The sequence below is a fragment of the Cygnus atratus genome, chromosome 4, assembly GCF_013377495.2.
Source record: "Cygnus atratus isolate AKBS03 ecotype Queensland, Australia chromosome 4, CAtr_DNAZoo_HiC_assembly, whole genome shotgun sequence".
Taxonomy (NCBI): domain Eukaryota; kingdom Metazoa; phylum Chordata; class Aves; order Anseriformes; family Anatidae; genus Cygnus; species Cygnus atratus.
The window spans coordinates 47029974-47318331 of NC_066365.1; the positions used below are offsets into that span (position 1 = coordinate 47029974).

Sequence of the window (288358 nt, forward strand, 5' to 3'; positions counted from 1 at the left end):
CAAGCAATAGCAAGCTGCCTGGAAAACCGAGCATTTCGCCTTCAGTGTCAGATAAAATGCAGCACTTAAATTGCCTTTGGCCTAGCACAAGTGTATTATTTAACATACACATACCTTCAAAAGTCTGCTCCTGAATATCTACACAAGTTTTATCCTCTCTTCTTCAAAGTTTCAGCACAGGAGGTCAATATCATGCTCGGGGTCTGAATTTAGAGCAACTCCTGCTGCGTATCTGGAAAAAGTCCAGATTTTTCCCTAAGTAACTGGGAGCACAGCTTGCCCACATGGAGACAACTCTCAGCCCCAAGGTTGTCAGCAGTCACTTGGGATTTCTTAGCAATATGCAGAATTTCTGTGTTTAACCATCCTGCATTGTACCGCTGTACTTGTATTGTACTCAATCTGCTCGCTCACCCACTCCTGCTGTTGGTGTCAACTCAATTTGTCTCTCCCGCCACAATCCTCTTCTACTCTTGCAGGAGGGCGGGCTCGCTCTCCATTGTGTGATCATGCTGCATATGTTTGTAAAACACTAATGTCCCAGAGAAAGGGAGCGGGTGAAGGCCCACATGTGACATAATAGCATTGCTATGCCAGGAACAAAACATCCCCAAATGAGGGTGGTCGGCAGTACAAGTGGCTATCAGAAAGTCAGTGCAAAATTCAAGAGGCTGAGCACTTTCAATTACGATTCAAATCTGCCATTTAGTTCATCATGTTTATTTAGGCATTAAAAGCAATTTTCCAAGCACATGTCTGTCACATTTAGACACAATGGACTAGCCTGTAATTAGGAAGTATATGACCTCACTGGCTTTAATTGGGAGAAGCCTGCATCCAATCCGTTTACCAGATGATAGAAGGCAACTGGCATTAGAAGGGAAGTTGAGCGTCAGCTGGTAGAACGCACACAATACCTGCTATAATGGCTCCCAATTCATCATCACCCCCTCCACCATCAGGACTTTGTCAATGGTTTCTTCATCAATTTGCTCATGTACCACCACAAGAGAGCAGGAGACAGATACTGCATGGTGAAGAATGACGTTTATCAGGGGCCAGGAGTGGAAAAATAAATAAATAAATAAATAGCAGAAATGGCAAATTCTGCTTTGGCAAGGGAGCAGCACAGGCATGGGGCCAAAGCCAGGTCTAGTTGTAGAGGCTATAACTCTGCTAACTTTACGCCTGCTTACCCGAGGCCAGAATAGAGCCCATACTACCCACCAGGGCATGCTGTAGCTTAAGCGTACAAGAAAAAGATATATTTAGGACTGAAGCATCCCCAGCAGAAAGCTATTATAAGGAAAAGTCCATTTGTTGTAAGAAAATGCAACAACAACAACAAAATCAGCTATATATATACCCAATTGCATAGGAAGTACAATTTTGGCCTGGTTAAGAGCTGACAGAACTCTCTCTCTACCTCCATTGTATTTCCAGTTATTTCCATAATGCTGCACAGATGCTCCTGATTACTGGACAGGCCACATAACTATGCCCCCCACCCTCCCCCAGAGCTCAGAGATAAACAGCTATTGCCAGTTTCAAGAGCAAACCATCACCCTCCAAAGGGATATATGCTCAGGCTCAAGGAGTCCTGGCAACTGATATTTTTTCAAAATAGGAAGGACAGAGAGGAAGAGGTATTGTGTATAAAAACCCTTGTACCACTTGGAGAAGTTCATCAATGAAAAGCCACTGCAGAAGGGTCTGGGTCTCCAGCTTGAGCAAGTCCTAAATGAGGCACGCAGACAGTGCTGCATAAACAAGCATCCTTCTAGCAAACTCTCTTTCTCCTATTGAGGAGAGCTGACTACTTAAAAAATCGAAGAAAAACACATTCTAGAAGGAAACCCACCTCCTGAAAGCAATCCTCTCCTATCCTCTCTTGGAAGGTTGGTTTGTTTGCCTTTTTTTTAATTATCATTGTGGGTTTTTTGTTTGTTTGTTTATTGTGACAGCAATAGGACCTGCAGCTCAGCTACATTAAGATGCGGACAAGTCCAAGAGACAGAAGCAAAGAACATACAGAAGAAGCATTACAGAGAAGAGAGACTCACACACACTTCATCAGGAAGAATCTCCATTCACTAAAATCACATCCTCTGAGAGAAATGTTCTGGGGTTGACTTGTCACCTCCATTTGCTTCTACACCTCTAAGAGCAGGCACTAGGTCAGTCAATACATTTATTTCTCTTGCCTACATTGCTTCATCTAGAAGAAAAAAAAAAATCACAGTTCTACTCCCTGCTCTATAAGCAGCCCTACTTTTCAGCTAACAGTATCATATCATCAGGAAAGAAGCAGGGAAGCTGAAAATTCAGAATTTCCGTACCTCAGCATTATCCAATATTATAAATAAATAAATAAATAAAAGTAGATAAACAGATAATCAGAGAGACAGATTTTACCTCAATATACAAGAAAGGAGGGGTAAAAAAAAGCTGAAAACTCAGAACCTTTTTCAGAATGAAATTCTCATTTGATTCTTTTTTTTTTTTTTTTTTTTTTTTTTTACCAGATTGGGCAGAGTTACCACCTCATGGTCACCCTGGAGGAGGGGAACCTACATCCCATCCTTCTACAAAGAGTAAGAAAACCAAAAACCTGCAACTCCAGTAGCTGAGGGAAAAGCAAAGCTCAGGGAGAGGAACATTCTCCAAAAGAACACATCTCCGAAGCAGGAGATGGTGTCAGCTTCTTCCCACCACCGCTGCGTTGCAGGAAAGCCAAACATGCAGCTGGTTCTGGGGGACTTGGCAGCCCCACACATGGGCCATCCTTGCTGCAGATCCTGCATTTTGAGGGTGCAATCCAAAGGATATTCAAAACCAGAGTGGCTGGAAACAAGGTACATCTGTGTCCAAGCCTTTCCTTTCTCTACTTCCTTTCGTCTCAAATTCTCTGTCCTGCCCAGACCTTCTTTTTGCAGAAATTGTCGTTGTTCCACTGACCATACTTGCACAGGATTTACTTCAGACAAGAAATACTTCTTCAATGGCAGCCAGATGTTTTTAGGCCAGGTGAAATGCTACGTGCCTAATGTACTTACCCTGGCACTTCAGCCTGTTGCTTTGCACACTGGCTAACCTTTCAGCACAACAGCAAGACCCAGCATTTAACAGAGGTTTTACGAGGTATGGCAGAATATTTACAAAGATACTTTTGCTTCTGCTCAGGTGGGCATAAAAGGTGCTGACACACATGAACAACTAGCACCTCTTCTTTAAAAAAGTAAAAGATTTAAGTGCTACGTACCTGCCGCTGCACTGGAAGCTGCTTGTGGTGAACTACAGCACAATGACAGAAGAGGTTCCCAGGAATATGGGATAAACACACTTTGTCATTACTTGGAGAACAATGTGGAAATGTGTAAGCTAATAGAAGAAAATCTCTCGTTTCTATTGGAAACATTCTGTAGAGGAAACAAGGGCATTCCCAGCAGACTTCCACCTGCTTGCTTGCTGTCAGACCTTCCAACTGCTTGGTCTTTTGAGGATGACAGTTTTTAATGGGGCAAGAGAGAGAACTATTAATTGGCTCTCATGCTGAAAAACTGGCCTCCAAATAGGCGCCCAAGGCTTGCACTGGCTGCAGCAAGGCCTCTTACTTCCATTTGCAGTTCCCTCCTTCATGCCTACATTGAAATAATGCACTTCTCCACATGCTTTCTGTTTCATTTCTGTCTGCTCTTGGCCTGCTTCAGTTTTCCTCTGGCATCCCAGCTCACTGTGTTCATCCCATGCTCCTGTCCCAGTTATCCAGGGGTCGCCCTGAAAGACCAAATGACGAGGGAGAGCCAAGCTGGTTGCTGCAGCGTGCCCAATTTGTATTCAGGGCACAGCCGGGGGACAGGCCCCGGCCTGAAGCCACAGCTTTAGGTATGCAGAGTTGGGCCAGTGAGGGAGAGCGAAGCTGCCTCCTCGCCGTTTCCAGCAGACATAAAACACAATTCCCAACGTGTGCCCCTGAGAAAGAGGGGCTAGGGAGTGGAATTGATAGCCATCTAGCATATCGTGTACTAGATTGATGGGCTCAAGAAGCAACTAGAAAAAATAATACTGCATGCAAAGCAAAGGTGCAGGAAGAGGCTTATTATGTTATTTGTGTAAGAGGAAAGGAGCAGGCGATGGGCCTCGAAGGCCTGCAGAGCAATTAAGCTCCCATGCTGTTTTTGGATAGGCAGGGCTGGCCGCGGCTGTGACTTGTGTGCAAGCCCACGGACATGGCAAGCTCCTCTCCGGAAGCCGCTGCTCTGACTCGGAGGCATCGCCTGCGAAAGCTGTCAGCACCAGAGCCAGTTATTCGACAGCGGAGATGGTGGCGGAGGGGGTGGGGATGGCAGCGGGTGGGCCGTGCCGTACACAAATGCGTGCCCAGGGGCTGGGGGGCCCAGCAGCGTCGGGAGGGGGTGCCGGTTGCAGGAGACACAGTGCCTGGCATTGCACATGGTTAAAGAGTGGAAGAGTACATCATTTCTTTCAACTCATCTTGCATTCAGCCAGCTGCATATAAATTTCCCTCTATCTCATCAAGCTCTCACTGTTTGGCCTCCTCTGACTGATATTGGCTCATCATACTTAATCTAGGGTGAAATTTCCTCGTCTGAGCTAAATTACTCGCAGCCATCAAGGGAAACGATATTTATTTTTCGTGGGGCTAATGACCTGTCCCCCGGACCCACCCACTGATGGTTATTTACTAGGGCCCAGATGCTTGGGCTCAAAATGAGTGCTAATGTCAGCGGGGGCCATTTCTCATTCAGGTCTCTGATTGAATTGGAGCGATCCCATTGACATTGACTCTGTGACTTTTAAGGCCATTACCCTCAGCAAGAGATGAACCTCTCATCATTGCTCCAACACTGACAGCTGATTAGCGACAAATTACAAGCGGGAAGAACTGAAGACTTCGTTGGGTGAGGGTGGGAAGTGGGGGGAGAAGAGGAGGAGGGATTCGGAGGAGGCAGGGGAAAGCGCACGGTCGGGGAAGGTAGAATAAGTAGCAAAGGAGTAGGAAGGAGTGGGAGGAGAGAGCGCTGCTGAGACGCCGATGCAGCCTGTTGGCACTGATACTGCTCCGCAGGCTTTTGCTGAATGCAGAACAGGGCTTGGAGCCAAAAGTTGGAGCAAGCCAGTGAAGACGCACACCGATCGCAGGAGCTTTGAATGCAAGGGTCGGGAGGAAGAAACTCCACTTGGGGTCAGCGAGTGAGGAACAGACAACAGGGCCAAGCCACAGCTGGGTGCCCCAAGTGCCACCCGAGGGGACAGGCAGAGAGCTCAGGGGCTATGCTCAGACTCTCGCAGGAACCGCGGGTCCCACGAAGACAGAAAAATCTCCAGGAAGGCAAAAAGCTGGTTCTATGGACCGAGAGCTCCAAGGACCAAGTAGGGCTCTGCCACCAGCTCTCACTGCACTCCCTCTGCCAGTCCCCTCACCTTGCTGCCTCAGTTTCCCCACTAGGGAGCTGGGTGGTCACAAGTGACACTGACCCAGGCAGCATCTGCCTACAGCTATCAGCCACCAATGCTGACACACAAAACACTTCCCAAGCTGACGAAAAAGCTGCCTGACAGCCCCACTACGTGTTTCAGTCACGACCCTTGCATTTTCAGTGTTCCTAGTTAGAGGGCAATAAATAGCACAAACACAGCCATAAACAATCATAGCACACCGCCATCGTGACATATTTTGCCAAGCACAGCAAGACCCAGGTTTCTTCTTTTACTGTTATAACAGAACCTAAGGATAACGTTTTGAATAATTCTGGGCTGCACTCACAGTTTTGTTTCTAACCACAGAAATAGATCTGCTCCTGATATGAACCACAGCTGCCGGCCAGTAACACGCACCAGCTTTCTGTATCAGCTTTTGCAAGAGAAAAGAGTGGATGTTATGATAAAGCTACCAGAGAAAAAATCTATACCTTAAAAATGCTACCCACTGTGGATACAGTTCTTCTTATCTGGATGATTTGTGATGCAGACTTGGCTCCCCCGGGTAAAAGGGAATATTTTTAGTGACACAATTAATATAAATGGAGCCATCCTGAAAGGCATTACAAGGAGGCTTGTTGCTCTGCAGTCCTGCATAAGCAGGCTTGGAGATGCTTTACAGCTCACAAAACACCAGGCCCATTTACAAGAACAAGCAGCATGAAATACAAACAGAGAAAATGCTTGCGAGGCTGAACTGCTACGGTCACAAGTGCCCTCCCTGAATTAAAAACTGGCTTTGGACACTTGGGCAAACAAATGCAGTATGCCTAAGTACAGCCACAGCATGCTGTGTGAGCAGCTGAGCTGTGATTTCTGGTACTCGAGATCTGAAATGGAGTTTCAACAGCAGCCACGTATGTCTGAATCTCACCCGTCATCTGAAGACAAGTTGCTATGAGGGAACCTGAGCTTGTGGCCAAACCTCACCTTGCTGCTCCTTGACAGCTGCATCTGGCAAGTCTCTGTCAGTGTTTCTGAGCAAAAATAGCAAAAGCAGTTCCATTCCTCTCCCTTCTCCTATCCTTTCACCCTGCTCTCCACACCATTTCTTTTACTGAGCTCAGGAAAGATATCGTGTACTCAGACACCCTGAAAACCTCCTGGGGACTTGGCAATGCGCAACGTATTGGACTAGCTGTACAACTCACTGTGTTTTATGGAGTGCTTAGAACAACTGTGATCTCAATTACGCTGATGCAAGTCTAGAGCTAATCCATTCACGTACATTGAGCCAACCTGCGGCAGAGCTGAAGGCTCTGCAATCAGATTTGGCTCTTGTTGACAAATGGGTGCATGCTTTGTTACAGTGACTGACTAGCAAACCCAGACAGCGCTCTTTACATGTTACAAGCCCTCTCCCACATTCTGTCATGTGCGTTGAACACTTGGTGGCTTCCACAGAATATCCTGCAAGAGAACGCTGGTTGCCATTTTTACGTGAACATCAGCCATCACAAACATACCAGTGTGAAAGATGTACTAAGGTATGAACGTGCATCCTCTTGGCAGCCCAGGTCTGATCCTGATGGGAAGTTTCCTGGAGTATGGCCTACGTTTTAAGACATCCAAGTAGCAAAATTTCCTCCTAAGGCTGCACCTCCGTGACCTCAGTCCTCACTGAGATTCTCCTCATTGGGAACCCAAAAATCTAGGATTGTCCCTTCCTCTAATCTAATTTCAATCTATCCACAGCAGCCCATCAGTATGCAAGGAACTCATGTGCCCCTTTAGCACCTGTCAAACTTGTGTTGAGAGAAAGCATTGCCATAAACCCTTTTCCCAGCATTGCACACTTCCCCTCTCCCAAGGCAGGACGATGTGTGCCTGGAGCAATCTCCACAGAAATCAAAACTTTCTCTGAAAAACAGACTGGGTTTTATGAGGTTTTTGTTTGCTCGTTGGCTTTTTTTTTTTTTTTGCTTTCTTCTTTAAAGTGAGGACAAAACAGATTGACTAACATTCAGTAAGGTCAGAACATTCAGCTGTTCTGGTGTAGAAGAATGCTTACACCTTCCTATTTAAATCAATCTTTTCTCAAAAATAGGACAGAAACGGAGTATCATTTCCCCTGGGAATTCAATTCCTCAACACATGCAGTCCTGCGGAGCTTTTGTCCTCTTTTACAATTGAAAAGATACCTAAGTAACTGAAACAGACTTAGTTGCCACTTGACCAACAAAACTCTATCCATTCACTAACTGAAGCATCACATCACTTTGTAGTCAAACTACACCTCAGAGCATACAAATACTGCAAAAGATCTTGCATCGTACCTTAAAAGGAAAATAAATGAATAAAGAGGAAAAGAAGAGTTTTCTTGTAACACAGTCTGCAAAACCAAAATGAAGCTTGCTAGTCTTTGGTCTTTTGAGCTAAGCTGACAGGTAAAAGCAGACCTAATTTCCAGCTCCTGAGCAGCAGCAGGAAAGAAAAGCTGATGGAGTGCCTGACTGTCTGTGTGAGTCGCACAGTTGCTGGGGTGGGCCTGTACGACCACTCATCCAAACAGGCTAATGTTCCCCTTACCAGCCTGATTGGTCAATTTGGATGACATATTTTGGGCATCTCTGCTTACTCAGTGACTGCAACTTGTACACCGTCCACAAATCCCCATCTGCATCTACAGATGGTCCACTTTTTTTTTTTCTTCCTTTCTTCATTGTGTCTAACAGCTCTTCAGGGTTGCAGAAAAGAGAGACAGAGATGTGGTTTTACTGTACCCTGCTTCAGAAGCCAGGTAGACATTAAATTCAACTGACGTAAAGAAAACCGAAATTCTCAATCTGCAATACTGTTTATTCTGCGCCGAAAAAACTATTTCTCCAGTTCCAGCTCCCACACAAAGCACAACAGACCAGCAGCATCTAAACACTAACAAACATTTGCTGTGGGACAAAACAACCAAAAAAACCCCTCCGAGTTTTTAACTATGTGACATTCATTTTTACTTTAATATTGCATGTACTTTATTCCACACTTTGTAAAATGTTCTCTTTTTCTGTGCCTTATGAGGCATGACAAGATCTACTCAAATCTGGGGATACTTGACAAATGCTGAATCATCTGGTGAAGTGCTACAGGGAAACCAGGCTCCAGTTTTATCCATGCTGCAAAATATCTACTTGTTTTCACTTTTCCCCATTCTTAACTCTTTATTTTCTTCTTCACTGAGAAGAAAATACTGATACACCAAAGATTAAAAAAAAAATTTTGATTCATCATTCACTCTTTTGTTTTGCTTAAGCTGTAGTGAAATTGTATCAAAAACATGGGAAACAAATCAAATTGGGAAGACTAAAGGAACTTGTTCTCCATGGGCATATACTCACACATACGCTGCTTATTCTGAAGTCAGAAGTTGATTTACCTGTATGGCAGTACCTAATGTTGAGCAGTTAGTGCTGTCAACCAAGTTATTTTCAAGACTCGGGGCTTTTTGCCTACGAATTTAGAAAAAGCATTTACTAGGACCAACCCGTCCTGCCTTGCTACATCCTCATTCCTCTTTCACTCTGGAGAAGGCTGAATTTGCAATGATCTTTGCGTGTACATCCTCCTGCAGGATGCCGCTATCACTACTGAGGTATGTTTTTCAACTATCATACATTACATTCCTTTACACCACAAACATCTTTTCCTTCATCATTTTTCAGTATACACCCTTGGAAGAATTCTGCATGTGTAGGGGACCACCTTGAGCAGCCTCAGTGAAATTTAATTTACATTGATTCAACCCTGAAAACACACCTCGTGATATTTTGCCAGCTGGGCCCCAAACTATTATTCCATTTTTAAAATGCAGACCATTTTGGTTTTAATCACACACTTCTATTTTGAGTTGGGTGCACTGTAATCCATGGAGTTCTGTAATTTTCCACTTCATTTATTTTGGATTTAATGAGCTGGTAATAATGTATATTTCCAGCAGACTGCCTGAAATGTGGAGCAGAAAGTCACAAAAGTGAAGAACTTAGGAAGGAAAAATTTCTGCCTGAACTTCTGTGGAAATAAAATAAACGAACACTAAGACATGAAACATTGAAGAGAAGTGTGCCAGGTACCACTGCGTGAAAGCTGTGGATAAATGCTGATTTGATTTCTTTTAAGTACTAGTTAACATCAAAGAAGTCAGACTGCACCTCAATACAGCACCAATTGCAACCACAATGTTTAACAGCACAGGAGAAATGCTCTCTTCAGCAAAGCCTTTGGCCCAGCTCTCATTGCAATTGACCTGGAAGGGCTCAGAGGAGTGTCCAAAGTCAGGCTCCTATCTTTTACCTGGGCAGCTAGGCAAAGGGTTTGATTGTCTAGGGCTGAGCAAGCAGCAGCTCTCAATGGGATCTGAAAATTAGGCCATTTAATTAGATTCTAAAATATGTGGCACTACTACTTATCCTGAAGCATACCCTGAAGTACATACCTATCATTTCTTTCAGGGGTCAAAGATACCAACTGCTTTTCCTCTACTCCAGAAAAGTAACAAAGTTTGATCACAAGTACTAGAAAAAGTTTCCCATGTTAAATGCTTGTTTCTGTCATGTTTGTGCTCTTCTGCTCCCTCTGGCCATGCACAATTGATGCTATCATGTCATTAAGCCACTGAAATCTTTTTGTTTGTTTGCCAAAGATGGCAAGGATTAAATATCTACAAAGTGGTTGTGCTTCATGTGAAAATACATGGTGTACACCCTTGTTTAACTTTAGAATTCAATACGAAAATCTGCATCCTCTGGTATAGCTTTGTTTTAAATTCAGTAACAGGTTAAAAATCAGCTCTGCTCTCTATTCTTTGTCAGTCCCACCAAGAAAAAGAGGAAGTATTTACAGCAGCTATGCTAGACAACCATGCTCCCTGCGAGCACGTACAAACCAAATTGTGTGTTTCAGCATGGCTACTCCAGCAAGGATCCGGCCTGTTCAGCTATGTGTCATCTAGGTTTCAAGAGGAAACTTGGCAAGGAACCTTGCCTGTGTCTTTAACAGTGAAACTGTTTTTAAGGACGATGTGTAAAATACTAGTTTAAATGCTACATTCACAGTCCTGCTCTGCAAACTGTAAACACAAGCTGATTAGCCCAAGACATTTTCCCCAATAATTAGAGTCACTCCTTTGTGTTTAAAAAACAAAACAAAACAAAACAACAACAACAACAACAACAACCACCCAACACACACCACACACACTTAAGGCAAAAAAGTCATGTGGAATATTTTCAATGCTCTACATAGAGCTCTATGAATAATGTGGCTGTGCTAATTGGTACCCATTAGGACTGGGAATCAGAATCCCACTGCCCCTAACAGACTGACTTTTCCTGATAATTATAATGCTAGGAAGCAAACCCCCAACATTTTCAGGACTAATCACAGAGAATATTGTATATAGTGTAACGTTGTATTATTCCAAAAGGTAATGAAATTCCAGGAAACATCAGATGCAGCAGGTACATGAAGATAATTTTGTTTTTATAACCAATTTCAGGCAGATAAATACTAGAATCCTTTCCAATTTTCCCCCCATGAAACTAAAGTGTCACTGAGATTTACAGCCCCCTCAAGTTCTCTTTTCAAAGGAACATTCATTTACATAAACAGATAATCCCAGATAAAAATTTCCATTAGACAAAGGTGAAATGGATCAATTTTCTCTGCCAAGACAAATCTTAAATCTTGAACAGATAGGGTCATTATTACACCAGGCCCATTTCAGAAATAATGTATTAAAAAAAAATCATCCGATAGCAGCCATTTCCAGCTTTCCAATTATCTTTAAGAAAAGCTTATTCTGTGGACAATAAAGCACATTACTGCACAATATGATACAGTCCATAAAGATCACAATGTTTTATGAAAGGTTAAAGAAAGCTCAGCACATTTAGGGGAATGTCATAACCCACAAAGTCTTTCAAGACTTAACTGAACCCATGCGCAGGCTGTGCAAATATTGTGCTACGGTTTGCAGTGCTCCTCTCCTGGTATCAAAACAGTGCTCTAGGAAGCATATGCCACCCTGGTTCCTCCCTGGAAATCGGGTATCTGCATGCCATAAAAATAGGAGGTGCTTGCACAGCTCTTCTTCCTCTGGGGACGAAGTTAATTCATCCGTCCCTTTTTTACGTGCTGGGGAGGAAAGCACAGTCGCTTAGGAGCACTTACCAAAACGTGGGGTCCCTCTGCCCTTGTCTTCAAGACCACGTGGTTCTCCTCAAACCATAGGGATGTTTGACCGCGCAAAGGCCACCATCCGTCTCACACTGCACATTGCCCTTCCATCTCCACCTCTACCCTCAAGCCAGTTTTGGCGTTAACAAGGCAGAAGCAAAAGCACAGCCTCTCCCCAGCCTCTGACTACCCGTTGGACCCCTTGCTCCCATGCAGCCACAGCCCTCGGTGCGAAGGCAGAGCAGAGTGACCGGCGCCCCTTGCCCAACACTGTGGGGACAGAGAGAGGCAAGGCAGCGGGGCAGGAACACCCTCCTGCCACCGAGACACTGTGCTGCTCTCAAGTGCCACACAAGTTTGTCAGGCCCCCGGGAATGGGGTTTATGAGGGGTGACAGCAGCGAGTAGGAAGTGCCAGAAATCACTGCCTAATAGACACGGCCATCAAAGCAAAAACAAGCAGCAACATAGCCGACTCCTGTTTTCATCTAAGAGAAATCAGATTTATTTGCCATTTAACTATCTGCTCCTTCCAAACATCACGTGCACAACGGGGAGAGCAGTTACAGGGGACTGAATGAAAGCTGGCTAGTGACAAGAAAAGAAATCCAGGAGAGAACCTGCAGAAGGCTTTGTACCAGCAAGCACCGAATCCAACCCTACAAAGTGCCAAGTGTTCTCACAAATTAAGGTGATGAGGCTGCACAAATCTCTCCAAGAGCTTTCGAGACCACCGCGCTTTAGGTCTGTGGATGTTCTGTCACTAACTGTGGAATACAAGAAACGAGAATTACCCAAAATGAAAAGCAAACCAACTTGCATACCTGGACATGCTTTTCCAAACAGTTTTCCACTGTACCACAGTGCATGGCCAAGTTATTTTCATTTCTTCGTTAAGGGCAACTCAAGACCTTTGTGTGACCTGAATCCTTTTGTGGTCACCTTGTGTGACCTGGCTCTCTCCTGAGAGGGGTCCTCATTCAGTGACTTTGTCTCTCACGTCTTCCACCCTATCTTTCCTTTTCATGTTCTTCTTGGGGTTCTTCTTTTGAACTCAAAGCCCTGATGAACAGAGGCTGTTTGCCTTTACAGCGGCTAGCACTCAGGGTGCCCAGTTTCCTGCCTGCTCATCACCACATTAGAAAATGCCACGTTGGTGGAGTAACTGCAACCGTATTTATTTCTGAAAGGGAGTCCACCATCTCCCTCTCTAAGTTGCAATAAAGAGGTGGATCTGCACAAGGAGTTTCTTAGGAGTTTCTGTTCAAGGCTCCTCTGTTTTTGCTTCTTTTAGATTTTATTTTTTTTAAGACTTTGACCTAAAGGTCAGTTTCTTCACAGGAGCGATTGACTCAAGCAACTGCTATAATAAAGACTGGTCATGGTGCTCCCTCTGGGGCTCCATTTCCCAAAGCTGTTATACTGCGGTTGTATTTTTGAATCCCTCAGGGAGAAAGTTGCCCCATTTGCAAGAGAACAGCTGGAGCTGTAGGAGTATTCAAAGGCCTAGCTTGTTGTTCTGTAAGACAACTAAAATTCACAGAGAAAACATTTATACTTGTGGCAATAACATCTCTCTATTCAGTCTACAGTTAGCTACCAAAAACAGAGACATAGCAAATTGGAAAGGAAAACCGACCTATCTGGAGTGCCTAAAAGCTGTTAAAACAAGTCAATGTATGACCAGTAACCAAAAGTTTCTTCCTACACTGCCAGAAGTGCAAATACCTTTTATTGACACTGAAAGAAAAATTTGACATTATACAACCACGTAATTGTAGTGTTTGATATAGCTGTGTATCCACTGCATTAGCTAGTTGACAGCACTGATGCTGAATAAAACTGCACATGCTGTAAAAAATTAACACTACTCTGAAATTAAATCTGGTCAGATTTTTCAAGCAAAGTTTGTGCTTCTCTTTCTGTCCTGTATAAACAGGATAGAAAAACTGTTGCTTTCTTTTAGAAGTCAAAAGAAATTGTGAACTATTAAAAGAATCACTTTATGCAAAATATCTGAATGAGTAAAGGGATGCCATCTGTTTTAAAAAAGGTGATGTTCTGTAAACTAAATAAATGCCCCAGTGGTGAATTTAAATAACTACTTTAAAATAACCACAGAAAAGATATCTGTTCTATCCCACTATAAATAGCAAAATGCTCAGAAACATCAAAGTTCCTTTTCAACTTTCTCTCTTAGCCCATGTTGAAAGGATCATTACAGTTCAAAGAAGATGCAATGAAGTAAAAGATAAATCAGAACCTCACCTCTACCAACTCTTTTTCGGATATCAAGACTCTGTGGTTTGGGAATGTCTAAGCCTTTACAAGAGGTATGCCCTTTTTGAGAAGGACGGAATTTTTACCCTGCTAGCAGGTTTGTACAGGGGAGAACAGATCTCAAAAAGGACGTGTGATTTACGGACCATCGCACAAAAGTCACTGTAGAGGAAAGACTTGGGTTGCACAAATAGGGGTCACTGGATCATCTTTCACCTCTATATATGGTCCCAAATGCTTCTGAACAAAACAGGCAATTGCTGTTACTGAGAAATGCAAACCAAATCAAATCACAGGCTTTTCCTGTGATCCAATGCAACTATGGAAGATCAAGTTGGGGTGTACTATGCTTCACGATGCACCATTATCACCTGAATTCGGATTGGCTGAAGACGCAGGAATCACGTGGAAAGAAAAATAATTTTCATTTTTTAAATTGTCAGGCTATGTGATTAAAGCTCTCCAGCACAAAAATCAGCATGGGTTGAATAATCAGACACTTCTGGCTCTCTACAATACAGTAAATACCTGTCTTCATAATTTCACGAAGTTGATTCATTTATAAGGTGAGAAAATCTTCCAAGTAGAGCCACACTTTCTTTAACTGTTATTTGAAACTTTGTTAGTGTGCGGAAATAGTTACTATTGCAATAGCTGCAGTATCAGTCATAACATCTAATGATGTGGAGATTGTTGCCTTATAAAATTCACAGCTGGGTAGCTACATGGCTCAAGGCTAAAACCTACTTTAAAATCCAGTGTTTTAGGAGGGAGAGTGTTTATTAAAACATTTTGCCTATTAAAAATATATGACACATCATCGGTCATTCCATGTGATGCAGTGCCAGCCCTTTTTTAGGCAGTCCACTTGGGACAACTGCTGAAAACCTGGCCAGCCTGTTTGAAAAGTCCACATCCTAATCATTTACTAGTCCATCAAAAAAAACAAAAACAAACACAAAAAAGCATTCCAGCAGCCTGAAAGAAACTCACCAATGCCCCTCGCACAGCGTGCCCAGAAACTTGCACTCACATACAGCCACAGTGGGTCTCTTCCCACTGATTGACATTCAAAAAGGGAATAACACTTGATCCGCTCGTGTCAGAAGTTACACTGAAATAATGAGGCTGCAGCTCTTTCAGGGGTGGAGTGGTGAACATGATGGAGAGAGAAATGCCAAAACACATTCTCTCAGTGATTCCACGGTATTTGGCATCTGTTTCCACGAATTGATGCGTGTCTTAAAACTTGGAGAACACAAGGGCAAAAACTATGAGGCTAAACAAAGATGAAAACTGCTGTCTGTTCTACCAGGCACCCCTCTGCATTGTGTAAGGACAGCCTTTAAAACTCCACAGTAAGAATTCCAGCTTTCACGGGTGAACACCAAACAAGTAGTCCCGCACAGAGGTCAGTGGGACTACCAGAATGATGGATTCTGTGACAGAGTCCACCACCCAGTCCCACACCAGAAACAGCTACTGTGTCTGCAACCATTGTTGGAGAGAACTATCCAACTAAGAGGACTCGCTCCCTGAACTGCTGACTGAGCTTCTGGGAATGAAAGGGCAGCTGAGGAGTATGAGAGTGAATACAGATTAGCCTGAGTGAATCCAAGGAGGGCGGTGTCACCTCAGACCAGAGGAGGTGATGGTGGTCTGTTCCGTCTTCGCCATGTCACACACAGCCACATTTTTAACTGAGGTAGAGCTACCTGCTCTTCCTACCCAGTATGCAGAAGAGAGAGCCAAACCCAGAAGAGACCCAACAAACCAGATAGCTGTTAAAATGTTTTCCTGTAGGGGTTTCCTCAGGGAAGCTCAAGGGAGAGATGCACACAAATATATCCTAAGGATCCAAGAAAACAAAGCCCATCCAACAGGCCTTTGGTTTTAAAAGGCAGAAGTTAAACCTATGCTTTGGACTAACCCTTCAGCATGAAGAACACAATGTATTATACTTTAAACAAAAATGTCACCACTGCCGATATCCAGGAAAATAACCCCAACCTCATTGCACGTCCTCTTGTATGACAAAGCATGGATGCTGTTATTCATATTCATACTGTACGAGTGTTCCCAAAATGTCAGCCTTTCCTAATGATACTAAAGTAATTGGAAATTAAAGTGCAGTTCTGGGCAGGAAAGCGACTCTATTTAAAAAAGAGAGAGACAGAGAGAGACAGTGGCCATTGCCTATAGCTGTTCCTAACTGTCTTCCAAGTTCTATCTATTAACTAAGCTTATGTACAAAAGCCATATTTTTAACTACTGTCAGCACTGCAGAGCTGATACGGCAGCAATAGAGCAAGCTGTTCTGCCTCATGCCTCATCAACATTTCTCACAGTCTGTATCAAAGCACGAACATTAGCAAATTCAGCTGCCCTTCAAACTTCCAGCACCAGTCAGGAGAAAGCATCTGTGGCTGTTCAACTCCTTGCGAGGCTGACAAGGGGGTTGAAAAAGATCCTAGCTTGCCAGAAATGCCCGTAACATCCAAGCCCAGTTGTTCTCCACGACACATGGCTGTAGGACAAGCAAGAGAGCCGTTGAGCTCCGCTCGCTTTCTATCACTCCATAATATTCATGCTTCACTCCAATTACCAGTCAAAATCCCTCTCCAGCAGCACAGATCAGTGGGTTAGCTGTAAGCTTTCATAACTCACTAATATCATTCAGCATGTCTATGGGAATCAGAAGATGTTAGGGAAGTGGCACACTTGAAATGGTTGCAAGATCACTTCCTAGAGACACAGCAGAAGCTAACAAAATAGTGGCTTTAGTGATGTGTCTGTTACGGAGTAAAAAGCTTTCAATCTACCAGTCACTCAGAAAAAGGCAGGAAATACTGTCAGAAGGCATCCATCAGTTTTGCAGATTGTAGGAAAACCAGAAACAGAATAAAGATGAGCTTTGGGTGAGAGAAGCAGCATTTAAAAGTCTTATGGCTTAAACGTGTACAGTATGAACAGGGAGTTACATCTCTGCCTCATTTTACCTACGTACAGCTTCAGAAGAAGAGACTATTACCTTTAAGATACAGAAAAAGGAGCAAGAATATAACAGAATTCTAAAGGTTGGCCAAATCAAAGTGCACTGCAATCACTTTTGGGATATGCTTAATGATTCTTGTATGACAGACAAGATACAGCATGAAACATGGCTTATGAAGCAAAGGAAGGATGATGCAACTGAAGAAGAACAGAGAAAAATTCAAGCAAATCCTTACTAGACTGGAAAGATCTTGCATGGGCCTTGCTTACTGCCTGATAACTACAGGCAAAAAAAATAGCAAGTTTAAATACGTATAATTGATGAAATAAGCAAATTATTTCATGGGGAGAAAGAAAAGAAAATAACTCACCTAACCAACAGATCAAAAAAAAGATATTCAAAAATAAAACATTAATGACAATTTCAGTATTTTGCCACTTATACCGTACTTCATTCTTCATGGACCTCCCCGAGTTTCCTTAAAAAAAAGTCTCCTCCATATATATTTGCACTTAAAAGTCTTGATGACATCAATACGTGAGACAGGCAATGAGCATGAGAGGGGGATTTTTATTTGTGTATCTTCTGGAAGACACACTTTCATGGGATTCCAATTTTAGTAATCAAGCTGACCATGGAAAAACTAAAATCTCCTAAGACCAACTAAGTAGCAATGGGAAAAAGAGTCCTGGCAGATGGGCAATGATACACACAACACAGCTTGCAAAAGCAAGACAATTGTTTCCTCTCTGATTCCCAAATTATTCCATCCCAACATGTTTTTGGAGGCAGGGCAAACCTTTCTTTAACATCTCAAATTCTCAAACTATACCACTGCTACTTAGCAGTGATCTTGGCATTTAGCAACCGTCAGGAAAACATCATGATTTGCATACTCTCATCTTGGCAGATGAAGGAAAAACAAGACAGAAGTAATGCGCTAAATGATCAACTTAACTCTTACGGCTCTGAAGTGACACTTCTTTCTCTAGGCCTATCCTTCATTTGACCTTGAATTTCTGATCAAGTTGAAGCTCCACTACCCTCAATGCTATTCCATAGAACTGCTGTAAAACAAATCTCAAATTGCCAGAAAAGGCCACAAATACCAATGTCTCATTATTCACAGAGGTTCAAGAGTAAAACCTGCAACTGCATTTCCTTTGACTAATTACAGGAACTGTTTGAAGATGGCTGCCAGTTTATATGCCTAGGTAGACAGTTTGTTTCAGATTCAAAGTTTTCTCCCAGTCTGAGCTTGAGAAGTTGCATTTTGGAATTTAGGCACAGGCTATTTTATAGGAACCAGCCATAAAGTATAAATCAGAAACATCAGTGCCAACTCAGTACTCTGTGCAAAGAACAGAATGAGTGCAAAGAACAGAGTGAGTGCTCTAGAACAGGAGGATAAAAAAACAACCAAACGAAACCTTGCGGTGCTTATCTTTATTACTGATTACTACACCCCACACCTGTGTACTCCTTGGATTCATGAATCATTAAAAAACCAAACTTGAGTCATTACACAGATAGAGGAGTCATGAAGAACAAAATGGGTGTGTGCACGTGTTAATGAACTGACATGGTAAATCTAGAAAAAAAAAAAGAAAGAAAAACAATGGGAAAAAATATGTCATTGCTCTCTTTTTAGTGACTACTGCCAATTCTTCATTAGGATTTCCTAAAAGGATCACATACCAGTATACTCCATACAACAGAAATGGAACAAATTAAGAAGCCCTTGCAGACACACTAAAGCCACTTGCCTTCTAAGGCGGGAAGTAAAAAGTGCTGATTCTACAGGAAGTAGAGTGAGATGATCCCAAAGGCCAAATACCCTGGCCTTGTTTGACATTAAAGTGGCACTATACAGACCAAACTAAGAGCACAAGAAAAGTTTGGAAGGGATTTTCCTAAAGCTCAAATAGCTATAGGCACATAAATCCTCATCAGAACCAAATGAGAACGTGTGTCTCCTGTCATATATACAGCAACATTCAAATACCTCCAGAAGTCTGCAAGCAACAGTGTAGATTTACAACAAAAGTGTTGGAACAAGCACCTAATCCCCACTGACACCAAGAAAGCATTCTGACAGCCTGCACAGCTCAAAACATGCTTAAACATCATTGGAAACTAAGCCTCTCTCTTTTCCCTCATCCTCTATTGAGAGGCCACTGTAGAGAAAACAATTATATAAACCAGAGCTGCAGGACTACTGTACAAAAAGGCTATTTTGATGTGTCACAGGGTCTTAGAAACATGGTCCCCCGCTACAGCAATTTATATAAAGGCTTTGGTATAAATTCCATTGATATTAATATATTCCACTGATAATACTTATATTGATATAAATAATAAATTCCATTGAGAATGAGTATATTGATCAATATTTATATTGATATAAATTCCTCCATCTCAGGGGAGACTAAGGTTTCATGGGAATGGCCTGGCTCCTAGGAAAGTCAGAAACCTACACTGTTGCCCAAGAGTGAAATGACCGCATCGACCAAAGTCCTCTAGTCCACAAGTCCTGGAGTTTCACCCTTGCTGTAAATAACTCACCTAAATCCATGACGACTAGAGAATCAAAACCTCTGTAGTCAAAATAGTTCATCCAGAAATGCCTTCTGTCATGGCATGAATTCCAGCTGTGATAAAATTTTATAGGCAAGCTGGAGTTAGTGAGACCTTTAAACCTGAAAAAACAACATGCACCTAAAATTCAGAACTCCACACAAAGTTTGTTTTTTCGCCACCACTTTTACCAGGAGCAGGTCATTGCACTAGGAAACATCCAGCTCACACTATTAAGCAGCTTTCCAAACAGTTTCTTCCCTTCCCTAAAAGTCCCCTCATTCCTCAAAATATATATAAAAAAATCCTTTGTTGTGCTCTCACCACTCTCACCTTCAGGACCTACACACAATTAATTCCAGTCCTTCAGGCTCAGGACCCTATTATGCTGCACAACTGTTCATGTTTGTCTGCTTAACAGGGATGGAAAAGATGCTGCTAAACTGGAGAAAAAATAGCAAGCTGGGCAGAAGAGGTGCCTTCTTCCATCATGTGCACAGTGCATTTTTGCTGACTGTAAGCTCTCACATGGCAGGAAAAAGCCCAAATGCCATTCTTGCTCTTGCTATTGGCAGCTGTTCTCTTATCACCAAAGAGAATTTATCGCACCACTGACAGATGCTGAGATTCAGAAGCTGGAACTGAAAGCCAAAGGGATTGAATCAGAAAACAGAAATGACAAAAAAATAAAAAAAAAAAAAGGAAAAGGAAGAGCCCTACCAAAACAAGTCACTTCACTGCACACATTGCACATGCATCTCTCCATGGGGAGAGGAAAAGAGAGCCCGAACCCCCACGACAGATGTCAGGCGTTCTGTTTCGGGCACTTCTGGAAGCCGCTCAGGTTCTACGCTGAAGAGTGCGGTACAAGATACCACAGAGAACTTCACCACAAAAATCCTAGCAGATACAGCGCACGGAAGATGCATCTCCAGGGAAGAAGGCCTTAAAACCAAGCTTTCTTAGTATGAAGGTCACTCTAATTACTATACACAAGGTACTTGCATTCTTCATGCTCTCTTATTGAAGGGAGTGTGTGGATTAGGGGTAGTGCAGTATTTCTATTTTTCCCCACTCTCGCTTTAAACGCCTCTTTGACTTCCACAAACCTATAAACCTTATTTTCTTATTTCCAACTTCCCCACATATCAACATCAAGTACTTAATTTCACAGATGCTCTGGCTACTTCCAAGAGAGGATACATCTGTTTTAGATAACAAGGGGCTTTAAATAACTATCTCCTGATGTAGCAGTCAGTAAACATATTCTATACAAGGCCATTTGCAAGTTTTCTTTGCACAGACATACAGAACAGAAAGTGCTTTATGCACATGAATAAATATATGGTCTTTATGGTCATAAACCAGTGCCTGTATTTTATTCACAGGCTCTGCATTGAAATACACTCCTGCGCACAGTACTCTGAACTAGATCTACTTCCTTCCAGCCCCAGGGACAGAGGAATAAGAACGTGGCTATACACTGACAGAGCAACGACAAGGTCTCTCTGCTGATAGCATTATGCAAAGGAAGACATGCGATACCTTCAGCCAGTATTCCCAAATGCATTCTCTCAGCTAAGGTCAGACTAATGACAGATTTCATTTCCAGGCACTGATCTGTCTTTTCTGGAGAATGCGGAGCAAGCTGAGCACTCCCACAGCAGCAGATTCCATCAGAGGGAAAAGCAGTCCCAGGGCACCTCCTATTTCCTTGTTCCCAATGAACTAACGAAGGGCCAGGTCCCCGTGAACCAAAAATCGGGAGGTGTCTTGTTTAGGAATGAGATCAAACGACAAGTCACACATTTCATTTTATTTTATTCCATTCTAGCACTGCTCTTACACTGATACAGGTCTGCAGGAAACAGCGTGGCCAAGATGAGAACTCAAGTCACGGTTCGAACTCTTTGTTAATTACGAAGTCAATGAAGAAGCACCTAATTGAGCTGGCGAGTATAACGAGCTCCTTCCCACCAGCGCGGATGGAAGATGTTCAGGCTGATAGCACAGTGCCAGAGTGACACCCTCAGGAAGAGCCAAGAATGAGCTCACTGACAGGTTTCTAGCATGGGAGATAGGTAGCCCTGAGCGGTCTCAAGTCACCTGCACCACATAACTGTCTCAGATGCTTTTATCACTCACCTGCTTTACTGAGCCTCCTATTTTGCAGCCACCACTGTTTGGAAAGCAGTTTTCTGAAATCTTGTTCACAGGGATCTTCTTGCTAGAAACAAGCAATAAAAAAAAAAAAAAAAAAAAGATAAACCAATGCCTCAAAAACCAGCACCAAGAACATTTCAGGCTTCTTCATCCCTTTACAATCAAATTTGATTTTTTTTAATGCTCCACTTTTGTCACAAGCACTTGAAAAGATCTTTTGCTTGCATATTTTTTCTAACTCATTTGTCCCGTTTTTCCCTCAAAAAAAAAAAAAAAGTGCAAAATGGAGCAGGACATAAAAAAATGCTGTTAGTATTACAGAACTAATATTCGTTAATTAATTCATATAAACTTGCTGTTCTTTACCTATATTTTCCTTAAACTAGACGCTGAAGACAGGCTAAGGAGTTATATTTCAGGCATCTAAATACAACATTATCTGTTTATACTGACAAACACAGAAGAATCAAACTCAGCGGGGAGCTGTCTTGGTTAAGAAGAAACAGTTTAGGTCATTTGTCTTTTCCTCAGCCATCTCTTTAAAAGCCTTCTCTCTCTGACTACATAGGTCATCTGGGTTTCAACAGAACATTATGGAACCTCTCCCGCACATTTATTGTTACTCCCAATTAAGCTTATCTGCCAGTAAAATTAGGGATAGAGTATAGAAATTAGGGTAGGCTAGGTAGTTACCCAAGAAGGTCAATTTAGGTCAAAGCTATCTTGCCCAGATGGCTAATTTCAATCACTTACGCATACAACACAATTGTTCAATAAGCTCAAAATAAATAGTGTAAGTAATTAATTTAAAGCGGCCCTAATTGTTTCTCAATTTTCCCTCTTAACTTAACCTATAACACTTCTTCTATCAAAGCTTCAAAGCTTTAACTTAACAGCCAATTAAAGCTACTTAAAAAAAAAAAAAGTGCTGTCAGCTCTGATTCCTTCTGACTGAACTCTCTGAAGCGCTCCGGATTTAATTTAAATTGCACAGGGCTTAGAAACAAAGTCTTTTTTTCCAGGTACAATGTTCTCAGTGAACTAATGATTCAATGGACAATTACAACTAATTACGGTTTTAACCTGGTAGCAACTTTCTAAGCAGCATTTGGCTTGACAAAAGTGAGTGTCCACTTGAGCGAACAATGAATCTCCCCGTTTATCAGCAGGAGCTGGGGAGGATGCCGCTGCTTTCCCTGCTCGGTTTCACAGTGGCAACGAAAGACTTCCCAGGACGGTTGGGGTTCTCTCACCTGAAGTAACGTGGTGGCTCTGTTCCTATTCCTTTATGTACATATGTGTGCACAAATACTTATCTCCCTCATTCTCCAGGCGCTGCAAAGAGAAGAAGGAGGGTGATACCTGTTAGTAAAAAGATTACCACCACATAGAGATCATTCTCATTAGCAGGATCCCACTATTTTGGTTTAGAGATTTCAGCTTACAAGTGCAAAACGTTGACCCAAACAGTATGCTTTCCTATTTTTAGTGCAGCTGATTGAGGTCAACTGGAAAGTGAACTGTTCTTCCACCTCAGAACAGAAACATCTAGCACTGTAGGAACTATTTCCCTTTCAAGCAAGCTGCAACATAACTCCTTCATAGCTTCCTAAGATTTTGTTTCCTGGAAACTCTGGTATTTGAATTCTCAGCCCTCCCATGAACCCGTTACATGTGAGAGTCACCGAGCCATCTCCTGAGTATCAGCCAACTTAGCACTTCTCTCTGCCAGGTGTTTTCTTACACTGGACTTCCCTGTGTACTTAGTATGACTCTGCTGCCTACAGAAGGGATATCCTGTGCTCCATCCTAAACATAGCCACGTGAGTTTTCCCCGTCTCTCTCCTCCAGTCACAACTATGCCTAGGGATCTTTCCAAATGTGCTTTCCCTGCGCATTCTTAAAGAATTTAATATTATTAGTTTAATATCTAGCTAGGGAAAAACGTGAAGGAGAGAAGCCATATGGAAAAGAAGACAGAAACAAAGAGGAATGAGCTATTTAAAGGTGTGCTTCTGAGATGTCCCAGAAAGGTGAACACAAGAAAATTAAAGCTAAGTCTGCTGAGTTACTGATATGAACATGCTTCCTCTGGGTACCTCTGCAAAGTCCTGCAGTACATACGGGAGAAAAACGTACCCAGCATTCAGACCAGCTAAAGAGGAGGGAAAAGGCACGAGGAACTGTCAGCAGCTCTGCAGAGGTAGAAGGAACAGAATTTCAGAGCATTCATGTGCAGAAATCACATTGAATAATTATTTGAAATATTCAAGAGCTGTTGTTGACCAGAATGAACTTAACTGGTATAACCAAGTGGTGTAACATGGAAGTTTCTGGGTTATGCATCACAGTTGGTTATCAGGCTGTTTCTGGGACTCAAACACCTGGTCTTTATGGTCATTCTCAGATTTCAAATGCCACTCATCCTGTGTCTTTTACTTCACCATACAAATCTCTCTGCCATGGGAAAATGCTCTGTTCTTGTCACAGCACCTCAGTGAAATATGTCCACATTTGGTTTAAATGAGAGAAAAGACCTTTGAAAAATATAGCATGGTGCATTACCAGAGGGGAGGAACAGCTCAGCGAGCAAGGAGCAGCGTTCAGGACACTTGTTTTTAACTTCAGAGACAGATACAGGGAAAGGGGTCCAGTTAACACCTACTAATGGCATTTTTGGATAAAATAAAAAAATAAAACCACTGACTCTGTGTGCTTATTGGCATGGCGCACCGGGCATAAACCTACGGACAGCACTCTCTCTCTTACCCTCAGTAGCTGTTTTTTTAAATAAAAATTGGTAAAGCAAATCCTCTGGAAGAGTCTTCTTCAGTCCTAATATTTTATACTGAGAGTAAACAGGAGAAAAAGAAGACGTTAATGGTATATAATCGTTGTATGAAGTAACCAGAGGTTCCACTTGCAGGGGGCGAGGCTGACTCTCACCAGCCACCCCTTCTCAGTACTCCGAGCTCTACGCTGCCTGCTTTGAGCCCACATCTCCTGCTTATTCGCTAACTTTGGACCCCTCTTTAAAAAACGTTTGATTTTAAAACGTTTTTCCCTAAGCTTCTCAGCGCTAAGCACCCTTTCTTTTACGACCCCCGTCACGACAGCAGCGCCATACTGCCCCCCCAGAACCCCCCTCACGGGGCCCAACGGCCGCCCCCGGCGACCGCCCCGCGGTACGTCATCGCCTCGCGCCGCTGAGGCGGGCGGGGTACGGCTGCCGCGAGCCGGGCCCCGGCTGAGGGGAGCGGGGCTGAGGCGCCGGGCGGGCGGCGGTCGCGATCGTCGCGACAGGCCTGCGGGGCGCGGGCCGATGCGGCGGCGGCGGCGGGGCGGGCGAGATGCAGCAGAAGCTGCTGCGGAGCTCGCACTACATCGAGCTGGGCGGCTACCAGTACTGGCCCATAATGGTGCCCCGCGACATTCGCCTGTACACGTACGAGCAGATCCCCGTGTTCCTGAAGGACAACCCGTACATCACCGACGGCTACCGCGCCTACCTGCCCGCCCGCCTCTGCCTCAAGAGGTGAGCGGGGTAGGCCGTCGTGGCGGTGGGTCAGGCCCCCGGGATGCCGTCCCGGCCCAAGTCCTGTTCTTCTTCTTCCCCGCAGCCTCTTCATCCTCTCCAACGAGACCGTCAACATCTGGAGCCACCTGCTCGGCTTCCTACTATTCTTCGCTCTGGGTGTCTATGACCTGGTGGCCGTCCTGCCGGCGGCAGGTGCCTCCCGAGAGGACTTCGTCATCTGCTTCGTCTGCCTCTTCTGCTTCCAGGTAGCGCGGCCCGGGAGCCAAATTAATGGTGCCCGTGTCCACAGCGGGAGCGCTGCGGGGCCACTGATGGTGCTTCTGTGTAGGGCTGGAGCCGGCCCGGAGCAGGGCAGGCTGAGCTCAGGCCAGCCGTGCTTTAAATTCCGTTCTTTGTAAAGGTAATCAACAAGATCCGTGGTGGAGTTGATTTTGACTTCTTGAATGTAAAAATCAAGTCAGGAGGGCCAAGCATGGTCAGCCTATGACAAAATCTGCAAAGAACAGCCAAGGCTGTACTGCACAGCTTCTGTTGGGTGTGGGGTCCACGTTCACTAGCATACCCGCAGCTGGCTTCAGTTTCTGCTGAAAACAGCAGCCATATTTTGATGCCAGTCTGGAATCACAGCAGGGTTTTTATTCTAACCTTTTACCCAAGATGAGCAAGAGCTTGTGTGCTTCAGATTAAATCTATGCTCAGCACCAGTGATAGCACTTCACATCATGATTTGACTGCTGAAGCTCTATTAGAAGACACTACTCCTAAAAAAAGTGTGTACGACCCTGCTCCCGTGTGTACTGGAACCTTTTTGGCCTCGTGCTCTAGGCCACTGTACCCTTATTTTCTTTGCTGTGCAGCCCATGGTTATCAAGTCTTGCAAAGTTTTTTATTTCTTCAGGCCGCTAGAGAAGGTTGGGTTATTTTCCATTGACTACTGGCAGATATCATGATTGCCTACACGAAGTAGTACTGCAAAACACGTAACAAGTTATTTTCTGCTCTAAGCTTCAGAGTTGAAGCTTGCTGTAATCCTTGTAAGTTACCAAGAAATTAATGTGTCCCTGTTTCAACATGTGTATAGGTCTGTATGCTTTGTTCAGTGGGATATCATCTCTTCTGTTGCCATCGTTCGGAGAAGACCAGCCGGCGATGGATGGCCTTAGATTATGCGGGAATTTCCATTGCTATCCTGGGCTGCTACGTATCAGGCGTGTTTTATGCCTTTTACTGTAATAACGTAAGTCTCACTCACATTTTCATATGACATTTAGTTCCTGCGGTCTCACTGCCGTGGCCTGCATGCCTCGGGAAGGGGGTTCATTGCATCATGTCCAAGTGGCACGTTAGTCAGGAGACAGTGATGGGAACTGAAACAGGTTTTGACACAAGCAGAACTTTGTTTGCAGAAGTGACAGGTAAACGTGGATATTCCTTTCAAGCTGTCAACTGCACATGTCTCAAGACAGCAGTGAAAGTTATAGAAAGTCAGCATAAACTTGACAGTCATGCTTTTGTCAAATGCATGAGGCTGTTTATGGGATGTATCCCCATCAAAACTAATTCAAATGTTTCCAACCAAGTATCTCACATGGGGCAGAAACAAGCTCATTTTGCTTTGGAGTCTTAAACCACGTCCACCTTTGTAACTCCCAGCTCCCTGTACAAGCAGTGCACTGAAAGCACTGAGCAGGTAGTTGAACCAGCTCTCTTAGGCAGGGTTATGTTTAAAATATGTTTTAGTGAAGGCAGTGCTTGAAATCAATGTTCTACCAACTGTACCTGAGCAATAGAGTCCCCTCCCCTCCCTTCCCCTTCCCTTTACTTTATTAATAAGAATATATTCATTCAATGCTGTAATTTGTGGTCTCAGAAGTGACAGGACAATGATGAATCATTGCATTTAGTAACATGATCTTTCTACCCAGAGTTTGCCTTAACATAAGATGAGAAAATATACAAACTTGCTTTTGTTTCTTTTTTCCTCAGTACTGGCGTCAGGTATACTTAATCACTATGCTGGCAATGATCCTGGCAGTATTTTTTGCTCAGATTCATCCCAGTTACCTCACACAACAGTGTCACAGACTGCGCTCCATCATCTTTTGCTCAGTGTCTGGCTATGGAATTATTCCTACAGTCCACTGGGTTGGGCTCAACGGCGGCATTGGTGCATCTATTGTACAGGTAAAAGAAAATAATAAGGAAAGAAGCATTCCTTTTGCTTTTCACTTGCCATCTTCCCTCAGTTTCTTAGACTTTTGGAAATAAGGGGGATGTAGAGGTCGTGAAAATCTCTTAAGAGCATAGAATTCCTTTGGATGTAACAGTCCAAATGCAAATGCTCAGATTTACTGAAAGTCAGTAAACAGATTGAGTAGATTAAATTTTTACTGATTTAAAACTGCATTGTGAGAAGGCCGACTGGATACCAAGGCAACTGTGTGCTTGCCTGAGGGGCAGAGCAGTCTGTGCAGGTAGGCCAGGGCGAGGCTTGGGAGTCAGCTGGTGCGTAGGAAGTGGTTGGTCAGGCTATACAAATGCCTGGGGCTCTCTGTCCCCGCAGTTCCAGAGGAGGAAGGAGCCATAAGACCATTTTCTTCCTCTTCTGTGCCCTGGGCTTGTGGCAAAATGAGTATTTGCCTACACAGCCCTCTGTCTCATGTGCAAATCTCATTTAACATCACTGTGAAGTTATAAACTATTTTCCCATTCTTGTTTTACCACTTAAAATTATGGTTAAAGGTTGTCCAGCTCTGAAAAATAGGAAGCACAGCACTGTTAAAAGAGGTGAAGTCTGCCCCAAGGTGTAAACCCCAGGAATCATTGTGATTACCCAGCAACCTAATTGTGCTGAAGAAAACCTTTGCTTTTCATAGTAAGCACTAAGAGTGCAAGTACTTAGACTGCCACTTCAAGAAGACTGGCTTCTAGGGTGGTGGTTTAGCCTGGTCCAGAGCACCTGTTGAATCTGGAAGAGCAGCATTTACAAATAAGTGGCTTTAGAACTGGCACTGAACACTGGCCTGCTAAAAATCAGATAAGCAGTAATTGCTACCCCCACCCTCCCCATTTAGTTTTTCCGGGTGTAACAGAATGGTAGATATGGTACTCATTTTGTTTCCATAGCTGACAAAAATGCTCTGCCTCCAGTAATTAAACTGTTACAAAAACCAAGTCATATGAATGGGTTGCTTTCCAGTGGCTAGTTCTTTTTTTTCTTCACAGTCTCCTATGGAGTATTTCTGTGGCCTCCATTCAGTTTTTTTCAAGTTTTGGCATTAGCTCCTCAACTGGACTCTGTTCTATTCAATAGATAACACAGGCAGCCAAGTAAAATTGTTTGGTCTTGCCTTTTGCTTTTTTAAATATAGGTAGAGATTTTTTATTATTTTATTTCTATCTTGTAACAGAATAGAAAAGCTTCATTTTCTTTTGCAGGAGTTTGCTCCGCGTGTACTTGTCATGTACTTCATCGCTGCTGTAGCTTTTCTCTTCTATATTTCCAAAGTTCCTGAAAGATACTTCCCAGGTAGGAAATCCTGTGGTTTTTTTTTTTGTTTTGTTTTTGTTTTTTTATGCAGTTCAGCTTCCTGCGGTGTCTCAGTCTTGGCTGTGAGTCCCAAATTTATTGAGAGAGCAGGTTGACGATGTTCTACCTTGTGTTCTTACATAGAGTGAAGCTTTGTGTGTATTTGATCAAAAGAAGTGAGAAGCTTTGCGTGTGTTTGCATCAAAAGAAAGCAGACAACTTCTGATCAAGTTTGTTAAAGAACTTACACTGCCTCCCAGCCACCTGAGTGTATAGTGAGCCTCTGAGGAGACAGCTTGCATTGCACGAGTTAATGCCGAACTGAACAACTTAACAGCTTGCCCTTTTTGTTCCCCGCAGGACAGCTGAACTACCTCGGCTCCAGTCACCAAGTGTGGCATATCCTGGCAGTGGTCATGTTGTACTGGTGGCATCAATCTGTAGTGTACATCATGCAATACAGACACAGCAAGCCCTGTCCTGAGTATAGCGTGGACCTGTGAAGGTAAAGCAGTTTTTGTACGCATGGGAACATGATATTTTAACAAGCGTAGGGTTAAGTAATCTTGTTTTTAACACATCACAAGGTGCAATTAACCTCCCTAATCTAATTAGCTCCCCCAGAAAAAATGCTGAGTGGTGTAATACTTTCTTGTACATAAACAAGTAGTTATCTTGATACCTGGCACTCCACTAATCTATGCTGCTGCACTGCAGGAACCTCCAGGAGACTGCATTGCCCTCAGGCAGAGTTTTAGAGCAGGCTGGACAGATGTTTGCCCAGTCCCTTTCAGCTCTGTTTGACAATTGCAGTAGTCTCAAGCAGTTATCAATATTTGTTCCTACATAGCAAGAGATTGCACGGCCTAGCCATGGGCTAGGAAAACCTTGCGCAGCCCTACGAAAAGCCGGGTGACACACAAACCCCTGCTGAACTACCAGCCTCATCTGTGCTACTCTGTCCTCTCAGCGAGGGTTGACCCTCCATGGGCTTGAGCTTGCTCAGAGTGCTGGAGAGCCTGCCTATCAGCAAAGCGCTCCTGGAGGCTGGCAAGGTGCTGTTCAGTCCCACCAAAGCTGCCTCAAGTGGGCTTAACAAGCCCAGCTCCCTCAGCCTTCTTCCCAAGGAACGTGCCAAGGAGATGTGGCCAAGAGCAGAGCAATAGACATTTACCGTCAAGTATTTGATCACTTATCAGGTATGGAGAAGGCAGGATACTACCTTCTTTGCCAGTAGGCAGGAGAGCAGTGCTGTCACTTAAGCTCAGTGTTTCTTTATCTCTCCTCCCAACACCAGAAACCATAAATGGAAAGAACTAACTCTGCATTTAAAATTCAAATCCCAGACTTGTGAGCCTTCCCGTGTGAATATGTATTTTTGTGTGTTTTTTTTTTTAAACTTGACCATGAAGCAAGTTTAAAGTGCACTAATGACTACTACTGAAGCCTGACAAGGAACGTGCAATTATAAAAGCCTGTTTCCAGTGTCATGTGAACAATATTTGAAGAATGTGATTGTGTATTGAAAGCGTACTGATTTGATGGTTTGCTTTTTTTTTTTGTAAACTAACTACTGTAGCAGTTTTCACTGGATAAGAAAACTGATTGTGAAGTTGTACATTTTTATTACCCTGACAAAATTCCATCAAGCTGCATGATGGTCTTTTATGTAAATACTGAACCTGTAAATAAATGCTGAATCTGTAAAAATAAAATTTATGAGGAAAGGCTGAGAGACCTGACTCTGTTCAGCCTGGAGAAAAGAAGACTGAGAGGGGATCTTACCAATGTTTATAAATACCTTAAGTGTGGGAGACAGAGGGATTTGGCCAACCTCTTTTCAGTGGTTTGTGGAGACAGGACAAGGGGTAATGGCCACAAAATAGAGCACGGGAAGTTCCACACCAACATGCGAAAGAACTTCTTCACGGTGCAGGTGATGGAGCACTGGAATAGGCTGCCCAGGGAGGTTGTGGAGTCTCCTTCTCTGGAGATATTCAAGTCCCGTCTGGATGCCTACCTGGGCAGCCTGCTCTAGGGAACCTGCTTTGGCAGCGAGGTTGGACCCGATGATCTCTCGATGTCCCTTCCCCCCCCCCCCCCCAATTCTGTGATTCTGTGAAATTCTGGTTCGCTGGATGTTTGCTTGGAGTAACATTTTTGTTTTGAATACTGTACTCAAGCATCTCACAAATGACATACATGAATTGCTTCACCACACATTTGGTACCTCCCCAGGGTTTTAAATAAATGGCGAGGCTGTCTCATGACTTACCAAGGCACAGCATGGACTGGCAGGGCATGTATTCTAACTGCACTACACTAACTGGACTTAAAACTTTAAGGCACAAACTTTTAACAGCTATGCTTGTTCACTTTTGCTCAAGCTGAAGCTTCCAATTAAAACGTGGAGTTGCTTGTAACAAAATTAGACTAAAAAGGGCAATAGACAAAGGACAGAATGACCAAGACATGAGCTACAATGGAGTATGTGTCCTGCTACCACTCAGTCTTGTTACAGATTTTGTTCTTTCTTCAGCTTCCATAATAGTGAAATCAGTACAAACAAACTCCAAAAAATGCTCTGTCAAACAGTTGGCAGAATGGGTCAAATCAAGTGAAAATTATGTCTAAAAGATTAAGTGCAGAACCGAGTCTGAAGTTAAATGGAAACTATACTGAAAGTTTTGGCCACTTTGAAAAGATACAAAGCTTCAGTTAGTGCCTAGGAATCTGAATGCATCCTTTTAAAACCGTTCTGCAGGAAGGCTTTAAGAGGAAATACTGAAACTAAGAAATAAAAGCAATACATTATCAACAGGTTTTCACAAGTTGAACAAAGATGGTTGTATTACCTGCCCGACTGTCATCTTTAACATGTAAAAAAAAATACCAACAGTAATCTACAGTTACAAAAAGCAACCAGAAAAAGTAGCATTGCTTATAGTGAATAACTTAAAGCCTAAACGTGAATACTTAATCATGCCATGTTTAAGGAGATCTGCAAAGTCACTGTTACCATGTTTGTTTATTTAACAACTGCAGTATTTTATGATGTACATCAGTTTCACAAAAAAGTTAAAAGTTCTCTGTTTAGTGGTACACAAAAAAGCTTTAGAAACTTGAAGTCTAACAAGAAATGGAAGTGTAGTTCAGGAAAGTGCACTTAAAAGCTGAATGCCAGCAATTTTAAAATAGTTTTTATGCTCTTTAATAGTAGGTGATGCCTTAGTCACAGACTTAGCTATACACACAATTTCCTTGATTTTCCTTTCAAAAGAAGCAGGAAAAGTAACTCAGCAGCCACCCTTTACACTTTTTTCTTTTGCAGATTTCACTCATTCGCTCTTCCTAATTCCATCAAAATGATTGTGGCTGCACTGTTACTAAAAATATAGCATGATGTGTGTGATCACGTGTATATTTTATATATACTTTTCATATATAAAAATACACAATATAGTATAAAATACTCCAGATAAACTCTTATTCTCACAGTAGCAAATATATCAACTTATTTTCACAGTACTTAGTTTTACTAACTGGGACAACCAGAATGATTAAAAGCTATTTCCTTGCAAGTTGGTTTTTGCAGGTCCCACGTTACAAGTCAGCAAAAGCAATTACGCACATCTCAAGGCTATCTGAGAGTCTGCAGAGAAACTCAACTTCTAGTTTTTCTTTTCATGACCGTCACCATGAAGGACTCCTTAGTACCTCTGACAGAATCTCTGTCCTGAGCAGCCGATTCTGAAAGATCTATGGTTCAGTCATTCAACACACTGAAAGAACTGTAAAAATTAATTGATATTTTCTGTTGGAAGGGAAGCGTTAGTTCCTTACCTTGCCATCACTGTCTTCACAGACAGTATGGTACAAGTCTGGTCTTTCCAGTACTTCACGTAAGGTCACAAAAGACTCTATGACAAGTGCACAGATGAGCATGCACACACACTGAATACAGGCAAAAGTATACCATGTTCCCCAGCAGTACCATGTTTTGTCTCTGTTGAATCTTAGCTGAATCTTAAACCCAAGCTGCAGACCAAATACAGCATGCCAAGTCAAGCAAGGCATGCTGATCTCTTCTCAGTCAGAAGAAAAAACAATCATTTTCACTTCCAAAACATAAAAATTATGTTTATGCAAAAAGCTGTTTCATAAGTAGAGTACAAAGAGCAAGGTTTATTAAGGCCAGAAGAAAGCAAGCATCATCGACCCTAACTCATATGCAGCCATTATGCCAGTTTTAGAGTAACTTGGGTTTACGTTTTGCTTTCATCTCCTCTATCAGTTTGTGTACAACCCAACTCCAGCTTTCCTGTAATGAAACCACTTACGAGCCTTCTGTCAAAAACAAAAAAATAACAAAAAAGACACAACACCCACCACACAAGGAAAACCTGTTACACTCCTCAGCCTGCATCTCAGGGTCATCAGACAAAAAACAAACCCAACTCCCTCTTCGCTGGATTTACCTGAGGAGTTAGACCAACGCTAGGTCTGTCGGCACTCTGCCTTTCCCCTCAGTGTTCAAGGGCGAACCACTGCTGCTCTTAGGCAGTGGTGTTAAGCCCAGTCCCGGTGCACATTGCTAACCCACACCTCCAGCATCCAACGGCTGTGCAAACCCTGATGCTGCTCTTCCACCAGCAAAAGCAGCAGGTCAGTTGCTTGTTTTCTTCTTGTTTCCACCTATCTGCCCCATTTGTCATAATATTCTGTACTAACAAGTGTTTTTAGGCAGGTAAGTAACAGTTCAAAAGGAAACTGTAGGAAGGCAGCTAATAAGCATGCGCATAAAAACAAAATCACAGTTAACCTGAGTATCAGAAAATGCTACAGACTTGGCGTGCGTTTCTTACAGCCTTTGGCATAAAAAAAAACCCAACAGGTGAGAACAGTAGTAATAAAGCCTAAGAAACTCCTGTGCAAATAGAGTTGAAACATTTCTACTCACGTATTCCTAAAAGCTTAAATTCTAAGCCTGAACAGGTCATTCGTAACCAAGCAGAGCTGTAATATTTCTCTTTCACCTTGTCAGAAAAAAATTAATAAAGGAAGATAATGAAAGTGTACAGATATGCATGAGCTAGTTTCAGAATTCAGGACTAAGGGAAACAAACTCACTAGATACGTGAGGCAGCATTTTATCAAACCAGCCCACAAAAGAAAAAAGGGATTTGTTTTTAACATGCCATCTTCAAACAGATATTTAAGGGATCTACCCAGACCCTCACAGATCTCAGAGTGACTGTATAACCAGCAGTAGACTTCAGGAAAAAAAAAAATACACAACCCTAAATATTTCACTTCACCTCCTGCTAAGGGGCGGGGGGGGGAAGGGAGGGCAGGGAAAAACAACCTTAAACTTTTATGGTCACCATATGTGAACATCTACTTTACATTTACTCTTCAACATTCGGTAGAGCAGGACATAAAGCTGAGACAAGCAGAGGAACCATCTCCTGATACCTCCTCTTTTAGGATTGCCACGGAAGCAAGGCAAACTGGGCCGTTCTGATTTGTACTCGCTCTGCGGTCGGTGTAAACGGCTTGACACAGGCCGCAAGGCAGCGGGGTGCAGGCCCACCTGCACACGACGCAGGAAGGACATCTCTCCAGTGAGCCTGTTCGCGTCCCCTTCCTTCCCAGCAGCTGCCGGCACTGCAGGCTCCAAGCTCTCAGCCACGTCTCGTGCACCTTATGTCTCGGAGGTACTGTGCAGCAGGACAGGAATCCTGCCTGTAAGGCTTTGTGGTGTGAAACGCAGTTTACTGGTACAGTAGCGATCAGCATCTGCAGGCTACCTGCTGCTTACTGCTTCTGGTCTGAAACAAATCCGGTTTCAGATAAGCTTCTTCAAAGCTCAGTGCATTTAGCAAAACTTTCTTATAAAATACACTTAAGTACAATAGCAGATTCATCAGAACTTGAGAACATTAGGTTACAGTCATTTCATAAAATTATTATTGTTTTAAAAAACAACATGAGTTTTGAAAGAATACACGCTTTCTTTGCAATAAAAATCCAAGAGGAAAAGAAAAGGTGTTTTCAGACACAAACCCCACTTTGTAATCAAATAAAACTGATGGTGCATTTCACAGTCAACTGTTCAAGTCATCTGGAATACTCCATCTGTGCCAGATTCTTACTCATGTAAACCAGCCTCTCTTCCCCAGCGTACTGAGTAGTCTTCAAAGTGCTGCAAACACTGGCTGCATCCCTGCCGGTTTACTCCCTACATTCATACTTTCCATTTCACAAACCATTATATTCTCTGCATCTTTAGTTTTAACTCTAGACTTCCAGTTTGCTATTTTACATTAATGGCACTTACTGTAAAAAAATAATAATAATAAAATTGAACATTTAGGCACACAAAAAAATAATCTGCCTCTCAGCTCTGCAGCTGCATAGATGTTTATCAGGTCCCAAGCCATAGCCATGCTCTGGAATTCTGGGCCACAGCCCCTTGAAGACTTGGCTTCTTTATTTTTATAATTAATAAAGGTAGTTTTCATCTAGGAAGCAAAGACTTGACTATTTCCAGCATATCAATCTGGATATTAGTACGTTTAGGTTCTTGGGTCTACTGCAACCGAGACACAAAGAAGAACCACAGTTCCTCTAGCCTACCTGTATATATGGAAAACCTTTCTCATGTGATCTCTGCCTGTCCCCCTCCCTCCACCTCAGCACATCACCGAGGGCTGAAAAGGCAATGCGAAAGTGCAGAATGACAATATGTTCCAGGGCCAAGAGTCAGTGACAGACACTGATTCACATCTGATTCCTCTTTATGTTCTGGGAGCCATCTGTCATAAAAAAAGGATGCTCCTGTGGTGTTTTGTTTTTTTCTATTTTTCTCCAAAAAAATGATAACAATTGCTATAATTCTGAATTTCATTGTGCAAGTTGGCCATGCCTTCTTTAACTTGAATAAACTATAGCCCAGGTCCCTGTCAACCAGATAAATTACTCCACTAATTAAAACCACTACCAAGTGACCCCAAGAGGTGGAAGGAGGAACCCACTGGAAGCATTTACTGTTTGGAAGGAAACGGAGCTGCTCCAAAGGGATCCAACTCGAGCGCCTGCTGCTGCTGGCTCTGGGCACTCTGCACAACAAGTTCTGTGAAGGGTACTGCACCAAAGTCATCTGTTTTCAGCCCATCGCCACCGTGGATGGCTCCATGCAAGGAGCTCTGCCTAGGCCTACTAGCCACTACTACTGCACCGTGATCCCCGCAGTTGTCACCAAACCCTTGGTGCTGGGGATGCCGCATCAAGTCCGGTGGGTGGAAGGGTTTGGCTCCAAAAGGATCCAGCAGATTCTCATCTGTCTGCAGGGGGTTGGTTCGATCTTTGCTGTCCGTCAAGGAGACGCTTATGTTCTCTTTGGAGTCCGAGATGGTCAGGAACTCATTGCTGCTCTGGGAGTCCCTGCGGCCTGCTTTCTTGTGCCTGCGGGCTCTCTCCGGGGTGCGGTAGTTGGGCTTCAAAGGCTTCTTCGTGGTGGTCGGGGTGCCATGGTGGCGCTTGCCGTTGTTCTTCGAGACCTCCTGTTTCATGCGCCTTTGGCGGGACGAAAGTTTCTGCAGGTTTCGCTGCTGCTTCACCTTTTGCTGCTGCTGACTCCCTGTGATCTCTTCAAAAGGAATCAGCCCGAACAGGTCCTCTTTACTCCCGCTCACCCTGGGGAGAAGGGAAGGCTGAAATGGGGTGCAGCCAAAAACATCGACACCCCGTGGCGAGGTGGGCGAGAGGTGAGCCTCAGTGCCCACCAGCTGGCCATCTTGCTGTGACACCTTTTTGCTGAACGGGGCTTTTGTGAAAACATCAAAGTCATCCTGCTCTTGGTTCAGGCTGGGAAAAGCAGTCTGAGAAGAGGTATTTTTGTCACTCTTCTCTCTTGCTTGAGGCTGAAGAGAAAAAAAGGGCACTGCCCCAAACACATCAAATTCTTGGACGGGGCTCGCCTTGATTACAGTAGTTGGCACCTGAGACGTATGCATTAAACTGGGTTCTTTAACTTCACTGACTCCCACGCCACCTCTGAACCTACTGCTCGAGAGCCCTTTCACAGATTTTTGCTTGGTGCGATCAGAATCCGAGTCAGAACTTTGCTTTTCTTCCTCCTCTTCCTCTGCCTCTTCCTCAGAGTCCATGAGGAGAGGCCGGTGCCCTAAGTTCTCTGGTTCCGTATCGTTGTCATCGTTGAAGTCTCCATTCTCACCTTGTAAGACTTCCTCATCCTCCTGCTCTTCTTCTTCCTCGCTGCTCTTTGGAGAGGGAGGATCAGATTCAAAATCACTTTCTGACTCATCGCCACCTTTTGGCACTTGTCCCTCTGCTGTCTTCCTCCCTGCCCGGGGATCTCTGAAAGCATGGCTCAGTTTTCCAGCCTTGGTTGCAGTCCCGAAGTTATTTCCTTGATTGCTGGATGAGTTATCCATTTGTTTTCCAGGGGAACCTGCAGGTCCGAAGAAAAATGCAGAACAAAACTTTAAATAAGCTCCAAAAATCAACACTTATTACACATACACAGTAGCCACACATACAAGGAGTCAATGCAAATATATATTCTGTGAATACTGAGGGAAATGAGCTAAAATCATATCTAATGTTTCAAACGACACTAATGAAATGGATTAATTGTCAGACCTTATAGCTTTCCTTTTCACACTCAGGACCTTTAGAAACAATACTAACAGGTTTTAGCCAGGAACAAACCACTGGGCAAGGTGGTCTGCAGAGCCAGCTTTTCAAATACACTCGTCACCCAGCCACTCCTCTCCGGGGAAAGAGGAGTCAGTGTGCTTGAAAGAAGGTGTTTTTGTTTTTTTAACATGAACGTAAAAACATAAAGAAACAGCATCGGTGGCTCCATGCTGCTGTCCTGCTGGTGCAATTTCTGTGCCAGCAAACACACCTTGCTGGCAATCACGTCCCTTCTTAATGCTGCCTTTTGAAAAGATTCTCCAAGACCAACCCGCTGTCCTAAGGCTGGTACCACGCAGCCAGATACGTGGAAAAATACTGATGTACCCAACACAGTTTCGAACGGGAAACAAGTGCACGACACCCTGTTAGTTCTCAGCCTTTCCTCTCCCAAGCTTTCATTGCACTGGACAATCCTACCCAACATCTCCAGGATAATTAGCTTTCTATATGGCCTATGAAAATGAGCAATTGGGTGACAGAATACGCTTGTACATGTCCCAGCTGTAGGGAAGATTGCATGAGGTCACCACCTCTCTGTCCTGCCCTCATGGTACCAACACCTTACAAGAATTTAACAAGCAGGACTTGGAACCTGCCAACAGCCGCAACAAAGGCACGGGCTCTGTTCTGTTCTTTTTCTTTTCCTCAGTAGTATGTTTTGAGGCATATGAAGGGAAAACGGACAAGACATCAATATCTATGGGGAAATAGAATCATAGAATCAATTAAGTTGAAAAATACCTCTAAAATGATCTGGCCCATCCTTTAACCTAGCACTGCCAAGTCTACCATTACACCATGTCACCAAGCACCACACCTACACATTTTTTGAAGACCTCCATTCATGGTGATTCAACAGAAATAGCAAAGCAATCAACAGCATAACAATAAAGAAATAGAAATGAAGGGACAAATACATTTTCCAGCATGTCTGAACTTGAAATAATATGGAAGATGCCTCCCCCCCACACACATCCCTGAGTTATAAATGTAATTTGGACTCTTAAATCCCACTGAGAATTAAGCTAGATTGTCATGGCCATTTGTGCATTCGAAGAGGTGTCTCCAGGTGCTTACTCTCTGTGTCAGCAGACAGCCTCTCCCTATTAGGGCCTTTCCCATGATTTATGCCAACAGAATTCACATTGTGAAAGCAACATTGGAGGCTTTTACAAGTTTTTTTTTGTTTTGAAGCAATACTTGCTTGGTGTTTGAAAACTATGCTTTGAGCATATCTTTCAGTCCCTTCTAACTTCTAGGGCAGCAATTCAGGCAAAAATAAATTATCCGGTTGGCTTAAGTTTCAGAGAAATGTTTTCTTGTTTGTTTGCAACTAAGATTGATCAGCTCAGTTTCTCCCCAGCAATGAAATCTATTTATTCATTTTGTTCTGACATCTTCATCCCTGATATTTACTAAGAACTAGAGCTAAGAGGACTCTTTCATGGGGCAGTTAACTTTGAAATACTGGGAGCAGCAAAAACTTTGTCAGTACACAAAACATGGCAACAGCACACAGACTAGATAAGCTTGCATAGTGCCACTAGTATGGCACTCATCACACATGCAAAACAAGTTTCATTCTGTGATGAAGCCATGCTGCTGCACGGAGAGGTTTTCATGAGCATAAGTGACTTTCAAAAGTCTATCGGAAGAGAATGAGTAGGAGGAAAAACAAAGCAGTTTCAGCTGGGCAAAGTTTATTTGCTCTTGAGATGTCCTCTTCTCTACACCAGATCACACCACAGACATGTAGGTTTGAAAATACCTAACTGAACATGTAACACTAAGAACAGCAATGATAATTCACCTCTTTCTGCACAGAGTAACTACCTCAAATTGGAATGCAGTACTTTGAAGTGACGCTGTATTACAATCAGACCGAGTATTATGTGGGTACCAGCCTTCAGATGGGGATTAGAACAATGGCAAAACCCAGTTCCTATTCAATAGGCTACCACAGCTGTGCAGCTTTGTGTCTGCTTTTAATTAAGGAATGACAAACGCAGTGGCAATACTGCCTTAATGACAAGACATCTCTCTTCCCCAGTTCACCTACCTTCATACTTACATTGTACCTGACTTCAGGCTTTTGAATTTGTAGAGGCTTATTTGTCAGTGACCAAACCCCTCAACACCATGAGACAAAACTGTCGCGTGCTGCAGGATGTTGGTTTGGCATCCAAGAGCAAATACAGCATGTTGGAGTCTGCTTGTAAGCTTGCAGAGCAGAGAGAACGTTCCTCTCGCTCCTTCATGAGTTAATATCAGCCATCACAATCCTTCTGAGGTCCATGAAGACAGTGCAAACAATTCCTTTTCAGTAGTGGGATTGCTTTAGAGGAACATTAGGTGACACCGCTTATCAATTCCACAACAGAGCCTCTGCTCAGACCAACCTGTATACAGTCCGTGCGCTGCAACTGACGCTGGGCACACACACCCAGAGCTTCCTTTTACTTGATGCTAATGTAGGGCTACCTCTCCTGCATGTAAAGTACTCCCAGCCCTCTGAACGGAGCTGGATTCCTAACTGCTAAAGAGCAGGTATTCGGAAAGCCCTCCGATGCATCTCCCCAGCGCACTGGGAAGTTATCCCTAAACCAGGCATGGCTCAGGGGAGCACGTGATCGTATGCAGACACACAAGAAAGGTATTATACAGTCAGAACTGCCTAATGTGCATATATTATTGCTTCAAGATATTTCTGACAACTAAGTAACCACGTTGTGGAAGGGAAATACTACCCACGTTGCACTTTGTGGAACCTGAGAACTCTCCTTTTTAACATCAAGACAAGACCTTTATCCTACTCAAAGCTATTTTTGTTGCTACACTCTATTACCACATAGTGGGAAAAAAGTTGAGTTACAGACTATCGCTTTTGAGGTTTTATGACAAATCAGGCTTTCAGTATTAATGTCCTGTGAACACTCTAGCAGGACCCTCTTTAAGATTTCAGCTCGTAGTCAAGTGTAGGAAAGATGCCCATATGTTGACAGCATTTTAAACTTGGAAGCAACATGCTCAGTTCAGAGGTAGCTCTTATCAAATCAAACAATGATAAAGTATGTTACTTTTCACATTCCTGTGAAGGAATTAAACTGCTTCACGATGCAGAAGGCTGCAGAGAACTGGAAGAGAAGCCGGTGGATGCAAAGAAAAGTGGGTTTGCAGAAGCAGCAGATGAAGCAGGAAGCATCACATTCAGCTGGAACCCCCTCAGAAGGGTTATAATCTCTCCTTAGTAGAGATAATATCCATCTACTTAGGAGACCTTCTCCACCTCACCTGTCACTGTCTGCTTCCAAGACTAGCCTTAACTGCACATGCGTTTCTCCAGGACAGCCAAATCCTCTCTTAAACTTCAATTTCATAAAATCTTCAGCCTTCACGTACCACATGCAGTTGTGCTACTAGCAGCAGGTACAGCCACCCGCAGAAGAGTGCAACAATGCCTTCCTGTTCTGCATTCATCTTGCTCCCACAAGTATTTAGTATTATCATTTATTCTAAAAAATGTTTTTTAAAGAGAAAAAGCCTATATAAGATCCTGAGCTCTTATGAGAAACAGTTTTTCCCCAACTGCCAAAATGCATCCAAAACATTACTTAAGTAACTTCACTTATACATTACAGAAAACAATAGAAACGAACAAGTCCAACATGTACCTGGGACAATCTCTACTGCTTTGTGGGTAGGAAAACGTCAGATATAAATTTAATCATCTCTCATCCACCCAATTCAGTCATAATCCATTAGACCCCTGTTCCCTCAGCACTTCCAGGTTTGGTCCAACATATGACTGTATTTTATAAAGCCACATGCAATTTTGGAGGCTGTTTAACTCTTGAAGCTAAGAAAGCATTCTGCTCCATCAATTCATATATGTTTTTTTTTCCTGGTGATCCAAATAAACGTTCATATAATGCACCAAGACAAATTCAAACATCAAAGAAGGACTTCGCAGACAACCTGCTTATGCTTGCCTACAGGCCATACCAAGTTGAATTTACCTATGAAGATGCACATACCCCACTAAGCAGCCTAAACTAATAAGACACTGGGCACCATGAACATAGGACACTGTGCGTGCTTGGTACTAAGTTCTTATGTCTCTAGCATCAACCCTGGGAACAAGGGATGTTCCTCATGAAAGCTGTTATTAACAAGCTCCATTCACATTGAACTAGGTTCCTGGCCTTCTAAGCTAATGAAAAGTAACATTTTCCCATTTAGCGTTTATTTTTGTTTAAAAATTGCTGCAGTTTCATCAACTCAATATGTTCTTAGGATTGAAAAAGCTGAGGGATGGACGTATTCACCACTTTTCCTCAAAAATCAAAAATAATTCAACCAGCTTATTACCTTTTGTTCTTGTAAAACAAAAAGCGATCATATTTCAGGACATTTCTTCTTTCACAGGGAAATTAGCATACAACTTCCAGGCCAAGTAACGTTCTCTCTTCCTATGCTTAGATTTAGACTGGAACATTAAGTTTTAGAAGGTCGATTTCTTCCTTTTTTGAAAAGGAATTAATAGCCATTTTCAGCATTCAGCAGCCATTTTGCTCGTTTGCAATTGCACCCAAACTCACAATAGGAGTTTGCAGTAATCTATTTCACGTATGGATTTAAAAACAAGCTGACCAAAATGACTAAAAACATCAGGTGATTAGGGGCTGTGAGCTGTTTCTTGTTTGCTTCTGGTGTCAGATTGCTTCTTATCTACTGTAATTTTAAATGCTACATATTTGCTTTACCACTAAATTAGAATCTGGATTATTTGGCTGCTTGCTCTAGATTTCCCAAAGGTACAGCCTTCACGTTGCGCTGTAAAACCCTATATCTCCCAAATCCTGCTGTTGTCAGTATTTACTGGAACACTAATGTTAACATAAATGCAATTAGATTTAAAAGGGGAAAAAAATGAAATATTTCTAGGCTAGATAGCAGCAGCATGTACACAACAAAAAACCCTTAATGTTTGCAAATATCTATGTGAGTTTACACTCTGTGCTTAGACCTTTACAGATAATTTACATATGCTGAATACTGTTTAAAAAGTAAAGGGCTTTGGGACAAGAAGGGAACCCATAATGGATCTTGCAAAAAGGATTTAAATACTATTTGTTAATTGTTGCCACAGTTACACTCGCTGGAAGACAAACTGCAAAAGGACATCAGCAGGACAGAAGAGATGATACCAACAGCTGCTGACATGCTGCACAAATAATTTAAGTCACACAATGTCAGGCTCCCAGCACACCTCTCCGGACAAAACATCAGACAGGACTCAACAATGCACGGTCAGACATGGAAAACAGTTTCACAAATCATATTCCATGCGCTGGTACCAATATAGAAAACATTACAGCATCTGTCAGTAGGCACACTTAGAACTGTTACTCTTGCTGACAATACGCAGGTGATTTTGGGAGTCAATCTAGTCTTCAGGGAATTTATATTAGCATCCTAAATCTCCTTCTTGAATCTAACAACTACAATCCCTAGAAGTAGGATGAAGTCAGGAACAATTCATTGAGGGACTGCACTTTCTGGAAACTCGCTTGATAAGCAAATGTAAGCAAAGTTCAGTAAACATAGAGACACTGCCTGCTCACGGTGCATGAAGTCCATGTCTTGCTTGCATACTTCAAATCACTCAAGTGAAACGATGAGCACATTACTTCCAGACAGATGCAGAGACATCATGGAAGGTGTTTATAGAGCTAGCAGCAGTATTGGAGTCTCAAGTACTGATTAGTTTCAATAACTCTTGCTATCTGTCCTGGCACTAGCCAGCTTTGTGGCCTCTTGTTTTTGTAAGGGCAATAAGGCTCAGCCACCATGCACTGCCCGCAGCTTCAATGTCCTTGTTGAGCCACGTTAGGAACGGAGAAGCACAAAGGAAAAGGAAGCGCGAGCCTGCATTCATACAAATCCATCTGCCCACTTGAGAAAACTTAGAAATCCTTTCTAGCCGTACCACCATCACAGCAACAGGCAATTAATTACTTGCCTGGTGGCTCATCAGCTTCACACCCCTCATTTCTATGCCAACAACCTCTGAACAGGGTTTCTCCATTTCTAGGTCTTAAACCCTAAAGTTCCTCACATCCACCTTCTCTCTCCTCCCAGTAGGTATCAATGTTAATGCTTTATCACAGCAAGACACTTAATGCATCTTGTACAGAAACAAAATAGGCAGACAGTGACTTTTACAGGGATTAGGAACGCACATGCTACAGTCAGAGCACAACATTATTAAAGTTTCAGGATCGGCACGTATGACCCCACGTGCACAGCCTGAGCAAGAAAGCAAGTAGCTTATGTCAAGTGACACTCCTAGCTGCAGCTCCTCCCACTACAGACTTTTCAAGAAAAGCCTTATTAGTTGTGAAATATTTCAGAAGTAGTGACCTGACTGCTCCCACATTTCTGTTTTTCAAGAAACAGCCAGTATCTTGGTTTCTTCTTCATTTTCTATCAAGGTGATGTAAATAAACAGAGCCACCTGCTCCATGCAGGCTTCAGTTTAAGACACTGCTCTTACACCTTTTCTAGACTGATGCAGCCAAAATTTGAAAATGGTTCTGCGTGTGCTTTCGCATCTGCAGTGTCTGTGGCTTACTCCCAATGACAGGGAGAAAATGGCAGCAGACTGATGTCAAAACCAGACCAAAGGAACAAAAATATCTTCCATATAGCTGTCAGTTTCAAACCTAGGATGGGAATGATTTTGTTCTAGTGTTTTCAACAACATTTCAAAATCTTTCACTCCTCAGGAAATTAGTAAACTAAATAAATACTAAAAGCACTACAAGTAGAAACTTATTGTGCTAAAAGGGAAAAATTCCCCTGTTAATGACAATTTAATGCTCTGGTCAAATAGATATCAAAAATTAAGTGTTCCATCATGTTGATTTCATGCAATCTTCTCAAACTGAACTGCTGCAAAGACTGTTCAGATGAATATTTACAGAAAAAGCTGAAAAATGTGGAGTAACATCTGTTTGTAATGTACTGTTCAGATTACTACACTTCTAATCAGGTTTGCATCTTGTAGAAGACAATTGTTCTTCGCTCAAATGCAAGCCAGGTGGAACATCTTTAATCATATAAGAAGATCCCAATCTTCAAGGAAATTTTCTGTCCTGATGTTCTTTTTCTAGACATCCGATTATAAGAGGATGAATTCCCACTAACAACTGAAGTAATTACATGCCTTCTGCTGGTTCATCATTTTAGGGTATTGCGGGAGTGGCAAAAGAGTGGGGCATAAGGGCTTTAAGCTTTCTTTGAATTGGTAACATACTGCCGCCATCATTCCAGAGCAATTTGCCACATGTCAGGCCCAAGGATTACCCGCGTGCTGCAACTAAATCTGCACTATTTCTTTGACAACAGCCAGAGCAGCAGCTGCTGAATACTGTAATGGATTTGCACTGCTTACCACCTTTATTTTCAACAACAACAAAAAGAATAAAACACTTCTGCCTAGCATCTCTTGCTTAGAAATTCTTTTGAATACTTGCACAGTCTGTGTTGAAGCATGTTAAGAAAAAAGGGCGACCATGATTGTTCTAAGATTTGACTAGAAAAAAAATAAATCAGTGAAGCATTTTGGAGATGAAAAAGCACACCACTGGCACAGACTGCACATACCATTTATTCTTGCCAAGTGTTAATTATTTCAAGCTCCTTTGAAAGTCTTATCGAGAAAAGACATCTGAAGATGATCTTGATACAGGGAAACACCCTGAACGTGCACTCAGCAAATATTAACAATGTCCAAAAGCCATACCGAGGAAAGGTTATGCAATAAAAACATCAGTATTTTCAGGAAGTACAAAAAACAATATGAACCAATTTTAATTGTCAAGTCGACCAAATCTGGAGGACTGCACAAATGCCCAGGCTTGTGCATCTTTGAACATAATTCAAGAATATCAGTTGCCCAAGAAGCATTAACTGATGACATTAGCTCTTCAGTGTTGTACAAGAAGCTGATGCAAGTTACTTGTGTACTCATGGTTGGTATTCCTTGCTAAATGACAGCATGTTGTGCCTCATTTAAGCTCCAGACTGCACCGTAGTCCAATGGCTCCAACGCTATGGTATATAAATTCCTTGTGGTTTGAAACCTCGTTAGAAGCAGTATACAAAATAAGTAACCGAATGAGCAGTCTCTGGCAATTCTTCGTGCTGGAAGAATGCACTTCCCTGGTGCAAAGCAGTGCACAGTAATCATCAGCTACTGCTGTAGAGTCCATTCAGTGACACGTCCAAAACTCCAGACTGTTTCCATCATACTGCTATTAGTGTGCAGTTAGCCCATTTTCTGCCTGATCCACATAGCTGTGACTATGCGAGTTACATACCACACCACAAAATTGCTCTTATTCCAAGACATACACCATAATGACCACATTAATGAGTCTTTGAGTGCAGGAAATCTGGAAGTAAAAAGGAAGACACAGAACCATGCTTCCTTTTATTCCTGGTCTCTGCACAGTGAACACGCATGCAGCGACTGGAAAAGGATTGCCTACATATGTTTGAAGAAACAATAGTTAGTTCATCAAGAACCACCACGTCTACAGCACAAAAGATGAGCTTTACAAATATCCAGTAGGAAAATTAAACAGACCAGAACTGGAGCTTTATTCCAGTAAGAGGAGCCAGCTCACTGAGGTTCTCCACTGGAGCAAAGCACTTAGTGGACTTAGCTTCAGGTCTGCACTGGGGTGGAAATCCCAGTCAAGGTTTTCCAGCTTCTCCACTCCTTACACAGTTCACTAGCATCATTTTGAGAGTTACTTCAAATATTTTATTACTTTTGTGAATTCCAGTATTAAACTGAGGGAAGCAAGAGGCAAGGCAATTTAGCCCAGTCTAATCCCAGAAAGAATTAGCACACCAAACCGTACTGTATTCAATATATTTGCTTCTTAGAATTTGATAACTGCAGTAAAGTTACATCTGTTCTGAGTTTCAGAAATGCTCAAGATATTGATAAAAGACATGACAAGAGATGCTTAACACACGTGTGAACCAAAAGTTTCCATTCCAAAATGCTGACTACATGACCCAGTTTTTCCACTGCAACCATCCATTGATTCAGGCAGTGCATTCAGGAACTGCAATCTGTTTTCCACATGCTAGGTGTCTGTCCTAACCAACCACTCAGTGGCTATTCAACTGTGCTTCCTCCCTCTCTTTTTAGTAAAATGCTTGCAATGTTTGTTTTGTTTCTATCAGATTCAGTGGTGGAATTCCTTCTCAACATTTTCTACTCCATTCACCTCAAGTTCTAAGTAATTTCACTGAGGAATAAAATAGCGTGTACAACAAGTTTACATGTGGTACTTCCAAAAACACTTTTAATGGGACAGAAACCAAGTGCGGATAACACTAAGTGCTTCTACACCATTTTCTGATCAGCCACAACAGAAGGAACCCAGCGTGTTTTGGCTAATTTCAGTATCTGTCCTCTGCATAGCCTGCCAAGTGACGCACGTGCTGTTGCTGCCTGTCCATTCCCACCTGAGAAGAATAAGCAGAGGAGCTCTGACAGACAAGCAGCGTGAGACCGTCCACTTCCAGGTTCTCCTTCCCGGTGATCCTTGCAGCAGCAGCCGCCTTAAGTCCACTCTCAGCTCCCCAGGGAAAATCCCAGGGACTCACCACTCACAATGCTGCACAGTCTTTTCCAGGTGAGCTGATCAAAGTTTTAATATTTTAGCCTCTGTACCACCGTTAGCCTTTCATCACCTTCCCAGACACACGTAGATGATAGCACTTGGCTGGAATACCAGCACCTCATATTAAGTTGTTAAGTCAAAAGATGATACATAACTTTTGGCTTCTTTGCAGCTATCTCATAGCGAATAATAGAGATTTAGTCAAATAATTCTTTCAGAAAATCTGTAAACTTCCAAAACACAAAAAGTTGTCTGGGTCACTCTACCCAGCTACAGTCCACATACAGTAACTTATATGAACCTGAGACCCATGTCTCAACAACAACAACAAGCAGAAACAGACCACAATTCCAACCCAAAGATTAATAGAATAGAACACGCCTTCAATAGCAACTCTCGCTGCTTAATAAAGTCAAATTTTTACTTTGTTTTTAATTTTAAATAATCTGTACTGATAACATTAACATTTCATCTTATCATGGATCAAAAAGTCAAAAGTCAGTAGTCAAATCTGGGTGAATAGTGATAAAACACTCCTTATTTGCACTGTAGACACATTACAATAAATAAATGAAACTTTTTCTCTAAACAGATAAAGCCAGCTTCTTCCCCAAATGTTGGAATTGTGTTTGAGATATTAACCACGTTTCACTTCCTATTCAGTCACCTTCCCTCTGATTCCCTGAATGAGATACTCATGAAGATTCTCTCTCAGTTAAATCTCTTATAATAACACAGAACAAGACAGAAAAATAACATTTTACAGCAATGGTAAGAACAAGAGAACATACAAATAATAAGGTTGTTTGTCATTTCTTTTCTAGAAAACACCCACCTAGAAAGAAAATATACCTAAGTCAACATCATTCTTCTTTTCTTAGCTGGCTTACGATACGTGCTTTAAAGACACTTCCAAGAACAATTCTGTGTGGAATTCTACAATTTAGTTTGTAGAAGACATTTTCAGATTTAAACACCTATCAGATCACATTTGTTGGCTCAGCATAATTCACTGTTAACACTGAATTAAGAACACCTTCCTTGAAATCAAGCCCATATGTACTCCAGTTTAAATCCCAGCTCTGAGCCAGTAGAAAAAGCTATTGAAAAACAAGGATTTTTTTGTTCGCTTTTGTTTGTCCGTAACAATCATACATACTAGTTCCAAACCAACTCCAGATTTCTCAAGCAGCGTGTTTTTAGTCCATGACTGAACTTTTGTATTGTTTTGCACGTCAAGAATTAAAGCTCAGATTGAATTTAACCAAGGCAAATTCACATGACATAACATATCGACACCATTCACTGAAGTCTAAGCTGCATTATAAGTACCTTTAAAACAGTAACAATTAGATTTCAAAGGCCTAAGGTTAGAAAATAAATAAAAGTAACTCCTATACATATGGTTATCTATGTGTGGAAGAGCAAGCACTTGATAGTTGCCACTGAAAGTTAAAGGTAACTATTATTGTTTATTTGGCATGTGAATTTACGCTCACCCATAAAACAAACCAACCTCTTTCATGAAGACCGTAGGGTAAATGCTTCCAAACTGACAACTATTGGCAGAGCAAATTCTTCACTTCAGAATTGCTTTCACATTGTATTAAAATACTGCACTCTAACAACAAGATGACACAAAACAACCTTGTCCTCACTACATGAGCAGAATAAAGAGAAACTAAGAAAACAGCAATAGACTTAATAGAATTAATTGTTCCTGAATTAAGAATTAAATCTTTCTGGCAACAGGAGCAGACACCAATACAGAGACTTTGTGGTTTTTTATCCCCCCAACAAACTGCCTTCTACAATACAAAAGCATTACCCTGTTAACTCTTCACCATGTATAGTACAAGAGCATTTGTGAGCATTAAACCCTAGCAGATGACCTTTAGGAATGCAAGGTGAAAGCAAAAGTAAACATGGCTGCTAACTCAGGTTGACCCCAAAGTGATTTATTTTAAGGCACTTTACGCTTTTGAAATTAGATAAAAACAGGTAGCAACAGTTATATTAAGGCACCTTTATCCCAACACAAACAGTCTCAACAAAACATAGGGAAGTGTTTAAGTGGCTCCATAAGCAGCTGAAACTCTTCTGACCATTAATTCTCACATAGGTTTTACTTTGCCTCAGGTATCAAAATTATGATTCAAGTACTGATCAGAAAAATGTTAAAACATTAAGTTGCAGGATTATGTAGTTTTACTTTCACAGTCTATGGTCACATACAATGTTATTTTTACCTCCATCCAAGTTAAAAAAAAAAAAAAACTCAACTAAAACACAGTGAATCCCACCCCCTCCATATTTACGTATGACAAGATGGTATTTCCCTTGTTTTGACCCAACTTTCTCCAAAAACTATTCAATTCAGTGCAGCAAAAGCACACATTCTTAACTTGGCTGGAAACCTGAACTAACGAAACAGAATTATTTAGAAAAAGGCTATAGGAAAGAATCAAAATCTGGTCATAGCAAGTAATTTGCTTTCAGAAGAACTAGTGGTTCTACATGAGATTCATACTGCAGTTGTCCAATATATTTTCACTGCCAAGACTACAGTGTCTGTACATTGTTCAAGTACCAGGAATTGGATGCAGAGGTATTTTTTTACTTAGAGGTAATCAACTTAAAAAAAAAAAACTGTTGAAAACCATCTACTGTAATGAGGCAGCCAACATCTTTTATCTTTCTTTGGTCATTTAACTGGACACACATACACAACAGATACAGATATAAGTAGACATATATACATGAGGTAGTGATGTTACAGTTGTAACTTGCCTGGGTGAGAAATGAAAGGAACAGAACCAAAGGGATCTTCGGGAGGATTTTTCTGTGGAGCAGAATGTAGCTCCACATTCTTATCTGGAGATGCTCTCCTGTCCACCAGCCTGTCTGTAAAAAATAAAAATGAAACAGAACAAAAAATAAAATAAAATAAAATAAAAATGGCAGGTGTTATGCCAACATAAAGATATCTACTCTTCAGGGTGAGGGAGCTATATACTTGATTTTTACTTTTTTGTTTTGTTTTGTTATGTTTTAAAGATTTTGCACATCTTAAATTCATACTTCTTGACCATTCAGAAAAATTCACTTGCACAAACTTTTGTTTGTTTTTTGGTTTGCTTTGTTTTTTTCTTTTAATACTACCTCTGCCTAAGCAGAAGCATATATTTCCTGACCAAATGCTTAACATGAGGGTATCTTTTACACATTATATGCAGCCTATGTGCTCAGTAATATAAACAACTAGTCCTCTGTACTTTTCAGGCTTTTAAACCAGAGTCATTATCCAAATGCAGCTGAGACTGCAGATATAAGAGAGCTATGATCAGGTACCACTCGCCACTGCTGACCCTTCACAAGTTATTTATCCCATGAACAAGACATACAGCTGTTTCCATTTGAGTGACAGGCCCAAAACTGCTCATAAGTCAGCTCTCTGGGGACTGTCTCAAGTACCAGAAGCACATCTGCACAAAGAAAACCTGCTAAGTGCTACAGCTCTTCAGTTCCTTCAGACTACACATCCTGCAAAGGGCACAGGCCCAGAGCAGCATGGGCTTTGCATCCACAGGGGTCTTTGCTAAAGCACTGAGATGGTTTTGGGACTAACAACAATCTTTGTGCAGTGTGAAGTGTACTGGAGTTATCTGTTCCTGGTGAGAAAGCTGACTGCCCATAGCTCCCAGTTCCACAGAGCATTAAGTGATTACAGGATCTCCTTCAGTAACAGTCCAAAAACCAGACAGTGTACACAGAGACCACAAACTCCATCTTTTGACTACATCAAAGTGCTCCACAATAAGTACTCAGTTCAGAAATCTTCACGCAACTGCTTATTACTTCATATAGCAATGATCATTTTTTTTACTATGGAAATCTTCACCAAGTCTAAGCAAAGTATTCTGCTCTAGGAGCTAGATCCCTTTGTAAAGAGAAAGAAATGAATCACCAGAGCAATACCCATCACTAAGTACACCAAACATTAACCTATTATAAATAAAAAAAAAAAAAAAAATCAAATAGCAAAGGTAGCCTGACAAAAATAGTGACATCTTGATCCTCTGAAAAGGCTGTATATATTCCAGTATTATTGGCATGAGCAACAAATTCAAAAATATTTTAAATTCATGTATAATACATCAGCTCAACAATACAAACCAAGCTTTTGCACATGGAAATAAAGGATTATCATTCTGAATGCCATACTCAGCACTACGTAACACAACCGAAAAACAGACTTATGCAACACCGTACATGAGTTCTACAGGACAGGAATGCCAGTGGATATAGTAACAGAAAATAAAACAATTTCTTTACCAAACCCAAATCTTCAATTCTCCTTTGTCCAGATGGCAAAATGATTCATAGTAAACTCAAAAACTGAACACAATTACTTGGCAGTAAAACACCAACTTTCTCTCATAAGAGATAACCTAAATCTAAAGAGAATTGAGCATTGATCCTTAAGACACATTCAAGAAAATTCCAGAAAGTATTACACAGTTAGTTTTATAGCCACAATCTTTAATTGTACAACAAATTTCCCAATTTCTCATTACTCCAGGTAAATTTGAGCTAGTACAAGTACACAAAATTCAGCGTAAATATTTTGCAGAAGCGGTAACACTGCAAGGGAAGCTAGTAAGATCTTTGGCACAACTCCTGTAATACCAAAAAAAAAAAACGTTAAAAGTACCTTGAAATCTTTTACTTATGTATCTGTGGGCACACAAAAACACAGATTAGAACTAACAACCCCACCAGCTCCACTTAACCTCTAACTGAAATCAAGCCAGAAGCCCTAAGACAATCTCCATCCAGCTCAATCTCATTACGTATAAACAAGCCTGCCACCTAGTGTACTATTGGTCAAGTCAACGATAATGATTTTTGACATTTTCTGTATTCCAGTGACTGAAAAACCCTACTATTGGTTATTACTGAGCAGAACTATGCTGTTATGTTTACTTTCCTCGTAGAGCATTTGAAAGTATATGGTGTATTATCATATCGAGCTCTTCTGTGCATTGATCTACTGTTGCTCAGAGGTAAAGGAAGAGCCAAAAACATGCCTAAATTAGATCTATTCTTTAAAGTGTTTATAGCATTTTAGCACATAGTACAAACATTGGATAATGGAATTAAAGTAGCAGTTAACTGTCCTATCTGCTACAGATTTAATGGCAGCCATTAGCAGCATTTAGTTCCAAGTTTTTCTTTGTTCTTCTACAAATGCAGTCTAACAGTTCGTATCCAGTTCAGCATTTTGCATATGGAAAGGAGTTACAACGGGACTGCACTGTCATGCTCTCACATTGGTGAGCCAGCTGTGACTGTTAGGAGGCAAGCAGTGACAGCCGGGACCTCTGGACAGCTTTATGACTATCTTAGCCACCCTCTGCTTTGTGTTTGTATGGTTCTGTATCAAATTCTCATAACCCAACTTAAATACAACGTCAGAAGGCCTAACAATGAGGTGTACAGAATGAAATACACATAGCACAGGTGTCCAAGACTGTCATAAAGCGTCCTCATTGAACAGCCTTATAGGAAGCTTATGAGAGCCTACAAGGAAAGGTAAACATCCCATTCTTAAAGCCATGGACTTAAATAACTCTTTATTATTATAGACTTCCATTAAAATTTGTAAACAATCACACTGTGTAAAACAGAATAGTCAAATTTGGTTATTTTGCTTCATGTCATCCAACAGTTGATACTTTCCCAGCTTACTATAAGCAGCCTATTCAGCTACACCATGCAAACAATTTTTTATACAGCATCTTCCAGCTTTTCTGTAAAGCCACTTCAAATATAACCTTGGTTAATATATTCTTCTCTATTTAAATTTGTTCAAAACACATGGCTTAGCCAAACTAAATTAATAAAATTTAACTTAACTATGGTCAGTAATCCATCAGTCAGATAAAGATTCTGGCAATGGGTAACGTTATACTGACCTTTTGATTCAAGCTAACCTACTTCAGATTCAAGGGTTCATCACTTCAAAGTCTTCTAAGACTTTCTTTGGAACGAGCAAGCCTAACATATTCAATTCTACTACTTTGAAAAATAATTTCAAATTACAAGCTTAGACTTGCAAAGAACGTTTACTCTTCAGCTAGTATGTTATCCATTTCCTCAAAATGATAGCAAGAATGGTTGTTTTACTGCAGAATTTAAATAAGGCTACATCTGCATCTCAGAAATAGGAGTCTTATGAGATCAACGCAGGAAACAAGTGGAAACCATCAGCTACCCCTGGAGACTGACACAAATCATACCAATGACGCTCCTTCAGGATGAACGTGTAACATGCACATCTCATTCAGCTACATTTAAGCATTCAGAAATCCAAGAAGAAAAAGACTCAACTGAAAGCACCATTTTTTTTTCCCAATTACCTGAAATTCCACTTTACTATCTTTTTAATTGCAATAGACTTGCTGAGAGTATATATGTTTGTTTTGGTTTTTGACATTGTCGCATCTTACAAGTCTTGCAAATAAATCTGATCTTGACAAAACTAGTTTTAGGAAGAGCATCTAATGAACACGTGTTAAGTAATTAAAAAAAAAAAGGAAGTAACTTCAAGTAAAAACCATTGAGATAGCTGACTTCAAGAGAAAAAATTTTATTCAACTATTGCCATATCAGAACAATAAAGCAGCCCTTACATGTAGCCACTCATCAAAAAGGACATTACAAAACATTAACATAATGTAATAGATCATTTTTCTTTCAGGCATTTTCAAAGGACATATCAGACCCACAGAATCTTCTGCTCTCGTGTGCAAGAAAAAAAGCTGAAGAGGAATGAAGCAAGCAGCCAAACTGTTCTGACAACATACCTCTGCTGTTCAGAGCTTTTTGACAATCAAGGTGACGTAAGCAGTGCTTAAGAGCTAAAATATAGCCATTTCTGCAGTACTGCAGCCAGTAACTACCAGTTATAGACAGTGAGCTCCTACTGCACATATTTTCAAAAACAGAAAGGAAAGAAGACAGGCCCAACTCTGCCCTCAAATGCTCAGAAAGAATTTTCTGTACACAGACCACACGGCCCTTCGATAAGACAGGTGATGGCACTGCTGAGTAACTATGGAGCCCTTATTTACTCTGAAGCAAAATAAGCCTTCAAGCGTCCCTTACTTGATCTTAGCAGGTCAAATTCTCTGTCCAGCAGCTCCTCCTCTGTCAACTTGGAAAAATTGTCCTCTCCAAATGGGTTCCAGCCTGACATATCAGGTGGGTTATTGATGCTCTGCTTCGGGTAACTGGTAATTGCCTCAGCATCAGGAATACCTGACCTGTAAAGTCAGTTCATAGAAACAAAAAGTAATGTTATAGGATTGTCTATCTGGGTGAAAATGGATTATATGCTTCATTATGTCAAAATATTATATACAAATAACACATATGCATTAATGGCTTATCTGAAATATATCTGAAAGCTAATTTACGATAAAATGAATTACTTAGAACATGTGGTTTGACTGCATCATTTCTGTATGCAAACCTTGTACATTTTGCCAATTTATTAATTGTAACAAAAGCACAGAACCTTTTGTCAGAATGATCTGCAAGACTAAGAAATCTATTTCACCTTGTTAATTCCTATACTGTCATAGCAGACAGTCTTGTTCTCTTAAGAAAAAAAAAAAGAAAACAGCCTATCAGGTATATTCAAAATTTTTATCTACTCTCCTTATTTGCTAGGATACTAGAAAACCTTTGATCAGATGCATTTTCCCTTTCAAGCAAGTTTTGGCAAATTAAGTCTACCACTTCTCCAGTTGTCTGAATTGAACTAGAAAAGCAATCAAATAGCAAGTTACTGCCCCTTAAATGGTTCTCCATCTATGCCTAGACAGGCTCTGCAGGCCACACATGCAGCCAAAGCTCCACGAGCAACCATCTCTCCAAGGCAAGAGGAAGGGCAAAGGGCTCCCTCCTCTCAGTTCATGTGCTGCCTTCCTACAGGACTACTTGCTCTTTCTACTGAGAGAAGGGCAACATGTAATACATCACAATGCAATGCAATACACGTAGTACGTCAAGAGAAAATAAATCACCCCTTGCTGTAAGATAAGCAGTCATATTTTGGGTTAGAAGATCAACCTTAAGCAATGCAAATTGTTGCTCTCTAGTCACTGATTTGAAGCTTAATAGCAGCCATAAATCTTTAGCCATACACACATAAGAATACCATTTACTCTGTCCATAGGCTTGACCAAAGAACGGGTGTTAAGTGGCAGATCTGGACACAAAAGCACAGGCAAATACTCTCTGCTAGGGATTATACTACCTAATTGGTGTGATGAAGCCAAACAATATAGTGTATCAACCCAGCAGGAAAATATTTTGCCTTTTACTCTTTCAACACACAGCTAGAAGAGATTAAAAATGACAGCAGCAGGTGAAACATGCAGGTCTCAATATTAACTGAAAACCCGTATCAACAAAGACTGCATGCACTACAGACTGCAGGGTTACCATTAAGTGCAAAAGGCTTCTATTTCAAACTAACCTAACTCAGAACATCAGTGAAGCTAGGCAAGTATGTGATTTTTTTTAAGTTATGAAAAAACTTTTTGTTATTACTTTAATTCCACATATTGCTTCCAGTGAGAATTCATGTGAAAGTCATTTTTCATTATACTTTATTAAACAAGGGTAAATCCACAGGCTCCTTCAAAGGGACCTTCTCAGTGATATATTCCATCACAGAACAAAGTCAGACTACTGATCAACGGACAGAAGAGTTGGAACCTCTACCAAATCGATCTCAACTATAAAGCCTATTTTAAAGCAGTATCCTCCAAACTGGATTGAAGAACAGGAAATGGTAAAATTAGGGTTTGACTTAAGTTTCAAATACCCACTGTCTCATTAAATATATGCTATGAACACCCAAAGCAAGGTGGTCAGCAGTCAAGTTTCCTGGGAAAAGCCCATGGACAAGGAAAAACAGAAGACAAGGTCTTAAATTAAAGTTCTACCAGGCTCATCTATTGATGAATTGAGTGTCCCTGTCTCCTCCCCTACGATGCCCCAAATATCCATTACCACTAAGCAATTAGTTTTAGCAATTCTTTACTACTGAAACAAGCAATTTGTGCAGAAGGGTAGTAGTGCTCATTACAATCAGCAACATAAGAAATTAGTAATCCTCGGGTACACCTGTGTCAGAATACTTGCCTGTTCGCAGCATAGGGAGAATCTGCCACCATTCCAGCATGCACTGGAAGTGATGCAGGGTAGGAGATTAAGGCTGGTGAGAAGTCTTGTGGAGAAGTGATAAATTCAGGAGATTGCGGCTGTTGCAACCGCTGCTGCTGCTGAGCAAGCATCTGCTGCTGTATAAGAGCCTGCTGATATTGCTGCACCTAAATAAGACAATCACCGTGTTACTAAAATTCTCATAAGACAACGCAAAGCTTTTTGCTAACTAATAATACTGGCCTCACAGCCAAACACACCAACATCTGCCAAACTCCAGAAAAGGCTAGTAGCTTCACCAGAAGCAAGAAACCAGTCTGTCCACTAAGTAGGTGAAAAGGAATTGCCTTGTGATTTCTTCCTCTTCCAACATATTGCTTACCTTTTTATAATTATTGAAAACTACACACATGCACTAAATTAGTTTTCGACATACCATGTTCTTACAAATAAAGAAACAGTTTCACAACAATTTCTTTTGACTTCTGAAAACGACCTTATGCCAGTTAGCTTTCTTGCTTTATGAATACCTTTTATATGTCTAAATTTACACCATGCTGTAGCTGCATCACAAAGAGTGTGCAACATTTACATTCTCGTGAAACCACTGAGAAAGTAACTAAAAAGACTTCTCTACTTGAACCAAGAGAAGCAATAACAGCCAACATTTTTTTAAATACTTAAAAGTGTACTTGCAAACTTGTGTTGCTGGAACTTCACAACAGACTTATAAACTGAACATATATTTGAAAATTGTGCCATCTACATTCCATTCTTGACATACCATAGCAGGATATTGAGATTGGGAAGGTTGCTGCTGGTACACAGACTGCATCAACAGCTGCTGTTGGACCATCTGCTGGTGCATTGCTTGTTGATACTGTATTTGGAAAGAAGAACAAAATACAGAAGAAAAAAATCACAATCCCCTCATTCAGAATATACAGATATTTAGAAGAAGCATTGATTAAAATATCATCTCTGTGTCTCAACAGTGTTCTTCAGTTAAGACACCACATGACCAGGAATCAGCTTATAACTCTGTCAATACATTTTAATGACTCTGTGCTTGGAGGGTTTTCCTTTTTTTTTCCCCTAGCTAACACCATCCTGATTAACAAAAAATTACAATATGTATTTTGCACTGCCTTTTCTAAGGCAAGCCATTTAACACCCCAACTTCTGTAATTTTCAGGAGTACTATATCTCTTTGGAAAGCAATTCAGCTGTGCTTTTTAATAATAACATGACTCAACAAGAAAAAAAATGGAATACAAAGCAACTTGGACAGACTCTGAAACTTCTCATCTGATCTAGATGCTGTTTGGTTCTTCTTAAGAGTATTTATGCTGTGCAACTTAAACAACCGTACTTGACAGTAAGCAAGGTGGACAGCGTTAGGATATTTAGAATCCATGAAAAATATTGGTTGACATAACTACAAAAAGGAAGCTCTTCATTGACCAACAGAAAGCGAAAACAGCTACAACAGTACTTAGACGGCCTACACACCAGAAGCATACCATCTACCACAAGCGCAGCATCATCTACATCACTTCTAATATTTCTTTCAAGCATGTTCATGCATACATGAAACCTTAATTTGGGCCACACAGCGTTGATTCAAAGCAAGCACGGTTTCTGGGTGAAGCAACAAAAGTGAGACAGCACAAAGAACTCAACTTTCCAGGGTAAGCATTACAATGCCTATGCAAAAGACAAATGTGCAAAGCTAAAAAAAAACAGGGGCAGGAGCTACAGTCCCTCCCTTTAACCTAGCAGAAAGAAGCCAGGTCACAACAGCAGAGGCATTTAACTAGAGCACAATTAAAAATGCTACTAACAGACAATAACATGCTGCTCTTTTAGCAAGATTTGTAACACATTTGACTTGTACCTGCTGAATGTAAGCCTCCTGAATTGAAGGGTGCTGCTGCTGGTGATGTAAATGGTGCAACTGCTGTAGTCTCCAGTCCCCTTGCTGCAGCTGCTGGAGAACTCTGTTCTGCTGCGGATGATGCTGAGTGGTCCCTTGGGACAGCAAGATCTCTTGCCCATTTCCAGGTCTTGGGGTTCCTGTAATATTAAGACAACACTATTAACATACTGATTTCTGAAATTTAACTAGAGAGTTACCACAGCAGTTGACCTCTTCATTAACATTTTAAGGTGAAACGTAGTTCCCTTCCTAGTTTGACCAGCAGTACAGTTTGTATATTAAGCAATTTGGTTTTTATCTTCTAATAACTCAAACCACACTTCTCTCTTCTGACTCAAAACTGAGACATACCTTTACACTCTATGTTCTTAAGACAATTTGATTAATTCATTCTTGAGAGAATGCAATAAAGCCTTTTGCATTTTATACACCTAAAAGCAAACTACACAAAATACCCGAACATCAGCTTCATACGGTAGTTGTTTAAATACAGACTGGTGTCCCTTAAAACTTTTTTTTTTTTTTTTTTTTTTTTACTAGCTGTTGGGTCACATTTTGTATTACTTAAACAGATCACTGTATGAGGTTCACAATTAAATTATTTTTGCTGCCTTTTAATTAAGGCAGCTACTAACATAAATCAATTCATCTTGCATGCTTTATTTATCTTCTGACGTGCACAGTAATCATCTGATACTTGTCATATCAGGAAAAGCTTTCTAAGTTGTATGTTATTTGGATCATACCTAGTAGGAGTTGCTTACACCTGGGATGCCAACATTCCCAGTGGCCTTTTGATTGGAAGCTTTCCCAGCACCATCCCTGAAGCTACTCTTCCATCAATCCCATCTCAGCTTGATAAGGCTAAATCAACAACAGGGCAATATCTTGTCTTTGGAGGAGCAGCACTGACAAGTAGTGGACTGCCAGCAACGTATAACTCTGATTCACTTATGTCCTGGTATTCGCTGGGACAGTTAGCTTTCTTCCTGGTAGCTTGTATGGTGCTGTGTTTTGGACTTAGGATGAGAATAATGCTGACCACACACCGATGTTTTTAGCTGTTACAGAGCAGTGCTTACACTAAGCAAAGGACTTTTCAGCTTCTCATACCGCCCTGCCAATAAGGAGGCTGGGGATGCAGCAGGAGCTGTGCGGTCACAGAACCAGGACAGCTGACCCAAACTGGCCAAGGGGATATTCCATACCATATGGTATTGAGCTGAACAATAAAACTGGAGGGGCTGCTGCTTGTGGGGTGTCTGGGCACCAGTGGTGAGCAATTGCGCTGTGCATCACTTGCTTTGTATATTCTTTTATCATTATGATTACTATTATTATTTTCCTTTCCTGTCCTATTAAACTGTTTTTATCTCAACCCACGAGTTTTTAACCCTCTTCTTCCCCATCCCAGTGCAGGTGGGGGGAGCAAAAGGCCATGTGGTGGTTAGCCGCCTGCCAGGATAAACCACAACAACTTAGCAGTCAAAACGTGTACTTCAGTGCAAAAACACATAAGATCACAGAGTGCAATTAGGAAAGTACTCAAAATTAAATTAAAACTATTTCAGTGATTAGTACAGCCCTAACTCTCTTTGAATGAGGTAAAGATCCTCAGATAGGATTTATTGAAAATGCCACATGATTTTAGCTCAATTACAGCTCTGTTGCCACCCTGTTGCACCAACAGTACAATGTGAAATGCTCTGGTCAATCATTAGAAGAGTAAAGTTTTTACATGATGCCAGCCTACCAATATCAGCACCATTTTATTACTATCTCGTAACTTACTGAGGCACAGGAAATGCATTTTTCCTAAGAGAATTAAAGCTGTATCTGATTACCAAAGAGTTCACTGCTTGCACTGAACTACTTGGTAGTCAAAACTGAGCATGAACTTCTATCCCGAAGTCCGCAGCGGGAAAGTTAGTCTAAATAAAATCAGTGTTATGTACATTGGAAAAAAAATACCTTGACTTCTTAACTATTTGCATTTAGTTTTTGTGGCACCTATTCAAACTTACCACTTGCACATTTAGAGTCATCCACAAGGGATGAAGATTTGTGGTGTTTTTTTTTGACAAAAAAAAAAGGAAGTGAAATTAAGTTCCAAAGGTTATCCTTACTAGTTTAAGGAGGGAAACAAACTCAAGTCTGCATTTGTTTCAGTCAGTCCTTAAAACTTGAGTAAGATACCTTTTTGCCCACGATTACCAAATGCACCAGGAACTTGTACTTTGACTGGAGTTGCTGAGCTCTGGATCGTCAGAACACTGGAAGTGGCAGTGCTTGAATTGGCCTTTGGTCTCTGTCGTGGTGCAATTGAGGTTTCCGTTGGTCCAACAGTATCTGTTATTCTGAAACAAGATTTCCACAGAAGAAACTTCATTAAAATGATTGCTTCTTCTTCAAATTAAATACCTCTCTCTTTAGAGTTCAATTGCATCTCAATCATGTGGTACTGTACTTATGAACTGCATTTAAATAGCTTAAAATTTGTTTTTACAATTCCTCTCACCACCCACTGCAGCCATAGAAGATAGCACTGCTGCACAACACCTTAAGAAGGAGCCATGCAACAGGATTATTCCCAAGGAGACCAAAGCACTTGATTAAATTTCTCTGTGCAAGCTTTCCTTAGTTCACAGTAGTAATTAAAAATTATCTGCAAAGCTCGAGGCAGCAATCCTGTGACTAGAGATATGATTACTGTTTATATATACAGGAAATAAGATTAAGAAAAATCTTATCTGTTAAGTCAATTCATTTCTACTTTCAAAAGAGATTTAACCTCTAGTAGTTGTATCACTCAAACTTCTCTAAATATGTGTGTCTACCCTGCAGTACTTCAGACCTGTATAATATTCCCCCAGGGTAAAGAAGATGCTCAAAAAAGGACTTCGGAGTTTAATCTCACTGTCAGATTACAGTATAAGCATTTCTTAAAATTATCCAACTGCTTAAAAATACTAATTCACCAGCTGAGCTCCAGTATCTAACACCTCATATTAGTTCCTACCGTATTATATTGAGACATCTATCTGCCTTAACCTTCTGTAACTTAAGCCATCAGAAACACATGACTTAGGAAGAACTATGAGTTTCCCTACTAGCATCTAGCAGTCAGAGTTAAAAACATCATGCCATTAGTATTCTATGCTGGCCCGCCACTGCATGTTACCAACTGACAGTAGAGCCAGCAAAAGCAATCATTACCTTAAAACAACACACACATCTACACAGCTCAAAACATGGCTTAAACGAGCCCATTCGTTTGCTTCTCATTCATGATACGCTAATGAAGTTGCTGATAATTATAGCTGGACATCTACGTAATTTAGCCACACATTTGTAGGTTCAGAACTTGAAAAACTTCATTAACAAGGAATAAAAGTGTAAGGAATTCCTACAGTTTTAGTATTAAGCACACAGCATATACCACTGCAGAATTAAAAAGCATGAATAAACGCTCAATGTTTTGTTTCTGATTTTACTTAAAAGTACAAACAAGGCAATGTTTTGGTACAGAAATCTGAATTTTTGTATACAAGTCCAGTTACCTTCAAACAATGAATGAGATGATTGTACATTTAAATAACACTCCACACAACAGTTTAATTGTACCACATTATTCTCACCCCCCACTGAAATCTATTTCAAAATTCACTCATGACAGTAGAATAAAATTAAGCAAATAAGGAACAGACTGCTAGTACTTACATATACCATCACAAAATAGGATCTCAGTTTCTCTCAGCAGATTCTCAAAACCATGAAAAACAAAGGAATGGAATCCGCAAAGAGATCTGAAGCACTTATAAACACAGTTGATCTATTCTAAAGAACTACTCAGATCATTTTTATTAGGAAGCACATGAAAACAAGTTTCAGACAAATGTGCAGCTTAACAACATTAACAAATAAAGTAAACAAAGTAAAGCCACGTCATCTGCTCACCTTGCTTTTATTTGGCTTTTTCTAGCAGCTGCCTCACTAGCTGTCATGGGTTCAGGAAGAGTTGAAGGGACAGGAGAATTCTTGGGAAAAATAAATTTGAATAAATTAAAAAACCGAAATCCTGAAAGAAAAAAATCATTACAAATTGAAGAGGAATACTTGGTTTCAAGTTTTTCATGCTACAAGGTTTCATGCAGAACTCAGTCACATGGCTGTAAATTGAAAGAGATTTTGTTTAACACTATTTCTATGTCCCGTTATCTGTTACGAAAGTAAAAAATGTAGATATTACTGGTCTGACTTACTATTATATCAACTACTTCAGTTCACTTATACCTTACCAGCTACCAACAATGAGATAAAACATTTTCTCCAAATGTTTTCTTGTAACTGCACAAAATAAAGATGAATTTTATCCGTGAGTTTAAGAATTAAAGCAAAGCCTAAACACAGACTAAATCAACAGTAGGTTTTTTAGCCCATATAGCTCTTCCACTGCAATGCAAAATCCACACAGCACCTAAGTGTCTATGGTCCTTGAACTAATACCCTTTCACAAATCACAGCCTAATCACATATAAATTCATTCTGCTTTCTGATACTAGCCCACTTCTCTAGCCAGAGACAACAATACTGCAAATAATTATAAACCAGTTCACTTCTTTCATACCGTGTTTGAATCACATAGAAAAACATTCTTCCACCAATGCAATCTAGAAATGCAACCCCACCTCAGGAACAGCAGGCACACAGCAAGATACTGAGCCCAACAATAACGATAAGCTTGTCTTCAATGTCCTACCTTCCCCTACCTCTGCCAAGTGTGCAAAGCCAAGCTTGCCTTTTCCATCTATGCAAGGTCAAAATTTCCTTTTCCCTAAGTCCCAAATGCTCAATGACAATAGTGGCAGATAAAGGCACTACAAATCCACAGTCACCATCCTCCCTACTAGTTTACCACAGCACCAACAATTTGGTTGATCCTGCTGGCACTTCTGACACCACAGCTTATGGACATCAGAAAATGAAGGACCACATCCTGCAGCTTTCCACCAGCAAAGTTACAGCCAGTGTGCAACTTCAAGTCATTTCTCCTCTCTGGCCTTCAAGTATCTGTTTCAAAATCCTCATCTGACCAGAAAGGGACTAAATATACCCAGTCAGGAACCGGGATCTTCCCAACAGCTGGTCTCCACTTCACCAGTATATTTGAGCCAACTTCAACACTCCTCTTGCCCTTTGCAGAACTAACTACCTTTCTTCAGAATATCCTTTCACAGTTCTCATCTGCCACTTCAAAGCTTAAAGAACCTCTCAATTTAATTTCTGAATTAATTACTTTTCACCAAAGCTGCATTTAACCAAGGAAAACGGCTATTTTGGGGAAGGGAGACGGAAAATGTGAAATTATACAAGTGTAATCTTCACATAGAGTACAGAAAGCAAATCTAACTCTGGTCACAAACATTATAACCAAGAGTTATCAATTTTACAATACTACTTCTGAAGACTACCTCAAGTACCAGAATTAGTCAAGAGAGAAATTGGCAAAAGAGAAGCCCACCTCTGACTGCCCCCTGAAAAAACAGGCTGCTGTCACAGACAGCATAGTGGACTCACCCCACTTCTGCTCTAACCTACAATGGTGATTCTTACATTCTCATGAACTTTGACGGCTAAGATTAGGGATGTCCAGGTGCATATTTTTGTGCTTCTTCTCTTTTTGAGACAGCAGTGTGCTGTGCTCCTTCTTTCAGACAGCAGTGGGTGCCAGAGAGGCGAGCACTACCAGAGGAAATCAGGAGCAAGAGAAAACAGGGTGTAAACTACTTTTACTGCTGTCAGAGTAGAGAAGTGTCTGAGTTGGAGGGAAACACAAATCAGCTTCACTTGGTAAAAATACACCAAGCACTTTTACTTTTACATGTCTGTGACAAGGCAAAAGGCCAAGGAAGGAAGTAATTCCTTCCCAACAGGAAAAAGAATCCAAGAAACTGACATATGAATCACTTAAATAAGTTGAAACTGCTCTTACAACACGTAACATAGTAAATTCTCAAGTGTATGTTACATCAGGATAAAGCTATCCACTTGCTTTTATCTCAGTACAAAAGAGAAACTATAATTATTGCACCACCTAACTGCACTCTGCAACAACCTTATGTAAAACCATTCATAACACTTGAAATTTAGCCTTTGCCTACAAACAGCAATGACTCCAAGGTTTTCTGATTTATTTTTTTTTAATTTTAAAAAACAATCGAAAAATGCAAAGCCTATGCTAAGCTTCCGAAAAGCAACACACATTACTGAACACCTTCTTCTCCAGGACCAAGGATCAGTGGTTTTAGATTTCAAAGGCTTCTCAGTTAAATTCATTCACCTGCCTCTGAAGACAGAGTTTACTGTAATTGACATGTGCTTCAAAATTAATTTTTCCTAACATCCTAATGCCTACCTTGGGAGTCTCTTTATAACATAGAACATTATGTGTCCTCCAATTCTATGGCACAGTAGCTTAGTCCATCAATTAGATCATCTTTGAGAGAAGGTTCAGAGTTTCAAACAGAGCTTAACCGCTCATGCAAAGCAAGGCCAGGAAAGCAGGCAAACCAAGACACTATTCTATTTTACTTTCAGTTCACTGTAGCCCTTCCAATTAATATTACGGTTAAGGCTGATTAAAAAGAAAGAAGGGATTATCCAGAACCCAAATGCTCTTGACACGACAAAGATTTTCTACTGTCAATAAGTTCTACAGCGTACTTGATATTAATTGTATTAAACGTAAAACTTGTATAAGTTCAAAGCACAAGTCAGGTACTGGTGCAATATCAATGCAATTCATGGAGCTATGCCCTCAGAATTCCCAAGTATTTTGTTTAGAGATATAACATTACATGTACACAGTATCAACGGGAAACTTATTTTGCTCCATGTTTTAAATTTAGGAACAAGGTTAATAAGAAACTGAAATCTTCTTTCTCAGCTGATTTGCTAGTTTTTTCCCAATGCTACAGAAGACCTTCGAAATCCTTTAAAACCACAAAAAAATCAAAGACTACTTACATTAATATTGGACACTGGACAGTCCTTTTTGGCAAGTTTAAAGGCAAAGTAAGATACTTGAAAGATATCAGGTCTCTGTTCTTGATCTGGTTCAAGCATATATCCTGTAAAATTGGTAAGATCAAATTGTCATTGTTTGACAGCAAATAGCCTACTGAGTTAGTTTACTACCACTAAGAACAAAGTAATTCAGCTATTCTACCAACTAAGCTTTCCCCCAAAGGAATCATTATGCTCTTGTTTCAATGCTTATTGTCTGGTTAAATATAGTTTTTGGGGTCAAATATTATTGATATAGATGCATGCTGTTTGGTATTTTGACTATCAGCTGTGGAAAAGATAGCTCAGACATACTAACTTGAAACTAGCAACAGAAAAACATGAATAATACTAGAATTTTCTAGCAGTAATGCAAAACTCAGTGAAGCTTACAGAAGACTGACAGGTATGTCTCTGTCTACATCAGGCTAAGGTTCTACATCTTTTGTTTGGTAGGTTTACTAGGCTACGTACACTGAAATATTGAAAAAAATCTAGTTGCATAGACAAAAGGACTTGTTCCTCACAAGACACTGGATTTCTCATGTAACTCCCAAATATTATTTTCCCTTATAAGAACATCTGACATCTGCCAAACAAATAAAAGTTAGTTTGTTTTGTTTACAAAAGGATGCTGAGTAGGTAATCAGGAAATCTTGTCTAAATGACTGAGAAGCCTACCTAAGCAGTGAAAATTTTCTTTCTAGGCAAACAAATCCTCTAGAAGATATTCAGCTGTGAAGATAATTAAGAACCTATGAAAGTTTAAGTTACCATTTCTGATGAGGAAATAGAAGCTACATTTCCAAAACTGTTCAGTAGTATAACCAACTGTAAAAAAGGTTTTGTATAAAATGAAGTAACCACTTTCTGTAATAATATAATTGTAGGCAGATCTTATGATTTTATTCAAAGCCATTATCTCATGACCAAAATAGTTCACAGCAAATTCTATTTTTAATTGGGTTTTTATAACGTAAAGTTGATTTGAATTAACTGTGACAGCACCATTACGTGGCAACAGAGCAGTCTGTGAGGTGACTCCTGACACTTGATTCTGAAGTGCTAGGCTTATAAGGTAGACAATGTTCAGCTCGCCACTGTTGTATTTTTTTTCCACTTGTAAAAAAACTAAAATGAAGTCAGAAGTCCCTGAAATACCTTTTATGATCAGCTGCAGTTTTCTGTAGCTTCCATTCCAAAAGGACAGAAGGGAAGTTTACGTTACGAAATTCTTCCCCACCCACATATATTTCATGCCAGGAAGTAATGCTTATCTTTGCACAACAGTTAACTGAAACTCTTATAAATCACAGATCATGCTTGTAAGGAGACACACTTCGAACCTGTATTCTTCTTAAGGTAACACTGTCTAACACAGAGAAAGCTATTTAATCACTTGAAAATTAGCTCATTTTGTCAGTATTTGCAGAAGGCTTGGTACCTGCTATTTCTCACTAATGAATACAACCTCAAAAGCACATTCTGAATTTGCTGTTTCTTTTTATTTAAGAGCATAAACTGTGTGTTCTACACATTGAAGACAGATATTAAGAGCACCTATTCCAATGGCCTGAATTTTTCATATTGTACCAGACACACTCTTTCAAGTTAATCTGTTCAAAGTTGAGACACACAACTGAAAATACTCACTATTGCTGTAATTATTTGACCCAATATCCCTATATTCAGGTAATAGACAAACCACTAGAACTTGTTATTCTCCAAAATTTTCCTCCATACCTCTCCATGCTTTCAAACCTTTGCCAAAGTTCTTGTCCAACCCTCTGGGTTGCACACAAACTTGATCAGATTTGTATTCAGTTACAAACCATAAAACTACTATAAAAATCTCTCCAGTGCAATTTGTTTCTGTACATATATGTACCTACACACAGTTTGCACTACAAATTCATCTAGCTAATCCAGTTTTCTTTTTTGGATAGAAAATACTATTCATCTGACATCCCATAGATAAAATGTACAGAAGAGCAAAAAGAGACCGTGAATAAATCAAGAGCTACTCTTTTCATTACCTTTCTGTGTTTGTGGTTTAAGACCACCCTTGACAAAAAATCCATGCCTCCCGAAGAGACCAGAAAGCTTTTCTGAGTTGACATATACCATTTATTTGGCAGATCTCTGAAGTGCTTTCTTCTGTTATTTAAACTCTCAAGTAACCAACTCATCCATTCAATGCCTAAAACACAGTAGGTGATTGGAGAATCTTCTCAGGAGAAAGACTTGTTTGTGCTTGATCAACTAGGTTCTCTTTTGGTGCATTTTCTAAGAAGTTTGCTCCAGGTTTGCTAAGCTCCTTGTAGGCCAGCTTCTCAATTCTGTACCTGGTGGCACAGCCCTGTTATGTGAAGGGGTGCCTCATTTCAAGGGCAAGAGTTGCAAGACAGACGGTAGCCAAGAGCAACCCCCACAACTCACTCAAGAACCCAGCCAGTCTGCCCCATATATTCAAGTCCCTCATCTACACCAGTAGCATCTTTCATGTTTTACTTGATTTACAGGGCAAAAGAATTGTTGTGCTGCCCAGATACTTACTTATCAAACAGTGTATACTATGAGTGTATCGGGAATTGTCCGGAATGGTAAAACTTCCATCACAAATAGCAACTTGACTTTCTCCAAATGGAAGTGAAAAGAAACAAAGTTTATACAGCAAGCAGCCAAGTGCCTGTAAAAACAAATACAGGCACCAAAAAAGGATGAGAGTAAGCCATTTACACAATAAAGAAGCACCAACGAGAAACTAATTGCATCCTAGCTACAGCTGATGCTTACACAGTTATGTAGTAGCTGCATTATGAAACACTGTTGATGTGACAAGCTGATATATAAAGCTGCTCTAAAAAGGCTTTCTTTCCCACTGTCTTGTATGTTAGACAAGAAGCGACCAAAACTAGAACGTACCCCAAGAGCTACATTCACATTCCTGTATCACCCAGAGATACCACTGGTGTTTCTGCTGAATTTACTCTTTATTTACTTCACTGTAATGGCTCTTAAGCACATCACCTAATAAAGACACATTTCCTTGTCATGCTGTCAACAGGTTTCCATGTGAAATCACTGGCAACTATCAAGCAGCAAAATGAGCCAACAAAAAAAGGGCGGGTGTGTGCGTGTCTTAACCACTTCCTATATCCCCAATCTAAATGATCATCACACATTGCATTAATTTTAATTCCAGAAAACTTAAACACCAAAAGATACCACTATTCTATTCTACGTGATACAGTTGCATTATAAATTTCACTTAAAGTAATTAGTTTTTCAGCTTTTCAATGTCACTTTTAACCATTACACCCCTTAATTAGTTACATATTTCGTAATAACTGATTTTATTTTTTGCTTACCCAGATATCTGCCTTGGTAGTAATTGGTTTCCCTCCGTAAAGATTGACCATTTCAGGAGCTCTGTACGACAGTGTTGTATACCTAGCAGCACATAATTGAAAGAGTACGCAGACGAAAAGCATGCCAAACTGAAGTGCCTTTTCTAGCATCTCTTTTCTAGCATCTGCCATGCACACGACGTTCGCACACAATGTTCACACACACGTTTCCAGTACACACCCAAAATTGTCCTAAGCTATGCAAATCATTTATTTCATTTATAGCATCACAAAGATTTACAATAGCAATACAATATTTATTATTATGGATGATAATTTGAAGTCAGATGAAATTTGGTTTTCTTATTTAGCTCCCCAGTACATGTGCTATGGTAACCAACAGTCATGCTGCTGTAATACTGCAATAACCAGTCATGTGAAAGGCTGAGCCCCACAAGAGTATTCCCCATCTCCTATTGAAACATACAGTATGTACGCTTTGAACAACTACCACCTCAAAATAATTACAAAACCAGCAAAGTACTTTGCATAGATGAAAAAAGAACACATGTATCACTTAATAACTTGAGAACACGTAACCTGTGTTTATTCCTCTGCAGCAGTTAGCCTGAAGGGACAACAATGAACTAATACATGTTTTCAAGAGTACTACTGCAACAGAGTTAAAATATTTTTCTGACCAGTCTTAGGAGAAAAGCCATGGAACAGCACTGCTTAAATAAGACTGTGTAAATCCCTTCTAATGCTTATATATACTTTTTTTTCCCTCTCATGTTTTTACAGTTAGCTATATTAAAATAGCAAAAATTTAAAATATCCAACTCCTAAAATGGCCAGCAGCAACATATGTATTTTTCATTTATGTAAATTTCAAAATTACGTGCTTTTTTCAATAGTTTTATTCTACTTGAGTGTCTTGCTAAAAACAACATGTAGATAAATAGAAAAAGCAACATTAGCAAATAGTTCCACTGTTTTACTATATCCACATGAACATTTCTTCAGCTCAAACTATTCAATTAATATTGTTATTATGATATGCACACAATGCTCACAGTTCTTTTCATCTGATACACAATGATGTATCCTGTTACCTCACAGCACAATCATTGCTTATAAAGGCCACTTAAAAGTGAACTTACTTTTTAATTTCTTCTTCAACCACATTAACACCATCTTTTTGAGGATTAAGAAATTTGTTGGTGGCACTGCCAAAATCACAGAGAACATAGTTTCCACTATCATTTAACAATATATTCTCCACCTTGAAAGGAAGTTGACACAAAAACAGCAACATTAGATTAAAATAATGCCTTTAATTTCCAACTTAATTGTTACTACGCATTCTTTTCCTTGTGCATAAACAAGGAAATTATCAGCAAACCAATCCACGAACTTAGCATCAAGCAGTATGTGGCCCTATCTTTCAGTTTCTCTGGTTCCAATTTTATCAGCAGTAAATCCTTCCGTAACTAGAAGTCAGTCTTAGCGAAATACTTCCTTCGTTCTCAATCCTTTTTGAGTGTATTGCCAATTTTTACCTAGACATTCCTATTTATTAAGTCCGTACCTTTAGATCCCGGTGAACTATAGGGGTTTTGCACTGATGCAATCGAGCAACAGCTTCACAGGTATCACAAAATATTCTCATTACTTCGGATTCAGTAAAGCCTGTCTGCAGGCGCTGATTCATCTGATTCACAACCTGCCCGGCTAAAGAAGAAACAAAGAAGCTTTTATTTTAATAATTCCTATCATGTACAGAAGAAAGAATTTTTCTTACATGCAAAAAGCCAACAAATAAGACGCAACACAGTGTCCCAGTGTCACTGCTCTTTTTAAAATTGTTTCCAAACTTTCACTCTTACATGGCCCTAGACAGAAAAATCTATGTCTCAAATAAAAAAATCTGACTGAAACTCTTCTAACAAATTGTTGCAGACAGAAGGAATCATCCATCAAAGATGTTACCCCAAAAGTGTCTCTTGCATTCAGATCCACAGCCAACATGCTGTCAGCCAACTGAGTTCAAAGTAATTCATAATCTAGACAGCCTTCCTTTGTCTTACTGAGAGGCTAAGGAAAAAAAGGGACCTGAATCCACCCTTAGAGAAAGACCTTACGTAACCTCTTCAGAAGTTTCTTTTTAAGATTGGCAATCATTATTTCCCTGTTTCTTGAGGTAATTTTACCAGATCATACCAGTCTCTTCCTATCACAATGCTCACTTAACACTAACAGATGAAGATCTATGGGGCATTGGAGAGTATTCCTTCTACCCAAGGATGCTTTGAACAAGAAAAAAACTAACAGTGCCCAGTCATCTGATGGTTTACATCCACGTGGCTTCAAAACAACGCAAGCAGAATTCAAACCGAGAAGCAAAGTGTAGGAGTGAGTTTGAACAGAAACTTTCCGTGGCAATAAGCTATCCCTAACACAAAGCTCTTCTCTAATTTCTTTAACAATTCTAGGTAAGGAAAGAGTGCCACTGATGCGGAGTCTGAAGAGAGCTCCCACAAAGGGCAGAGAAATTCACCCACACAACTTCATGGCAGGTTTATTCCAACACACTTGTGAGGCTGAGAGAGGGGGGAAGTCTATAACAACCTGGTTTTACATATTGTTTCAAAGAACTACATTATGAACAAATAGGACACAGGACTATTATTTTCATGCTCTCAATCACCAATACTATGCTCATCTAAAACAAGTCACGTGTCAAGTAAAAGTAAAGAATCTTTAATATAGCGACCTGAAACAAAAAATAGGTGGGAGAACAGTTGCCCAAAGTTTTCCACTCTTTCCTATAAAACTATGTCCTAGCTACATGTTTAACCAAACAGTAGAACAGAACTATTTCAGTTTCTACTTACAGAAGTAATTTCCCTGCTTCTAATTTTACTTAACAACTAAGCTGTGCGAAACTGGCTTTTGCATTTTCTCAGTGTTCAGCAATTCAATGCCTAACTACCGACACAAACGAGCAAAAACAACTAATGGATTCCAGCTTTGAGATATGTAGACTATCCTTTTAAATTAAAGAAATGACACCACATCAAAATCCCAGGTGATCAAAAACAAACACTTCCCTTGCATTCCCTCTGAAAACCAGAAAAGCGGTCTCTTACCTCGACAGTACTCCATGAGAATGAGTACCTCCCAAACATTGTCACTTACACAGTTAACAGCGCAATCCAAATAGCTGACAATGTTCTTGTGCCCAGATAACTCTTTCTGAAAAAGAAAATGCACATTACACTTGAGCGCAGAAAAGCGTTAGCAAATAGTACAAGCTCTCATTACAACCATTTATGATTTCCAAGTGAGCTCCTGCCCCCCACGCACTACTCTTTATCAAGTAGCAGAAATAGAACAGAAGCCCACCACTGCCAGCAGTCAGTGACTGTTACGTATCAAATACAATGCAACTGTAATTCAATAAAGAGTATTTATGTGCTATTTGTTCAACACTGCCAACACAAACACCTGCACTCAGAAACAACATTATCAAGTAGTAATATCTAGTAGACAATATCAAGTACACTTGACATATAGGAGGTACAGAAGAATCAGGCTAGCCATGCCCATCCTAAGGTAAATTCCCAATCTCAATGCTCAAAACCAATCGAAGCTGTGACCAAACAAGTGAGTTCAAAGTTTTCAGCTACTGCCATATCAGTTACCTCCGCAATGGATGCCAACTGGAAGAACAACATGCATCTTGCAATAGCAAGAAGTGCTATCTTCATAGCACTACTTGTGTGAGTAACCAGCGGTATCGTTCAGGTCACATAACTGTGGCCCACAGAGGGTTTGAGAATTTAAGTTAGCACTACAGAAATGGCAGTTATTTGCATTTGTCATTAAAGACACGGTTGATGTATGTGTATTATAAATGAACACATTCTCAAGTTACAAATAATGTGTTTCTTACCATAATTGTAATTTCTCTCTTGCATATGTTGAGGTCTGGCACATTATTAACATACATTCGTTTCAGTGCACAACGTATCCCACCATGGGTGCGTACCAGAAACACAGTTGAGAAGCCACCTGGAAAAAAGAATTACAAGCCAATGAAGCCAACCGATCTTTTATTATTCTTCTAAGGGAACATTCCTACATGCTAAAAATCAATGAGGAAGTATGTCGGTCAATGAGTGAGGAGTAACAAACACTAAAACGTTAAGATTTGACAACTCCATCCATTTCACCTACATTAAGTATTCTTGACAAAAACATAAGCACCTTACAGTTCTGCTACAACATTAAGCAAAATATATTTTAAAAGCATTTTCATATTCAAATAAGTTTAAAAGCCTAGCCTAAACTCTAGGTATTCAGGTATCAAACCTGAAGTATTTTTAGTCATCCAGAAACCTGAACAAAGTGAAGATACTCTCTGCTATCTTCAGTTTCTAAATCCTCTAGTGTTTGATAAAGGTTAATATTCATTCCATAAATGTACATTTTACTCTCTATATTTTAAAATAAAAGAAGTAAAAATAAGAATAAAGTCATTACAGATGTTCACTAAGTCACGCAACTCCTCAGCATAGACTGAAGACACTAAGATCCACCCTGAAATCACCGACGGTTCAAGCAGTCAACCCAAAAGTAGTTCTTTTTATTTAAATCCATGTTAAACAAGCAGCGAAGAGCTAAGCATGTTCCCACCACCAGTCTGGTCAGGAGCCTTCTCAGTCCAACAGCAGCACGAACCACAGGGCATTTCTTTAAGCCCAGCTTCCCAGTCTTAGGTTTTTCCTTCTCTTCATCAGTAGGGAAGAATCATGTAAACAATAATTATACACAGAAGCAAAGTGAAACAGCCTACACAGAAAGTACTTCCAAACATTCATGCAAGCCAAAGGGAAAAAAAAAATGACACCACTCCGCTCTTTTATCTGTCTTCTGTTCATCTTAAGTACAGCACAAGGCCTCCAGCAAATTACATGAACATCACCTCAAGGTTTCTGCATGCGGCTTTCCCATAGATTTAAGCAATCTGCCTCACAGAAGAGCTCATGTCAATCTGTACTTTCCTTAATTGAGTGCTGTCTGATGGTAAGCCAACTATTACCATGAGAACTTTTAACTTGTGCAAAAACGAAGATATACACTCAGGACAGAAATATGCAAATTAAAGTGATTAACTACTCTGATAATCAGGTAGCCAATGGAAATGCATACGCTTCAAGTTTCCTGATAGCATCTGAAAGCAACATTTGTCAAGTATCAAGCCCATCATTTGATACAGGCTTCGTGTGCTTGAGCAAATGTGCACATTAGAAATCATGACTGAAGAAGCTAAGTTTCATCAGGATGCTTTCTTCAAGATTATTATTTTTTTTTTTAATTTAATTGCTCATTTAGCTAAGTGAGATGCTACACTGTCAAAACAGAATTGCTGCCAATTTTAATACAGCAGCCTAAATTCTCCAATTTATTATGCTTAAGCTAAAGCTAGTTTACGTAGTGCATTCCCAGAACATTAACAGGTGCCCTTAGGTTACTCAAGGTCTAAAGCTAAACTCCAGCTGGGGCTGAAGTGATCCTACAGGGTTCCCCTGCTACTAGCCTGGGGAATTGCATTAACCAACATGCACGCCATGGTTATTGGAAAATTTTTACACCGTCCTCTCTCAAAAAAGAAGACTTTAAGCACAAATACTTGAACAACAGTATAAAATGATACTCTGGTAAAGCACAAAATTCTAACCATTGGAAGACAAACATTTCTTGTCTTTTTAACCAGTTTTATAGCCTTTTCTAAACCAGTTTTGTAGGCTTAAAATTCTCTATGACTAGCAGTAAAGTAGTCATGAATAAGTAAAAAAAAAAAATTGGTATAAAGTAGCGAAAAAAACTCAGGCAACTGCTCTTCTTGCCATTAGGTGGCAATATTAACTAATACTTCAACCCTGAAAGAGCCATAAAAGCAGAACTATTCCCCATTTTGCAAAGGAGTAGATATGTGACCTTGAATGGTTTTCCATTAGTAAATACTATCTCCAGTATAAAATGCCTCTGGGCTCTCTGATAAACACATACTGGGCTCTCTGATAAATGGACCAATTCTGAACAAAACATGAATAGGTATATAAATACTTATAGGAAAATTGTCACCAATATTCTGGCAATCTTTACCACGCACTGCCCTGAACTATTACACTTTGAACTTTTTCAAGGAGTTTCTTTTGTCAAACTTCTCACTGAAATCACCAAAGCAAGCAAACATCAGTGCTGTAAACGTTCAAGAAAAAACCTCTCATTAAGCTGTTATCTGGAGGAGCCACATACACGTCCTTGTCAGAAGCTATACGGAAACACAACCAGAAGTGATGAGTAGCTGCTTTGCCCTGAGACTTGAGATTGCAGACTGAACAGAGGAGCTGGCATTTCACCAGCATTCTTAGAAAGTGGAAAGAAAAAAAAAAGTTCTATTATCTAGTATCAGTAAAGGCAGAAAACCAACTCAGTTTTCCATAACACAACATGACACATACAAAAAAAAAGAAAATACACCATGACCATTCTGGTTCCCTTTTTCTCCTTTTAGAAATTAGAAATGTTTTTTTCCCAAAAATATTAATACATGCATCCACTTTATCACGTGCTGCAGTGATTGAACCTACGTATCTCCATCTCTCTTCCCAGTTTTGAGACTTGTAGCAGCTCAATCTCTTCCTGTCTTGTATTTCCATCAAACACAACCCAAACTGAAATACACTAGTACACACTAGAGGACAATTGTATTGCACAAGTCACTTTTCATTAAAATACTTGCCTCAATGTCCTTTCTATAGTACCTACAGTTATATAAATCAGTAGAAACTTTGCACAATTAAAAACCTAGTGGTTTGAAAAATAAACTCATTACAAAACTCAGCAAGTTGAATTACATGTGTCTTTTTTTGTCTTGAACAGTCATTTCTTTGATTTTCATCACCCACTTCAGGGGATATCTTATTAAGAAGCAAACTAGCAATGTTTGAAACTACCTAAAATATTTCTAACAGCCAAATTTTCTGGTTTGGTTTTTCTTTTTGCTTCCCCCTATGCATATTTAAGGTTTCACAAGTTTCAGCTTTCCATTTATGCTTCACCACATCACATTCCTGAAACTCCAACCAGGAAGCAGCGTTGTCAGAATTCAAAGCATCTTATTTGCTTACTCTAGTAAAAAGTAAGGCTGGAGAATCTTCCACTACGTTTATCATCTTTCAGACTGCTGACAACAGTTTTATGAAGACAAGCTAAAAGAATATCGACAAAGATATTCTCAACAAAGTTATGCACGTTAGATATACAGACAACAAGACTGAAAAAGGGGTTTTGTTGCTGTTGCTGTTTTGGCTTTTTTCATATTCAGCTAAAACAAAAAAGCACCCCAAGCATTGTTCCTCCAACTGGTTAACCACCTAACTAAAAAGTCATATCTCAGACAAACAGAGCAGTCCACCACCAACAGAAGGATTGCATATGCACAGGAGCAGGCAGTAATTGCTCCCTACACTCACAAGCACTGAACCAGAAGCAGTAGTTATAGTTACTACAGCCACTCACACAAAACCAGCAAGGGATAAACATTTTCCTTACAAATGGTTTAAAATCTGGCTGCTACTGAGAGATGGCTATGAGTTTTAACATTAATTTCCACTTCAATACAAATAAATACTCAAAAACAAGTATTTATAAAGCTGATGACTATACAAAAGCTTTTTTCAGGTACAGTATTTACATACAATTATTCTGTACTTTTCACTAACCTAAAATGAATGAAGTAATGTGGGAAGTAATGGACATTTTTCTCATCCGTACCATCAGGACGATTAGGCACCTAATGTCTCTAATAACTAAATATAATATTGAGTCTATAAAAAGAGAAATTCTGAACACCTAGCCCTCAGAGCTGTGAGCCCTGTGATGGGCTGTAAGGCCAGCATCACTGCCTACATTAAGGCACAGTTCCAGAACTGACTTTTTGGTCATTATGTCAAGTTGTTCTTAATGAAGCTGAAACAGCTAAAGGACAGTTTATTTCTACTTCAAAGCAAGTTTGCAAGTTCTGCTTTCAGCTTTGCATGACCTTGCCCTGCGAGATGTGCATGTGGCCCTCTCTGCAAAGCTGGATAAACAGGTTCAAGTGCAAATTATTTTCCAGTGACCAATCTACCCACACATATGCTAACCCCTTTTTAAAAACAAAAAACAAAAAAACCTGGCAGCAAAATGGCTAACCAGCCACACGATAGCATTCTTTAAAATAACAGCTCAGGCTTTCTTGCATTTCAGATAACCTAGCAAGACAAGTAAATAATTTAGGTGCATTCGTTTATGCTGTGAATTAACTACTCATGCCTTCAGCATTACCTGAGCCATCACACTCAATCACTTGACTCCTGGACCCCTTGGTCAACATGTCTGCTCTCTAATTCTGCGGCCAGCAGTCACCTAGATATCACCAGTATCTACCAAAAGCAGGTTAACCTGACACCAGAGATGCCCTCCTTCAGAAGTTACACGCCTCCTGGAACTGCAGAGCCTTCTGAGCCCTATGAGCAAACAGGACCCATTTTAGGGGCTACCAAAATATGCAGAATATGGAGTAAGACCAGTCCCCTTCCAAGCAGGGCACAAATGCCCTGCAAGCAGGCTCCAAGCAATAAGAAATAAAACTTTCTTGCAAACCCATGCCAAAGGACAGCAGTAAGGCCTTGTTAAATGTTCCAAGCACACAATAAGTGTTAATAAAAAACAGATCTTCGCCAGGAAAAAAAAATAAAAATAAAAAAAATCACAGTCACCACCATCAACAACAACAAAAACAACCCGGAGCTTTATAACCTTCTGGAGGTGCAACAGACACCGAAGCCAGTGCCCAAAAAAACAGGACACAAAGCATGAAGAAAAATAAAAGGACTCCTTCTCCACAAAAGCAGCATGAAGTCATGAAAGGTCAGCTCTTAACATCCACATGCACATCTGCGTGGAGCAGTGGGAAGGGCCCTTTTTTGCTATGCGTGAAGGAGCACATGGACACGCTATTTTACCAGAAATTTTGAAGCAACCCTGTCCTCTCACAGAAGAACCAGGTCAAAAGCTTTTCCTCGCTGCTCAGTTTGATCCCACCCTCACCATGTTTAAAATAAACCCAGCACATTGTTGGAGTTCAGAGAAATTCTGTGACCCTGACAGGCTGCTGCTGCCCCACGCAGGCTCCTTCTCCATCCAGCTCAATTTCTGCTCTCCCCGGGTTCTGCTGCCATGCGCATTTCACTGGCATCCGATTGGGATAACCACAGGGCACTTCTTGCAAGTATCAGGAACTCCCTCCTTCCTGCAACAAAGGAAGTCCTTCCTCTGCAGGAGCACCATCTCCTGATAGCGGACACGGAGGTAGCAGGCATGCTTTTTGGAGCGGCAGACTAAAAGCAAACACAAGAAGTACTTTAGTTTATGTAGAGAACACTATTTAGTTCTTGAAGCTAACAAAATTTATGTCCGTTTCTGAAAGAGAAACCTCTAAAACAGAACAAAACTCAAACTTTGGAAATTTTTTCTATCAGACTCCAAACACTTTGTTGAGAAGCTACATGTTAACAGAACCTTGTCCTGCAGCTTTCCGGCCTTATGAGCAATTTTTGCTGAAGAACACACTTCTTTTTTCCACAGCCTCCACAGGGCAAGGTGGCCACTGAACCAAGTTCTGCACAGCCACTCCTGAAGCACTGCTGCACAAGCTGACGAAGGGACATCCCATCCCACAAGCTTTCCGTTCTCCAGCAATGCAATGAGAACTGCGGCGGCGGCTGGGATACACCTCAACATGCTCTCAGACAGTAAGCTGAACATCGTCCAGCTTTCACCAGCCCTGCCCACTGCCACCACCTTCCTGACCCCACTGCAGGCCCTGAGCCAGCAGGAAGGTGTCACACAAAGGCTGTCTCACCTCGGGGGCTGCGTGGCCACCAACTGAAGTCACCTACGCACACTCACTTGCTGAAAGCACTGTCAAGGGGCCTACCTGGTGACTACAGGCAGTAGCAAATGACACTGTTCCTATGCATATATTTGCATATATAAATATATATATATACACACACTTGTGTATGTATATGTGCATATATCCCTAGGAAAACATGTTCCACAAGTCTCAGTCAAAAGCACAAGGCTCTGAGACGCAGCTCCAGCTGGAAGAGCACTTGATAGATGTTGCCTGCAAGCTCAAGAGCTCAACATTCCCCAAATCAAGAGCTCAAATAGCTCCCTCCGCTTAAAATAATCCCTTTCCTCTACACACATTTTGGAGTTCAATACTTCTCCACTTTGCACGGACACCACATTCAAAGGGACATTCTCTTGTTCCTTTTTCCACTGCCCACACAAATTCCCTCTGTGTAATAACCTCTGAATATCACGGGTAGTTTTGACAAGAAGCGCTGCTTTCTTCAAACCACCATCTGTTCTTAGGGCAGCACTGCAAAAATAGCAGCTGTGCATTACCAAGCAAGCTGCCTGGGACAAACCCACAGGACATTCCCGTGCATCCCGCTACCAGCGGACCCACTGTGCATACCTTGTCCCTAACTGCGGTGTTAGCCCTGCCTCTGAGCCGGCACTCTCAGGTTTCATTTCTCTCACGACCAGCTACACTCCAACTTGGCAAAGAGCTTTGAGTTGAGCACCCGACAGAGTACACCTGAAGCTACTATAGTGCTCTAAGAAAGATGAAAAGAGCTCTGCTGAAGTTTTCTGCTAAAAGCTTTCTTATTCACTAATACCTCTGCACCAAATACGTCCAGGTGCTAACCCCAGAAAAATAACTTCAGGTGTTCTTACTGGAAACAGAGAAGCAGATGAAGTGACAAAGCAAAGCAAGCGTGCCAAATGTACAAAGAACTTCTACTTTTTACACCCTTTAAAAAATAAAGAGATGAACTGATATGTGCCGTCATAACCAAAACCCACAGATGCTAGTGCTTCAAACAGGTACTAGTACTTGTTTGGTTTTTTTCCTCATCACCATGCAGCAGTAAAGCCTTATGCCCAGCAAAGTTCTCATACTCACAGACTTTGACATCTCATTTATACTTTCTCTTAATGGCAAGGATCATAAAGGCTTGTTACCATGCAAAAAAATTAACCCTATGCAAATTTAAATGCTACACAACAGGCTATAGCAAAATGCCCAGAAGTCACAAAAGATCCCCTCACTGCACAACAAAGAGTAAGTAAGAAAGCAGAGAGGGTGGAATGCAGAGGAACATCAACAAGACTGGTCCCAGATAGGGATATTTTTCTTCTTTTAAATCCCAAGAAACGTTCCTATGGCACTGACCTGAGCATTTTTTTCTCGTGTTGCTGACATTACTACTCAGTTAAGCATCAAAAAGCCGTAACAGTAATTTTTAGCCACCACCATTGCCTTTCACTCCTGGCCTGTAAGGACCATGAAGGATGCTTGAATCAGTCTAAAGACAAACTACAACTGTGTGGGCAAAGTTTTCTGAAATTTGAAAATCCTACCCTTTTTAAAACCTCCACTTTCTTCCCCTTCCATTAGGCAACATCCTTCTCTCAAGAAGAAATCATTTAAGCAAAACGAGTCTAAAGCAAGTGTATGTTTGCATGAGAAAGAAACTAAGACACTATTAATTGGCCTTTTAATAAGCAAGCCTCCTCAGAGCCTAGTAGATGTCATTTTTCTCATTGCAGCTGACAGTGTGATGTCTTTGTGTGAATGTCCAGGAGAGCAACCTGGAACAAGTCCTCTCCTACACAAAGGCTTCCTCCAGACATCTACTCCACCAACCTAGTACTAACCGTATTAAAATTTGCATAGTTTGATGAGGTGACACAAACTTCAGATTATTCTTTTTCTGTTTTGAACAAACCTGCTCTAGTTAGCTCGAGTCCCACGGCTCTCTGCTGGATTGTCAACTATGCCTGCTGCAGACAACTTCCCAATTTAACCACTAACGTTCAAGTTCTAGATTTAAGCACATTTTATCTGACAGCTGGCTGACTGAGATACTCCAGCTTTGATCTAGCCTACAGCAAAGGGAACAAAGCTCAGCATTCTGCATTAAAGATGATCATGCTGCTCATCCGAAATGCTTCTCAGAGTATCCAGGTGACTTGCTATCTATCCACAGTCGACTGCTTTAATGAGGACACTGTTTCTGTGCTGTCATCTGACTGCCTCGGCTATTTTTCTAGAGGGGAGGAAAAAAAGAAAGAAACAGTTACCTAACGTAGATGATTTTGTAAATTATTTTAATTGAAGACAGCTACAAAAACAGAAGTACTCACATTTCCTATAATACTCTGTCAAGGTTAAGAAAGATGTAACCACAACAAATAACTCACTAAACTGAAGTTCAAAAAAAAAAAAAAGGCAAGCACATGATTCATCACACAAGTAACACACCACCTTGTTCACCCGAGACAAAACATATTTCTTAGGGCAAACCCCCTGCCCACTCTACTTCTTACTCTCATTACAAGAAATGCAAAAAAAAAATCTCTCTATGCTTCAACTTTAAATTAGTCTGAGAATTAGTCACAAGCACTCTGCTCCTTTCATAATACTGTTATCACCTCCTCTTCCTGTTCACTGAAGGAAAACGAATATATTTATGCCTGTATTTAACAGATTCTCGTATTTAAGACAACAAATGCTTGCTCTTCTGTTAGTAAAGAAGAGAGCATAGAACATGACAAGACCACCAACAGTGCAGTTAATTGCTTGCGAAGATCAAAACGTTAACCTCTTTTCAGCTACAGATTCTGAAATCACACTGAAATAGAAACGGCTTGACAGTGTTAAATGGCTCCATTATCTATACCAACAGAAACTGAAAGTAGGAAATAAGGGTAAGATTTGGCAACAAGTCACGATCCATTGAGTTTCATTCATTTCAAAAGTCAGCCTTTACAGCTCTCCGGCTACTTTCAATATTATTTTCTTATTAAAACCAAAAGCAAGCTAAACATAACAAAGGTAGAAGTACTGTAGAGGTGGTAGACTTGTGTTGTTTTTTTTCCCCTTCTTACAAAAGATCAGGAGCTTTCCTCTCACAGAAAGGACACAAGTTTTTATGTTTAAATAGACAAATCCAGTCTGCTGCCAACACTGGTGGGGACCAGGAAAAACTTCAGTACAACGCAGAGATATCTGAGAAGGCTCAGCTATTTTATGCAGTTTTGTATACTAAGAAAGTACAACGGTTTATTTATAGGCACGTCAGTAACAAAAACAAGCCAATTTTCATCTTGGTATCTTTTAGTTCAGTGTTCATGGAACCAGCTTCCATCCAGTGAACGAGGCTATCTTCAAATGATGCAAGGATCTTCGTGCCGTTTTTACTTATGAGGTGCAGTAAAGCAACCACTCAATTTAGTCTCCTCAAACACCTTCCTGCTTTGCAAATGCACTTTTTGCACATCCCAATATACTTATATAAGCAAATAACCCCTTTACAGAGCAGGTGAGCATTTTAAAGCAAGTTTGCACAAGCCTACAAAGTTTTGTCAAGTACTGCTGTTGAATTTCTCATCCACAGTGCACTGCATTACTCATAATTGCATCTTCTACCAGGTTTGCATTTTTAGAATCTCCCTGGCTGGTGTAAACCAGCTCTGGAATAAAAAATATAGAAGTTCAAGCAACACAATCCACGTTTCTGAAGCCAAGAAACACTTGTCACCAGTGACAGCCATTTGCAGGAGCAAGATTTTTCTTCAAGAGATAAAACTTGATGTCATCGATGCTTCCCTTTCCAAACAGTAAGCTTAAAGAACAAATATAAACCCACACAACAGAACCCTATTAAATAACCTGAACTGTGTTTTATTTCTTCAAGGTCAAGACTGTTGACTAAACATTTATATAAGGGATTATGCTAACTGTGTAATCTAGGCCATTAGAATTAATTCAATTCCCTTTCATGGTGCCAGTAAACCTCAAGTCTCTCGAACCTCAGCAGGCTAGACATATCCTGTTACTCAAGATGTAACCAAGGTGATGCCTTTAGGCAGGATGTGCTTCCTGTCCAACTACTCACAACAAGGCTTCAGAAGGTCTCCAAGACATTGATTAAATAATAATAATAATCTATAACTAGCACTATATATGCTACCACTATAAAAACGTCTTGGAACAGCACCTGTCTCCCTGTCTCCTCCACACACGGAAAGTGTTTCCCCCATTGCTCCTGACTTGGTTTGCTCACTCAATTCAGCTCCATCTCTCATTTATTCTAAACTGAAGGCTGAGGGAGTCTGAAAAGCAGGACGAAGATATCTGTAAATATAGAGTTGACAGGAAAATGAAATTACTCCTTCTGCAACACTGCGGCTATGATCAATAGAACCCATGAATTAAACTCATTTTACAGATTGATTTCAAGTGTCATTTGCTAAGCTTTTTTAATGCACAGAAGCGTTGGTTTAAATTGATTTGAATTCCAAAATAATAAACAAGCATTTGAGTAAACTACAGATACCAAATGCTTAAATTAGTGGGTACGGATACACTACTTATCTAGTGCACAACCATCCTCACTCTTTGGGAACTAAGGTCCATTTTCATACCTAATGTTTTAACACCCAATTAAAAACCCTTCTCCAACAATCTCATGTTCGGTCTGTAGCTTGTCTTTCTTTTTCCTTGAAACCACTACTTTAACTGTGATTTTAACATGCAGGTGGAGAAAAACAGGGCAGAATAAGTCAGAGAATGGATCTGTAACCACACGTGAGCAGCTCACCCCCTCAATATCACAGAGCTATTGTGCCACAGAAACGAGGCGAAGCACAAGGCGCAGGGCTCCAGCAGCATGGCTTGATCTGCGGCACGTGGACATGCGCCACCGCTGGCTGCAACAGAAACAAAGGAGTCACTAGGCCGTGCACAGATCAACTAAGCAATTCAGGATGCTACAAGCATTTCAGACTAAGGCAGATGTCATATGACGACTCCGGTTTACTGTTTTTTCCTTATGGCATCGTAAGTACACTAAACCAGCACAATGAAATTCAGACCTCCTTGCTGCTAGGAGGGGTCTATGTACAGCCTCGCACCCATTTTACATCTCAGTCTAACCACCACTGCACTCATTGACCATCCTTCATCCATAAGCACGATCAGACTAATCAGATGAAATATTAAGAACACCTGATACAAATATTTAAATCTATCAGTATTAGGATTTTTCATCATCTCTTCTGTAGTTGCCTGTCAATAGCAGCACGCGTTTCAGCTCTCAGCACGCCAGGGCAGTGGACACAGACATCTTTGGATTATGAGGACAGGGGACCAACAAAGTTCCTTGACAGCACACTGCCTGGGATTCTGGATGCTTACGCAAGGAAATGCAATTCTGAGGTACTTTAGGTAACGGTTTTCCTTGTCACCTGCACAGGGCAGGCAGTTCTTCAAGCTCTATCCGGTACGCGCTGTGTATCTTCGAACACCCCAATTTGTGTACAAAACATCTCGTTATTGAGACTGCTATCTGAAGTCTTTTACACCACTTTTATGCTTGGGGTTCCTTCTGCAACAATACTTCCAAACCCCACGCCGTGACATTTGATGACTTAGAAAGAGGCACTGAAACTCCCAGATAGTAGGAGCAGCTGCATCGTTTTAAACCGTCTATGCTACAATGACTGAGTTCTGATTACCAGAGACAAAATTATCAAAAGCTTTTAAGATCTCTCATTTACCTCCTGTGTTTCAAGGGGCAGTCAGTCAACAGCAGTAACTCTGAACAAGGCAGTTATTCGTTAAACAGCCCAGCCTGGAAGCTTGCATGCTTTGGGTTAGTTCCTAAAGATGGAAACTCTATGACCAATCCACTGTCTACACCCAAACATGTCCTTCAACATAATTTCCTCTTACAAATGCAGCTATATAATCCAGTGTCAGTTTAACAGCACAGTAAGTGAAAACGAGGGAGTAAATCAGGCTGATGTAGACAAACTGGGCACATCTGAAGAAAGCACTAAGCTTTTGGGAAGGTAATACTTCAAATTTAAACCAAGATTCATGGACCTTCACCAAATCAGATGCAACACAAGTGGTTTTGTTTTGTTGAGCTTTTGTATGGTTATTTGGGTTTTGTTTGTTGGTTTTTACAACTGCCATAATAATATAAATTTTTCTGCCTTCTGAGGTTTAAGGAACCTCTGGATGTCTCATTCAGAGAAAAATTAACGATCTCCCTGCTGTGTCATGAATTCTTATGAAGCCAAGCGACAGCTCATCTAAACTGAACTGAAGGTCTCTTCTACAGACACAGACTAAGCTACTGAGCCATATAAAGACGACAGGGCTCCAGAGGATGAAATTAGTTTTTTTTTTTTTTTTTTTTTTTTAAGAAAGCTTGATTTTCTGCGTATCACGCACAGAACAGGTCCCACGTCCAGCACAGACATGATGAACATCATTCACACTTCCTATTTTCGTCTCACGCAACACAAGTTACATTCAAGTGAGACCCTTACACATTTGTGTCACTGAGATAATTAAGTGCCTTATATTCTTTAATGATCTATTTTTACTGTGAGACACAAAGTTCAAAACCACAACACTAAGAAATGGCCTTCCCCTGTGTTTACATCACCGCAATCCAAATGAGCACTTGGCTCTGTCCAAACTCTCAAATAGCACAGGCCAACCCAGTGTGCATTCAGCAGTTACATTAAGACTAGATCCAAGTTTTGTCTGTCCATAGCTTGTCTCTTCAAAGAAACACATTTAATATAGTGTCATGCAAGTCCTTCAGTAATTATCCAAAAACTAAAGAAGTGGTTTAGCAACGGTCTTTCTAAATAATGTCACATGCAGTTTTTCAACCTAAAGGAATTGCAAAAACATAAGAACTTGCCTTATTTATCATTGACTTCTAGAACTATTCTTTCTTATATGAAATGCAGCAAAATGCTGCAAGAATGGTTCATTAGACAAGATTCACAGACAGAAATCACAGTCCAAACAACAAGTAAAAACAACAAGAAAAGGTAAAATGAGTCAGTACAAGAATCAAACCAAGAATCAGACCAACCCTGTAAGTACGCGTCTCTTCAAGACTTGCGTATTAAAGTTTCAAGGCAGCACATGAACAAATCCATCCATTAAAGAAAGTAATCTGCAAGTTTAGAAGGAAGACCAACATGTGTATCATTTGGAATAAAAGCTCCTGAAGTCCTAGAACATCACAATTGCCTTCGTCATTCTGTATACAGCACTCGAGGTGTATTAACAACGTGTTACAGAAGCAATGCGGAAGAACCCCTCACGGAGCTGGGAAGTTCCAAACTTTGCCCTCAGCTCTTGTACAGAATTGTTTTCACCCCTGGGCAAATCTCTCCATCTTCTTTTGTTTCCCCATCTGCAGGATGATGGCTTTCCCTAAGGGGATGTGATGTTCTTCAGATCAATACCAGCTTTGGCACCTCAGAAAGAGCCAGAAGATTTTGACTCTCATATGATTCTACATAATCATTTCTTCAGTATTTTCACCATTTGCATCAGGAGTAGCAGTGCAGACAGAACAAGAATCAAGGCTAAAACAGCTAGTTTTCCAGCCATATCTAGGAGTAAAAAATAACCAACCTAGAGAACTGTGAGCAAGGAAAGCATCAGAGAAGAGGAAGGGAAAGGTTCCCACCTTCATAACCAGCAGACAAACACTTGGGAGACTGAAATCCATTCATAAGACAATCAGGAAAGCAGGAGATGAGGAATTCATCCTCCTTCCTTGTCAGCAGCTAGACAATGATGATGAGAAAAAACAGAACCTAGACCTTCAAGAGAACAGGGGTCTCACATTCACTGCATGACTTCTTAGGCCGGAGAGGAAAATCCAGGACAAATACACATCTACTGCAGCAGAAAAGCAGGCTAGAGAGGACCCGAACTGTTGTTTAGTATCACTGGGATATGGAAACCAGCCTCAGACTTCCAGCTTATGGTACTGGAAAAGGGCAAGTATTCCAAATATTTCAGGAAGCAGCTGTTCTTCTACTACATCAACAGCTTCTAAGCTAAACCTATAAAAACACCTGAGAAGAAACCTCCATTCCAAAACAGATGTCAGCATTTTCTGAGGAAAAAAACAGCATCCTAAGCAAACCAGTTAAGATGAGGTGACTGACCCGGCCTACCACCCTGGTGAGTCCCCATTGCAAAATCAATTTTGTTTCCTAGAACCACCTGCAATCTGACACACTTGCACTTGGTATTTTGGCAGGCGCAACGCATTCATAGTGTCAGTTAGCACTGCTTACAAACTGCAGCTCTTTCCGCTATGGTAGCCTACTTACCTAGAGTATTATGGAGGCAGAATAGAGCTACAAGAAAATAAATATAGCCTAAGGTTAAGAAATTAAACAGTTTCAAGAACAAGGACTTAAAAACAATGCTTGTAGAACAAGAGACAAGAAATACTACCTAAATGATTTTATCAAGCCTTGTTCCTGTCAGCCCAAAGTGTAATTAATTTAGCAGAAAACGAGACATTCACCTGACATCATGTTTGCACATATTCACAGCTAAAACAAATAAACATCTACAGCTAGAAAGATATCAGAGTCCACACCATTAACATCTGTATATATTAAAGCATGTTCACGTTCTTCATGCTAAAGGAAAGGGAGACCCACTGAGCTGCTAGGCAGAGACCAAGTCCCATCTCTGGCATTTACTTCTGTTCTCCACACACAGGAAAACAGTACAAATACCTCCCTATGGGTAACATACTAGCTAATGACTGACTGTTCTGATATTACAGCGACAAAAACCCGTGACAGAAATAAACATACCCTTCCCAGAATCACTAGTTTGGGGTTAACACCCATCTGAAAACTAATTCTACTTTTATTAGCTAGCAAAGTTTTCATTTTCGATGTTGACATACAAAATACTGACATCTAAAACAAACAAAAAAAACCTTCAGGTGAATCAACATAAAATGCACACCCAAAATAAGACCATGCTCAGATTCTTTTAAAGCCAGGCCAAGTCTTTAATGGATAAAGCTAATATATCCTCTATTACTGCATGCTGCTTTACCCTTTAAGGGTGTGCAGGAGTTTAGTAGCAAAAATCAAAACCTGCACATTATGACTACTGCAACATTAACATGTTTTATCAAAACGCACACACCGGGTAAGAAGCAATTAGAAGGCACACGCGTTTGATCTCTCTTGTCAAAGTCTGGCAAAGGAAAGACAGCTTGAGACTGTGCATCGTATTAACACGATGCTGCTCCAAACCAAGTTGCTCTTCCTGTACAACAATCTGACTCTTGGCCGCTCTCCCAACAACTGAGCTCAGAACTACCAGATTCCAAAGGACTTGCTCAGTATTTAACTGCTTCTGGGCCCCCAGAAGTTAAACTGATAACGTCCTTCAAAAAGAAAAGGGAAGAATTATTTGCCGTCAATACAGGCATAACACTGCATGTCTATATACAGCGCAATGCTTGAATGAGTATCGTTAAGGGATTCAAAGACCAGTAACTTGACAACGAGAAGAGTGTTAGACCACGTGTTGGTGAATGCTGAACTGGCTCTGGGCTGCACAACGGATCCCTTTGTCAGGCTACACATGTTTCTTAACCTGTTGTGCAAATTTCTGCATCTCTGTACAAGAGGCACGTGACAGCTCTGGGGGGCAGACAAGCCACAGCAGGGTCCGAACGCTGCGAATGCACGGCTCTTCTCCTGCAGTACCAAACAAGTTCAGTCAGTACACTAGCTACCTGACAATGCGACCAAAGCTCAAGTTAAAGCATTACTTTGTGCACTATGTTACATGAAACAGTATTTTTACCTGCACGTCGATGCAAGACAAGGATCGCAACCAACATCCAAACTAATTCCTGGTTTGGCCTCTCTTACTACAGAGAACACAGCTACAAACTGTAAAAGGCAAAACAATGCTCTTGTTTCAGATTATCTGCCTGCAGTAGGCTTGAAAAGACTAAAGAGAAATCCCAAGCACTAAAGCACAGCTTCCCAATCTTTCATTAGAGATCAAAACCTCACTCAGCATCTCACCACCTGCTACACTTGAAATACGGCAGCCATGCTTGTTATTGGGACTGTGTCAGAGCTCTGTACATGTTTTTTTCTATGCTCTCAGCAAAAATTCATCGGAACCTTTCAAGTCTTCATACTGCTTTTTCCCCCTTTATACCTTCTGAACTTAAACAAACCATTTCTGCTACTCAAATATTAGCAAAGCATAACTGTGTTTGAGACAGAATGAGTAACAGGTATGACCTTTAAGATGATGTGTGAACATAGATTCAGTGATATTATACTCTGAAAAGTCGACGTGACCGATCCCAACTCCAACTCCACAAGTTAGATTATGAGCTGGAAGGCTGTCTGGAAATATATCTGAACAACTGAACTGGATTCCTACGGAAAATAAAATAGTAGTTACTGCAAGGAGTGGCAATTCACAAGCTACACAAACACTGAGCAAATGAAGAAAACCAGTAATTACAGTTTCAGCTTGCAGCACATGAGATTGCCATGTCACATAGTCATGAGAGAAGTGACACTGCCCCAGCTGCCTTCACAACACCTGCCACACAAATCATCTTCCACGCTGCAGAATCTGGATCTCAGAGTCAAGAATCTGGTCCACACTGCCTTTAATCACTTTCAAGCACTCCAGTTAACAGATTCAGTGCAAGGGCACTTCTCCTGTTTGCCTCTTCAGAAGAAACAACAACAAACAAGCCAAATCTTCCCAAGAGTGAAGGCAGTGCTTGCTGTACATCAGGACACTTAAGAATTTACAGCGACTTCCTGAATTGCACATGCCCAACATCTTACTATAAAAACCTAAAAAATCAGAGTAAGTGAAATAGGGCTTGACAAAACAGGAGGGCGAGAGAAACTATGCACATCAGAAAGTTTGTCTATTCAGACTGCCAATTGAAGTGCTATTGCTAATACACGTAAGACAGATAAACTTTAAAGACGTTCCTAATTTGGGAAACAATTTTGAAGAACTTTGAAGGCCTCCTCTCTGGACATTCAGCAATTCAAACTTCACCACCATTGCGATGCCAGTCAAGTCTTAAGATTCCCCCATCTTCCTTAGACAACTATTTGGGGAAAAAAAAATAAAAAACACTCCAATAAAAGATATTTGCAGTAAAAAAAAAAAAAGAACAGCTTGACAACCTACAGCTACATAGCCCATGACCTCACAGAGCAGGACATGGACTCCCCAGCCAAGCTGCTAGTTTTCTTAGGACTCGACCTGGAAAATATAAAAATAAAAGACCAACTAAATAACCTATGCCATCAAGTACTTGCAAGAACCACATGTTCAGTTTAAGCAGGACGGTTCAGCTTGCATGGTCATTCCTTCAGGAGTTTATCAGTAATGACTCCAAGAGATTGCAGCATGAGAAGGATTATATAAGAAAGGAGAATGAGTTTCCAGTATTATGGAGGGATACTTGAGCTTTTCACTTGTCCTCTCTATTTAGAGATGCCTCTTCAGAGAAATCAATGCTTTAACCATCATATTAAATAACTGAAGCAAACGCTCTGTGTAATACAAACACTTACTCATTTGAGATGCTTTTTCCCCAGCCTCTCTGGTCCCAGATATAAAGTCACTCAGAAAAACAAAAGCTCCCTATGAGATAGCACTCACAGGCACTCCGAAAGCACAAAAATACAGCTCCACACTCACCGTTTTACCACCCAGAAAAACAAAAAACAGAGTAACTGCTTCTCCTCTTCTTCCCACATATCGTAAGGAAAAGGAAATACAGAAAGTTACAGCAGAAGAGCGGCGATACAGCACGTTCAACTTCTCCTGCCCAAAGGATCAAGGCATATAAAAGCTGAAGGGCAGCCTACCGCTCTTCCCAAACACCACAATGATGCCCACCACTTCCCCACCAGCCTGGGTACCTCTGGAACCAGCTGCACGTGCCATTGCCTACTTTCTTCTACCTCAGTCACTAATTTTTCTGCTTCTAGCATGGCTTCTAGCTTAACGAACAAGGAGAGGCCGTTCCTGCTGCTTTGGTGGAATACTTCCAAACGGACAAATGCTTCATGCCTAAAGGAAAAACGGGCTACTGCCTGACATTAAGTTACCCCATTTCTCTGTTGGGCTAAATATAGCTTAATTAAGAAATCGGAAAGAGTCCACATATGCTATTAATTGTCCTGGACAGTAGGAGAACCACCAGCCTGAAAAAGACATTGAAACTGTGGTGCTTGAAATACCAGTTCAAGACACATGAGACACTAAATGACAGTTTATTAGCTACACTACAGAAAGAGGAAAAAAAAAAAAGCTAAACAAGTTTTTTTGTTGTTGTTGTTGTTGTTTTTTTTAAAGAAAAATTGCACATCTCATGATTGCACTAATCAATTCTAGATAAGAAATACAATGGAAGCAGGATGGCGAGCATCTTTCTATGCCAATAAAAGAGCTTTCAAACTATGCCAGCCAGCACTGTTCAGGACTACAGGTTGGGACTCTACTGCACATCACAGGTACAGCCTTGGGCACCTCATTACCCCATGGACCCCCTCTCCCCCCTCCCTTTTTTTTTAATTTTTATTTTTTAACACCCAAAAGTAACTTTGCTTGCTTTATCTGCACTCAGTAAAAACACACCAACATATTGAATTTCCACACACTTACCATGCCTACCTTCGCCTGCTAACTCTAATGGAACAAAGACAAGCTCAAACCTGGAATAGGCTTTATTTACTCAGTGTAAACACCTCTAACACCTACCAAGAAATCGAGACAATACCAGAACTGAACTGTAGTTTAAAAATACCTTCCAGTGCCAACACTTACAGTCTCCAGGAAAATTAGTTTCACGCAGTTCAATAATAAATTTCTGTTTAAGTCAATGCAAACAATGAAGTAGATTTACCCTCGTGTAAAGCCACAACTTCACCTCCTCCTTCCATAAACTAAAAATACTTTGGCAAGTGTACGGGCTTTATGTGGCAAGGTTTTGGTGGTGGTGAGGGGCCACGGGGGTGTCTTCTGTGAGCAGAGCCCAGCAGCTGCCTCTTGTCAGACCAGAGCCAGCTCCAGCCGGCTCCAAAGGGGACCTGCTGCTGGCCAGAGCGACACTGGCTAGGCCTCTGGGAGAGCAGATTGAATAAAGGGGAAAAATAAAACTGCTGTGCCACAGCAGCTGGGAGAGAGGGGTGGGAAATGCGAGAGAAGCAGCCCTGCTGACACCAAGGCCAGCGCAGAGGAGCTCCAGGCATGGAGCAGAAGTTCCCCTGAGGCCTGTGGAGAGGCCCCTGGTGGAGCAGGGGGTCTGGGGGGAGCTGCTGCACATGGGGGACCCTTGCTGGAGCAGTTTGCTCCTGGGGGATGGACCCCACGTTGCAGTTCCTGAAGAGCTGCTGCCTGTGGGCAGCCCCCCCAGGCTCAGTTCGGGAAGGACGGCATCCCGTGGGAGGGACCCCACGTGGGGCAGCGGCAGAGAGGGACCGTGAGGGAGCAGCGGAGAGGAAGAACCACGGAGGACTGACCGCAGCCCCCCTTCCCCTGCACGGCTCGGGTGGAGGAGGTGGAAGACGGTGGATGGGAGGTGTTTTTAGTTTGCTTTTAGTCCTCACTGCTCTAGCCTGCTAGCGACCGGCAGTAAATTACGTTAATCTCCCTATGCTGAGTCTGTTTTGCCCGTGACAGTAATTGCTGAGCGATCTCCCTGTCCTTATCTCAACCCTTGAGTCCTTTCCATCGTATTTTCTCCCCTTTCCCTTTGAGGAAGGGGAGTGCAAGCGCAGTTGTGGCAGAGTTGGGCTGCCCAGCAGCTTATTGCTTGTTGTTACTTTCCTTTTCACTCTTCACAATATTAACTGTTTTGCATTTGATATCTGAGATGGATTTAAAAGGACATTTCATAATTTTCACGTCCAATCTGCTGCAATTACTGAGCTAGAAAGCCTTTTTCAGTATTAGAGCTACCACAACTAACTTTAGTGTCCCCAGGACATCATCCGTAACTTCAGAGAGACAGACTTCTCCATATTTGCGTCAGATTTAATTTTCCAAACTTCTGCTTCACTGCACAAACCCTCGTACAACAAAAAAGATATAAAGAAGGCCTTCGCTCTGCCTGGGTCCATCATTCTTCACAGTTCCACCGTCCCCTTGCTGCTTCTGTCTCATCCTTTGAAATGGATAGATAGCAACTCATTTTGTCCGTCAAAGCTTAACCCAAATGTACTGTTTTTCCTCATCTCTGAATAACAAACCTCAGAAACAAACACCCCCATCCAACAACATACTGAGCCTCGGGTTATGAAAGATAAGGAACCCATCAAAAACAGCTTTGTTTAACACAGAAAAAACAATCTAAGAGCCTTCTAACCGCAGCACTTCAACCTTTATACCTACTTTACTACCCAAGTTTACAGCTGCTTTAGATAGTACTACGCACATTATATATGCAAAAGCATTATGTTATAACGTTACGTAGCTTTGCCTTTAAAACACTGCAATAAAATGATACTGTCAAAGGCTAGAGAAGTGTTTCAAGGACAGCATCCATATCAACACAGGAAATCTACCAAAGATTCATTAGCACAGCCTAACAATGAATGTAGTTATGACTTGAGCCTTTTGGCATCGCTGCTGCAACTCGCTCTAGTTATAGTAACCCTTCGGCACTTGCAAAGCCAAGACCCAGCTTTCTAAGACAATTCAGATGTAAAATTTAGAAGCGGGGGGGGGGAGCACTTTGAACCTGACAGGCATATGCTATTAATCCTAACAGCTAGTAAAAAAAGCCTGTCAATGCCATACCACTGCTAACAGAGCCTTACCCATCTGTTTCTGAAACAGGCTAGTTGTTAAGTTGGTTACATTCATTAACTTATAACCAGCTTCTTGTTACATGACCTAAAACTCCACTCTGAGCCTCTTAAAGTAACTTGTAAATGGTATTTCAACAGCACTGAATAACTGGAGCTACCTGGCAAGGCTAAGAAGCTCAGTAAAACCGGGTTTCAGCAGAATAAAACCAACACTTTATACGCACAGGGATTAGGAAAAAGAAAAAAGGCATTGCTCCCTCCCCTCAAGGCGGGGGGGATTATAAAGCAGGGAACTTATAAAGAGTGTTAATTCTTAATACTAGATGTTAATATTACCTGTACAACACCACTAACAAACGAGCACTTACTATTAATCGTTACCCCATCGAGGGAAAACCAGCCTGTCAGGAAGTAATTCCTAGACACAAGGAAACTTCTCCATCCACCAGCTATTGTGACAGGTTGGGAGTAGCAGAGCCGGACCACAGCTTTGTCACGGGCACCTCCTCAGCAGGCGCACCCCTGCTCCACACACACGCAGTTAACCCAGCCCCTCCCCGGCCACCACATGGGATGCAGCAGCTCCCTCACTTCTTCCCTGCTTCCTTAACCTTGTCGGTAGGCCACCTGCTATCTCATTCTTTTCTAAAGCCTTCTGGGGTCCTCCCTACTGCCAAATAGCTCTGGCATTGGCTTTGAAGACTTTTCTCTAGATGCAACAGATTTACGCTGTCCCGACTCTTATCACTTCTAGTCCTAGTCATCTGCACTTAAGGCATCACATGAAAGCTGTAAAAAAAAAACTTGCTATTTCTGTCTATTAAGAAAGAAAGCAAATTTGCACAACACTCGACTACTTAAATACATACTCCCCCTGCCCTGTGCCTGTTAAGGGCTATGAATTTGTCACTGCAATCTACAGGAATAAAAAAATAGGAATCTACAACTCTTCAAACAGCGTTTTACAAGAAAAGTTTTAGTAAGACGGTGAGCTGAACAAAGCACTGTGCTATTTTTCTGGTTTCCATGTGCCTCCTGAATTTGTTCAGGAGCTCATTTCCTTTTTTTTTTTTTTTTCTTCTTCTTTTTAAGCCTCTGCGCTGTAAGCAGCCCTGTGTAGAGGAAGGACTTTCTGTCAGGCTGCAGTGACTCCAAGGGAGCTCCCAGCAAGGATCCCTCTCATCTTTTTGGGCAACCACGGCCATAGCTGGCCAAGCCTTAACCTCATTTTTGTAAATCAGGTGCAGAACACTGTATTTATTCTAAGTGTTAAACGCCAATTCCGCTGTACTAAAACTTTCTCAAGACGGCAGTGAAAACCTACCTACCGCCACCACGTTTTCTATTTTCGATACTCACGCTATCAACACGCAGTTGTTAAAACCGCATCCTTGAGACACCGATGGCAGCATCCCCAGCACCCCGGGCAGTGGGGCTGCAGACCCCATCACCTCCCCAGCGCCTGGGACCAGCCAGGTGCCTGCTGCCCTGGGACACGAGCCGTGGGGCCCGCAGCACCTACAGCCACCAGCACTGTGGCAGGACCCACGCGTGGCCGTGAAGGCGAGTTGGGTGGCGGGAGCACAGCTGGCTGCCACCACCCCAGCCCTGCCCGGGACCAGCGCCAGCACCAGCAGCACGGCGAGGCCAGCGGTGCTCACGCCACGAGCTGCTGATGCTGCCAGCTGATGCGTGACCCTGCTAAAAACCTACCGTGCTCCACTAGCGAGGGTTTCATTATTATTATTAATTATCATTATTATTATTATTTTGTCTCTTTCGGGGCTGCCAAACGCCCACCGCAGGCTTCCGCCACCCCAAACCCAGCACAGCCCCAGGGGCTGCACGCCGCCCCTAAACGAGCACCGGGGCGGGGGGGGGCAAACCCGCCCCTTGCCGGCCTGCGCACCGGGCAAGCCCCGGGGTCCCGGCACCGCCACCGGCTCCCCAACCCCCCCGCCGCCCCCCCTCCGCCGTTACCCTCGGCCAGCAGCTCCTCGGCGGTGACCTGGTAGCGCCCCACGGCGAACACCTTGCCCAAGGCGGCCCCGCTGCCCCCTCCGCCGCCGCCCGCCGAGCCGCCGCCCGCCGCCCCGCCGCCGCCGCCGCCACCACCGCCTCCGCCGCCGCCCTCCGCCTTGGGCATGCGGGAGAACTTCTTCATGGCGAGCGGGGCCGGGAGCCCCCGGGAGGCGCGGAGCGGAGCGGCCGGTGCCCAGCGGCTGCGGCAGGGGGGCGGCCCCGCCTCACATGCCGCCCCCGCCCCGCTGCGGGAGGAGGGAGGGAGGGGGCAGGGGGGAGGTGGCAGGGGGCGGGCGCGGCCCCGCGGGGACCGGGACGGGACCGGGAGGGGGGGGCGGGGGGAGCTCTCCCGCGAGCGCCGCCAGCAGCCGCCCCGCCGGTGCGCGGCGCCACCGCGCATGCGCCGCACCCCCCCTCCCTTCTCCCGACCCCTCCCTCCTCCGGCGGCCGGCCGGAAGTGAGGTGCGCAGCCTGCCCGCGGTGGGCACGTGCGGCGGAGGGGGGGGGGGGGGGCGGACGTTCCGCGCTCGCTGTCTCGCGCCGGCCGTTAACGGTCCCCACGGCCCGTGAGGTGATTGCGTTCCCACCCCCCCCACCCGCTCTCGCCCGAGGAACTGCGGGGGGAAAAAGCGGCTCGGAGCGCCCTGCCGAGGGCACCGCTTGGCTGCCCACCCTCCCCGGGCTGTGTGCTGCTGCCCGTGAGGGAAAGAAGTGGAAAAAAAAAATTGGAACAATAAGGGTAAAATCACCGTGTTGGGTCTCCACCAACAGCGAGGTGCCGTAATTGCCAGAAAACAGTGAAAAGGTGGATCCAGATAGGAAAAGGGGAGCTGTCAGTTTCCTGCTGTGACATGCACGGTCCTTGGTCATCTTCCCTACAGACATTGATGAGGGAAAGTTGGGAAGTTATCAGCTCAAGCAGCCTTTCACCAGTGAAGCTCTCCAAAAAGTTGTATTTTTAGAACAAACAAACAAAAAAGCACACCAAACAGTTTCGGTACCAGAAACAGACTGTCTCCCAAGTGTGGCAACTCCGTTGCAAAGACTGCAGAGCCCCCTCAGCGCATCGTTGGCTATAAGGTATGTTATCACCACTATGCTACTACGTGTCATGTACGGCAATTTAAGGCAATATTTGTCACAGTTCCCTAAAGACCAGTACATGGGAAACACCCTACGTTTCCAAATAACTCATCACAAATTTCCAGTTCAAATTCAGACTGAAACCAAATTTCAAGTTCTCTGAAATGGCAAAGCACATCCCCTTTTCCTACTAAAACAGTGATTCTACTCATCCAAAATAAGAACCAAACAAGATCAAACGAGAGCAAAACAACAGTCAAATAAGAGTAATTAAAAGGGTAACTTTGTAACAAGCCTGTTTTCCTTTGGTAGTCCCCCTGGGCAAATGCTAATGAGGTATTCCTGCATCTTTTTTTCACATAGAGACTGAAATCATGCAATAAAAACAAACCTGATATGGGACCTCACATCCATCTCTCATATGAATGAATGAAGCCACATTTTTGGCATCTATAATGGGAATTTAAAAACGCAGCCTTTCTCAGTGAACATCGAGGTTTTTGGATGAACTTCAATTGTAGCCATCGGTTCTATAAAACCTCTTTGAGAAGCCAGAAGCTTAAAATCTTTGGGAAAATATTTCAGTAATCAAATTAGTTTTGCCTTAATCACATTGCTGTACACCAGGCTGGTAACAAAATGAGAGTATTTCTCTATCAAAGTGACAACTTGTCATACCATGAAAGTACAGACAGAGCTATTCGCATTAGTAGTCCCCTTCCTTCAGTCATTCCCATCCTTTCGATAATTGGAGATCAATTTTTCAGCAGCACGTACAGACTCTAATTCACAATTTTCCTTAGATGTAAAAGGTATTTTGACTGTAGATGAAAGAAACTGAGTACTGTGAGGAGAATGGCATGATGATCAGCATTTTGTTAATGAGGACGTTCTTACAGTGACATATGCCTGTGCTCCTTAGAAATACGCTTTTAATTGTCTTGGAAAAAAAATGTATTTGAAAAAAATCAGAGCTGGGTTTAAAGCACTTAAGTGTAATGCCAGTGATGAACACAACTTTGCTTGTCCTCAAGTAAAAGTAACATATTTTCTAACAGGTGCTCTGACAGGGTAGGATTGTCTTTTGGGTTAACTGGTTACTTTTTATTTGTTTAGGAGGTCCCCAGCACCAAGATTTGCTCTTTTTAAGGTAAGAGATTAAATTATTGCTTGAGTTATTTATAGGCTGGACAAATGAGCACAGTCATTATGCAGGGATTAGTGTTACTAAGCTCTGTCTTCACATACTAGAGGATGTAGAGGTCAACTACTTAGGCATAGCTGGCAAATAAGCCTATCGCTATTGCACGCGGAGTTGTGGTGATTAATGCATGGATGGCCACAGAAGTGACTGGTCTCTTGTGAGTAATCTCAAAGAGCCATAGCACAGATAACACAGATAACTTCTGATGTTCCACGGCCTGCTTAAAGGGAAACTTGGCACCCAAGTGGTCTTTTTCTATAAAGCACCAGCTTGCTGTGAAGAGGTTTCATGCCAAGGATTACCTTTTATTAAGGTTAAGTCAGTGGAAGTGAATAATAAAGATTATATTGACTTGTCACTTTTAAAAAACAGGCCCGATCCTCCAATTTGGTAAACAAGTGATGATTTTGAACATGCGAACAGGTTCTCTGACTTTAATTCCTCACCTGAGCAGAATTGCCTTTTGTTATTTCCAGAAGCTATATAAATTTCAAGAAAGGAAGAGAAAAACCTTTCATGAAATCTTTCACTCAGAGTACGAAACCCAAAGTAAACTTTGCCCTCGCTGTTTGAAACCTCCCATTTGTTTCAGGGACAGTTCACTCTTCCACATTTGGAAGGAGTGCCTTAAAACCAACCTGTGTAGTACAACAGCTTGACACACTGACAGTATGACAAACCCTTTGCCCTAATTCAAAAAAGAAAAAAAAAACAATTTAAAACATTCAAGGTATATACTAGCAGAGTTAATTTCTGGATAGAAGGCAAAATAGTAAGCGGTCTGAAGAAAAATCCAGGGGCAACAAACAGAAAATCAGAAATAGGAATCCTCAAGTGAGAAAAGATCAACTAAAGAGGTAGATATGAGGGGGAGGATCTTAATGCAGAGGCTGGATCACAGCCAGGATATCAATTATCATTGTTTTTAAAAGTTTGGTGGTTTGTTTTTTTTTTTTCTATATAATGGTTCTTTATTAAACCTTTAACTCTATGAATCATGAAATCATAGGAAATACTCAGGCTTAAATATTAGGCTTTCATTATCAAAAAACAAAGAACAATAAAAGTAAGTTTCTGCTTTTTATGTGTGGAATTGATAGTAAACTTTCACTACATAAAAACAGGAAAGAAAACAAGTCCCAGTCAAATGATGTGTATGTCTTTCTCAATGTTGTCAATATCAGTAGGTCTTGCTTTTTTTTTTTTTTTGACTGGGGTCTAAAATACAGATGCTTTCTAATTTTTTTTTCAGTAATGGTGTAATGGCACGTTAATAACAGATTGTCAACTATTCTACCTATTGCCTTTATTCAGCTCAAAATATTGATCTTCCAACTTCTCTCAGTTATTTCCACAAGAACAAACCTCATGTTTTTGTTCTGCCTTTTTTTTTTTTTTTTAAATACAACAGAAACTGTATTCTCTGTGTCGAGGTGAGTCATAGCTTGTCTCAGGTAATATATCCATGGCTGTCTTTCAGAGTGCTTGAAATCTGGGTCCTGCTCCTGACTCTTGTCTGTTAGACAGCCTTAAGTACACTGCTTCACCTCAATATAAAAAAAATCCCATCAATAAGATTAGGATAACTATTATTTACTCTGTTGCAAAATGCTTTGAAGATTTATGGGTTAAAGCACTAGCTGAGAACTGCTTGAAAGTGAAACATCAGATATTGTATACATGCTAATATCAAGCTTAGAGTTTAAGAAGCGATGATTTAATCCTCTTTCAACTGTTGAATGGGTCAAACGCTTTTCACATTCATTCATATTTCTTACACCTCTCTCTGTACACCTCTCCCTACTCTCAACTCTTTCCTCTGTGCAATACATAAATTTGTTTTAACTCAATCTCTCGAGAATCAAAGAGCTTCCTGTAAAAATGTCAAATGTCCCTTAACGTAGTTAAGGAAAAAGACAAATGGAAACATTTCTTTGTGTAAATGTTTCTTTGGAAACCTCCTGCTGTTTCTGGACAAGCTCTTTAAATGTTAATTACCCAAGATGAATAGTAGAAACTGAAGAAAATCATTCTAGAAATTTATTCTTTTTTTATGAAAACTACAAAGAAATCACTGATTTATTCTTCACTTTCATTTGAAACACCTGGGTCCACATCTTTGCAATATAAGTGCCCAACTGTTCAGTCATTACTGCAGTATTTTTTTTTCCCCTCTTATTCAGGCATATGAGGGTTGTTTTATTTTGTACGATTTTAGTCTCAACAAAGCACCACCAGAGAGGTTCTCCTAACAAGCGCTTGATTCTTACACACACACACACCTATCTCCTCCTTGTTGCATATCTATTATCCTTCTGGTCTTGTGGGAGCCCTGAGAAACATTTTGCACAGAAGTAGCTATACAATCTTCCCGTCTTAATAAATACCATTTCTCAGTTTCAAACTGCTGACCCTGATGCAATCTGTTTTAGAGACAGTTACTAAAACAGGACAGAAAGGTTAACATGAGCTAAAAGCACAACTGGTTTGGCTTTGGGTTTGCATTTTTTCTAGGACCAAGTCATGTCCCACCTACACATCTGAGGCAGAAGCAGTAGCGAGAAGCTTAACATTTGTTTACTTGTAGGTACAACATAAAAACTTTGGTATGACGTTGACTTGGAAATAAATGAGAGAATCAAATCACTTGCTGCAGTGGGAAAACATGCAAGCTCTAGAGTAAGAGCCTTGTCTCAAGTCTCAATTTTTCAAGACAGGAGAAGCTCTACAGGCATTATGTTGAGCTGGTGACTAGAGACTGAAACAGGAAAATATGGCTATCATCTGTCCTAATCAGGAACTGAACAAAAAGGAGTTGTAGAAAAGAAACAAGTTACTGATTGCTCACATTTAAATGGAAACAAACTGAGGAGAAAGCAAGTACAGATCTTCTACGAGGTAAAATTGCCAAGTTCAGCTTTGGTCACATCTGGTGCAACACTCGCTGTCAGCAAGGTCAAGAGTTACTGAATGCAATGCGAGATTTGGTCACTTGTAATATATTTGGACCAAATAAAATACACATCACTTGCTGATGCGACAACCCTTGGTTGTTTCGCTGATGCGACAACCCTTGGTTGTTTCAAAACATCAAGAGAAAGCAAGGAAAAAGACTCAAATAGAAATCCTAGAGGAAGGGATATGATGAGGTTATAATGGGTTCAGCATTGCTTGCATCTTGACCTGGTTAATTGTCTCACATTAATAATAGTCTGTTTCCTTTCTGGAAAAGAATGGCCTTCTACATGTTTCCTGATACTCAGGATCCTGGAGGCTGACTCCTGCTTTGTTGGAGAAGAGAACGTTTCTGCTCACTTTCTGCATTCTTCGGTGCATAGTTAACCTTTTGTACATAAACTTGTCCCCAGCCCATCCATAGGTTACTTTCTTTCATTCTCATTTCCAAGAAAAAACAGATAATATCCATCCTTCCTTTAACATCTTACTTTTGCAATCTTCAAGATAAAGACCAAGTTTCTCTTATATGCATCCAGTGTGTTTTATGCAACCTTGCAGCAGTAAGAAGTCTTGGGAAAAGCTACAGCCCCTGAGGTGTGAAAAACTCCCTTTTTACCCTACTTGCGGATAGAGGTTTTGCTTTTCTGTTTGTTTTGTGAGGCATTCAATGCACTTTTATGCCACATGTATTTTTCACAAAGTAGAGAACTGCAGAAATAACACTGGTCATTATGCTAAAAATGTTTCGTTACTGAGTCGTGTCAACTTCAAGTTAGGAAAAAAATCCTTGGAACTCAGAGCCCAGGAAGGAAAACTCAGGATGTGAATCCAAGGAATAAAGGAATACAGGAGACCCTATGACTTCTGAAAGGCACGGTATTAGAGAGTAAGCAGTGAAATATTCTCATGCAGTAGAATGATGAGCAGCTTAGTAAGGAAGTGATCTTAACATCTGATATGGAAATGTTTTAAAGGATTACATAAATGTGAAACGACTCATGTTAAGGCTACCATTGCCTGTTTGACTGAACTGAGGCACTGCAGTAGCCTCCCCTGGAATGGATTTTATTTGAGATTACTTTTAATTGCCTGCATAGCGGAAGAGTGTACACTTCCAGACTGTCCGGATCGCTCAATACTTGCAAGGAGCTGCAGGTCATCTGGAGGGGAGAAATCAGAATCAGAGAGCTCTTGAGAAATGGAGAAATGGTCTGAAAATACCCAGATAAAATTCAATAATTTCAAATACATTAAGTACACAAAGAAAGAATTAAGTACAAAATTAGAGGATCTGACAAAGTGACAAAGAAGCAAAAAGGGTCTGAGGGCTACAGCAGCTCAGTTGGAACAGATATTAGCAACAGATAAACAAAGGAAGTGTTCAGTTCAGCATATATTAAAAGAAATTACATCTGTAAGACACCAAGGTGATCAGTCTGCTAAGGCCTCATCTGAGGTACCACATCCCATTTTGGGTACTATGCTTTAAGACATTTTACTTTAGAGTTCAGAGAAATGCAGTAGGTAAGATACATTCATAAAAGATGACCTCTGAGGAAAGGTTAAACGAGTCATATCCTTATGCAAAAGTAAAGGACAGTTAATTTTCCAAGATGAAAATGCTAAAGTTGATCAACTTGTCTTTATATTTACTACTAGGAAGACAAAAAGGGTTCAAAAAGAGTTGTCTTAGAATCCTGGAATGGTTTGAGGTGGAAGAGCCCTTAAAGCTCACCCAGTTCCAACCCCCCTGCCATGGGCAGGGACCCCTCCCACCTGACCAGGCTGCCCAAAGCCCATCCAGCCTGGCCTTAAATACACCCAGGAATGCGGCAGCCACAGCTTCTGTGGGCAACTTTAGTAAAAATAAAACTAAAAATAAACAGTGGCAAAGGCTTCCTTTTTAAAAGGATAGGGGAAACAATAGGAGATAAATCCAAACATAGTACACCTATTAAAAAAAGTTGTTGGACTTAAAGCTTAAATGTTATTTATTTCTTAAAGGGAAATAGCTGTCAGTTCAGAACAGGTTAAACTCAAGTTGCTCCTTAATTCATAGTGTTAGAGACCTAAATAGATTCTTCTCAGCTCTGTAGTTCTACGTATTATTGCATTCAGGACAAGGAAACATTAGCTTTATCCAACCTGTTGTGGTGCCTGACAAAAACATGGCAACTTAAGAACCAGTGGTTCCAGGCTGCAATGCACCAGCTGCTTTCATTTATTCTTGTGTTCCTCTATTCCTGTTTGGAGTGGCCTGCAGATTTTGACTTCTCTGTATTAATTGAGAAAGCTACTCAAATTTTTGTTTGACTTCAGGTAAAGCAGTATAGGTTGGCTTTCCAAGAAACATGAAAAACAGAGCTTTAGCAGTAGAAGGGAAAATGAGTTGTATGACAAATAAAACATAGGCCCATAAATAACAACTTGTGACGGAATGTGTTTGGAGGGAGAGTCTGTGAGCTCAGCTGAGCAAAAGCATAAAAATGTGTTTCAAGTTCGCTTTTTAAGCTGGCTAGCAACTTGAAAGATGATTGAAACAATCTGACTCACTTTCAGGATATACATTTTTTTCAGGGCATGCATTGGTTTTCCAGTGCCAATAAAATGGTGTAATCCATTAAAAAAAATCCCTTCTGCATTTTTCCTTCATTTTTTACCCTGCTCAAAATAGCAAAAAAAAAAAAAAATATCTGTAGGATCTTGGCCCCTCACTTATTTCCAGTCTTTTATTAGTCTTTAGGAAATAACTACACCTAGTCATTACTGTTTAATTGGAGTGTCACTGAATAATAGTACTGCTTTTAATCTTTACAAAGCACAGTGAATTAAGACTTGCAGCGTCCTTGAGAGGAGATGAGTAAAAGCAATCTAACGAGCCATGAACAAAGACCAGGCACTGCCTACATAAACAGTTACTGCTGACAAGAGTAGAAAGAAACAAGAAGCCACAAGCACTCTAGATTTCAGCTACTGGAGTTTGGCTCTCCAGCAGCAAGTGATTCATCACTCATGAATGATTCCTAATCACCTCCAGACCCTCAAGCAGACCAAGCTCAAACACTTCCAGTCTGCACCAAGTCAAGACCAAGTCTGCACCAAGACCAAGTCAAACACTTCCAGTCTGCATTTATTTTTGTCCCTTAAATCTTACAGGCAAACTTATCTAAAGCTACTTTGCATTGTAAGAGTTTGTGTTCTCACTATTCCAAACCTCCTGCATCAGGTTCTCTCTAGTTAATTTTGTCCACAGCAATAAGACTATTAACTTCTTCCCATTCATGAAAATGGGGGATCAAAGAGGCCAGCTAGCCTGTAACATTCATCACCATCATCTGTAATGACATAATCCAACTAGGACAAAGGGAATGTTCTGCCCTCTGCACTGAAGCCAGTAATCCCAGCAGCAGAAGTGGCTTCCACTGGACAATTCTCATCAACGCAAGTGGGAATGCAGTGAAAACAGGATTCAGTGTTGACAGTGCTCCTGAATGCACACACTGTCTTTGAACCATCAGCACTGAGGGCTGGTTGAGCAAGAAGGGATCCAGGTGTGGCAGAGTGATTTTCTAGACGGAAACTAGAGAACTCTCGACTCCTGCTTGGTCAGTAGCTTGCTTCTGGGGACAGCCTGGCTATGCACTTTGCCAAGTCCAAGTTTGACCATAACATCCCACAGTGTTAGACACTTGTCACTTAATACAGGCTACCTTTTTCAAACGTTTGCCACTGCCTGTAGTGATAGATTTTTGGGGACTCAGTCACTCTCATGTAGCAGCACTGGTTTAGACATGAGCCTAATTAAATCACTGCAGCATGCACACTGCTCAAGCAGTTTCTAAGCTGTTTTAATTAAAAAAACCTGAGGCAAAGTCTTTATTTAAAATTGCTCAAGCACTTCACCTGTGATTGAAGAGAACGTTTCCCCTGTTCCCTGTGAGCAGCGGGTATACCCAGAGAAGAGCGTGGCATTCATATTTGTAGATATCCCGCCCTATATCAAACTCAAGTATGCAGAAAGTCAGTAAAGTGCCACACCTAAAACAGTAACATCACCGGCAGCTGCCTTTACTAATGTTAACATCACTGTAAGAAACACCACAGAAGTCTCTATGCAAATAAATGTGAGAAAGATTAGACTGCAATGTTGACAGGACTATGACCCTGGTCTTGGTCTGTAAAACAATGAATAACATGAGAATATTAAATCAAATGCTCTGTATTTATATTCCAAAACTAAGAGGGTAGTCAAAGCAAAAACCAGACAGTTTAAACTGAATGTGGAACAACTTATATACAACAGCAGATATACTTAACTTCATGAATATTATGCATATATATAATACTAGACTAACCTGTAGAACTCTGCCACTAAGGGTATGGAGATTAAGAGCTTAGGTATATTCAAAGGAGACATCTGTTCTGATAATGAGAGAAGTCCCAATTACCTCAAGCAGCTTGATATATTAATCATTATTGAGCACTATCAGCATTTGTGCTTCATTTTAGATAACTGAAAAAGTCCTTGTTCCCTCCCTCCCTGTTGGCTTCTGGTATGGTTCACTTTACGAGTCCACAGGAGTCACTGCCAGTTACCACATTTTCTCTCATAACTATATTAGAATACTTACCTAAACAGATCATCTATCTTCTGAACACATCTGTGTGCTAGAAATAATGAGATGTAAACATTTTTCAAAAATGACCTATTTAAAACCAAAACCTGCAGGGGGGATATCTTCTACTAAGGGAATTGATTCTTGTTTTTCAAGCTGTGTTGCATTACATACAGTCTGAGAAATTAAAAATGCAGTTGTGCTTCATTCAGTCAGTTCAGTAAATACAGTTTCCGAAAATCATTTTTCAAGCTCCCCTCACCTTATGGAGCCAGACACCTCACTTAGCAGTTAATAACATTAATACATACATAAAGCACAAATATACATAAACATAAAGCACAAACTGCACCCTATGAAAGCAGAAGTTTTCTACAAGTCCTTTAATTCTCACTGTAACCAAGAGAAAAAAGATGGGATGCTTACTGACAGTTGCATCAGTACTTGCATATCTCCGGTGAAATAACATTACAAAAGAAGGCAGCAGCAGCAGCCTTGTGGGTGACCAAATCCAGACTCATTTACCATGTGGACTGTGGGAAGCTCATGGTTGAATCACCAGCTAATGCTGCCTATCACAGTCTAGATAAAGTTTGAGAACATCCACTGGCCTCTATAAAGAATCTGGGAAAGGTTAAGTAAAGATTGTAAGGGAGGTGTTGCCAAAGCAAAAAGGGCAGTTGAGAACATCCAATGGAGCATTTCTTATGTTGCAATGCAAAAGTTCCCATTTTCTAACAGGAAACATAGGAAAATAAATTACTCCTTAGATAAGGTCCTTAAATCTCTAGTTGGACTTCAGTCAGCCTCAACTGCTGATGAGATCATTTCAGCATTCATGTGTGTACCAAGTGCTTTCATATAGGAGAGTGGTTTGGGATGCGAGTTACAAAGAACACAGCCTAGATTGCTTTAGCATAGGCTTGATACTGAAAGCACATATATGTCTACAACAGAAGTGCATTATAGTTTTCACACCTATGTGGCAAAAGTCACAGCTTCATGCTACGCTTCTTAGAGAGTTTTACAAAAATGCGAGGCAATCTTTATGCCTGCAGAGCTCATTCATGAAGGCCAAGTGAAAGAAGTGGGATGTTTTTTGCATGATAGGCACCAGTGCAGAGATTGAATTGCCTCTCTTAGCAGAGATTTTTTTTTTCCTTTTAGTGCTACTTAACTCCTGTGTAATAGAATACTACTGAGATGCTTACGGGCAATTTGTCCAATGATATGAAATCAGCTTTTCAACAAAGGGGAGAAGACAGAACAGCAAGTCATCAATCTAAACATTTCCATATCCATGCTGAAAATATGCATGTTTCAGGCAGTTAGAAGTCAATACCAGCATACAATTAGAAACCTGTGTGACAAGAAGCCATTGAGGACAGTTGCAGCTCATACGCTTTTTCTTTGTAAAAACATCTGAGGTTCAAAGCTACAATCCGTTATCAAATAAAACCATTGCTCATCTGCACTGTGAGCTAAGTTGCCTAAGTCAGAGACAAATGAACCCACCAATGTGGTTTTGCTGTTCAGAAAAAAATGCCAGTGGCCAGTCTGACAAGCCTTATAGTATTTTCTCCCCCACCAAAAAAAAAGCACAGGAAGAAGTGTTTGCCGACAAGTTTCACCCTGCAATGCGAATACAGCACCAAACTAGTGTTTGTACGCACTGGTGTCATTTAGGTACAGAGAGGAGGGCAAGCATACCCTACAGAGGCAGCATATACCCTTCCCAGGCTGCAGCTTATCCTCCAATAGCTCAGCTTATGATTGTACACATCTACAAAAATTGAAATTTTTCTACCCACAAGTGCTATGTCTGAGTGTTCTGAAAGGCACCCAGAGAATGAACAGCAACAGTAATTGAGAACCTAAGGGAACCTTGGGAGCCCTCCATACTCCAGGGGCCAGAGCACATACTACACCCACCCAACCCCTAGGCACACTATCATCCCACCCTTTGTGTGTCCCCTGGGGGGGTGGAAAGGGAGAACTGAGGATATAAGGTAGAGTTAAGAAGCAAATGGTCTTTAAATTGGCATCTTAGAGCTAAAGCCTAAGGTGCCAAAAAAAACAGGCTCCAGTAAGTGCCAGCCTGGAAAGCAAACAACATAATACCCTGATCTGATAGCAGCATCCATCTTCTGCTCAGCTGTGCTCTGCAGTTCTTCCCTGAACATGCTTTGTCTCTGGAAAAATGTGAGGCATCATTAAAGCAGGATGCAAGTTTGCCTGTCATGGATGAAGCGCATAAAGAATGGCTTGATATTCTTTGAAGTACAGAATACACAGCATATCTAAGAGCATAGAATTGCCCGATATGTCGTAGATGAAAAACAATATATTTTTCAAGACACACTAATGCACAAAAGAACAGAGTTAAGGTGGCAGACTCAGCTTAGCATTATCATTTCTTAAGCTTCCCCCCCCACTGGCATATAGAATTATATTATTGCTGCAGAAACCTGTGGAAATTTTGCTCTTGACTTGATAATTTATGGAGTAAAAGTCAGTATTGAAGGATTTTTTTTCGAAGAGGGTGAGCTTGAGCCATCCTTATCCAATAACTTCATGACTTTGTTTCATTTACTTCCACAATAGCTTGTGCAAGTGGCTGCTTTTCCTTGATGGAAAGTTGAAAGTTTCAAGTCTGCATAAGGCAGACAAATGTGCAGCCTGATTTTAAGACAGAAGTTATTCGTTGACCTCCTGTGAACCGTTTATACTTGGAAAAATGAAGATTGATGACTCTGGTGTCTTAGCTAGTATCAACGCACAGGCTAGTTTCTGTTACACTGTTTTTTGTTTCTGATTGCTATCCTAGTAACAAGCAAAGCTGCCTTTGCCCAGCCAAGCTTACAATGATTAAACCAGGCAGCACATCTCAAAGTTCCTGTCTTCCCCCACTGCCTGCTGAACTGGAGAACTCAGCCATGTTCACAAATATAATTCCAGCTGTTTGTTTTGTAACCTCATACACTAGCCAATGCTAGGCAACTACAGAAAAAGTGCACAAACAATAAAATAGAAGTACAAAGAATAGCCTAATACTACAGTAAACAAAAACAGCTCACTTGCTTTTATCCTTCTTCCAGCAGTCTTTTCTTCATTCCTCAGCAAGCATCTATATTCCAAGAAGAAAATTAAACCTTTGTTAGTGTCTAGCAATTAGGTGGAACTCGATAAAGTGGACAAAGATTTTATTTCTTCATTTGTTTCCCCTTTAGAATTCATTAAGGCTTGATGTTGATTTGCCCTTCAAGCTACCATGGCATTTGTTTTTAAGTACATTGACACTCAATTTACAGAAGTTAATTCCATACAGGCACTGTGATACGTCACTCAAATAGGAAACACTCTAGATGTGCATGCAAGAACCCTACCCTGTCCATTTTTCAATCTCTTAGAAACCAGGACTAGCTTACTGTAACTTGTCCAACATCCCATTTATTTTTCCCTCTCCTCTAACTTCCATCTTGCAGCCTTTGCCCTTGTTTGGTGAACTCCTTGAAGGAACAAGATTTCTCATATTGGGCAAGCACATAGCACATTGAGTCATTCTGTCAATGAATCCATGAAAACAGTAGTTACACATTTGAAAGTCAAGAAGATCATGGGGTTATCAGAGGTAGTTTCTCCACAACCTAGTCTCAATTATAAGGATTCAGTTTGAGTTTCTTGCACTAAGAACGTGAAATAAAGCAAGGAAACAAAGCAGGGAAAGGGTACTCATAACACACTGTCTCAGAGGAAGATAGGGCTGCTGTTTGGCATTGAGAAAACCTGTGCTCAGGGGGAGGTAGAAATGAGCAGTCTCTGTGTATTCAAGTGTGCTGGAAGCATCGAAGGCAGACAGAGGGACCAGCACCTCCCAGCCAAAGCAGGCTGCGCCGTGAGCCTAAGGCCTGGATCCTACTTTAGGGATGATGTTGGTTTTTCACACACATGCACCAAATCCACGTAACTGACTGTTGGGAGAACAGGTATGCCAGTAATAAAAGCTGCATACCTTCCCCGCTGCAGGTCTCTTCCTTCCCCATGCCAACACACATCATTACTGCAGATTTCAAAACCCCACTGGCAGGCTTTTTTTTTTTTTCCAACAGGCTTTTCTCACCAAGCTGATGAAATCCACATGGGGCCATTGACAGCAGAGTATCTGCTTGGTTATACCCACATTTGGTATTAACATACCAATTCTGCTGACAGTTCCAACTCCTAAGGCACATCTCTGCCTGACTTGTCAGTGAACTCCAGCTGGGAACGCATTACTGTAGTTGCACTGAGACATTGAGTGCTGACACAAGCCTAAACATGATTCCCTTGACTCAGGTTGGGTGGAGAGGGAGCGATTGTGTTTCAAAACACACCCACAAATAAATGCTTGAAATATGTTGATTTTCATCTAACTTCCTTAAAAAAAAGGTGACAGTCCAGAATCAGCATGTCTCAAAACAACGCCTGTGAGCCTGTGTCCACCCCATGTGCTGGTCCAGTTGCTCCACAAAGCCCCTCCAACACCAAAATTATGTTGACATCAGCAGGGCATGTAAAGGGACGGAGCCAAAGAATGGCTCACCCCCTACACAGGCAAGAACCTGAAATTGCCCATAATGCAAATCAGGAAAAGACAGAAGACCAAGTCTCTGTGAATTTGATCTGTAGCTTCCACTGAATTGCCCCACTATGCTGCCCTTTTTTCTTTGGAAATTTACTGTGAGGAGGACATGGACTTAGCATCATGGGTCTGTTCAGCCTTGAGAAAAGAAGACTGAGAGGGGATCTTATCAATGTTTATAAATACCTTAAGTGTGGGAGACAGAGGGATTTGGCCAACCTCTTTTCAGTGGTTTGTGGGGACAGGACTAGGGGCAATGGCCAAAAAATGGAGCACAGGAAGTTCCGCACCAACATGTGAAAGAACTTCTTCATGGTGAGGGTGAGGGAGCACTGGAACAGGCTGCCCAGGGAGGTTGTGGAGTCTCCTTCTCTGGAGATATTCAAGTCCCGTCTGGACGCCTACCTGGACAGCCTGCTCTAGGGAACCTGCTTTGGCAGGGGGGTTGGACCCAGTGATCTCTTGAGGTCCCTTCCAACCCCTATAATTCTGTGATCACAAGATGGAGTACCAGAGAAGCTACTACAGTATTAATAAGAGCTAGGTTTACTCACCCTGTACAAATATCTCTATTTAGAGTTCACAAAATAACCTGGTATCGAAGGCTGTAAAAGAAATGCATCCTATAGTTGTTTATTCTCAAGCAGATGAACCAAACCTTTCCCTCTGATCTCTAATGTCCTTTCCAGAACTGAATTCCTTCCATGCCACCTTCTCATCTAAACTTACGTTTTATTTTAAGTGGTATGTTTTAATGCCCATCTCTTCAGCCTCACCGACCTCAGAGTCAGCAAGAGGTATTCCATATGGGATAGCATTGTGGAATTTTTACTCTATGATAAGCACTCTTCTGTAATGTTTCAGTCCAAGATTTCATGAGCTATTTAATTTCATCTTTTTAAAAATTGAGTGTCCTATAAAAGGAAACTGCATTAGAGGGAAAGCAATAAGGCATTCATTCAGTGTGCTTTGCCAAAATAGCTCACTGAGTCTTAGCATAAAAAGATCCTTGTCCCCAACACAGACACAATTACAAGCACAGACAGGATGGTTTTGCCTAGACGGAGAAAATGCCTTAACACTGGGGAAGGGGTGGTGGGAAAATCTCTTGATGGGTAATAATCAGTTCAATCAGATTAAGTAATTAAGACACTTCTAGCAGTCAGTGAGGAGAAGGAAAGTCTGAAGTACATACAGGCAAGAGTAAAGTGAGCCTCCCATTTTAAGTAAGCCACTATCCTGTTTCCATCCCATCTCTCAAGAAAAGTTCAAGTAATTCTTCACCGACAGGATCATCAGTTATATTCCTTCCCCTCTACCATTCTCTGTTCTACCTTCTTGATATCATGATATCACTGACTCCAACCCTTTTCTACTTCATCCTTCTCTTCAGTTCATTTTTCTTGTTACTCAGCTGTTCTTTCATTTTTTTCCACTTGGTCTTCTGCTTTCATACCTTTAACTCTCCCTTTTGCCTTTCTGGCCCTAATCTGCAGTTCCCCTTCATTTTTAATTTGGTATCCAAACTCCCCTCTCCTGACAGATTCATGCTACAGATCACAGTGGCAATTGCGAATTGAATTGTGCCTTCAAAGCCTAAGCCACAGGATTTGGACAGTGATCTGCCATAGTATCAGGTACCACAGTGTGGGAAGAAGGATCCTAAGGAGATACCTTGTAATGATGATCTGTCAAGCACGGTGCCTGTTTTTATTTGCAAATAAGAACTCCTCAGGCCACTGAAGGTTCAAATTAGCTTGAGCACTGTCTTGAACTGCAGAAGCACTCCTTGCCTCCTCAAAAAGGAAGCTTGACTTAGGCTCAGCACTTCTATTACCTTCACTGCTTCTTGCTTCCCCAAAAGCAACTCAGATTTTAGTCTTGAAATGGACCAAGCAGGGTTTGTTAACAGTCACACCCAACATCAAGATTTCATTCTGATAATGAAGTTACGGAAAAAATGTTAGAAGCTTTTGGTGGGGCTATAAATACAATGGCTGTCATATATTATAGGGATTGCTGCTCTGCACACCTACAATTGAATAACTTTCTGTGAAAGGATCTTTGAGATGTCACAGCAATTCCGTCCCTTCAGACGAAGTTTCTTTCAGTTCTTCCCTTGATCCCATGTTTGACAGGACTGCATTGGACAAAAATTTCTTATATGGAAGCTTTTTTCAGACTATTCTTTTAATGATCAATATCACCAGACTTCTTTTCTGTGATGAACACAGGCTGCAGGCAACATATTCACCCCACTTAGCAGTACGCAGGAAAGGTAGAGAAGTGCATAGAATATTCATCTGTGTATGGGACTTACAGTGAGGAGACCCAGGTGCGTGTCCTGCTTCTGCATACAAGCTGCATGAAGCCTGCATTCATGCTGCTTTACTCAAAAAACATGTCTTTTTGCTATCTATGTGTTTGGCCATCATTAAGTCAGCAAATAAAGACAGGTGTCATTTTTAGTGGGAGGAGATTACCTCCCATCTCCTGCCACGGGAGCAGAATTTCAGAAGAGACTTCACTCTCATAGTCCTCTGCTTTTGAGAGTAATAGGATGTGATGTGTTCCAAGGCAAAGTGCTTTCTCAAGAGGCTGTTGCATGCTTTCCAGATGGGCTTTGCACTACCCCTCCATGCTGTTAGGATTCACTTAAACAGCACTGCCAGCAACAGGAAGTTGCTGATGTGCTTACTTGCATGTTTTAAGATGTCTTAAGGTGAGCTGCCAGATTTTCAAACAGAGGTTTTTGTTTTGCATGCCAAATATTTCTTAAAGAAAACATACTCCCTTTTCTCCTGTCTCTGATACTCCTCTTTTGAGTTTGTTGCAGGGAAATTATGTTCTAGTCATATTGCAAAGTAAGAGCGTAGTTTTTGCTTTTTCCTGAGCAGAGACTACTAAGTAAACAAACAGCTGGTTAAATTACATCTTCATATTAAAGACTTGATTCTCGTGCTGTTGATACTGTCATCTGCCACAGATCATTATCTATCTGCAAATGTCAGAAGCACTCACTGACCTTGTTTTCAATGGAAGGTTGTCATGGCACATGCCAACTCAGTGTTACACCACTGTTTAGACATAGCCAAAATTCATCTCAGCCTTTACTGACGCTGTTGTGGGAACAGATTAGTCTAATATAGCTTTTCAACCCATCCAACACAGTGCTAAGAAATTTCTTCAGCCTGAACTAAAAATGAACCCAGACAACAGAAGCGTATTACCATCTTGGCCTACCGTTGCTAAGTACAATTATTTTTGCCTTCTCATGTCAAAATGAAAAGTGTGGGACTTGGTTATTATTTTTATATTGTAAATAGAAGTTTGTTCAAGACTAAAAATGCAGAAAGCCACAGAGTTCCTCAGGGAAAGAGCACTCCCTACCCCTTTCCCCCAAAAGCCAAAAACCATTGAAATTTAGTCTAAGTAAATCTAAGTAAATCTAAGTAAATACGCAGCCACTCATACATGTGTATATATATGACTAATCTGAAACATAGCATCTAAAACACATGAGCTTGATCTTCAATTCCCACCATTTGTATGGTCAGATCTCAGTCCCACTAGGCAGAGTATAAATGCAGAGTACCAAGACCTGATTTCTCACCATTGTCAGTGCTTAAAATTGTAAGGCCAGGTAGGAAGCTAAGCCTTGAGTTGAGTAGCACAAGAACTGCCAAAAGCTAACCCAACGTAATATATATTTGGCTCTGGCTTTGCTATCCTAGATGAATTCTCACATTCTATAATACCATTCTTCACCTAAACTAGTTCAACTACTCCGGTAGTTGCACTGAGCTGCTGAACAGAAGTGACAACCATTCCTAGTCCAAGAACCTCAATATGAGAACAACCAGCAGCTTAACTGCATTACAAATAGGCTTATTTAAATGCCTGCGACTGAATCAAGACATAATACAAAAGCCTTCTTCACTAGGACCAAGTTTCTGCCCCCAGGAAAGCATGCAGCTTTGGATTTGGTAGACATGCCGCAAGGAAAATTTTCTTTTTTTTTTTTTTTTTTTTCCGGGAGGCGGGGGGGGAGGGGGGCAGGGAAAGGAGATGCATTTCTGTTCCCCTAATACAAAACTACAAATCAACTAACCATGATTCACAATATAATCCCCGTCTGTCCACTTTCCTTCTTCCTTCCCCTCAGCTTAGATCATTTTTCCTCCTGTTCACCAGAGCCTTTTTTCAATGAAGCCCATCTCCCATCCAATAGTGAGGTAAATAAGGACAAAGTAACTAGAACATGGAGACCATGGTGCTGCCATCACCTTCTTGTCTTTGTTTTCGAAAACTTTTTTCCCTGTGCCTGCCTTGCAGTCTTGTCTTTCAGACAGGAGGTTTCTCTTATTTATTGGTATAATGCTTAGCGCACAGCCCATTTCTTAGCTGGCCTAACTGCATTTTTGTTAAGAAGGCGATTAAGAGGAATGGGAAAAAATCAGTTTATTCATGCTAGAGATGAGCTAAACAATTATCAGATCAAATTCCAGTGGAAAGCATACTTTACCTGTTGTGGTTCATCTGTCATATTGGATCCCATCTACTTGACAGAGCAGCCATGCTGTAAGTTACAGTATGGTTGGCCTGCCCAAGGCTTTGGTGCACTTTAAACATGCCTTAGTTTCCTACAGGATGCACAAGATCATTTTATTTTTAAAGTATGAGACGGCATTGTAATTGGAGCTTTATCAACCATACCACTCACTTCTTTACAGAAAAATCACATTACAGACCAAAAATCTAAGAGTTTCTTTAAGACTGATCATTAATGTGACTTTTCATTTAATATATATGGTATATTTGTATTAAAAGTGTGGTTCTGCTTTATTTTGACTTGAATTACCTTTGAGGTTTTTCCTTCCCTCCGGCCTTCAGTTTATTATATATATATATATATACACACACACAGCAAAACTTCATTTCTTACATAAGGTGAGCACAGAATCTGAAGCTATTACTCAAACTCACACAAAATCATGTGCTCAAACAATGCATCTGCATGGAGCGCATGCTGTACTCAGATCACAGACAGGCTTCAGTTGACCTGGTCTCTGCTGCTAGCAGAGACTGGGTGGCACTGCTCAAGTCCGTTCCTCACACAAAGGCATTTCCCTGCTTATAACAGGAAAATGACATGCTTCTCCTGAATCCTGGTTCTGTAGGTGTTTTGCGTGACACTTGAATGAGTATAGGATCCATTCCTGTATTAGCCATAAGTGACTTGTAGATTACAGGGTTTTTTCCAATTCACCAATTGCTCAGAACAGCTCTTTTGAAACCTTGGAGTGTTCCTTTAAGATCTGATGACATCTGTGTCATTCAACAGCTCATTTCACCATCTCAGCATTTTCTCTTCCACACTGCACTTCCTGACAGTCCTGATCAGATGGTTCCAAAGAAGTATTCTCCTGTACACAGCCACATATGAAACACTGATTTTGATCTCTCACCAGCACCAAGCCAGCAAAATATCACTACGTCAATAGTTACTCTTGATTTCCATTAGGATGGAAGGGATGAAATGCTAATCCCAATTCATCTGCAGAATGTCTAAACACCATTCCACAAAGGATTAGACTGTCACATTTTTATAAGACAAGAAATCCTGCTATCATGATAATGAATGGTGTTAACCCAACTGTCAGCTGCATCATCAGAAATCTTGAGAACCTCTCATTGACCATGGAATTACAACAGCATTGTAGGGAGCACACACCTTGGACAAACAAAACTAAAACTTTCTGAAATACTGAAGTCTTCCCCACCTCCCACCCAGTGGAGGGGAAGTAGATATTTATCATACAAAATTGCAGTTGTACTTTTGCTGAAGCATACCATGCAAGAGGACAATTATTCACTCCTGCTGTTCTGTTCCTAATTTCAGAGGAGCTATGCCTGTTTTACACCAGCTGAAATGAGAAGAGAGTCAGGCATTCCATCTTCAGTGCTTTTGTTTCCAAGATAAATGACCGTGTTTTGCTGCTTTCCCCATGGCTTATTCCAGAGATCCACTGCCAATTCAGACTGGCTCAGTGTCAAGACTTGACACACAGCAAAAACGGTTGAAAAATAGCAATGCTCCATCTAATCAGCTAATTTACAAGTTTTGTCCGCTCAAAGCTGGAGCAGTTGGGAAGGTAGCAGGCCCACGACATGTTTGGATACCCAGTTCTAGTAGTGTTTTGCAAAATTCTGTTCTGCAAGTTTCAAACAGGAAGCAGATGACTCAAGAAGTTGAAGCACTGAAAGGAAAGAAAGGGGGAAGGGAGAATGAGGCGATAAACAGCTAATTGCTGTAGAACATGTGCAAATTTAAGTGTGCATTCAAGCAAAACAATGTCACATTTGCACAGGAGATAAAATGGCAGTCAGCTACAGCAGCGCTGCAAAGAAAAATGACATGCATTTTAAGTCTTTTATAAAAAACCGTCTAGTTGCAGTGTTTGAACCTCTGCAAGGATTCACAATTGTTTTATAACTTTTACAGGAAAGGTATTTGCTTCCTGCCTTAGCTTTAAGAAGCTGAAAGACATAGGACCAGATGCATTTCCTTTGGGGCTTTTTCTAGTTGTCTGTCAGAGAAGCATCTCCACAAACACTTAATACGCATCACTTCCTCAGTAATCAAGCCCACATTGGTGAAAACATGAAAAATAAAACAGACTTTTCCATGGAGGAATTATATTTTATGTCAACACCTGAGTGGACAGTACAATTCACTACTTAAGGGAGTATGGACACAGTATAAAGTTCTGGAACAAAGTTTGAATTTACAACAACTAGTATCTGAACTAACTCCTCAAACTACAACATGTGGGAGGCAGCAGTACTCAGTCCCAGTAAAAAAACACTTCAGCTGTTCATGTCATGTTGTGATGTGAATAACATGAAAAAATGATTTAGGCCACAGACCTGAGTCTAAAACCTGCTTACATGTGAAATCATTTCAATACTTTCCCCAAACAATTTTGAGTGCAAGCTTCACCATGAAAAGTGAGTCAGAGTAAGTAGTTATCTGTGTTTTTTTTCTTTCATGTTTCTTTTCTGCAAGCAGCCAGAACCACTGACTAATCAAAAAGAAATTCTCCCACTGCTCTCAGAGTAGAAGAGGAAATGTAATAACAGGAATGAGACTTTTTATCTCACATTGTCAAGGAAAGGTATGCAGTATGGCTATTCACAGCATGCAGAACTTGATTCCATCATCATCTCACCTGTGAGAAATGCTAATTATTTTTCAGAAAGGTTCTCTCTACAGGATGTGCCCAAGAAACTAGCTCAAATTTCAGCTTCCATATTTCAATGTTGGCAGTTAGAAAAACAAAAGAAAACTTCCTGCTTGTCAGCTGCTGGGGTTTGCTTCAGGGAGACACAAAGGGAACTGCTTTGATTTTCATTTTTTTTTAAACTGTCTTTTAGGACTAGAACTGCATTTAAAAATACTTTGAGAACGTGCCTGACTAAAAATAAGCTTTTTGAGACCGTTCAATAAAATATAGGGCAGAACTCCCACTCTGAACAAGAAAACCAACATGATGGAGGTCTTAGGCCTGTTTTGACAGACACTTTTCAGCTGCCCCAGCTGCCCATCAGCTTGGAGAAGGCATGGAAATGCTTCTCTACAAGGGACAGCTGGAAGCAACTGTGGGGGGGAGGGCAGCACTGTCACAGATTAATAACTCAGCTCAGAGCCCAGCCTCAGCCAAGTAATTTAGGATGCTCAAATGATCCTGAGGGACAGAGAGCATTTTCTGCATTGATGGCTGTGGGAGGGCAGAAATGTTACAACCAACAGATGGTTTAATTCACTATAGATAAGTGACTTCATAAGCAATGGTTATGGAAACAGCTACCTCTTGTCTTTCAAAACCAATAAATCATTTACCGTACATGAAGAGCCTTGATGTCATCAGCCACTTTAGAACTAGTTTGATATCTCTGCTTAAAAAAAGCTCAATTCCATAGACTCACGGGTACCTACTAGAAATGACTCTCAGCGAAAAGATTTGTCTCTGACCACTCTAACATATGCAAACCTTCATTTCACCAAAAGGACAGTGCACTTTCTCAGCTGGACTGCACACTGCTGGACTGATCCAAGGGCAAACAGTGGTTCGTATCAGAGGACTTACCGTTATCCTGTATTTCCCTCCTCCTTCCAATCTGAGACACCCACATCCTCACATCAATGACTTGAGCATGCTTTTAGAAGTAGCCACATATCCAAGTAATTTAAGCTAGGGGTATCCCAACTTCCAAGCCATAAGTGTTTTTTCTTTCTTCCCCCAAGGAGTAATTTCTTAGCTTTCTGCAGTTTATGCTTCCAGGATTCACTTTTAGCTTGTCTTTACCATTGTCAGAGAGCCATATTTAAAATTCCCTAGAAAACTCCCTTAATTATATGATTTCCAGAGCTACAGTTTCAAACAAGGAACAGCTCACATAATACTTGTGGTTTACAGCAAGTAACACCAAACTGCCACACCTTCTCAGTAGCTTCTCATTTCTGCACTGACTAGAGGGTTTTTTCCTCTGAAAAGCACAAGATCCTCCAAAAATCGCAATGAAAGCTGCATGAGATCTACCGCCATCAAAAAGAGAAGACAATTACCACTCAAAGTAACCCACACCTGCTTGTCTTCCAATAAAAGAACCATTCTCTAGGAGGTGAATACCTTTACCCTTGCACAAGTAAAGCATCCAGTAGCCTCCCCTCCTGCTTTGCCTTCCGTGCATGCAGAAAACTATCAAAATATGATAAACCTTACAGGTGGAAAAATCCAGAAGCATCAGAAAGAAAACATAAAACAGAAGTAGAGCAATACATTTCCTTACAAGATTGGAAGTAACATATGTTTCTGTGGAAATATTTTTTTTTGATTCCAGGTTCTGTGCTTCAGAAGACCATAAAGTAATTTTGCAGCAAGAACTCCAGCTCTGATGAGGTTTAAGGACAACCACAGCCTTACTCGAACTGGAAATGAGTGAAAACAAACGGAACAAGACCTGAGTGAGGTGCAGAAGGCTGTGGTATATCCACCTTATCTGCTTTAAGACTAATTCCAATTTCTTTTGACTAGATAAAAATACAGTTCTGATACAAGAAGGAAGGTGAAGAGAAAATACATGCTGCTTCCTCAGCACCAGAGCTACTGAGCAAAGCTTTCTGCCTAAGTCTGCATGTTAGGGGGAAGCCAAAATCATCTCCCTCAGTCAGTTCTTAGTTGTGTGACTCTTGAATGCACATACACATTTCGCACTGCTTGCATCGCACATTTGCCTCACCTTCACCAGCACAAGAGCCAACGTACCGTGCAGTGTTCAGCTGAACAGGAGTTCATAGTACCATGTTGCATGCAAAAGCAAAGTTCTGGTATTAATTTAAATTCCTTAAACTTGATAAACATACCAAGGGGAAGGTCATCTGGGCAGCCATGCACTGATTCTGAGAAGGCGTACAAGAAGGTGTTCCTGAAGGATGTACAATACCTACAAGAGAGCTATATTTTATTTTATTTTTAATAAAAAACACTTCTCTTTTAGGGAGTTAGTATATGACCACTTTCTAACTCTACCGGACCTGGAGGGGGCCCCATGCAGACTGGATCTGCCTGTCACACAAACACATGGCAGACCTGGCTAGTGACTACAGGTCAGTTTTATACCGTGGTCTCTGCATCCGCACCAAGGGAAGGTGGAGAAGAGAAACCCAGCCCAACACACAGCCCTTACACCAAGAGCAGCAGGTGAACACGGAGCTAAGGAGCATGCCCCTCACCACAGGTTAATAGTTACAAATTTCCCCTACCCAACCCTACACAGCCATGCCTGAAGCCTTGGGAAGCTCCAAAGAGGAGGTACTTCCCAGCCATAAGCCTCATACTGGCCAGTTTGTAGATTCACATGTGACCATCACTCCTGCTACACAAAACAAAACAAGCTTGAAATTGCTCCTCCCTACTCTAGGGGTGTGGAGGACGGTAAAACCCAATTCCTTCCGAGCACAGCCACTCTCAGACAAGCTCTGGCCCCAGCAATACAACCCTGTGATATGCTATTGGTAGAAGACACTAGGATTTCATAATGAAGGAATATTTCCCCTGTTCTCAAACCCAGAGCCACTCCACTGACAAAGGGGACTGGCACAGCGCTCCACCTCACCAGTCCCATAAGGTCTCTCATTGACAGACTGATGTGAACAACAGAGTCATTTCTAGAGAAGCCTGAGACACTGGTTAAGAGAAACTCCCAGGATTCTGTGAAATGCTAAGCCTATTACTCAGCAACCATGAAAAGAAACTGGTCTCTGATCCAGCTGCTGGGAGCAAAATGACGTCTTCTCGTTTAGTTCAGCCAGCCACACAATGTTTTTTTGTTCTGCGCCTTGGAGAACGAATACTAACACCACAGTCCGGGAAGAAGTGCCACAACATCTGTACAAACTCACATCTCTGGAGGAGGAAGAACAGGCCAGCCTGACGCTCTGCATTTTAACAGACCCTCCTTAAAATAAGAGCTCACACTTGTATTGTGCAACACCATTTCCTATTACTTGTCAGGGGTACGTGCCCTGTGGCCCAGGAAGCACTGTTTCCTAGTCTTCCCAATTTTTTGTCAGCTTTAGCAGGGATATGGAGAGGTAAAAAACAAAACAAACAAGAACAAAAAAACACAAAACCATTTTCCTGCTTTTGCACCTCAGGAAAACCCTGACAGGTCAAGGTCTGCAGGCATATGAGAGTCCATCAACACAGCGCTGTCTGGAAAGCAGCAGCTGGTATCAGTTATGTCCTAGGAACTCCATAGGGAGGGTACAGACAAGGACAGGGCAGTATTCCCTTCCTGCCTGGGACCTGGTTGTCTCCCGTTCTCAACAAGCAAAAGAAACAGATTAGGTGAAAATAATTTAATCAAAGTGCAAGAATTAATAGAAAAACATAGTTATTAATCCCCTGTCCAGATGGAAAAGCATACTTAACAAGTTGCCAGAAGGGGGTCTTACCCTACTCCCAGTACTGTTGAGTACTTGTACAGGAAATCCAGATTATATTTCTTTCATGGAACAAAAATGGAGATCATGCCTCTTAAACCTGACAGTAGGCCAAGAGGCCTGCATGTACCACAGACACAGGATTAAAATCAAGTATGACGTGAAAACACAGGAGCTCAGCTAGGTACTGGCAAGGAAAAGGTACTACATTGTGCTCAAATAAGGGGGACCAGTCATTCCACTATTTTGCAAGAAGTGCTCCAGGGGTTAGAGTATATCTCAGGCTGGACATGAGTCAACTGTTTTGTGTTCTGAGACATCAAGTAGGGCTGTATTTAATAAGAGAGGAAGTTGCAAGGGGTGTGAAATAACCTTTCCCTTCTACTCCATATCCCCAGGAGTGCTGTGTCCAGTTAACCTATCACACCTTTCAAGGTGTGGACAAATGAATCACACATCTTGAAACCATATTGTCTTTGAGTATGGACTGAGTGGAAGGTGTAGTTTAGCCCAGAAAATAGAACAGAGTCAGGACCTGGCCCTTTAGTTACAAAAAGGGCAAGGAGAAGAGAGCCTGTGCACCCAGGTTCCCTTTAATCAGGGCAGATCAGGGTGTACCTAAATTACAGCAAATGAAATGTAGGTTAAACATCACAGACAAATTTTGTAGCTGCAAGGATAATTAAGTATCAAATGAAGTGCCTGGGGAGATAGCCATGTTTCCAGCACAGGGAGGCTTTAGAACAGGTTAGACTAACAGGTGGAGTTAATCTTGCTCTGGAAAAGAAGCAGGATGAACTTGAGAGATCCCTTTGAGACTTACCTTGTGGTCTGGAGCTGACACGTAGGATGGCAAGCAACTTCAGTTCCTCCTTTTTTCTAGAAGGGATAAAGGTGAAATTGTTTTAGCATCTTGTTACCAGTCCCATACCCCCCTATCCATGGAGAGTCCAACCTCCCCCTCCCACTGGCTCAAGGGAAGGGATATTAGTTTTAGGTTACTTCACATGCTCCAGTCAGTCCCTTTTTCCACTGCTCCCTCTCTCCTTCCCTCAGGATTTAACCACATCACCACCTACCAGCTCACACGCAAACTCCTGCATGTCTAACAGGTTACATATCCCATATCCTTGTTAGCAACCTGCTCAGTTTTGCAATTCACTGCTTCCATTTCAGGCTGGAGCAAACCATTGTGCCTGACTGTTGAAACATTACATGTCCACTGGCATTAGTTTACAAAATAAGGATGCAACTTATTCTACACCAAGTTGCTCAGCTAGACAGCAGATCAGCAACACTATCAGGCATATTTGCTGCTTTCTGACTGCCACTCAAATTGTGATCTGCTCAAATGCCACACAGCTTTTCACAAGGGCTGGAAAACAGACTTGTGCTTTGGTAGCAAGAGCCAGAGTGCAGAACCTTGCTCAAGGATAGCTTCCTCTTTCCTAAGTGAGTTGCATTTATTATCAGTTGGTGGTTTTCAGTGTTTCTGTTCCTGCTCTGGAAGTTGCCCTTCCTCAACACTCTGTGGTCAGGCTGTGTTTGGTGCCTGATAACAGCCTTAGAGACAGCTGCTGCAAAGGCAGGGGGAAGCACATATAAACAAAATGGGTGTGCATTTTCAACAGCTGCTTTCTGAGAAGGTTCCTGAAGCCTTATGTACAGCAAGCACTTTGTACGCAGCTAGAGACTGTCCTTTTTCAGCCATGTTGTCTGACAAAACAGTCATCCCATCTCCATCTGGCTCAACTATTCCATAACATCAGATGGCACTGCAGCAGAAGCCCTCTCACTTCAAGTGGTAATGGACCAACTCTAAGTGATCCAAGATGTAGCACTCCTGCCAGCTTCTAGGTCCTTTTTGATCAAGGCCTTACCACCCCCTTGAAGATGGGTGTCTAACCACCTGCAGTCACCTCTTCTGCCCAGCAAGACAGTGACATCCACACTAACCATGATTCCTTAGTAACATAGCATTTCTGCTCATGCTTTGATTTACATGCCAAGGATCATGAGAAATTCTAGCAAAATCCCGTGGCAGTTCTATCTTTCTGTCCCCACAAAATTTGCCAGTTTCTTTTGAAGCTAGCTTTAGTGATGGATTACCTATGACCAACCATTCCAATCTCCCAGTCCCACAGAGTAGTTCTGCCAGCTGTTGCTTCTTCCTTGTGATATTGTTCCTCCTGAGGTTTCCTAATCTGGGAACGCTAATCCTTCAGAAAAAACATTAGGTTGTCCCTATAAATAGGTGTATAAAGGTGTGTTAACTTTAAGGTAGACAACACTGCAGAGGCAAAGAAATCACTTGCATTTACAGTGTGAAGCCTGCAAGACAAGTTTCCCTTTAACTTACCACCTGATAAGCAGAGAGCTGTAACACTGCTGTCAGAGATCCCTAAAGCAAGGGCTATAAAGAACTAGGATTTGGCAAGAGCTTCTCTCATCTGCAAGACTGCCTCTTTGATCCTCCTTACGCTTCTGTAAGGATGCCAACATCTCTGCCAAACAGAGTAACAGAGCTGCTGCATCAAGGCAATCTCCTCACTTTCTTTTCTCCTCTGCCTTTTTTTTTTTTGCTTGGTAACATTTCATACAACAAGAAAATCCCCACACCTCCCTCTACTATCTATACCTCTTCATTGCAACATTTCTGTTTAATCTCATGAGAATCCTTACTCAAAGGAGTGAGGACTAGGAGGACAAGACACTCCTTCGCAAGTTGGGCTATGTCCACACTGCCAGCTGCACCTCTGACCAGTCATGAAACTGAGTAAATTATTATTTCCCTTGCTCTGCCTTAGGCTGGGAGCTCAACAAAATCAGACTTGGTTACCATTTATTTGCCTAGCACATTGCCTATTAACATTTCCCTGAAGCAAATCAATTGAGTAACCCAGACTACTATCTCGCTTTAGGGGCTGCACAGACAATCTCCCAGACTCCGTGGAAGCAAAAGGTGCTGATAAACTGCGATATTTCATCTCCAATATATGTGCTTCCATCCAGACAGTGGTTGTTCCATGCCATGGTAAAGGTATTTCCTCTTATTTCTCACTGTATTTTCAGCACCACACCATGTTGCACAACAACTGAAAAATAACTACCAAGTCAAGTAGGAACCTTGTCCTGAGGAGTCAGCCATCTCCAAGGCCGGACTGTATGTCAAAAGCCCTGGCAAAGCTGACTAGTCTCTGCCAGTGGTTCACATTCATATACTGCCAATATCAGTCTAACATAAAGCAATGATTAAAGGCACATCAGTGCAAGCAATGTTAATAAAAGTAAGTTTCTCCTCTAGTAGCCTTCAGATTCCTGAGCCCTTAAGGAAAGCAGCTGCCACATTTTTTTTTAAGCCTTTTTAAGCTTGTTTCTTTCTAGCAGTAACTAGAATTTTCCTTTGAGTGTATGAGTGCAGAAGGTTAGTCTGAGAAAAGCACTGAGCGCTCGAGGACTATACAATGATATGCAAGTACTTGCAATTATCACTTAAACCATTTGAAGTGCAAGAGCCCCTTAAGTCATGTAACAAAACCAACATACTTATTCCACTGACTTACATCCAATACTTTAACTCAGTATTTTTCAAGTATGTCAGTATTGAGAGTATGGAAGTACTGATGGAATACATAGTGAAAAACGATTTCGCTTGAGACCCTTTTTACATCATAGATGAAAGCACAGAGGGAGATAAAAATATATGTAGAACTAGTATGCAAGCTTTCACTTACAATTACGATCAAATCAGCAAATCCTCTTGCTCCTTATGCTTCACCAGACTTTTTAAAAGGAACAAGCTATATCCAAACTACTGAACTATACTTATCTGGAGAGCATGAAATCAGAGCTTCCCAACATGAGCCTTTACAGTTAACATCCACCACATAATTAGTACTTTCTTTGAGAACATGTGTTTTTAAGTGGGAACATCTTGGGAACTTTGAATAGGTATTTTTAGCTTCAAAAAACAGTGTTTGGCCACACTAAGCAATGTCTTTGTTCTGTGTTGGTATAACAGCCAGTACAACAAACAGGAGCAAGAGCTCCTGTTAACTGTCACAGTATTTGTTTTTAAGCGCTTCCACTGTATGCAAATGACATCCCTCCTGGACGATTGTGCATTTTAGATTGCTCTTGATTATTTCCTCATTATGGCCAAGTGGAGCCCTTTTGTGTAGAAATATTTAACGTCAAAAGTGGCCTTCAGGACAGATACAGTGTTAAGCTCCCCTTCACTCAATGCCTGTGGTAGACTTTTAGTATTTCAGTGCAGCAGTTGGTAGCATATTTTTGAAGAGAATTTGAGAGGGAAAGCAAGTTACATATATTTTAACATGTTGACAATGACCAAGAGAATGGGCCTGAGAGATCATACCAGGTCCAACAGTTCCCAGTTTGCATTTGACCTTAAATTCCAGGTTCCCATGGCTATCTGTATTTAATAGGTTTCTCTCCTGGGAGATGAATAAAAATGGGTTTTATTCTTTGTATAGTCATTTACATCCGTGCAAAGACACAAAAATCTAAGTGGATCAGAGTGCTAATGTCCTGCATGCACTCACTTAACCCTGCTGTCCTGCATAGTCATCTGTCCTGTTCTCATTCTCCACCTGTATCTGAGATAACACTTAAGAACATCGAGCAAAGAAAAAGCCTTTATTCCCCACAGCACAAGGAAGAGATTATGTTGCTTTGCATCATGACCAGATCATGCCAGTGGAAAGCATTTGCATAAAGGGAAGACAAAAGACCCCAGCAACATTATACCCCCCTTTTGAGCAGGTTGAAATGACAGCATAAGGTGTTATGGAAGCTCAGGCCTACAGCACATAGTTTGTAGCTGGAAACCAATATCATTGACTGGGCTGACTGTGGGAAGAACCTCACTAAACACAAAAAACAACTTAGGACCCCTGGCCTCTAAGATACAGTTCTCCCTCAGTCATGATTAGGCTTGGACAGACAGAGCATCAGCTTGGTCTGTTTGGTTCAACAGCACTAGCAGGCTCCATCAGCTACCCAACAGCTCATCTCCCTTGCAACCAAGAAGCAAGTTTCTTGAAGGGCAAGAGAGCTGTTGCTCTTTAGTTTGTACAGGCATGACCCTCCACTGTCTTTGGTTCAGAATACAATTTCAAGCTAATATAAGTAGAAAATCGGGTAAAATGCAGAGTAGACAGACATGGAGAAGGACAGCTGTTGGTCATTACTGAAATACATGAAAATAACTGAGAGGGAAGAGCTACTCTGCTTTCACCCCACACTTCAAAAACAGTTCAACTTATATTCGAGTAGCAGGAATTTGTACAGTGAAATTAAAAACCTAATATAGCTTTAATATTGGGATGCTCTTCATGCAAATGTTGTAATAGCAGAGGGAGACAAACCCAAGCTTTCCCTTCACTTTTGAAACAGCAAAAAAATTAAGGGTGAGATTAGAGAGAGACTGAGTGTTTCCCCATTGAGACCCTACACCTCAAATGGAAATCCTAAGTGTTAGACAGGGCCAAGTTGTTTCTCCTGACAGATCCCATCCAAAAGTCTCTTTGCCCTATGCTTTGATGCATCTGATAGTTTCAGAGTAGCAACTACTCCATTTCATTGAGAACAAAATGCTTCCTGATACTAAAATTCTAAAAACTGAGGGCAATAACTTATGTCCCACCTCTTCCCTCAAAAAGAAAAAAAAACTAACAGCCTTACTTTTGACCAACTACTTGCCCTTTCAACACAAGTCATCCGATTCTATTCACTCATTTATCCCTCATTTGTTAAGCAGACTGCTCTTACAAGCTCAGCTACAGTAAGATATATAGTCGGTTGTCCTCAGACAATAGGACAAACATGAAATCCTGCCTGGCTAAGTGCGCACAATCTCTACCCATAAAACATCCTTCCGATCCTTTTGTCCCAAAGCAGATTCTTCACTTGGAGCCATTTCAGCATTACAAAACAGCTTTCTTTACCCGTTGTGGAAACAATGCACACAAACTGTGCAATCAGCATATTTCAACCTTTTAATGGATCTAGTACACATCAACCACATATTGCCTGTTCTAAGTCCTGGATCCTGGGGATATGAAGCATGTCTCTAAGAGTGCATAAGCCAGCTCACCGTGAGAGAATCTAAGCATGTTAGGCATGTATGTGAACCTGGAAAATGGAAGCCTTACTCAGCTCACCAGCACTGGAGCAGCCTTTCAGCAATAATGCTCCCTTGGCACTCTAGAGCAGCTCGTGTCAGTGAAGCGCTGCAAGCTGAATGACACAGGGTTTGTTTTCAGACAGGTGGCAGAGCTGGGAAGCCAGAAATCTTCCAGGCATAACTCTGATTAACTTCTGCACCCATTTCCAAAGTGAACTGTCATTTCCCCGCTGGTAAGTTTTCATCTGGGCTGTTGATGACAAGCCATCAAAGCATCCAGCCAATTCCACTCACATAACCAGTTATATGACCGACAGGGAGAGAACAACAGCTAGACCTGAAAAGGCTTTTGGTCTCCTGCTGTGCTTAGATTATGATTTAATGCTGAAAAGTTGGCATGGCAACCAAATGCTTGGCAACAAAACATCATGGCCGAGGAACAGGCCCAGAACAGGGCCAAATAAAAGCACTGCTCAACTCTTTGCGGGCAGATCTGTGCCCTACATACACTTGTTGTCAGCGCTTCTGTATGAGCAAGGATTACATCACAAGGAAGCATTATTAATAACCTGGGCAGGTCTGCAGTAAGTGAATAGCAAGAGTTCTCTGAAACACTCAAAACGGACCCTGGCACCTCGTTCAGGCTCCTTTTGCTTCATCCGCTGATTGCAAGGTTGCCAGGAGACAGTCTTGCTCCACACCAGGGCTTGCCATGAAGTGCCATTGTGCTTTCACTGTCCCCCTCCTCCTCTGTCCTCCTCTTGCTCCCCTCAATGACAGGAGCCTGGCAATGCCCTGGTTCTCCTTTCTGACACAATAACCTCTTTTGATTTGGGAGTGTTCAAAAGCTTTTTGCTTTTTCCACAACAACCTACCAAGCAAAACTCTGAACACACACAAATCCAGATTTGCATGCATAGGCTGGAAAAGGGATGCAAGCACTTTAAAAGATGGGTCTGACCTGAGGGGAAATTAGTGAGTTAAACTGAAGGGCCCTGTGTCGGACAGATAAAAGACTGGTCATAGGCTCTGTAAGCAATGTGGCTACATCTTCTGAAATGTAACATATGAACATTTACACGCCTCACAAGTGCATACAAGATACATTACGCTTATTTGTTCTGGGAACCTTTTATAGCCCACTAGAGCACATCCTTGTCTATTTAAATGCCCCCAGGCTTTTGTTTCATCATGCAGGGCTTCAAAAACTCCGCTTGCCTTCAGGTATCAGCAAGTCGAGTCCCGAGTGCATCAGAACATAAGCCACTCATTCTTCAGCCTTCATCAGGTCAAGTGCTTTCCTTATACCTCTGCAAAGGAAGCCTTCTGCACATGGACTCAGTAGGAGCCACTGAGTATGGTGTCTCCTTCCCCAGCCTGCAGGCACCAGTGCGATCTCTTAGTTCATAGAGCTGCGCTGTTAAGCAGATAAGAGAAGTTAAAGGCTAATCAGTTCCAGAGTTGCTTTGCCAAGTACTGTGAGCCAAGGATCAGTTTGTGCTGCCATTTAGCATAGCCTTTCATTGTCAAAACAGAAACTGAAAGGTGGCAGCTAAGGAGGAGATCCCTGTGGTAACAGACCTTTTCTCAGCAGCACAAGCCTCTAAAAGAATAGCATGGCTAATACATAGCTAGACAACATAGTGCTTTAGCTTCCTCAAGGGTCTTGAAAAGCTGCCAGAAATTGAGTGAAGATTTTTAGTGCTCCATTTGCAGGGACTTAATCACACAGCCTGTTCCTGCACCTGTGGGGAAAGCATTTCATTTACATGTTATTCTCCAGTGCAGTAACCACTCTTTTTCTGAATGAAAATTCCTTCACTGCTTGCGAGCAAACTAAACTGGGTCTGTTATCACCATCAATCCCAATACTTGCGCTCATTCCAGCATTCCTGCTTGCCATTCCACTCTTCACCACTCCCTGACAACTGTTTCCCTCACTCATGTCAGTTTCCCAGAGGCTCCTAGGCACACAGGACCTCTTCCCCAGCCACATCATTGAACCTGGACAAAGTGACACAAGAAAAATACTTTTAACCAAACTGTCAGACTTATAACCATTCTGTGTCATTTTACCAGAGCTTCACTGTTTTGTTTCCAATTCACTCCTTCACTATGGGACACATTCCCCTTTCTTCTCTCCCATCACTACAAGCAGTGACTAATGAGTTGCAGTGCTACAGTTGAGACTCCACAGTTGAAAAGGACACTGAAAAATAAAGCATCAACTTCACTGTTGTCATCTTGCACAATCAGAGCAAAGTAGCTGTGTTGAGAGCAGAGAGGTGTGAGGCAGAAGAGTGGATTTTCTACCAGCAACCCCAGCTCTGAGCCTCGCAAGCTGAAGATAAGCTGCTCTCTTGCACAAAGCTGAACAGAAATTTCATACAAGTCATGCCACAGGATGAATAACTCCCCGGCGTGCTAGGTGATACAGTCAGCAGCCAAACTGTGCTTGCAGTGCACATCCAAGAAAGGTACATGAGTATCACCAGGCTTCTCATCACACCCACTCTCACCATGCAGTCATAATGACCATGTTAGGGAACAAATTACCCATGCTCATAAGCCTCACTGGGATAGCTAATTTGTTTGTAGGGCCCCACAGGGTAACAGCAGCAGGTCATGGTTAATCTGAATTTATTTGCCAGCTCCTCTTTTCCTCTGAAACTGTATTACATACAGAAATCATTCAAATGTACCAGAAGCGTACCACAGGCCCAACGTAGACAAACTACACATTTCCCAGTGTATGGAAGGGTTATGTTTGCCTGTCACTGCCTGCCCATCCTTTTCCTTTTGTCTTTGATTCAAGATACAAGCCACACACTGACCAGCACATGGACAGTCACTGAAGAGAGTACAAGGAGGTTCACAAGCACACAGACATACAGCTGAGGCTTTGTTCTGGTCATGTTTACTTGCAAGGCAAACACTTAAGCATTGTTTCTGTTGGACAAATTGTAACTGTCCAGCAAGGAGAGATCTAGTTCCAGCTGGTTAGAGCTGTTTTTATTTCTTACCTCCTCCTCCTCCCTCTTCAATAACCCCTGAATCCAGCTTATCCACAGGAAAATAAGTACAAGCTGCCCATTGGCTTCTTTCCCACTTCAAATTGACACTGAGCTAACCCCAGTCCATACCAATACGTCAAGTAGAGGAAACATACTTTATTAAGTGTAGCTTGAAAGGTCAACCCAAAATTGACTGATGTCTCCAAGACAAAGATCCTGCACTTCTGTTAATATTAGGAGCAGTGAAGAGCGAGATGCCCTTTCATAGTCCCCACTGAAGTGCTCTCAGCTTGTCACACAGCACTGGACACACAGAAGTTTAATACCATTGGAGCATAGCTACATGAACCTCAGAGCTATTACCGAATAACTTTTTGCCTTGTATAGCACCTGACGCAACAAACAGCAATCATCCACTGTGCAACACCAAACGTCACAAAGCCAGTCTCAGGAGATGACTAGGAGAACAGTACCATCAGAACAAAGCCTCTCATTTTCTCTGTTGAATGCATCGCAGAAAAGTAATAGAAGAGTGCCACTGTTTGATTTCTATATTCTTTCCAACAATTTACATTTTTAAAGACAACTTATTTCTTTAGAAGGACATTAATACTCAATCACAGCAGAAGAAACACCAATCTCAAGAAGTACAGTCTTCACAGGGAAGAAGCAGCAGAAGCAGACTGGTATAAAGGGACACCAGATGTTTTAGGGCTGCAAAGAGAACCCTGTTGTCCAGTAACAGAGCCAAAGTGACATTTTGAGTTACTTATCCTGAAGCCCTGCTCTTTAAGACATCTGTGCCATATGAAACCCATCCCAAAAGATGCTCATTAGCTTCACTGTTATGTCAAGAAGGTAGTTTCAAAATCTCTCCCATGAACCAGTCTTGTCATCTAGTACTTTAAGGACTGAACTCAACCATCAGCTCCCATTTGTAGTTTTAGTTGACAGGACTACAGCTCAGGCCCTCTAAGAGCAGCAAGATCAAATGCATTGGGGAAAAAAATGCAATTGCATGGAACATCACCAGGGAAAGTTGTTTCTTAGTATATTTGAAGGTAAGACCTACACGCAGAATCAGCTATTGGTTCCACATTTCTGTCAAAGGCAGACGCAGAATCCTGAGGGCACAGAGCCTGTGCCACCAGAGTCAGGTCTGAAACCCATTTTCCAAATTATCCTAATTTTGTCATATAACATTTGGTAATGAAGGTACAATTTTTTTCCCCCCTTCTCTAATTAGTAACCTATGTTCGCTTACCGTAGTAAGGAAATGCCTCCAAGTAGCCAGAGACACAGGGGAGTCTTGCAGAGTGTAGTTAAAAGGCAAGTTTGCTCTATCATCATGAACCCTGGCCTACAACTCCTGGCCAAACAGTAGGACTGGCAGCTAAGTGCACAATACACATACATATAGTTTATGTTTGAATGCATGATTAAAGAAGCACATTTCAAGGACTATAAAGCATGTTACAGAATCCAAAGTAACAAACTGAACGTAAGCCCCAAAGTTCTTGATTTATTTACCCCACCTCCACATCATTATTCAAATCAAGTCAAAGAAAGCAGACAAAATGCACAGCATTTTATGTGCTTCTTTCAACTTCTTTCCATGACCATGTTGTGTGAGAATTCAGAGCTTGCTGACCCAGACATAAGTTTTCCCCTTTAGAGGAAACCTCTCTTTGTTCTTCTGGGCCCTGAGGAGGGATGGCAAGCTCAACTTCTAGTTGTGTGAGGCTAGCTCACAACAGCAGATCTCATGACTGTCCCTCTGGCCTGTTCCTTCCCTTTATGAAGAATTCTGTAGATAAACTTCACTTTATCAAAAGGGAGGAAGTTACTGCCGGATACAGAGAGTCAGGAAGGACAGCAGCCCACTGCACAGCAAAACAGCTTTAGAGGAACAGTCCTTTTTCCATGCAGATAGAAAAACAAGACTTAACCATTTGAGTGCCATGCCACTAATTCAGCCTGGACTAAGCTCACCACTCCAGCTGTTTTAATTGCAAGAGCCTTCCCTTGCAAGGGAGAAGAGTAAACAATTTAAGCCTTCTGATGGCTGGAGATGACAGGAGTGATAATCCCCAAAATCAAAGGCAGGGGTTCTGTACTTCAGTGTAGCAGGTACCAAGCCCTTCCCTCTGCCCCGAGCTCCCCATATAACCTTGGTTGGGCATTATGCTCAGGCATAGCGGTCAGCCAAGAACACAGTGCCCAGGAGAGCTGATAATTGCTGGTCTGTTCAGGTTATCAAACAGTGAGGCAACGAAGGAGAGCACCGTATGCCCAGAAGGAGTCCGACAGTTGTTTCAAGACTCACTTGGGCTATCTTTAGAGGGACACTTGCAAAATGAAGCAGATTCACAAGAACATAGCTGGGATATTCTTTCCACAAGTGCTCTGCTCAATCCTCCTGTCTTGTTCAAGTGGAATATCTGAGGGCAAGTGATAGCACCTCGCCATCTCAGGCTGCAAAGCCCTGTATAACTTAATCTTAGCTATGGCTGTGACAGCTGGCCAAGCTGTTGCTGCAGAAAGCACACAACTCTTGTCCTAGACTCAGAGTCACCTGCCCAGAAGGGGGCTTCACACTGATGCAATGTTTCTTCCTGGGGGATGACTTGGCCTAGATGAGGCATCTTTTTGTGGGCTTTTCCCTTTTGAAGGGGGGAAAAAATATCAGTGCTTTGTAATCATTTATTTAACAATATAAGTCTGAGCACATAAGTTCTGTAAAATGGATTTCAACAAAATGTTAATTTTCTTTTAAATGTTATTTTTTTAAAAAAAATGTTAATTTTCTTTTTTTTTTTAATTTTCTTTGACCACAAGAAAAAGATTCCACTACTAAAAAAATCATTTAAATACATAAGAGGTAACGCATCTGCTTTTTTGGTTGATTAACACTCTTAAACTGCTGTTGATATTACAGTGCTAGTTTGCCATTAGAATGTTAATAATATATAGAAAGAACAACAGTCCTTTAACAAACACAATGAAACCACTTTCTTTGGAAAAGCGCTATTTCATTACTAAAAAAACCAGTGCCCCCTGAGCTTAGATGAAGTTCCTGCACATCCAGAGCCTATGACAAATAGAATAGAAACAGACAAAAAATGGCTTCTCCAAGAAGACCCTAATGCAGATGACAGCAACAGTCAGTGATCCCTGTCACTTCCCACCACCCTTGGCACAGGATTCCCAGGCTCTCTGGGCAGGCCATTAGCGCTAGGCAGGCTGCTTTACCTCTGCAAACTGCTGTACAGAGGTTCAGCCTTGCAAATGTACTATGCAAATGCCCAGTGCACCCAAGCACACTCTGTACCAGTGCCTAGTGTCTGCATGGTGGCACCTGCCTATCAGAAGCACAGCAGAGAATTTAAGGTAACAGATACCAGGAGACCTATGGTGTACCAAGTGCTCTCTCCCTGTTGTCATGGAAAGAAACCATCACAACCTGAGCAGATGCTCATAGCAGAGCACCACAACCCATACACAAAGTGCTGCTGCTCCAAGGAGCTTTACATCTCACACAGCCGTCCTCAGGGTGGCACAGATGCATCCTGTGAGATATTAAGGGTGGCAACACCACAAAGCCATCAAGGTAGCTAGAACCAACTTGGTTCAGCTGCTAAGCAAATGACATTGGGGAAAAAAGAGCAAAGCCTTCCAGCAGTTACTGTCCCCTGTTAACCACCTCACTTCTACAGGGGTGAAGGGTTGGAACAAGCAAACAATTGCAAGTGCCTCACAGAGTCTGCACACAGCACACCTCCCTGTACTGAAAAGTAGAAAGTGGTTTGCTGAAGCCCAGCATACTACAACCCATGCTCTTTGCTGGCTGACAGGCACAGAGCTGGTTCCTCTGTAGTAACAGAAGGCAGGTGGATCAGGATCTTGTTTACAAGGAGCAGCCACCTGAGTGAAGAGAACAACTTAAACCTCAGAAGGTGGGAGCACTTAAATCATCCTGGACAGTACCACACTACATGTCTCCCAGCCCAGGCCTTAGTCTCATTTACTTACATTGCTATTTTCTGTGTGAGTGCTCCAGTTCATGGTTTGCCTCTTCATTTTATGTTTTAATGCTGTAGGATTAAAGTCCTCTGTGACTGGATCACCTTAAAGGATTAAGTCTGAATGTCTTCACACAACCAATAATTTGCCACCTGGCAAGATGCCTTACATCTGCATATTCTGATAAGATAAGGAGACATCAAAGGCATAACTAACTGCCAATAGCCTCTCCAGGCTCCTTTAACTCTGTCCCTGAAGCATTGTTACTTTGAAGTACAAGTCATTTACTCCCCACTTATGTAAGTCCTTCAGGGCAATCTCTACCTTGCGTTAAGTGTAGTCTATCTGTGCCTCTACCAGAGATAAGTTACAGCACAATCAGGAGCTGGAGCACTGGAAGGAACAGCATGCCACAACAGCTCATCAGCACTGACAGTCACCCTGCTCTGGGGCCCAAGTCACCTCAAGGCTCAGGCATCACGTCAGTCATCTCCTGGTGCAATGCTCTTCTGAATACAGTGACAGACTAATTTAGGGCTGTAATAATGCCTAAGCAAACATTTGTGAAAGTTCTTGTTTCTCTAGGATTTGTATCCATTAGTGCATTTTATTACCTTATGGAAGGCCATCCTTCTCATCCCTTTGTGAGAAACAAAACACTGTCCACAAATAAATATTAATTGCTAGAATATAAAGTCCAACACTTTCTAAGGGTTTAACACAGGTCCGTTAAGCCAAACCTTCTGATTCTTATTTTTAAGAACTTTGGAGTGCATTCAGATGCCCCTCATCAGCTCTGCTGGAAAGACAGCAGGTACCATCTAACAGCAGTCACAGAACTAGTAATGCTAACTGCTTTTGATCCTGAAAGAAACACAAGATCTTCAGAACTGTGTTACAGAGTTATGTGCTACAGAGTTATTTTCACTTGCAGAGCTGCAGATTCAACAGCAGTAGTTTTATATTAGAGGCATACTCCAAGCAAATATGCTAGTTTAAAAATAACTGCAACAGGCATAATACCCAGTCTGAGAACATTATACAACATTACATAGACATACAAAAAAAAAAAGCTAGGTTAGACAAATACCTTGCAGGAGAGCAGCAAAACTGAAGTTGCAAAAATACACCATCACCCATCACTGGAGTCACCACAAGTTTAAAAAAAAAAACAAAAAACAACAAACAAACAAAAAAAACACCAACAAAAAAAAATTGCTCATCTTCCTTTGCCCCTTTTATGTTGTTCGTAGTCAGATGGGATACAGCTGCTGTGAGAACTACAAGGTCCTGATTGATCATTGCTCTGGAGGAAGACAAGCATTTAAAGAGGCACTCACACAATTATATTGGCAGTTATTGTAATATTGGCTGCTTGTTTGGTGTGCCAGGTAAAAAGGAGCAGAAGCCCATACACATCCCATCTGGAAGCTAAAACCAAGTAGTGCCATCTCCATTCCCTTAATCTGTTCCTTACAGGCCTCCATCTATGGTGAACAGTATTTTTCAATAATGTAGGATAGATCTGGACTGAATCATGTCACCGAGCCCTATCTCGTGAGCCACAGATGCAATCTGAGCAGCAGAGTCATTTTGCGACTATAACAAAATCTTCCTTCTAAGGCCTTGATATGCTTTCTGAATAGGACAAGGTTAAACAAAGTGAGCTGTCCAAACTCAGATGGCAGAGCTGTTGGCAGTCTCCTGGTCACGCAGGTTAGCGTGTTATGTGTCATCCAATGTTGTGTAAACTTCATTGTTTTAAAAGTCAAGTCACCTGTTTCAGAAGACTGCCTTAAGCAAGGGTGAAGGATGTTTTGTGCTTCCTGAACTCAAAGTCTCCCTATGCAGCTGTACTCAAGAGACTCAGAAACCTTCTAGTCCCAGTGCTCTTTTTACGGATTCCTTTCCCTTATCGAATCCAAGATCTGGAAAAATGGTTTGGCAATGAAAGTATTGTAAAATCTACTGGAAGCTACAGGAAAAAAAAAAAAAAGCATCCTTTGAAACAACCTTGATATTCAGCCATGCAGAGAATTCAGCGCTTGAGAGAGTTATTTTTTGGGCAATGGAGAAGAAGTTGCAATTCTCTTCATACATGTTGACACTAGAGGTGCAAAAAAGCAAGAGCTGTTCCAGACACGGAAGAGAAAGGAGGGGGACGTGCAAAGCACAGAGACAGACCATGCAGGCAAAACAGGAAGCTCTGGCCAAAAAGGAAATGCTTGAATGCTGTCTTTAAAACATTTTTTCTGTGAAACTCCAGGCAGTTAGAAAAAGGTGAAAGAAAACCAACTTTCTGCTGAATCAGCGACCTAAATCTCATGTTCTGCAGCACATGATCTCTTGTATTTTTCCTCACTGCACGGGACGCATCTTGCAGCAGCTTGTGCCACCACTGAACCCAGGGAACTCCTGGTAAGAGGCCCTGAGCACACATCCTTTCACTACACATGCTCAGTCTGCATCTGTCATTTCAGGTGGTTTCTAGAAGTACAGGGACACGCTCAAACCTTCTGCAACACATGCTTTTCCACATGTTTGGAAGCAGCTTTTCCAGTGACGACATTGGTTGAATCACACAACGTGATTTTTAGTCTCTGTTCAGATGCCAGGATGGGGAATACAAAAAGTCATGGCTGATCCTGTGTTTCACCAGGAGGCTGGTTTCCCCAGAACACTCAGAAAGAGTGAAAATAATGAAAAAATAATATGAAAGTAACATTAAATTGGCTTACTTTATTTCTGTGCAGGTGTAAGGAAAGAGAAAGCAGGTTCTTTATGTAGAGGTAGGAGACCAAAACTTTGAGCAGTGAAGGAACAGTAGAAGTGGCAAGTGTCTAGAGATAAGAGCCATCATCATATATCAGGTTCTGACATCAGATGAAGTAAGTCACAGATCTCACTAACGACTTGGCATAGTCACAGCCACATAGCTCCTTCTTTCTGTGAATTAAAATCATTACAGACATTTAGGTTGCCTCTCTCCAAGCATTCATGGCTACTTCTCATGAATGAATGACAGGGTGAGAATCAATAAGCGTGGTTCTTCCTACCTCAGCCATCTTAAGAAATAATTGAAACTTCACGGACCTCAGTTGCAAGTGCCCATTTCGTTTGTTAAATGCGAGGGGATCTCTCGTACAAAAGCAAGTCAGCTTCTTAAAGCTAATTTAGATAATCCCATGATCCCTGGAACAACAAACAGGCAGAATTTCCAAGTACAAAGATGGCCCTGTAGTCAAAAACTCTAAAGTTGAAAGCCTCTTTGTTTCCTGCAATCAGCATCATCTCCAAGTTTTCTCAGAGGCCAATGTAAAGAGGACACCACTCCAGCCTCCATTTTGCAGAGCGTAAACCTTTGTTGCCTAATGTGCAGAGCTTCTCCAGCACAGAGGGTTGTTGTTGTAAGACATACACAAACTCAAACACACACACACAGTCTACCCAACCTGCTTTTGTTGCTCTGGGGGTTTGGCGAAGCCCATTATACATTTTGCTGAGTAGCTTTTTTTTTTCCTAGTAATGGTGAAAGGCAGTTTTCAGACAGCCATCAATGGTGATCTCAAACTGACGGGCCAGCAAAACGTTGCAAAACCCACAAAAGAGTTTGCTTTCCTTGGCAGTACGCCCGATTCTGTCATATTAATGCTCTGCCAACAGCTATTGTCCTTGACAAGTGACTCTGCACAGGCAGAACAGGATCCACTGCAAAAAAAATCTTCCCATGTCCTACATTGCTAGCATCTTCTGAGCCTCTAGAAAGGTTAAAATATCTTCCAACGCCAGAAAATTCACATACCCTAGAATACAGAACTATGTTACAAAGCTTAGGGACAATGATTTGGCACTGGAATAAACCCTGTCCTGGAGAAATTAGCCAGAAAATGGCACAAAGTATAATCAGAATAGGCCTAGGCAGACTCCACAGAGCAAAACAAGACACAACAAACTGGTGGATGAGGCCACGCAGAATTTCTGCTCCTTGCAATGTCTTTTGTTGTTGTTGTTGTTTGCTTGTTTCCACCTAAAACTCAGTTTGGGTGAAGAGGGAGTGATATATTCAGATGGAAGGGCTTGTCTCCTCATTTAGAGCAATTAAGCATGCAGCTATAGTGACTGTATGCATGTCTTTGCTTTTGTCTGTCAGTTGGGAGGGAGCACAGAGATAATGAGGAGAGGGTGTTTACACTGTGCATGGATAGGCAGTTAAGTTAGCAGAGCAGTTAATACACAACTGGCTTCTTTAGAGACTGGATTAGGGCAGGAGGAAAAAAGCATTTAGGGGAACCACTAAAATACTGTGTGACACTGAAATACCTTGTCCAGGTTCTAGTTTATTAATAACCTCTCATTTATAATGAATCAAAGTGCAGAAGTGTTCCCAAATAAAAGATCAAAACATTTTCTTTCAATGAAGAGCAAATTCTTCTTCTTCCCATCACAGAAACACTCCTGCAGAAAGGTTTCATTCCATTTAGTTGTGTTTTCTGACGAATATAATGCTTTGTTGTGAAGTTGTCAGCCAGCTTGAGCTAAGTAGGGCACTATCAAACTGTTTAACTATTGACAGTGAGTATTTTCCTTTAAAAAATAAAGGAAGTGAAAGAACATTATAAGAGGCACAGAAAAGTTCCCCTATGTAAAATCAGAGCTGAAGGGGGATTTCTGGGATCCAGTGAGAGCAGAAAGTACAGAACTGGCATGTTGATCCGTCTGTCCCTCGCTGCTGGTATGGAGCATTTAACCTTTGGATAGCTGTTACCTTCTGTAGAGGGACTGTATCTCAACAACAGCCTGATGAAGTCTGTAAGTATTGATTTTCACAAAGGAACACAACTACCTGAGTGTGCTTAGCTTTGGTTTAACAGAGAAGACTCCACAGCAAGCACAACTGTGGTTACAGCTGCTGCTTCGGAACACGTCAGCTACGAACTGCTAAACCAAGAAGAGGTGCCCCCAGCCAGCTCAGTGCCCCGACGCACTGCACCTTGCGCTGTCTCAGTAGTTTCACCCTCCCTGGGAGGGTTTTCCCGTGCTCAAGGAGACATTAATGTTTGCTACCGAGTTAGGATGTATTAAGCTCGTGGTCCTGATTTGTGTTAGAAACAGCTGAACTAGGAGTTAAAAGGACACCCATCCATGCTATGCCAGCTGCTTCTGAGGGGAGAGAAATCACAGCATGCAAAGTCAGATGGTTCAAATCTCCTTTTGCCTTTCAGCTCCACAAACTTTCTCGCACTTTGACTGATCTAGCGAAAAATCATGCCCCCCATCACTTTTGCTCTGCTTTTAAGGCAGCAGAAACAAAGGACGTATATTCCTTTCAAAGAACCTGCAAATCTTGGTGCAGAACATCATGTGTCTGTTTTATTTATTTTTATTGTTATTACTGTTCTGTTCTTGCTTTGGGATGTTAGGCAAACCTTCCTTTCTCTGATGAAAGAGCAAAAACACCCTCTGCGTACCTGAAGCAAGACGATAAAAGCTCATAAATGGTTTTGCTGTGTTCTTGCGATGGAATCTGTGCACCAGAAGAGGATGTTCATGAATGAGATCTGAATTTTACAGGAACGTATTACGCTTGTGGAGTGCAAATAGAGGTCCACGGTTGCTGTGCTCTGACTAGTGCAATTTTTACTAGTCTTTACGTAGATCTTTTCTTTCACACGAAGTTGTGCTTCCTTTCCCACCCCAGGAGATCATGTCTGAGTTTTCAATAGAGTAACTTTTTATAAACTGAGAAAGTGTTACCATTTTTGTAGCTGAGAGTCACCTGGGCGTGAACCATGCTTTAAAGATAAAATTTTCAAAGGTAGCTTGGGATTTGACTACTCAATTAAACTAAGAGAAATTGAATGTCCCAGTCCTCTGAGGTGCTTTGGAATAATCTCTCTCTAAATGTAGCAGCCTAATGAAGATCCAAAGGCACATTACGACATTTTCATCTTTTTTTTTTCTTTTTTTCTTCCAGGAAACCATGGGTTACTAAGAGGAGGTAGAAAGACAACAGGCATTAAAAAATATCTCTGTGTCCCACAGGGGAAAATCTTTTTTCATTCTTCTGGACTGTAATCCATTTAGTAATCCGGTTGCTTCTTTCCTGGAGTATGGCTCCGTTACAAGGCAAGGGCAGTCTGTGTGCTGCGTTTTGGGGACTCCCTTTCTGAAGGCAGCCGAAGGACATGGCACATCAGCAGCCAGCAGCATACTTTAGAGCTCTTTGGATCACAGAGACTGCAGGCACAGCAGGTGTTCATACTAGTCAGGGTGCTTCGTTCAAGCTCACACTTCTGTATTTCAGTTCTTATGGGTATGTAAAAGACCTTGCACAAAGTGACAGGCATGAAAGGCATTAGGGTGCTGAGGGTAATGACTGGCCCTAATTCCCCTGATTGGCCATATCTGCAGCACCCACCATCCACCCTTTCTCTGCCCATTGGCTCACGAGCCCTTTTTAAGCTCATGCTCGTGTATTATTTTTTTTTCTCCTGTATTGTTGTACTGGTTGTGTGTGTGGTGTTTGGTCCTCTATTTTTCCTGATTCTTTGGGTGGGTGTCACAGTTTTGTCATTGCTGTAGGTGTTGTGTTAAAAGCTAGGTTGTGACTGTAGCTGTTATCATTGATTTGGTTGTGCTTGTTTTACTTAATAAATGATATTGCCCATTGATGCTGATGGCATGGCCCTGGCTGCTGTGTGATAGTGAGAAACCCTGGCTTGCCTTCCTTAGAGCAATCTGCTCTTGCTGCTCCTTCATACAGATGTGTCAAGCTTCAGCCTGTCTTTCATCTGCAGTATGTAACAAGAGTAAAAGGCCTGAGAGACAGATCCCTGCTTGCTACGAAGTGCAAGGTGCTACTGTACTTAAAAAATGACTTTAAGTTTAAATGCCATTGTCAGTGAGGAATTCAATGCTCAATAAATTGTCAGCCCATTTTGTTGGCTAGCATATGCAAAAGGAATCTCTAAAGAGTTTACAGCACTTCTTTATCCCATTACTGCTTAGATGTTGAAAGCTTTTTAATTTGCTGCTTTGTTCAGGGCACTATCACTGTTTCTATAGTTAGTCCCTTAGCTTATTGCATTGTAAAGCTGTATATGTGAACTTAGTGAGTCATCTGGTTGAGAAACCTGGTAAGAATTAGAGAACAGACATATATGTGCTGATGGGCTGTTTCACTTATTGATAGACTGTATTTTCCCTAGCAAAGGTATAAAAACCAGATGACTTGCTTGAAATAAAATTTTTGGGGAAGATGACCAATATTGTCCATTTAAAAGTTACCTGGGATATTCTCATACAATTCAGAGAATGATTTGCACAAAAGTCCACTTGGTTTGGGATTGTAAAATGCATCAGTCTGGTAATTGTTTGATGTTTTCCTAGACAGAAACTGTGAAGTTGTCTGGTTTAAGTGATAACTCAATCCAGATGCTAGCCTGCAAAGAGCAAAAGTATTCACTAGGCAGAATAATTCTCTGGTTTTCTGGGTGATAAATTCCCAGATCCCATCTTGCAAGGAAGGAACATACAGTAGCAACTTTACCAGAAGTTTTACGTCTTATCAAATGGCTCGCTGAGAACAAGCTGCTGACACCCACCCAACAATGACATCAGGCTTTGTTTTTGCCAAGTATTCATGGTGTGGGAAAGGGGGAATTTGGACTCGTTCTACATTAAAGACCAAAGTTTCCTGCATTCTGCTGTATTCACTAAGCAGGATACATCTTGGGGTAATTTTCTATGAAAGGTCATGCAGTCTGTCAACAGCTGAGTGGTAAAGGGCAGGGGAAGCTCTGGTATTTGTTTACTTACTGTCAAATCTATTTCTTAAGGACAATTTTTCTCCTCAAAGTTTGTTAGCTAACTTCGTTTCACACCTGTAAGCTCCCTGCAGAAGCTTGCTCTCTGTTGAAGTCATTCCCTGGGTGCACTGCGGTCATATTTACACAGTTGTTAAACTCTGTAACACTTAGTGCTAAGTCAATTCAGGAATGAAATAGGGAACAGTACCTTGTTCTCTGATAATCGGGTTAATTGCTTATTTGACATTGCTTTGCAATTGACTGAAAGCGGAGTTTACTGTAGAGAAGGTGAATATAACTATCCATGTTTCTGTTACTGGAAAAACAGTTAAACCTGTTAATGAACATGGGAGGGAAAAGAGATAAAGAAGCAGGAGTGGAAGATTTTTGAAGTAATCTGAAACTTGCTGTAAACTTTTTTTGAAAAAGTGCCCCTTTGTTTTCTCTGCAGCTGAGTGCAAAGCTCCCATTCCTGTCTCCTTTCTGAGTTTAAAAATCTCATGTCTGGTTCTCAGATTTGAAGTTAACTGACAGCACTGATGGCCAAAGCTGCTGCCCCACAGGGAGAGCATATAGGGAGAAATGCAGATTGCACTCAATGTAGGTCACAGGGGCAATATTTCAGTTCAAGTACAACTCATAGACTGCAGTAAGAAAGTGTAGGTGGGTGATGTAAACCTATTCTCTCCACCTGCTGTCGAGACGAGAAAACTTCAAGTCAGTTGTTTCTTTTAATCTATTCCTTGAAATGAAGGGTTTTTGTCAAGGTGAAGGCCAGACCCATGAAGAGAAACCTATCACTAATTATTCAAATGCATGATTTTGTTTTACTAAACCACCTGTTCAGTTAAATACAGAAGTGCTTGGTACAAAGGAAGGTAACTTTTACAAAGCTGGGGCATGGGGAACTTAGTGGAGACAGCTTTTATTAAGAAGCACCTGTAATGGTTCCACAGTTGAATTCAAAGGACACTGGACTGAGAAAGGCAGGTGCTTGAACAAGAAGCTGTGGATTAAGCCCTATACCTGAAGTATGGCCACAAAGATGTCTTCTCTCCAAAGCAACTTTCTGGCCCTGAAGTATTTCAAAGCAGGTACCTGCACCAGCAAGTTGTGTTATGCTTCAGCTGAGAATATTTCCTTGAATGCTATGGGGGGCTTGCAGGCCGCATGCCTGCAGGCATGCCCATGTAAGCACAGCCCCATACACAGAAATGTCAGAAAGGAGATGAACCGTACAGCTGGGTAGTGCCTTGATGTACTCCTCTCCCGTGTTGTAGGGATGCTGGAGGCAATTCCCAGTGGACACATGTCGGGTGTGCATAGTAGCAGGCTGTGCAACCAGGCAGAATCTGCTGCCGGACCACAGAAGAGTGGGAAATGGCACTGGGCAAGTGGTGCTGGGAGCTGCCTGGCTATCTCTGCCTTATGGATGAAGTTTCCTGGAGCAACAAGCTGTTCTCTCAAATAGGGGTTAAGGAAGTAGCAAAAGCAGAGTTGAGCTGGACTGCCTGCTGTTGTAGAATTATGTTTAGCAGTTCAATTCTATGATTTTAAAAATAGCATTTAGCTAGAGATGACAAATTGCTTATGTGGAGTTTTGTTGAGGTTGTGGCAAGACATCCTTCCCCTCCCCTGGTTTCAGAGTAATTGCTTTGGTTTCTTTTGGCAGAGTTGGCAAACCATAACAGTACTGGTGAGTTTTCTTATCTGAAGCGTGGCATGCATGAGCTCTGTAACTGGCTTGCTGCGATGCAGGATGTGCACATGTTCTTGGTAGCAGCTCTCTTAGAAGAGAAACTGGAGTCTGGACCTAGGAGAATTGTGGAGCCTGCCAGCTGGCTGCTTCTCTGTTGGATGCATTTCGTTATATTCCACTTCCAGTGTGTTTTTTCTAGGGAAGTTACACCACCTGCTGCCAGCCTGCGAAGCTGCCTCTTTCTCTTCCTGGTTGCTACAGCCACCTGCCAGGAGTCTGTGCTGATAGTGCGCTACAGAAGGCTCAAGCAGGGAAATTCAGACAAAGCGTCGTGGACTCTGTTTTCTCTCATATGTTTCCACATCGTGGTGGCAAGATTGTGCACAGCATACAGATTTAAATCAATTTGCTGACTGCTTTTCATGAAATCCTAACTGGGTTTGGAACTGGGAGATAAAAAGCCAGTATTCATCTTGTCTGCTGCTGCTCTAGTGTTTTGTAGAATGTCATAAGATCACCAGCAAATATGAGATGAATCTGTCTTAAGGCCTCCTGCAGAGACAGAAAATCATGCCAAACGACAAAGCGTGATGCTGTGGAAACCTTCATGACCTCTTATTACAGCTGTGATGATAGAAAGAACAGTACCAGCATGCTTGCCTTTCTCACCACTGTAACAGGTATTTCATCTCTGTGATAGGCTGTCAGATTTATGGGGTTTATAGAGCAGACTATTGGATATAGCTCCTTTATGACCTTTAGCCTTAGTTTCCCATGGTAATGATCACAGTACCAGCACCTGAAGTAATACAGAGGCATAAGGTCAGAAACAGACACTTATGCAACACAAATGGGCGGTGAAGAGGCTCCCTGCAATGATGGTTTTCAAACAATTTGAGAACAGAAATACCCAAGCTGAAGAGGAAGTTGCCATACAGAAATGACAGCTTGAAAAGATTGGTCTTGCAACTTGGCCAATATGTGAGAAATTAAAAACCACCTGCATCATCAGCAACTGCTGGAAAGCTGCTCTGTGTGGCAATGGCAAAAGTGCAGTCTGTTTTGACTTTTCCTCCATCTTGCTTGATTTATACTGGACGGAGTCATTCATTACTGTGTGCTTGACAGTACAGAGTCCCATTCTATCTTCCATTTTAAAACTCGTAGGTCTCTTTATAAGGACCACCATCTCTTTTTGCTATGTGAAAAGGTATCAGGACAATCCTAAAACTTGTCTTGAAGTCTTCTAATTGCTTCCTCCAGGACTGGTAAAATCTGTGACTGGAGCTTATCAGCATGAAGGTGGTAACACATGAAGTGATACTCAAATTTAATTTTAGTCAGTTTTATTGGAAAAGAATCCAGGTTTTAGGTGGCTCGCTGATAAAACACAACTAGAAAAATGGCATTGGATGAAATTTTACTATTTCCACTGCTCCAAAGTTGCATCATATTTCCTTAATGCTGTACAGCTGCTGAGGGGCTGTTAACATTTTATAACATGCTTTTACCTTGCAGGCAGCCACAGTCTGTATTTGGCAAAATCAGGCTCGGATAACTTTTAAGCACATTTTGCCTAGACCACAGCATGTGGTAAGATAGGGATCAGCAACTGCCTGAAGAGACATGTTTAAATAAGCATTTTTTTATTCTGATACTTAATGAAAAAGCAGCTAGTGTTGCAATTTTACACTTAAAGAGCTTTGCAAAATGAATGACAGTAAACAGGAGAAATGTGATAGTACCACTAAATGACTTTCAGCTATGTCCTCTACAGATTTTCAGCAATCAGGCCATATAGCCCTCAGAAGCGTTAAACTGCCCCTGAGAAAAAAACAACCACAATTGCAAGGTAATAACAGACGTACGGAACTTCTATCTGATACTGGAAGAACAGCATTCTTACAAAAAATCACTCTGACATCATTAGCTCACGTCCACCCCTTCTTTGTTTTTTTGACCAAATTGCTGGTGTGTGGAGGTTGAGATGTTTGTCCATTAAAAATCAACTGCTCAATTCCTTTAATTCTTTTTTTTTTTTTTTGGGGGGGGGGGGTGATTGATGGTGGTGATAGGCTAATAGATTATTTTAATTAGTTCAATGGAATTCACAACTCTACAGTGAAAAAGTCATGCTCCAAGGAAATAAAAACCTGTCAGACTGACTTCTTGGAAGTTTTTCATCTCTCTCTCTCTCTTTTTTTTTTTTTTCTAAACCAGATTTACTAAAGGACTACGGTTTGTAGGAAGCTTTCTAGAGTTAACTGCTTGTCAGAAACTGAAGGCTGGTGGTCCCTGTTACAAATTGACATGGGATGGTTTAAGCAGATCCTTAAAGCAGAGCTTTAACTCTAGCTTATGCTCTTAGGTTCAAATGAAGGCCTTGTTTCTGAAGGTCTTTAAGATATCCAACTGCAGTGCAGTGTGCTTTTTTAATGAGTTCAGGTCCAGGGATGTTTTAGATTACCTTGAGAAGATTCTCATTTCAGCTACAGGAAGCCGCTCTCGTGAAAGCAGGCAAGAAGTGTTTGCCCCAGGTCACCTGAATTTAGCATAATGATTTTAGCAAAGCCAACTTCCTTATGAAAGTCTGAGCCTGATGGAGAGTTCCATGGGAGAATGTATGCACATGACACAAAGGCTGTGTATGGGTATAGATGCCTATATATGTAAAACTTCCAAACAATTTATGGTATGGCAGTACAGCAGACTGATCACGTGCAATCACCTCAGACTCTTGAAGGAGGAAGGGGACTTGGAAGATGCCAAAGGATAATTTATCACTCTGGCACATTGGTCAGTTCCTGGAAGGTCTACAGATACTGCAGCAGCTGTGCATACTTCGTTTTCCTCAAGAGCTGGATCAGTCTGTCACTGATTACCCCAGGCAGTGTGCCAAAGCTAGAAACCTGCACCATCCTATCCTGCACTATTAACCTCTGTCATGAACACAAAAAGGAGTGAGGTTTAGGACACACAAGGCTATAGCAAATAATAGCCATAGCACAGCTCCCAGAAAAATTGTTTTTAAATGGTCATCCGTGAAAGATCCCCTACCTTTATGTTTCTTGAATATTTCAGGTTAGTACCACTAAAAAAAGTGGGTAGCAGGGTAGCTGTATCCATGATTGGCAGCAATAGCATTTGAGCCCTTCTGAAGGGATGTGTTTTATCCAGTGGGTGTTTTGTACTTGGAGGCATCTTTTGGACAGAGCAGTATGTTCTCCTATGTGTGGTGGTGCATAGCACAAATGCTGTCATCTACCAGAGGTTTGCTCAGTATCAGGTCTGTATGCCTTATTTATGGTGGCGCTATTGTGTCTGAACCACGCCATGATCGAGGCTGTCTTTGAGAGAACGAGGAAAACAAGATTTGCTGCAGACTTAAGACCAGACGTCCTGTCACTTTTCCAGTGAAGGTGGAGAAGAAACCCATTGAGTTCCATGGGGACATATCCACTCTGAATTCAGGCGTACTCAGATAGGGCAAACCATGATCTCGAGTAATTGCTTCAGTTTGCAGTCTCATTAAAGGCTTCCTTAAATTGATGTGGTGTAGTAAATCTTCTGAAGTAACACTCAAGAGCTTATAGACTTCATGCTGAGGGTTCTGAATTCTTCAAAAGTTAACTAAAACACTGAAGTGATGACAGAACAATGTTACTGCATTTACCAGCTTCATCTCAAAAGTCAACGTGACACAAGAATATCTGCAGAAATAATCTCCTCAATGAAAATCTCACAAACTAGTCTCAATTAAATTGCATACTAATTTTCAGTTGAACTGTGCTCAGAAAAGCATACAGCACAAAAGTATGGTGAGTTTGCTCTCACCTGTACTGAACTTCTTCTATAGAGAACCTTTCATAGGGAAAAGAAAGAGAAAGAAGGCTGTTGCTGCATCCCATCCTCTGTTCCCCAGCTCCAAAGATTTTGCTGGTCTACCTCAAACCAGTCTCCAACTTTTATTTCTCTTCTGCAGGCTGAGTGTAATGAACATAGGGACTTCTGTAGGTGTGCACAGGTATTGCTTTTATAGTAGCAGCAGTTTAAGCTTTGCATTTTTTCATCTTGGTATGAGGCATTATAAAATGCAGAATTCAACTGCATTTTGGAGTTTGATGAGGTCTAAAATGTGAAGAACAAGATGAACAGTTTTACATTTTTCTGTATCATGAGAGTTTTCCCATTCCATGACTATGAACATAGTGTCAATAACTGTATTATGAAAGATGCAATTTTACATGTGAAGCAAATATTTAAATTAATTCCAATGGAATAATGAGAAACCATTGTTTTGGTACCAATACATCACGTGGTCAGGAAACAGAAGAGCTACCCTTGCCTCATCCCAATCATTTCTGTGGGAAAGCCTTCAGGGTCCCTATTACCTCTTCAAATGCAGACATCGAAAAAGTCCTCCTGCAGGAAAAGCTAAGGGAAGCTGACTGCAGCATCTGGTGGCAGCTGCCAACAAGACACAAGAAGCAGCCTCACAATTAGATTTTGAGAGGGTCCTGAGATGCACCACACTTATTATCCATGTCAGCTCAAAATTCCCAAGCCTAAGCTTGAATTTTCATTTGTGCATAACACCAGTACTTTGTTTTGCTTGGGGAAAGGGCAGTGTAATGACAGCTTTCCTCCCAGGCACTTTAAAATGTTAATTAGTACTATTCAGTATTCAGACTTGGAAATTACATGTGTCTTAATAGGTATTGGAGCCCTTGGAGTTAACAGTACTGCCATGTTTATTTTGAGGAAGTACTAATGTGAGCTCAGATTTATTTTTTAGAATTTATCTGACTCTTTTCTAGCAATAAAGAAAAAAATCCTCTGGTCCTATACTCTTACTATATTTTGAAGATGCTAAAAGATCAAATTTTGTTATGTAAGGTCTGTTTCCAAAGAGAAGTGTTTGTATCACACGGCAAAATTTCTTCCTGCTCAGGCACCATTTCATTTTACTATATTCATGCATCTCTCTGTGAGATGTTCATCCACTTTTAAACTTTCACCTCTTCTGCCCTGCCATGTGGACAAAAAGAATGCTTTACATGAGTAAAACAACTACTAAAAATTCAGCTGGTTGTTTTTAACAGGTACAACAAGTACCTGTAGCCAGCACAAAAAGGATCAGTAGGATGAGCATGGGAACAAGCATACAAGGCTGGATGTCCCCAGTTCTCTTGATTTCAAGTTTCTGCCTGGCTTTAGGAAAGGCTTTTTGATTTTTGTTGAAACTGAGGCAAAAATGAACTTCAATCAACACAGCAAAGTTAATTATTCCCTAAACCATTTTCTCCACCCTTGGGCCTTTCTGACTGAACTATGATATAGTAGTTGTTGTAATGCATTTTTGTAGGAAAATATTTGTATTATCACATGCATCAGCAGGGGTTGTACCAAAATATCCCCCTGAGGGGCAGGAGGTATTTGTTTTTTTACAAGCTTTGGATTATTTTTTTTTGAATCCTTATCCTGTTCTAAATATGGGAGAATGACATTCATTTCTCTTTTTTAAGGCTTCTCTCAGACTGCTATTTTCTGCTTTATACTGAAGGAAAACTATTTTGCTTTGGTCCTGACATAGAGGGGAAAGATCACTGTAGAAGGCTGGGGCTGTGAAAATTGAAATAAATCTGAGTCTTATTTAGCCTAAAAGAAGACTGCATGTAGCTGGCATACAAGATTTCAGAGAACAATTAATAATTGATAATTGATAGAAAGGTTTCACACCAGATGTACCTTAGCAGATCACTGACCTGCAGGGAGATCAGCAGGGAAGGGTGAATGAATTCCTGAAAGCAAGCTCAGTTGGGTGGCAGGGTGAAAAGGAAGAGCGTTTTGGTTCAGCAGTAGTCAGTGAATGCAGTCTGGGGCTGTGTGGACCTAACAGTGACTACCAAAGGCTGCAAGAAAAAAGAGTTTCTTCACTGTTTCGTCAAGCTCACACACTTCTTGTACAGAGAGGAAAGCAGAGTAAAACACCTTGCTAGACGGAAATCATGTGGGTGATAACCTGTGGAAAGATTTGCAGTGGAAAGGATGTGAGCTGATGCAGATAGCACGCAGGATCAACTACCGAAACAGAAGTGACGTCTGCTTTTGGCTGTATCCAAGTTTGGGGCAGCCTCCAGTGGTCATCATAGGCAGGATATTTTGAAGTAAGAGTGAGCAACTATAGGTTGTGGGGGCAGGGGTGCCTGTTGGGGTATGGGGCTCTGAGCCCTTGGCTCTTTCAGAAAGGGCTGCCCTTCCGGCTGCTTTTCTGCACCACCAGAGGGGAGGCTGCTCTTACAGCTGTGCGGAGGTACGGACGTAGAGACAGGAAAAGCCAGTGTTAATTTTTGGTCAGATCTGTGGGTGAAGCTTGCTTGAAAGCTAAAGCCACAAGTTTACGTGCCTGTGCCTAGCACGCTGTGAGTGTGGCTTGGCAGGGTAATTACAGAGTAATTACCTCAACAAAAGGTATCAGTGAGAAACAGATCCTTAAAAAGAATAACCGTGATGCCAAGATTACATTATTTTAGATATTCTGTCTTTCCCTGCAGAGTTCCCCCAGGAATGTAGGGCAACTGAGACACTGCAATGATTGCGCTCTGTGGTAGCGTAAGGGTAATTGAAATTCACTGTTCCCTCCTCCATTATTCAGTATAGCAACATACAGAAATTGAGCTTGTAACATATATAGTTGCAGAATGATTTTTATATCGCATTACCAAGATGTGACACTAATGCTAATTCTTCATTAGAGGAAACATGACAAGTCGGGTGATTTAATATGCATTTAGCACTGAAAGACTTGTAGCACATGCAGGGGGACTTTTATTGCTGTTTGACAGCTTTGGAAATCTAAATGCTCTGCTTAGCCGCAGGGGAGGTGCAGACAGCAGCGCTGCTTTGCCCACGTAGGCCTGAACTGTGTTCTGTGGTCCCGGTGCAGAGACCATTTCTTTGTGGAAAGGCATTTCATCTTCATGCCTTTTTTTATTTTAGGTTTCTCTCTGCAGAAATCGCATTGGGAAGGGGAGAGAGAGTTGTTGCTATCTAATAAATGGCAATCTGATCTTAATTGATTTTTTTAAGAAAAAGCTTAAAGAGCAACATCAAGATGAAGTGGCAACAAAATTTGTTTTAAAAACAGGATAATCCAACTGAGCAAGGGAGAACTTGAACAGTTGGGGTGAAAAGGAGATAAGAGAGCCCAGAAATTACTACTTGTGCCACAAAGGGCTGAACCTTTAGCAGAAGAAGCATGGAAGATTTTCAGACACGGTCAGTGCTTCTGAGATTTCCTTAGGATTTTAGGAAACTGTGGCCTCCTGGGTAGTTAGGAAGTGGGAGGAAGTTTGGGCAGGTGGGCACCGGAGGGGGTACTGAGCCTGTCCGTCTGTGAGCTGCAGCTTGAACAAGCAGTGATCCTTCGTCCTTCCTGATGCCTTTTTCTGTTCCTGCAGCACCCCTGCTGCAGAGCTCAGGTATTTACACAACAACCCCGCGAAGTGACCCAGGTGCGTAGCACCAGGAAGGGAGCCGGAAACAAGTGCTGGTGAGGTGACAGGCCTGTGTCCTTCAGCAGCAAAGCAGAAGCTGTCAAAAGAGCTCCCCAGTCTTGTCCACAAGACCGCCAGCATGACCCGGGAGTGCTGGGCACAGGCACTCTCGTGGCATGTGCAGTCTTTCGCATAACAGATCTATGCTGCCAGACAGTGGCTAAGCCCTGCCGTACCGGAGATGCTAAAATAAAGACCCTGAACATGTCAGGCCAGTAGCTCTCAGTTACAGGCACCGCGAGTCTCTCAGGTGAGCCTGTGCCAAAAGCAGCAGGTGGAGTTGATTCAAAAGTTGTTTTTCATTTGCTCACAGTTCGCTTTTGGCCTGCAGGAAAGAAGTGGTTTCCTCCCTCCTGCTCTTGTGCATCTTTCTGTCCCATGCACTGTGAAAGGACAGCAGTTGTCACTGGGGCTTTGCTGCAAAGCAATGTTAGTGAACAACTAAGGAGGAAAAACAGCCACTTACTGACATACATACTTGAAAAGAAAAAAAAAAAAAGAGAAATCCATATGTACCACCTTATCTCATTTTCTCTTCCTGCTAGTGTTCAGACAGTTGAAACAGAAAACCAGAGAGCTCCTCAGGGGTGGGGAAGCAAATCCCAGACAGGCCATGAGCTCAGTCTTTCAGGAATGCTGACTTAGTTGCTGGATTTAACAACCCAGCAAACACATGTTCTCTCATTTCTGCCCTCCTGTCAGCTCCGCTCCTCTGCGTGGGCTGATCTCGGGGCAGAGAAGCGATGAGAGGCTCAGTGTGTTCCCACGGGGTTCTCCCACTGCCGCTGCCCTCAGCCGCTGGCAGAGCGCCCGCCTGTCTCGGGCTTTGGACGCTTCATTCAGACAACACTTTGCTGGTGCTGCAGAAGTGCAGTGGCAGCAAGTAGAAACCAGAGCTTGCAGAGACACCCTGGCAGAGAAAAGGAGTCTCAAGGAGAGCAGAACGTACCAGTGTGTTTCCTGCCACATGATGAGGGTAGAGAAACTCAGTGAGGCTGTAGGGAAAAGGATGTACAGCCTGTGGTCCTTCGCCCTCCCCTTCTTTGGCTGCTTGCTGGCTCTAAGGTTGGGGCCAGGGGACACTCACAGCCGATCAGCAGCACCATCTGCAGAAGGACTTGGCAGCCAGGAGTTAAGGGGTTGGCTGATAAAATCCAGGAGCCAGATGTGTGTACTCCTCAGGCATATGCACTGCCCCCTGGTGCTGGGTGTCTTGGAGCTGCTCATGGATTGTACCACATTGTGTTTGGACAATGTCTGACTGGACATCAGGGGACAGCGCTTTATTATGAGGCCAGTCAGGCAGTGGGACAGTTTGCCTGGGGAGCTTGTGCAGTCTCCATCTGTGGAGGTTTTGTAAACCTGTCTAGATCTGGTGTGTCGGCCTCAGAGGTGTCCAAAGCAAACATGGTTGTGCCTCAGATGTCCCCAGTGTTTGCCTTGGTGGCTCAGTCCCAGTGTGTGTTTTTTGGTGCTTTTTGCAATGCCAGATGCCTGTTCTTGGTTCTCTTTGGCTTCCCTGAGCATCTCCTTAGCAGTGAGATCCTTACAAGGCCTGCGTCAGGCTCCTCCTGATGGTGATCCCAAGTCCCCTGGGCCATGTGGCTTTCACCCACAGCAAAGAGAGACCACACAGTGCCAGCGTCACTGTCTGGGGCCAGCTCTGTCAGCAGAAGCTGTGCTCTCCCACAGAGCAGTGACCCTGCTGCGTACCCAGCCCCATCTCAGACAGTTTTAGCTTCTAAGGCTCAGAGGAAGGTCCTCTCCTGTGGGGAAGGGGTTGGGCATGGGGGAAAGGAGGAGGCTGGAGGCAAGACAGGTGTCCCCAGGGAGCTGCGTTCATCTTGAAGAGGGTGAGAGCCTGTGGAGGGCATCAGTCTGATACAGCTCAGATCATTTGGTCAGAAAGGCAGATGTGCCCTCTGCAGGCACAAGGGATTCACTGCAAACCACTGGGGTGACGTTTAGGGCTGGATCTTGAGAAGTTAGTGGGGGGAATGGTCATTGCTCATCATCTGCATGATTGTGTCTGGGCTCTGCTGGAGGACAAGGAAAGACTGACCAGAATGCCTCTTTCTGTTTTGTTCATTCAGGTGCCAGAAGTCCTCAGCGTTATCGACATGCAGCTGCTGTTTGTGCAGCACAATGCCCTCTGAAGCTTCCTCCCTGAGGCTGCGCCGTGTCTTCCTGCAGCAGGTCAGCACCAGGCCGGGACAGGTGACATTTTCCCCGTGATAGCTACCCCGCAAGGACAGGTGAGCAGCAGTGATTTCAGCAGGTAGGAGCAGAAACAGGTTGTGTTTGCTCACAGCAGCGAGCCAGCACTTCAGCTTCACTGTCCCTGAGGGAACACATTGGTCTGGTTGGATTTACTTCCTTTTTTCTCATGGAGAAGCTTAGACTCTCCATGAAAATCTGTCTCCCTGCTGCCAGGTGTCTTGCCAGTCACCCGAGAGAAGTGACGGGGAGCAAGCACGACAAAACCCGCCTGGGGTTTTAAATAAGGGCAGTTTTGGGGCTGCTTTCACCCTGCTGAAACCAACAGGATGGTGGCCTTGGGTGTGCTCAGGGGAGAGCTGTTTACCCCTCTAGACTTGATTTATTCTGGTGGGGGTTTGCTTGTTTGCTTTATTACTGTAGTCTGAGGGTTGCTCTGGATGCTGTTGCAATTTCCACAGTTCTGTCTTTTTGGGGGCACCATGTCTGTGGCCCCACACAAGCTATGGTCAAGCTGTGATGGGGAGACTACCTGGCTAATTATTGTATTGTCATTGGCAGTACTGGCCTGGTCCCACCATTCGTTGCCCACCTACAGCAGCTGTGCGGGGCCAAGCAGGGCCCACTATGGGCTGTGGAAGCTCCAGTGGCTCTGGGCAGGAGGTGAGTGCGGGCTCCTGTCCCTTCCCCAGGGGTGCTGGCATTGGGGTGCCCACTGGGCACCGGAGGAATAAAGTCTATGGGGCTGCAGCCCAGTGGCTCCCTGCCTCAGCAGAGCAATGCACGGTGACACGGGACCAGCCTTTCCTCTGAGGGGCTGCCCACCAGTTCTCAAGCACAGCTTGACACCGCACATGGGGCTGCGGGTGAGTTGCCTGTCCCCCACTGCTTGCCGAACATCACACGTGGGGTCTGGGAACAGCAGCCCCAGCCTGCGGGTTTGGGGCTTGCAAAAAGACTGGGCGCTGTGTTTTCAGAGTGAAAAATGGAGGCTGAAGTTCCATGGGGTTGTGGCTCCAAAAAGAAATTAAATCCTTTGTTTTCAGAACTTGAAAATGGAGACTAATTACTATGGTTTTGGACCCCAAAAGCCAGCTCTTTGGGCACCAGAAACCAGCTATTTTGGATGTTTTGGGGATTCAGAAACAGAGGCTGTCAGTTTTTTATGAAGCTCAGTAGAAGATTAAACCTTGCTTTTTCAGCAATTGAAAATGGGGGCTTAAATCCTGTGGTTTTGGGGCTCCCCCCCAGAAAAAAAAAAAAAAGAAAAAAAAAGTTAAAGCCTTCATCTTCAGAGCTTAAAAAAATTGAGGCTAACTGCTGTGTTTCTGGGAGTTGCAAACAAGCTCATGTGGCTGTCTGGGGGGCTCAGAAACAGTCAGCCTTTTCTGCAGCTCACAGAAAGAGTAAGTCCGGTGTTTTCAGCAACTGAAAATGGAGATTTAAGTCCTGTGCTTTGGGGTCCCAAAAACGAGCTCCAGGAGGTGTTTTGGGGGCTCCAAAAGTGAGGCCCCATACTGTGTTTCTGAAGCCCGGCCAAAGACCCAGCGCTGCATTTTCAGCGACTGAAAATGGAGGCTCGGTCCCATGTTGGTGGGCCTCAGAAAGCAGCTCCACACCCCGTTTTGGGGACCGGGCCACGGCAACCAGGTCAGCGGCGGTGGGATTGAGGCCAGCGCCTGCGGGCAGGCCAATATTGTGCCCCTTGTTGTCTGTTACAAGCCTACCTTGTAGAGCAAAACAAAGGTCTGATTGCTGTCTGCTGAGGTCTGGAAGCGTGGAGGGGATCGCGCTCCTTCGGAGATCTCTGGCGCTAGCAGGTCTTGTAGTGGCTGAGGCTGCTCCTCAGGGCAATTTTCAGTGACTCAGGCATGGGCAGTTGTCTTGTGCATTTTCTCATTTCTCAAACCAGTATTTCAACTCACACAACCGTGTAACTTTCAAACAAGTAAATGCTGACACTGGCCAAGCCACCAAACACAAAGAGAAGGTCAGGGATTACCTTGCAGTGTGCAAATCGGTTCCTTAGCATCATGAAGAAGCAACACGGCAGACGAGAGCAAGCACCTTCAGATTTGTTTCTTTGACACACAGTTCATGCCCCTCTCGCTGCCATCACCGCATCCCTCAAGCCGGACACCGCAGCACCCTCAGCCCTGTGGGGCACCAAGGGCATGCACCTGGGACGTGCCTGAGAGGAGCCAGTGTTGTCTTCCTCCCCGAGCCACGCACCCCCAGCTCCAAGGGATCGACCTGCACCGAGGGCCCGGCCATCTGTGACAAGAACCTACCGTGTAAAACAATCCTGCCTTTCAGATCCTTTCAGCAGGAGCAACCCACGCCAGCACCCCCACAAAGCACCAGGGGACAGGACGTGGCTTCTCAGTGCTACTGGAGGGGCTTCCAGTCCTTGCATCTCTTCAAACAAAATGTCCCAAAGGCATTTATGCAGCCACAGCAAACCAGAGCTTATTGACTCTGCTCAAGTCAGACACTTCAACTCGAATGTGTGATGCTGCACCAGTACAGCTTCCCAGTCATCTGACAAGCCAGCAACAGTTTTTTCCTAAAGCATTTTCTGTATAGCAAGGGCTGAAGCAGTGCCCTACACCAACCTACATTCAAGAGAATTCGGGACATTGATAAATGCTGCAGACATCAGTAGTTTATTGGTATGTTTAGTCAAAACACATTCAGAATGGAAACTTAAAGGTAAAAATACTTCCCACCTGCAACAATTAAACTAGAATCTACTAGCATATAATGCTTGACACGTTACAGCAATAAAGATGGTAATCCACTGTCTTGTATAACTACTAAAGCCAAGATGGTCAGCCAAGTTTGTTGAAATAGAACCGTAATGACAAAATACTCCCACCATCCACAAATCAGCAACTAACAGTAATGGTCAGCGAATCCCTTCCTTTGCTCTAAGAGGTACATTTACTATAAAGAGGGTCGAGAACATGTAAAAGTCCACAGTACAGCAGGTGAACTATCACCATGTAAACTTCTCTGGATGACGTTCCAATGGTTGTTCATGTCACTTAAACAAGAAGCAAGCCAGAAAGCTGAATGGCTCAGTAGCTCTTTTAATACTCCATTTTTTGTTGTTGAGATTATTCCCAGTGCCATTTGCCATACAAATGAAATAGGTGGCAGCAAAACACCATCACGCTACAAAAGGGGAAAAAAAAGGAAACAAAAACACCTACAGAAAACATACCATTGGCAAACTGCTAACTCAAGACAGCAATTTGTCTGAAGGCTTCAAACTTAAGTTGCGTTGTGTGCCGAGCGGTTCAAGTACTATAGATTTCCAGGTAACAGCTGAAAATGCAAGACTTTCAACCAAAAACTGAAACAAAAAATGGAGACTAGAAGAAATGTGCCCCAGAAAAAAAGCGTATGAAAATAGTGCAAGACTTACCATGAAACACAGAAGACCTCGAGTCTGGGAGAAAACAGACATTTCACTTTGCCTAATGTATCAGTAAAGTATGTGCAAAATCTTCCAGCTTACTTGAAAACAGCAAATGATTGCATAATCCAGAGACAGATTGATATTTTCCCTATCTGCTTTTGCTTGAAATTGCTGTTTTTTTGAGGTCTTCCATGCTTAGAAGCAGCTTTTAGTGGTCACACTCTCACACAGACTCACACGCCAACACACACCCCTCTTTTACTCCTGACACCTTGGAGCCGGGTGCTCGCTGCACGCCCCAGCACCAAGCCGCACTGTACTGTCTGCTGCAGCTGCAGTTCATGGGAATGTGCTCCAGAACGTCATCCTGGAACAGACCTCTCAACTGGACAAACCCACAAGTAATACTGAAGAAGAGGACGTCTCCTTTCTACCCTTAAGTCCGGAGCCACTCAATGTCAACTTCAGCTGAGAGTAATGTGCAAAATGAGTAAGAGTTTAAAAACAAAATAAAAAAAGCACAACTGGAAAATGCAAATACTTAAGAGCTGCTATTTTGTTCTCTGAAAATTGCAGTATCCTCATTTGATATGCTCACCCTCACAAAGGATGCTCAGTTCTACTGATTACGAGCTGGCCCAAAATGTTCACCATTCTCGACTGGCTTCTGAAATGTCCAAGAGAGATTTCATTTCCGATTTCTGTAACTTTGACATTGATTAAAGAGAAGAGACAACCTGGAGACTACTTGGATGCCTTCTTCCTCCCTTCCCCCCCTCTGCAAAAGAACAGACGAACTTGTTAATTGAAGAGCAAGGTGGATGATAATTTTAGCAACGTTTACTGATTGAAAGATACTGCAATTTTTAATACATTTTTTCAATGATTTCTTTTAAATGCTTTGCAGCCGATTGGCTTTGCAGCACAGTAATTCATACACTATACTGTACAAAATCACCAGCAAGACTGGAATGATGTATTCATAGAAGGCACCATCATGCTTATTACATTACCAGAGAACTCAAATACAGTCAAGACAGTTTTCACTGTACAATGCTTATCGAAGGGGAAAGGGGAAGGAGGAGTGTGTTGAGCAGCCATCCCTGTACTGAAGAGGGGCAGATAGAAAAATCTGACGTGAGCTATCAAACTTGCTTAGTACTCAGGACTACGACTTGGAAACTCTGGGTTCTGTTTAGTTTACAGCTAAATGGATTCCTTCTGGAATAAACTTGTAGTCTTGTTAAGGTTTGTGTGTGTTGGTCACAGCAAGCAGATCAGATGCCCGCATCGTTTCACAAGCTATTCTGTCTGAATAAGAGGATGAAGGTTTTTTTTTTTTTTTTTCCTCCGATGCCTCCTGCAGATGTCAATATAAATGAGTTCAGAGTACCCATTAGTGCATTTTGATGAGTGCGTAAACACGAGTTTGTTTGGAGCCAAGTGTTCTAAAAAAAGAAAAAAAAAAGGCAAGCTTCTCCAATTGCACAAATTGCACTATTTGTGTTTCCAACAGTAACAGGCAGAAACAGTAACACTTACACAAAATGTGCAGCAGAGGGTTTTTGACTGCAAGGACCTGAATTCTATTGGGCATGTCCTTTAGTTCACTTTTGTTGCAGATAGTTTACTGGTCTTTTTTTTTTTTTTTTTTTTTTTTTAATTTTCCAGTCCTCAATTCTCCAAGTCTACATTTATAAATTAACAGTGTGACTTCTGTTGTGAAACTGGGGAAAGAACGTCCACCTTAATTTAAACCGGAAACCAAAGGATGCTTTCACATCAAAGAAATGATCAGAAGGGCTGTGTCACATTCCAAAGCCAAAAAAAATTAACAAGAATGCAAACACGATGGATAATGTACCACTGCCAAGACTGTCTGCCCACAGTGGAGATTTCAGCGACGCTGTCCTGTGAAGCGGCCTTCCATTTGCCCGGTTCCTCGTCCAGAGCCGAGTTTCTGTGCCATGCCACCTCTCGGCGGGGGTCCTCTTCCGTCCCGGTCTCGCATCATGCCACCACCCACTATTCCACGGGGACCCCCAGGGCCTCTATCATTGCGCCGAATATCCCTACGATCATCGCCTCCGCCTCTGGTCTCTCTTTCACGAGCAGCTCTTGTTTTTTTCTCTTCTACGTTCAAGCGCACCTCACCCCGGAACATAATAGGCTTATAGGGAAGAGTTTTCAAGGCACACGTTAGTCACCATTTCACAAAGTCCGTTTATACAACGCATATGAAAACACAGCATTCGCTGTGTGCCTCAGGCTACCTTCACTTACAAGTCAGACACAAAAACTAACTGCTAACAGTTCCCTGCGACACACACAGCGTTAGCCCTAACTGCCTGCAGTGAATGGAACAGCATTTTTTAATTCATCTGGCATGCAAGGAGTTAAAATATCTTCCTTAATACAGGCAGGGGTTGTCTTTAGCCTTTCTGCTTCAAAGCTTAAGTTCCTGATGAACTGCTCCACCAGGTCTGACTCTCATAATAGAAATGGAAATGGCTGTTTTCTCCTCTCCAATTCCTCAAGTCACAGCTGCAAATAACTTTGCTCCTTTCTCTCAGCCCCAGGACACAGAATTTACATGTCCTCAAGATGCCCTTCAAAAATTCACGTGCTGAGCTTTCAGCTTACAGGGGTCTCTAACAGTAAGCGTTCAGTTCCATGTGGTATTTAAGTGAGAGGTAAAATCCCTGAATTGAGTATGACACGGCTGGAGGAACGCTGGCACAGCTCACGTAAGCCACAGAGTACTCTTGACAGACTGAGTGGGCCCAAACTACTCACATAGTGTGCCTGTTTTTCTTACAACTCTTGTTTATGAATGAATGTCAGAAACAACAGTGACATGAACTGAAATAGAATCATAGAATATCCCGAGTTGGAAGGGACCCATAAGGATCATCAAGTCCAACTCCTGGCACCGCACAGGTCTACCCAAAAGTTTAGACCATGTGACTAAGTGCACAATCCAAACGCTTCTTAAATTCAGACAGGCTTGGTGCAGTGACTACTTCACTGGGGAGCCTGTTCCAGTGTGCGACCACCCTCTTGGTGAAGAACCTCTTCCTGATGTCCAGCCTGGCCTGAATAGGCCAAGCTACGTGAGTTTTAGGGCATCCTTTGGTGGATGCTCAGCGATTAATACTTACTTTTGCAACCAAAATTCTCTGGACCGGCTCAGAGTCATCAAATACCACAAAACCAAAATTAGGCAGTTTTCCTCCCACTCCTTTAGTATTTATGCGAAGTTCTACCACATTTCCAAAGCCTGTGAAAGCACAAGGGAAAAGCCATGTTACCAAAACTTAGTGTCAGCTCTGCTACCTCTCCTGCTTCTCAGATAACACTCGTAGAGTTGCGTCATGTAAAGTTCCCCCGTGTGGCCACAGTGAATGTTACATGCCTTTTCAACACAGGACAAGCATCTGTTTTTCTCCTTAGTCTCTGCAGCTGAAATTGCTACTTACTCATGAAGAACTCTTTCAGTTCACTCTCATCTATATCATGCGGCAAGTTCCCAACAAAGAGCTGGTGACTGTCTGGATAGCGAATTATTCGACGATTATCCGACTCGTTCTGCTCCATGTCCCCTCTCCCTAGCGGGAACAGAAAGAAGAAGGGAGAGTCACTGAGGTTAGAGTTGTGCACGGATTCCAACAAACACTTCTATGTGCACAAGCACCAGGCACACATGCTCAAAAACTTCTGTACCTTCAAGTTCTCCAACTCCCATTTACCATGGATGACAGGGGGGAGGAGGGATACTACCTTCCTCTTTACATAGCCCTAATAATTGTCATGTTCCTGTTGTATCTGCAATCATTATGCTGAAAAGGAGTTCGCTAGTTATTATAATGTAGTTTTTTTTTTTAATATTTGAATTTAAGTCACTTCTTCATCAATTCCTTAACCCAACAACAGTATCCATATTTTTGCACTCATATTAAAAATCGTGTCTGCCAGTCACCTCTTATTTCATCTTCCACCATTTTGTGCCAAACAAAAGCCAGAGTTCCTTACGTTCTCCCACACTCAGCTGAAGTTTATTTAGCACCGTACCAGATGAAAATCTTTCCTGGTATCTCCCTACTAAACCATTTCCTGCCTTGCAGTGTGACAGCAGCACACTGTCACCCCTTCTGGACCTCAGGTATGACAGGGGTCATACGTACCCCTTTCTCTCCTCCATTTCCCCATAAGCCCATTTACAAAAAGCTTACTAGCTTGTTTAAATGGTTTTCTTAAGCAGGTAAGATTGCTCACAGACTTATTCTGAAAATGAGACCATAGGGCAGAAGCTCTACCATTTGGCCAGCTGACACTTCAGCTTTCCCTCCCCTGCTTCCCACCAGTGTGGGATCAGAATTACAAGTCTCAGGTCTGTTACACATTCTCTGTACGATTTATTTAATGGTTTTGTCACATCCACAGCCAAGGGCAGAAAAAAAACCACAGATCTGCAACTTGATTTAGCCACAAGTTGCATCTTTCACTCCCTGCTGCACGCATTAAAATAAATAAATAAATAAAAAAGACTGTTAACTTGTAACATATGTTATGGTTCTTTCTCTGTGCCTTTCAGTTTCAGTATTGTTCCCAAGTGAGGAAACACTTGTGTTGAGCAAAGCCAAAAGTAAAAAGCACTTTCAAGCCTGATCTCTGTCAGAGTTTGGTGTGCTTTTACTGAAAACATCCATTATATCCCATTTTAGTCAGTCCGAGCTGGCAGAGGCTTACCCACCCAGCTGCTGAGGCTTAACCACCTCCGCAGGCAGTGCTTGGTGAGCAACTGTCAACTTGGTGCCTGCAGCTCAGGACAGTCACAGACACCACTCCCCTCCTTACAACCCCTGACTTATTCCCACACTTAGTGAAGATGCACGCCTCAACAACCTGCTACTGAGACTAAGCAGCATTTGCCCAGCTCTGCGCAGAGCTTTGCCAAGTGACCAGGTTAGGGTGATGAATGCTGCTCAGGAAACTTTCACCTCTCAACACCACTTGTGACATCTGTCAAGTAACACGCAGCTGTTGTAGCAAAACCACCCTGTGGATTTGGTACTCTGTACCAGTAAGAAAATGCAGAGATCTGGCTGCTCATAAAGCCCAACTCGGAACACCATTTGAGACTACACAAGATGGAAAAATACATCTAAAATTATTAACTGACTGAGGTTGAGACAGTGGAAAGGTTTTATTCCAAATCAAAGAGTACCGCAGGCCACAACAACAGCCATTTAAGACCTCTCACTTTCGAAGTTCAGCAAAATTAGATAACATGGGGAAAAAAAAAAACACATCCTATTTGCAGACTACCTTTTCAGAATTGTATCGAGCTGAATAAAAAGTGTTCAAGCATGTAAGCGAGTGGCCTGACTTTTAAAAAAGAATTCACCAACACAGAGGACCAGAATTAATGCCTAATCTTTGTATCAACTCATCACCAGCTTGGACGGGGAACTGTTTTCCCCCATTTCTAGTTGAAGATAGTAGGAATGGACAGTTTATTATCAGCCAAATATAATATAGCTACAGGCCAGATCCCTGAGGGAGATGCCTCTCATTACCGGCCCCAAACGGACACACAAGCTGTCCCACGTTACCTGGTCGAGGTCCTCGGGGCGGAAAACCTGGTCTTTCCCTTGGGCGCTGTTCACGTACACGAGGAGGCTGAGACTGAGCTTCAGGTTTAGTTTCAACTCTTGGCTGAAACAGGAGAACACACATTATTAAATACCATGTATTAAAGAACAGGCTTAGTAAAACAACAAAAAATAAATAAAAACACAACACAAGACATAGGTAAGTGGCATGCACAACACAAACTCTGCAAGATATACATCCATGTAAATGTATTTGGGAATACATTTTTTCATCTCTTTAAATTCCTCTGTACCAATCCAGGACTGCAGTGTTCAATTATCTCTGCTAAGAGGTGCAAAGCAAGCATCTCTCCGTCAGAACATCTCCCCATAGCATGGCTAAAGTTTATTTTCCATGTTTGACCAGGCATTGAGACCCCAACACCCCATAATTAAAGAATCCCTCAACCTGACTGAAATAGATGGATTGAATAAAGCTTCCTCATGCCAAGCTCCAACTTCATGGATTAGGAGGTAGCCCAAAAGAAAGAGAACAAAACAAAACAAAAAAGCCTTTCAAATTATGCTATTTCTGATACAATAAAACCACAAAATACACCCTTAAAATTCTCAGGGACTAGGAAACGTACATTCAAATTTTTGCAATCGAATAACGTATGTAAAGATAATTTGCAAAAGACAAAAGCAACAAAAGTATTTCTATGTAGCCTGCTGGCTACTGACGCAACGTACAACATGCTTTAAATTCCATTTTCTGTAGGACAGTTGAGCAGCTGCTGCTGCACTGGGTTCTTATCTTGGAAAAACAAAACCATCCTTATGAACACGAGCTTCTGAGGAAGATTAACTACAAGGCCAATGGCTACAGGCCCAGAACTACTACAGAAAAGGAGCTGATGTTAAACATCTCCCTTATTTTCCTTGAGGACTTGAGACAACTGCCAGTTACAGTCAGAGAACCTCTCAGGGTAAAGAGACGATGTTTTACAAGAAACACTGCCATTCGGCACCAAATCAGCGTTTCAGCCCTCGTATCACTCACGCTCTACCTAGCTAGGCGTTAGCTTATCCTTCCAACGTTTCTACAGTGTTTTTCAGCTCTAAGAATCAACTGGAAAAAAATCAGCCTTCCTTGTCTCCTACAGAAAGTGTTCCTTCATCGTACCTCCTTGTGGGTCACTGGAGCTCCCCTGGCATCTTTTACTGGTACGTTTTTACTGTGTGAGGAATTGTACTTCAGAAGAAAAACTCAAGGCCTTCAGACCATGATTTCTTAGAGACTTAACGCTATCAGGCTTAAACACTCCTTCCTGCCACCACCCATAGCAAAACACTTGCTCAGTCACTGATGTCCTTCTGCTAAATCCCAAGAAATGGATAACTTTTACCCGCTTGCCTTGCACTCCGCTCACCTTCTCATCTACCACACACATTCTCTCTCTCCCAGCCCACCAGCTAACCTCATTAGCTGCTCCCTAGTCAGCACCACCCATTTTTGCAGAGTTCTCTGGTGCTGCTCAAAGGGGAAAACACTTCTGCAAAACTGTGCTCCCCCAAACAACTGTCATTAACATCAGCATCACAAGAGGCCTATTATGGGCTGCCATTTCCAATCCAAAAAGCAGCTAACTGCAACTCTTATTTCTCAGACAGCACACAGGCTGGAGTGGAAGCCACTGAATAAGGATTTTTAGTAGACAATCAGGACTAACTGAGTTCTCAAGCCCAGGAGCCAAGTATGCCACAAACCTCAGCCTACTGGGGCTTTGAGAACAATTAAGGAAAAGAAGATATTGTCCCCACTCTCTCCTGGAGCTCACAGTGAAAGGGAAAGCGACCTCTTGATGCTACAGCAATGCTACTGGCAACGACAGCAAAATCAACCACGTCAGCCTTCACTCACAGACTTTGGAAGTGATCACTCCCGAGGGACAGGAGGATGGGGAAGGAAGAGCAAGAGAACAGGCGACTCCAGAGACTGGTACATTTCTGTTTTTGAAATCTTACATGCTTTAAAAGCTTCTCTACAGTGAGATGCCTCCCACAGTGGAAACACATGCACACAAACAACCTACTAGCAAGGCAAACCACCAAAAAACCCGAAATGAAACAAAACAAAGAAAATAAGCACATCGTCTCACCTAATTACTAGCAGCTAGCTTAGATGCATACCACACAACTGCTACCGCACTGTCTGAGGTAAATGTGGACCATGAAACTCACTAAGAGGCACTCAATCACCTTCACAAGGGCACTATAAATCTAAAAATGCCCAAAGCACCTAAAGCATGAAACGACAAAACAGCTTTCGGTTCCCTCTCCTCTTAGACCCAAGTCCATAAAACCTGAGTCTGCCTTAAAGTACATGGGATTTAAGTGTGGCTATGTCTAACACACAACCCCCTCTGCAGAAAATCTATCCAGAATCTCAAGAGATTTCAGGAGTTGAAGGAATGCATCTTCCATAAACAGATCCTTCCCTAACTCACCATTTCCACGTCAAAAGACAGAAGCTGAGGAGCACCCTGCCTACCTCCACCCCTCTGGCACCTCCAGGACAGCTAGTGACAGAGTCCGAGTACCTGAAAATGCTCTAAGGGAAGGTCCAGTTTATCAGTGCAGGCAGGTATTATTCCCTGTCAGCTTCTCAACATGACTACAGAAACAGGAGCAAGAAATGCTGAACTGTTTGACCTCACAGGTGTAAACAAACTGCAACTGGATCACCTCCAAACGAGTACACACACAGCCCTTCAAGGGGTTCTGAGCTTATACCACAGGGGCTTGATTTTCAACTTGATTTATGAGGGCGTCAAACTGAAGTGACGTTGGGGAAAAGAACGAGAAGGGCAGTTATTGGCTGCTTTGTAGCATCACTGATGTTGGTTAGAACAGCACCCCAACAGAGTCACTCATCCACTGGTGCAATCTACTGTCCTCGTTTACATGCATAGTATCCGACGTTAATGAATCCAAAAGAATGGGACAAGGTTGCCACCGATTACTAACCCCTTGCAGAAATTCTTTAGACATCTTTTCCACCAGCTTTCTGAACACCATGTCTGAAAAGAACGCAAATTAAGAAGCTAGGAACAGATTAATTCTGTCTCCAGAAGAGCCAAGTGTAGGCTCTTCCTACTTCAGAAAATTCCACGCAGAACTGCTTAAACATGAAACCACAGCACAAGTAATATAAGAGGTAAAGAGCATGACGAGCTGCAGAGGCAACACATGAGTTTAAGGGGACGTCTATAAGCTGTGTTCTATGACTCTCCTGCATGGATAATTTTAAATGATACTTGCAATCATGTAACAGAAATCCAGCCTCGCTACTTTAAATAAATCATCATTACAAAACAAATCTGGTTTTTGGTTTTGCTTAAGGAAAATCTATTCTGTACTAGAACAAAGAGTTTTACTGCTCAAATACCACCTGAATAACTCAAAGCCCTGTTGAAGCTGATGAAAACAGACAAGTTTCCCAACTCATCACATAGCCATTATCTGATTTCCACAACAGCGGTTAAGACCAGAAGCAACACCACACAAGGAGAGTTTCCTGTTTTCCTGTTGTTGTCTTGTTAAACATGCACTTAGCTGAAGGGCAATCCTTGACAGATTCCTTTGTCAGTTAAAAAAAAAAAAAAAAAAAAAGGAAATAGTGCAAAAACAGCAGCTGCAATAACCCAGCTGCTCCACTGAAATGACAGTCTTTGTAAAAGGTTGGACATGAGGTACTCACAACATCCAGTGCTTCTGGAATATGGCATCAGTAGAAAAGATTAAAGCACCTATTTTTTATATTGAGGGGGTTTGGTATGCATAGAGGAGGCTGAATTCAGAATCTCAGACCATCTCACACCAGCTTGGCATGTGCAGAACATGAGCTATCACCCGGTCAAACTTTCTGTCCTCTGCCCTCCTCCCCTAGTCAGCCTAGGAATGGAAGACAGCATTGTCCTGGCAAGGAAATGTGAATCCTTCCATTCCTCACACAGTCATAAGTTGGTACAGGGTTCTGTGACAAAGTAATTGTAAATGGATAATGGAGTCCAAAATACTTCTGTAGACGTGACCCTTTCAAGGCAAACTTGCTTGTACTCAAAACTTGATGCAATCCGTTTTACTGCTGGGGCACTTCTGCCAAAAGAAATTCCCCTTTCCACACATTCTTTAGGAAACTACTATCACGTGGGGGAAGTTTTTTTTTTCTCTCCTCATAAACCAAACCACATCCCAGTAAGATAGGTCAAAAAATCAGTAGTCATTTCCTGATTCCACAACAGCAGTTTTTAATATTACCATCACCTGAAGTTACACCAGGTAAGTGTACATGCCTTCACTTGCAACAAGGTGAGTGCATTAACATTTAAGACACAATTAATTTGTGCAACGTAAGTCAAACAAATTGATCTGTTAATTTAAAAACTGAAGCAGTTTGCAGAAGTAATGAGACAATCCAAGGTGTTCACAGATGGGTTACCTGTGAGACTGGTGCTTTAACATGGGGTGGAATTCCAGAGGAAGAAACAGTACCACTAGGAGGCAGGTTTTTACTGGTCACTGAAGCCCAAGAGAAAGCCTGCAGGAAATGCAACAAACCTAGGCTACTAATCATGGCAAACCACTGACAATCCTACAGGGAAATTTGTCCGCTGAAAATACACTTTTGGTTCACATCTGACTATTAAATAACATTTGTGCTAGCATTACAACGAGGATACAGAAAGATTTGCACTTGTAGCCGTCTGTGAACTCATCAGCATGTAGCAGGTGTGTACCATACTCGCTACTGGTACTTGGGCAAGTGCGGTTCCCTCAACATCCCCAGATCACTGCTTTCCATCATGTAACCAAACCTAGGACTGAAAACCCTGCTGTGTTAAGTGTCTTCTGCGCAACAGAACAAAGTGAGTGCCAGAAGTTAGAGGTAAAAACGCAAAAGAGAAACAGGATTGGAAAGATATGGGAGACTGATACTGGAGCTGGAAAACGACCTCTCTCCAGCTTTCATCCATTCCTCCCATCTCTGTCAAACTCCCTACATGTTACCACACCAGACGACGCATGGCATTCATGGTGTTTTTAGGAACAGGCAGCCTGCCTCTAAGGGAGACGGTCAAAGCCCTCGTACTGTTTTTAGACCTATACTGTGAGTAATTTTCCAAGTGTCCATGCATTGTGGTTTCCCCCCCGCCCCCAAGGAAGAGCAGTGGTTCCCATTTTCTGAGTTTTTTGTTGGTGGTGTTTTTTTTTTTTTAAGCCATATCTTAACTCCACATTTAAAAAGGTTGACACATGCATAAAACCACACACACACTCTGCAAACATTGCATTTACAATAGGTAACGAGCGACACTGAAAAATAACATTCCTTTTTTCGGTGAAATTTCACAAGTTCAAGCTTCAAGTCTAGCTGTTCATACAGCTGACCCTGAAAAGAGATACCAGTCTGGCCACTCGAAAAGACTAAGTTCAACACCAAAACTCCTGGTTTACCACCTGCACCTAGAAGCACAGATATGGCTTGTAACTAACCTTTGGTGGTTCTTGTGGTAGTGAAACAGGTTCTACAGGAGGTGGAGAAGGAGACTTCTCTTCTAACTCCTCGAGGGTCTTTTCTTCTGCTTCAGCTTTCAGCTCCTCAGGTTTTGTTTCAGATTCCAATTCTGGCTCAGGTTCATGAGACGATTCTTCCAGTGCCTCCTCTATCCCATTGCTACAATAATCAAATGCATTTTATGCAGCTTTTCAATTGGTTCACATTTTATGGCTTTTTCTCAGTTATACTATGGTAATGACTGGTTTGAAAATTATTTGGTTTCCAGTTGCTACCATATGGTACCTACATATATGACTGTGAAAAGTTAAGCTGTACCCCTGTAGTTGCATACTAAGTCACTTTTTATTTTTGCTCAAGTGAAGACATTATACTTTTCTCTGCAAAGAATCTGAAAATTACACAGACATATAAGCCCTGAAAGGAACATATACTAAACTCAAGAGTTGCTGCTCCTAAAAAAGAAAAAGCAGCACAGTGAGAGACCAACAGAAGATTGAGCTGTACACAGAAATGAAGCTGATTTTGGAAGGCTATCAGCAGCTTACTTACAAAACTGCCATAAAAGTTCATTACAGAAGCAGCTGCAAGTCTTACTTATTGAAATTCACACGCACCTTCTTCTCCACTCTGTGTACACAAACATAAGGGGCCTGAAGTTATTCACTTCTCTGTTCAGTCACCCCCAAAGTTTACCAAATTCCACATACTTCTGCCTACGCAGCTCCAGCCACGGGTTACCATATGCCTAAATAATGACTATTGCATTTTTAAGCTCTTTCCAATTGGCACAGTAACCCAAGGATAAGACCTGGCATAACTCTTTAAAGCCTCAAAAACTCTCCGCAAAATCTTGAAGAAGTCACTGCCAGAATTCCAGCAGATTCCATTCTCCCATAAGATTTCTCATGAAAAGCACTACATCAGCAGCATCAAAGTAGCGCTACTGCTGATGCACTTAATGGACATCATCTAATAATTTCATAAACATACATATTTTTTGAATAAGGAATCCAGTCAGTCAGTTCTGCTTGTCTGAAACACATACCTAAGCTTTGAAAAAAGCATTTCAAAACATAACAAAAAGTATTTTTCACATAAAAACATGAAGAAACTTCTTTTTTTTTCTTGTCTTGTTTAGATTTTAAGACACTCAGGGCAGAAGCCTATTCTTCCAGTACAACTGTACAGCAACTTCTCAAAAATTCATTTTTCCTCTCAGATTCAAGTGCCAGCTTAATTTGAGGACTAATATATCATTAGCCACCCTTTTGTTAAATCACCTGTTTATATAAATTACATCGTACCACCAACTCGCTATTTTAGTTTAATCACAGAATCACAGAATTGTAGGGGTTGGAAGGGATCCCAGCAAAGAGTCTCTGATCACTAAGACTCTCCACCCTTTTTTTGTGGCACTGGTTTTGATGCAGTGCCCTGTCCAGCCCCGCTCCCTATGCTTCCCCCAATCTTGACATGCTTCTCGGGGTTGCTTCCCAGGTTCTGACTACTGTCCAGACCCTCAACCTTTTCCTGCCCGAGAGCTTCGAATCTATTACCCAGGGACACCGTGGGGGTTGGTGGCACCGTGGGTGTCAAGGGCAGATGCCTCTTTCTGCTTCGAGCTGAGACGAGGGTCCAGCCCCTTTCCTCTTATGGGCGGTCAAGACCTCTGTCCTGCAGGTGAGCAGCTGGGTCAGCTACTACCCCATGTAGGGACTTAGGAGGGGGCTGCTGGGCATCAGCAGGGGCAGGTTTACACCTCCTATCAGTCTCCCTCAGAAACTCCCAGGAGCCCCTCAGGCTGCCAATTTCTCACTGCAATAGATGAAAACTACATTACATTTTACATGATGAAAACTACATTAAGCACATGTATGAATGTATTTACTACCTTTTCACCTCACATTTGTAACTAGAAGTGAAAACAACTAACAAACATGAGAACATCCACTACTTCCTCTCTCCATTTGATATCCAATGTTTCAAAAATACTGTTAACATAGCATAGATCACAGCACACCAGTTTAAATGTAGTTTTTACTTAAAAAAGCAATGCCACATAATAACATGGACATCTTACGTTACAGGGTGGTTTTCATAGTAAGTGCTGCTTGCATTTTCTTGCACCGGTTCAGGAGATGGTTGTCTTTCCTCCTGTTCCTCCTCCACCTCTTCTTCAGACTCTGACACAAGAGAAAAAATTCCTTGAACACCTCTGCAAGCATATGCAAGTCGCACTTGAAATACAAGCATGTTGAACTAGTAGTAAACAAAAGAATGCTTCATCAACAAAATAAGGCAAGAATTAGCTGCAAGGAGAGATGGAAGACCCTTCTGTTCTTTCAAGAGGCTTTGTTATTGTTTTCACAAAAAGGAGACACTAAAGACATACTGCTGCTAAGTTCTGGGAGGAGGGTTTAAGGATCTTTAAAGCAGCAGATGGTTTTCATATGTTGGCAGTAAAAGAGAAACACTGTATTATTAGCTCTTAAATCACAGTTCCTAAAACTAAGAAGATAAACCTCAAATAGAAGAGCAATGTTTTGCCTAAGGTGTTTTGTTCTATTTTATTCTATTGAGTTCTGTTCTATTCTATTGAGATAAAAGAAATTCCAGCTTTAGAATGCACACATACATACATTCCAGCTGTACTCTCTTTGGCTCAGTGGACAAGGTGGGAAAAAACCCATCCAGAATAATAAAGCCAAGTTCAGCCAACGTATTGAAATGAACTACTGAATGTGATGATGATATAAAAGAGAAAGACAGCTCATAGTGAAAAGCCAGTTAAATTTTATTCACAACATTGTATCTACAAATTTGATTGACCAGAGAAACCAAGTCTACTGAATGAAACTGAGCTGCAGCAAAGTGCTATTGCTCACTACTTCCATTCTGTACCAAGCCTCACCTGCCCTAAGCCAGTTTAGTCCCTGAAGGAACTGGATAGATAGAACAACACAAAATTAACACCACAAGTACAGTTCTTCTCACCTTCATCAAGTTCTCCTTCTGAATCTCCAAATACTTCATCTTCGTACCTGAAGATATCGTTATGTACATAGAACTTGTTTGGAACAGACCCCTGTAAAAGAGCAACATGCATTTTTTTTGCGTATACAATATATTAGCAGTCAGCAACTCCTTATGGATGAGAGGTCTAAGCTTTGGGAGTACATGCCAACATTTTGGAATAGGATTATTTCATAATGGTATTTTCCAAGTGACACCTTTTCTTTAAGCTAGCAACTGAATGGTAACTTCTGACCAAATTAAAAACAATGTTTCAAGCAAAAAGTAACACTTTGCTAATTCACAACAATCATCCCTACTGCCTAAAGGTAAGCCCCTCCATCTCATCAAGTCACCTGTGGAATTTTCTGTTCTGGTAAAGCCTTATAATAAAAAAAAAAAAAAAAAAAAAAAGGAATGAAGTTCCACAGGGTGACTGTATGCTTAAACTGCTGCATAGGAAAACAATGAAGCAAATCAACAAGGTTCTAAAACATGAATGATCAATCAACCACACAATAGTTTGCGATGGAAAGGGGGAAGGATGTAGGAAAAAAATAATAAAAGCAACTCTTTATCATAACACAGCTCTGCTCTCACTCAGAACTGAATTTGAGCAGTAACTTGCAAAGCAGTAACATGCTTACATGTGACAGCAAACTTCAATCAAGTACAGAACTACGCTGGAGACATGATCTGCAGAGCTGACCATTATTTTTTCACTTGTGCAAATAGCAGTTTCCAAAAGCAAGCTTCAATTTGTATTTGCATTACTATTACAATACCTCAAATCTAAAAAAGTTCAGGACAGGTCCTATACACTCATTTCTCTGCACGCACATAATCATAGAATGGTTTGGTGGGCATTATTTATTATTTATTTATTATTTAATGATAGCCTCTGGGCTAAGCTTTAAAAGCCCGACAGTATCTTCTGTCCCAGTATGGCAGTTTGTGTTCACAGGCCATGTTTTCATCACTGCTCTTAGAAGTTAAAGACAATCTTGCCGATACTTACTTCTGGAGCAAGTACAAAAGTCTGCATGAACTTCCTCATCGGCTGCCCGTTGTTTGACAGCTCCCCCATAACTTGCACAACCACCCCATCGCTCAGAGTAGCGTGAGCATCCACGTGACGGATCTTGGTGTGGCACTCACTGAACTGTAGTGACATCACTTTCTTGTGTATCTCCTAGAAGCAAACAGTTACATTTTAGCTACATTGAGTTCCCTACCTATTGAAAAGCTGTAAATATCTGTAAGTGTCAGTTAACATCAAAAAGCAGCCCATTGAAGCTCAAAGGCAAATACAGGAACCCTGAACCATCTTTCACTGTGAAGAATCTACATGAGCTCATGTGATTTTGTGCTTAGAGCGAAAAAAAAAACCAACACAAACAACCCCTCCTCCCCCCCCAAAAAAAACCTATGCATCTATCAAGTACCCAAATATCACAGCAGTGAGTAACATCTGCACTGTCATGATTTTCCTACTGCCAAACCAGGTTCTGCTGGTGAAAAGAGAAGCAACAAAACCTCGTCTGGGCTCAAAGCAACACTGCTCAAAGATGCAGCCACCACATGACAGATGCTCCTAGATGGTAGACATTATTTTGATAAAAAGCTACAGCCACAGCAAAAAGATGTGTTTTCTGGACTTAGCTTGCTTCTTCTAAAGTTATCTTCCATTACAAGACACGTCCACCCACAGAAGAATTTGCTAACATACAGATTTCAATTTAATTCCCCGAGATCAAAGTCGTTTCACCTAGAAACCACGTCTAACTGAAACACGATACACCTAGAGGGCTAGTCTAACAGGTCCTCTTGATTTTGTTTCCCACCCTAAATATCATTTCTGCAGTCCAGATGCAGAGCTGATCTATCAAACGCAACCCACAGTAAGAGCATCAACTACCAAGAACATTTAGGCCTCTGAACAGGAGGCAGTACCAGAATACACTATTTCCCAGGTAAGAAAGTCCAACTAATTGATTACAGAAAATGACCAATGTATACAGTAAGCTCTGCACATTAGTGAGGACTTCAGGACCAATTTGGATACGCACAGCTTGACCGTACACTGCTTCTTGTGGTTTCCCGCTGGCATCCAGTCCTCCATGGACATAAGAAGAGTTCCTGCCATAAAACCTGCAAGTGAAGAGATGTAATGAAATTCATGCCAATGAAAAAAAAAATAAGAACAAAATCCAACAAGTATTTTAGCCACAAATTACAGAGCTCAAGGCAGTAGGAATTTCAGGGCAAGCGACGATTCAAGATATACCCACCACATCTCAGGCTCCAAGGATACAGAAACAAAGAAGATGAACGTTCAGAAGTCCAGCTTGCCCACTATGGTCAAGGTGGCTGTTTCAGCTAGAGGCTCCCCCAAAACTGAAGTCACCTGCCTGGGTTAGTCACACTCCCCCCAACACGTGACCCTGGGGAGGAACAACCTCTCCTCTAGACCCTGGTCCTCTTCAACACTTCCTGTACTTCACCTACCTCTACAGTATACCACTATTACCCACCTCTGTACTTTATCTATGAATTATCACTTCCTTTAAGTGTTTCCACCAGCCCATTCTCACACATAACAGAAGGGATAGAGACTGTTTCTACCTAGCTAAACAAGCTAGTGCACAGGCTATGTTAAAATACAGAATTAAACACTTGAACTTGAGCATTTGCCATTTCTTGGTTTATCCCACTAAACCAAGAAACTCCTTCCAGTTCTAGTTGCTTGAAAATACCAATCCAAGATTTTAACTCCCATGATGTCCTTAGTGTCCAGAAAGAATTCTGGGAAATATTTGACTTTTCTTTGGTACCAGCTGCATAACCCAATTGTTGAGCATGCTCTAGCACTTTCCCACAGCAAAGACAAACAAAAGTTCTGTTGCACCAGCTCGCAAACCAACGGGAAAACATCTATCAACTCTTTAAATTTCGAAGCAAGCCCCCTGACAGTCAGCACATCCTACCAAGTGCTTTCAGAGGGAGACCAGGAGTTTTAACTTGCTGCGTTTAACGAACTGTTCAAACTCTCTGGTAGGCAGAAAACATGAGCAGGATCTGCAAATTAGGAGAAGAGCACCCACCGAGTCCCCAGTTACATGGAAATATCCATTTTAAGTTAAGAAGCCAGTAAAGCCACACAAATTCATCTGAAGCGTGCCAGGCATGGCAACTACCCTGACTAAAACCCACTTGGAGGGCGAACCCATCTCTTCATACCCAAAGCCTGTGGATAAGCTCTGGATAAAGCATAATGACAGGACTTGGTGCGTTTCTCAAGCTTTTAGTAGGATAAACCAAGCGCATTAACACTTGCTGCCAAACTCCCTTACTCACTGCAAGAATAAATCCTTTTTCTTCTGACATCAAGCTCTGGGAAGCCCTGACTCCAAAATCTTTCTGTGGCAGTGAGCAAGTCGTCACTTAGACTAACAGCAAGAGAAGGATCGTAGATAAGATGCTCTCTCAGAAGAGCCCCACTCAGACACAACGTACAGCCAAAGAACACAAAGGTAGATTTCCTCCCTATCCAAGCCTTACTGGACAGGGGTAGCCACCCATGCAGCCCTGAAAAAGGGACAGAGGTGGCAGAGGTTAAAACTGCCTGGAAGATATTCTCCTCATCCAGCTCAACAAACAGCTACGATTTTAACAACTTGTTCATGCAAACCAGATCAAACCTCTAGGACAATCTGTGCAGAGGTATTTAAGAGAAATTTCACAGATGCTGTTCTTGGTGACGCTCGTGTCACCTTTCAAATGAACAGAGGATAGTGCTCGGGCACAGAGTGCCATCTGCACAGGGGAGCTTGTGGGATGGCTGCCACTGCAGCTCCCCAACCTCAGCAGGGTCACTCCAGGCAGCAGGTAACCAGCCAGTCATCCACAGCCCCTCAACTTTAAATGAGAAGAAAAATTCTGTCGAGTTCTTGGTTGAGAGCCCGTGATAAAAGGGCTCTATGGACAATTATAGACTACAGAATTGCCCGTTCCCACTCAACGTACCAAGCACACAGCACAATTTGGCAAGCCGCATATCAGAACTTTTAGAGTAAAGCCTGAGACAGAGGGGTGGGAGTACTGCCTACCCTACTGCCTTCTGTAAAGCACCCAAGTCACCCTCAACATGCTACCTGTCTCCACAGACATATTTTTTCCTCACATGTAGCCTTCTGCCAATTTTGCATCACCCCAAAGTGGAAACATCCCCAATGTACTAGGAACACCAGCTCCATAATGCTCCCATAGCACGCGTTAATACTGATGGAACGGAATTACTGTTGTAATATGAAAGGGAAGCAGAGGGAAGGCCAGCCTGGAACAGCTGCCTGCTTTTCTTTGAAGCAGCTAGGGAAGAAACAGAGCAGCAGTATTTTGCTTTTTAAATCAAAACACACATCTACTCCCCTCCACGTCCAGCCAAGGTTATAATCACTATCATTACAGGTAAACACTCTCGCGAACAAAATCAAAGATTATTTTCAACACCACATTTGAGGCATGGGTCATTTACCCAACGTTCAACTACCACCAAAACAGAAATGTCACAAAAAGGAAAAGGCAACCTCACTGTACAATGGTGAGAGTTCTTCTACCTCTGGTGTTAAGCTGTAAAGCACAGCCTAATCATCCCTTATATACTAATTCTCTGTCCCTTTGTTTATGCAAACACTTTCTGGGAATTGAGGTAAAATGACAGCACACTTCCCAAGAAAGCTGTCTTACCAACTTCAGCTTTCCACGGTGCTTTCGCAGGCTGTTTAGGGAAATCACCCAGAAAAGACATGTGCGTAAGGAACACAATCCTCGCTAAGAGCAAGCAGCAAGTCTGTGTATCAGGTATCGATGCGTGACACGGACATGTTTGTCCAGGTGTTGATCTGATCCAACCATTTGTTAAAATTTCAGGGACAGGGAAAAAAATCTGCCATTACTGAAAATGCTACTTGCGATTTCTGTACGACTTCGCAACACAGATTAGGAAAGCCCTAAATACACTGCTTGGACAATCTCACACCTTGAAATCTAAATTGAAACACAGAACAAACATGGTTCCACAGCAGTTCATTCACTTAAGACAACACCAGTTCATTTTCCCCACCTCAAAGCTACAGGTGAAAAGAGACATCATTCAAAAGACTGAAATATTAAGCTAGCTGTCAGGGAGCTCCAACTTGTTCTCAAACAGCTCAATTTTTCACCATCAACTTTATGTCAAGTTCTGAGTCAAGAGCAATCCAAGCAGTGATTGCCTAAAAAAAAGAAAAAGGAACAAAACCCAACACAACCAACACTTGCAACACTACTTTCAATGTTATTTCTTACAAGTCAGTGCTGCTCTAAGTCCAAATGTGGAAATGCAAAATCTTAAGTGACAAACTGCATGTAGCCAAAAATGTCATAAGAAAAAATAGGAAGGAACACATCCAGGGTACCGCTTAAATAGTGGACACAGGTAAATAAAACTACTGAACTGGTCACCTACCTTGTCCGGGCCCTGACTTTTATATCTCCAATCATGATCTGGATAAAAACTCCTCAGAGGCAATATAAAATATACGGTATCCTGAAATTATTATTGTGCTCATCTTAGGTGCTACATGCAAGTGCCTCCTCTGCCATGCTCCTTCCTTTTCTATCTTCTTATAAAACTATTTCTATAATATGTCCACATTCCCATCACATCAGTTAAGAAATAGTTCTCTCTTTCATGAAGGAAATACCTTGTAAACATTGGCCACATTTGGTTCTAGATCCTGAAGATTTTTTTTACGACGAATTATTTTCCGAAAGCCCAGAGGTTAGCCAGGTCAGTTTCCTGCCACACTCAGAAATTCTGTTTATCTCATTTGTGATGAAGAGTATGCACTTTTGTTCCAAAAGATGAGTTACTTTATTGTGAGAGCATTACCTGTGCAAGAAGTCAGGAGCTTTATTTAGAAGAGTGTAGTACTGTCTCACGAACTCCCGCCCTACGAGCAGGGGACTTGGCTTCTCCATCACCATTTCTTTGGTACACAGTGTCGAATGCTGTAATTAAAAATATTTGTGTTAGTTTGAAAAGAAGGCTGTGTATCACAACTTCCTCATAAAAGGATGAGCATAATAAAATTAGAAGTGAAACAATTATATGAACAGGAACTTAATTCAGGCACTTATCTCACCCTGACCTCCCTTTGAATAAACAAAAAGATGTCTGTCAGTTCACATCCTATTTTGACTAAGAGGGAACGGCGCAAACAAATCAATTCTTGCTAAGTCCCTTATAAAACAGGCACTTCCCACCCCCTGCCCCAAAATGATACTTTTAAGTGTCTAGCACTATTTATTTAACATTTTGGCAATAAACTGAAGACAAACTAAAAATCTAAGACCAAGAGCACTACAAAACAAACATGAATGCATTTTCTTAAGTCAGCCAGTATCATTTCTTTATCTCAAAGCAGATCTGCTTCAAAAAGCTCCTGACACATATGTAGTACAAAGAAGGTAGCACTGATATTGTGAAGTTGGAATGAACTTGTGAATCTATAGGCTGGATTCACACTCCTTGAAGACTGGGAAGGGAAACCGGTATGTCCCAGAGATGACCAAAGCTTTAGGTTCCACATGTCCAGGCTAACTGCATTTCATATTTGCCACAGAAAAAATAATTTAGGTTGGAAAGGACTTCTGGAAGTCACCTGCTTCAACCCCCTGAGCACAGAACAACCTCTTTGTATCACATGGCCTGTTCTGCACATATTTATGCGTTAGCAATATGCAACTTCTGCTTGCAATTTGGGCAAACTGGCTGTTATTTTAACACAGTCCACCTGGGAAAAGCATGGCTCCACGTCCTCCCAGCAGGCAGCTGAAAGCAGCAGTCATGTATCAGCCTGGTCTCTGTTCCCCAGCCCTCTGAGTCTCCTCTCTCCAGGTGCTCCAGCCCCAGCAGCCCTGGTGGTCCTAGGCCAGACCCATTCTGACCCATCGGCTCCTTTCCTGTCCTGAGGAGTTAAAATCGGGGGTGACGCTCTGGGTCTGGATGTTGCAAGAGGCAACTGGAAAGGACAAATCACCTCTGCTCACCCTGCTCCTGTTTACACCACCCGTAACGCCATCGCCCTTCATCACCGCGAGATTAGAGCGCTGACTCAAGCTCAGCTCTTCTGCCAGGACACCAAAGTCCATTTCTATAAAGCTGCTTCTTAACCAGTCATCTCCCAGCCTTGACTTTTCCCTGGAGTTTTTCCATCCACATTCAGGACTCAGTCATTTCCCTTTACTGAACTTCCTGACGCTACTGTCAGCCACCTTCCCCAGCCTATCCCTCCAAAAATTTGCTGTGGACCACTGCAGCCCATCATCCACGTCACCAGCAAGGTGCTGAACAGCCCCAGCGTTGCCCCTGGAGAAATGTTTGCTACTTTGCTGGACTTTGTACCACTGATCACAACCTTTAGACGCTGACAGTGTGGTCAGTTCCTACCCATGGGCTCGCGTTAGGGTGCCTCAAGTCCCCCATGAGATCGCCCCCAGTTGCTGAAGGAAAGCTTTGCCTACTTTCTCTCTTTCAGAAAGCAAACCTGCAGGCATGACAGCAGACAAAAATGACCAAGTGACCAAATTTTTGAACTTGGAGATAATCCTAAAATAAGATTTCTGCTTTGTTATCAAAATAACCTCAGCCCAAGGGACAATACAAAGGACTGCTCCCAGTCACAGCTGGCCAGGACAAAATGCACATGGGGAAATTTGCAAGTTAACTTCAGCTCAGAAGAGCCTGTAATTAAAGGTAATGTACACGTGAACACCAGCACAAACACACCATATCCTCCATCAACAGGGAACTGATGAAAAACAACAACAAAACAAAAACATCAAACATAAACTATACTTAGCTCAAAAAGTTTACTTTTAATGGACTGTCAAAATAACCTCAAGCTGTCAAGCAGAGCCACAAGGCAACACCAAGATCCATTACCAAATGCCGTTCAGCAGGAATCACACCCAAAGGAGTGGCCTCACAAACGTGCAGGCAAGGCAGTCGGCAAAGTCTGAAATACAAATTTTGAACCGGGAGAAACGAAAGCAGAAAACTTATTTAGGATTATCCAAAATCTCAGTTATAACCTTCCAAGGCTCTGGAGCACAGCATTAGCTGAGACTCGTAGCAGCCCCGGTTGGAAGCCATTTTGATCATCAGATCTAAAAAACAACGGCCCAGAATGCTATGGGACGCCAACGGCTTGAGCCTTGCCCATGCCCAGAGCTGGATCCTCCAAATAAACAAAATCTGAACAGCTTGAGGATCTTCCTGACCTGACTCATCCTACAGCAACGGCACACATGCGCGAATCTTACTGAGAAACCAACCTTAAAAGAACGATTTCTGTACATACACAAGTTTTGGTGCTGCCCTAACCCCCAGCAGGTGATGAACATGGAACAATAATCACCACAAGCACTTGTGAGAGTCCACAAGGACAGAACTTTATAACTTTTTCCTTTTTTTAAGCAGAACCTGTTAAAAAGCAGATCATAGGCAGCACACATTCTTATGAATATAGCATCAGGCAAAGTACATATGTTAACAAATTGCTGGCATACCACAAGGAACACGGAAAATGCCTCTGGGTACAAAACATAATAATCTGTGACAAGTCATTACACGACATCAGATCACACTAGATCTTTTCTTCATTGGAAGCTGTGCTATTTCAGGAAAGGCTGCAGAAACCTTTCAGAAGATCTGAGAAAGGCAAATATGCAATAATCACACCGAGACAATTCTTCCCTAACAACCTGGAGGAGAAGTGGTTCTACATCCCAAACGAGGTGGGTGCAGTCCCCCTCTGTCCATGGTTCAAGTGACAGCATGACTGGTTTACATCACAGGATGCTGGTATTTTACAGGATGTCTCAGTACAACTCTTCAACTGTCTTGGTGTTATTTCCTGCACCACCTCTTCAGACATCCCCACTGAGCTGCCAAAGGCTTTATGAAGCATTCAGGTCTCCAAGTCATGGTAAGGCAGTAAAATAAAAACGCTGGTACTGCTTGCTTTCCATCGCCATGGTTTTCAAAAGATTTCAACCTCCACACGTCCCAATTAGTACACCGCCTCCTCAAAGCCCAGGACCCAAGTCTAAGCAGGCCTGAGGGTTTTGGAGGTGAATGCCCAAGGGAAATTGAAGCTAAAACTTAACCTGCCAAATTTCCAACAATAGCTAAATTGCCAACAAAGGCAATTGCTGATCTGCATCAACAATTTAAACAGTTAAAAACTGTTGAAAACTGTTTAAATAACTTAAAAACCACAGTTATCTCCATGTTTTGCTGGGCACTAATGGAAGCCCCATAGATATGCACACTGTATAAAAGTTCTTTTTCCAGTTTTCATAGGTATGTATGTACTCGCGAGTCAAGGAACGATGGCTAAGAAGGAATCCGAGCGTTTTTCTCACTTGAATAAAATGAACAACATTTTTAGATTAGCCTGAGCAGTCTTTGGGAAAGCGTCTTAATGAGAATTTACCGCTTGAGGCACTAGAGAATGTACTAGCCAGAAAGAAAACACTGAAACGGTGTTGGCAACACCAGAAATTACGAAAATTTGTCTGCTGGTTTCTTGACAGCACAACTGCTGTGCTAAAGAACCCCTTTCCATGCCACAAATTGAGGAAAGGCATGAGCTACCCAGATGAAGTCGCATGAACGCTCGCGCAATCACTGCTCGTCCGCAGACAGGACCAGACAGGCTCAGCACCGTTACCTCAAACAACCAAGCCCTATCTTGAAAAACTTCTGTTATGTCCATGCTCTCTTTGCAAGAAAACAAAAGCAAACAGAGAGTTACCACAGAGGCGAACTGTTATTTGCATGTGAAGATAAGCAAATTAACAAAAACAGAAAGGAGGTTTTCTTTTGGAAAGCAACTGCAGGATAGCACTGAAATGACCAGTAACGTTAGGGTCACTTTGTGACAGCATCAAAGCTACGTTTGGTTAATTTCAGGTACAAGATTATTACAGACTTGGGTCAGCTCTGCAAAAAAATATCTTATGATGGCCTAGGAGAGCAAATGTCAGCCACGACAACTAAAAGCGAGTTAGCCTTTGCAACTAAATGAAAGTGTTCAGACATAAAAGATGGAGACATAGCTGACACTAGGACTATTGTGCTCAAATACCCGGGTATCAACTGCTGCAATAATTTCTCCAATGCACGCTGAATTAATAGTGTGCAAATTTATTCAGCCTGCAATCATCTTTAGACACAAAACTTGCCTTTATTAAACTGTGTTTGTTAACCCTTCCTGGGGGAAAAAAAAAAAAAAAAAAAAATCAACAAACCTACCACTCACCAGTTGGTGCAGGAAGGCAGCAGCAATTGGCTTCTCAAATACTGAAGGCCACCAAGTGCTGGGTAGTCAAAATGTCCACCAGCATGCATCTTGCCCACGTGAGCTCTCTCACATTAGTGAAACCTTTTTTTCCCCAAAACAAATGCAAGTTTTCTGTTATTCCCTTAGAGGAATTATTGAATGATTATTTTTTTTTTGGTTTATTGACATCCAAGTCTCATCCTCCAAACTCTGACTACAGCAATTCTTCCGTGACTACAGGCACCTGGCTACCAAGCTACAGTTTCACACCAACCTGTAACAGCATGGTTTATTCTTAAATCCAGGCTCCTGCAGCTCGTGTCAAGGCCAAATAATGCCCTACAAGGGTGTGCTTGCTACTGGGATCCACGTGAGATCCTACTACTGTAACAGGTTGAATCGGGCTCCAGAAGCAAACCGCAGCTCACAGTCCGAGCTGGGGCATCTGCAATAAAAGGCCTGCGAGGCTAGCAGGTATTCCGCGCTCGATGGAAACAAGCGGCAACTACACCAAAAAAATACTGAAAGAGCAAGTGAAAGTCCCCAGCAACCCAGTTCATTACCGAAACCACCTTCTTTTGTTCGTGCTCTGCAAGGTAAGTGCTCAGATCATCGTCTGTCTGCAAGCGAGGGCCAGCAAACCCGCATAATCTCAGAGAATCACATTGCTTTATGATCTCCTTTACCTAATCCAATCCCATCTGAATTGGCTGAGCCCCAAGGCACAACATACAGTTCTTTCAAATCAAGCTGTTCTGTGGTAGTTTTTTTTTTTTTTTTTTTTGAGAAGAGCTTAACGGCCCCATGTATTTTAGGTATGCGAGTACCACAGGGGACCAGCACCTGGGCAGCTGAGCTGTGTCCTCCAGGAGCTGACACCCACCTGCAGGACAGCCCCAGGAATCGCAGGCAGTGGCACCACCTTTGGGGGGAAACCACGCCGCATCTCCCTGGGTGCTGCCATCCAGTGCCTTTTTCTGGGCTCTCCGCAGATACACCAATTAGTCTGACACGTTAGTCCTTTCACGTGCTCCCTAAATTGCAATGCACTTCTTCGTTTGTCAAATACTCTCAAAAGAAATGACATCCAGTGTCACAACTGCTACAATGAGAAGGAAGAATCAAATCCAACACTGCGTGTTAAGATGCTGTTTCCTCAGCATGTTTTCAGCACTGTAAGATACTCTTTAAGCGTGGCTGTAGATGCATAATTTGAAACCTCGGTTCCATACAGAAAAACATTTTATCCATAAGGACACCAGCGGATAAGTAGATTGAATGGTCGGCTCATTCCGTTTTCTCTCCAGTTTAAGCTTCACTATCACAGAAGATTTTATTCTGCTAATGAAAAATTCATATGATACAGATCATACTTCTCCACAGCGAGCCAAAATCTGCCAATTAGAATATTATAAGAACATTTCAAATGGTAAACAGGGATTATGTCTCTTGAACCCAAGCTACCAGAGTCCAGAACAAGTTTGGGAGCAAGATGTTCCCGCAGGAATGAGAAAGCTTTCCTGATGCAGGTATGGCCCTGCAGGCATACTTACACACAGTGAACACATAATGCATTGGTAATGACAAATGAACTTCTAAAACAACGTCGGTTTGTCAGTAATAACACCTCCTCAGGTAAGAAGGCAAGCTGACAAAGCCATACCCAGTCAGAGCGCTATGATAACGCAGCTGTCCTCCTGTCAGGGACTCACGTGTACATCAGAGAGCTTGCTCCATGTTACTTCACTCGACGACTGCCACACAGCACCGAGTAGGGCAGCGTGGCCTACACTGCAGCGAAACCATCCCAGTAAGTTGGTCACCGATCTCCTTCTGCTACTGCTCCCTAATTAAAGCTATCCATAAGAGAAATGAGAAAACCCTGAGATAGAGGATGTGCTTTATATTAGAAAGAAAAGCTTGCTAAGGGAAATCATCTTTCCCCCTGTACTCCTCCATCAGATCACAGGTCAAAGAACACCGAGCTGACTTTAAGTGCACCGGTTACACATAAGTAGCCTACCTGCACAAGAATTGAGCTACGAACAAAATAATGTACTCCATTTCTCAACGGATCAAAAATACCTTTGGCATCTTCACGCTTCTTTCTGTAATACAGCAGAACGCTTGCACACTGAACTTGAAGCACCTACAACACACAGAGGGCTCAGGAACTGCCAAACCCACACAGGAGACCGCAATCAGGAATGCTACAAAATGAAGTCAATCTTCCTAGTTGGAAGTGAGCCATCATCTCATCTTCCCTCACCCTCTGCTGTGTCAGTTCTTTCACGCAGCGGTGCTGGGCACAAAGCTCAAGGAAGGTAAAACCTTTGTCAGGGGGCTGCTCCTGTGCCCCCACGCTGGAGCTGCAGTGACCTTTACTTTGGTCCTCGGAGGTTACGAGGAACAGCAGTAAAACGAGAAGAGCTGAAAGAAGACCTCCATGCACCTAGGTGTGGGGAGCGAGGCCGCCTGCCCAGCACCAGCCCCGTTACGGGTGCCACCGGCAGCTGCCCTGCGGACAGACAGCAGAGCACGCCCAGGCCCGGCGCCGGGAGGCTTTTACCTCAGCTGCCGTACCCATTTCTCCCAGAAGCCCCTCGGGGGGCCGAGGATGGAGGCCCCGGTGATTCACCGGCCCCCTGAGGGCTCCCCTCGCTCCTCCGCCAAGGTGACGGCGAACAACCCCTCCGCCCCGTTCCCCTCAGCCGCTGCTCCCCCGCTCCCCTCAGCGCCGCGACCGTTACAACCCCCGCTTCCCCCCCCCCCTCCCCCTCCCCAACGGCCGCGCTCACCCGTGGGCAGGGGCTCGGCGCGCGGGGCGGGCTGCGGGTCCCGCCCGGGGCCTGCTGGGCGCTGACGGGAGCGGGGCGGCGGCGGCGGGGGCGGCACGGCCGGGCGGGGGAGGGAGGGGAGGGGCCGGGCGGGGCGGCCGGGGCTCCCGTGCGCGCGGGCCTGGGCGTTGCGCGCGTGCGTCACCGGAGGGGAGGGGGCGGCCGCGCGTGCGCCGCGCCGCCCGGCCCCGCCAATCCCCGGCGGTGACGTACGGGGAGGGGGGGGGAAGCGGCCGTTGCGCGGGCGCGAGGGCCGCCGTCGGCGGTTGTAGCCTGTCCCCTCAGCTACCCCCCCTCCACCAGCACGGCGCTACCCGAGTTTTGTTGATTTATTTTCCCGTTACTGTGAATTTACAACCTCCTCGGGGGCTGGCGTGTTGCCCTGTCCCGGCGCTCCCCGTCCCACGGGGCCGGCTTTCCACCCTCACCCACCGAGGCTGTGGGGCTCGAGTCCCGGTGCCTCCAGCAGCGCTCCCCCGAGGCGGTGCTGTGCGGGTGGGAAACGCTAAAATAAAGAGCTGGGCGTGCTGCACAAAACGCGCCGTTCTTATTTTCTTGGAGGGGGATGGCATCTCCTCACGTCCAACCCGGGCATCCCCCACCCGTTCTGTTCTTCCATGGGGAAGGGCAGGGTCGTTTCCTAGCCTCTACGGCATCCAGAAGCATTTTAGTTAGGGAAACTTCTGGCGTTCTTGTCATTTCTCTTTTTTTCTCTCCCTTTTCAACCTCTTTTCTTGCTAATAGGCAACCGACTGACCTAGCACTCCAGAAATTCAAAAAAGAAAAGGTCAGAAATTTGAGAAGTTCGCGGCCGGAAACGAGCTGGCCCCAGCTCCGTTTTGCCGAGCCGCCTTCCCGCCGGCAAGGGGAAAGAGGGAAGCGGTGCGGGTCACGGCAAGGCAGCTCCGGGCCAGCTCCTGCCCCCAAGCCGGCCGGCGCTGGGTATGCCCTGGCTCTTGCACTGCTGCCACGGACGCTTTCCTGAACGACGCCTGGCTCACTGACCAGGAAACCTCACGGCTCCCCCGCTACCCAGCACGACCCAAGGCACAGCGGCGCAGCACGGGTCCCCTCGCGGCGGAGGGGGCGGAGCACGCACAGATCCCGCCCGCCACGGGCGCGGCCCCGCCCTCCGCCGGCCACGTCGGCGCCACGTCGCGGCGCAGGCGCGGCGGCCGCTTCCGTGGCGGGGGCGGCGGCGGGGCCGGGGCCGGGGCCGGGGCCGGGAGCAGAGGCGGGCGGGCCGGGGCCGGGGCCGGCGGCGGGGCCATGAACTTCTTGCGGGGCGTCATGGGCGGCCCCAGCGCCGGGCCGCAGCCGTCGGGCGCCGAGACGGTGAGGCGGGGAGGGCTGGGGCGCGGTGCCGCGGCGGTGCGGTGGCGGTGCGGTGACGGTGCCTCCTCGCTCCCGCAGATCCAGAAGCTGTGCGACCGGGTGGCCTCCTCCACGCTGCTGGACGACCGGCGGGACGCCGTGCGCGCCCTCAAGTCGCTGTCCAAGGCGAGTGGCGGCGGGGCCGGGCGGGCCGGGGGCGCGCCGTGCCGGGCGGGGGCTGACGGCTCGTTGTGTCCCGCAGAAATACCGGCTGGAGGTCGGCATCCAGGCCATGGAGCACCTCGTGCGCGTCCTGCAGACCGACCGGTAAGCGCCGCGGCCTGCCCGGCGGGGGGACGGCCTGACACCGCAGCGGGAGCTGGGCTGCTGGGGGCTCTTCGCGTGTGGTAACGCCTGGTGGGGGAAAGCTCCGGCAGGGCGTGCTTGGGGTGGGCGGCATGGGGCTGACGGGGCTGGGGGGCCAGCAGGAGGGCTGTAGGGTCGGCAGTCCCAGCTGAGGTCCTGGGAGGTGACAGCCCTGCAGCAACTTGCCCAGAGAGGGCGTGGAGTCTTCTCCGGCAATATTCAGAATCCACCTGGAGGCCGTCCTGCATCGTGTTCTGTAGGCAATCCTACTTGGTTGGACTGGATGATCTTCAGAGGTCCCTTCTAACCTCGGCCATTCTGTGTAAGGTGCATCTTTGTGCTGCTTCTGAGTGCCCAGTTTCTGCTACAGGTGGCATTAGTAAAAGGTGAACTCAAAGCTACAGTATTAGTTAAAAAAGCTTTTGAAACAACTCACATCAGCCTGAGATGGGACAAAAAGCGAAGTGGGTAGAATTAAGAGTAAATTAACAAAGTCAGCAAATGTTTTTTTGACTTATGCGTATGTTGTTAAATGAATGGGTAGAATAGTTCTGTCACTGGGAATATTATTTGAAGTGTTCAAATAAGAGATGTGGGCCCCGCTCATGTTGAATGACCTGCTGTTACAATGCTAGTCGCAGTGCTTTACAAGGATTAGAATATATCGTTTATGCAATATAGAACTTGGTTATCTTGGCTATGTTTTCTTTCTGAAGTTGCTTGCACTGATAGCAGTCGCGTGTTGCAACTTCAAAGCTGTTGGCAGGGCTCTGATTAACCCTCAAACCTTGTATGCTCCTGGCTGTTAGGCAGGTGTATTGTAACATGCTTTCAGTCTGGGCTTGAATGTAAAACTTGTTTTTTTTTAAAAAAGGCAGTCAGAAGGGATATGTGGGATATGTGCATGCCCACACACCAGAAGCAGCAGTGTCTTCTGATGTCAAGACAAGAATTAAGTAGCGATTCAGGGTCTAGAAGGAGGTCTCAGGGATCTAAGTGACAGTGGCATCTTGCTCTGCTTAAGTGTACAGGACAAGAAAGCCTTTTGTGCTCACCCGAAGGCTGCTGGTGGCCCTGCTTACCAGGCAGGTTGTGAAGAAGGTTTAGGGCTGTTGTCTAAACAAGTCTATGCTAGAGTTAAAATCCCATGTGTGGGCTACATGCAGCTTAAATGATGGAAACAGTACAAGGGAGGTAGCAGGAGCAACAGTCACCCCAAGGGGAAGCCCTTAAAAAAAATGAGGTCAAGGAGCCTGGTTCATCCACTTATCTGCTGTTCAGGCCAGATTTGAACTTGGAGAAGGGGGGCGGGGCTCCACTGATCTCCTTTTCTTTGAGATGCTAAAAGAGAACTTGGCTGGGCATCAACTTGGAGCTTTTCTGGGCTTTTTTCACCTCCACTTGCCCCTTCAGAATTCGTGTGTACTAGAGCTCTGTTCAGGTGCATTGTGTGACTCAGCAGCTCAAAAACCAGTAGGTACATCTTTGTGTCTTGGGTCTTTAGATGAAAAAACACTGGCTTCCACAAAAAGTTCCTAGATTAATTTCCTATGGCATGATGTTGGTGGACAGGTGCATCAGCTGGCCTGTATGTTGTGGCTTGTTTTAGAGACATGTGGCTATAGGCTGTGTGTTGATGGTGTGTGCTGGGGTGGTGTGAGCGCACTGTTTGGTAGCAGTGATAGCAGAGCAGAGGCTTTGGGGGCTCTTGCTGTGGGAGTGCAAGTGGCTGCCAGCTGATCTGCACGGAGGGTTGATAAATGAGTCGCAGGCTCAGCTGTCGGGGTGGTGTCTTGTGGGGAACAGCTGGCGTGCTGTCATCCCCATGTGAGGGGCCACCCCTGGGTGTGATCCGTGATGGACCTTTGCAGTGCCCACTTGAGCTGCCCTGAAGCTTTCTGCAGAAGTGAAAAATGCCCATTTCTTCCTCCTGGCCTCCTCAGTTTTCTTTCTTCCTTTTTTTTTTTTTTTTTTGCATTGCAGCTGTTTAAGATTTTTTAAGAAGCAAGCCAACTTTTCAGAAAACAGAAGTCTGTGATTGACTCAAATGGCCCTCTCACATGTCACTGCATTGATGTAACTCACTCACACATGCTGGTCCTGTACCTTGACTGGCTGCTGTGAAGTTCAAGTTTACAGAAGGTCCAGAAATACGATTAGTAATATGAAAGGAGCAGGGAAAACAGTATGTTGAATCTTCTATTCCTTTCTTTTTTTCCTCTGTTGCTTAGCTTTAGAAGGGTATGCTTTTTTAGTGATCGTTAGGTTGCCCTGAAGATGGGTGAGGGAACTCCGGAGGTGCAGGTTATTTGCTGGGAAGCTGCTGATGGCTGTTGCCTCACTACCAGGAGATGTTACTGATCGGCCGGTTGTCTCAGATGTATGCCTGCAGCTGCTATGTTTTTGTTGCATCAAAATATGATCCTAGCCCATGGGATTTTCCTGTTAGTTTTCGGTTGAGTAGAAGTGGGTCTTGCTTGAGTTTTATCAGCTGAGGCTCTTTTTTTCTTTCCCCTGGTCTTTTTTGCAGGGGTGGGGTGTTTGGGTGGAAGGAATTTGGGGGAAGGAGCCAGCAACAGGCAGGGGTCACTGAAACAGTGGAGTCTGCCTTGCTGGAGTGCATAACAGCAGTATGGAAAAACTGAAGCAACTTTTCTGATAAGAAATGATTTTTTCCTAATGCAAACAAGTGCACTGTGCAATTGTGATCTAATGGAAAAGTTGTTTGGATTAAAGACCTTTTCAGTCAAGTATGGCAGCACAACAGTTACCTGTTATTTGTGTAGAGCTGGAGTAAAAGCAGGAACATCTTTCATCTCCAGTGCATCTTTTTGTTGTGGTGGATCAATTGCTCCTTCCCTTGAAACTTGATGTGATAAGCACATGGACTGCACCAGCTATGTAGCAGTTTTTCTTTGATTTTCTGCCTCATCTCTGTGCTGCTCATTGCCTTGTCAATTGCCTCTTAGCTCTGTTCAACTGCAAGTCATGCTCCTGTGTTCCTCATTGTGAAGTTGATATGGCAGGAAAAGTAAGAAAGATAGATTTACAGCTTCATCTCCTAATTTCCTTAGGAAAACGTCCTGGTTTGCATGGCTGTGTGGAAGTGCTGGGTACTTCTTTCTTCATTTTCTTACTCCTCTTCAGATCTTTCATGGCTGCTTCTGGCAGCTTCCATTTTTTTTTCAGCCTTTATCTAGAATAGAGATAAACTCCTTTTCTCTTTTAAGTGGACAAGATGCACTACCTGTTACGCTGTTTCCTTGTAGATTGCCTTAAGCTCCATCTCCTGCCTGGGCTGAGATATGTGTGTTGAAACTTGCTCTGCAGAAAACTGACTTCTTTCACTAGGTTTTCAGCTATGCATATCAGCCATCCTGCAGCCTGAAAAGACTCCTGAGTCAGCCTGAAAATGTTCCAGACTTTTATACAAACCAGTGTTCTTTGGCCATATGTTCATTTTGTAATATGAAGAAGGAACTGCGATCTACTGGAGGACCTTTCCTTCTCTTTGCTGGCTGTCTGCATATTGCCACATCACACCAGGGATTATTTTGAAAAAAGCCTGGCATGGGCCGTAGCACTGATCAGCACCACTTAACTGTTGGTGTAGAGGAAGGCAGAAGAGCAAAAAATTAACTTGATCTTAGACTCATTTTATTCTATTTATATAAAATAAGAATTTTAAAAATTACTTGTGGCAGTTGTAGTAGTTAAAAACTGAATATGAACCTGAGAGACGGAATTTGTTTGCTTAAGGTACAGACTTCAGTTGCTTTGTACTCGTATTTCCAAATTTTCAGAGTTGTGTTATGCTTTTAATTGAAGCTTTTGTAAGAAGTAATGTTGCTTGTTAGTCCTTTGATCACTCTTCCATGAGCTGAGTTCTCAGGGTTAAAAAAAATTACCTTCATTTCCAGGTGTGCTATCATTGATGACATGATAGAAACACTCAGCTATTTCATACTTTACTTGACAGGATAGATCATGCTTGGAAGAGGAGGTAAAAGCTTTTTGAGGCGCCCTACCTGGGCAGCACAATATGTGGATACTTTCACTTCCATATGACTCTTCTCTGCTATTGTTTGTGAACTCGGGGAGTGCTGACTTGCCATTTCGGTCAAATTCCACATAAAAGCACCACTAGCAGCAGGAGGATGCCCCAGGTGGCTTACGCTGGATTGTTGCATTTCAGAAAGACTGCGTCTTTTATGGATGTGTGAGAGACTGGAAATCTTTTTCTTGGCTGAAGACTTTCACTACAGAGCAAAAATTGCACAGCTTCGGTCTGAACAGAATAATCAAGAAAATACTGTTGTGTGTGATGAAGACCAGATGGAAGCAAGGCAGTGAATCGCAAAGATACGGTGCTGCTGTCCTCATTTTGTGATGTGTTCTTTCAACAAGAAAAACAAGGCCAGCTTTTTCCATATGCACATAAAATTTGGTTATTCTTTTGTAGCAGCTCTGAATTTCCTGGGAGAGGAAAGGAAAAGCGAGGCTGAGACTTTTTTTTTCCCAAAAGTCTTCAGGAAGTCACTTCTATGTGTTTTTCAGACATGGAATTGTTTCAGTTACATGAAAAGGAAACCACAGGCTTTGTAATACTGTGTTGAACTAAAATTACATTAAAGGTAAAGGGGGAAACATGCAGTTGGGAAATCTGATCATACTTGCAGGACGGGAAGGTTTACATAGGCTAAAAGCTTCTTTCATTTGTTTTGACTTAGATTTTGGCAGATTTTTGTAATTGTTGCTTCCGTTACAGCACAGCTTAAACACAGGTGGTGAGTTGTGTGACACTGAGGGGAAAAAAAAAAAAAGTACACGTGTCCGCCTAGACAACAAGCAGGGCAAGGATTCAACTCAAAACCCAATGTGAAGGGACAAACTATGCTGAGGCATGATAATTGCTAGTTTTGGATTTAGTGTGTTATAAAGGGAGGTGAGTTGTCACTCTGAGAGCCTACTCAAGCCCTTGCTGTAGTGATGCAAGAAAGGTAGGGGTGGGTTGCTCCATTCTGTCTTCTCAAAGCTGGTGGATCACCTTAAGGCAGCTCTGCTTTTTGGCTGTAATAGCAGCTGTAAGTTTGTCATCTTTAATTAGTGGTCTAGCAGAGGTAGCTGGCCTCAATTAGGGCTTGGCTCTTAATGCTGCTGGTTGGACAGGTTGTTTTGGGGGTTTGCTGTGAACTGGCCTAGTAGCTTCCTGAAATATGAATGAATCTTCAGTGGTGTGGAATCCTCACCTTGTATGCCTTGGAGATTAGTGAAAGCAAAGGCTTAAAAGTTTGAATGACAGGTCTTAGTTTTGACAGCGTGCTCTTCCAGCGCTTGGCCAAGACGTGAAAATAGCTGCTAGGTTTGTCCTTACATTCTCTGAGGTGCCTTCCTTTATGTGTGGTGGTGATTCTTAACCAAAAATGGTTACACGTCCCTTTTGCCACCAAATTGTTGCACTGTGTGTTTCAGCAGAGGATTTAAGGATAGTTCAGGCTTTGTAAAGAAGAAAAAGCAAGTCCCTGTTAAAGCAGAGCTTAGAAGGAAAAGTGTGTTGGTGTAAGTGGGCAAACTGATGCCTGGGGGTTAGATAGGCGGCCCAGCAGCTTCCTTGTAATGTTAGGAGTTTGAGAACTCCTAATAACTGGGTCTAGTGAGTCAATGACCCTGGGACTGGCCCGTCTGGGAGATGGCACAGCTATTACTGCATTCAAGTGGAAATTGTTTGGCCCCTGGTTCTTGCTGACAGGGTGGTGGGGAGGGTCTTCTTGTGATGGTGCTGAAGCTTGTCTGCAACTCCTGGGTGACTTGCTGTCAAGGGAGCTGAGTCCCTACCTGAGGTTTCTCCTGGCACACTGGAGGAGCAGGTTGGAAGGGGTGACTCAGGTGGTGGGAGACATGCTCACCGTGAAGCTTCCTGTGGTTGTCTTGTGTCACCAGGCTTTGTGGATGTGGCCACCTCAGGGAGTGGAACAGGCAAAGGGAGTTTGACTCCATTTAAGGGACTGGGGAGCTCATGGTTGGTAAAAACATGGCATTATACGATACCCATCCATGTCAATTCTCTCTTGCGATAGTGCTGTAAAGGCAACTGCCTGAGCAGAAAACCAACATTGTAAACAAGAAATTGTAAGAGAAGTTGCAAATAAATACATCATTAAAGCAAAGTGGTTCTTTTATTCGCAGTTCAGATTCTGAAATAATTGGCTATGCTTTGGACACTCTCTACAATGTAATATCGAATGACCTAGAAGAGGAAGAACAAGGTAAGCTCTTGATGGTGATAGTTGTATTAACTGGGGGGTGCTTTCCTTGCTGGTTTTGTTCAAGTTACGAACAGTAACAATATCCAGTTTACTAATATGTAGACTTGCTTTGTTATCGCATAGCTGTTAAGACAATGTGAAGAAAATCTGTTGACGCAGCTTGCACTAAAGTAATACTGGATCCCTTGCTGATCTTAAAATCAATGTTACGTGAACAGCACCCAGGTTGTATTTTTTCTAGTTTGTAAATATCGCCAGGTCGTTCTCTGCTATTGGTAAAGGACAGTTCGGACTGTTACTGTCAAATAGGACTCTTTTTTCTGAGGACTTAACGATACCAAGAGATAAAGTCTCAGGTGCCTTTGATAAGGTGGTTATAGTAAGTGTGAAAATCTTGCTTGCCAGCCCTATTACGGTATTTTACGAAAAGACTTCCCAAGATAATTAGACTTAAAAACACAGTTGACAGTTATGTTGTGGAACTTATTTTCTGAGGCTCGTTACGCTAGTACCTTCAAGGTGAGGGCAGCACATAGATTGACTAGGTCTACACAGTTAGCCAATGCTTTGATATTTTGTGGTTGCTGCGCCTCCAGCCTTTATTTTATTTGTTGGTCAGCCACCAAATCTGGTCTGAAAGGCCAATGAAATGATAGCAGCCATGAAAAGTAACTCCTTATTTTACAAAAACTTTGGTACTCTGACAAAAATGACAGTAGTAACCCAAATTAGGCTTGAGCAAGGAGAATGGCGTTAAAATTGAATAAATGTGCTGGATCCAAGAGAGCCAGATGTTCTGGCAAACAAAATAGCTGCTGATCATAACGAGTTCAGGCTCTTGAATGGTGCTGAGGGCAGGATGATCCAAGCTCCCTCATCTTTAGCCTCATGGACATGTGCAGAGAATAGGGATGGGGTTTGGCTGAGGGCTGTGCAAGCGCTAGCTTGAGAGGAGGCTTCCATCAGGGAACAACATCAGGTGCTGAGCTTGTGTGTGTTTCCTCCCTTAACAACTGATAAATATCCTGTTGGGAAGCAGGTGAGGATTGTCCAATATGCATGCATTTCTGCCAGTATGTTTGCATCACATTATGTCCTTCTGAGGTACCTTCAGCAATGTGTTGTCTCTTACCTGAGGAGGCTGCAAGAGATCTGTAAGCTGAAAGCCTTTGTGTGATGCGTTACTCTTAACTTTCTCTGAAGTTGGCAGTTAGCTTTACTTGCCCTTCTTTTCCCTGCTTGTGGTAGTAGCCTTCATTCTTGACTCAACAAGAATGTTAATAGCAGTCTTTAACTGCTATTAAGAAGAGGAAAGAATTGACAAATCTGAGTTCTGTATGTGAGATGATCAGTGTTGTGAAGGGTACAGGGTGGTTCCGTACAGATGCCTGAAGGAGTGATTTGCCACAGAAATGAGGATGGCTGCCTTGGAAATCTGAGCTTATGCTACTGTTGGTTGTGCTGTTTGAAAAACTATTCAACTTGTGAACCTTTCTCTTTCTCTTTTTCTTTGATCTGCATTGACAGATGATTCTGAAGGTAAAAACCCTTTTACTTGTATAAATATGGCACTTGATAGATGTAGTTGCTACTCACACCCGTAACACACTCCGCAGTTTAAAAAGGACACTGTAAAGACTTGCATTAAAGTTGAGTGCATTTTGTGTTCTGCTCTGAAGTACAAATTTGCTTTGGAGCTGAAGTGGCTTCCCAATGTACTATTTCATGTGATCTGGGCATGTTGAATGCTGGCAGACTTGTTGAGATAGTAATAAATTCTTGTTTGGGATGTCATGAAAGTGCAGCATCAGTTCTGGTAGGGTTTGAATGGGAAGAAGGGTGTGCAGAGTTTTTTGTTTTCAAGAAGCCCTGAAGTTTGACACAAATCCTTCACAGTGTCTCTTTTAAGCGATGCATGTTAAAAATAGTGTTCACCTCTGCCATAAGTTCACCACTAACACTTATTCTTCCTTATTTCTTCAACTTTTTATTAAAATGCACTTCATGTGTTGATTTAAAGATGAAATTCTAATTGATAGTGCTAGATATTGGTGCATCTTTAAAAGATAAAAAATGGAAACTTCTCATTTGAGCCACATCCATGTAGATTTTTAAGAGCAATCTTAAGTATAATTCTGGAAACAGCAAGAGCTTAAAAAACAAATACCATTCCTCCGTTGTCTTAGAAGAATCAAAAACATGCTGAACTAGAACCAAGCTTTTGGAATAAAAGTAGATCTCTGGCAAGCTAGTAAGAGGCTGTGTAAGTTGTGTATACTGATGACTGCTGTTTTTTTTTTTCTTCTTGCCTTAGCACCCATAACTTGTGCAAGGATAAGGGTTGGGATTAGCAAGAATCCAGAGTTCAAACCCTTGCTATTTGTAGCTGAGCGTGGCTGGAGGAGGAGATGAGCAGTCATGGCCTGTGGCAAATTCCAAGTGAAATGTTTTCATCTAAGCCTGTATTTTAAATAAAGGGGAAAAAAGTTCAGGTTTATGCTTTGCGTTGTTTGCAGCAAGCTACAGTGTGCACAATCCATATATGACTCCTCAGCTCAGTTGCACTACTCTACATTAGCAAGTTTGGCAACTGCACTTGTGTGGATTTGGTTTGCCTGTTGTGTTTTTTATTCATGCACTGTGGGAGTGGCCCAGACGTGATAAGCCCCCTCCTCTTCAGAGAGGGCCGTATCAGATGTACTTGCATTTTGCTAGATGTCAGGGCTAGAGTTACTCTTGCATGTGATTTGTCTTCCCTTTTGCTACCTTCTGTATTTCATAGTTTGTCCTCTTAAAAATTTGCAGCAGATTGGTGCTGCTTCTCTGTCCCTCATGTAAACTACCTACCAATATCAGCCTCATTAGGAGGATTATAACTAGACTGTGTTAAAGGAATGATCAGCTTCAGTCTGATTACTCTAAGGCCACATAAAAAAAGGCGTCTTAACTGTACAGAAATCCTTAAAAATAGATGTTATAATAAACTCAGCTTGCAATGTGTGATGGTAAGGAACAGTTTCAACTTGAAGGAAATTGGCTTGACTGAATTAAATTTTTTTCTTGGTGCCAGTCCAAGAAAATAGATAGTCCTTTGATTTCTGTGGTTTGGTGTGCCCCTAACAAGGTACAGAGTTTCAAGATTATTTGTAGTCTTTGACCCTATTTATAGGTGCTTGGTTGCCAGCGATTGGTGGCTGTGAATCTTACAGTTCAAGTGAAAGGAAAAAAAATCCTTGCTTTGCCTTCCATTACCGAAATCAGACATTTAGATGTGGTCAGAAATTGTGGCTTTACTGTGTTTTGTTTTTTTTTTCCTGTGCTTTATGCTTCGAGCCATTCTTGTGCCTGTGGTTTCATCAGCTGGCATGGGATGGTGTTGCAGTGCTGAATGTGTGTGTGGTTGGTAGGGTAACCTGGTTTAGAAGATGAGTGGCAGTGCTTGTGTTTCTGATGTGTTCTGATGTGTTTCTGGTCTGTCCTACGGGCACATGGGACAGAGGCAGGGCTGATGGCAGTACCTCTGCCAGGAGTTGCTTTGAGGTTACGGAGAAAGGAGGAACAATGAAGGAAATTGTTCAGGAGATGTGTGGGGAGAGAAGCTTTGTAGGGAGAAGTGTGCTCAGCCAGAGCTGGGAATGTGAGTGGCTGTGTTGTGTTGCTCCCCCTGTGGCTGACTAATGTGCATTTAGCCCCTTGGTTTGTTATGTTGCTTTGAGAAACCTCATAGAAACACAGCTGAGCAAGGAACTGATGTGATTTTTCAACTCAATGAGATACTGATTTCTTAGAGGTGGCCACAGGTGTTACAGAACTGAATTCCCATCCCTCTTGAGTAGGACTTGATTTGGACTACTGCTAGGTTGCTCAACTACCTTGGCTGAAAAGCTCCAGTCCCAGAAACTGTATTGGAGCTGAAAATACCTTCTCCTCCTGTCCAAAATGAAAACAATCTGAAGCTACTTTTGAATTAAAATTGCAGTTCCTCAATTTGTCAGTGGAAGTTCATTAACTGTGCCAGCCAGTAGTGCCTAAATAAGATGGTTTTGTGAGATAGTTTTGTAAATTGCCGCTCAGACTGGAAAACCAGCAGTGGGGCAGAGATGTAGTTTGCATGTTTTCTGTTGTCTTGTGGGATACTTTTGCTTATTATCCATTTATGCAACAATGATTAAATAATTCTGTAAGACTGAATTGATCCACTCCTTTGATTTTGCACAACTGGAGGGTAAATGGAATGACGCTTGATTTTCTTTGTGAAATTAATTTAGATGCCAAGGCTGGGAGGTTTTGATACTTATCTCTTTCACAATTATTCTCTCTTCCTGATGTTTAAGTCTTGTCTAACTGCGATGTCAAAATAAGTAACTGAGGTGCTTGGATTGTTTAGCTTTAGATGGTTTGGAGTAGATGATCTTCAGAGGTCCCTCCAGCCTTGGCCTTCTGTGATTCTGTGGCTTACTTTCTCCACTACTCTCTTTTGAAGCTTCTTGGCATGAAATATACGTGACCCTTGCAAAAAGGTGAAAGGTGAAGAATCCTGTACCAGTTTAGTTGAGCTTTGTGGAAATGTTGAGTCTTTCTGCTCCTCCTGTGCTGCGAGGGCTCTTCCTTTGTCTGAATTCTTTGGTCCCATAGAATTGTTTGGTTTTATCTGAAACAGGTGACTGTCGGTCTGAGAACTGTGAATGTGGATGTGATCAATGGGAAGAGGATTTTTTTTATGTTTATACTGGATTAGGTTTCTGTTTGGTAGATTGTTAGTTCCTTCCTTGATTTTAAAATAGCTCTCCATAAAAATTGTTTAAAGTAGCCTAAGCTGCTGCTTTTTTTTTGTGCACAGCTTGTGGCTGTGTTTGTTTTTGAAAATTATTTAAACTTATTAACACTGTATCAGTGATCAAAAGCTTGTTTGTCACCCTTGGCTCTATTTTAGTGAGAATAAAAATACAACTAACCAAAGTTATTCTGTTCATGTGTTGTAATACATTGTTTTTGACTATTACAGAAGAAAACTCACCTAAACAAGTTGATGATTTGGGAAGTCAGTTCACAGAGATTTTCATTAAACAGCAAGAAAACGTCACTCTCTTGCTGACACTTGTGGAGGTAAGTAACAGCTTGGTGCTGGGAATACTGGAGGATATGTAGTGTTGCACAGTGAGGTTACCTTAATGCATGTTTTCACCTTTCCATGGAAGCATGTGTCAAATGTCAAGTGCCTGACTGCCTAGCAAGTTTGGGGTTGGAAATGAGTAAAGTCTATGACCTGGATGAAAGCCATTTGTTCCAACCTTAAAGCAAGATACCACTGAAAGTGAGGAGGGGATGCTGAGGAAGGGATGATGTACATTCAGTCCTCACCTGTAACTTGGTACAGAGTTAAAATAATACTTGTCATCTAAATCGGTGATTCAGTGGGTGACTTCAAGGTGATGCCTTAAAACCATAAGGATTAGAAGTGCAGAAAGCTCTGTGTGGTGACTCAGTTGAGATGTAGGCCCAGTCACCAGCTCTTGAGTTTAAGCTGACCTGGGGAGCCCAAAGGTTTGGTGGTGGTGGTCAAAGCCTATGTGTGGACTCATTAGTTGTTGAGCTTTCTCTTTCTTTCAAGATCCTACTTTAACAGAAGTTGTTGTTGTTTGGGAATGGAGAGAAGATAGAAAAGAGCCAAAGGCAATGCTTTTTTTCCAAAATTTCTGAGTAACATGGGCTGATGCCATGAGGGTTGGACTGTCTGTTTTAGAAAGAAGAAATAGCTAGGAAAGCAACCCCTGAGGGGAGGGAGGGAAGGAAACTGCTGGGACTTCATCTTGCTTGTATAATAAAATCAAGAACCAGTGTTCTGATTTGTCGGCCATGTGTTGTAATAGGATGAATGAAAAAAGAAATGGACAGGAGATTAAATCTCGTGCCAGTTTTGTCTGTTCATAACTGTTATCTCCAAGAGGAAGTGGAATACTGAGGAATTTATTACTTAATTACTTCTCTATCTTTGCAGGAATTTGACTTCCATGTTCGTTGGCCTGGAGTGAAACTACTTACATCACTTTTAAAGCAGCAAGGACCTCAGGTGCAGCAGATAATTCTTGTCAGTCCTATGGGTGAGTGCTTCAGTTGTTTGCGTGTGAACTTCAGCTTGGAAGCTCACCAAACAGAAGGCAGAGAGCTAGAGCTGTTTTGAGTGAGGTGTTATCAAGACCTCTAGCAAGAAAAGAACTGCACCTTTTATGCTTGTTTTTGTGTACTTCTTGCAGGTGTTTCTAGACTCATGGATTTACTAGCAGACTCGAGGGAAGTTATACGAAATGATGTAAGTATAGAACAGAGGCTGTTGATTCTCTTCATAATTAGCAACTGTCAACTGCGTGAACTGCTTAGGATTTGTGCAGAATTTGGATTAAGTTAAATGAATGCATGTGAGGGAAGCATCATGGTTATTAATTAAAAATACTTGAGTCTTCCCTTGAGTCAGGTGGTTTCTGCATGTCTTGGCACAAATCAGATAACGAGGGCAAGCTGTTACTGTGTATTTGCAAGCATCAAGTGTTGTATTCCTATTGTGTTAGCTGATCTTTCTCTTGGCCTTCTGTCAGGTTCAATTGTCTTTTTCCTCTTTACTCATCAGACAGCAGAAAGCTCAAATTACTTAGTACAGAAGAGATGAGGTGTCTTACAAGTTTACTCTTTGTTCTTGTGTATAGCCACTTAGCATCCTTTTTGGCAGTGTTGTGGTTCTCTTTTCAAGTGTGGTGAAGCATGTGGTAAATACTGGGTAATGTCCATGCTGGGTTTGGTTACCTGTGCCAAAATGCATGGGATGTGCAATTCTGTTCTCTGATCCTGGCCAGGGCTTATGCTGCTCTTTTAGCATTCCTCTGAGAGCTGTGACTTGTGAGAAGTGATGTTCTTCAGTAAACTTCAGTAAAACTAAGTTTAATCACTTCTTCCCTCTATCTGCCAAGGGAGTCTTGCTGTTACAGCAACTGACAAAAAGTAATGCAGCCATACAGAAGATTGTTGCCTTTGAAAATGCCTTTGAGAGACTTCTGGATATCATAACAGAAGAAGGGAACAGTGATGGAGGTACAGAAGTGTCTAAGGCTCTTTTCATAGTTGTTCCTTCTGTTTTTACACATGTTAATGGGTGACTGTTTAAAGGTTGATGTGAGTGTGCAATTGGAGCTTGTTAAACGGTTCAAAGGATCAAAACACATACCTGGTTTGTAACAAATTAAGCAGAAACAGGAGCAAGTAGGCAGGTTTTCAGCATATTTTGAAATCTAGCTTTGAGATACTTGAGTTAAAATAACAGCTAATTTCTATGGGTATGTGTGCCTAAGTGTTTGTTCATGTTTGGTTTACATTTGTGAGTGCATGTACTTGGGCAGTGTCCCCTTCTGTCACTTACTAAGTTGAGCGTCGGCATTCCTCCTGCAAAATCCTTGGATGCTTGGAAGTAACAACTTGCTGTGTATCTTCAGCATTGCTGGTGACTTCAGTTTCCTGGTCAGCTCCTAGGCAAATCATTTACCTGGGGGGGGAAGGATAAGAAAAAGAATGAGCAGAAATGATGCAGCACTTAGGTACTTTCTTTGTTTCTCTTGGCAACTTGAGTTTACCACCAGCTGCAGTTTGCTGCAGGATCTAGTTGAGTAAAAAGATGACCTTCCTGCAAGCTGCAGGAGCGGTTAACATACTGCTGCTCTCCCAGCAGAGCTATTCCAGGTATGTTGGAGTGGAAGGATTAAGCAATCCTTTAATTTAAAGCTGCTATTTTTAGGCAGCTAATAATTTTAGGGGACTTGGTATGTAAACTCCCGTGTGCCAAGAATTGTTGCTTTTCTCCTTCTTACATGTGTGTTCCTCTTGCCTGTGGCCCTGCTGAGGGCTGGATTACCAGCTGTGGCTCGGCAGTGGGAGTGGGAAGGGGGGAATGTGACAGCTGGTCTCTTGGTTATCCCACTCTCAAGTCTGGCACTGTCTGTGTTTTTTAAGAAGTGTAAGGACTAAATATTTATCCTTTCTATGAAGTCCAGAAGGCAGCCCAGCAGTACCAGGAGCAGGCTACCTTTATTTGTGTTGTCCTCTGGACAAAGTTGTCCGAGGACTTTCTCTCAGAGTACATAGTCGATTAGCACCCGTAGTTTGTTTTCAGCACATACAGTCTGTGAGTAAAAAAAAAAAAAAAAAAAAAAAAAAAATATGGCAAGACCTAAAAACACCCACAAACAAGAAACCCGTTTGCTTCAACTCCAAGGAGTGCAGTTTATATTGGTTTGTTGTAAGGGATATTGCTAAGAATTGCTTCTCTCTTCTGTCATTTTATTTTTCATTAAAAGAAAAAAAATAAAATGAAACTCCTGAAATGAGTCAAAATTGTAGCTAGTGATTGCAAGCATGTGTAATCAGTTACAATTTAGGTGCAGTTTAAGAGGAACTTCATTTTAGTACTTAAGCTACACTACTGTCTCTATTTTAACTTGAAGTACATATATTTCAAGACACCAAGTGTTCGTGAGGCTTTATTTCAAGTCCTTCCCATTACTACCCAATTAACTTATCATATGAATCGTGTATTCTTCGAAAATACTGTTTCTGCTTCAGACTTGTGGAAGAACCATAATTATGGTTTCATTTGAAATATGCTGGATCAACAGTGATGTATTTCACTTGATCTTTGATTATTTTTTCATGCATGAGTTCTTGATCAAAATTTGATGGTGTTAAGAACAAAGAGTTCAGAAGTGTGTGTTCTGTGCCTCCTAGAATCTGCTGAGTATGTGAAGAAACTAGTAACTTCTGTCTCACCTTTGATTAATCTTTTTTTTTCCACTAGGAATAGTAGTGGAAGACTGTCTCCTCCTTTTACAAAACTTACTGAAGAATAATAATTCCAATCAGAATTTCTTTAAAGAAGGTTCATACATTCAGCGCATGAAGCCTTGGTTTGAAGTCGGGGATGACAATTGCGGTTGGTCTGCACAGAAAGTAACTAATCTTCATCTAATGCTGCAGGTAAAACACTTCTTCTAACTGCTAGTACCGGTATCAAGGCTTCTTCAGCTTTGCTTGCAGTGAGGAATATGTGCAACATGCAACAGCTGAGAAATCTGTGTGCTTTCTTTAGCTCACAGTATTAGTGTGCCAGTATTAATGAGAGATACTTCTTTCAGTGCACATACTATTTCTAAATACTGAACTCGTAATGGGTGGCGCATCAAGTAACTTTATTTCATGTAACTGAAGATGTAACAGTGATTGGAGTGAAATATATAACTAGGGGTGTTTTTATAAAGAATCCTCCTGTATGAATTAATGCGTAGTTATGGTGCATTTACAGTGCTGTTCAATAGATTCATAATTATTGATTGTAGGGCACATTGCCTTTTGCTCACCCCTCCAGAAAAACACATTTTCCTGTTACGGAACACTTCATGTAGAAACTTGAGATTTATGAAGCTAGTTTCTTGTTTCTCAAAATGTAGCTCTGACAAATTGTGAGCCGAATAATAAATTAGTGTGATCGTTCACAAATTAGTTGGAACCTGTGTAATGGAGTCCGGTACTTGAGAATTTTAGAGGGTTACACTAAACTCAGCGTCAATTGACCATACTTGGTAATGAGATGGACATGCTGTTTAATTGTTGTCTTTTATGTCTGTTTTTAGGAGCAATTGTTTTTCATGGGTAAATCATGTTCTGCCTTTTGGAAAGTCTGGGACTCTCTTTACATATGGACTTTTTTTTCCCCTCTAGCTTGTTCGGGTACTCGTGTCTCCCACAAATCCTCCAGGTGCTACCAGCAGTTGTCAGAAGGCCATGTTTCACTGTGGGTTGTTACAGCAGCTCTGCACAATCCTGATGGCAACTGGAGTTCCTGCTGATATCCTGACAGAAGTAAGAGGGAGCAAATAGATATGGGAGTGGGTGAAAATGAATGGGTGAAAACAGGAATCTACAGGGATAACTGCAGTTTGTCTCTGCAGCAACTGGTTACAGTACTTGTTAAGCATTTATCTCGGATGTTGGCTTCCTTTATCTCAGATGTTGGCTTCCTGTATGGAGAACTCACATTTAAGATAGTCTTTTGCATTATAATCTGCAGCTAGAAAATACTTGAATTTGCTTATTTTTTTTTCTCTTGGATTTCAGGATATCCCAAAGAGGCTGAACTGATTCACGTTCTTCCCATGTGTGTCTATTTCTTTTGTTGTTTTTTCTTTTTATTGCTCATATTTAACTGTTTCATTTTTTGTCTGCCTTCTTTGTAGACCATTAATACTGTGTCAGAGGTCATTCGAGGATGCCAGATGAATCAAGACTACTTTGCCTCTGTAAATGCACCTTCTAATCCACCAAGGCAAGTATTCAATTATGTCAGGTAATGATATATTGGTATAGACAATGACAGTCAAATCCAAAGGATTTTTCAGTTCAGAACTTGGAATTCCAATACAGACAAACAGCTTCAAGTTCACGTTGGGTATAATAGGTATAGCATGAAGGTGTCAGTTGTGTTTCCACAGAGATGAGGCTCAGAAATCATTTTATTTAACGTTACTTGGTGGTACTTACAAAGTGAATGAGCAATAGTTCGCAAGTTCCTAGGTCAGGAGGAGCTGCTGCTGTCAGCCAGAGCGTAGTCTACACAAGGATTTAGAGGGTAGGAAAATAGGTGGGTAATTAAGAAAACACCCCAAATGGTTTATCTACAGTTGTCTTCATGCACAACCTTGTCCTAATAGCTTTTCTTTTTATTACCAAATAGGCCTGCAATTGTAGTACTTCTGATGTCCATGGTAAACGAAAGGCAGCCTTTTGTGCTCCGATGTGCTGTTCTGTACTGTTTCCAGTGCTTTCTATACAAAAACCAAAAAGGACAAGGAGAAATTGTTTCGACGCTTTTGCCATCTACTATTGACGGTACGCAAGACGACAATCTCTGCACTGAGTTGTGAACCAGTGGAATAATAGTTCACTGCATCAAGTATTATCTTCTGCAAAACTATTTACCTGTTATTGGGTGCCAGATCCAAGCACGATGATTCGGTTTAGGGTTTCTCTAAGACTTGAAATAGATGGCCTTTAATTTTTTGTGCATTTAGTGTACAGTTATGCCTTAAATATCTTGCTGTTTCTGTGGTGTGTTGTAATCTCATTTGTACCTCTGGCCCCTTCTGGTAGCTACAGGTAACTCTGTATCGGCTGGTCAGCTGCTCTGTGGGGGCCTCTTTTCGACGGACTCTCTTTCTAACTGGTGTGCTGCCGTGGCCCTGGCCCACGCGTTACAGGAAAATGCGACTCTGAAAGAACAGCTCCTGAGAGTTCAGCTGGCGACAAGCATTGGCAACCCACCGGTATCGCTGCTGCAGCAGTGCACCAACATCCTCTCACAGGTATGGCACTGACTGGCCCATCGATGGGATAAAAATCAAGGTGTACAGGAAAAATGTTCTTGAGCAGGTGCATCACAGGAAGACATTAGTGTTAGCCTAAGGACAAGGATTCTCTCCCCTCCTGTTTTTTAAGATTTGCTTAAAGCACCCTATGCTGAAGGGAGGGGGGAGCAGCAAATCTTATTGTTCATCAAGCATTTATCTTGCTTGCCATCAGTAGGCAGGGGGCTTTAAAGCACATGGAACTTAAACTTGGTTTAAAAGACAAAGCAAACAGGCAGGATCCCCAGGCACATCTTGCTGTTGCTGCAGAAGTGCCTGGTTGGCATTTAGCCTGTAACTGCAAACCTGAAACATCTTTAGAAGAACAGGCTGTCGTCTATTGATGGCTGTTGGTTTTGCTGATGGAAGCCAAAAACTTGTTCTGAAGTTGTACAGTATTTTAATACCTGGCTTTGGAAACAGGTGGTTTAACTTTACCTTCCAGACCACACTTCCTTGTGACATTAACTTCTGTTACACATCCTTTCTCCCCAAATGGTTGTAATGATAAGGAGATGGTTAGCTCTGGGCAGTGATTAGGCGTTCCTGCAGTTAAGAATAATGGCAAAATGCTGGAGTTTTGAATTAATTGATGGGACTTCTTTAATTTGCTTTCCCTGATTATAAGCAGAACTCCTTTTTATCCTTTTCCCTGCATTTTTGTTTAAGATGAATTTGAGACGATATAACTTGCCTGTGGCTGTGTAGCCTTAAATGATGCAGGGGATTGAAACTTTGGGGGAATGTTTGTGAAACGTGTTCATCTTAAACGTTCTCAAGTAATGTGTGTGTAACTTGCAGGGTGATAAGATCGACAGACGGGTATGTATTTTTTGGCACAGCTTCGGCATTTTCTTGCCAATAGCAGGCCTTTTCCTTTTGTCTTGGGTTTTGCTGGGGAGGTTTTCTTTAACTGCTCGTTGATGTGTTTCCACTCACAGCTTTGTGTTGCAGTTGGGTTTGGGTTTTTTCCTAGCGTAACCACCTCTTTCTGTGTCTCCAGGGGATTCTCTGGGGGTGCTCCACAAAACTATGGGATCAGGATCTTGGGTAACACGGGTGCTTTCTTTCCAATGGGGTGTACTCATTCACTGTTTGTACACCTAACAGGTGCACTTTGCTTTTAAGAAAAATTAAACTGTTAGAAATGCTGTTTCCTCAGACAGGCCTGTAGCAAACAGCTGGTGCCATCTGAAGTGGGAACATGCTGCTCATTTCCTGGCTGCTAAAAGAAAGATGGTGTTTAACCTGCCTTTCAGCGACTCTGTTACACTTAACAGCAAAAGCTTTGAGTTTTAACCATGGAGCCAGTGATTTGAATATCATTCAAATTACTAGCATTCAATTACTTATTACTAGTGAATGACCCCTGAAGTGAGTTGCCGGACTTTCAGGCTGTGTTACTTAAAGCACTGCTGAAGTAGTTGTCAGCTGAAGCAGAAACAGTTCTTGAAATATCGCTGCTGTAGAATTGTGTGCTGAATTAGCTGTATTTGTAGTTGTGCAGAGGGGGGGGGTTGGATTGTTACCAGCCATGAATTGTAGGACAGCTGCCATGGAGGACTGTAACCTGTTAAAGTAGTGATTCTTATGGCATGGCTAGAAAATGGGTGTGTATTAGTTAATTAGGTGTGTATTAGGCTCTTCTGGGCTGTATGGGAATGATTAGGCCAAACATTTTAATCTTCAGTCTAGGATTCAGTGCTTGAGTACATGTGGTGTGCAGCTGCTTCCAGGGGATGTGTGTGCTGGAAATGCCAACCTGCACAAGCACAGGCAGCCTTGTGCTGATGACAAGGTTTTAATAGAAGACTGGTGGAAGTGTCAGTTTAGAAGTTTGCAAATGTCCTGTAGGACAAGACTGCCATTTAAAGCAGTTATTCTCAAGCGCAGAAGGTCTGGGGAAATGGATTGCCAGCAGTTTTGAACCAGTCTGAAGTGTGAGGAACACTCAGTGGGGAAAAATGAGCAGTCTGCCTGTCCATCGCGTAATCGCAGGTGGGAGTATTAGGGTATGTTCCTCTGTAGGCATTTCTGTGGTAGGCTGTTATGCAGTTGCCTGTGTCATGAGGATGTTAATGCATCTAATCTGGAAGGGATTTAGGAAGAACTGATGTTTTTACAGCTTTCTCGTGGTAAGGCAGTGTACAGAACAGGTAACTTCCAGAGGCCACTTGCCACCTAAGTGGCCCCATAGTTCTGTGAGGCAGTGAGGAAGTAAATCACCTGCGCAGCAGTTTTGGTCTAGCAAGAAGGGCCTGTGTGGTCAGCAGGTTCATCAGCTAAGGTGTCTGACAAGGCAGTACTAGTGCAATCCACTGCACCAGTGTGGGATGGTAGCTTTTTTCTATAAGAACTCGAAAAATGCAAGAGATGTCATATTTTGTTTAAATTTATGATTTACCAGAGGATTGGAGCGTGAATACAGTTCTTACCTAGTGGGTAATAAGGGCTAGTGAGGGAATATTTGTTGAAACATGTTGTTAGAAGACTGTTGTGTCATCTCATGAGCAGAGATGTAGAAGTGTTCTAGATCATGGAGGTTATGAACTAATTTTGAAGTATGTGGTGGGAGGGGAGACCCCCAGTGCAGGTGGGGAAAGCTCAGTGGGCTGGTCCTGAGGACAGCAAGAGCGAAAAACAGAAAAGTTTACTGGGACTAGGCAGCCTGCAGGGAGATGCAGGTCAGTGGAAACCAGTCATGGGTTTCAGGTAGGAGGTTAGCAGCAAGGAAGATAATCTGTGTGTTAATGCAACACAACAACAGGGTCACAGAGAAGCTGAACAGTGACTCCTAACAGCTTATGTAGTACTTACTCTGGCAATAAAACAAGTGGTAATGTGCAGTTGGTGCTGATGGTTGTATTCTCTGCTGTTCTGACACTGTTCACTTGGGTCTCTGGAAGTCAAGGTGAGGATGAGGGCCAACGGGCCAAACACTCCCTTTTCGCATGTAAGCAGTGTTACGGTTGGCTGCCACAGTCTATTTATCTATAATTTTGTGTTTTCTTTTTCCCCTTAGAGGAGATTTGTTTCATTTTAGTGATGACGATATCTTGAAACAGATCACAGCACCTCAATTGTGCTTGAAGGCAATCCCTTCAGGGCATGGTATTTTGTCCCAGTGGAGTTGGTAGGCTCCATTCCTGTCTGTCTTGCAGTCCACAGTGGCAGATGGTAGCTGGGAGCCTTCCGCAGAAGAAGCTTCTTGCCAGAGTGATGCTCGCTGGCTGTTTTGGTGGCGAAAAGGCTTATTTAAAGAGCTTGGGAAGCTTGTTTTTGTTGTGCTTTAATGCTTTAAAAAAACCCCTGTCTTTAGCCCTAAAGTGTAGGGATTACCAGAGGCAAGGATTGAAGTCCACTGTCTCAAGCACAGATAATTCTCAGGCATGGACTCTTCTTTGTCATTGACTAATACTTTTATCTTCTTGCTGCTGTTTTGATCCCTGTGACCACTCCCATCAATGTATTTTCTTGCCTCCCTTTTGAAGGCATCCAAGCAGGTCTCATATGCTTCGTCTTGTCTTTGAGACTTGACTTAATCTTCCAGTTACTTTACCAAATTTATGAGGTGCTCGTGTGAAGTTGTTTTCTATGCAGGGAACATTTTGCCTGGCTGCCTCGTGAACGCTGACCGTCTGTGAAGGGATGCACGCCTGCCTTAATGCTGCTGTGTCCATATTTATCTGCAGCAAAGACAAGGGGGAGAGAACTGATAAGACAGTTTATTTGTGGATGAAAACATTTTTTCCCCAGTTTAAAAAATAAATTCCGCAATCACGATAGTGAGCTTTCCCCTTCCTGGCTTAATGTACATATTCCTTTGTCTGAATAGAAAGGTACTTCAATATTATGTTAAGAACACATGGCAGTTTTTAGGCAGCAGCAAATGGAAGTGGTTGTAGTGATGCATCTCTTACAGGGAATCCTTACCTGCCTTAATTTACACCTTGTTCCTTCTTTGCAGGGGTTGTGTGTATGTTCCTTTATGTTACCCTAGTATTAATTAAGTGCAAAACTAATTTGTTATGAATTGATATTGATGCTAATTTGCCTTGAGTCATATTTCACATCTGTATTGCTTGTTTTTTTGCTCTGAAAGCAGCTAAATATAAGTGGTTTAATACTTGTTTCACCAAAGCACTAGAGCTGTGTTCAGTATAACTAACGAATGGGTATCTTGAAAGATGTGACTTTTTGTTTTAAAATGTATTGAAAGGTGAGTTTTGAATCAGTACAGTTTTTTTCTTGATATTTTAGCCTTAAATTGTGCAAAGATAGTAATGGGGGGGTGTTATTTTTTCCAGGGCAGCAAGGTACAGACCAGGGTTGGACTGCTGATGTTGCTTTGTACTTGGCTAAGCAACTGCTCAATTGCTGTCACACACTTCCTTCACAATCCAGCCAATATACCTTTTGTATCCTTGACTTGTTAGCAGATTCGAATGACTTGCCTAGTAGTTACTTGGACTGTCCATGTTAAAATCAAATGCTAATCTAGATCAGTTAGCAGGAATACTGCATGCTGTACAAGGAAATACATCAGGGCAGGAGATGGAAGCAGCCTTTTACTGCCAGAGCTCTGTGTATGCTGACCTGCCTGTAAGATGTGCATGTAACTTCAGGCACAGCAGAAAGCTATGCCATCTGTGGGAGGGATTCTGCCAATTAAGTATTGTGTGATTTTTTTTTTTTTCATTTTAACAATCCCATTGAAGTATTTATTATGAATTAGGCTCTTCTCCAGAAGTAGGGGGCATGTTTCTAACTTGTATTGAAGCTTATTTCTATGCTTACTCTTGAGAAAAAGATCTGACTACAGTACTCTAGGCTAAACCGTCATTTAAGCTAAAGATTTGTTTGCGAACAAGTAAATCTCTTAGGTTAAGCAGAACCACTGGTTTCCTGAGTCCTTTGAATTGTAAGATAGCTTGTTGGTGTCCTAATTAAGCTTGGTTTTAGATGCACAAATTTTAAGAGGAAACTTAGACTGAAACAGCGCATTTGGAACAGAGAAGTATGTGGTATGTTTTGTGCTTATTTAGTATCTCAAAAATCCTTAACAAGAGCTCTAGCTCACAGGGCAGATAGCTGAAAACCTTGGAGAAGAGGAACAGCTCGTGCAAGGCCTGTGTGCACTTCTGCTCGGCATTTCCATCTACTACAATGATAATTCTCTTGAAAATTACAGGAAGTAAGTATGATGTACAAATAAGACTGTAGGGAAAGGTCTGAATGGCAGATAGTAGTTTAAGAGTCTCTTAAATACTTGATTGAATATTTTCTGTGCATGTTCCTTACAGGATGCAAAATAACTGGACCTCACTTTTAGCTAGGCAAAACAGATCATTGTTTTGCATAGGTCCTAACCTGTGTATTCCTAGGCTGTGAACAAATGCCAGTGTCACACTGAAAAATCCTGGGTGTTGAATGTTAAGCATGTAATGCAGATAAGACTTGAGGCAGATAATCAAAATTGTAACTGGGAAAACAAAAACCTCACTAAGACGAGGGGAAATGGCCTCAAGTTGTGCCAGGGGAGGTTTATGTTGGGTATTAGGAGAAATGTCTTTACTGAAATGGTTGTGTGGCATTAGAATAGGTTGTCCAGGGAAGTGGTTGAGTCACCGTCCCTGGAGGTCTTCAAAAAATGTATAGTTTTAGAACTTAGTAGCATGGTATAGTGGTGAACTTGAATACTAGGTTAATAAAGGTTGGACTAGGTGATCTTACAGGTCTTTTCCAATCTGAATGATTCTATGAGCTAAGAATGTTTTTTTTCTTTAAGTGTTGCACTGTGGTTGATTTTTCTCTTCTTTTTTTTAGAGAGAAACTGAAACAGCTGATTGAGAAGAGGATTGGCAGGGAGAACTTTATTGAGAAGCTTGGCTTCATTAGCAAACATGAACTTTATTCCAGAGCTGCTCAGAAACCACAGCCTAGTTTTTCTAGCCCAGACCACATGATGTTTGATCATGAATTTACCAAGCTTGTAAAGGAACTGGAAGGTGAGATGTATTTTAATTTCTGGGGTTTCTTGTGATGAGCCGATGACTGAATTACCAAACATGCTGAATGTCCTATTAAAAGTAGTGTGATTATATGAAAATATAGCGTCCTAAGAAGCACAGGACATGGATTGCTCTAAGCTATCATAAATCCAACCTTCAAATATTTTGTAAAATTATTCCCAGTACAGATCCGTAATCAGGACTTCTAGTAATTAGACATACTTGTATTGTTAAGTAAAACAATTCTTACTATGTGCTGTGAGTTGCCACGCTGTGGCAAAGGAGTGTATTTGTCTGTGTTCACACAGACAGAAACGGGCGGTGATGGAAGCTCGACTCACAGGAGTACACAAGCCAGCACGTCGCAGATTTGTTAAGACAAATTATGAATAATGAATTTCCTGGCTTGTTAGAAAATAATGGGGACTCCATCCTTAATAAGGCTTCATCTACATGTTGCCTTCATAGTCCTAAATCTCTTACTTGTGCAGCCACTTAGGCAAATAGTTGTAATGGAGCGTAATGCAAGTGAAGCGCACGTTTGCTGATAGAAAGGACTCAAAACACCCATTTCCTATTCTGAAACTGTCGAGCAGTAAGCATGCAAACCTTCCTATAAAAAAAACACTGCCTTTTCCTATTTAAGACTGTGTAACCATTTTATTTTCTCTAAAGTGCATATTCTATTTCTCATGCTATCAATTTAGTTAAACTGGGTGAGGCTGTGAGATGGTTATGAGGACAAAAAAGATAAATGAACTGGGCTTTACTTGACAAACTCTTGTCAACAGGTGTCATAAGTAAAGCTATTTACAAGTCCAGTGAAGAAGATAAAAAAGAGGAGGAGGTTAAGAAGACATTGGAACAGCATGACAACATTGTGACTCACTACAAAAAAGTCATCAGGGAGCAGGTAAGAGGCAGTCGCTCCATATCACTGTTTTTAGAAGCTGTTTATACTGACTTTTGGAGCTATCACAATGCAGATGTAAAAGTAAGAAGGAATCTAGCAATGCAGGTATGCTTGAAAAACACTAAGTCCAAGAATAACTGGCTGAACTCAAGTGTCAGTGTTTAGAATACTGGTTAAGTTTAATTCCTTTCCTGAGGTACATCTTCTGTTTGTTTCTCTTCAACTAAGTAACTGAGAAATGTGCAGCCCTTTTCAAAAAGATGAAATTTTTATTTTTGTGCTCTCACTTCTCAAAAGATAATAGATGAAATGTGACTGAAAAGGTAACAAAGTTTCCTTGATCAAATTTGGGTATACTTGTTGAATCTTTTCCAATGGTAATTTGCCTTCTTTTTTTTTTTTTTGCCACAGCTTAGATTGAGAAGTAAAGGAGCAAAGCTAAGTAATTTAGCTAAAGGGGAACTGCAGCAGGTTTTCATAGTTCATGGACCTAGAGTAGACACAGCCTGCTGCAGTATACCTGGAATTAAGGGACACTTTTGAACCTCCAGTGAGGCTTTATTGAATATATGACTGCAATTACCACTGTTTCTTCCAAGACTTTGTAAGCAGACCAAATGTGTGTAGGATTCAGTGGGGGTGGGGAGAAAAATTACAAGATTTTGTATCTTTGACTCTTCCTACTGTCCCTGGTATGGAGATGGTGGAGCTCTCCTCTGTGAGATTTGGAATGCATTGGTCTTCTGTGACAGACTACTTCTATCTTTCCCCCACCTTTTTCCCTAGGAAAGCTATCTATGTTTGTATGAAACTTTTCTGCTAATGTCATAGGTACCACTGACAATCTCTATAACCAGTGATGTCTACTCGTGGAGTAAAGTTTTTTTTTATCTGTCTTTTTGTACCTTAGAGCATTGTATTCAAATGTTATTACTGAAAGTGCTTTCTTTTCCTTTCACAGGACCAGGAGCTTGAAGAGTTAAAACAACAGGTTAACACTTTAAAATCTCAAAATGAGCAGCTCCAAACAACAGTTACACAGCAAGTGTCGCAGATCCAGCAGCACAAAGACCAATATAATCTCCTTAAAGTACAGCTAGGTATGCTTCAGAAAGAATAATAGTAACCTTGCTAGTGCTGAAGATTGTATGTAGTTTATGGCAAGCTATCGAACAGGTGCAGCAAACAATCTTTTGTCATAGCAGACATGCTGCTTTGTTACACAGTATATGAAAATTTCCCATAGAGATAAAGACTTTTTTGGGAAAGTCGATGTTGAGCATTGCTAAAAACTTCATTTAAGCATCAGATTTTCTTTAACTAAAAATATTAGTAAGATATTTTAAATAATATTAATAATATTAAAATATAATAATATAAAATATAAATATATAAAACATAAAATAATAAATATAAAATAATAATTGAATAATATTTAAAATATCTTACTTTAAATGCCTTCAAACTACAGAATAATGCGCAGTGAGAACTGAAAGGACAACCAGAAAATGTGATGGAAGGATCACTTGTTTTTGATTTGTGCCCAGGTTTTAGGTGTTTTGCAGTAATAGTTACTTTCTCAGAACAGCCTGTTAGCGTATCTTGAGCTAGGGCCTACCTGCCATGTAGGCCTGCTACCTGGGAAAACAAGCACCTAGAGAAGATGGCTGCAGCCCAGACAATCCATTTACATGGACACATGGAAATACTGGGATTAGAAATAGCTTTTGATCTGATGATGGTGTTAGTTCAGTTGCCCACCATGAAAAGACAAAGCCCTTCCTTGCAACCCTAGCTCCTTAGCTGCAGCTGTGCCGGGTGAAGGGCTGGAGCTGATGCTTGCTGTGAGAAGTGGTGGCTACCAGGGAACTGCTGGTAGAAGCTTATTCCAAAACAGTTATGCCCTGTTCAGTCTTAAAAACGGAGAGAGTCCGTGTGTGCTACAGCTTGTATCTCAGAATGAAAATGTGAGTATCTGTGGTATGGCAGATGAACAAGATGAAGCGTATCATTGTCAGTAGAGGGGGCTAATGGAATGCTTAAATCAGGACAGTATATGCGAGTTATTCCAAGGGCAAGATGCCTGACGAGCTGTGTATGCCATAGACCTGGTTTGTTAGTATTAAACATAAGGTGGTAAGGGAACAATTGCCAGTCATTACAGAATGAACTGTGTATGTATTTATTTGAGTTGAACTGAATGGCTTGAGCAGCATGCAAATGTAGTCACAAATAAGGAATAGCAAATTAGACCTTGTCCTTAGACTTCTGATAGAGAATTTTAAAACTCTGTACTTGGGCTCTTTACTTCAAATAACGTGTACTGCCTTGTGGGGCGAGAGGAGGAGGAGCAATGAATTTCTTGATTTTTTTTGTTCAAAAACAACTTTGAAAATGTCAGTAAACTTTGTTATAAACTGTCTCCTAGGAAAGGACAATCAGCATCATAATTCCCACAGTGATACAGTTCAGATGAATGGCATTCAGGTGGAGGAAGTGAGCAAACTGAAAGAGGAGTTGGAAGAATGGAAAAACAAGCATGAGCTGCTGCAAGGGCAGTTGAGGGAAAAGGATTCTTTGATTGAAAAATTGGTAAGGGCTAACTACTGTCTCAGCAGATCTTGACAGGGCTTCTGTTTCTGTTTTAAAATTTTATTTGCCTTATGCTGCGAAGGTCATCACTGTGATGGCAGTCATGCAATCAGTTATGATTTTGTGCTGATAATAAGAAATACAGTGGGGGATGGCTTAACAGGAGCATGTGTTTTTTTTCTCGCTTGTTTTTTGCTTCACACTGTTCCCAGGAGTAGCTGGTGCAGCTGATCTGTTGTAGTGTAGAATCTGCCTTCTTTTGCTTGCCTTCTGTGTTTCAGTTGTGAAAGTTATTTTTTGCTTCCACCTTAGAGGAGACCATTCAGCTGCTCTCTTGCTATCAGAGAGCTTTATGACATGCATTTATTAACCTATTTTCACCTTTTAACCAGGGAACAGTGATTCAAGCACACAGCTTACTGTGTTTGGACAACGTAACTATATTTAGTCTGTTTAGTTGGCTGATTTTTCTGCTGCTATTACAGAAGCCTGTGCAGTTGGAAACGGGAACAGAACAGTCTTCACAGATGAGCAAATCCAGTGTCTTGGAGCACAATAATGAACTACAGAAGGTGAACTTGCGTTACTTCAGCAAAGCTGAAGTGAACAGTGGTAGCTCAGGATTGGAAGGGAGAGGGGTCAAGTTTCAGGGAGCGTCAGGATTTCTGAGCTTCCTGATAATATTGATGGCCCTCCTTTGTGATGATAGTACTGATCTTGGAGTGTGGAGGTCATGTATCCAAAAATGAATTGCTTGCCTTTGCTAAGCAGCTTTAAGCCAGGAGTAGAAATGTCAACTTGTGCAGACCTGAGAGATTTTTGTGTTTATCCATTGCCAAGTATTGTTAAGTGTTCATAAGAAAGCTTCCACGTATTAGATGTACAGCACAGAACAAGTGCTTATGTATCTGTAGGTTCAATGATTTCGCATACCAGTTGTGCAAAAAATATCTAGTGGTTTTGCAAAAACTTGATTGGGAATTGTGATTGGAAAACAAAGAATGCCTAGGCTGATGTGCCTTAGTGGCTTTCTGCACAAAGAGTGGATGGATATCACAGAGGATGCTGGTGGGAGTGCTAGTGGTGTGAAACCCTGTTATAAACATTAGTCTGGCAGGTGGCTTTGGGCATTGCATAGAGAAGAAATTCTTCAGAGTATGGGGTGGAAGGGATGCTGCCTAGCTTTGTCTTCTAGAGAAACGGTTGCTGTGTTGTCACTAAGACATTTGCACCCTTCCACTTGTGTAGCTAGTGCAAAGCAATTATTCTGGTAGCATTTAACCTAACAAAAAGCTAGTGGGAAGAACTGCTTTGCTTTCTAAAACTAAAAGTATTTTCCTTTCTTGTTTTCCAAAGGAATTAGAAATGCTCAGGACTCAGATACAACTACAGTCTGCAGAAATCTCTAAGCTTCAGGCTGAGAATCAGAAGCTACAAGTAATGGTACTAGTAAAATACTTATTTTTCCTTTTGAGACAAACTTTCCTGCCTGTGCTATTGTCCTAAACCAAGCTTGTTTTAAACATGCACATCAGAAAGTAATTCCAACATTGTTTTAAATGAAGTAATGTATTACCTAGACAAATCCTTCCTGAGGAAAGAGTAGATGTTACTGAAGTTAGTGCTTTGTGAATTGTGAGGCCATCGGTCCTTGGTGTTTTTATAGAAGTCATTCATTGTTTTAAGTTTCTACTGTTACCAAAGGGGAAAAACAAACAAACCCCTCCTGTGAAGCACACCTCTTGAGAAGCACAACGCATGATATAGTGTACATTAGAGGGATGATTATTTTTCAAATATTGAAGGATACTACTTTGGAAACTTAGATAAAATTGCTTGGCAAACAGGTACATCTGTCTGCACAGACCTATAAACATATGTTACATGTTGAATACTAAATATTTTATATTGGAAAAAATGGCCAATAAAGCCTTTGAGGAAAGGTTTTAAAAAAAGAGGCAATCCTGTCCTCAGAACTAGCTAATAGCATCAGAAAGTATATGTTGAGCCTGCATACCTCGTTAGAGAGTTGTGTGAACATGCTACTGACATGTTTCCGCAGCAGAGCTCATGGTTCAAGCTGCAGGTCTGTGGGCCACGTGAACAATTGGAAGGAGAGCATTCAGTGATGGTGCTCAAGCAGAACAAGAGTAGCTGTTGTGTGCCCTGCTTTTGTAGCTCTGCTATAATGAAGATAAAGAAGCTAGATTTGCTGAAACTCTTGTTTCTGGCTGGCTTGTTCTGACTAATGCATCAAAGTATGATTTCAACATCACAGGAAAAGGACTTTGTGTGGGGAAAAGATCAAGTGTTTAATGCACAGATGAGCTTGGTGAGGAAGGGTTTTGATATTTTCCAGTGTAAAAAGGCTTAGCTGCCATATGAGATTCCATTTCACATGTGTTGGCCATGTGTGCTTGTGTGGCAGAGGCACATTCAAGTGTTTCATGCTGCCACCAGCTGTCAGGCCAATTCATTGCCATCCAACAGACTGCTGGCCTTTCCTAGAGCTCTGACTTGAACGTGCTACAACTGGAGAAGCATTATCTTACGTTCATGCTGTGTTGATAGTTTTAACTGAAAGACAGCTGCCACATTTTGGAAACCTTAACTTGAGGAAGGGCTGGCTTACACCACACTATTCCTATTTTCAGTAGTCACATAAAAGATGCAGATACTGCCCCATCCCTTCAAGTGTTGAAGGCCAGATTGGATGGGGCTTTGCGCAAATGGAAGATGTCCCTGAACGTGGCAACTAGATGAGGTTTAAGGTTCCTTCCAGCCTCAACCATGCTGTGATATTTAGCCTAATTAAAAGTCAAAACAACAACAAAAAAATCAACCCTTTGGCACTTAAGAACCATCTGAGTGAGAGCTGGTGGCCTGTAAGTGACTGAGTTGGTGTAGAAAAAACTCTGTACACCATAATTTCTGTGAATTAAAGGTTATACCTTGTTTTTTGTGTATGCATATACATGTATTCAGACCCCAGAAAGCATCAGTCTGTTCTCTAATGCCTTCCATTGTATGATGTAAATAACTACCATACCTTGGCTATGCTGTAGCAAGAAAGTAAGCTTTTAACATCTACAAGTAATTGTGTAATGTCTTGGCTTGCTGACTTTGTATGTGAGGCATTCAGTGCTCCTGACACTGCTTTTTCGTTTGCACAGAACACAAGTGCAGACCCTGCTTTAGGTGACAGCAGTGCAACAGCAGCAAAGAACTTGGAATTAGAGGGACGACTTGTGCAAGAAGTGAAAGAGCTGAAGGTCAGTACTGGATGAATGCCACACCAGGTCACTTGATGCTCAGCCTTCAGTTAGGACTTGTGCAACTGGAAATGCTTTGGATGGAGGGGGTTTGTACTGTCAGGATTTTCTGTTTTAGACAACAGAAGGGAAGTTGAATGCATCTCTTCTGTTGTTTTTCACTTGGGGAACTTAGGCCTTTGCCTGCCTTTGAAGCCTTTAAAGAGTTAGTAAGAAGGGTCTAGGAAATAGCTTTACTGTGACATGGACAACCTGACTTGACTGGGGGAGGGTAGCCACTCTTTAAAACTCCTACCTACCTTTCTCTTGGCTGGTAATAGGGGGAGTTTGGTTAAGGAAGTGTAGAAGTGAGACCACAGGACGGTTGGTGGGGATTGGCCTGTTACAAGTAGTGTATGGGAAGTGTTTGTAGGAAACAAAGCATGTTTTCCTTGCTTAAGGTGTGACTTTGTGGGATTTTTCCTGTTGCCAGAGTGAAGTCAAAGCCCTTTCTGAAGAAAAAGCATCACTAAAACAGCACCTAGATTCATCCAACAGTACAGTTGCCATCTTGCAAGATGAGAAAAGCAAACTTCAGCAAGAAGTTGCAGAATCAAAAAAAGAACAGGATGATCTTCTGGTGCTTTTGGCTGACCAGGATCAGAAACTATCTGCCCTGAAGAATAAATTGAAGGATCTTGGTGTACCGGTAAGCAAAACAATGTTTCAAGCACGTTCTCGGGTCCAAGGCTGGCCTGAGCGGTCTGGGTATGACAGTGCTTTATCCAACACATCTGATGAGGCATCCTTCTGTAAATGGAGGGCTGTTGAATCTACCAGAGTTGCTTTTTGATCTTAAGTTGGCAGCTAGCAAGAAAATTGCCTCTTGGAAGAAGTGTTCAGAGGTACCTGCATAAGCATTGTGATGAAAACACCTTGTACTGTATACATGTGTCTGGAATGCTATCTGACCGTCTGCCCTTGCTGTTGCTTGTCCTGGCTGCCAGCTAGAAAGCAAAGGATGGCATTGTAATGATCCAAGGGCTTGCTCTGCAGAAAATCCAAGTGATTACTTAGCAAGCAACTAAAGCTTTCTAGCTATGCTGCAAATGGTCACTGCAGCATCTGAGAGCAACTCTGGGCAGTTGATTTTAAGAACCCTTGTGGCTTGCAGCTGAACTTGTGACTGTAAGGTGGATGTCACTAGCTGATGTGCTGCAGTTCTTGTGGCTGAATGCCAGACTTGAGCCTGTGTTTCTTATCCAAAGGCAATCATTCTTTCTGATGCAAATCATTTATGTATTAAAGATTACTTTTTGGTAGTTAACAGTTAATCTGGTCTAGCTTTTGCTATCTGGATAAAACATTAGTCTAGGGGGTACTTGTAGCACGTGTAGAAGTTAAACTGTGAGATTGCAAGATGACAATTTGAAGTGTTAATTGATACAGCATGATGATTTTAGGTTACCTTTAAGCCTATTTTCACTCCCTCTGCATTTGTTTTATCTTCAAAGGATTGTATCCTTTGACGGAAAGGACCTGATTGCTCACAACAGATCTTTATTCATTTCAGGTTGAAGATGAGGATGATATTGAATCCGGAGATCAAGCAGATGAAGATGAGGATGGGGATGAAGAGGAGCAAGACTAATGTTCTTTTGTGTGTTACAATGAAAACTAGATTGCATTGTTAGTGGGGAAAAAATCTATTATTGGTATACAATGCAAAACATCTGCTTACAAGAAGCAGAGGGGAAAGTGGCAACTGTGGGACTAGTTATAAGTTACTGAAGTGTCTGGAAACCCTTCATACTAGGTAAAGCAAACAAAAATTACTAAGTTCTATATGAGTATCCCAAATTTTACTTGTTTAGAAGTTGCTTTAGACACAGTTTAAATTATGGGGATGACAGTGCTGTTCATTGTCATTACAGGAGTTCTGTGCATTTGTTTACCATTTTAACCTTCTGGAACTCTTAACATAATTAAATACAGAAGTATTTGGTTTAACATCTGTCAAATGGAATCATTGCCTCTGCCCTCAGCATGGAGCTTCAGTGTAATTTGTGGCTTCCTTTAAAGAGCAGTGGCGAGGTGGAAGGGTTGGGGTGGCTGTGGTGTGCGCTGGCCACTCTGCTGCCCTCCTGAGCTAGTTCTCTAGGTGCGAATGGACCTGAGCATCGAGTGCCTTGACGCCTGGTACAGCTGCATTCGGTACCTCCTGGAGGGAACCAGAGGGAACTGCAACGTTATGCTAATAATGTGGAAGAGGCTTCACGGAAATGTGCACAAGCAAGGTAGTGTTTTTAAGAAGAATCTCTTTGGAAAAACAAAGACCAATATACTCATTCTAAGGATCTAATGTGCTACCAAGTCAGCATAAAAATAAGTTTAAAAAAAATCTGACTACTTCAGTAAGGAAATGAAAACTACTATGATTTATATAACTTATTGGCTCTTGATGAGTGAATAAAAGGTTGAATTTTAAAAGAAAAAACTGAATAGAGTAAATGCATCCGTTCTTGGTAACAAAAATAGGTATGTCCACTTAGTACTCATTTAATTCTCTTGTCTTGTTTTAATAAAATATATTTTAATACATATTTCAAATTGTTTAAAATCCAGTCAAGTGTGACAAATTAAATGAATAAAATACACTGAACTGGGGGGCTAATCAAATGAGCACATAGTGGGATAGTTCAGTTTTTGCTTTTTCCAAAAGCATTGACTTCAGTAGCTGCCTAACTTAGAGCTTTTTTTGTGAACACACAGTAGTTACTTGATCATAAGATTATTTGATGTAGACCAGAGAAGACTGGTTTGTTAATATAAATATTTTTACAAGTCATGTCATAGTCTCAGCTTGTGTAACAAGAAGTGTTTGGAAGTAGTGTTAAATTAAGCTCTGCTCGTGCACTCCATCCTTGGATGGATTTTTTTTGGAACTGGTGGGAAAAGAGCAAGCAGCGGAAACAACGTTAGCATAGGAGCTGAATTGTGTTAGTGTGTGAGTACGTATGGGGAGAAGAACTCCTACAGATCATGGCCTGGCTGTCGTCATCAGTGTGACTTGCTTTCTGCTGAACTTGATGGAACAGCAGGAGCTGTGACCAAGCAGCTGGGCATACAAAATTCAACAATGAGGGAAGAAGGCATACAGGCTCCAGGGGCTGTTTTAGATGGCTTTACCACCTTATGCAGCAAGAGTTGGAAATAGTTCTTGATAAATTTACTTGTGTTTCCTAGGCAGTACTTCCTTCAAAAAAAAAATAAAAAAAAAAAAAGGGGAGGGGGGGAAGCAGGAGATGCACAAACTACAAAAAGAAAGCCAGAGAGTAAGTTGTGAAGTGCTTTTACTGCTTGCTCAGTGATGTGACTAAGTTCTAAAAGTGATGTTTTGTCTGCTTGCAAAACCTCCTAAGAAGAAACACTTTATAGAAATTAAGCCCCATTTACCTAGACAAATCTCACTTCATGGTATAACCAAAACTCTCTTGACATGAAACACAAGGAGGAGGATTCCTTGTGGCAACTGTTCAAGTGGAAGATAGTACAATTGTGGCTTTGACAGCTGACAGGTTTTCCTGTATTTTTATTTCTATGGAAATAGGAGAATTGAGGGATATTTGCTTTGCCAAGAGTATTTTGGAGTTCTTGAAGATGAAAAACTGGATGGAGAGATGCATGGCTTTTAAAATCACTAGGGACACATAACCAAGTATTGTGACTTTTGCCAGTTGGTATGTTGCTTCTTCCCAAGCTCTGTGGTTGAATTTGGCACCAAGTCACTGAAATGGTACACTATCACCCTTACTTTAAGGTACTATTGTCACAGGATCGGATTATTAAAAATAGCTTAAGAATCTAAGTGCCTAGCTCACACTGTGCATGGTTATAGGGTGAAATGTCTACCACCCCCTGAAAATTCTGGATGTGACAAAGTTTCTCCTTCAGGTACAATCCTATAGGAGTCTTCAGGCAGGATGTTTGTGGGCTACAACACACACCAAGTCTTTGACTTAATGTTGACTGTAAACTGTGTCAGAAGTTTAAATTTAGATGTTAGGGTATGGATTTTATTTGGTGACCTAGATAATCCACTTACTGTCTGTCCTGACTATGCCTGCTGGATTTTATTTCATTGTGGCTGGAACACACAATTAAATTAGGTAGTCATCTGTGCTGAGGATGAAGCTGTTGCGATGGCTTCCCTGTCCCTTACGTAAATGGTGTTGATAAGAATTGCAGTGGGATTTTTACTCCAACCCAGATGGTAATTTGGGTGTTCCCAGAGCTCTGAGAGATCGGCTTGAGTCTAACCAGAGCTATGATTGGAGTTGCGAAGCATTTGACTCTGCCCATGTGCTATTATGAATGGCCCTTCATAACAGAGGAGTGGAAAGGAAGGACGTGCTCAATTTTTAAGGAGATGAAACTTACACCAAGTGATTCAGTCACAACTGTTATCAATTAAAGTGATGGGAACTCATGTCCGCACATCATGGAAAGTCGAGTTTTAAGTGTTTTTTTTTTTTTCCATTAACACTGCTGGCAGTAACAGCTTCAGTACCCTTGTGTCCTGTGAGCACTGGCATTGCTGGTTGCTTTTGTCAGCAATACCACCACCAGGGTGCTGGTGACAATTTGTCCTACCTATTTTGAGAAGATAGACTTACTTATATCTAACTGAAACTCTTTCCCCATCACTGTTAATTGTCCTGTGGAGCATGTGATGTTCTTTGCAGAAGTTGGCTCCTTCAGTGGAGAGCAAAGGCAACTATGGAGAAGGATTGGTGTCAGGAAGCCTCCTGGCTTTGTTACCTATGACGAGTTTGGAAAGTTATGTGGCCTGTGAAGTAGGAACAGCAGGGAAATTGGCTTTTTACTCCCTGTGTCCTGCTAGGTGATCTGTGCCTTGCAAACCTGTTGTCCAGGCTATGCACTTCTTACATTTTCCCAGATGTTTTTACTTTGTCTTCTGGTTGCTTTTCATGCCAAGTCTATAAAAACACTGTGGGCAGAAATACTTTGCAAGTTGGCTACACTATCCAAACATGCCCTAGAAGGCAAGAGTGCCTCTCAATTACAGGGAAAGGGAATAAAGAAAGAATAAGGGGGAAAAAACAAACCTGGTCATTCCACTGATGGGATGGAATCACCTGAAAAATCAACATGAACACAGATTCAGGATGAGAAAGCACAAGGCATGTGATCGATGGTCTGGCCTGATGTCAATGAGAAACAGTTAACCAGGCACCCTTACCACAACATCGGTGCCTCTCCTAAAAGATGGTACATCACAACATTTTTTTATTTATTGCTGCTCTCTGCAGTTATACTTGGGAAGTTCCTACTTTTGGATGCAAGTTCAAAATGTTTGAAATTGGAAAGGAAAAAAACTAGGCAAGGTGGAAAGTTCAGGAGACAGACAAACAGGTTACAAACAGGTTTTAAAGAGGCTTGTTCAAAGCTCTCTTCCCAACTAGAAAACCTGTTTTTGTTGATTATTTTATTGCACCATCCTATCGGTGCCTCTTCATACTGGTAGTAGATGTGTCTGGATTGTAACTGTATGATTGTCGTGGGTAGCCTTTGCCCTGCAGATATTCACTTGACGGTGTATTCTTGACTGTGTCATGACAAGGAGATTTATTTTTCTTTCTGTGGAATCTCTTCTTGTCCCATCATGATCAGGCCACAATGAATGCACGGTATTTTTTCTCACTCTGAGCACGATTTGGAGTGCTTCCACACTCTTTGTCAAATCAAGCAATTAATACCAAGGAGGTGAATAGATCAAAGATTTCTAACTTGATTGTTACACATGGAGAGAACAGCACACATTAACGGGCTAAGAGGCACTGAGCTGTAGAGAGGATCAGGAGTGAATAACAAAAAAAAACAAGTAATTCTGACTGTTGTATGGTAATATTAAAGCACTGTAACTCAGTTTGAGTGTCCAGAGCAGGCACTGTGGGTCCATTTCTATGCACCTGTTCCAGCCAAAAGGGTGTTCAGGAAGGGGTCTAGTGGTGCCTGGCCTGAGCTGGGGAAGCCTTTGCACTTTAAGATGGCTTTGCACCATCTTTTGGGATCAGTTCTTTGCTAACTATGGCCTTCAGGGAAGTGAAAGCCACCTTACCTTTGTGACGTATCTTCAGGGGGTCAGGGCAAGCTCAAAAATGATCAAATCCTGTTTATTTCTGTGAAGTTCATCCTAGAAAATAAAATGATAACAAAGGGTTGAGAAATGCATGGGGCCTGGAGACATCCTCAGTCTGAAAAGGAATGGGAGGAGAAAAACAGCCTTTTCTGTTCTTCAACTGCCCGAACAGCCTCCTCACTTTAAAGAAGTGGGGGACCAGGTTACCTCAGACTCATTCATTCACAAGGAAAAGGATTCCAGTACAGAGGGGCGATTACCATCAAACAAGAATGAAGTCCCTGTGGTTGCCTGAGTTGTGCACTTTTCTTGGCCTGGACAAGCATGTGATCACTTCCTACTCCTTATATCAGAAAACAATAACCTTGTGATGCTTTTCTTGATACAGGACATCATAGCGGGAGCAAATTTTTGTGATGCAACAGACGTGGATCCGGAGGCTAACGGTGAAGGTCAGGCCAAGGCAGAAAATACCCTTGCTGCACAGTGTTGTGCCTCGAAGCTGAAAATTTCACTGCTGGGGAAAGAGAGGGCAGTCAGTGGTCACTGACAGCCGCTCCAGGCCACGCGTGTTTTGCTAGCTGCAGTGTAATAAATTACCAGGTGGACAGCCTGCTTGACTGGAGGGAGATACGAATGCCCGTCAAGAAGAGCCACTGCTAAGGGGGCTGATGCATATATGTGTGTGAAGATCCTTCAGAAAGCAAGTTTTCTGGGGTTAGTGTTATAGAGTGGCCTCAGAGCGCTCCCTGTAACAGCTGGGCCCCAAGACACAGCCCTAAGAAAAAAGACTCATCCCTGCCCTGACTGTCAGTGAGACCTGAGGCACAGGGCAGCCGAGACTCCCCCAGCCAGATCCGTATCTCCTGGCTGACCCAGGGGGCTGGGGCTACGTGACAGAGCAGGTGAGAGAGGTGCTTCCCAGCTCACGGGGCTGACAGGGAGCATGCAGTTCATGGCTGCAGGAATGAACAATTTCTGGCTCTCCTGTTGCTGTATCTCCAGTTAGGCAATGGCAGAATGGTCTGACTTTTCTGCTAGTCCCTGGCTGTGCCTGGAGGCCTTGTCAAGAAATTCAGCTGAGGGTGAGCCCAAATAAGACAAGTTCTGCATCCACAAAAGGAAACCAGCTTGCTCCTTGGCCTCTTGGCTCCCATTTGGGACAAGGAGGAGCCAAAGACCGAGCTGATGCTTTCATGCTTCTCAACTGGGCCAGCTCCTGCCTTTCTACAAAACAGGAGGCAACCTGCAAAAGAGCACAAGTCTAGGGCGAAGCTTTGCCAGCACTTGCATGACCAAATTTGCTGCTAAAAAAAAAAAAAAACATCAGGTGTGGTTGCTTCACTGGCTAGTCAGCTTAGCTCCCTGATAAATCTAGTCCAAAAGCAAAGGAGAAATGGGGCTTTCCTGGTAATTAGGGAAGTCCTGAGACACATAGTGGTTGAAGCTATCAGCACAAGCCTTCCTGACCTCATTTGGTGATAGACTGTGGATGCTGAACACACTGAGATTAATAGTAATCTGAGACCAAAGTATAGCCAAACATTGACTTCATGTCATCCCCAATGATTTGAACAAGTTGGTAATTAGAGCATGGTCGCATGCTGACTCCACCTGCCCTCCTGGGGGACACCAGACTCTCAACCTGCATGCTTTCAGCCCCAAAATGATGATGTAAGGGACAGTGGGTTTGCTGCAGGCTGCGTTCTTCTACTGGTGGCTTGGGAAGGTGCGCGTGTGGCTGGGAGGGAGAAAGCTGCCGAGGTAATTAGTTAAAGTTGTTTATCCTTAGGCACGTCTCTGTAGCTGTCTGGGCCTACCACAGCCATACTGGGGAGCGCTTTGCCACCACCTACCCTGACAAAGGAAAGCACAGCAGGACCGATGCAGGAATAGCACTTGTGTGGTGAAGGCTAGCCAAAGAAATATATGTGAAAGGAGGGTTTAAAGCCCAGTTAAAACCCTTTCTGCTTTGGGCTGCAGTGAGCTGCTTTTCATAAACAGGAGAAAACCACCTGGCATGGGCATGGAGTTGCTTGCTGGCTGTGCTCCTGCCCAGTCCCCTCCAGTGACCGGCAGCCCCAGCATGACTGGAGCTGCTCCCCTGGCACTGTGTGTGTCTCTGTGGGGAGGGGGCTGCGGGCACCAGTCTGCACCAGTTCCACCCCTCTGCACAAACCAGTGGCACTGGACAATGGTCGCAGTCCAACAGGGCCAGGGCTTGCCTTTGCTCATCCTTGCTCCTCAGTCCCTGTGGTGCGAATCCGCCTGCACGCCTAGCACTCAGCACCGAGGGTAGGACTCGTCGAGCTCCAGCGTGGCCACCAGAGGTCACGGTGTTCCCACAGACGGCACCAAAACCCAGCTACAGCAGCCCTGAGCTAGGTGCTGAGAACTGGAGCTGCAGAGCTACAAAGGTTAAACCAGTGTCAGCGTTTCTGAGACAGCTAGATGGTAGCTTCTGGTTTTAAACAGAGCTTTAAGGCAAACGCTACTAAAAAAAAAAAAAAAAAAATAGAATCCACCAAACTTGTTAGAATGCTACCTAAATCTAGCAATTCTCAACCCACAGTAGCTGTGTGGAGCCTTGGAGCCATGTACTACTGTGCTGCTTGGGTTTGCTGACGACTATGCTGGCTTTAGGCAGTTCAGCCTAACTTTTAGCATTGTCCTGCCCTGTTGTCCTAAAAAAGGCAATTTTTATCTTCTGCTAAGCAGCTTACTATGTGCTGTGCTGCCAGTTCAAACCTGCCTGCTGCACAGCATTGTCCAGCGGTAGCATAGATGCTGAGGAAGAGTTGACTTTGACAGATTTGGTGGGAGTGTTGTTAGTGGTGTGCATGTGTATGTGTGTACCCTCTTTTTTCTAATATGGTACTCACAGAAAGAGGAAAAATAGGACAGACTGCCAGGTCATAACACAAGGCTTTTCTTGGAGCTGGGGGCCCTGTTCAGCAACACATGGACATACACTTTTTACTCTCTGCTTGCAGGCTGCTGCTGCGGGTCTTAGCTGTTATAGTCCCCAGAGGTATCTGGATGCATGGACAAGATCCGTGCCAGGCACTAGGTCCCACGTGCTTTCCCTCCTGGCACTGCTGGCTAGTTGTGACTGGTCCAGTGTTGCACCATGTGGTTTTATACCTTAGGTGAGAGGTAAGGAGACTGTTCCTGCATGCACATCTAACCTTGGACATCTCTGGGCTTCAGCATACACAGAGGACTACAGAAAGCCGTGCTCTGTTTGCAGGAAAGACTGAAGTGAGATGGTCTCCAAGCTCACAAAGAGCTGGGTTGGCAGCCCCTCTCATATCTTGTAGGGCCGCAGCTTCAATGAGCTCAAGCCCTTGGCCAGGGTTGGAATACCTGGACAGCCTGTGGGATACAGGTTCCCACCCTTGCTGCACTGGAGCTAGCGGCTCCAGGCAAACAGTGTAGTGGGTCTTCCCTGCATTCAGTGTGAGGACACACTTCTGGGCCTTCGCACAAAGAGCAGAAGATAGCACATCTCACAGACATTCAGTGGTTGTCCTGTATTAAATGACCACACTGTGGACACACAGGACTCAGGGCTGGCCCATCCCATCTCCTCTGATCTGTCCTTGCAGAGCATTACCTGGAAGGCCTGTGTGGCATTAAGCTTGTGGCCTGTAGCAGAACTGCCTGGGTTTGTAGAGGACAGGCTGAGACATCCCCTTTTGTCTCCAGGATCAGAAAAGCCTTGCTTCCTCCTCTACAGTGAAACTTTTTTGCATGCCTGCAGTGGTTCCCTGTTACTGTGCTCCTGCCTTCTAGCTTGTGAAATCCTGAGATTTCTGTTGTGTGTTTCTTAAGCAGCAAACATGGAACTTTTGCTGAATTCTCCGGTAAAGATGGGGGTCCCTGGCAGATGTGGGATGGCCAGTCCCCTTGTCCCTGCTCCTTGGGTGGAACAGAAGGGATCCTGTTATGCTTCAGGCGTCAGGCCAATGCCAGCACTTTGTCGAGTTAGGTTCAGCCCTTACAAACCTGTGGTGATGTCTGTGGAAACCTAAAGGCCTGTCTTTCCATTCTCTGATGAAGAAGTGACACAGTCTAAGAAGAAGAGTGCTGGACCAAGTTAAAAGACCTAAAATTTCCCCTGCACCACTGCATGATCTCTGCACACGAGTAGCTTGATCTGGGACAAGCTCAGGAATTGAGCTGCCCATCCAGTCCCCTCTCCTCCCCTCTCACTGGCTCCTTTTTGTTAAGCTGCTGCTCCAGTGTGCATTGCAAATTGACTGCAGGGCTGCTCGTTTACTTAGGACTCGGTAAATCAAGGAGTTAGTAAAAATCACCCAGGCTGAATGAAATGCTTTATCTGACCGGAAATATGAGCATGCTTGAGATCACACAGGGTGTGAGCAGTAGGTGAAAGTGTTTGAGCTATCCTGTTACAGTTAGCCAAGTTGCTTTAAAATACAGAAAAGGGGATGTTGGCTCTCCCCGGCTCCCACCTGTGTACCTGCCCCACAGCAAACGCTCACAAGGGCTGGTGCTGCGGCTGAGCCAACAGAGGCGAGGACAGAGAATACATTAGCAGGCCACTTGCCAGGGTAACTGATCCTTTTTCTGTAGGAAAAGACAGGGTTGTGTCAGCAAGTCCAGCTGCACAGGCACACGCCAAAGGTAGAACAGAAACATGCAGGTTCACTCATCAGGCCAGGAAATCCGCTTGGATAAGAATGTCCTTTATTATTTTTTAAAAATCTGTCAGACACCTACACTCCACTTTTTGTCATAATCTGTCTGGAACTGATTTTATCTCGCATGCCGTGCACTTCAATGGAAAGGAAGGGGGTGATGGTTGGGCAACTGATACAAGGCTTCCACCCTGCGCAACCTCAGCTTCAGGTGGCTGATTACTCACACCTCTTCCTGGCAGGACCCAGACAACCTGCCCTTTGTAGCATTTTGAAGCACATGTGTAGCTGCAAGCCACAGGCCTGGCTGCCATGCCAAAGGTAATGGGGTTTGGACTGGGGCCCGAGGGGGCTCAAATTGCTGGGAGTTTTGCCACCTTCTGGGCTCCTTTGCTTCGTATCCCTGTACTGCCTCGAGGACTCTGCGTTAGTATCCCCTGAATGATGGATGCTACCGAGGGGACCTGCCAGCAGTGCTAGGTTTTTCTGGCACTCTGTTGGTGGCCTTGAAGGGCTATCCCAGCCACAAGGAGTGTCACATCTTGCACTTGTTTTTTGTGTGGAGGTCTCTTCCAACCTAGATGATTCTGTGATTCTGTGCTCTGCATGCCTGTGGAGTCATCTGGTCTTCTGGCAGATATGTCAGACACCTGGCAACTTGGAAGAGATACCCTTTATCCAAAGCTATCTTCTTGACATGCACCCTTGGGCTGGTTGCATCATCTGTACAAATCCCTGACTTGGCCCTCTGAAGAGGAGTGCTCTTCCTACGCACAGAGAGCACGTGAGTGTCCAAGCTGTGCCCAGCTCCATGGTGAAGTGCTCTGATGTGATTACTGGGGGGCTTGAGACAATTTCCTGGTGAAGTTTCGTAGACTCTTGAGTCATGTCTGCCCTTTGCTCTAAAAATCTCCTGCTGTGACCTCAGCAGGCAACAGAAAAGCTGAAGTGAGAAATTCCCTACATTTCTGCTTTTACCTTTTTAGTATAGCTTTTACAATAGGGATGGCTATACAGTATTTTTCCTCATCCTTCAATTCCTGTTTGAATGTTCCTGGTGATGCTCCCAGCTCTTCATCGGAAGTTTGTGCTGACTTCTGATTGAGCAGATAATGTGCCTGTTATTCTTTCCTCTCTGTTGCTTCATGGTATGCAACAGGATATTAGTCAAAACAATTGCTTCCAGGTACCTGCAGCTTCAGGAATGACCTATCTACAATTACGTGATACTTGCAGATTTGCTGCTGTGTTTCCCTGAAGGATCTCCCAAGAGAAGTGTCAAGGCACCAGGACTGGTGATATAGCACATCTCTCCCTCACTAGATGACAGGACTGACAGCAGCTCTGAGTCAGTGCAAGCTCAGGAACTGCACAGAGGAGCCCTGTTTTCTGCCAAAACCAATCCTTACACCCCATCCTCTCTGCCAGCAGGGGAAAGCAGTACCCCTTGCCTTGTATGATGCTGGCGGAGATGTGCTTCTAAGTGTCTGTTGCATCCGGCACTCAGTGACATGCGTGAGCCCTGGCTGTCTGCGCCACATGGTGCCATGTTGTGCTGCCTGCAAAGAGCAGGTTCTGAAGGAACTCTTGCAGCACAGTGCTCACACTTCATTTCTTCCTGCTTCTCTGACTGAATTTCCAGTCAGTTTTCCAGGCATGTGCGTGTATCTTGCATCTGTCTAGGTCCCAAAGAAATACCTGGTTCCTAGAGAATTCATCAGGAGAGAGAGGGAGGAAAATCCCCATTTTGAATGTCCTCACTCTTGAGACTCTCAGATGATGCTTGTGCCACCTGTAACCTCACCACAGCCTCCTTCCAGTTCCCTCAGACCTCTGTGAATGCAGGGCAAAACAGTTTCAACCACTCACCTCTCTGTTCTTTGTCCAAAGAAAGAGAGAAACCAGGAGAGAAAGAGATTGCTGGGTTGGAGGAAAAGCCTCCTCACTGGGCAGAGATATGGGGACCATGTTGCAGTTGTGGCCTAAGGACAGTGTCCATTCACACGGACTGGGCAAGGCCCCTTGCTGCTCAGCCCCTCCAGTATCGCAGCCTAGACATGACGAAAAGGAGATGAGACAGGCCCTGCCTGCTCAGTGTTTTCAGGATCAAAGCAGAAGGCAAATTAGGGAGGAAGGAGCGGGCCCCATGCAAGCTGGGTTCCTGTAACACCTCGGAAGACAGTCGGCGTGTCAGAGCAATGGCAGCAGCCGGTGTCTGAGTGTGCCTGGCAGAAGACCAAGCAGGCAAAGACAAGCTCTGTCTACTGAGTAAATGGCGAGAATCTCCTGTGAGATCTTGGCAGTGGGAGCTATTCTGCAAAATCACAGCTTCCGCTGGGGTGTTTGCTTTGTGTGGAGCTGGGCTTTGTCCCATCGCCATCAGCAGAGGGGAGCAGCTCGGTGTGTGTGAACAAAGGCCCTTAGGAAGCCTGGGCTGCTCTGACAGATCCCAGCCTCCCACTGGCTTTCCAGGAGCTGAGCACGTACAGCCACCCAGACATCCTTCACACGCCACGCAGACCTCAGCCCTGAGAGCTGCTCTTTGACTCAGCTGTGCTGCCATTGGCCCGGCTCTAACGGGCAGAGGAGTTCTTCAAAAACTTCCAGTCCCTGCAGGATAAAGACCTCCAGTTGATAACATAAACATCCTGCACATCCTGTGTGGAAGAGTATAGAGTAAGAGTACAACGAACATTTTTGCCTCCCTACATCATAGCTTTTGTTTTCCTTAAAGCACCAAGACTCATGGGAGTTGAGGGCCCAACAGCTCTAAAGACGATGATGGCATACAGGGAAGCTGCAGCTCTGGTTTGCTTCTGCTCTGTGGAGAATTTTGGCTTTGTCCTGAGTAGTTTCGCGGTATCTGGGCTGTGCGCTGCTGTGGGGTGGGCTGTTAACACTGAAATGCCAGACATTTAGAGTCATACCTGGTATGAGCAAGGAAACTTGAATCACGACATGTTTTCCCAAACCTGATTTCATAGTTTCCTCAAAAGTTTTCCATTTTCCAAAACAAACAAACAAACAAACAATAAGAGCAGTTGTATATATTGATATCTCCTGATGAAAAGCCACAGGTTAGCCAAAGTGAGCCTTCTCCGGATTTAGCAAAAGCAAATCAGACGTGGGAGCTTTGACTTGGTGTCTAGGGTGCTGTTAACGCTTTCCAATTCCTCTCTCCTACTGGAAAATTCAGTACAAGAGGTCCTTGTAGTAGCATTCTGTTACCGTTATTATCACAAGAGGTTTAGAATGGGGATCAAGAAAGGGTGCTGTCTAAAAAGTACCTTGCTTGAATTCATGCCAACTCTGTATTTATGATACAAGACAGAAATGTGTCCTGGAGATGCATTTATGGCACGTGACTGAAACACTGCACCCCAGAGATGGATTTTGTGTGAGTATGGATACATATATCTGTGACTGTACCTTTACTCTGACTGTAATTAAAATTTCTTCTCATGACTTCAGGTCAAATGAAATACCTTTTAAGTGCCTCAACGATACTTCCATGCTAAGATCTCAGCTGGCATAGGAGGCATGGGGGACACCTCCTTGTCACTTCAGGGACTCTGTACTGATGGGGGGGCTGATCTTCTGCATCTACCTGGAAAGAGAGACACTGCAGTGCTGGGCTTAACTGCACCCAGGACATCCCAGGGGACTGGTATGTCGAGGCCACAGCATGTTCTGCAGGTTCTGTTGAAAAGTTCCCACTGGCCTGTGAAGCCTGTGGCTTAGCATTTGTCAAAACTGTAAAGATCGATACTGCGGCTTGATGCTTGAGAAGAAACTATGGCAAGAAAATATATAAATACTTTGGTGGCTGACCTAATATTATTTTAATCTGCAGGACTGTTTATACACTCAAAGCAATACACTTTCAGCAAACAAGGATTTTAACTTGGATTTGGCAAATATGTTAGACTGAGTTAAGGACCTGGGAGAGTGACATTTTTCATTTCAGTTTCACTTTGTTTTCATGTCATTTGATTTCAAGGAAACCCTTTAAATGTTTTCCTTTTGACATGTGTTCATGATGAAAACAGACAGGATTAGAGGCTGGAAAAATGAAATGTTTTGGTGAACACCGAAGTTCTTACGAGTCTTCCTTTCACTCTCTACACAACATGCTTTCAGGCTGAGGCAAAAGACAAGTATTTTCTTTCCTTTTTTTTTTGGTGTTGTTCATCCTTAACAAAAATGCCCTTCTCGACCTAGCTTGTTAAAATATATCTACAAAGGACTCTGTGAGGCTGTCAAGTGGGGAAATGCATCACTTCCAAGTTGATGCTGTTTCCCCAGCTCCACCAGACTCCAAGGTGCAAATGATGCTCAACTGAAAATGGGCCAAGATGAAGCAGTCACATGTGAAAGCCAGAGAGTTTTGTTGCCATGTTTGTTCCATTCCTACCTTTCTTGTGTGATTCTGTATCTATCTCACTTTCTTTTCTTTATTATCACAGCAGTATTCATGGAACTAAACTGAGCAAACCTTCTGGCTCACAGTAGGTAGAAGAAGGCACAGACTCAGCTGCCAGGATGAATTCTGCCAGTTGCAGAAGACAGGATTCACTTCCCCAGTTGTAAAATTAAAAATGAGTTAAACATCCAGTGGGTGTTAATGGAAGGCATGAACCACCCTGCAAACCGCAAGCCTTGGAAGAAGTACAAACTAAACGCAGACAGGAAATCCCCCACCCAGCCAGGACCTGGAAGTTGCTTACACCTGAAGGAGAAGTAACTGGGGATGGTTTACTTTAGGTTGATTATTTGCAAATGACTGAATGTGAGTGACGTTCATTCCCTTAGTTCTAGAGAAGCATATCAGATGAGTGAAAAAACAGTCCTTGATATCTCCTCTGACCAGTTTCCTCTAACTGGTAGGTTCCCTCCCCGCTGAAGACCCGATTCTGGTCTCTCTGCCAGCCAGCTAGACAGCTCGAGACAGCTGGGTCACAGCCTCGGGGCATTCAGGGCTGGCTGAGGGACAAGGACAAGGAATTAAGCCCACAAGCTGCAGGAAGGCAAAATTTCTTTGTCAAACTGCGTTGTGATGTTTTGAGAATTACCACTTACAAAAAACACCCTTGCTCCTATTTTTTTCTATTCCTTTGCATGGATCCAAAAGCTGACTGAGATTACAGGGCAATAGATAGAGTGCATATTTTATGGATAGGGTAAAATAGCTATAAGCATGGCCAAGGAAGAAGTTGGCTGGGACAATAGTTCCATGCTTTTCTGTCTGGCATCCCATCTGTTACTTGCAAGAGTAACACATCTTTTCTGAAATCCACCCACTCTTACTAGTAGTCAATTTTTCATTTCCCTGTTCACATGCCTCCCCTGTCCCAGCATGCCCTTGTTGGTTCAGATTGGCTCCAGCTAACTCTATGCGCATTTATCTTGCAGAAACAATCAATCACTTACATTTTCTGGTTTATGGGTGTTCTCCCATCTGGGACCTGGCTCCATGACAGTTTGTTGTACTACGTGACCTCCCTGTCCTCCTGGAGACTCTGCTACAGCTTCATCTCCATGCGTCAGCGCCAACAGCCGCAGGTTAGGCCCTGCAACAGAAGAGGGAAGGACTGTGTCTCTACACTGGCCAAACAATTAATTCTGTCACTTTCCAAGTATGCTTTTACTGAGAAACAGGAGCTTATTTTGTTTGTCTGTGACAAAGGTGGATTGGCGAATTTCAGAGCTCTCTGGAAGAAAGGCCTTTGGCTAGTGCTATAGATGAAACATTAAACTACCATACTGATACTAAGCGTACTCATTTTCAAATGTCACGTTTTCATTGCATACACCACATACTATGAATAAAGGCACAACAGTAACTCAAGGCCCCTGGAGACAGAGACGATGGTAGTGACGAGCAGAGCAAAGAAGAAACCTGTGCGTGTGTTCTAACGAGTTCTGCTGAACTGGCTGTCAGGGCTGTGTTTCCTATGAGAGGTATGAGCTTGGTCTTGTTATCTAATTCTCAGTGTACCAAGGGAGCATATTTACATTGCAAAGTGTTCCTCGTATCCCATTTGGTCTATGCAAGGCAATTAGTATTTTTAAAGCCTTCCAAATAAACTTCAAAGCAGGAGCACTTCCTGTTGGAAGGGAAGGGCTGCCTATGAGTGGGAGCTCTGAATGTCGTCTGCTAATCGCTTCCTTCCTGTGGCCAGAGCTTTCCCCACTGGTGGGCTTCTCCTCCATTTGCTTTTTTTGCAGAACAGCCTCATGAATCACACAAAATCTCTAGAAACAAACCAAATATTGAAGAAAGAGGCTGGAGCAACAGAAGCTGGAAGAGAGTTACACAACTCCCAAGACCAGTGCCACGAATAAACAGTTTACCGGAGTGGGCTGCTGCTTGTCACCTCTCTCCCAGTTAGTGTCCCTCTGTTCAGAGCAGGCCGACCCATCTCCGATGAGGCCAGCGTGTGAGGTGTACATCTGGCTGGATATGGGCCCACGAGTACATGGGCAGAGCAGAAAGGAGAGGGAAAGGACGCTTGCTCTGCCGGCCCATGGGTTTCTGGCCCCAGGAGAGCAGAGTGCCGCCAGCCAGGCTGCTGTCCTGACGTCAGCTCAGTGCTCAGTACCTCCTCGCTACCTCGACGCTGACGTTGGAAGGAGATGCTACGCTTTGCACACCCCTTTCTGCACACAAGATGGAAAATGTGACCTGCAGCTGCCTATGTGACGGCTGTTTCCTGTGGACACTGGCAGGGTGTGCCAGGAAAACCTTCGAAGTGAATCTTGGGCCAAGCTGTTCGCAGACACTTGGTGATTTAGGGATCCAACCTGCGGGGAGCCCCGCAGAAGGTTTCTTTCTCATTGCATGCCTTTTATTTTCCCAAACTATCTCAAACTCTGTGAATTAAAAATTGAGACTCAAATGTAAAGGAATCGCTCTTCATTAGGTGAGACTCCTTGTGTCAGATAGATGAGTTGACCTGCCTTGTTTCTGGCATTATGGACATTTAAAATGCTTCCTTCTTCTCCCAGTGAAATTCCCTCCTGGCTCAGGATACCACCGTGCTCCTGTGCTGTCTCCTGCTGTCCCCCCAGAGACTGCGTCCTTCACAGGCTTCAGGAAATGATCGAGGCACAGAGCAGAGGCAGAAAGCTTGGCTCTTGGGTAGCCTGAGAAAGCGGTGGTGTTTCTCAAGGCAGATGAGCAATTAACTGAAACGAAAGGCAGTCATTAGGTGAAGATGCTCAGGGTTCACCTGGCCTGCCTTAGCCATGCCCATGGCATTTCCCCTAGTCAAGTGACAGATTGCAGGCACATTTTAGTTTAACTGTGAACCTAGTATAATTACGGAAACATTTATCTTTTGGAAATGTAATTGACCCTTTGGAACTGACATACCATGGAGGTGAAATTAAGAAAAGGAAAAACACACTGGAAATATTTGGGCAATTTCCTCTTGGCACATAATTGCTTGTTTTGTGACCTAAAAAACAGTATTCCTTACACTCCTGCACAAGGCTATGGGTTACTTAAACTATTTATAGGTGCTTTGATCCTATCTTTTTTCTGCAATCGAGGCGGCGAAGCTTGGATCAACCAAATGTGACATAATTCTGGATGCTGCCACCCTGAGCCATGCCTCAGGTGACCTACCAGCTCTTCGTAGCCACTGTGGGCATGCTTTATCAGCTCCATCTATTACAGACTTCGAAGAGGTCCCTCCCTAGTGCAGAGGACGCTTGAGAAATGGAGGATACCAGGCATGCTATGTTGTGTCATCAGCCTTTGATGAAGGAGTGAGGGAACTGTACCCTGGCAGTACTTTTCCACTTGCTTTCCTACCCGAGAGCTGGTAACTGGGCTGTTACGACATGTATGATCTTCAGCGAGGTTAATCTTTGCAGAGCCAGACGTCAGATTTGGCTTGGAACACCTCAGTTGTGTGGTGGTCTGTCTTCAAGCTAACACAAAGTGAGATACAACACTTTGTTTTCATGTGTGAGAGATCTTGGATGTTCCTTCCTTCCAGAAGGGATCTGCATTTTCATTGATAATGTAACACACATTCAATGATTTGTGTTAACAGTCACTGGAGATATCTGCAAAGCAGGAGGGTTCAAGTCCATGGAGCCTCTTTTCATTCAGCAGTGACCTTCCATCATTTCCCATGGTCAAGCAGGAGCACAACTCTAGAACTGGCCATTTCCCACAGAAAGGGAATCCCAAAGAACTTGATCTTCTTGCTTTGACATTGTGATTGCTTTGTTGCCATAATATTAGTGTTTGTTTTGACAGTGGTGAAAATACTTGGTTGTCAAAAGTCAGTAACATTCTATTGCATTTAATGCCTGAGACACAGTGTTAAACATAACTGTGAAAAGGAAACTATAACACAAAAAAAATGCATGAAAATTATAGTCTTTGGAGGCAGGATGAGGGGAAGAGGAGCAGCCCTTCTGAAAAGGAAACCTGAAGGGAAGAAAGATGCTCTCATATTGAGTCTAGATCCCAGACTGCAGCCCATAGCTCAACTTCCTGTCCCAGAAAAACATTTTGTTTTTGGGAAGTGTTTGTGCATCTCAGGGAGTAAAGATTGGGACAGAAAAATGTCAGGTTTTTCTTTTCTGTCAAGACAGACACACTAGAGCTGGCTTCCCACAAGCAAGAGCTTGACTCCTGGGCATGGCAACAGATGTGAGAGAAAGGATATGGTGGGACTGAAGAACTGCTCTGCTGTAAGGGCTCTCGGGAGGGAGCCTGTAAGAGATCCTACTTATCTTGTTATGATGGGAACAGAAGGGGACTGAGGATGTCCTAAGAAAGCTGAAGATCTACAGAAGGATGAGGTAGAGGAGCAAGAAGTAGTAAAGGGCCAGTGCTTTGTCGGCTCCCTCCCTCGGGACATCGCTCCTTCTGAGATCTGCTCCAAGACAGGAAGAGGTTTTGATTTCCAAGTGGCAGAGTTGCCTTGGGTCGTGTGGGAGCAAAGCGGGACTCAGGTTTCAAGCATCAGGAACGGTGAACGGCATTGCCAGGCTGATAACCCTGTGGATTTGCATGAGATGACTGCCTACAGCTACTCTTAGTTCCCTTGGCCTGATGGACAGTAACACCAGAACGATTTAGGCAGGACCTACCCTCTGGCCATGCGTGGAAGGGCAGGAACTCGCATCCAGCTCTAGATCACAGAAACACCAGGCTTCTCTGCTGAGGTTCAAGGATGTCGAGGATGTATTGGGGCCTGGGGCAAGCTGCAGGCTTTGTGCACCCATGACTTTCTGGAACAAGCTAGCCAGATTTTTATCCAGAACAAAAGAAACTCAGAGAAGGCTCTTCTTAGATAATTGTTTCTCCATTACATCACTGAGGATTAACCTGGCATTTTCAACACGGACCTTTTGCTTGTGAAATCCTGGCCTTTCAAAGTCTCCCATTTGGGCCTCTTCTGTAGTTTTATTACAAAAACCTTACAATTACATACACAGGGAAATTCCCCCTTCTGCCTACGAAATGATGTGACATGTAAGCAAAAGAACCTCCAAACAAAGCATCTGAAACAAACTTCACTAAATGTCCTGTTCCTCCAAAATTACACTTCCCGTAAATATTTTTCTGTCTCATTTCCTGTGTGCTACTTGTTACATTATTTGTTTAAATCAAATCATCATGTGGCAACTCTTAACATACATGATGTGAGTGTAAACAGCCTAGAAGCAAGCGAAACTGCATGGATGAGAAGGAGAAGCAAGCAGAAAAGGAAACCACTGATAACATAAAATGCAGACTGATAAAACCAATAAAAAGCTCTCCTCTTTTCTGACTGGCACTAGATGACATCGAAAAACTGCCCTTTAATGTGTGTGCCAGAAGCCTGCTGAAGGAAGGTTTCAAAAGACCAGAGGGCACAGAGTTTGGGCTAACGTGGCGGAGTCTGAGGCGCATCTGCTCATGACTCAGTGCTTCTGATGTCATTCCTATCGCTGGCACGAAAGACAGAAAAAGCAGCGAGTTCAGACGGGACCAAGGCAATTTCTAACAAAATGGGTGGGATGTCACGCACCAGACTCTAGGAAGCCATTGGTGTCTGGTCTCCCTGATCAGCTCTTTGTTCAAACACCTTCTCCCTCCCCACAGAAACAACGAGAGACAAATCCTCTTTTCCACTCTGGTGCACAGACCAGGCTGCTATGCTCTGCACACAAACTCTGCAAAGCTTCATCATGCTTAATGGAAGGTTTAAGGCCTTTGCGCTGAGATGGGAGATATCCAGGCCAAGACACAGAAGTGTTTTAGCATTCGTGTGGTTACGGAATTGAGGCCCTAAGCATGCATGGTGTGTCCACAGACCTCTCGTTCTTTCCGTGCTGCACCCAGAGACATTTGCGTATTGTTCTGGTCCCATCTCTGGAATTAGCAACACTGTCTTTATTTTGGGTGGCCTTCAGGCCTTTCAGGTGGCTGTGTCTGAGTGCTAATTGTCAGTCCTTCTTCTGCTGTTGTCCTTTACTCCCTGTCATTTCCATATTCCCTTTTTTCATGAAGCAGCGTTTTCTTCGCCAGATTGGCATGTCCTCAGCAGCTCACAGGCAGCATCCTGGACAAGAGCCCTAAGTTGTGGCCCGTCCTGTAAGAATGCCATCCGCACATGGGAGGCACACAGCACTGACCTTGCTGGTGGAGGCAGGCTGTGAGATAGGGAGCTGCAAAAGATAAAATGCACCTGTTTTATTGAAGGCATGTTTACATCGAGGATCAAATCCTGTCTTACTCTGCTAAAACTGTAACGTGGAGTGGCTTTTCTGGAACAGCTCCCTGAGTGGGCATGTCCAAACAGCAGCAGGAGAACATCAAAAGCTGCAGCGATCATCCGCAGATAAGCACCCGAACTGTCTGATCCTGAGCTACCCCCAGGCACGGCTTATTAGTTTGTCTGCCCGTGATGAGCTCTCAAGAGCCTATAGCTCTCCTTTACACCCAAGCCTCTTTCCACGGTGCTGGCTTCACACACACGGTCAAGGGCTAACTGCCTGCTGGTCAAGAAGGTTGGATATCCCAGGTTACTTGATGGAAAACACACAGCGTGAAGTCCTTTTAGCAGAGAAAGGACTGGGAATGCGGACTTGGGTCAGTGCTAGAGCAAGTCCCGGCTGCAGTGACCCAGCCACAGTGGGAAGTGTGTTTGTATCAACCATCTCTCAGTAATTATAGCAACAGATGACTTGAGATCAAAGTGTGTTTGTGAATGATGTGGTGAAGTAAATGTATGTAAATCTCAGCTTCCTTATCTCTAGATCTGTCTTTAATGCTGACTTCTGTCCGGCTTTAACCTGCCCTGGGAAAACATCTCAGCTTCCATAGCTGCAGCGCTGGCCCGGGCAGACCCCCAAGAGCCTTGCCCCATGCTCGCCTCCTCGCCCCGTGCACAGCACGGCTGCTCCTGGCTGGCGTGACTGCCATGGCACAGCAGCCGCTTGACTTTGGGTCCTGATCCCCGAGCTTTTCTCAACGCAGAGGGGTGCGTTTGCTGTCATGGTGACTCAACAGAGCCAGGTGCCCAGGCGCTTTGTGCCAACACGCTGAGGTGCCACCAGTGGTCGCTACTTCCAGGCCTTCCCCTCCCACTACTTGCACCCCAGCAGGCAGCTGCTCCTCCTCTGGCCACAGCCGAGGGCTCCAGAGCTGGTTTCTAATCCAAGTTCTCCCGGCCTTGCCCTGCCACCAGGCCAGGCTGTAAGCAAGGTTTCACAGGAGGGATGTTTGTTCGGGCTGACACAGGAGAGCACAAGTGTACAGCGGCGGCCAGTGGCTGATGAGCACGTGGAGGGGCTACCATTTGTCCAGCCCTCTGCATGTATCCCATGGCTGCCCTTCATCTGGGTTGAACTTGTTCCATCTTCTCTCTGTCATGTACTCCCCTATCAGATTCTAGCATGTTTATCCTGTATTTTCCAACTAGTTAATTGCTTCACCCACGATGCTCAGCTCCACACCAGGTGCTCTCTGCGTGCCATCGATCTGTAAGCACCCCTTGGGGATGTCTCCTCTCTGTGCATCCTGCTCTGGACAGCAGCACACATGGCTGGCAAGATCTTTGCAAGCCCTTCAGTGCTCTGCAACTGCCCTGTCCCACTTGTCTAGTTCCTAGCAGTTTCACAACCTTGCTTTCAGTTCCACTTCATCTGCACAACCTTTTTTTTTTCTTTTTTATAACATGACTTTTTGCCTACAAACCTCTGCCTAAAAGGAGCAGGAGAATTCTTCGTGTTAGCTTAAAATGCCACGTGGGATAAAATCCTGCTGGAGGAGTAGCTTGCAGGGAGGGAGTGCTAAAGGAACCACAGCTGTCCTTGCCTGTGTCCCCTCAGAGGCTGACCACCAGGGGCTGGTCCTGGCTGTCCTGCAGGGAACTGGAGTAAATGGCCACAGCTGGAAAGGACTGTGATGATCAGACGTTTGATTTGCTTTGTCATTTGTGCCCTGGATACTCACCTGTCTCACCTCATGCTATAGCACGTAGTGGATGGTCAGTTCTCCAGCAGAGGTTAGAAGACACGAGGCAGGGAGCAGTTTTCTAAATGTGAGGAACAAAGACAGGGAAGGTACTCCACGCACAGGTCTGTCGTGTGGCTGCACGCTGGCTCCAGACATCTTTCCTGCCCAGTTCCTGACTGAAAGTATTTGAGTCACAAGCAGTAGAGTGCAGAGACAAGGCCAGGGTGGTTAGAAGTTTGGTAGGGAGAATGAAAGCTGATTTAGAAAGCACTCCCTAGATGTCCCTGAGAAAGTCTCGATATCTCTTCCTGATCTCTGTTGATTTCATTTTTTTTTTTTTTTTTAAATTCCAAAGGCATCTCCGCAGCCAGTACCTTCTGCACAGTTACGCCTTGGCAAGGACAGCCACATTGGGTAAAGCATTCAGTTGCCACCTGGGCCTAGGTAGCAATGCCATCTATGCACAGGATTTCCCAAATCACATCAATCAATCATCTAGATTTTCCATTGCTTATGCTGAGATGCTGTGTTGCTCCTACTTGCTTATTTCTCAATAGAGTTGAGAAGCTTAATAATTGGGTTGCAAAGCTCCCAAGGGTCTTATGAAAATTGAACTGGAAGAGCGAAGTAACGTGATGTACTGTGCATCCCTAAACCATAAGTTGCTATCCAGAGATTTGCTGTAATCCAGGCGAAGTCTGTCCCCAAAAGCAGCTGCCCAACATGCATGCAGTTTGCTTGCTATCATCAAAGTCTACAGGATGAACAGGCGATTCATTATCATGTAGGGTAGTGCTTTGAATGTTATCATTTCAGCCTCTTAAATGCATAATCTTTCTGTCTCTGGGATCACATCTTCCTGATGAAGAAAAATTAGAGTATCCTGTGGTGAAACACTGGATTATTATTAATGAAACTCGCACTGCCCCAGAGTTTTAATTGAGTTAAGTGTTTAAATACATACCCAACTTAAAACATGCGGGCACTCTCATTCCTGCCACAGGAGTTACCAGTGCTTTTCACACAATGCCAAGAAATGTTAACTGTTAAAAACACATTAAAAACATGTTTGATCATTTACTAACCTCAGTTCTTCACATGTCCAAGTCTAAATCCCTCATCAGAAAGTGCTGAGCACTTACTGTTCCATTGAAACTATGCAGGTCTTCTTTAATTATGTATTTTTTTCCATTCTGCAGTCTTGCAGACAGAAATTTCTGATTTTTGCCAGTGCCATAGCTATCTGTAGATTTTTGTTTGCCTCTGAGCCACATTAAGTTTAGATCTGTCATGTATGGAACCATTTATGTCAAAATATTCAAGACAGGAGGCGAGGAGACAACCTTTGGTGTTCGTACAGAAAACTTACATAGCTTATACCTTTGACTGTGGCCCTCAGTGCCAACCCATTTTTGTCAAGCTGTATACAGACAGTGGAGATGAAATGCTAGAACAGCTTGTGTGGTAGGGACAAAGGGGGTACCCTGGGCCACAACTGCCACCTGGCTCAGATTTTAAATAGCTGAGGTTTTTGCCCATGTGCACAAGGCAAAGGAAGGTTTGCTAATGATTTAAAGGAGGTCAGGGCTTGACATTAATGTTCCTGTTCCCTCATCCCCCCTTCCAATGCAAGCTACCAGATAGAGACAGAGATGTTTCAGGATCAGGCCCTGTCTTTGCTACCTGTGTGTACAACTGCAGATACAACTGCGTACCAATTCCTGCACAGAGACCCCCAAGCAATACTGCTAAACTGGTTGGATTTCCTGGGCCATGTGCTGGAGCAAACGCAAGGCGCTTGCGCAAAAAGGAGCAGAGATGGCTGGATTTACTGCTCTGGGCCTTCCTCTTGCTGTACCTCACTTTCGTGGGAGAAAGGCCAATGGGGGCATAGGCACTGGCTGCTGCCAATAGTTATCGGTGAGCAGTTCGTGTAAGTCTGGTGCTCTGCTAAATGTCATGATCCAGGAATGCAGCTTCTGCTCAGGCATTTGCCAGCTGGCCGAAGCAACTGCAGGTGTGTAACTTTTTATTTGTTTATATATGTAAATCAAGTCCAAAGTCTCAAACGATTAAGTCATGCAATGCAAGGCATGTGACAGAGCGGTTAAGAAATAGTGAAGGGCAGACAAGGGTGACAGGAGGAAAGCATTTCAAAGTGGTAGCTAGCTGTGAGCTAAATCATGTTGGAATTGGGTAACCTGGATTTAGGGGAGAGGTTGGAAAGGAAGGGCGTAGCATTGGGAGTGGAGCTCTTTTTCCCTCTGGAAAGGGCCCTAATTCTCAGGCTTGGGTCCTGATTTTGTTTTACCTACACAACTGCAGGACCAGTGTGGGTCCACCGACCTCACAGGAGCTGTGCCTGATGCCCATAGAAGCAACAACAGTTACTGGGGTTGGCTGTGCGTTTGGGGAAATGTTCCTGGTACAAGCAGCATCCTCCTCTCCTCTCCTCTCCTCTCCTCTCCTCTCCTCTCCTCTCCTCTCCTCTCCTCTCCTCTCCTCTCCTCTCCTCTCCTCTCCTCTCCTCTCCTCTCCTCTCCTCTCCTCTCCTCTCCTCTCCTCTCTTCTCCTCTCCTCTCCTCTCCTCTCCTCTCCTCTCCTCTCCTCTCCTGTCTCAGGGCAGTGGTGATGGTGGGCTGTGGCACACTCAAGTCCCTGGCAGCTAAGGTCAGCTCCCCAGGAGTCATGTCAGCTCACAGCCAGGGTGGCAGCATGCTCCTCTGCCCCGTGGCTTTCTTCTGCCCTGCCCTTTCTTCTTCAAGTGGACAGTGGCAGCACGTGGGTCTCTGCCTTGCTCCTCACTGTGCTAGTGACTTGATGAATTCGCCTTCTAGGTGTGTATCCTTTTTCCCACAAGAGCAGCATTAATGGCTTTTGGCCCTAAGTGCTACTTTTGATAGGTGCTAGAGAAGTTACTTCAATGTTTAATAGACAATGCATTGTCAATAGGTTTTCTTCTATTTGTCATAGTTTACTCCTGGCTTCTCCATGGCAGATGAGAAAAGGCAGAGAGGTGGATGGCATGGGCTTGTGGACTGGACTCTGTCTGCTGGACTCATGTTGGATCATGCTGGAAGTCTTCAGCAGAGTGGAAAATGCCCACTTTAATGGAAACTGGATTTGAACCTGTAATTACCACAACCATCGCATGCCTAATTTGCAGTTGTGTGCACAAACACATGACTTGCCCATGCGCTAATTGTGCTTTCACATTAAATGCTCCTGGGTCCTGGTCTTTAAAAAAAAAAAGTGTCTTTAGCAATACTGGTCTGATCTTCCCAGAGATGAGAAGGAATTTCTGTACTGACTTCAGGAGAGCTAGACTGCATCCCTGTAGACAACGCCAGCCCAGTGGCAGACATCAAATAATGTTGTTCCCCAGCAGTCTACTGATGTTATCGCTGTTTCTGTGAGTAGTAGAAAGAACAAGATCCTACAATGACAAACCACAACGTTTGTTGTGGTACCTAAAGACAAGTGAAAGAAGAGGAAACCTTCCCAAGTGAAAAAAACAACATGCATTTCACGTCCCTTTTTGTTTTTCATGGACCAAGCACCTTGGAGACAACTTGCTCATGATCTGCTAAAGAGGACTGCAATCCACCATGGAAGACAGACATACAATAGCTAGAAGGAAAAGTAACAAAAAATTGCACCCAGAGTGCAATTGAAGAATTGTACCATTAAAAATGAATCATTACCTTGCAAATTAAATTTCTAAGTCAGTATCACATTTACTAATTTTTAAGGAGTACAGTTCCACAGAACAATGGCAAACTTCTTTTAAATGAATTGATATTGTTGCTTCTTGTTGGCAGCTGCTTTCATCCAGACACTAAATGTTATTTACAGCATTGCCACAGGGAAAGCACTGGAATAGATAGTAATTGTTTCACCTCCACTGAATGTTGGCTTAACAGAAATGAAATGTTTGCATTTTTGCTATGAGTATTTCTCTTTCAGGCATAAGACTAGTACAAAAGCAGCATGAGGAACTCGATTTGAGTTTCTGGTAATCAGGAATGTCAAATTTTACATGCTCTTGTGGCCTGGTTTGTTCTCAGAAGGGACTCCTAAACTCTTAAGCTCAGATTCGTCAAATCCTGTAAAAACAACTTCCAGTCTATGGAATGAAGAGTTTCTGAGTCCACAGTAAGTCAGAGAGGTGGATGTGGAACTTGTGTTAAATGCCAATCTTGTGCCTAAAACCAGTCAAACAAAGAGTAAGAAGTGTGCAGACTCAGCAACGATTCACCATTCACGTTCTGCCTTGGACTAGTGGTAAATGAAGCTGGGACAGGAAACCCAAGTGGGTTTAAACTGGAACATGGTAAATGAATTAACAGGATTATACAAAGTGGCTGGACTTGCACCAGGAATTACTTTCCAGTCCCATATTCCTACATAAAGTCTAAAATACATACTAAGTCATCTGAATAAACATGCTCATTGACCTCACTGGATGTTGCATAGATGTGTCACCGGGGAAGAAAAATCAAACTGTCTGCATTTGATGTTTACTCATTATACATTTACACTAACACCACAATTTACACACATAGAATTGAAGTATGTAAATGTTGACCTAAATTTTGATATGCGGTTTGCAGTTTGGTTCCTGGGCACTCCTGAATTCCTCTGCCTTTGAAACTTGGGACTGCCTACGATCAGTTTGGGTTCCTCCTGGACATCCTGCTTGCAGTCCCCATTGACCATGAATGCGTGAGTGCTGTGCTCCAGGCCAGTGCTAGGAAAGTGTGCCCGACACCTGATGATAGCAGTTAGCAAAAGGAAAGATGTGACACCCTAGTAGCTGTACCATTTTCTCCTGTAAGTTCATGTGCTTTGTATGGCTAATCAAGATACAAGAGCTCTTGTTGTGCAGTTTCATTGAAGATATTTGCTCCAACAAGGCATATTAGTTTGGTCATTTCCTTACTAGATACCCTTGACAGTTCTCCCCCAGGAGAGTAACTGCTCCAAATATAGAAAGACACTAAGAGAGTTGAGCAATATGCCCTATAGACTCCTATGCCATATCATCACGAGGCCGTATGATTTCATTCAATTACCAAGTCCTAATATGTGTGTGGCACTTTGGACTGATTGTCTCCCAGCTTTTGCAGAGCTGCTAGGCAGAGAAGGAAAGTACTTTTTCATCGGTACTGTTTGTTTGTTATTCCTCGGTGAACTCCCCCAACTCCTTGGTGTCAACACCTGGCAGCTCTGTCATGTCAGTACTGCTTGTTTGTCCTGTTGCCCCAAGTGCTGTGGCGGGTGGGAATTTGGCTGGCCCTGGGGAAGCGAGCCACATCAAACACTGGTGTTCAGAGTCGCATGTGGATTGTGCTGCCTGTTTACTCCCTGGCTGGGAGCGCAGCATGATGGGATTTGGGTAGGCAGTGGGTTTGGGCTCAGCTTGCTGGGGGAGATGATCCTCTGCGAAGATGTCACTGCGCTGATCAGAATGATGGGAAGGATCTTCTCAAATGATATGGGGAGCACGGTGTTTCTGGACTAGTGAAACCAATGTAAAGGGCAGCCTAGCCCCACCGGTACTGCCATGCACAAGTTCACAGAAGCCAGCTTTAAGCTTGAGGCAAGAAACATCATATCACCATACCGCAGTGAAGTCCTACATCCACACGTGCAGCACAAGGTCTGGCTGCCCTCTTTTTGTGGCTACAGGAAGGCCCACAAACTCTCCGAAGTCAGCTGTAGCCCATCTACTGCATGGCCTTGCATAGTGCAACTTTACTAGCACCTGCAAATCCAGTTCTGTCCCTAAAAAACCGTGAGTAGAGCAGTGGTACAGACCATATGTCAGGGCGGAGACTTCTCCCAAAACCAGATGCAGCTGTTTGTTGTGTAATGGTGCCTATGAAGTTTTGTAACTCTCTCACATACTGGGAGGACTCACTTGATGGCAAGGCTAATTTCACTTTCTGACATCTCTCATCCATCAGAAATTCCAGGCCTGAGCTTTAAAAAGCAACTAGTGACTTAGGATCTCATGACTGCTGAATGCATAGACTGAAGTATCTAGGCAGGCGTGCACAATGCTCCTCCTCAAACCTCCTCCTCATAACAGGCATCAAAATTGTGGGTCACTCCAAAAGCCCGAGGCTGGGATCTGGAGCTAACACTTGCCCGAGACAAGTCACAGAAGCTCCTTCTGAACCAAAACGTCAGCTCTAACCCCCAAAATGAAGATCCCTGCCCTGGATTTCAGCTGAGAAGATGCACAGGAACACCACCTGCTTGCATTGGCAGAGCCACAAGGCCTGGCAGTGCTGACAGGCTTATGGTGAGACCTAAACGTGACCATTCAGCCTCATGTCAGGCTTTGATGCTTATGCAAGCAGTGTGATGAGCAGACGACGGTGGTTTGGGTCCCTTTCCTCAAATGGGAATGGAAAATGGTGCCTTAAGCCAAGCTGGGATGTTTCAGGAACTGGCTGACATGTGAGGGGGGCCATGGATGCTGGGCAGGCTCAAACTGAGTAGGTCTAACAAGAGCTGTAGGAGCCTATGCTCCTCTTACAGCTTCCTCCAGACTTAGCTGACATGAAGATGTGGATATTACCTCCAAACACCTTCCTCAAAGCAGCCCTGCCACGTGGGCTCCACCAAAAACAGCGTGGCAAAGGGATGCCCAGGAGGCGATTGCTGCATTACGCTGGCGCTGGCCTGCCTGCCAAGTGGGCTTTGTGGTCCCAGGGGTCTGCTTTGATGAGCGTGACTCCTTGCCCCTGGAGGGATGAGTCCAGTCGTGGTGTTCGTATCGCCTTATCTCCCCTCTTGCATCACAATACTGCTACTGTAACCTGTGGGCGACTGGCAAGCACTAGCCGAACTGCTGCTCCCTGAAGAGGAAGCTGGCAATCGCGGTCTTGCATCATTTGTGAGCGTCTGGCAAGCCAGCTGAGGGCCCTCACATGGGGGGAACGGAGCACAGCTCCTCCATGTGCTCTTCAACAGATGAGGTCTGTCAGTTTCTCCCCAGGGATGAGGAGTTGAGGTCTCCACCGCTTAGCTGAGGATGCCCAACCAGAGGCAAGGCTGCAGTCACGCTGCACTGCAGGCTGCCATCTCTGGCCTACAGCCTCAGCTGTGCCAGGCTGGGTTTGCTGTTCAGGCCAAGGTGATCTGAGTGCCAGTAACGTGTAGGGCTTGTACAGAAGTGGTTGGTGGCTCTCTACTTCTTCATGACTTGCACCACATCAGTGCTCAGAGCTCATTTCTGCCTTGGATGCATTTTCGACAAGACAGGGCTTTCTCTGCGAGACCCTGCAGAAACTTCTCCAGCGGAAATGTAGCTAAGTATCTCCAAGACGTCTCCATCCAGCAAGACTGACTCTATTTGGATGATATTGCTGGTGAAGTGAATACAGGGGAGCCTGGCAACTGTATCTTACATATAAAGGTCTTTAGTTAAGGTATAAAAAAGCATCTTGCCTCTCTGAACCCATCTTGAACTCTGCCCTACACTGATCCGTAACAAAATGGTACCTGCATCTGTCCCACCCAGGCCTACAATCAGTGGTGACTCACTGTCATATATTCTCATTTGTGCATTTACTGCCCAGATAACTCTCCATTAGGCTAATGAGTCATTCTTTTACACCCACCAAATACATAGCTAGGATTCTGTTGCTTTCTGCTATTCATAAATTAGGGGGAGAAGGAGAACACATACAGCATTGATCCAGAAAATATCTCCTCTGGAGAAGCTCTCCAAAGGTAGAACAGTTGGATTCGTGAGTCTCCACTGAGTCCCATTTAGCACAGTTAGTGAAAATAGGGGTATGCTTTCCCTACACATCCTAATTTGAATCATGTCTGCTATTTAAAAGGCAACTGGACCCTGGGAGGAAGAGGGAAGAGACTGCTGGTTAGGTACGAAAGGTTGACAGGTTTAATATGGTTGACTAAAATGTATTGTTAAATAATTGTCCAGCACCCTTGCAGCTCAGACATTTTCCCTGCTTGTTGCTTATGAATTTAGTGAACAAGATCCCCGGCCACACAGGCCACATCCCCAGAGTTCAGTTCACTTTAGGTGGCTGGGGGCTAAATGCATTGCTTGCACTACCTGGAGTTCAGTTCAGTATGCTCAGTCTCTAGCAGGACCCAACAGTGAAGCGAAAGGTAATATTCACACAACTCTTCTTTACCAAGCCCAAGGCATCAATGTTCTGAGACATGTTGGCCCCTACAGATGTCTGTGACCATCACAAGGATCAGAACCCAAAAGGCATCCCCTCCTGCTCTGCGTGAATGAGCAGTTCAAAGCTGGGTTCAGGTGGGTTGTCTGGCATCTCTAGTGGGGTTGTCCATTTTCAGAATTCAAATAATTTGGTGTTCGGGAACAAATGAGGCCCCAACGACTCCTGCAGACAAGCACTGAAGAGATGACGTTACTTGGTGAAGTACCTCATGCCAGTCTACTTCTAGAGCAGGAGGGTTTGGGTCAGGGCTTTGTAGGCCATGGTTGGGGCTGCTTCTCTGAGAAGAGAAAACAACTTGATTCCATGAGTCAGTAAATTTCAAGCAGGCCAAGAGACAAAATGCTTGGCATAGCATAACTGTATGTGTGCACAATCCATGCAAACTTCTCTGACATATTAGACTAGGAATTGCCAGCTCTTGCTAGTTTGGTGATATTTGGAGTGCTCCTTATGACCCCAGAAGACAGGGATTTCTGAATGAGGCAGGAATCTTTTCCTTAAAATGGGTTTAATTCCCCCAGGGCTGTGGACAAAAAATTTGAAAACATGATCTCAGTACATCCAACAGACGAGAAATCAGTTGGCAAATAAGGAAGTGTCTCTAGTATATCTATTTTTTGAGAGTAATGTGGTTTCTGCGTGTCTAAAGATGGCCCAGACATTTATTTTTTAAATGCTTGATGTGGCCATAATGTGTAGCTGTAGTTGAATGCTCTTTTGACCGCTTTCAATTATACTTTGTGGCTAAGGAGACGAGGTGCCTCGACTTTGTAAATAAAATAGTGCCTTGGTGTCAGAGAGAAAGATGATGGGAAAATTTCTACTGACTTTCTCTCTGGTTTGTGCTGCTGACAGGGCAGGAGTGTTGCTGACCTCTCCTCCTGCCAGAGCAGTGGATGCCCTCCGCCAGTGAACTGACAACTGCTTAAGTCAACAGCCAACTGGTTCAGCTTCTTAAGGCGTATTAAATTATTTGCATAAACACTGTGACCAGAGCAAGAATGCAGCAGGGATGGGCTTGAGCTTTAGAAAGGGTTTTTCCAACACAGTTTTCTTATCTTCGCCCCTCTGACTGTCCCTGCACTGCCTGTTCAAAGCAGTTGCTCCCCAGACACCAATGGTCCCAGGTTTCCTCTGGATTGGTGCCTACAGCAGGAGCCTGTGGGCTCTTTGAGGAGAGTTTGAATTGTCAGTTTCTACTTAGTGTGGGCACGTGGACTATTTTGTTCTTTCTCCAGTGAGCTGTATTCGTGACACAGAAACGAACATCAAATCCTTGAAATCCCTGCTGTGTGTCTGAATTTGACCTGTTGTTAGAGGCAGGCTAACAGAGAGATAGGTTGCACAACAGCTAAGACTCACTTCCTTAGGAAAATAACCTAAAATACTGCAGTGTGATGCAGGCCTTCTGTAAATGGGTAGTGGCTTTACTGAATGATGTTACATTTCTGTACTGCCAAGCACTTTGGCGTGCCAGTTTTAGGCAGCTTCCCCTCAGCAAAAGGGAGGAAGGTGTGCAAGGGTGGCTTCCATGCTCCTGTGCTCTGCCAGCAGCAGCCAGAGCGCAGGGCAGCATAGGTCAGGAAAGAGCTGTGACTGGGGTAGGTTATCCACCCCTTGTGCCCCCAGCAGCTGCTTTCTGCTTGCACTGTGGCTCACTGCACAATAATCCATGCAGAGACACAAAGGCCATTTCCACTCAGAGGTTCCCTCTCTGGTCAACTCCGGTTTGAAGCCAGAAGTGATCTTGCAGGGAGAAGAAAATGCAAACCAGCCCCGTACGCACATGTAGCAAACCAGTCCCCATGCTCCCTCTGTGTCTCTATAGGTCCACAACCTTTATTTTCCTGCTATAGCTACTGCAGATATTCTTTGCTTCATTTTTCTAAATAGCAAGGCACATTTTAAAAAAGTTGATTTCTTCTTGCTAGGGGCTTTTGCTCATTCCCAGAGCTTGCAGAGGATCCCAGTCCTATCATCTCTGCTAGGAAAAGAAGTTCTTACATCTGTTCAGAAGGGAAAGCATGTCATATTAACAATATTGAATAAGAAATGTAGACTCCTCATTTCAGAGGCAGATACTGGAATGTGCTTGGTATTCAGATGATAACTTGTGTCTGTAGCAACTTGCTGAGTGATGTCTTGAATCATGCTTTGATAAAGTGATGTGTTTGAAGTTTCCCAAGACAGTACCTTGCTATCATTCCCTTTCCAGTACTGTCACTCAGAGTTCTTCAGCCTTGCCTCTGTCGCCAGGTGGTCAGACTCGAGTCCCATACAACCAAACCAAAAACCCATCTAGGCTTACTCAATTATTGATTAAGAGCAGGCATTGGAAAAAATACGGAAAACATTTTTTTCCTGAACAAGTTCACTTAATACCACAACAGCATCTTTTCCACCAGTGAACGTAATTAGAACAAGACCCTTCCAGCCACCCAAACAGCCTAGCTTTGAGTAGGCCATGTCATGTGATTTTTGGGGTGTCGGCTCCTCTTGTTTCAAGGCTATCTCCTACATAAATGAGGTTTAATTGCTCCCTCCATTGAGCCTGACAGAAGAGTGCTAACACACCCACTGGCTGTAAGAAGGCCTGCGACTGTCTGGAGATCAAAGTCAGTAGTGCCTCATGGCAGCCATCAGTACATTCCAGGGTAACAAGAGCCCTGCAAAAGGTATGGAGAGCCCTGTAGCCTTACAGTGCTCCCCACCCACTGCTGACTTCCATTAATTAATTAACTCTGCAGCTTTGTTCCCTTATCATAACCCTCCCAGCAACAGCACAATAAATTGTACTTGCAACAGATGCTTAGATGAGATGATCCCAGGTCTTTGCAACTTGAAACAAGGGTGGGAAACTCATAGCTTTGCGGTGATCTCCAATTCATTCATTATACAATCGGATTTTAATTGCTTTAAGAATATGATTCTAGTGAATCTGGCCTCTAGTATCAAACACGCTAGACACTTCAGTTGCTAAATCTCCGCTGCTATGTACAGTCAGACTATCCTTTGTGGTCTTCTTCACTTCAGTGGGGTCTAAGGTATTGAACTATTTGTAGAAACTAATGCTGTGGTTCACCCACCCTGCATTCACCCACTGAGCAGATAGGTGCCAAGCTTAAGTTAGCTGTTTTGAGGTAGTGAAGGAGAGGGCATCTCCACAGGGAATTCATTTAACATGAGGTATATAAAATAATCCAGATGAATCATCCCCTGGAGATGTTTCTTTCTCCTTCTGCTGGCTATAAAGGAGGGTAGGCATTAAATGCCTAACTTAAAGACTAATGAAGTTAACAGTAAAGCCCACCCTATGTGTACAGAGACCCAAGTATGAGAATAAACAGAAGGTTGCTCTGGTGTCGGGTTTGACGTGAGAAGAGCAAGCAGATTGATGCCTCATCCTAACATCGGGGAACATGCCTCCATGTAGGGAGATCAGTATCATTTGCTAGACAGGCATAATGTTCTGTTAGTATGCTTGGGACAATGAATGGTCTGCATGATTAGGTCAGGCCGCATGCAGCTCTCAGTGGGCACCTTCCAAGCAGAATGAATTCCTCGCAGATCAGTTAAAAACCTATCTAGGAGAGCTGGTAACACGGGAATTACTCCCTGCGTGTGTATGTGTGTGTACTGACAGGGATCAGTGAACGTTCCCGAAGATCTAATGTTAATCTCAAGACTTCGGGGATGGGTGGGAGAAGATCTTTTTTTCTGATCCTTTCAGACCGTCAGGCACAACATTAGTCAGAACATCAGCATTTGAGGCTCACGAGTGATTACCTGATTTACTCTGCGATTGACTTCCCCGGAATTTCATTTTGGGCATACCTCTCAACAGCAGTTTTTAATAGCTCCCATGGGAGCAGTATGTTACAAACACAAACTAGGTATTCAGATCCTTGAGGTGGTTTTGAAGATAATTTGTTCTTAAAAAGCCAGTCTGCAATGTGCAAGCTCATACCAAAGTCCTGCTATCCAAACTAAATGTGTCTAAATGTAAACATACTACATGAGAGTGATACTGCTTTTCAGATCCAGATTCAGATCCAAAGAGCCTGCTGAATCCTGTGCTGAGATCCTTCCCTGCAGCACTGCTGCCAAGTACCTCTGCTTCAGTTTGATTTGGGCAAGGCAAATACAGCTTCTTGCAGAGCCTTAGGGTTGGCCGGTGAGGTGTGCACAATGGGCATGCGGAGTGCTAAGAGACACATGCACAAGTCTTGTGTTCAGTGGCAGTAAAGCAATTGGCTACTGAAGGGCTGGAAATAAGGCTTTGTGTGCCTGCCTTCTTGATTAGAAACCTCCAAGGCATGCTCAGGTGTCACTGGAGGCAGCTCTGGTGACTCAGTAGGTGGCAGCCTTCACCTTGACTTTGCAAGGAGTTGTCACCCTGTGGAGGGTGTTGGGGTATTGTGAGCATGGGGCACAAAGGCACCCTGATCCTGGCACAAAGTGCAGAGCCTGGACAAAACCAGCTGTGAGACTTCACCCTGGGTGTGAAGAGCCCCATGACAGAGTCCCAGAGTAACTCATCTCCTGGTCAGTGAGTGCCCCTGTGGGTTGGCAGCCATTTACACCCCAGGAGGCACTGCCAGCATCTCTGACTCCAGTACTGTCCAAGTGACCTTTACGTACAACCAATGCAACTAAAAAGACAAACTGAACAGGTTTAGCACTTCGGAAGAGGTTTGGATCTGCAGAATCACATCCACTGCTCATTCATATAGCAAGCAGGAGCAGTACAGTTTTTCTCTATTTTTGGAGGGGAAACTCGCTACAAGGAAGAAAATGGAGCACAGGAGGGCAGTGTTTTGGTAAATGGACAGTTTGGGGTGTAAACGCAGAACCTAGCAGAGATTTATGTGGGATGTAAATCCCATGCACGTGAAGACATATTTTCACCATGCAAGCCAATATTTGCTTCTCAAGGAATGTGGGGGGTCTGGCTGTAAGGGAGGCAAGACAGGCTCCGGCTGGTGACTGAGATTTCTGCTTTCAGCATGCCTCCTCCTGGAGCTAGATCAGGGACCAACCCGGAGGGACCAGTCTGGTGGATCTGGGGGGCATCGTCCTCCATCTGGGTGGGGAAGCTGAGCAATAGCAGCATAAGCCTCTTCAGGTTGGACAGCTGCAGGCAGGATGGCCTAGCTTACCCCAGCCACAGCCTTCACATCCTTTCAAACCTGAGAGGCTCCTAAGCAACTAACCCCCTTTCCAAAGCTCTTAGAGGTTTCAGGCCCTGTCAAGCTGAATGTTTTTGAACTGTTCACCTGAAAATGAGGAGGAACCATTACTAATGTGAGAAACCATCCTGGTTACTGGCAACGCCTACCTTACCACTTGGCATTATGCCTGCCTACCCTTCTCTCTACCCCTGAACAAGCTTGAACGAAATAACAAGCATATTTTCCCTACTTACTGAGAGGCAGACTTATACTCATGCTCCCGTCATTCTCTCTCAATACCTTACATAAACCACCATTGTTTTTGGAGAGATGCCAGAACAGTTTGAAGGAATGTGTACAGGATCTTCCAAATCAGGGTTTCCCCACGTTTCTGACTCTATAATCCCCCTATTGAGAGAGCTAAACCAATAGGCTCATACTTCCTGCACAGAAAATCTTTTCCAACTCCTTCCACTGCCTTTAAAAACAAACAAGGAAACCCACAAACTCATGCCCAGCTATTATCATGAAAAGGAAAACAAGAGATACAAAGCAAAAGAATTCGCCGCATGCAGATCCATGAATGCTACGTCTGTGAGTGGGAGACATTTGCTTTTGTTCCGCGTAGTCAAACGTGTACTAATCTTTAAAACACCTTCACTCTAAAATTGCAGCTAATTGCTTAGTCAGAGGGGATTTTCTATTTATGCAAAGACCTCTGCTCAAGCTCCAAGTGTGATACTATCGAAAACAGTATATAGTGTTAGACTATAAATTCAGGAATAACATTTAGGGAAAAGACTTTGAATAAAAACCTTTGAAAAGCTGCCTGAATGGGGTTGGAGGGACTTACCTGGGACCACTGTATTGTCACCATAGACAGCAAAATTCAGAGTTGCAGCTCAGAATAGGCTCTGCAGGGTGAGCATTAAGTATGGGAATCATTGGGTGTGTGACACACAACAAGAATCATCTGTGTGACAGAGAGGGAAAACGTACTGCTCAAAAAAGATCGGAATTAACTTTTTCTCTACCCACTTTGTCTGCAAAGAGGTTTAAGTGGCTTCCTTGGGTCCAAAAAACTGACTAGTGACAGGGGTGATAGCAGATATAACAGTTCTTAAGCCTCCCCAGCTCACGATAGCTCTATTCTCTGGCAGACTCTCCTGCTCCTTCGTTACAGGTTCCCATCTGAAACAACCTTAAAGACGACCTGCTTTGAGCTGTCATCCCCTGAATCTGGGAACTGCTGCTCTAAGTCCTGCTGTTATTCTCCCATACGAAGAGGGAGACTCTTATTAGTGCACTTACTCCAAAGGGAGCGAGCTGTGGTGTGAGGATTCCTGCGGGAGATTTGATAAAAGTAGGGACTTGCCTTCTTTTGGACTTTCTCCTGTGGATCAGCACAGGAGTTGACTTACCAGAGACTATCCAAGATGGTCTGGCTGGAGGTGCAGACACAGCTTGTGGGGTCTTGGGAAGGAGCTGCAGCATTCTCCCAGGAAGGCAGCATGTGCCTGAGGAGGTCGGCAGCAACGTGAGGACAAGGCAGGATGGCTGTATCGGGGTCTCTCCTTGTCAGAGCAGTCTGCAAAGGCAAGAAAAACAAAAAGTGTTATTCTCTGAATGCCTGCAAGGATGCAGCACAAGATGTCTGTGAGGTTACAGTGCCCACACCAGAGCAGCAAAAGCCCCATATTCCCATGGGCTATCTGGGAGCTCCCAGCCCCCTGAACCAAGATGAGTTTTCAGTGGGAAAATGTAGAAGATGAGTTTTCACAGGATCTCCACAGAGGGATGTACATGGCTGGCAGAAGTCTCAGAAATCTCCATGTGAAGGAATCCTAAATCACATAGGAACTTTTAAAAAAGGTGACTCCAAAGTCCCACCGAGGCCTTTGACAGAAGAGCAAAGGACTATTCACTCTGTTGTAGGTAACAGCATTTGTCCCAAGCACAGCACCCATACAAATTAACCAGCTTTACAACACCCTGTCAGGTATTTGACAGGGCAAGAAAAACATCTCCGTTACATTGCCCTGTTATCCAAGGGCATGTGGGAATGAAATTTCCATTGTTAATTATTGGTAAGGTCGTTGGTGTCTGGTACCGTGCAAGGGTTTCATAAGGAATGCAAACACAAGTGCTTGGATGGCCAAGCAGCTGCTGCATTGGCCATGGCCTTCCTCAGATAAGATAATGCAGCTTTTCACCTTCTTCCTGTGCAGTCATAAGGGTTTTTTGTTATCCACACTGATAACCACACAAATGTCGGGGCATGTCCCCTGCTGGTCTGGGCAGCTAACCTGGGCACGTAGTAATGGTTGCTTGTTTGGTGTGCCAAGGCCAGGAAATGTTAGTACTTTGAGAAATTTCTTCTGAGAAGAGGCCCCTGACACTCACCAGTGCAGTGACAGTGCAGCAGAGATGAATTATCACCAAGATAACGTAGCCTGCTGTGTACGGCCTCTACTCTGAATCCCCTGGGCCTGCAGGCTGAATTTCTGCCTGTACATGTGCCCATACAGCCTTGTAAGCAGCTCCCGCAGCTAACCGCATCTCGTTTGCAGCATCCCCTCCTTCCTTGGCAGAGAGTTGCTTTTACATCCAAGGAGCTCCACAGAGAACTCAGGGGCATGTGTGTCAATTCTGCCTTTCTGAACTGGAACATGGCAGCCCAGCAGGGGCATGTTTGTTGTTTACACATTTTGCATATGCAGATTCTCACCTCCTCCACAAAGCTGGAGTGGGCCTAATTAGAGAGCAGAGCATCAGTAACCAGTCTGCAGAAGGAACTAGAGAGTAGTATGCCCGTGGCTTATCACAAGAGATGGACAAAACCCAAGAGTGGTTTACTTTCTGTTAAAGCTGCCTCTTTCTCATGTAAGTTTGGGGGTGGGTTTGTTTTGGGATTGTTTGGCAACCAGCCATAGGAAGCATTTTTTCACCTGTGCCTCTGAGAAAACAAAATCATTTTCCTTTCCGAGTTATTTTTAGGCTGCATCCAAGACTGTAAAACTGGCATAGAAAAGAAAATAAGAGCTCACTGTGGTAAACTCTTCTGGAATTGAGAATAGCCATGAATGTGAGGGACACCTGGGAAGTACCAAGCAGCAGGACAGGAAGTCATCATGCTGCTTCTGCTCAGATTCCCTGACAGACCTACAGCTTGTCTGCTGCTTCTCTTCACATCACCTGCACCTTGCTTTGCTCCCATGAAGGTGTGAGATCAGGTCGTTTTGTTGTGAAGAGATGGGCATTTTAGTTTGTGCTTGACTCAGTTGGGCCAGAGGCACTTAAACCATGCAGGCACCTAAACGGCAAAGGCACTGGGCACCATTGCTGCATCCTTGCCACGAAGGACCTTGCCTGTGTTTTAGGTGTCTGGTTTCACATCTAACATTTTATAAAAACATCCTGCGATTTTGAGCTGTATTGCTAGTAGTTTGCAGGTTGCCACCAGTAAGCCATTATTTCCTAGCACTGCTGCGTGGAATAGACAGACCAGAGCCTTCTAAAAATGTTATCAGGAAACAGCAAAAGTTGTCCCAGTTCTTTGAACAGTAAGTATACAGGCATATGAAACCATATGAACACAGACCCTTTTCTGTGGGACCTAAAAGGCAAACTCTCCTTTGACAGGCTGCTTCTGGAGAGGTAGCTTGCTTCAGACCAGACATGTGCCTCAGAGCACGTCTACCCCAAGATGCCACTGAGTGCATGTTCTTTTTGCTGACAATGGGAGCTGGGCATACCCATGTAATTCAGTGTGTGCTGACTGTGCATAAGTATATAGATCTGGAAGTATTTCCCATAGCCATACCCAGTATGGAGGGCTGGTGAGGAGAGATCCAAAATGGGAGTTGAAATGTGTCCAGCCCTATGAAAGACTTTTGTCCATTTTCAGTGTCCTCCTTTTTTTCTTTTTTTTTCTCTTGCAATATTCATACACAAGAGCGTTTCTAAACTGTCAACACTTGTGAACTACGAGTGCTGTGCTGCACATGTCAGGAAAAGAGTCTTGTGGAAAGCCCACAGCCTCCTCTGTGTAAACAGCAATCTCTCTTTTGGGGATGTCTATCTCCCCCAAGTCCAGCCTACCATCCTTGAGCAGTTACCTGACGCAGTGCAATGAACTCCCTTCTGGGTGAGCCAACTGCCTTTCTCCTAACAGCAGACACCCTGCTGAGACCCAGTGTCTCCTCTTCTGGCAGCTCATTTAGGGCACCAAGTGGATGCTACGAAGATATGGGGACAGCAGTATGGTGTACCGAGTGCCAGAGCTAACAGCTGAAAGGGCAGCCTGATCCCTGGCACTGCACCCTAGGGATGCACAAGGGCTAGGTGGAGAAAGTGGTGAAGGGCGGGATCCCCTCCATGCTCCCCCTAAAGCAAAGATGTTGGTGACACCGATGGCAGCAGAACCTGGTTAACATCAGAGCACCCCGTTTATATGTTTTATAATAAGCAGCTAAATCTCTACCTGAAAAATGTTATAATCCCTGTGGGGCCTAAAGGAGGTAACTGGAGAAAGGCAGGCCTGGGGTGACATGCTTAAGGCACGGCTTTTTGAAGATGTTTCTCCTGACCCAAAGGGAACAGGCAAGAAGCTGTGGAGTCTCCTGTAAGCACCATCTACTACAGCACTGATGTGGCAGACAGACATCAAGCCCGAGGTGCCTAACCTGCTCCAGTGCTTCAGGAAATCCCCCAGGTATCTCTCAGCCCTTACACGTCTATGAACATCCCAAAGTAGCGCGGGGGACTTGGGTGCTGCAGACAAAGCTACGTGAAGAGAGCTGAACGTGCTCCTGCAGCCTGGCTATGGAAAACAGGATTGCTCAGGCTTGCAAAACAGCGTGAGAATGTGTGCATGAAGTCTACAGACTTCTTCCTCATTCCCAGTTCACTTGGGAATAATTGTTTACTTTAGCCAAGCTCTTCCTGATCTATATCCATAGATCAGCATTAGGCTCAGCACTGCAGCCTGTCATGCAGTATCTCCACACATGAAAGCAGACAACAGAGATACAAAGGGACAATTTTCCCCTCAGCATCACTGTGACAGCTTTGAGGATGTTGTGGCTTTTAGGCATGAGGCAGCAAATGAGAGGCTGGTACAGGTTTCAGTGGCTGTCTTTCAAGCCTGAGCATCTGGCCAGCTGTTTGGCCCCGTGAGTGCAGTGCCATTTTAGAGAGCAAGTGTGGTTGTTCTGTGGTTTCTATTGTTTACGTGCTCAAGAACCCCAGCTTTTATTCTCTGGTTGCCTGTCTGCCTCCCACCAGCCTTTCAGGTCTCGTGTTTGGCCGAGAGCGCTGCAGGTATCTCCCGTCGCATCTCGCTGGTCCCAGCCACGTGTTTGGTCTGGGCTCCTGCCTGTGCTTATTTGATGTGTGACCCATGCACAGGCTGCCCCATACCCAAGACGCTTTCAGGCAAACAAAGGAGTGACCAGGCTTTCGGGTGCGATGCGAGGGAAGGCTGAACTCAGACACTCTGTCCTGATGAGAGGCGCTGATGTTAATCGCCTGCCTTTGATCCATTTGCCTTTCAACTAGAACTACCATCTTCGCCTTGTCTTCCTCCAGGCTTTGCTCCAAATGAAGACCTGCACAGCTGCCAGGGCACATGATAGGAAGTGCCACATCCAAGCAGATCAGAAATCTCAAGCCTTGGCGAGGATTTTCTACAGGTAATTGAGGGTGTTTGCATTTTGCACAAGCAAAATCAGTACCGGTTTGTGCAGCTAAGTACACGGCTGCACCACTGCCTAGTCTGGACATGCAAATAGTCCTCACTGAGAGCAAGCGCAGCCTTTGGAGAGAGCATACAAATCTGAGACCTGTTTCAGTTCTGCCAGAACAGTTTTCAAAAAAATGGGTTTTACTTTGCTACCCCCAAAAAACAAATAAGAAGTTCAGTCACTAGAAATCTGTGCTAGTTTCTTGACATCAGTGATCTATTTGAGATGTGTAAGATACACTCGGGGCCCCTGCAGATCTTTCTTTTGAGGCACAAAGTGTAACTTCTGCACACCAGTACTAAAAATGCTAACATTTAAAAGCTACTTTCATCTTACTCAAAATAAAGATTAAATGAGATTTCCACAGCAGGTTATCCTCGTGGTCTGGGGGTGAAGTTTTATTTTGCTCCTTAGCTTGTAGGTTTTAAACAGTTGCTTTTAAATTGCCCCCCTAGATTCACCTCAGGCTGGATATCAAACTCATCAGTGTTTGGGAGACATTATTCCTAACCAGAATCCAAATTTGACCCTGGACAGAGGCAGCATCAGCATACAGAGGTATTTTTTTTCTGATTTTTGAAATTCACAGCGGAAGAGCAGACCCACGGCTAGATCTGGATCAAGGAACCTTATCAAGCACCAAAGTATGCTGGTCCCCTCCACTCCCTGCAACTCCCCTAACTAGACCAAAAGAGTGCTTTCCCAGGCAGACTGTTTCTAGGAACAGTATCAGCAGAGTAGCCTTGCAACTCATTAATGCTAATAGCAGTTGCATAACGCACAGCTAAATGTGGTTGAACAGTAAGCTAAGAATATATCCCAACTGCATAAGGTACGACTGCCAGCCAAAGTTTGAAAATGAGCAGCATTCCTTATTGTTACAGCCGAATTTATCTCTGATTGCAAATGCTCTGAAGGGGGCCATGTTCCAAGGGGTTGCAAAGCCATGCCTCTAGCATAATTCCCCACTGAACCGCTGCACGAATGGCCACGGTGTGGAAGGAGTATGAGCTTGCCCTATCACTGTTCTCCCCATGCAAGAGCTCAGGAGACCTCTGGAAGGCCAAGTGCCCACTGGAGGGACGGAATTCAGTTCAAGAGAATCACAGAATCCTTCCAGGGCCCATTTCTCATCTATTTTGTTGTAGCTCCTTTAAAAGCTCTTGATTGTCTTTAGGTAACCGAGCTTTGGACCATATTAAAACCATAATGCCAGCTGACTGCTAGGGCTATCAGGTAGCATGCGATGAAGCTCTGTATATACAAGCTAGACCGAGCCCTTAGTTTCTATGTTGCCATGAACAGACAACAGCTCTCTGCTGTCTGCTCCCTGCCAGTGGAAGTAGGCAGAGTGTTTCCCTCAGGAGATGCTTCTCTGCCCTGGCCCTTGAGCTGCCAGTGTGCAAAGGCACCCTTGCAATTTAGTAACAGGCACCCAAAGTGCTTTCAGCTTTGTTTTCCTTTGAGTGCCACTCAACTTGGCTGCTTTGTCAGATTTCCCTGGATTTCTTTAAAGTACCAGAAAAAAAATAAGACATGAAAAAGGAGGCCATCAAGAGAAAAAAAGGGAAAAATCCTTCATTACTTTTTTCTGAGCTACATCTGCGTGTCTTGTGGTTTCTTCTTGTGGTGGACTTTGCTGTTCCAACTGCCACACTGTCAGTAAGGATGGAGCTTGTATGTGGCCGGTTCTCACTTGGACAAGTTGAGTTTTCCTCCCTGGAGAGTGAGCTGACTTGCTTCAGGTGAAAGCCAAAGTGTTGGCCAGCTTGTAAACAGCATAAATGATGAGCAAGTGAGATGCAGCCTTCAGACACTGATGCAAATGGTCCGTGTTTTGTAGCAGCAACACAGGCAACAGCTGTTTAAATCTATTCCTAAGCTTCTGCCTGCTTCTGCCAGTTCTGGGGGCTCCTGCCACCACCGTGGTGCCTGGGAAGGATGTGAGGCTCACTCTGCCTGCTGGAGTACAATCCCTCTGCCTCTGGCTGGCGACTGCCCTGCATCAGCCCTTGGTGGGGGATTCCCCTACATGTATACCCAGAGAGATCTGGGTTCAGCAGGAAGACAGGTCCCTGGCTCACCAATATTTCCTGCATGCCACCTCCACTTGTTCACAGTGAGGCAGTCTTTTGCTCTAGGTGCCAGGGCTTTGTCGCCAGCCACAGAAAGCAGCACTTAACTATGTTGAAGGCTGCTCCTGTTGTCAACATCCCTGCCTGCTGCGGTGCCACTTCCATCAGGGAATGTGTCCTGAATGTAGCTGAGTGAAATGAATGATGGGCTGAATTATGAAGACATGGGGCTGTGGGAGTCTGACGAGTGCTGCTATGACTTTGAAACAATGGAAAATATTAAATAAACCCTAATTCCCTTCTGGCACATATACACACTATAAATAAACATTGTAAGTATGTAAATAGCACACAGCTCCTAGGATCACCTGGATCACCTTTTGAAATAGCAGGCAGAGGTGTCTGCTACTCTACAATAGAGGGATTATGTTTGGCCAAATTATGCAATTCATTTAAATGCACGCTGTACAGTAGCATAATTTTTGGAAACCTTATTGTTTGGCCCTTCTGAGCGATTCCCAGAAGTAATTCCTGCGAGGAGTACACACCCAAGCCAGTCAGAATTTCTGGAATGACATTCCAGTTGCTCAACACGTGGTTATGCAGATAGAAGAGAAAACAGAGCGACGCCTTAGCCAGTATAATAGATAAGGGTGTGAGAATTCAACTCGCTGGCTAGCACATGAAAGTGTGAATGACCTCGCCCCACGTCCAGGATTGCTCAAGCCATAGGAGATGTCAGTATCGATACACACATCTTCGTTTATAGTCACAGGATAATACTCTTCTAAATGTTTGCTTCTGCCCTCAGACCTTAACCCTAGAACGGAGAGAAAGTGCAACGCTTGTTGAACAAAGTGCTTGCAAAGTTGTTCACCTCTGCCTGCAGAAAAGGATCACTGCAGTTCTGCTTTTTATTATTCAATCCAACGGAAGACCTGCTGCCTCTTCAGATAAACTCACGTGCAATTAGAGGAGGTTGAAGTAACGGGTTCTCAGTTTTCTGAGAACTGAGACAAGTGGCTCCACGCTGTTATTTTCCTGTATAACAACTGGGTGACCATCCCTACATTACATAGAAAGTGGCTCCTCTCGGCTGTAAAATCACAGAGTACATTCAACCTTCATCTATAAAGCACCACAAAGCTTGAATCAAACGTAATTTTGTGTGTGTCCTCAGTATCTGCCAGGAACAGGCCAAGAATTCTTCTGCTGTGTCCATAACCAGAAGAAAAGAATCTAGACAATTAATTCATTGCCTAGCAGATGTTGGCAGTTGTAGCCAGAAGTTACGGGTTAGGAGGGGGAAGGAGACAAGGGGAATTGCTCGATGTTCATTCCTCCTCATGAAAGCTGAGGTGAAGATATCATTTTGAAAACGCAAGATGCAATGGAATACCTGGTGGGTAGAAGTTGGGGATAGGGGCTGGGTGAAGGGGCACCCAAACCCTCACCCCAGAGGAATCCTGTTAAGTTTTGGGACTATGACCAAAACAAGCAGTCCAGTGCTAATACAACAGGCCCAGCACACATCCTACAAAACCTTGAGTTGAAAAAACACCATGTTTAAACAGAAGGGTGTTCACATTTCAAGTAAATGTTTTTTTCCTGAGCTACAGGGAGACCTTCGGTAGCAGTCAGTGTGTCTTGTGTTACAATTAGGCTCCTAACCTGGCTACAGCACTGATTAAAGTGATTAATGCAACCAAGGCCTGTGAGTAGAGGTATGAGTAGGGAGGATTAAATGAGAGAGAAAACATGGCAAGGAATGCCTCTCCCACAGGAAAGAAAGGTGCCTGCAACAGATGCTAGAACATATCCCAGAAGCATTAAGGACTCCCTTAACCTGTAAGCTGGCCTGCAACTCCTGGTTTTCTACCCTTTATTAGCAATGAATCAAATCCTTCATTCCTGATCCTGGAACATGATTTTCTAGTGACTTCTCTGTGCTCCAAGGAAGAGACAGTAAAGGCGATGAATTAAGAAAGCTATCTTTTATTGATCTTTCCCTCTTTGTTTATTTTTAGCCTTTGTAATAGCTCTGCTGTAACTTAGAGATACAAAAAAAATATATGGGAAGCTCCTGTGACTTGCAACATGAGGTTATATTAGAACATTGCTGGGTCTCTCCAAATTATGGGAGATGGGCCAGACCCTCAGAGATAGTAAGACCCTTAATTCTTGCTGGAAGAAAAGGATCTCTGTGTGCCTGGACCTGGCTGTCTAATGTCCTCATTCCAAATGAGTAACTTGTCATGCACTAAGTGACTAATGCCAAGACTCTCAGTGTCTCAATAAAGTCAGCAGGGTTCAGACTGCCCTGGTACAGTCTAGCGAACGGTTCTCTGGAAACACTTGCCTCAAACCCTAGTGACATGGCACATGTACAGTTACCTCTCCCAGCTTGCTTTGCAATGTTATTGAGGTTGCAAAGCCAGGCATTCAAAGTTCATAAGAGTATAGGCAGTGTAACCTTCATCCTGGCTGCTTACACGTGCTTTGCTAAGGCCTTGAATTATGAGCCACACCAGACCGCATCCAGATTTTTCTGCCACAAATTTTCTTCAGATGAAGACAATGGCCCAGGCTGTTCCTCTAGAGAAAGCCTTGCCTGTTGAGCAGCCGCATCTCAGTGAAGTACACAACGGTGTTCAATGGAAGGGCATTTTGTATGTAAGAAGGTGTGTATTGGTGGGTGCAAACAGCTCTGGGTTCCTTAAAAATATCACCTATCAATAGATAATGAGAGAGCAAACAAATTATCTAAGACATTATGACTATAATGGCTAAATGCCAAAAATGTGGAGGAAGGTGTTAATTGCAAGTTTGGCTGTAGTACAGCCAGGGATTCCCAACATAACCAATTAGGGAGACCCTTATGTGTAGTGGATCCAACAAGCAAACTCTCCATTTACTCCAGGGACAGCACCATCATTAGCCACCATCGTTAGGCGCTGCACCCAGCAGTAGTGCTAAGGTGGGATTTTGCCTTCACCCAAAATCATCCATCTTCTCTCTCTGAAGAAATGTCTAGCACTTAAACAGAGTTTAGCCTCTGAAAAATATTGAAGCTCTAACCCGAGAAAATCGTATGTGCACAGAGACTAATTTCCACCTATTAATGATGTGGTACACAGGATATTGGGATGCAAATATTCATACCAGCCCATCTGCTGCAAAACTCTGACCTTCCCTTTTACAACCACACCTGCACATGCAGTATGGCTATAGCTAGAGCTTATTCAGAGTGACTCCTGTCTGGCATATCTCACACAGACCGAACCCCTTTTATCAGCAGTTCTACCCAAGATCATGTCATACCTGCTGGCAAAGAAAGTTACCAGAATTTCTCTCAAGCCTCCTGCAACACATGAGACGGAAATGCAGTTGACGCTACCTACAGCTGAGAGCTTATCTATAGAGTCACCGACTTCCTACCATTTCCCTCTTTCACTGTCCCACCATTGCCAGCCATGGTACTGGGACAATCCCTTACTTTTAGAAGTGTCAAAGAGGCTACTAGAGCATAGGTCTGGGTAACAGTGATTGAGAGGTTTGTTTCAAGACACTACTCCTATTTCACACAGCTGCAGATGGTGCTTGGTCATTTGGGCTGAACAGTCAGGCGCAGCTGGAAATAGTCAGCTCACGCTTGTGTGTACTCCTGGCCCAAGAAGCAGTGTGACAGACCTTGTAGGCATGAAGTTGGTCGGGTCTTTCTGTTGGGAAGAAGCTATGGACCACTGGAAACCCACACTTTTCTGCTTTGTGTTACCCATGGGAATTAAACTTATGGTATCTCAATTTAGTTACGTTAGAAGTTAAGCAATAATCTTCGCTGGTCTGGGCACTGACGCCAACCTGCAGACTGCCTTCTCAGCCTGATGTCAGACCTGCCTTATCACCATGGACTTGCCCTACGATCTGAACTCCACGCTGACCCTGGCTGCACTGTAACAGGCAGGTGTGAGATGCTGAACGTCTAAGGAAACCCCCTAGACCAAGATTAAAAATCCCATCTGAAGCTTTTAATGCTGGTTAGCCAACTCTCTACCCGAAAGGCAGAAGTGACCAAGGGTATTCGTTTTACCAGAAAAATCTGCTCCACTGAGAATAAAAATACTAACATTTCCCTTGATTTAAAATTTAATAAAAAGATATGAAATTGGTAAGAAGGTTTGGGTTTACCTCAAAACTTTACTCTGCTTATTAGCTGAATGAATGTACAAGGTAAGCTTCATCTTGGTATCACTTTGGTTATATATGCTTTCTGGGAACGGCAGTGGTTTCTAGGGCCATTAAGTATTTGTCTGCATGAACGATGTGTTTTTGCTTTTGCTCACTGGCACGCTGCTAACGTACTTTCCCCAAGAGATGTTTGTTGTACCAAAATAGCAACTGAATGAATGAAAGTTCAAGTAGAGCTATAAATAGAAAGGGCACCAGGTTTTCACTGTGCGTATATAAACTGTTTCACACCCACTTCCTCGTCTGCCATTAACTCTGAGTTCTGAAGTGAAACAACCTTTCTGCACTTTGGAAGAACAAACAGCAGAACAATAAAGAGACCAAATTGCTACAAGAAAGTCACTGAAGTTCTGCGCAGGAAAGGAAAGACAGAGAGTCTATTCTATATATAGTGCTGTACCCTTCGGCTGAAGTTGACAAATAGTAATACCTGGTTTAAATTTTAGCAATACTTACGTGGGAATTTGGGGCTGGAAGAACGAAAATGACTTGGGTGGAATTTCACCCTCTCTGTTCTTCTTTAATGGTCCCTCTCACTCACAATGTGGAGCAGAGCCAAACGCTCAGTCTGTGGGTAATGCCGAGTTGCACCTCCTGGTGGAAACCAGCCTCCAGAAAAGAACAGGCAGGGCTGAGGGCAGAAAAACAGGGAGAGAAACTTCAGGAGACGTAAAAAGAGAAAGAAAAGCTAAGAAAGAAACAAGTTTGTTGGTTTTTTTTTAATGGACAAAACCCACTTGCTTTTCACACCAAAGACAGAGCACACAGGCATTCTTCTGATGTTGCTTTTGGATGTAAATATATACCTTTTCTTGTCACCACTGGCTGTGTTTAGGACAACTAGGGACAGAAGGTAAGGAGCTACAAATACAAATGGGGTGGGAAAGTAAGTGCTCTAGGAGACAATCTCTGCTTCAAGATGCAGCCCTCACCAAAAAAGCTGATAAACCCTCACACTATGCCATAATTTCCTGCGCTTCCCCTGGGCAGGCACTGTCTAGAAGTTCTCTCATGGAAGGATGTTAATGTTCAACTATTGGTGCTGAGAGAAAAAAAAAAACAACTAGAAGAATGTAGCTGGGCCAGGCTAGGTTAGATGAGGTGGGAACTCCTTTCAGTTCTAGTAGTTGGAAATAGATACCAGACAAAATCTCACTAACAAGAAACTCTTGCCCAAAATGTAGGCTCATAAAAATAAAATGAGTTGGCGGGTTGGGTTTATTATTGTCTCAGCATGTGATATGACATCTGCACATATAAAGGGATGTCCTTCTTGCTGTTTATGGAGGTTACTTGGAGGTTGGCATATGTAACACTTGGCCTGTTGGGAGTTTCGTGCTGTTTCTAGGTGCGAATGTGATAATGAGTAACAGAAGAAAGTATCACAACATGTCTCAATGTGTCTCATCTTCTGATGAGAACTCCAGACCACTTCTGCACAGCTGTCTGAACGGAGCTCCCATCTGATCTTTATCGTTTCACTCCTAGCAATGGAAGTGGCTGTAGTTTTTTTTTTTTTTTAACTTAAAAAAATGTTGAGGAAACTAAATGGAAATGCTGACAGAACAACTTCCTGACTTTCTTCTGAGCAACTGGACGTGCTAGATACTTGCTCAATCTCATTTACATCGGTGTGTATCGCACTGGGGGCTGGGTGGAGGGAGAGGTGAATTCAGCTCACACCAGTGAAGGGGTTGCTCCTGAAATCTGCTGTTGAATCACTGCTTGTTAACCCTGGGACCAGATTTACTGAGTCAGATGGTCACTGCCAGTCTGTTTTCTCCCTCGTCCCTCCCAAAACAGCACCGCAGGGAAACAGCCTGGATGAGAAAGGAACTCCGTAGCTGTGTTTATAAAAGTGCTGCAGTGCAAAGCTGCTTATCCCAGGACTTGCACTACTGTATACAATGTGAGCAAGGAAATAATCTGTCTGGGAAGATGCTGCTGTACATGAAAGCATCTGCCTGCAGCTAGATTCCATTAAAGAGTAGATCTGTGGATTGATTTTCCCAGTATGACATCTTCCATCTGCAGAACATTCAAAGGTTCTTTTATTAGCCCTGCTGTTGTTCATGATTCCAGCAACATGATGAAACAGCTCATAAAAGGGCACCCGGCTCCACTGCCCCATAAGCAGTACAGAAAGTCCCAAGGTGAGGTGGTGGCAGAAGCAGGGCCGTGGTAACAGGGAGGAGAATGGGAAACGCATTTCTCGGCTTGCCTTTTAATGGAAGCCCACCTCACCTCCTGGGGACAAAGCCCAAGAATCAGCTTGTGCCAGCACGGCTCACACGAGCAAACTGCATGACAAACGTGAGCGCTGTCGGTGAAAATGGAACATTCCTTTCCTATTTCTGTCTCTCTGTTGGGTTCTCTGCATGCATGGGCACGTTTCTATGCATTTTCATTGCATTTGCAATGATGTCACGGACAACCTTTTGCTGACTTATGACCCACAATAGGCAAAGTACCATTGGCTTCTGGAACAATGAAGAAAGTCAGTAAGAAAGCAGGAATAACATTAATTAAATAAGCACAGCAAACAGCGGGACAGAAGTGACACATAAATCCCACAGTGACCTGCCATGGGTATTTCTGAAGGAGCCCGTGAATAGGGAAGGCTGTCAGAGCACCAAGGAGATTTGGACACAGCAGAATACGTTCCCTAGGGCTGAGTATCTGAAGCCTGAAGAGCCACATCAAACATTTTTGGACACAGTATACAGCATGTCAATTTGCTGGGGACTGGGCTCTGCCACAGGACATGCTAATACCATACAAGAGGTCTGAAAAAATCCTTGGAGCAACCACACAAATTTGCATATCCTCCTCCAGAAAAGGATTTTATTAGATGGCTAAGACAATTTACTTAGCATCAGGGTGCTTTGATGTCCTGAACCTATTAGAAAGCTCTATTAGACCATTATGTTGTTGAAATACAGTCTCCTCTGTGTCAGAGCGAAGCTATTCCTGAGCCATTCCCTGTGCTTCTTATTTATGGGAGAGGAATATGTTGATCCCCAAGAGCATTTCCTACCGATCCACTTCTCTTTATCATCTGATTTACAGGTCTGATCTTGACTTTTCACCACACCCAGACTTCCCATTGACTTCAAGGAGCAGGACTCTGTGGGGGCAGTGTGAAAGTCACCCAATAAAGGTTTTCAAGAGGAAGCGGCTGAATTTATCACCACCGGAATTTACATATATCTAGAAGATGCTGACAGGTTTGCTATGGCAAGCACAATGACCGGTGTCAACTGAAGTGGTATGACAAAACGAAGAAGGACCATGCAGAGCAGTCCCAGTGTTTGCGGTGACAACCCTTCCTTCCTGCTCCTCAGCGTGCTGACTGCATGCCCTGCCTGCAGCAGGGCAGACCCCCCTCTCCCAGCCCCCGGATGGGAAGTACATTACATCTCGCGTACATTATCTGTGGCTCACAAGGAACTGCCACGGATGCAGATTCACTGCCATTTCCTACCACCCGCTCCAAAATGACAGTGGAAGCACCAGTCTCTAAGACAGACTGGATTATTGTTGTTTCCTCCATGAAGAATTTGCCACAAACGCTTCGCTAATCCTCAGCTCAAATTAGAGACTTCTCATGTCAGATGCTGCGTGCATAAAGCATGCATTACCTTTAGAGCTGGACAAAGACTAGGGCAGCTGTAAAAGGCCCCAGAGCAGTGCAGAGAACCATGTGCAATGCTGGAGCAAGGGAAAGCCTGACCCAGCCTCATCTCCCAGCCACCTCTGAAGCAGCCTTGGAGACACCGGGACACAGCAAGGCTTTGCCAGCTGCATCACTAGCACATGGTGCAGCTACAGCAGATTGATCTTGTGTCTGGATAACCCTAATAATGCTGTGATTAATTATAAACCCTGCTTCTGTAAGGTTTGGAGGGGAAGAAACCTTCTCCTTCTGCTGAGGAGAAAGAGAAATGATGCCCTTAAATAGCACTGTTTGTATAAATGACTGTGCTTTTTACCCAGAGTTCATCTGTCGAGTTCTCTGGTTTGGGAGGAGCCTGTGTGAGTTTTGATGTGTAAAGCAGGGTAATGGATTTTCATTATTAAAGGGCTTACAAATTGGCTGGCAAGCCCCAGGTGAGAGGTCACTGTACAAATAAAAGGTTTGAGCTGAGTGAGGAAGCTTGGGTTTGACTGAGAGGACAGGGAAAAAAGGTTTTGCTCTGCAGGATGGCAGGTTGGCCTGTCTGAACAGAAACTAACTCACAGGCTCTTTTTTCACTCTGAGTTTCTCCGTCAGGCCGTTTGTAGAGTGTGTTGAGCAGGGCAGATAATGGTAGAATTAATTCCATCCCGAGGTTTTAATAAATCTGTCTGCAGCAGAGAGGAACTGAATTCGTCACAGGTTTGGCCAAGGCAGTCTGTGCAGTGTAAGAGGATCTGACCACAGACTGACAGAGAGCACCCCTCAGGCCAGGTGCCAGTGCTGTGCATGTGGTACTGGTGCCAGACAAACCAGTGGGGCATCTAAAGCCAGGCTCTTCATATTTTGGGGCTCGGAGGGGTTAGGAGTGGGAGGAAAGCTGTCTGAATGACTAGGAAAGTTTTATCCTTCCCAAAGGCAGATGGGATGGAAATGGAGTTGCAGTTTCCCTTATTCCAGAGAAGGACCCCTAGACAGACGGACAGGTGCCTGGGTACTGGCTGAAGGGTCATATCATAATGGCGGCAATGATGCTTGTTTAAAGCAGTCCAAGTGTTGCAGCTTAAAGGGATGCTAGGTCCGCAGGAAAAAATACATCATAACTGACAGACAAGACAGCCAGATCTAGTGAATACACACTAAGGCACTGTATCATGGGATACATGAGACTATTGTTGCTCCCCTTGACCTCAGGTTCATCATGCCATCTGTTTCAGGGGTGGCAAACACAGGCTTCCACCAGAAAAGAGAAGTCTCAAGAAACAAAACTGGAAGGAGGAATTAACAATGTGGATTTCCCAGAAGGCTAATGATGGGCTTGGTCCAGCACTGTCCATAAAACCACCCACAGTATCTCCAGCTATGGTGACAGGCTCTTCATCTCAGTATAATCTTTCCCTTTTCCAGCTCCAACTCCTGCAATGATATGAGATTCCCACCTTTCATTTTAAAGAAAGAAAGGATAAAGAACTACCTTTCTAGTCCACAGGCTTACAAAGAGATATTAAAATGTTTGCCCCCTGCATTGTGAAAGATGACTAGCAAATAAGTGTAATTCAAAATATGTAGATTAAAATGTCACGTGTCATCAAGTTGATACGAACCTTCAGGTTTTTGAGGGCTCTACTTGTGACTTCTGAGTATGAGGGTTTAGTTACACAGCAGGCAAGAGTGCCATGCTTGCCTCAGCAATTCCACGTCAAATACACTTCACTGACAAGCAAAGAAATGCAAGTGTAATTTGGGATTTCAGACTCCTGACTGTTTCTGTACCCTTTGCGCACTGTAATGAGGACTAATCAGAAACTGCCTTCATGCAACACCACTGGCTTTAATTACTGACTTTCAGGAGGCATTTACACAATGGAGGTTTAATAGTAACTTGGGGGGAGGCAGAAAGAAAGAGATCTCAGCAGGAAGGGAGACCCTCCTCTTCCTCTCAGCTCTCCAGGATTTGGAAGGCCAAGAGGGATTCAGCAGACGCAAAGTAATGGCACTTTGTGTACTGAAGGCAGCCCAGCAGCAGCTGTGAAGAGCATCTCCGAGACAATTCAGGCCTGGGGATAAAGGTGGCTGTGACAAGTTCCTTAAGCTTATCTAATCCTCTAGCAAGAGAAATATCAGCCTTTATGCTTTTTAACTGCTGGAAAAAATGTATGCACCTATCTCCCCTTGTGGGGGAGCTGCATCAGGTGGCACGAGGGATAATGTTCCCTTTGTTCCTAAGGCTGCAGGGAAGGAGACAACATGCACGTGTGAGGTACAGGCCACGGTGTGGATCCAACAAGCAGGGATAAGCTTTCCCAAGTCCCGCAGCGCTCTTTGGCTCAAGCTGTGCTCTGGCAGCAGCAGTCTAGACAGGACAATTTGGGATGGCAGCTTTACTTAGGGCCTCTGGAAGAGCCTGAGGTAGACTCAAGCTTTTGATTCATATTCAGGCTGTGTTCTCTTGAGTTCAGCACTGCATTAACCCCAACCAAGGAGGCTTTTTTTTTCTTTTTTTTTTCCTCCCCTTCATGAATCTCACTCAGGTGTCTTTCCTGCAGCAGAATCCTCTCCCTCCCTAGACATCGCTGTTTTCCAAGCTGCCCAAAGCTCTGTCTATTCTTTCTTTGCAGTCTGGTCAGATTGTAGAAGCAAAACTCAAAGACCTCCCAAAAATCCTGCAGCCCAGATGCAGCAGGAGTCTTCTTCCTCCTACACAGTGCTCTGCAGGGGTTGAAGAAGTCCTGAGGATGCTAGAATATGTTAAGGAAAGACAGTTGTGCTGCCGTGTACTTTTATAATGCAGTAACACCTTGGATCCACTCGCAGACTTAGTCATCCTGTTCCCCATTTTTCTTCTTGAACTACGATAGTCTAAGGTGGCACAGCTGAAGAGGGACATAAAATGGCTTTAGCAGCAGGAGAGAACAAACAGACTGGATCTCTCAAACTCAAAAAGCAGAGGACTAAAGGAGAATACAATAGAGCTCCAGAGTGACATAGAGGATGCATTCAGGGAATGATTTTTTATTTTTTTTCCTGTAAAACAAGAAGCAGGAACAAATAATCATAATTATTAGACTGCAGTTCTGAACCAGAAGAACTTTTCCCACAATGATTTGCTTCAAGGCTGCCACTCAAATTTGCTCACTGCAGCCATCATTCTTTTTCATCTTTTTCGTGCATTATTTACCTGTGGAACTCATTGCCACAGCTTGCAGTCAAAGTCAAAAGCATAAACTGGTTGAAAAGTGGCCTAAAAAAAAATCCAAAGAGGGCTCGTCAAAGAATAGTGAACATTATGGTGTGAATGTTATGTTACTGTTTTTAATTTCCAATTTTTTTTCTCATTCTTCTCCTGCCTTCCCCTTTCTCTTGAATCTGTGCACATCCCATTTCCTATGACACGTTGAGTTTTCAGTGTTACTGCTGGGCTTGAAGAGATGGTTTCTTTTATTTGCCTTTCAGCCATAAGTTGCAATTATGTTTCACAATAATTAAGAGGCAGAAATGAGGTGATAGGATGTGATAATTTTTTTTTCCTGAAAGTAGATTTCGAGGTACCAGGTGGTTTGGCAGAACAATGCCTTGTCAGCAAGTAACGGGAATATACTGTCCCAAAAAGATGTGCTCACCAAAACCATCAGTGCTGGTCTGTCTCAGATTCATTTAGGTCTACTTCCAGCACATCCAGAGAGTGGTATATAGTTTGGGAACTACTACACAAACGCTCAAAAATACTGCAGTTTCACATTGGGGGCATCAGCTCTTCCTTGCTCTCACTCCCCATCACTCTTCTCTGGGTTTGTGGGGATGAACTCGTTTTAGTAAGTGATAAGGCAGTGAGAGAAGGGCATAGGGAGATCGGTTGCCCCAGAGAAAAACTCTAAATCCTACATATAGAAAGAGAAGGAAGCAGCAGGCCAGAAAAAAAGAAGATCTTTTAATACCCCTGAGTGTTTTGTCCAAGGCAATGGACAGCAGGAAGAAGGACGGGGGTAGAGGAAAGCTTTCAGCCACAAACCCCATGCAAGTGATTTGTGAAGGACCAGTTGCAGTGCATTAATAATGCACTTGCCTGTTATGTCTGAATAGCTTGATGCAGCAGACAAGCCCCATCAAGGAGCTGAATAACTTGCAATTTCACTCCAGTGCTGAAAGGCAAGTTTGCACTGAGAGCATTTGCAAGAGGTTTCTGCTGTGGCTGTAAGGGTAATGGAGGGCAAGAGCTGCACCCCTGCAGCATTAGGTGCAGCTTGGTCACTTGGCTGCTGTGGCCAGAAGCCCCTACCATCTGAAGAGAAAATGTTAACATTTTTTTTGCCTTGGGAGGCAGGTGACTAAATGTGTGCCACAGGATGAAAGGCAGGGGATGCAGTACCAGGCTGGCTGTGCTGGGGCGCTGCTTCCCAGCAGAAACTCTGATGGTCCCAGGAAAAGGCAGCTGTGCCTCAGGAATGTTGAAGGAAAGCGGGCCGAGGGGTGCAAGGTTCCTGTGGTGCCTCTGAACTGAGGGTGAGCCTGGTTAGCCAGAGTGGTGGGAGGGGAGTAGAGAATGCTTCTACTTTGCATTTCATGAACAATCAAACACACTAAAATGATTCATTTCTTCACAAAATGTGAGTGCTCAGGTCTGCAGATACAAGATAGCTGTTGTTTTTTTGTTTTGTTCTGTTTTGTTTTGTTTTGTTTTTGTCAATGGGAGGCCAACAAAGAATTTTCCCCAAGCAAGCATACACTGAGCAATACCAGAGTACAAACTGATCTCTTGTTCTCTTCATTTCTAAGTCATAACTGATGTAACAGTGGATATCAAAGAAGTTTCACAGGTAATCTGACTACTGTGCATCCAACACCAGTGGCTTGGTGTCTGATTTCACAGGCCATAAATAATTGTGCATTTTCAATGGAAAACCTACACATTGAGGTGACAAGTTACTTTGGTTTTGGTTTCTAAAGGATTTGGGGTTGAGCCTATTTCCTGACATCGATGGCCAGGTCCTACCTTCCTGCTCTTCAGGAGACATCTGGGCAGTACTCGGGCACAAAGAGATGTTTAGCAAATAATTGCACACGGTCATTCGGTGCAACTTGTGAAATCCTGGTTTGGGGAAGTTTTCAATGTAAGGCAGTTCATATTCAATTGGTTTTCAATAGTGAAATCCCTTCAATTTGTGGATTGTAGAGCACTTCCAGAAGCAAGAGAGAAACTGACCCTTAAGGTATGTCTGGAAAGGCTGCAAGAGCAAATTTCAGCCAACCTTGTCCCATTTTCCAGCTTGTAAGACCACTCATACAGAGTTGTGCCTGAGTCAGGAGAAGCAGTGACCAAGCAAACCTTCTTCTTATCCTGTACAGAGTAACAAGATCGAGTAATGGAGGGCTCGCACAGCTTACAGGATGTAGCAAGGCTGATGCTGCTCTGTAGCAGCTGGCTTCCTTTTCTGCATTCCTGTTGGCCCAACAGCCTGACCAATACATCCTACCTCTTTTACCCTCCTTAGCTACAACGGAGGCAAAAAGATGTCACTAGCAGAAGCCTAGTGGATTTTGATGCAACTAAAGAAGCATGGGAGACTCAAGCTCAAGGTCCTGTTTCCTCTCATGCCTAAACAAAGATTACAGATCTTTGTTTAATCATTCCCTGGGTGAAAACACACTGTAGCAATTATCCCTCTCAGCTCACTGAGTGCCTCTCCCTCCATGTCCAGCCGAAGAGAAATACCTGCTCTGGCTCCTTTGACACCGTACAGGTGCTGAGAGTTGCAACATGCCTCAGAAGGCAGCACTGGACAGCCTGGCTCCCCTGATCGCATCGTTACACCACAGAGAAGAGCAGCAGGTGACATGGAGGAAGGGGGACTGCGACCCGGGAGGCCAGCAGCTCCATCACTCTGAGAGATGTCTCTGGGAGAAATGAATCACTTGAGGTCTCAAACCAGCAGAACGGGACTTGAAGCAGTACTTTATCTCAGGCAGGTGCCTAGACCAACAGGCTGTAAATTGGAGCATTTTCTGTCTCTCTCGGACTTTTCTGCCAGAGCTGCTCTTTGCCAATAAGGATTTAGTGATCTGTTTTACCTTTCTGACCCCACAGTCCAGCAGAGCTGTCATGAGCTAGACTGCTGTCAGAGCCAGCACAGATCTTGCTCACAAAGCGACAGGAACAACCTGCTCCTTTCACAATGGCAGCACCCCCAGAGTAGGCCTCCTGTCTCAGTATCTTCTGATCTAACGGTTTCCCTTCACTAATATAAAGAATTCGAGCTGAGGGTAAGAATTCAGATGTGTGTGGCCCAGGTCTGAGGGAAAACGGCACAGCTAATGCACTAGGGAATGACCCTGAGCATCTCTCAGATCCTACAGAGCTGACAAAACCATCAGTGGAAATGCAGAGCCTGCATTTCCTATGTCTGTAACTACCTTAGTTATCACACAACAATAAGGGTAATTGTATTTTTTTCATGTTCTATTGTAGTAGCTCTCCTGTTTTGACCTAACTTGTCCCAGTCCAAAGCCAGAGCACATCTAACTTTGTAGCAACAAAGGGTGCAGGTGGCCTTATAACTGCTTGGGATGCTGAGGCCCAGAGCCAGGAGCAGCCTGTGCTGTACAGCTGCAGCAGCAGCGCTGTGGGCTCAGCAGTAGTGGAGAACACAGAGGAAGATCCCCCCAAAAGCCTGGTGAATGTGTCTGTGCCGACGTGCTGGAAACAGTTGAGCTGGTGGATGAGGCTGGAGTCTCTCCCAGGTACTGACACAAGCAGTGTGAGGTACAGTCAATTGTACTGAGGCTGTGTGATAAGTAGCTGGTCATAAAAAGAGAACACATACCTAAGAGAGGCAATGCCTGTGGTTGGAGGCCTTGCTGAACAGAGAAGAGAAGCAGGTTCAAATCCTGAATTCAGCTCAGCCTCTTGCTGCCAAGATCTGCTAAATGAAACCGGCCAGACTGGGGTGGGCTTGCTCCAAAAAGCCTGCTGGCTTGATGGAAGCGCTAAAGGAAAGGATGGACTTCAGGAACCTTTGGAGCCCAGGAAAGATAAAGACAGCTTGCCTACTACAAAACCACAGTGCTTGACCCTGTGAACAACCTGCGGGTAAAGAACAGAAGCACAAAAGTTCTCCTTTCAGAGGTGCACAAGGAAGTGCAGGAGCCCACTCACAGCTAGCTGGGTGACAAGGTTGATTGCTTTTATACTAGAAAGTAAGACACGTTCCCTGCTCAGGGAATGAGGAGCAGACTCCTACTGTCGTGAAGGAATGGCTGGCCACCATGCCACTCCTAAAGGTGCTCCAATCCATGTACCCGAACTAGATTTAAGGACCAGTGTTTTGGAAGATGCCTTTCCTAGGACCAAGCCAGCTACACTGGCAGACCTTTGGATATTGTCCAGGCCTTCTTCAGCTTTGACCCCATCCTTCCTCTCTGCAACAATTCACAGCACCGCTATACAAAGATGACTACTCAAGGAATGGCTCAGCAGCGCAACACAGCCACCCTCATCTACTGTGCTCACTCCCAAGCTGTACAGACTGCCACGTGGGAGAATTCACCCCAGAGCTGGTTAGGTCACAAATCTGTCCAAATAGGGCCATTATGGAGGAAGTAGGATGCTTCATTTATTTGGGTACCTTTGGAAATAGCATGTCTGTACAACCCTAATTTGGCTGTCTTATGTGTATGCATTATGAAACAGCCTCATTACACACATGGGTAATATTTTATTTTTGCCTCCTTTCCTACACAGGACAGGGCCTGCTCTAAGGATGAATCAGAGGAGAAGACTATTGTCTGTAGCATCCCAGCTTCAACATCTGCTCAATCTGGACGATGATGTGTAAGTGAAGCAGGCAACTGTAGGAAGAGAAAGGATTAGGGCAGTCAATTGCTGCCCTGAGGACCTGGCAACTCTCCTGCCCCTGCTGAGCAAAGGAATGAACTGAAGTTTTTCAGGGTTGTTCACCGAGCGGATGCAGGCACCCCCCTTTGCTGAATGCTCATCCACACAGCCTTGGAGTAGTCCTGCAGAAATGCAGGAAGCTCAGCCACCAAAAGGAAAGAATGTTCTTTTTTTAGCTTAGCCTTTATCAGCCTCAGTTTAGTCTGTACAGTGGGGACCACTGTTAGGCTTTTTCAATGAGAGGCTTGCAAAATACATAGGCATCACAGAGATGAAGGGCGTAGAAAAGCTGGAGGAGAACGCAGTTGTTTTTGTCTGTGAGGTACAATTTGAATCATGGATTGCAGCACGGCCTAAAGATCTGTGCATAGGCAAAATGAGAGAACTTGTGTTGGCTGCTGGCTCACAGCAGTCTTGTTGCACTGCAATTGTCTCTCTCACTAGAGAATAAGAAGCTGTTTGCAGGTTCTGGCAGAGGGATGTAAAAATCCACCCAGGTTTTAATCTAGCATTTTTCCGCCAGGAGATCTCAAAGCTGGAGATGCCTGTTATCCTCCCTTTACTGATCTGGAAACCAGGGCACAGGGAGGTGGAAGTCAACTAACAAAATGCAAAATTGGCTCCCAATACGTCTGAGTCTCTTCATTATTGTCCAGCCACTGGGCACTGCTGTCCCCTTCTCTCAAGGGTTGCTGCAGGGTTTCCAGCTCTTGCAACCCATCTTTCCTTTGCTGTTTCACCCCGCAGCCACCACTACCGTGCCCTCTTTCAGCTCTGTTGTTCCCAGCCACTTTTGTCTCTGTTGAGCTTTGCCAGGCTTCTCCAGGTGAACCAATTTCTCTGTGGCTGCCCGTTCCCAGGTAAACTAAGTAGAAAACTTTCTGCCTCCAGAATTTGTACTCTGGATGATCTGTAATGCGACAGCTGGGAAGACAATTATTTTGGTAAGGCAGGTCTCTGAGCCCAAGCAGATTGGCTGAAGCATTCCAGATGTACAGGACAGTCAGAACCATCCCCAATTTCGGTCACTACAATAGCTGAGGAAGGGAGTGTTCTGTTTAGCTGTAGCTATGGTTACAGTCGCCTTAACTGCACGCATTTCCGTTTTGGAGTATTCATGGGGCAATATAAATTTCCGCGATGCCAGAGGCCTGTTAACATGCAATACAGTTATTTAGTGCATTAGTGACATACTGCTCTTTGGCATGTCGGGCTGGATGTGGGCTGGTGTGCAAAGTGAAGTGTCACCAAAGGTTTATGGGAGGAAGGATTGCTTCTTCTCACCTACTTAGGAAGGGAATTAGGTAAGAGGTGCTTGATTCCTCAGTTGCCTAAGCATGAGACCTACATTCTCAGTACACTGAAACAACCAGTCCAGAGAGAGGCAGTGTAGAAGCCCCACAGGTTGAAGGAAAAGCCACTCGGTGCCTATAGGTGGTCAAGAATCAAACCCTTAAATATAAATAGACTGCAGTCACAAGAGTAGCTCCAGTGGAGCTGTTCTGACAGAACGATTTGAAAGGGCAAAGCTAAGCTGCTGTTTTAAATAGGGTTTGGAATTTTTTTTTAGGTCTGGGGTCTTACGTTGGAATTACCCAAAGTCTTTAAAAAACAAACAAACAAAATGACCAACTGGGTTTGTGGCTTCTGCCCTTACCTCACACCTGAGCATGTCGAAACTTGCTGCGCAGTTATGCTGAGGTAAACTGCAAAAGCGCAGGGGTGAAGGATGCAGTAAGTAGAATATAACGACTTTATTACATTAATGATACATCCAGGCAATGAAATTGATGCAAGTGGTTAGGACTTTTCAGTATCTTTAAAGGACAACTCCTTGAGCAGGTGCAGGAGAGTGGGCGTAGTCTTTGCCCCGCTGATGTCAGTGGGAACGCCCAGTGCCTTTTGAAGCAGCTCCGATGTGGAAATGCTTTTCTGCTCCTTTCCTGGGAGCGTGTGAATTCTCAAGAATCGGAGCTGCCTTTTAGCTGCAGAGGTGACTGATTTACACAAAACCGGATAGCAAGAACTTCCTGAGATGACCCTGTTTTGTGAGGAGATTCTAATCTCATGACAAGTTTGTCTAGCCAGATAATGACAGTAATTAGCCAGGAGGCAAGAAGGTGGATCTAGGTATTCTGCTTCATGAGTAAGAAGGATGTTTTATGGCACTGGAATTAGGAGGTGGATGGAAACTGTTAATATCCTCAAAAACGGAGTTGGAACAAGCAGCACAGCACCAAGGACTGAACCTGAGACGAGATCCCCCAGGCTGCTCTCCCTGCAAAGTGGACAGCTCTGAAACAAAGAGGCCTTTTATTCAGAATAAGCCTGCACTAAGCCAGCACCAGCATTTAACAGCAGGAACATTACCCTTATTGTTCCTCCTGCTCGGCAGACCACTTTGTCTGAAACATAGAGCAGGGAAAAAAGGACCCATGCAATAAAAACTTGTCAGCATTTCAGATATTCAAACAAATTTGCAGTGGAGAAATGAGTAAATAGAAGAGGCAGGCTGCAGCCAATCTCTTAGTAAAGACTGTATTGTACAGCCTCAATCTAGGACACGAGGAGCCGAAAAATATCCTTGCAGTTACCACGCAGCTTGGTAGGGCATGCCTGCTGCAGCATTATCACCTGCCCTTATCTCTTGTCGTTTCCAGTCAAATATTTGCAAAACGCTTACATGCTGGGTAGATAACAACCCACAGGCACGGAGAAAACAGAATACTTAAATCAAAAGTGCGTGGATTTTTTTTTTACTGGAAAAAAAATGCCTTTGTCTGTAAACCAAAAGTGAGACATTCCTTGCAAACAGGTAGCTCTGGTGGTATAAAGTGATGCAGTTTTGTCTTTTTGGGGTGCTGCCAGACACCCTGAAATGATAGCGTGGAGAGGAATGTGAGATTTCCCCCTTTCATCATAATGGTTACTTTGAAGCCTAATTACAGCCATTTAAACGCCAGCCTATTAGCCGTGCTATCGCTGATCGCTGCACCGAAATGCACAGCCAGATGGAGAAGTTCTCTCCTGGAGCTGGCTGTGCAGCTCGGGCATTGCACTGGAGTTTGGGAAGAGCATGGAGCAGCGGTGCAAGTTACTCCCAGCAGACTGGTTCCCAACACTTGTAGGTGCCATGATGACTGCAAGGCCTGGTGACATTTGGTGCCACATTCCTGTTGAAAAATATGTCCCCACCATGATGTTTCACATTTCTGTCTGCACAGTGCAAAAAGCAGGCAGCAAGGCTCAAAGCCTGAATGTCCGAGTGCTTTGCCTTTTCCCAAGAGAACTTTGACTGGTAACTCACCTTGTAAATAAAGGCCTAGCACAACTGTGTCTCTTCAACAGTGGAAACAGAGCAGGGGTCCAAGAATGCTGACTCTTTTGCAATCTCATCTTCTGTTATGAGCTACACCAGTTAGTTTCTGCATGGTTCTTGATGCTGCTTCTCCTAGGTGGGCCACCCAGCGCACGCCAGCTATTTACCTGGTATAACTGGAATAGCTGTGTCTACCTCATGTCTTAGGGGGATATTCAGGAGCAGAAGATCTGACACTAATGAAGTTCTTGTGCATCTGGTCACATTGTAAGGTACATGAAACCAGTGTGGGTTTCCTTTAACTTGTTTGGTTATAGACTGTGGCAGTTCAGCTGCTTCATGACCAACCGAGACACCCCTGCAGCAGAGGCGGTATCCTCTGAGGGCTGCAGCAGAGAGCTCGGGCAGGAATAACAACAGCTGTCCCAATACAAAGTGTTCCCACTTGTGAATCAAAGCCCTTACTAAGATCGGGTCATGTCCAGACATGCTTGATACTTATTCTTGCAGACATAATATGAAGGCACGGATCCATCCTTTTTCTAGTGCATCTTTTTTTTTTTTTCTTCTGCAAAGGGAGAGGAACACAAACTGAAACATGCACTTGCTAAAAGGTTGGAAACAGGAAGTTCTGTTTAATTTGCACATTTTTTTGTTTTTTGATGAAAAGTAGGAAATATGAATAACAGCCTTTTATTTCAAATTTGGCATAAAAATTTGCCTTCAAGGTAATGCCGAATAACAGACTTCACACCACTTGGAATTAAGCTGATGATATTCAGTGGAAAGTACAAGGCAAAGACTCAGCTCTACGAGCATTTCATTTTGTTAAATTTCCCCACACAAAGCTCATCTCTGAGAAACCCACAGAACTATTACTGTTTTCCCCTCTTTTGCTTTCCTACTATTACGTATTTGGGCTTGTTTTTCATCTTTTCTGGTCTCCTGCTATTTCCATGGAGGAATACCCCTGGTTATACTGGAAATTCAGACACAGACATCCAGCAATTCAGAGAAAGCGTCAAGTGAGTTTATGTTTCTAATCCTACAGAAAAACAATTTTTAACTATTCAGAGAAACTATAATGAGTCTTCTAACAAACTCACTGGGCCTTATGTCAGGAGTACAATGAAAATATTTATGAAAAAAATTTTTTTACAGATGTTATCTTTTTTATTGAAGTTATTTCAGACGTAGCTTCTGTGTGGACAGAACTGTACCTCATTTATCTGACTTATCCACAGATACAGAGAAAGAAAGAAAGGATCCTACAGCAGAATGACACGTCTCAAATCAGTTAAGAGGAAAGAGACTACACTGACACTGGAAAAATTAGAGGCTGCAAGTTTTTGAGCACTGACTACACTGGGATCACAAGTAAAGTTTTACTTCATTCTGGCCTTGAGATAAGGCAGATGAGTGGTTGTACACAAGCGGCAGCTGAGTATAGATGATTTTGCTGTTCTTACAGCAGGATGCAGTGACCTGCTGTCACTTTGCCAGAAGTGCTGTTTCCACAGTGGACTGCTCCTGCCATCTGAATTGAATCTGCTTTAATCCCTGCAGGATACAGACCTGACATCTGTGTAATGACAATGAGTAATTGGGCTTGACGTAAAAACTTAATGAAATTATCCCAAACATGTGATGCTAGCATTCAAAAGCAACTACATCACATAACTTCTTTTCGTTTCCACTTCATGACTGTAACTATGTTGTATATTTGAGAATCTGTAATGTTGCATAAAGGGGAAAAAAATAGATACCTGATAAACCACTGTCATGGTAATGGTCATTAGTGACTTCATGGTCTTAGATGAGAAAAGCACTGCAGGCATCACCATCTCATAACTCAGTCGCTCTGTGCTCTCTTTCTCAGTTTTCACAACCATGTCAGGAATCAGGTTTGTAGCAAGGCTTCTATCCTCCAAACTGAAAAAGAGGAAGATGTGATTTAGTCTTGAGGGAAAGGGCCTATACAAGTTCTGCATAACTACAAACAGAATTTAGGATCATCAGTTTCTAAAGGTAAAATCTGTGTATGGCTGAACTATTCTAAAGAACAGATGAGTAGTTCTTCATTATCTCCCCCTCTAATCCCTGTGAGAATAACACTTGTAAGAAAGTGTCTTCTCTCCTTTCTGAATCAGCTCAGGAATTTTGATCTGATTTGGCTTTTCAAAACCTAGCAGCATGTAAGTGAAAACCTGTTTTGGAAGGTAACTGCAAACGTCCCTGCCAGGCAAGCTGAAATAGAATGTTTCTGATGACTTAAGTGAAATGTTGTCCAAAACATTCTACACTTTCAGGAAGTTTTGGACCTAGAGAAAGCATTTCCCAAGGTTAATTCCAAACAAGATGTTCTCTGAGCAGTGGAATTAATGAATCCTAGTTTACCGGGCACCTCTGTCCTTTGTCCCTTAGTCTCACCACCACAAAAACCTCGACCCCTGTGTAAAGTTTACATGAAATTAGTCAATGCATTCAGAAGTTATTAAGAGGAGATTGACAAATGATGAGGCAGAGACTCATGGCAGGCTCCCCTCCTTCAGAATCCAAGCTGAAAATGACCCATACAGCTTCTGCCCAGCCCAGCAATTATCATTGCTAGCAGTAAATAGCAACACAATATAAACAACATAAGTTCATCTGTATGCAAATATTACATTGGTATTCCATGCACAAGTATAATTCATGTTGTTGGGGATATATAATTCTGAGATGGATTTTAATAACTATTCCTCTTAGTGATAAGGGATCTATTACTACCTGCATTGTTAAATATAATAAAGGAGTTTATGTACAAAGAGGAAATGGTGGCACAGGCTACAGAATTAAACACACAGGACAGTTCCTGTGTCTTGCCACTTGTAAATAACATGACAAAGCTAGCGTCACATGTGCCAGGTGGGTCTTCCCCCGTCTCTTACCTAGCACTGTATGAACAGCTAAGTGAGGAGTCCCATAGCAGTCTCAGCCAGAAATTGTTCCCTCAGTGAAAGTGCAAATAAAAAAAAACATCCAGAATGAGAGTTTCCTGAAAAATTTGCCCAGCTCATGTGTAGGAAAGATCTAGATTATGAGCACTGTAATATAAGCAGGTTGGTTGGGGGTAACATTAAAGATACGGCTTCGCAGACCCAAAAAAGCCTGAATATATCTGAAAAGCTTGCACTTAAGGATTGACTCCACCTCCTGAATAGGCCCATTCTTTAACGATTCTTTTCTACTGGTGGTTGTACAGACAGCTTGTTTCACCGGATTTGTTTTTAAAGTCCTGTGTGTTCACACTGTCATTTTTCATGTATTAACTCTCATTTATGCATTACTATGGAAATGGTAGTCACAAATGGAGAGGAGTGACTTCACGAAGGAAATACGTATGAGCAGATGGCCATCAGTCTGTCCATTCCCATAACCATTACACAAGCAAATTTCTAAGACTTCTGGCATGGTTCAAGACTTCTGGACCAAGTTTCTGCAGCTGACGTTGCCGAATGGACCACTCCTAGCTCTTGGCTCCTCAGCTCAGGAAAATGTGTCCTTTGGCATTCGTTTCACATGAAGACCCTGGCTTTTTGCTCTACTCACCTCTAGCCACAAGGGCTGGTACTGCTGACCACCTCCCTGCTGCTCACATAGCAGAAGCTTCTGCCCAGGTACAAGTGCAGGCAAATTCGATTCCGAGCACCTGGTAACACTGCCCAAACACAGATTGGCCTGAGCGCATTCAGAGGTAAAGTGAGTTGGGCCATTTGCCCTCCTCTAAGCCTCCCTTGTTGGTTTCGGTGCTGTATTTCTATGTCACCCATGCAAGTTTTGATTCAGATGGCTTACATAAAGGCATACTGGAATAAAGGGACTGTTTACATGAGCAGTTCACATGCCCAGATGGGAAGAGCACTGAGTGCTTGAGAGGATGAAGGTAAAGAAATATAAGGTTTGTGAAAAGAAGGAGCACAAAGTGAGGAATGCTGGTGTGGGCCTTTCTCCCCTGTGCAAGCACTTACAGTGTTTACAGAGGGGAGTTTTGCATTGCAAGTGAACAAAAAAGGCAGATCTAAGGTTAAGAAGTTCAGCTGCAGATCAGAAACCACCACCTGGAAGCACAGGTAAGCTGCCCTGCTCCTCAGGACAGCCTCTGTGAGTGATGGCCTCCCTAGTACACTGGCGTTGGGAACATTAGGTCCTACCACTGCTCTGGTGAGGTGCGGGCTCTAGAACCTACGCCTCTCTCCACTCTCATCCATCTCCTCTTCCAGGAAAGAGCTTCCAGGACAAGGATTATGAATTTATTTTACAGATGGGGAAACTAAGGCAAAGGACAAGGGAGAAACAATCATCCTACATCAGCCCCTGGGCCTGGAAGTCTGACTCCCTCTCCTCCTGAAGGGTTTTGTGCATGGATGTCACGAGCACTCTTCGCAAGGCCCAGGAGAGAGGATGCTTGGATTTTCCACTCCCAGCTGACAGTGCAGCCGAAAGGCACACAGCCAAAGAGACCCAGCAGCCCTTGGAAGAAGCCTAATGAAGTTAACGAAGCCAGCTACATCAGTGATCACTATCTGAGTCCCTCTGATCTCCCCACAAGGCCAAGAGAGCCCTGGTGGCGGGGACGCCGCGCGCCTCTGCCAGCCAGCGGAGGGCAGGGCGCAGGGAAGCGGGCAGGAACGCGCCCTGCCACAGCGGCCTTGGCACGGCCGGCCCCGCTCCCTGCTCCTAAACAAAGGGGGAGAACCCAAATCAAATGCCAAACCACACTGGACATTACATTACATTACAAATGGAGACATGGGCATCACTAGGTAAGAATACCACCTGGCACTGAGCTAAGAGGGCTTTTCTCCATTTCTCTTATCATCTTTTGTTCAGAAACTCTTCCCAGTTATACATTTAAAATCCTACACTTCTTGCAGTCATTTCTGCAAACACAATTTCTGCAGATTCTTAACTTTCCATTTTTCCCAGGAAAAAAACAAGCTTACCATTTCAGGAACAGCACGCAGGATTTTTTTACTTCTGAACTGTTAACCAACAGAGCAAAATGCACCCCTGGACTTCTGCTGGACTTCGCTTTACATAAATGATAGATCAGGTCCTCATTCCCTCCTTGGTGCTGGGTCCCTGGAAGCCTGAGCAGGGCTGGACTGATAGATGCACTGACATAAATTTGTACACCTTTATCCTGCTGTTCATCCTGGCCTCCTGCATTAAGGCATTTGCCCTGCTGAGTCCTTTGAGGGTACAGCTGCAGATCGTGTCTTGCTGGCATCATGTTGATTGCCTAACCTGAGTCTCCAGCTCACAATTACACCCCGGGCGTAACACCTGACCCTACAATAACTTCCCTGCAGACAGACCCTCTTCACAATGCCACACACAAGGTTTATAGGGCTCCAGTTTGCCAGAGAACACAAAAGCAGTACTGTGAATGCAAGCTAGAGAGGTCGTGCAGCTGAGAGAGAACAACCTGCCTCCAAAAACTGCATCTGAAGGATATAAGTGGCTTCGTACAGCAGATGTCCCTGATCCCAAAAGGGGCTTCGAGAGATGATGACAACAAGAACGTGAGATAGCACCTAACAGCTAGAAATATAAACCCACGCACAAGCATTTATGCATGGATGCAAGAGATGATGGAAAAAAATCAATCTGGAAAAATGTGGTTTCTTCAGGCTGAATGAGAGAGCACCAGCTCCTGTCTTTCCTGTGCTAACAGTGCTGAGCTGTGCCTTACAGCATGTCCCAGCTGAGGATCCACCAGCAGCTCAGCCAGCATGTTTAACCAGATTTTCCACCACACCTTTGGGCTGCAGCACACTGTCATTATATCATGCGTGCCTGAAATATCTCAGTAAAGCCAGGATAAAGGAACCAAAGGACCTGTTTCTGACTGTGCTCACAGCAACCAGCAACAGCTCTGCGTGGTCTTCGGCAGGCTCTTCTTCCAGCCCCAAGCACTCTGGAAGAGCAGCATCCTGGGGGTGCAGTACCTCCCTGCTGTATTTCTCTGTCAGCAGCCCAAGCATCTCTGCAGGAGAAGCGAACCATCGTAGGGCAAGAAAGTCTCCAACGCGTTACTGTGCATACGAGGTTCCTCATTAGCTGGGTTCAGCCTGTGACACAGATAAGTCATGTCTGCGGTACATGTGTGGGAGGGTGCATGCATGCATACTGAGATACACATGTGCTACTGCTTAATTCCCTTGCAGACAGATTTCATATTCAGAAGGAAAAAAAAAGGACAAATGCAGAGTCCTTGGCCAGCAGCCAATGCAGAATCTACTGGGCTTGGGGAAGGAAAACAGCAACAGAAAGCATATGGTGACACCTGTGCCACTTGAGAGCCAGAGTGCTAAAGTGATGGGTGCTCCGCACACCTCTGACAAGTTCCAGTAAGGCCAAGCCCACCTCCTGCACAAACGCCTGCATTAAAATGAGAATACATGGCCTGCCTGCTCCCCAGCCTGTGTTCTGAATGGCTCCGTGCTCCATGACACTTTTCAACCATTTCTGAATTTCTTCATGGTTCTTCCTGTTCATGGAGAAAGAAGCTGCACATTTCAGAGCTTACTCTTTGCCCAGCCTAAGCCATGATTATTAACAAGTCTTATTCTTCTAAGACGCAGACATCCACCTTCATGGAAGAACATGAATCTTTCTATAGGATGGGCCCTGTCATTTATATCAGGAGATAATGTCTTGCACTTTCCTCATTCCTTTCTCCTGAGTAATATCTTCTCCTGTAAATAGATGAGGGAGGGAGGGAGGGAGGGAGGGAGGGAAAAAAGGAAGCCAAGCAATTTCTTCACTGCCTCGCAAAACATTAATACTCCCAGAATATTCGTTTGGGGCTTAGTTTGAGCCAAATAAAATGGTTTTGCTGGACCAGGACCAAAGCCTGATTTTGACCTGCAGCTAGGCTGCCACAGGGCCTTTTGATCTGCTTTTGCAGGTCACTTGTAGCTACTGGCTGCAGCATCATAAGAAACATGGCCCGGCTGCATAGCTCAGCCTGCAGAGCAGAGAAAGGGCAGGTGGCACAGCAACTCTGCCACGTCCAGATTAATCCAGAAGAAACTAAATGCTTTGGCATTCCCAAGTGGAAATTGCTGCTGCAGAAAACACTGCTCTCCTCCCACTTCTCCAAGTTTAAGCTAGCACAGAAGCACAACTTTTGGGACCACAACACCCTGCCCTCAGCGCTAGAGCAGCACTGCACTGACATACAGAGGTATCATTTCTTGACTGCCCATTTCTTTAGTCTCCTCCTCTCACCATCGTATTCCCTTTCTGTGGGCTGGCCTTACGCTGCTTGGTATTGCTCCGCCTCAGGTGTACTTGTCAGGTGGTTTCACTGAGACCCTACGAATTCTGTTCCTGCTTTCCCTGCTTTTCAGTGCCATCCAGCCCTGGCTCAGAGTCTTGACATATTTCCTCCACACCCAGACTCAAGGTGGTTCTTTGCTGTCTCCTACTGAAACCATGAGCCCGTTTGTATCCTGCTTGCATCCTCCCAGCAGGTCTCGCTCCTCTCACTGCCCTCGTTCCTGGAGCACGCCCTCAGAAAACCCCCAGGATTTGCACACACATGCACACATGGGGGAAACAAAGAACAAACACGCAAAACATCACAACTCGGTGCGATGCAAACCTGGATAAACTCAAACTGCTCCTGACAGTGCAGTCATCCACCTGTACTGTCTTCAGCAGAAGTGAAGTCATCCACCTGTACTGTCTCCCCAACATAGAAAAAGAGCTGCTTTAAACGTTGACAATCCTTGATACTCAGAGCTTTGGGCTCTGCAGCAGTTATGCTGTGTATTTAGTTAGTAGATAGGATGTGTTAAGAACTTACGCAGGAGATGATTATTGCTGCCAGACCTTGCTGTTTCTCACACTGGTGAAACATTACTGAGCATGCAAGAGGTGAGAGGACCACATCCACAACTGCAGAGCAGCATTTTCAGAAGTCTTCAGCATGGGCCTCAGCTTTTGCCCCATTGAGATCAGTGGGAGAACACCACTGGTACTGATTTTAGAGAGTGCTCCAGCCTTCTGAAAATTAACCAAAGATTTCCG

General features: G+C 43.1%; 4 protein-coding genes and 1 long non-coding RNA gene across 23 annotated transcripts; 3 read left to right on the forward strand and 2 right to left on the reverse strand.

Annotated features, from left to right (window-relative positions):
• The first annotated feature begins 24884 nt into the window (after window positions 1-24884).
• PAQR3 (progestin and adipoQ receptor family member 3) lies at window positions 24885-34617 on the forward strand. 4 transcript variants are annotated; one of them, XM_035552000.2, is made up of 7 exons: window positions 24885-25219; window positions 25305-25467; window positions 26304-26459; window positions 27209-27406; window positions 28661-28751; window positions 29112-29256; window positions 34239-34617. In XM_035552000.2, the coding sequence occupies exons 1-6, from the start codon at window positions 25035-25037 to the stop codon at window positions 29252-29254; spliced, it is 936 nt and encodes a 311-aa protein (XP_035407893.1). In that variant the 5' UTR covers window positions 24885-25034; the 3' UTR covers window positions 29255-29256; window positions 34239-34617. The 4 variants fall into 4 exon arrangements, with proteins under 4 accessions (XP_035407893.1, XP_035407903.1, XP_035407900.1 ...); XM_035552010.2 differs by lacking the exon at window positions 34239-34617 and adding an exon at window positions 33046-33701; XM_035552007.2 differs by lacking the exon at window positions 34239-34617 and adding an exon at window positions 30164-30486.
• On the reverse strand, window positions 31765-122621 carry BMP2K (BMP2 inducible kinase). 8 transcript variants are annotated; one of them, XM_050710550.1, is made up of 19 exons: window positions 122247-122621; window positions 121991-122046; window positions 108616-108665; window positions 102002-102082; window positions 72738-72856; window positions 71932-72037; window positions 70371-70513; window positions 69943-70064; window positions 68801-68882; window positions 67986-68118; window positions 65391-65494; window positions 62322-62401; window positions 60561-60721; window positions 58323-58501; window positions 57210-57305; window positions 56405-56592; window positions 54356-54513; window positions 49976-50089; window positions 31765-37227 (listed from the first exon to the last, which is right to left on the reverse strand). In XM_050710550.1, the coding sequence occupies exons 1-19, from the start codon at window positions 122268-122270 to the stop codon at window positions 35798-35800; spliced, it is 3426 nt and encodes a 1141-aa protein (XP_050566507.1). In that variant the 5' UTR covers window positions 122271-122621; the 3' UTR covers window positions 31765-35797. The 8 variants fall into 8 exon arrangements, with proteins under 8 accessions (XP_050566507.1, XP_050566508.1, XP_050566509.1 ...); XM_050710551.1 differs by lacking the exons at window positions 102002-102082; window positions 108616-108665 and adding an exon at window positions 119587-119666 and having other exon boundaries at window positions 122247-122588; XM_050710552.1 differs by lacking the exon at window positions 102002-102082 and having other exon boundaries at window positions 122247-122584.
• LOC118250745 (uncharacterized) lies at window positions 96136-156128 on the forward strand. Its single transcript, XR_004779523.2, has 5 exons — window positions 96136-96757; window positions 97877-97910; window positions 153509-153670; window positions 154194-154295; window positions 155727-156128. It is a non-coding gene; the product is annotated as an uncharacterized LOC118250745 (long non-coding RNA).
• A 2564-nt stretch (window positions 156129-158692) lies between these two features.
• Window positions 158693-184541, reverse strand: G3BP2 (G3BP stress granule assembly factor 2). 3 transcript variants are annotated; one of them, XM_035552040.2, is made up of 12 exons: window positions 184436-184541; window positions 177179-177297; window positions 173316-173397; window positions 172265-172438; window positions 171229-171319; window positions 170315-170417; window positions 168210-168390; window positions 167155-167253; window positions 162672-162774; window positions 160536-160664; window positions 160218-160336; window positions 158693-159226 (listed from the first exon to the last, which is right to left on the reverse strand). In XM_035552040.2, exons 2-12 carry the CDS (start codon window positions 177271-177273, stop codon window positions 158954-158956), a joined length of 1449 nt encoding a protein of 482 aa, XP_035407933.1. In that variant the 5' UTR covers window positions 177274-177297; window positions 184436-184541; the 3' UTR covers window positions 158693-158953. The 3 variants fall into 3 exon arrangements, with proteins under 3 accessions (XP_035407933.1, XP_035407924.1, XP_035407950.1); XM_035552031.2 differs by lacking the exon at window positions 184436-184541 and adding an exon at window positions 183723-183781; XM_035552057.2 differs by lacking the exon at window positions 167155-167253.
• Window positions 184542-185680: 1139 nt separating this feature from the next.
• Window positions 185681-218635, forward strand: USO1 (USO1 vesicle transport factor). Of its 7 annotated transcripts, none has more exons than XM_035552096.2 (26): window positions 185681-185809; window positions 185888-185974; window positions 186051-186115; window positions 192341-192420; window positions 193948-193959; window positions 197426-197526; window positions 198419-198521; window positions 198675-198730; window positions 199383-199503; window positions 201257-201435; window positions 202177-202317; window positions 202692-202780; window positions 203189-203343; window positions 203605-203816; window positions 204660-204680; window positions 208166-208276; window positions 208934-209052; window positions 209685-209866; window positions 210661-210782; window positions 211744-211882; window positions 213211-213374; window positions 213860-213946; window positions 214731-214817; window positions 216548-216646; window positions 217119-217334; window positions 218199-218635. In XM_035552096.2, the coding sequence occupies exons 1-26, from the start codon at window positions 185744-185746 to the stop codon at window positions 218274-218276; spliced, it is 2892 nt and encodes a 963-aa protein (XP_035407989.1). In that variant the 5' UTR covers window positions 185681-185743; the 3' UTR covers window positions 218277-218635. The 7 variants fall into 7 exon arrangements, with proteins under 7 accessions (XP_035407989.1, XP_035407997.1, XP_035408015.1 ...); XM_035552104.2 differs by having other exon boundaries at window positions 203611-203816; XM_035552122.2 differs by lacking the exon at window positions 204660-204680 and having other exon boundaries at window positions 185682-185809.
• The last annotated feature ends 69723 nt before the right edge of the window (window positions 218636-288358 follow it).

What these genes read in the sequence shown, in the direction of transcription:
- USO1 (XM_035552096.2), top strand. Translation starts at nt 185,744, where the DNA reads ATGAACTTCTTGCGGGGCGTCATGGGCGGCCCCAGCGCCGGGCCGCAG. An exon ending in TCTTGCTGACACTTGTGGAG is followed by an intron (nt 197,527 to 198,418) that starts GTAAGTAACAGC and finishes CTATCTTTGCAG; the next exon opens with GAATTTGACTTCCATGTTCG. An exon ending in ATCCAGCCAATATACCTTTT is followed by an intron (nt 208,277 to 208,933) that starts GTATCCTTGACT and finishes CAAGAGCTCTAG; the next exon opens with CTCACAGGGCAGATAGCTGA.
- PAQR3 (XM_035552000.2), top strand. Translation starts at nt 25,035, where the DNA reads ATGCAGCAGAAGCTGCTGCGGAGCTCGCACTACATCGAGCTGGGCGGC. An exon ending in TCTGCCTCTTCTGCTTCCAG is followed by an intron (nt 25,468 to 26,303) that starts GTAGCGCGGCCC and finishes ACATGTGTATAG; the next exon opens with GTCTGTATGCTTTGTTCAGT. An exon ending in TCCTGAAAGATACTTCCCAG is followed by an intron (nt 28,752 to 29,111) that starts GTAGGAAATCCT and finishes TGTTCCCCGCAG; the next exon opens with GACAGCTGAACTACCTCGGC.
- G3BP2 (XM_035552031.2), bottom strand. An exon ending in TATGAAAACCACCCTGTAAC is followed by an intron (nt 168,391 to 170,314) that starts GTAAGATGTCCA and finishes TGATTATTGTAG; the next exon opens with CAATGGGATAGAGGAGGCAC. An exon ending in TTAAAGCACCAGTCTCACAG is followed by an intron (nt 162,775 to 167,154) that starts GTAACCCATCTG and finishes CTCCTGTTTCAG; the next exon opens with CCAAGAGTTGAAACTAAACC.
- BMP2K (XM_050710550.1), bottom strand. Translation starts at nt 122,270, where the DNA reads ATGCAGGAGTTTGCGTGTGAGCTG. An exon ending in TGTCAGCTCCAGACCACAAG is followed by an intron (nt 108,666 to 121,990) that starts GTAAGTCTCAAA and finishes CTTGGAATATAG; the next exon opens with ATGCTTGCTGAGGAATGAAG. An exon ending in TCTCATGGAGTACTGTCGAG is followed by an intron (nt 70,514 to 71,931) that starts GTAAGAGACCGC and finishes TTTCTTCTTTAG; the next exon opens with CCGGGCAGGTTGTGAATCAG.